The sequence below is a fragment of the Eretmochelys imbricata genome, chromosome 16 (assembly GCF_965152235.1).
Source record: "Eretmochelys imbricata isolate rEreImb1 chromosome 16, rEreImb1.hap1, whole genome shotgun sequence".
In the NCBI taxonomy this organism is placed as follows: Eukaryota; Metazoa; Chordata; order Testudines; family Cheloniidae; genus Eretmochelys; species Eretmochelys imbricata.
In genome coordinates, this window is record NC_135587.1 from 22,370,329 (window position 1) to 22,632,688 (window position 262,360).

The 262,360-nt window shown below is 40.4% G+C and overlaps 4 protein-coding genes and 1 long non-coding RNA gene across 15 annotated transcripts; 1 reads left to right on the forward strand and 4 right to left on the reverse strand.

The window, feature by feature from the left end:
* Positions 1 to 15,822: 15,822 nt before the first annotated feature.
* On the reverse strand, positions 15,823 to 72,878 carry TRAF1 (TNF receptor associated factor 1). 2 transcript variants are annotated; one of them, XM_077835613.1, is made up of 15 exons: positions 72,787 to 72,878; positions 72,074 to 72,387; positions 68,870 to 68,945; positions 67,290 to 67,388; positions 58,958 to 59,061; positions 47,449 to 47,670; positions 45,133 to 45,217; positions 34,827 to 34,925; positions 31,607 to 31,768; positions 26,139 to 26,210; positions 24,870 to 24,935; positions 23,635 to 24,081; positions 22,928 to 23,105; positions 21,497 to 21,645; positions 15,823 to 20,187 (listed from the first exon to the last, which is right to left on the reverse strand). In XM_077835613.1, exons 2-15 carry the CDS (start codon positions 72,295 to 72,297, stop codon positions 19,969 to 19,971), a joined length of 2,202 nt encoding a protein of 733 aa, XP_077691739.1. In that variant the 5' UTR covers positions 72,298 to 72,387; positions 72,787 to 72,878; the 3' UTR covers positions 15,823 to 19,968. The 2 variants fall into 2 exon arrangements, with proteins under 2 accessions (XP_077691739.1, XP_077691738.1); XM_077835612.1 differs by lacking the exons at positions 31,607 to 31,768; positions 34,827 to 34,925; positions 47,449 to 47,670; ... (3 more) ...; positions 72,074 to 72,387; positions 72,787 to 72,878 and having other exon boundaries at positions 45,133 to 45,212.
* A 26-nt stretch (positions 72,879 to 72,904) lies between these two features.
* Positions 72,905 to 136,869, reverse strand: C5 (complement C5). 5 transcript variants are annotated; one of them, XM_077835607.1, is made up of 42 exons: positions 136,672 to 136,867; positions 132,804 to 133,001; positions 128,054 to 128,246; positions 126,536 to 126,698; positions 125,803 to 125,873; positions 124,729 to 124,820; positions 122,158 to 122,240; positions 121,852 to 121,942; positions 121,096 to 121,201; positions 118,332 to 118,458; positions 117,864 to 117,979; positions 117,458 to 117,658; positions 116,045 to 116,248; positions 114,572 to 114,781; positions 113,097 to 113,246; positions 112,000 to 112,129; positions 111,059 to 111,124; positions 110,123 to 110,323; positions 109,795 to 109,885; positions 108,288 to 108,364; positions 103,876 to 104,015; positions 102,317 to 102,538; positions 101,458 to 101,518; positions 100,803 to 100,892; positions 100,245 to 100,457; positions 99,702 to 99,777; positions 97,620 to 97,779; positions 96,936 to 97,031; positions 96,352 to 96,523; positions 93,948 to 94,153; positions 92,948 to 93,100; positions 92,438 to 92,500; positions 87,954 to 88,035; positions 87,413 to 87,464; positions 86,617 to 86,719; positions 86,009 to 86,083; positions 85,789 to 85,894; positions 85,483 to 85,569; positions 85,018 to 85,107; positions 82,717 to 82,800; positions 81,847 to 81,985; positions 81,039 to 81,535 (listed from the first exon to the last, which is right to left on the reverse strand). In XM_077835607.1, the coding sequence occupies exons 4-42, from the start codon at positions 126,606 to 126,608 to the stop codon at positions 81,406 to 81,408; spliced, it is 4,689 nt and encodes a 1,562-aa protein (XP_077691733.1). In that variant the 5' UTR covers positions 126,609 to 126,698; positions 128,054 to 128,246; positions 132,804 to 133,001; positions 136,672 to 136,867; the 3' UTR covers positions 81,039 to 81,405. The 5 variants fall into 5 exon arrangements, with proteins under 5 accessions (XP_077691737.1, XP_077691733.1, XP_077691734.1 ...); XM_077835608.1 differs by lacking the exon at positions 136,672 to 136,867 and adding an exon at positions 133,316 to 133,697; XM_077835609.1 differs by lacking the exons at positions 125,803 to 125,873; positions 128,054 to 128,246; positions 132,804 to 133,001; positions 136,672 to 136,867 and having other exon boundaries at positions 126,536 to 126,643.
* Positions 136,870 to 137,751: 882 nt separating this feature from the next.
* On the forward strand, positions 137,752 to 195,507 carry CNTRL (centriolin). 3 transcript variants are annotated; one of them, XM_077835563.1, is made up of 44 exons: positions 137,752 to 137,953; positions 139,927 to 140,193; positions 141,303 to 141,436; positions 142,057 to 142,187; positions 144,222 to 144,363; positions 145,317 to 145,503; positions 146,523 to 146,716; positions 150,268 to 150,387; positions 151,413 to 151,638; positions 153,068 to 153,177; positions 154,030 to 154,224; positions 159,298 to 159,451; positions 162,823 to 163,043; positions 164,225 to 164,401; positions 165,512 to 165,646; positions 166,727 to 166,872; positions 167,497 to 167,704; positions 168,766 to 168,945; positions 169,339 to 169,518; positions 170,187 to 170,303; positions 170,823 to 170,967; positions 171,960 to 172,102; positions 173,349 to 173,529; positions 173,777 to 174,087; positions 174,774 to 174,982; positions 175,205 to 175,397; positions 175,975 to 176,105; positions 176,246 to 176,386; positions 176,502 to 176,628; positions 179,186 to 179,350; positions 180,357 to 180,516; positions 182,858 to 182,973; positions 183,334 to 183,551; positions 183,948 to 184,105; positions 184,406 to 184,479; positions 185,045 to 185,233; positions 187,990 to 188,215; positions 189,039 to 189,244; positions 189,597 to 189,737; positions 191,080 to 191,355; positions 191,823 to 191,885; positions 192,506 to 192,715; positions 194,076 to 194,168; positions 195,085 to 195,507. In XM_077835563.1, exons 2-43 carry the CDS (start codon positions 139,968 to 139,970, stop codon positions 194,148 to 194,150), a joined length of 7,041 nt encoding a protein of 2,346 aa, XP_077691689.1. In that variant the 5' UTR covers positions 137,752 to 137,953; positions 139,927 to 139,967; the 3' UTR covers positions 194,151 to 194,168; positions 195,085 to 195,507. The 3 variants fall into 3 exon arrangements, with proteins under 3 accessions (XP_077691689.1, XP_077691690.1, XP_077691691.1); XM_077835564.1 differs by lacking the exon at positions 164,225 to 164,401; XM_077835565.1 differs by lacking the exons at positions 137,752 to 137,953; positions 139,927 to 140,193; positions 141,303 to 141,436; ... (6 more) ...; positions 153,068 to 153,177; positions 154,030 to 154,224 and adding an exon at positions 157,147 to 157,416.
* LOC144275935 (uncharacterized) lies at positions 146,713 to 182,487 on the reverse strand. The gene is made up of 3 exons (XR_013348146.1): positions 182,118 to 182,487; positions 176,961 to 177,123; positions 146,713 to 148,848 (listed from the first exon to the last, which is right to left on the reverse strand). It is a non-coding gene; the product is annotated as an uncharacterized LOC144275935 (long non-coding RNA).
* Positions 195,508 to 199,255: 3,748 nt separating the features above from the next.
* On the reverse strand, positions 199,256 to 233,002 carry RAB14 (RAB14, member RAS oncogene family). Of its 4 annotated transcripts, none has more exons than XM_077836204.1 (9): positions 232,799 to 233,002; positions 219,069 to 219,127; positions 217,351 to 217,544; positions 213,973 to 214,026; positions 212,074 to 212,251; positions 206,060 to 206,126; positions 204,105 to 204,192; positions 203,704 to 203,734; positions 199,256 to 201,455 (listed from the first exon to the last, which is right to left on the reverse strand). In XM_077836204.1, the coding sequence occupies exons 3-9, from the start codon at positions 217,457 to 217,459 to the stop codon at positions 201,278 to 201,280; spliced, it is 705 nt and encodes a 234-aa protein (XP_077692330.1). In that variant the 5' UTR covers positions 217,460 to 217,544; positions 219,069 to 219,127; positions 232,799 to 233,002; the 3' UTR covers positions 199,256 to 201,277. The 4 variants fall into 4 exon arrangements, with proteins under 4 accessions (XP_077692330.1, XP_077692332.1, XP_077692331.1 ...); XM_077836206.1 differs by lacking the exon at positions 217,351 to 217,544 and adding an exon at positions 230,675 to 230,806; XM_077836205.1 differs by lacking the exon at positions 217,351 to 217,544.
* Between the last annotated feature and the right edge of the window lie 29,358 nt (positions 233,003 to 262,360).

The following is a 262,360-nucleotide window of genomic DNA, read 5'->3' on the forward strand; positions in this document are numbered from 1 at the left end:
GTACATTAAATAAACAAAATAATGATTGGTTTAAGAAGTAAAGGTGCAGCAGGAGAGTGCACTGTTTCACTCGTCCCCTGCTGCAGCCCCCTGTGTGATGTTTCAATTTGTGTTTATCAGAATTCCTAAAAATAGATGGAACTTCCATATGAATATAAATACACAGACCCGAACTGCTATACATGCTAGTGTCGTCAATACCACGATGAAGTAATAAGGATTTGCTATTTAATGGAAATCGCTGCAAAAAGCAAATATTTTCAGAAGCACCCAGACAGTGTTATAACACGGAGCTGAGGATATGAACTTTTTGTTACTGTTACAACATTTGCTCCATGATCAGTTAACGTGCAGGTATATTAAAAACTCATTTTAACTACTGTGTGTAATGCATGTGAGATACCTTCCAGTAGAAAGCTGATTCCTGACCTTACCGCTTGATCCAAAGCCCTCTGAAGTCAGTAAGTGACTTTATTGACTTCAGTCAATGGGCGTTAGATCAGAACACATTAAGTATGTTTTTCTCCAATATTATGTGTTCCTTATCACATTAGAGCAAACCTGCATTTAAAACAAATAGTTCCTCCAATTAAAATGACACGGGGGAAAATGACATTTTCCCTCTCTATTTCTGTGATCTTAGAACTAATTTATAAAAAGTCAGTTTTTCTACAAAATATTGGACTGCAAACATTACTCAATGAAGCTGTTGCCCTTTTTTAAAGGTAAGTATTGAATAGTGTGTATGCAGGAAAATAACAGAACAAGCTTTGTTTAAAGTTTCATAGAACTAAGGTACAAAGCTTTAAAAATATTTATGATTTCAGAAGTTATAGTAAGTAGACTCTACAACAAAGTACAGTAATATTACAGGCCATTAAACATCTTGGCCAAGAAAGATATCAAAGGAAGAGGGGGAAATTAAACCCAACCTTCTTAATGATTAATCACATTTTAAACATAAGGGATGTAAAAACACTAAAGTCAACAGTACAGGGGATCAAAAAGAGTAAGCATGTTATCCACAGAACATAAACACTGCAATATAGAATTTTAAATCTAATTCAGAGACACTTTAAAGACCTCACAAACAACCTCTTTATTGCTCTTTTGAGAGACAAGAAATTCCTTGCAGTCATTCTAATCAAAAGATAAATATTTTTAGTGTCCTCAGATTTGTAGCATATAAAAGGGACAAAGAATAATCTAATACAATAAACTCTGTTCTAAGTGTTATTAACATCCTTCTCTAGCCAAAGTGGCCTTGGAAAGATCAGGAAAAATATGGATCCCACAATCAATAGTGTATATAAAATAATCCCTTGCTTGTTGTATAATTCTTTCCCTGCCTAAAGCTGAGGCAAATAGTACAATTACAGTGAAAGGACCACTCGTTATAGGTGGTAAAGACATCTTAATTGAGTAGCGTGAGTACTATAGTGTCCAGAGAAGTCGGTAAAAATATATATAGGTTTTTACAAATACAGATGTTAATTCAGAAATGTCTTTCCCTCCAGATACTTCAGGTAAGTGCCACTGCCCGAACAGTGATTGCTTTAAAGTAATTTTCAGAAATCCACATTCCTACATACCTAAAGGAAGTCTCTAAGCTCACTAGAACTGTACGTTTGTGTTTTAAGTTGTTCAGATTCCAATTCTCAGTGTGAATTAATTTTTCTCCCTGCTTCTTCTGTCCTGTTTTCTCTCGTGAAAAGTTCTGTCACAAAGTGCCTCCAGCTTAGAATCAAACACAGCTGATTCTCCCCTACAGTGTCCCTTGAGCAAAGTGAGTGCAGAGCAGGTCTCCTACTGCCAGAAGGACCCACCAGTGTATCTAGTTTGACCTCCTGGGTAACACAGGGCCCCAACCCCTAACAAGGGTAGGATACTACTGCTCTGATTCGTTAGTGCTTTGCACTCACTTTGCACTGATGTAAATGACTGATCACACATGGCTAAACGTTAAATCCTCTGCCCAGGGCCCTGCCTGAGTAGCCAGGCCAGGCAACTGGGCAACTGCATGGAGGGAGGACTGCAGAAGATGGAAATTCTGCCCTCCCCTACTTCAGATTGCAAACTTGTTGAGGATCCACAGCATGGAGCTAATTCTAGAGTAGCCTCCATGCTCCCTTATGCACCTATGTCATAAAGGGTTGGACACTGGACGATCTGCAAAGCAGCTCACCCAGGCCTGGCCCCCTCTTATCTCCTATGTGCTGCCCTGCCAGGTGTACCCTGGGAGCTTAACTCAGCATGACACAGAGGGACGGCATTGCCCCATGTGCCTGCTCCCAGAATCATGCCCCACCTTTATGCCACGGTGGCAAGGCCAGGATTAACCCCTAAATGCTGCACAGCCTGTTCTCTAGGCTTGTCCCTCAAAATGTTCAGCGGATGATTTTGTCAGTGAAACAATAGCATAGTCGAGGGTAAATGCGGGTAAATGGAGTTTACCCACTTCTTATTTGGGGAATATGGGGTTTACCTACTTCTCATTAAGGAATAAAGCATTTACTCACACCAGCTCTCCTGTGATAAGCAAATCATGGCTCTGTGACCATGCAGCTTATGCTCAGCAATGGATCAGTTGCAGAAACCGTGGCCTGTAAAGCTCTGCAATGAGTCATCAAGTGCTCCTGCACAGGTGGATTGACTGAATACATGCACCAGCCATTAAAAAGCAGACATCATTCATTTTTTAACAATTCTACGTAATTTACTTATATTCTGTAGAAAGTGTCACCAAATCAAACATTCTTTTATTTGTTGGGAATAAACAAAATATCTCCTTGACAAGTTCAGATCTGATTCCTGAAGTTCCCATACCTATTGTAGCATGTCTTCACACATCGATGTTGTTATACGCACACACTAACTGATCTTGTAATGATGCAGCACACCCTGGGTGCCCACCATGCCTGGAACATCAAACCGTTTCATTTAGACGCTTTTTTTTTTTTTTTTTTACCACTACACTACTACAGTGAAACATTTGAAGAATGACAGAGGCTCATTTCCCCTGAATTGAATGCTCCTCCTTTGGGTTCACAGGGAACCTGAAACATTAGTAAAACAGTCAAATGATTGAAATTCACAGTGAGTCAGGATATATTAGCAGTGAGTCACAGCTGTGTTAAAAATAATACTCGCACCATATTCCTCCTCTTGAAGGAAACTTAACTGTTAATTTTACCACATTTTGTGGTTCTTATTTTGATCAAATGCAGGAAAAACGTGGCCTACTGAAAGCAATTTTGGATCAGAAATTTTACCCCAAGGCTCATTTCTACATGAGCTTTGTCAAGCAATAAACAGTGTAGTTATAATACACTCCACCCTAGTTAATGTACAAAGCCCCGTGTTTACAACAGCACAGTCTGTTGCCATGGATATAAGTATAATGTCACATATTCAACACTATAGACCAAATTCACCACTGGTGTAAGTGGGTGTAACTCTGTCAAAACCAATATAACGGCATTCAGTAACTCCAGCAGTGAATGACTGCAGAGTCCAGGAGATGAGGTGTTGGCTTGTACTTATGAAGATCCTTTTATGAAACACATCTCTTTGTTAAGTAGGAAAAGGGGGCCTGGGAAAACAATGTAACCCAATAGAATGGTGAACACGCTGTATGATGCGTAGGGAAGTTTCCCTGGAAAGAAAGCCCCTCTGTCAAGGGAAAAGGACTTTGAGATACATTTTCTATATGGTACCGTGGCCCCTAGCACAGATTCAGCTATGCTATTATATTTGCTCCCTTTTTCTGCAGAGCTGCTTTGACCATGTCCCTGGTCAGACATTCTCGTTTCACTTGAAATAATTTAGTGAAGAGCTCATAGCAATTATTGAGCAAAACACATCAACAAAGTGCATTCTTCTCTAGCAATAAGCAATAGCTTTTCCTGCTACTCTTTTTATTGATCTGCAGTAGGGGTGCCAAACTGCTAGTTTCTTTGATGTCTGATGGAAAAGAACAAGGGATGAAATTCCACCTCCTGTTACACCGAATCCCGTCTGTGACCAAGGGCAGGCTTTGTTGCCTTGGGTGAAATCCTCCTATCAGTTACACAGGCCCAACCCTAATGAAGACAGTTGACCTGATTCTCCTCTCCCTTAAACCAGTTTCACACCACTGTAATTCCATTGATTCGAATGGAGTTACTCCTGATTTACAACAGTGTGAGAAGAGAACCAGTAGAGTTTTTATAATTTATTTACGTATGAAACCTTTTTCCCCTTTAAACTGAGAAGCGAATTTGGTCCACTGAGCCGGATTCTGATCACACCTGACTTACTCCAAGGAGAGGAAAATTTGGCCCAATGAATTTTCTGTTTGAAATGGCCCTTGTTGAGCTGAAGTTGAATTGAAAGGGTTTGATTCTCCTTTCTACTACGTCAGTGTAAATCAGGAGTAACTCCAATGAAATCAATGGAATTGCACGGGAGACTCAGGCCCAGAGAATGGGCTAAATCCTCAACTGGTGTAGATCACCAGAACTCCATTGGAATCAACAGAGGTAGGCCAGTTTACACTAGCTAATCACCTTGCCCCATACATGTTTATGAAGCCAAATCAATATTTCATTTGAAACAAGTCCATTTGAAGGGCTAGGGATGCTTCTATGCTGTGCTACCTGGGTTAAAAAAACATTGCCTAAGAATCTTTTGTAAATAAATAATTTTTAAAATAACTGGCTGGCAGCTCAGCTCAGCGACATCAAAGAGATTTGCAAACTTACAATGACAAATGGCTCCATGATAAAACCAAGTTTTGTGACTGTAAATTACTGACTTGCTAGTATTGAATTTCCATGTAAAATGGTGTTTGCAAATTGTTTTGAATTAAGGGAGGGTGCACTGGAACATTTAATACACATTAAACAACTTGCATTGGCAGACCACCAATCAGCAAAAGAGTATGGGCTGGCAGTCTTTGTGCACCTAGAATTGCCAGTGATTTCAGTGGGAGGTGTTTTGCATGAGTACAGCCTGCAGCCCAAGAGGTGTTGGCTCAAAAGTGCCTCCAAATGTAAGGTTTATTTGGAGGATGCATTTCAAAATCTCCTAGAAATCAGCAAATCTCTTTTTCTTTTTGTTTTTCTTTCTGGGTAAATGGGAGTGGGAGGAGGGTTTATGCACTGGCTTGTAGTCTTGGCAACCAAAGCATTCAGAATATTATACTAGTGAATGAAACCCAGCTACTAAATTGATTATAAACCAAAGCCTGATTCTGAGCTATAATCTGTGTAAGTCACTTCCACAGACTTCCATGGTGCAAGATCAGTACATTGCAGAATAAAACAGAACCCTGTAGGGTTAGCTCTATGTCAGATCATTTGTTCCCATGAAGGCTGGGTACAGAAAGACTGCAAGCCCATATTCTAACCTTTCACATACACCTTTCATTAATTCACACCAATTTGAAAATGCCATTTTTCTTTGGCAATTCAAGATTAACAAGTTAGTAACACACTCATTGCACGTTAGTAAAACTGGTTACAGCTAATGTCTTTTGCTCACCCAGATATACAGATAAATGAAACATGGAGCAAAGAAACCCAGTCCTGTAAAATGGAGCTCTATTCAGTTTTCCTAGGCACTTTGGTTCAGATCAAATAACTTATTTTGACAGTCATTTCCCCAACAAAACTGATTTGTTGGATTATTTAACACCAGGTCTTGCTTTGATTTTCTTTGTAAATCTAATTGGTTTCCTTATCGAGAAACTTATGAGAACTAGATGAAAATCAGGAATCTGTTCCTGGAAAACACGGGTTGGAAACACAACCTCTTGCTTGGAATGCACCACTACTCAATGCATTCCATGTGGCCAGGGTAATGCAGCAGACATTGCTTCATGTACTACAGGATCGGGTGAACTGTTTCTTGTTTGAATCCTTTCAGAGCAGAGTAAAAGTGTTATCGGGAAGGGCATACTACAGCAAAGGTAAGGTTATAATTAGATCCAGTGTAGTTAAATCTGACATTCAGCTGTTTTTTGCTAGCTGTGCCTTTTTAAGGAAGACCATTTAGGCAACAGATTTCATGTCTTTTTATTGTTTATTTAATATGAATTTAATCCAGAACCCTTTTTTTAAGACTTAACTTTCCTTGTGTGCAGTTGTTCAATTGCAAAAGACATGAAGCGCTTGTAAGTGCCCTTCCAGCTGTGCAAGGTTTATATTAATGCAGCCGTTACATAATTTTGACACAGATACATTATGTACACGTCTGCAGTTCCTGTGCAAAGCTCAGAAAGGCCATTTCAAAAGGAAAAAAAACAAACCCCCCCAAACAAACTCTTTCTGTTCCTGGAAAAGCCAGAGTAATTACTTGTGTTTAATAGGTCAAGTTTGGGAGGTTTCTAAGGCAATTAGAAGCTTGCTGTAAGCTAATTAATTAATTAATTGTATTTAGCAGTTAGAGGTCCCAACCAAGATCATGGCCCCATCGTGCTAGGCACTGTGCAAAAGTAGTTACAGTCTCTGCTCCAAAGAATTTAAAATCAGAACAGACAAGACAGATCAAGGAAGGATTATTATCCCCGTTTTACAGATGAAGCGCTCAGACGTGGAGAGAGAAAGTGATTCACCAAAGGTCACACAAGAAGTCTGTCAGAGAGCCAAGAACTGAACACTGATATCCTGAGCCCCAGCCCATTGCCTTAAGCACAAGACCAGGCTGAATTCTGATCTCATGCCAGTGTATGTCCGGAGGAACGCCCCTGAAACCAATGGAGTCACTCCAGATTCATTCTGACGTAAATTAGATCAGAATCTGTCTTAAGATGCCTTCCTGAGACACATGCTAGCACATGTGTCACTCAAGTAATCATGTAGTTTGCAGCCTGATGAAACACACACCGTTCCAGCCCACAGGACCAGTAACGACTCCGATTTACAGATTCTCTTTCTCTCCCTGTCCTGCAAGGCCACAGAGCAAAACCTCACTGCAGCCACACCTCATTGCCAGTGTTCTCTTAGCACCCAGTCCGGCCTGGCAGTGAGCATCCTCAGCTCCCAGGACCATCAGGATCAGACTCTCACTAGCCTCTCCTGCTGCTGAGCTCCGACATCTTCTCTAGGCAGAGCCCCATGCAGGCGAAGGGAGGTTATTTTTAGTCAAAGTTGCAGACCTGCTTTGCTTTCCCACCACAGCCTGTGAAAAGAGGCCAAGAGCAGGTTTTTCTCATAGACTTAGATCCTCAAAGGTATTTAGACACCTAAATAACTCTGAGGACCTGGGCCTTAACGCCTGTGGCCCTTAGTAACGCCTGAGATTCCTGGCCCCTCAGCGACTCTCTTTCCCAGCCACTGCTCTCCACGCCATGAAGAACTCATAATCATACAATCAGCTTTGCCCAGACAGGGCCCAGTCCTGCAGTCCATATTCCTGTGAGCTGCCCCAGTGAAATCCGGAGCAGGCGTTACATCAGAGACCACACAAGGAATGGAGTAATTGGAGATGATAAAGATCAGGGGCCTGGTCCTGCTCCCACTGAAGTCAGTGGGAGCTTTATGCTTGTGTACCAAGGCGATAGAGCAGGAGTGGCCCCAGACCATCTAAGCCCATCTCCCTACCTATAGCGGATCATGCCTTATCTTACCTTTTCCAGCACCTTGTCCAGGCTGTTTCTACCTCTCCCAAGCAATGGTGCTTCCTCCCTGTTCCCTGGGGAGAGGATTCCACCCCTCTCTCTGCCAGGCCATCCTGGCTAGAGATCGACGGTTTCCCCAGTTGTAGCAGAACAAATCTTCATTCTGATTAAACATGATTCTTCCCATTGAAATGGGGTATGTTTACTAGCAAGGAGTCAAGGGGCTTTGGAAAGCTAAAGGAATGATGGACTGAAAGGGAAGCTGATCTCTGGAGGAGACATGGGAATGCTATAGGTAAGATAGGGAGGAACTTGGAAAGAACGCGTAAGTCTTCAGTAGGACCCCCAATGCCGGAGCAGGGAGAAACCTCGAGCAGCAGCTTGTGCTCTCCTGGTTTTAATTCTTTATGATTGGATTTTTAATCTAAATTAATGCTTGACCTCAGCTTGGCCTGGAGGCAAAGTCTGATCCTGCAGTAAACACAAGTGTGAAGCCAGGGATGTCCCTCACTGACTGGGCCAGCTAGGCAGGCCAGAGGGTTCCTGGCAGAGCTGTGTCTGGTGTCCAAAGGCTGGACCACAGCCTGGGATTTCTCTCTCCCCAGAACTGTCCCTTGGAAGAAGCACATGGTTTTCAGGTTATTGTCCATTCCCTGACCTGCAAACACAGGCAGCAGTAAAGGTGATATGAGAAGATCATGCAAAAGTGAGCCCCGAGTGACCCAGAAGAGCTCTCCTCCCTGCTCCCTGGTTTGGCTTACCCTGGGTATGCGGCTTAGGGTTATTTATACCTGGCAGATTAGCAAAGGATGAAAAAATACTGGGGTGGGAGAAAGGAAAAGTCCACTGCACCATCACTGATCCTTGTCTTGCTAATAGATTATCCCTCCACCCAACCAGTTCACACACGCAGAGGGGGACCTCTGCTCAGAGCTCTCCCCTACTACCTGTGGCCCGTTTATACCTTCCTTCCTGGTCAAGAGCTCTCCGAGGGGCCAAGGGTCTGCATGCTGGAAGGAGCCTGGCTAGAAGGCAAAGGGGGCAGGTGGGTAGACAGTGCTATTAGCACTGTCTGCCCCCCCCCCCAGAAGAGGATCCCTCCTGCCCTGTGGGAACCCCTTGAGCAGGAGATCCAGGGGTAGCAGCCAGAGGTGGAACCTATGGGTTCTGGGCACTAACCTCCCTGCTTGTAACTTCATACCCGTCCCCGTGGAGGAGAATCCTCCCCGAACAGCGACCCAGCAGTTCCAGGCCTGGGAGGGGAAGATCTGGCCCATTAAAAGGAAGAAATAAGATGGGGAAGGGCAGAGCTAAACTGGAGAGAGTTCAGTGTCTGTGAGATGAGTTTCCCTGTATAACTGTATCTGCTGGGAGAGGCTTGAACTCACTGCCTCAGGACCTGTCCATCAAGGCAAGGCATTCTCAATACAGAGGTCCCCTCTTGGTCTGACAGAGCACGTCCGGGGCCTGGCAAGACCTAGCTACCCGGCCTTCTCCTGAGTGGCTGGGCGGGGTGGCCGGGCCTCGTAGGCTGGGAAGAGCATTGACATCTTTGCCTGTCTGTTTTGTACCGCAGGGTGTGAAATACCGATCGCTCAGGCACCTGGCGCTTTGTGCTGGGTCCCTTGTACAGAGGAAGAAAATAAACTTAGCACTTCCCCTGGGGGCCTTGCCCCCGCACTCCAGGTAGCCCCTTTGCAGTGAAGCAGGTGCTGCTGGCTACTCGCACCACTGTGCTCCCCTGCCCCACCAGCTGGCCTTTCCACTGCCAAGCCTCTGACTAGCAAATCTGGTGCTGAGCCTTCAGGGCCAGGGAAGAGGCCAAGCGCTCCCTGCCGTGTAGGAGTGGCCTTGCTACAGTGACCAAAGACTGTGCTCCAGCACTCGTGGACACTGTTTCTCAGTAACTCGCAGTGCAGCCTCGAATTCCTGTAGTCATGTACCGTCTCCAGTGTCGCCAGCTCGCTCAGCCTTCCACTCCTGCCCCTACTTCCCACCCAGGGTGGACTTCTCAGTCCAGTGCAAAGAGCCATATTCTGTGTACCTGAGCAACAACAGGATACACCCTCGCTGGTTACATAGCTTGGATCCAGACCTGGGACTCACTACTGCCTCGTAAAACAATCAAGCTGAGCTTGTACAGTTATTAAATTGTCTGCCTCCCCCGCAAGCAACTGGGGCTGGGATTGAGCCATCAGGAAACATGTGTGACCAATGTTACACGAACGGAAATTGAAGCACCTAGGTCCAGGGAGCCAGACTCTGCTGCGCTGATTTACACTGTGCAACTCCACAGCAGCCAAGGGCCATGGGCAGTGGACATATGAGTGCAGTGACACCTGATAGCAGGGCTCTTATGGGATTTAGCTAGATCTGGAGAGCCAGCACCTAGTTTAATGAAACTCTCATGACTACTTACGCAGCCACGTCTGCTAAAAAACATTCCCATGTCTCTGAAATTTTCTATCACGCAGGCTAAAAAGGAAGCTAACCCCATCTAACTCACTATCAGTGTATGATATGGAGACTGCAAAAGTAGGCACAGTGGGAGCTGACCTCCTCCTGGATTGGGAAGAGTTTTAGCTCCTTTCCTAGGGCATCAGAAAGGTATTTCCCCATAGTTTGCAGGGAAGTTTCACATGTGCCCTAGAACTTCAACGTTGTGACAATTCCAGCATTCTGGACAAGACAACAGAGCTGAAAAGAATAACATGTATTGGCAGAGAGGTACAGGAGCCCTGGGTAGGGCAGCAGAGATCAGAGGGTGCTGCAGGTCAGGATAGAACTGCACGGGGGAGGCAGTGGGGAGTCCCAGAACTGGAATAGCAGGGGGAACTTCAGGTCACATTTGAGGGGCACTGGCAATGTTGTTGGGGCTACCCTGCCTAGAGAGGCATGGAAACATTCAAGTCAGGCTTGACATGCACGGCCAGAGTTGTGCAGAGATCAGGGCTGAAACAGCAGAGGATGTTGTGGGTCAGACTGAGAAATGCAGGTGGAGTTGGGGGGTAGGGTAGAGGGGAACTGGAGTAGAGGGATGCTGTAGATTATGGCTGCAAGGGGGAAGCTTTCTACCAGAAGTGGGTCCGGCTGTAGCCTTCACAAGCAGCAAATTGACCGCCCATAGAAATTGGAAATGTTAAAACCCGATGAGCTCATCCCATCCACAGTGTGGGATTTTTCCCCGCAGTACATCTTCTAGTGCATTATCCAACCTAGATTTAAAGGTGCCAGCCAGGTGATGGGGCTCCCACCACTGGCCTCAGCAGACTATTTTGCAGACTGATACATCTCACTGCCTAGAGGTTTTGATGCATTTGAGCTAAAATTTTCACTTCTTTTATTTCATCCCATTACTCCTAATTCACTCCCCAGCTCTACATACCATTCTTAACAAATCCTCTCCCCAGGGGTATTTTACAGGATACAAGTATCTGTACATGGATAGCCCTCACTTAGCCAAGTGATTCATACTTTGCTCTCTTAATCTTTCCTTCTAAATCATTCCCATCTGCCCCCTAATTATTCATTTTTGCTTTTCTCCAATCTCCTTCTAATTCACCAATATTTTGCTAGGGCTGAGGTGCCCAGAACTGTGAGCCATATTTCAGGAGTGCTTTCTCCAGAATCTTAGAGAGAACAACCAACACTTCCTCTAGGCCACATGATGGGAGGTCTCAACTCATGCAGCCCCAAATCAAATTGATGCTTTCCACTGCTTGTATTGCATTGCAAGTTAGTATCCCAGGTGCTTCCTCTACTGGTCCTCATGGCTGCTTTCCAATGGCTCCCTTCCACTGAATATTTAGTTCAGAGTATATTTCCTTGACATATGAACCTTCCTTTGTTATTTCCTGCCTGTTTCTAGCCTGTCTAGCCCCCATTTTGTAATTTCTCTGTCCTCACTGGTGTTTGCACCACTACCCTCACCCACGTTGGCAACATCGGTGAATTTCCTTAAGGTGCTGTGTGCCTCCTCTTCCAGATAAAGGTTGTTGATCTTACCCAGGTCCAGACCTACCACCAACTCCTGTGACAATGCACTGGAGGCTTCCTGAAAACTCCAGACGTTGCTGCTTATCATCACCTTTTGTTTATGATCCACTGGCCCTGACACTGCTCACTTCCAAGCCAACTGGAAGAAATTATGCAAGACACTAGCAAACTCTTTGCTAAAAGCCAGACATGAGGCACCCACCGTGCCTACTTCCAGCCACACTCACTTTCCAATTTTGTCAAAAGTCAAATTTGTTTTTTAAGCCAGCAAGCTGATCTGGCAAGATTTGTTCTGAAAAAAAGTTATCACAGTCCATTAGAAAAGAAAAAATAAAAGAAATAATAAAATCATTGAGCTATTGCAACATAGTCACACCCCCCCACACACCTCTTTGAAACATAAAAAGCCATTCCCATGCCATATTCATTTGTTTTGCTACAAAAAAGAAAAAATGTTCCTTTGGCACTTTCTAGTGTAACTATGCAGAAGCTGTATGTTGTTGAGTTTGCTCTATACATCTTCCTGTCCCCAAATCATTCTATTTCTGTAATATGTCCACCTAGCCTTTAAATGTCTACACTGTTCCTTCATGCCTTACAAAGATCTCTATCCAAAAAGTGAAATACTGAAAGATAACCACTTATACAAAGGAGTAAATTAGAAGCTGGTGAACTGCATGCATGTGAGAACAGTAACTCTTAGCATTTTTATAGTACTGACATAGTATTTTTAACCATCAAAGAGCTGTACAACTATGTTAATGCTGTCTGGTAGGTTTTATCACCAGACGGAGAAACAGAGACAGAAAGACTAACTGCTTTCTCAAGGCCAAAGGGCTGGAGAGCATCAGAACTAGGATTAGAACTCAGGAGTGCCCGTCCTGTGCTCATAGCAGTAGGTAAAGGTTAGGCTCCTGGAGTCTTCAAACGAACTATGAAACCAGCTCGTGAGAGGTCTAAACAAATGTTGCTAAGATACATTGTGGTTCAGCTGCGATTTCACTGCTATTTTTTTCCTTAGTGGATTGGGTATTTTGTGCTTCTTTGATGGAACAGAGCGCTCACAGTCAGACTCCAAAGTTCCACACGACACATGATTGACAGGTCTTGACAACCATGATCTGCCTTGCCTTAAATCTATAGAAGCCAAAGAAAGAATGGACGGTTATTCCAATGATTCAGTCAAAAGTTCGACAATGTTTGCTCTATGTTGATTTCCTTATAATGTCAAGCTATCACTCAGCGATGTAACAGCGCTGCAGTTTCAGGGCTTGACAGTGGCAAATCCCCCATCAGTTTCCACCTTCCCTCCACCTGATTTCACAAATATTTACTCCACATGGAGATTTCTCACCTCACCACTGGGGTCAGTTCTTCAGCTGGTCTCCATCAGTGTTGCTTCACTGAAGTCCAACGGAGTTGTTACAATTTATACCCGAGGTGGGCCTGACCCACAACATAATGAATGCTTGTTTACTATACTCTGGCAAAAGTTACTCGGAGGACCTGCATAGTCCCACAAGCATGGGACAATATTGGTCTCGTTGCTTGCGATTTTTAAATTCAGGATGCACCGGAAGCATGCTGTAGAGGTCACGCTTCTACAGGCCAATATTTGCCAACCACTAGAAGCCACAGTGCTTCTAATCAGTGCTGAGAAGTTAAACAATAAATTCATGCTGACTATGCAGTCTGATAGCTTTTCCTATGTGTTAAGTCCAAGAGCACACCCCAATTTGAAAACTGTAACTAGAAGTCAAATTACTACTAAAATGCTTCAACAACTAACTTTTAAAATTGTTTTTAACAGATAAAAACTGAAAAATACTTTGGACATTAATTTAAACCCCCAAAATATACCTCTGGAAAATTAGCCAAAATAAACATTGAGTTTATTGAGAGAAAAACAAACATCAAAACTTAGAAGCCTTATATAGCCTATTTATGAATTGCTTAGCTGTGACAATTTATGACATATTAAAAGTTAATCAGCACTTTATGAATGAACCTGGCATGAACTTCATTTAGTTAGAAGAAACTGGAGTCTTTTAATGTTCTCTCAGGTTTTTCATGGGCTCTTCTAGGAACAGATATTACTGTGCATCTCACTCCCATCTCCCATGCTGCAGCGATGAATTATATTGTTTAAGCCACTACAATCAGAAGTGAAAGTATTTATTTGATTCCTTGGGCCAGGCTATCCTGCTCCTGTGGTGTGAAGCTGTGGAAATATTCATGTGGGGTTTTGGGGGAAAACAGGTCAAGATGTATCAGCTGACCAGCAGCTGTCCAGAATGCCAGACATGTTCTCCCCCAGCTGAAGTAAGGCAGGGTTAGGTCTGGGCATGAGTGGAAAGTTGCACGTCACATGAGACAGGCCCCCTTCCATCTTGATCTCCACCCTTCTAAGTGGGGAGTAGCGGCTGATGCTCCCTTGGGGACTCGCCCCCTGACCTCTCCCTACAAAAGCATGCAGAGAGCCAAGGCTGAGTGTCGCACATATGGGCTCCCACGCCCTTGCCCACGTCCACTCTGTGGGACCTCCACACCCACAGAGGGGAGGGGTCATGGTGGGAGGCTGCCGGATTTGCCTCTACAAGCAGGTTCCTTTGTCTATTCTCATTTATACACTGAAACCTTTGGGGTTGCTTTGGTGTGACAGGGCAGAATCTGGCCCATAGGAGTCCCAGCATACCACCTCCCACCCTCTGGAGTCTTTTTTCAGCTAGGTTTGGATGGCCCCGCTCTTGCAATTTGCTCTGTTTCTGTTTGATTTAATCTCCAATCTAAAGTAATTCGAGACTCCTGCCATTAATGGGACACTCACTGTTTATGTGATTTGGAAAATCGCTATAATTTTTAATAATAAAATCATAGGAGGCAAAGGCACAGAAATTCCAAGAAGTCGTTCATTCTTTACCCTTTAGAGTCTATTCTGTCACATGCACACGCACATGTCACTTTGCTCTTTCTTTTTATGCTGACAGCTGTACAGGGGAAATTTTTAAAAAGCGAAGTTTAAAAAAAAAAAGCATAAGGCAGCAGCAAATCCTTCCTGAGAAATAGCTGCCAACTGTACGTAAAAGCAGCAAGAGCAGCTAATTAAAAAGCCCTGGTGCAGAAGTAGATCCCTAATCAGGGAGGGCGAAGAAAGGCTTACACAGGTATGGAGCAACTTCAACTCCCATGGCAACCAAGCAGAGCTCTGCCATTATCTTACTCTGCAGTAATTCTTGTAGGATCAATTGCTTTCCCCTCCCCCTCTGCTCCCACCACCTTTTCAGTCTGCAGCAGTAGCAAGGAGGTTCTTAACATATCCTGGCAAAGCCAAAGCCTGCAGTATTCCTCCAGGCAGAACTCACACTGGACCAGCTTCTCCTCTCAGTTCCACCAGAGCAACCATATTGATGTAGGTGGGGTTACACTGATTCACAGGAGAATGCAGCACTTCTTGGGTGGGGAGAGGTGTTTGCCTGAGTAATGGTTTGTGGGCCGCCCGCTCCCCTATGTGCCCGTGGCCTTCAATCTGAACAGGAGGCATACAGGAGGGGAGACACCCATCCCTGCAGCATGCTTTCCCCTCCTCCTCAATTGACGCCCCCCTCCGGGGTGCTGGCTCCTTGGAGTCGGAGGGGGCATTGCATCTAGCTAGGTTCCTCTGGGTTATTCCCTTCCCACCAAACCTGCCCGGGGAACATGTAGAAGTCCGTACACAGTCAGTCCTGACTGAAGCTGGTTCCCCTCCCACTGCTGAGTAAAAGAGAGACAGATGCACCATATGACCCTTTGTAGCTTTCCTAGAATTGTATTAGCTTAGAAAGACACAAAACATTTATATTTAAACTTATCCAATATTGCAGCAAATAAAAATGTTACATGTTGGACAACACCCTCCTGCACCACCAGAGAGGAAAAGATGGCCTGTCATTAAGGTACTGGAATGGGACTCTGGAGATCTTTTGGGTTTCAGTTCTCAACTCTGCCACTGATTTCCTGTGTGACTTTGGACAAGTCACTTCATCTTTTTGGGCCTCAATTCCCACACTGTAAAAGGAGGATAACAACACTTCCTTTCTCCCAGTGACTGTGTGTCTGGTTCATTTAGATTTTAAGCTCTTCAGGACACAGACGATCTGTTCATATGTATCTGTGCAGTGCCGAGCATAACAGGAGCCTTACTTTGGTTGAGGCCAGTGGGTCCTACTAACATATAAATATGGGCGCTCAGCTGTGTCTGTAAATAAACTGCTATAATAATAGCTGTCATTCAGTTACCCCCATTTTTTAAATCAACCCACACATTTTTTTAGATTAAATTAGCTTTATTCGGGACATAAATAAACAGCATGAAAATATGGATGGCTGATGTAAAAACTCCACTTTCTAAAATTACACAGATAGTTAAAAGAGTATTTTTTTCCCCACATACTACTTCACAGTGGTCATATGAACTGACATTCCAGGAAAAATACTTTTCTGCCCCTAAAAAAACATTTTGAACATACTTGCAAAATATTAAGCCTAAAAAAGAGAGAGCGAGAGAACACCCAACTCCTTCATAAGCAAGCTTATTCAGTTATTTGTCTGTAGTTTTTGGAAATTTGATATTTCATTACAACTAATTATTGAAAAGGGCACTGTCAAGATAAAAACAAGGGATTTGAAAAATCCAACCCTGGGTCAGCAAAAACACTTTAGATTATTAAGAGCAAAAGGACTTTTCACCATTTCTGCTGCATGTCTAACTACGATTTGCATTTCACTCAGCTTGCACAATAAAAGCAGACAAACAGTTTCATCTGTTTCTCGTGAATCAGGGACAGCACTGGGATATTTGGGCATCCAGCACTGCTCAGGAAAATATTTTTGCATGAAAAAAGCTTTCATTGATTAAAATGAATAAAACAATTTAATGAAACCATTTCACTCTCTTGGGCCCTGATCCTGGAAGCTGATCTAATTCAGGATTGGGGGTTATATTATGAACTCTGTGCCCTTCTCCTGCCCAAATTCACGTTAGGGTGCTGACAGTATCTCTTTAAATATTTTGTTTTGCATCTGAATTATCTGATAACCATTTTCTGCAAGGAGTGAATTTTAAAATCCATTTCTATAAAAAGCAAATGGCTCAGATTTTCCTCACAATATTAACACAAGTTGTTTTTAATTACAACTCAGAACTATTTTTTCCTGCTACCCTTCTATCACATTCCTAAGCACTACTAAAAATTCAGCACTTATAGGCAGTATTTTAAAGTCCACATTTTAAAATAATCATGTCAGGCAGAGTCAGCCCTTATAAATCACATGTAAAACAGTGCTGCTGATTTACTGTGAATGAAGCAGGCTATTCCACAGTGGCTCCAGAACGTCTTTCATTGTATACTTCACGTCTTGAAGCCCTTTAGTCTGCTGAATACAGATTTCTCTGTGGAACTGATTCACTTGATTAACTGATAAATGCATGACAACTTCCAAGCATCCCAAGCGCAGAGGTGCTACTTACCATGTGTAACTTGTTACAGAGAAGTGGAGGTTGCAAAGAGATTCCATAGGAATACTCACTGGAGCTTTTAAAAGGCTATAGTCTGATGTGCTTTGGCAGTTTGCTTTCTATACTCTATTCAAAGATCTATTGTCCTCTTAATAAACATTTATAACTCCTGTCAGTGTTAAAGGCAATTATGACCCTACATCTAGGAGTGCATTTAATAGAATTATTTAATTGTCAGGCTGGAAGGGACCTCAAGGAGTCATCTAGTTGAACCCCCAGGACTGAGGCAGGACTAAGTATAGCTAGACCATCCCTGACAGAAGTTTGTCTCCCATAGTCTTAAATACCTCCAAGAATGGGAATTCTACATCCTCCCCAGTAACCTATTCCAGTGCTTAACTATCCTTCATCCTCCTTCACTTCACTAGTACTGTAAATAATGCAGTGTCTATTAAGGCTTATTACATTGCTCTTTAGGATTGCTTTAGTGGAAATTTGACTTGCAGAGTTCAAAGGCCCTGTAGAAATCAGCAATAGAAAAGATCCATTAGTTTAACTATTGTCCAGTGTCCTGCTTGTGCCAAATTGTTCACTTGAAGATATTGGTAAATGCTAGTTTCCAATGTCCCAAGCAATGGGGCTTTGATATGCTTCTCTTTCTGCGTTGCGGCACAAGTCCTGTCATTCTTTGAAGATTTCAGATTCAATGGCAGATCTTTGGAATTACACTTCAGTATTCCAAAATTTTCCTTCACAATCCCTGTCCTTCGGACTTTCCATGAAAGAGGGTTAAATGACATTGGAAAGATTTTCCCAGATTTTCTGACCTATACAGCGAAAGTTAATTCCCACAGCCCTGCAGGAGTGCACTGCAGTACCAAGCAGAGACTCCTCTGGTGTGGCACCAGGAGGATTGTTTGCAGTATTTGGGCTTTCAAACAATTTGACTGGGACAAGAGTTACCACTGCAATCTTGTGAGTTACAGCATCAATCCAAAAATAATTCATTGCTCTGCAACCTATTGGAGAATTGCAATCTCTCTCCTTCTCTTCCTCATCTTATATGGAAGTGTATTTTCTGTTTTCCCTGGCCAATTGCTACCATGTAGTCATTCCTCTTTCTTCGTTGATGTTTTGTTCCATCACTCCATTCTTCTCAGTGTCTGTTTTTCAGTTTGCTCTCAGCAGGGAGTAACTGTAGCTGTGAGAGAGTCTGTGAACCCATGACAGGATTTAATCAGTGGTTAAAGTGTACTGGGTTCAAAATCCTCTCAGTGGTCCACTGGGGCTAAACTTAAACACATGAGTAACTTTACTCATATGAGAACTCCCATAGACGTCAAAGGGGCTATTCATGTGTAAAGTTACTCACGTGCATAAGAATTGGCATAAATCCCAAGTGCTTAGATACTATAGTGATCAGTGCTACAGAAAACCCTAAGATAAACAGGCTGCAATGGTTTTGGCTGAAAGTTCAGGAACTCATGCAACAAAAGCAAAAAGAACTTCACTGAATCCACCCAGAATAGCCTGTAAGAAGGGAGAGCAGGTGATGATGAGGCTATGAGGTCAGGGGACTAGGGATGGAGAAAGAATGGGGTAGAGACAAAGGGGGTGTTTGTAACTTTCTCTTTGGGATAAAGGGTTGTATTTGAACCCAATATACATATTATATAATAGCTGCCAGCCTTCCCAGCTTTACAATTTTTGTTATTCATTCCTTAGCTTTATTTAAAAAAAATAAATGCCACAAACTTTTCTAGTGAGCATTTCCACTGCAACATTTTAAAAATTACTGTGACCCAGAGGAAGGTCCCATCATCAGAGCACATTAAAAAATAAAGAAAAAAGATAAAATAAATAAATATTGTACAATAAAGTCACTTGCCCTGGAGTTTCAGAAAGTGATTGAGCACTTAAAAAACCCCACAGACGGAATTTATCTGCTGCTTGAACTAGTGGATGTGGGGTTCTTGATGCACGTAGGAATGTGTTGAGGGCCACAATGGGAACTCCCTCTTCTCACCTACTTTAGTCAAGCTCCTCCCTTTAGTAAGAGCAAAGGCATACTCACATGATGCAACGTAATGATTCATATGACACAGTAAAATCTGGCTGAATCCAACAATCACATGGCTAATGTGCAAGAATATTTATACAGTGTATAAAATAAACACCAAAATCATATCATAGAGTGTAAGGAATTCAAGTTATGAACATTCAGCCACAACCCACTGCTTTCAAAGTTACACACCGATGCGTATGTCTCTGTGTGTGACTGATTGGAGAATCTGAATCCCAATGCAATGATAGAATACAAATCTTTGGAGAGGGTACAGCATACTCATTTCTCTACAAAGGGTGCGGAGTTAAGACTCAGCCTTTACCCCTTCCTTTCCAGAAGTCTGGCAACCACAGGAGCACAAGAAAGGAGCAGGGGCTATGCTCCACCAGGAATCTGGCTAGCCCCGGACATGTGTGTATACATGTGGAGGGAAACGGGTGGGCAGGGGGAAGAAGAGGCTTACTCCTTCTACCATCCCCACACGTGCACCTGTGCTGGGACTGACTAGAATCTGTCCCTCAGTTTGGAACTTAAGAGTATCAACTGTTTTTTTTAAAACACTATTTTGATAATTTTCAACAACATACTCCAGGACATTTGTACTGGTGGCATGAGGCAATGTGCCTAAGATACTATGGAGAAAGTAAACACAATGGGTAGATCTGCAGCTGATGTAGATGACTTCAGTGGAGCTGCAGGATCTGACTCACTGGATTTTGTGTGGGCATGAAAATACACACAAGGATTCAAGCTGAGGGCTCTCCCTAGAGAGACTTTGCATGGGTATATTGGCAAGTACCCTCATTCCAGGGTTTATGAATTTGTTTCTATAATACACTTAAGGAAAAGTGTATCTTCTTTGACATAGGCATATTTGGGTGACTGTAATTTGCACAAAGGGAGGAACATGGGACAGCCACTTGCAACATTCATGTCGCTCACTGGCCTTTGAAATGAAGCAGAAGTCAGGTCTGGACGAAAAGCATCAATTACATGCTCTCTGTTGTTCTGGTCAAGCATCATAAATGTGACCTGAAAAATAATTGAGGGAAGAAAGGAACAATAATGATTTCTTGCATTTCAAAATAAACAAACAAAAATCAAAGACACAAAAACATTCGGACCTGTGCATTTTGACTAGTGCAAATGTGCTACAAAAAACAGCTGAATACTCTATCGAAAACTAAACGCAAACTAAAACCAATGTTTCCCAGCTGGCAAGGTCAGCTAATGAGAACAAGGGAGATTATAATGGTTCCCAGATCAAATGTCTAAAACTTTGCCACTTGTAAAATAAAACGAAGTCAAAAATTCTGTCTAGGTGGAGAATTACATGATGCAAAGACTTTCCCTCTCCCCCCTCTCCTGACAATGTAAACAATAACCCATGAGTTTTGTTAAGACTGCTAAAGTAACTCTATCATTGTGGTTTGGATTTGAACTAGACAGATCGACTTGCTGTGTGCAAACATGCAGGAGGGATGAACAAAGTAAACAGTCTAGAATTTCCCCTGCTCATTATTACTTTTATTAACTTACTGTCATTTAGCTTGAAATATAAAATATAAAAACACCTTTTAAAAGTTATATGAATTCTGACCTTTGATTTGTTATTCTCTTTGGTTGGCTGGTTGGCATTATGGCTATTTATATAACGGGCTTACAGAACTATTGCTACACCAGAGTCAATGTTAAAACAGGGATCAGAACCTCATTAAACCTTTTCTCTCTTTCCCTTATTATTGTTGCTGATCATCAAGCTACATGTGCAACTGGGTAAAATAAGACACAGAGCAGGTGCCCAAGATCACCCGAGGGAGTTTATGGCACAGATGGAAACAGAATGCAGATCTCCCGACTCCAGCTCCTGTGCTTTAGCCTCTTCCTGTACTATCTAGGTACATGGAGATATAGAAATGATAATGATAGGCTTTGGCTTAATCACAGACAAAGCTTTAGATACAACAAACCCAGAGTTTCGAGATATATGAGATTCTCGGTTCTTGCAAATGGAACAGAGCAGAAGCACAAAATCTCAATATCTTTGGGTACTATCCCAGCCTGTTTAAAGCTGAATTCTGCCCTTGGATTAGAGCATGGCTTGTAGTGATAGGAGAGGGGAATGAAGCCATGCTTCAGTTCCATTGAACTCAGTGGAAAGACTTTGCCTGACATCTGTGGGAGCTGGATTGAGCTTCTAATGTGCAATCAGGTGTGAAGACTGCTTTACCCTTACGTTCTATGCAGCAGAAAAAAAGCTGTGATACCCCACAGCAGAAAAACCAGTAAAGGGGAATTAAGTATCTCAGCATTATGAACAAGAGAAGTATGTTCTTTTTACCTTGTGTTTGAAAGGCCACGGAAGCAGAGCATCATACTCCCCTTTCATGACAACAAAGAAGAGAGAGACATGTGTTCCTTTCCCTGTTCCATCGCCATTCAGATAAGTCCTCAGACAGACTTTGTAGCCATACTTTGCAGTGTAGAAAGCTGAAAATTAGAACTTGTGGTTAGTCAGGCCAGAGCCTACCAACAGTTTCTGAAAAATTCTGTATTCCTAGGCTCTCACATATGCAAAAGGTTTAAAATGCAACAGGTGCTCTGAGACCAAGGTGATGAGCATGGCAGATTAAATAGAATACCCTGTGGATTTCCAGCTGCAAGCACTGAAGGTCCAGTGGGGGAAGCCCTTTGAATGACTCAGACGTTGGTGAAGCTGATCTGTAATTACCCACAAGCGCATGTTTTATCTAATCACTTCATTTCCTGGGGGGAAAATGATTGCAGTAGCCACTCAGGGCTTTCTCAGAGTGACATCAAATGACTTTACTTGGGATGAAGCAATGCAGATCCAGCAGATGTCACTGTAACCAGCAGCAGTCAGAGGGCAAATAAACTGAAACGAAAGGCCACGTACAACAAACAGTGCAGCGACACTGAACTTGTGGGCAATATCAGGCTGTACGGCATATGTTTCACAACCATTTCTTAGATACCTTATTTGAGGACATCAGATCCAGCACTGTCTATATTATTTTTACCCTTTTATTTTCTGAACTAAATACTTCTAGGCCAAGTTTTTCAGCTGGGCTAGAGTGTGCCTTCCCTTTTTACACGTCCAAATGGGGCCCACAAAATTCCATTGACATTTTTTTTGCCAGCACAAATATCGTCCTTTGTACCATTAGGTCACTGACTTGTGGCTGTAATTCAAGCTGTTTCCAGCTCCACTGCTATTATTTGTGCCCGCGATGGAAGAACAATTTTTTGCAGAAAAAAATAAATCCCATTTCTACATATGCACTACTACGGCTAACAGAAAAGAAAACATGAGTGCAGAAGCAGTTGTAGGTACACTAGTGAAGGTCAGCATACAGGCGTTTTAACATTCAGCTATGGTCAGACCAGTGACACTACGCTGAAGTAGCCTCTGAAGACTGGCTGGACATCCACACAGCCAGCCATGCTGCAAGTATCCCAGCATCAAACATGGCTGCTTGGGTTAGGCACTTGGCCCTGTATTTTGCCCTTTGGGCACCCTTCCCTTACAATCCTGAGGTAGAGAGGGTCAAACTATAACTACAGAGCAGAAGTTGCCTTGTATTATAAACAGACAGAACTAGTGTGTCCTTTTATAAATAGTGTCTTAGATCTGGGCACTATTTTAAAGAATCACTGGTCAAAAGAGCAGAGAAGAGCATCATTCTTGAGACAACAGCTGGGTTTTCAAGAGCTGGATTTTACTGGAGTGTGTATACTTGATGTTTTTTACCTGGGGAAAATAAGCTGACTACTCGTCCAGTCACAGAGTCGTGGTATTTTCTGCTGACATCTGTAATTTTCCATAAAAAGACTCCATCGTAGGACGCTTGTTCGAAAGACTGGAGACGCTTATGGAGTTTGCTCAGGCCTGCATCTTTCTGCGCCAGACATCGGTGCAGCTCTGCAATCTGGAAAAAATTATTCCTGTTCACACCCACTCTGTTCTCTCTAGAGGACTTTCTGCTGCAAAGGCAGTCCAATAATGCAAGGACTCTCACCCGTGCCTCACACTATGGAGAGTTGTGTGTGCACACGCGCACTTTTCTTTTTTTAAACCTCATGTACTAATTATTATAGAAGGCAAAAACACCTCGAGAGGTAACGTTTAAAATGCACAATGTTGGTTTAAGAGGATCGTGCTGTATCTGATTCAAGGTGCCTTGCTCTCTTATGACCTGAATCCAAGAAATGCTGAGCACCCCTAATTCTCCATACCTTTTAGGTGCCTAAACATGGGTTTAGAGGTCTACTTTAGAAACCAAGGTTTGAAAATGTTACCAAAGCTACAGAGGGAGTTTTGGAGATGGGATTAGAACTCAAGAGTTCCTCGCTCCCATTCCTGTGTTTGGACCATGCCTACCCACCCTCCATGATTCTTCTGTATATTTACTAACTACACAAACTGTACATAGACACATGGTCATAATAAATGTTTACCTTCAATTCCAGGCTTTGTATTACACCTTGATCAAGTCCACTCTTCCTCCGAAAGGCTGCGATCTCTAGGTTAGAGGTCTCCACCTCCTTGTTGAGCACCGCCACAATATTCTCAAACACATGCAACTTGTTTTCCAGCTCAGAAATCACTTTCTCCCTTACTAGCCGTTGCAGACTTGACTCTTCTTCACAAACAGATGAGCCAGGAAAACAGTCCACTTCCAGATCTCCACTGACTTCCAGGGCCCCTTGGATCTGGAGATCGGAGACTTTTCTTTCCAAACCCTTCACTTTAGACTCTGCTGTAGCTAAGTGTGGGATGATGCCATTTGCAGCTCCACCAGCAGGGCACAAACTGGCCTTCAGTTGCTTTATATGCTGCAGCAGCATCATTAAGTGGGTCCCCACTGCAGTCTTTTCATGCTCTTTTGTCTTCTCTTTGCTGCCCTATTGAGAGGAGAAGAAGCGATCATTGGACTAAAGTAACTGACTTAGGGACAAATCCTCATTTAGCCTTTATTCAGGCAACACTCCCATCAACTTCATGGGAGATAAACCTAAGTAAGGCCTTCAGGATACAGGTCTGACTCCATAGCACCAGACTTCAAAGAAGAGCAACAGGCTGCCTAGCTCCTGGGCGGTTGTGTGTGTATGATATGTACATATGCTACATTAACAAGAAAACAGTTGTTCAAAATTCCTGCACTTAACAAGGTGCCATGCAAATAAACAGCTAGATTCGCAAGTCGATCAATACTTAACACACGCACTGCACACAAAATATAGGAGCCATGTCTATTTACAAGGCAGTAAGAGCACACTAAAATCCAAAGCAGAATTTAGAAACCAGTTAATGCTGTGGGGGATACAGTTACCTTGCAGAGACTGTTTGACACGTGACAGAGTATCAAACCTGATATAGCTGTAGAATTACAATAATTACAGAACCGCCCCTTTTAATCTGAGTAGAAGATACTTTTTCTCCTGCAGTGTATCCCCTGCTGAATTTCACTCCTATGAACTGTGACAGTCAAAATCCAGTTCCATGCTCTTCCCTTCTTTTTTGCCAGAAGAGGTTAAGTTTTACCCCTTTACCAAAAAAACAAACAAAAAACCCAACCAAATGAAACCACCCTCGGTTTAGTGCCTGGGCTGGTTCACGCCAGCAGCTGGAGTGTAGCGACTGTACATTACTGGAGACCTTCCAGAATAGATGCAGGCAGCATTTTACTCACCCTAAACGAGCAGCCAATCTCAGAAAATCGGCAACCCTCTTTGCTGTTCAATGGCGTTGAATGGTTCTGTTAAAAACAGCCACAAAATAATAAGTACCAATGTCAAGGGTTTCATTATGTACTACAATCCACTAGGCCAGATCCTCAGTTGGTGTAAATCAGGGTAGTTCCATTGAAGTCTATGGAGCAACCTCACTGAGGGTCTGGCCTCACACTGTATAGCAAAACCAAAGGTAATTCATTTACATGCTGCCGGACAAATCACCAAGTCTTGAACTGATGACCAAGTGATTTTGTCATGCACTGCCATGTGTGAGGCCTAGGTTCCATCTCTAGTCACCAGTGTCCTGAAATTTGAGCAGGTGGGATTGAGACCACAGCCAAGGACATATCTAGCCCATGCTGACAGTAATTGTATTCTGTTGTGGATGCCTGTAACAATGGCCTGCACTGCAAGCTTCTTAAGTACTGTTGATTTTATATATCACTAAGAAGGGCCACTTTCTGCAGCACTCAAACCTGGGAAATCCACTAACACATGGGGCAAGAGGGATGATGGTGGATTACCCCCAACACAGCCTTGCATGCAACCAAGTGCCTATTCAAGCCCTACGTGCTGTACACACACTAAAAACAAAACAAGGATTAATATCCTTAATACAAATACAAAGACTCCCTCCCAAGTCTCAGTATAACATAGACCCAAAAATAATACAATGTAATAAAACCACAATCATCAGCAGGTGACAACTCCTCTATAACATCCCCCCCCCACACCATATTAAAGAAGCCAACCACAAAGAATAAGACCCCACGCCCAGTAACTCAAAATCCTTAACTTTGCTCTTCCCAGAGAAGCATGGAGAAGTGTGCTTTGCAACACACTCTAAAGGGTGACCCATTCTCTATCACACCAAGGGGTCTGAGATTAGAATCCAGCCCTCTCCCTCTGCACCCAAAGGCACATGTCTTTTAAAGAAGTTATTTAGTGTCATCTGTGTTGGAACAGCACTTGTATTGCTCACCAGATTTCCCCTGAATGTTGAAAAGGAAGTAAACACACAAACAAAACTTCCAAGGTTTTAGGAGAAATCCTAAATAAGGGGGTGGTGAGGGTGAATCAGCACAACTGATCTTCGGATGTGAAAAGCTCCCGGCTACTGTTGCCATACGGAGATGCCATGAAGTTGCTTGAGTCAGCCAGATGAAGAGCTGGCACTTCAAGGAACAGAACAAAAACAATACGTTGCCCTTTCACGTTTTACCTACCTTTTCCTTTGATGGTCCTTCTGTGTACATCCGTTTTTGTTCCTTCGATGAATTGCCTTCACATGTGTGCTTCTGTCATTAAAGTAAGACGACAAAGTGTTGCGTACAATGCTAAAATCATGATGCTTCCTTACCTAGGTCTCTATGAAATACAATCTCTTTGTGTATTACGTCATATTATCCCCATTTTACAGAAAAGTGAGCTCTGGTGAAGTTACTTGCTGAGAGCCTCCGGTAAACTGAATCAGGTCTGAGCTAGCAAATAAGAGTTGCACATTCAAACCCTGTTTCTGGAACAGATTTACTAGGAGGCCTGGGGCAAGTCACTTAACCTTGCACAGCCAAATTCAGCAGCGGTATGCCAACAGTAACTTAGATTCCCTTGCACTCATGTAGTCTTCCTTAGACCTACCAATGTCCACACATTTGAAGCATAAGGGAGTCTCAGGAAGTGTAATTTACATGACAAAGAGCTGGGGGGAAAGCATAAATTAAAATAGTACTGACCTCTATTCACTTTCACATGGTTTGAGTGGGTTAAGTAGGTCTTAAGGAAACTAAACCTTTCTCCAAAGATCAGGGAAGTCCATTGACCTTAAGAATATGCTTTTACTGCAGAATTAACCTGGGCTCTTATTCGGGTGTTGTGCCTAACCCACCTCCCATCCACACACAAAAAACTCTGGCTCGAGTTTAGTGGTACATTCAGCCTGAGCTAGCTGGCCCATCCTAGGGTAGGCTGAAGGCTGGGTGAGGCTCTCATTTAGACTGGTAACCTGCCCACCCACTTTGCAGGAGGATGCAGGCTGAACCATTCAAGTGCTGATAGTCCTCCAGTGCTTGCCCACAATTCTCCCAGGGTACCCAGATGGACAGAAAAGTTCTTCACAATTCACTTGAAAAGAATCAAAGAGCAGCTCATCTTCCTGCAACACAAAGAACCATGGGATATGCCCCCCTGCCCCAATATAGTTGTAATGTATTTCTCTCTTTTCTTGTTATATTTTAATGGCCTTCAACCCAGCAATAAAGCTCACTGGTTGTTTGCTATGGGGGGATCTTTTCTGAACAAAACTTCTTTCTAAAAGATAATCAGAAGGGAGGAGAACAGCACTAATGCCATATTATGGGAGAAAGATTTGCAAAACCTTTCTGTGTATCTCTGTAGAGTTCTCAAGCTTTTCTTTACAGGGAATAATGTTCAGAAACTTGGACTAAAGAACTAATATTAATTACTGCTGTCCACTGTATGATAAACTGCAGACCTAGAGATTTCCCAAGCTAAACTGCTAAGCCAATTACTCTTCTTCCTCGCATAGTAGATATTTTCAGGCAGGGAGTGCCAGATGTGGTACCTGTTAAGTGAAAGTACAGAGTGTGATGTTTCACATGTGGGGCCCAGCACTTTCAGAAATGACTTACAGATGCTTCACACAGTATTCCTGGAAAACTCAGTCTAGGCAATGTACTAGTCTCACTCAGTTCAACCCTAATAATCACATTTATATGTGGTTACATGCAGGTGAACTGTGGACCAGAAAGCAAATATACATATAAACTCTCCATGCATTGGCTTCATATAGCTTGGGTTTACGTTCAGAGCTGTCTCAGATCTCATTCACTAACACACTGAAGGCCGGAGGTTCCTGACATGATGTGCTAATGCAGAATGCATTAGTGCTAACATGAAACTCCCTGACCCTCTTGGCTCAAAAGAGATGGGGAAAATAATCCCCAGACACTGGTTCATACCATGACTGTAGTTTGTGTATTTTAACATAGCGACTCTCAAGCTTTCAATTCAAACTATTCAGAGGTTTCCTCTTTAATCTTTATAAACGCCTTTGCTCACCAGTACATTTTCTTTAGCAGTCTGGAAAGTTCGTATAGCATTGCAGTTCCAGGAACACGCAAAGTATCTTCTCTGCAAAGTGTCCCGAGGTCTCCATTTTAGCTCCACAAAAACACATCCAGAGGTCTTTCCTCTCCCCTTGGCACTTTCTGAACACTCTATATCTCAGACATTATAAATAATGTGCCTTTGTTTTATTCTTTATCCTAGTCTGTTTGTTCATGCAACTTTGTCCTTTTCCGTTTCTTTTTTGATATGGTGGAACCCAAAATCAAATGAACGTAAGATTGACATATAAAAGCTGCCATTAACACAAGTCTGAAACATGCTGAATCTGGATGCTAAGAATTATACAGAGGAGAAAGTCATGTATCTGATAGGGTTTTCTATTTGCTCCTAGAGTATTCTGGGTAAATGAAGTTTGGGCACATAAACAGAGCTAGCATACCAATAGCCTCAAATTTAGCTAATCAGATCATATAATCTGTGAAATTACAATTTTATAAGCATTAAACAGGCTTTCAAAAAGCAAATGAACCTGGTTCACGACATGGTACAGCAAACATGATTTCCCACAGGACTGGTCTGTAACCAGATCACAAATACCGTCTCCATCATTCCAGTAACAGATAGAGGTGATGGAAATCGGAAGGGATTTGATACCGTAGATCAGATCATGGGTCTATTCTGTCCAGTCTTCTCACCTCATATTCAGGACAGATGAAAAACACCCATAATGCATTAGGACAATTACACATTGTTGAGAGCAGGGTTGGCAGAACACAAATCTCCTTGCAACTCTTCCCTCCACACATGGCAAGTGGCTCACAAACTCAAGCAGAGGCTCTGAAGCAGCGGAGAAGCAGAGCATCCCTTTCTCTTCCCCACTCCCCTTTTAATCTTTTAAACCAGGATTCATGGAGTGTTGAGCTGGTGTCTGCTCTGGAGACTGGGACACGCTATTCACAGAACAAGCAAAGCACAGGTGGTAGCTGAACAAGTGTCCACATCCTGACCTGCCTATGTACCAACTCCCTGGCCCTGTTGGGACCATCTCTCCCAAGGTGAGAAGGCATTCCAGTCTCCATAGCTCATTCATTCCTTGAGTTCTTTGCTGAAACCGACAAAGAGGTTGTCATTTGGGAAGGCATTTTTTGTGCTAGGGTTAAGGGTATTAAACTCACTTCATATAGGCCACCAAGGAATCAGCAAATGGTAGCAACGTTTGGTTGCTACTGACCTGCATTAGACTAGGCAGAGGAGCTCCTATTTTATATTCCCTGTTGTCAATTAGGGTAAAAAATTGATTCCAGCTGCACTGAAATTGTTTTCAGTGGAAAATACTCCAGGTTATAAAAATAAAAGAGATGCAAACAGCTTCTTCTCATAGATTACATACTTGAGAAACGGAATACGGGAACTACTGATACATGGAAGGCAACATTTCAAGGCCAGTCTCCCTACCAGGTTGCCAAGATTTCCTAACAAAAAACCGTATTAGATAACAGATTAAACAGGACGAAGGAAATGAAAACAATTCTTCACCATGGGAAAAAAGAAACCAAATAACCTCTGAAGGCAAACCTACTGTATCACACACATCTGAAGAGAGGAGCAAGGTGAATCAAAACACCGTGCTCAGACCTCTCTCTCCAGGTAACAGAGTATCAGTATGCCTCCTGCACTTTCAGAAGGGTTAAAGTGGTTAGATGTTTCCACTTTCAGTTGTTTGCTCTTTTTGAAACACTCACTGACATACTAGTGGTAGAAAGTGCCTGTTTGACAGCCCAGCAGGCTGAAGTCAGCTATTCCCTCTCCCATCTCCCCTCCGCCACGGAACTGGTGAAAAACGAGCAGCAGCTGTGCAAGCTTCCCACACAATCTTTCCCAGCGAGTGTGCCTCATTCCTGCTACGGAGAGACCACTTCCATAGAAATGAGAGGGGAGTTGAGTCTCCATAACCTGTTCAGTTCTTGGCAAGACTGCAAAGGCGGCGAGCAATTAGTGACAAATGTGACATGGAAAATGCCCATCGTTATTTTTCCCCTCACTATCCTGTTGGAGCCTTCCACATTACAACTCTCCCACCATCTCTGTCGAAATGGCCGTCCTTCCAGGATGTAATTCCTAGCCAGACAATGATTCTCCTTAAACCACCTGGAGGGTCAACACTTTTCAGTCCTCCAGCCGAACCTGCAAGCTGAGTGCAGCCTCTGCAGCATCCCTAGTCCGCAGGCTAAGAGATCACAGAGTCTACAGCTAGAGAACTGAACTACATTTTGAGAACTTTCAACGCAAATCAAAACAGTTACTGCAGCTTTAGCAATGATACAGGTATGACAGTTCTTATATATCCTGCTACTGCTTTTGGCTTAGGAGTTTTATCGTGAACTTTTACAATTAAAAAGACGATGATAAGATGTGTACCAGCTAAGCTATCTGTATAGATCAGCAACTATCTTCCCATCCCTTTAACTCCACCCAGCTATGCTGTTTCTGCCTTCAGCCACACAGTGTACTATATATCAGCTAGTGTATTGTCCTTAGGCCACCCCCATCAGCACAACCTACTGTACTGTGGTGCACACACAAAAAGGATGGAATCAAAGGCACTGGGGTAATTTTTTAGAATAAAGAATTAGTTACGCGTCTGATATAAGGTAGCCCTCTTGTAAGAAATTCTAAACAGGAAGTGAGAAATGCATTTAAATTAGAGTGATAGCAACCTGCATGGACCTGGCACAGTAATCAAAGAAAACAAATGATCAGTTACCATTGGGGCAGGGAAGTTTTTGTTGGGTTTTGTTTTTTAACCTGGACTGACTTTAGACAGACACATCTGGTGGAGGGTCTTCATTTTATGTGTATTGAAAGGTCCTCAATTACAACAGTGATAAGCATAATGTAAACATATAAACAAAATTAAATATACCTGAACAGTCCTAAATGCTACAGATAAGAGAGATATTTCAGAATGAATTTACAATGTAGTCACTGCATTGGGCTCTGCCTGGGATCCACAGATACCGTTGATTTGGAAAGTTAGTAGATTCCAAGGCCAGAAGGGACCATTGTGATGATCGAGTGTGACCTCCTGTATAAGGCAGGCCATAGAACTTCCCCAAAATAAAGTTAAAGCTGATGGCATCTAGTATAAATATTGTCTGAATAAAATCTGCTATACAAACTTGCTAATTTATTGGCCAATTTTGAATTAAGTTAAAAAAAATCTAAATTCTGGATCTTTCTGTGGTTTTCTGGCTGCATTTCTTATCCTCTTCACACTAAGGTGTGCTGGTTGGAAGGGGAGCTAGAACATGGCAAGAAGTGCTGCCCTCCCCCCAACTGAAATGTGCACACACACATTTTCTCTCTTTCTCGTAGCACCACATAAGGATGGTCAAATACACCCTCCTGTTTTTCCAGCAAATGCATCATGGAACATTACACTGCAGTTGAAAAGTTAGCAAAGTCAGAAAAACGAAACATTCTCCGGCTACATAACTTTAACGAAACAAGGAGGAAATATTTAATCAGACAGCTGTGAAAGCTGTGGAATATTCAAGATACGATTATAAAACCCTTATTTTGTTTTAAGCCAAATAAATCTTCTTACTTGGTACTCGTTACTGGATAACCTCCGTTTACATTTCTGGCATGCGGTCATGTTATTAACACATCCATTCTCCAAATGATCTGCAAGTTTCTTTCTCATCACCATTTGTCCACAGCCGGTATGGCAAGGGATTAAAGCATATTCACATAGGCTCTGATGGTCCTGAAAGTTGAAAGTTATAAACCAAGATGTAACCCTGCACAGATACGTGTGTCTACAAATGTCCTCCATTCTGCCTGCATGAATCTTCTTTGCACCATGTGGCCTCTGTGAATAGGCAAATTCCCCACCCCATTGTCTGACACACAGAACTGGGAGTGTGATTCCCGGCTTATGCTGATGTACTCGTACTAGCTCTTATTGAGCTAGTGCACTAAAAATAGAGGTGTAGCCGCGGTATCAGGGGTGGCAGCAGCACAGGCTAGACACCCCCAGCACAAACCTCACCCAGACCCCTTGGATCCCTACTCAGGGCAACTAGTCCATGGCCACCACTCCCCACTGCCCGTGCTACTATGGCGACACTAGTACTGTAGCTTGCATGAGTGTGTCCAGCTCCAAGTGTTGACATAGTCACAGCCAGGTTAATGTCCAAAACTCATCTCGTTCCTGGGGCTTTGTTTTATTCTTAATTTAAAACAACACACACAAAGTTGAGTGTGAGCTCTCTCCTGAGCTGGCTTTTAAGGGTCTTCCTTTGTCTCAGCACCAGCCTATCTCCTTGCCTTAGAGACTCCCTGACTTTTATCTTCTCTGGTCAGAGAGCAAATGAGCAATAATGAGATCAAACTGTTCTGGATGGCAAGATGAGCCAGCAGAATAGCCCAATCCCTCTATGCAGGGTACATGAAAGGACATCCTGTCACAGCCTCCAGTACACAACTTGGTCATGGTTCGTAACGGCGTTCAAAAGAATTCTTAAATTGAGTTTATTTATCACTATTTGAACTTCTCTCAGCTCATACAATGAAAATCAATTAAGTCTATTTAATTGTTGTCTATAGGGGAATATTTAATTGTTTACAAAATATAATGGAAACATTTCTACTGGCCTGAAGTTCTGTAAAATCTTATTTTACAAAAATCTAAATTTTGAGGCCAAATGTGATCAACAGCGTCCCTTTAACATTACCCTGATTATAACACCTCACTGCAACAATCGCAATGCATGGAGGAAAAGGGTGCAGAGTAGAAGATTTACGTCTACAATATAAATAGTTTGAACTACTGGAACTTTCAGTAATTATAATGGAGAATAACAATAATTTATAAGGGGCCTTGTGCCAAGGTCTCTATAAAATCCTGTAATGCTGCTCAGCTTTAAAACAATCGAGTGTTTTTGAATTTACAATCAACTTGGTTTAATTGTCTAAATCAAAAACTTTTTAGAGCCAGATCCTCCTCTGATGTAAATCAGTGTAGCTTTATTGATGTCAAAGGAACTATGCTGATTTCTACCAACAGAGAATCTGGCCCTAAATGTTCCATACTTATACAAAATGTTTATTGTCTAGACATTATGGCCCAGTCCGATAAGGTACCAGTGACTCCAGAGGAAGTTGGCACACTCAACACATCCCTAGATGTGCTCAGCACCTCACGGAATTGGGCCTTACACCTTATTTTCCTGATACTTCATCAAGCGTTGAAGCAGGAGTAAAACTAGTTTATTACAGTCTCTTTCACTGAAGCTCTCACACTGACCATGTCACAAATGATTTTTTTTTTTTTAAAGCAAGATAACTGTTCCAGCAGTGAACTCAGAAATGTCAATTTTAATCACATGCCTTGTTTTCAAATCCATTTTTCGGTGTATTCATGCTGAGAGAGGTCCTGGCACCTTTTGAACTCTCAGAACTATGGCACTGAGCAAAACGGGGTAGAGTTTTCTTTAAAGGAGAACAGACAAACGGAAAATGTGTGCAAAATTAGCAAATAAAGGAAAGATATGACAGCAGCATCTCTGCAGCTCCTCATATACAGAGACTGACTGCACACCACATTCCACTTCTAAACTGGGTGGAAAGAGGCCATTAGCTACAGCTCCATTTAACTACGAAGCCCTCTTTTGTCCTCAAGATTATGCAGAGAGGGTCAGCCCCCTCTGTGCTATTTACATATTGGCTTGAATTTTCTTTTATGATTGTTGTACATGTAGCAGATTCTGAAACACTATCTGTCTATTTCACCTTTATCATTTCACATGAGTATTTAAAGAAAGACTGTAACATTCAAAATAAACAGGAGTCAGACAGCTATGTTTTTCTTTCTAAGTCTATTTTCTGTTTCCCTTGTTGTGCCAATATCCCCATAAGCACTGCCTCCCAAATATTACTCTGGGAGATTTATTTTTCTTACAAAAACATAGGAAGCACATTGCTCCTAATAACAGTTTGGAGATCAGGGTATTATGGGCTTCATTGAGGGTTACTTACAAGGTCCTTGCCCATAATGTTATACTCAAACCTACTGGAAAACCTACAGCTGACACACGCATTTTTAGAGAGACAAGGTGGGTGGAGTCATGTCTTTTGTTGGACCAACTTCTGTTGGGGAGAGAGATAAGCTTTCAAGCCACACAGAACTCTTCTTCAGATCTGCAAAACTCATTCAGAGTGTGACTGTCAAACACAAGGTGGAACATACTGTTTAGCGTAAGTAGTTAACACATATTTCAAGGGACCATTCCAGGTGAATGTATTACCTCACCCACTTTGTCTCTCTAATGTCCTGGAACAGACACCGCTACACAAACTCACACACATGCATTTTTATAATGTGCGCTTCACCATCATTCAAAACATGTTGGGTCTGATCTAAACCCCATTGACATCAATGGGAAATTTTCACTGACTTTCATTCATCACTGGATCAAATCCTCAGCGGGTATAAATTACTATAACTCTTTTGAGCTTCAATGAAGCTTCACTGACTTACACCAGCTAAAGAGCTTGCTTCATTCTCTTTGTGACCCCAATACAGGAAAACACTTAAGCACATGCTTAACTTTAGGCATGTGCTTAAGACACACACATTTATTCATGTACATAAGTGCTTTGATGAATAAGGATGGACTGCAGAATCGGGTCCTAAATCCCCATGTTTTTCTAACATCACAGGAACATGCCTCCCTGACACAATGTTCATCCCCACTAGCAAAACCCCACTGCACACTTATGAGACACAATATGGAAGATGAAACTGTCATCTTTAAACTTACTTCAAAATTTTTCATGATACCAGACCAACTGCATCCAGGGGTCCCACAGTGCACTTTGAATTCAGAAATCTCTTTATTAATGGCAGCATCACTGAAAGCCTGGAAATTAACAACAAGATGGGCAGTCAAACACTGGTCAATAAAATGATCCAAACAGCAGCTATAAGATGGGAACAGGCTGGGACTTTATACCTTCATAAACCTTGATTTTTTTTCTTTTACGTTTAATCTTCTGCAAAAATATTATTTAGTTTAATGATGTCATAAATATAAAGGGAAGGGTAAACCCCTTTGAAATCCCTCCTGGCCAGGGGAAAGCTCCTCTCACCTGTAAAGGGTTAAGAAGCTAAAGGTAACCTCGCTGGCACCTGACCAAAATGAACAATGAGGAGACAAGATACTTTCAAAAGCTGGGAGGAGGGAGAGAAACAAAGGGTCTGTGTCTGTCGGTAGTTGTCTTGGCCGGGGATAGACCAGGAATGGAGTCTTAGAACTTTTAGTAAGTAATCTAGCTAGGTATGTGTTAGATTATGATTTCTTTAAATGGCTGAGAAAAGAATTGTGCTGAATAGAATAACTATTTCTGTCTGTGTATCTTTTTTGTAACTTAAGGTTTTGCCTAGAGGGGTTCTCTATGTTTCTGAATCTAATTATCCTGTAAGATATCTACCATCCTGATTTTACAGGGGGGATTTCTTTATTTCTATTTACTTCTATTTTTTATTAAAAGTCTTCTTGTAAAAAACTGAATGCTTTTTCATTGTTCTCAGATCCAACGGTTTGGGTCTGTGGTCACCTATGCAAATTGGTGAGGCTTTTTATCCAACATTTCCCAGGAAAGGGGGGGTGCAAGTGTTGGGAGGATTGTTCATTGTTCTTAAGATCCAAGGGTCTGGGTCTGTAGTCACCTAGGCAAATTGGTGAGGCTTTTTACCAAACCTTGTCCAGGAAGTGGGGTGCAGGGTTTTGGGAAGTATTCTGGGGGGAAAGACGCGTCCAAACAGCTCTTCCCCAGTAACCAGTATTAGTTTGGTGGTGGTAGCGGCCAGTCCAAGGACAACGGGGGGAATATTTTGTACCTTGGGGAAGTTTTTGACCTAAGCTGGTAAAGATAAGCTTAGGAGGTTTTTCATGCAGGTCCCCACATCTGTACCCTAGAGTTCAGAGTGGGGGAGGAACCTTGACAAATGAGTATACAGGAAAAGGCCAAAGGATTGTGAAATTCTATTATTTGTTTCTTATAGCTCAAAAATTAAATGATTTGAGGTGATTTTAATTTATTAAAAATAAAAATGTGCCCTTCCCAGTGAAAACTTTCAGTATAAAGTTTTTTCTTACTCAGAAACCTGAAAACAGGTGTATGCAAAGAATGTGCTGATGGAACCTTAACTATAGAGGGCCCTGCCTCATGCCACTCTAATGTATGCATTTAATTATTGGGGTCATTAACACCTCTTTTACCTGCTGCAGAGAGGATTTAAGACTCAACCTGAATGAGGAGCAGGAGGGGGTACACCCTCTCAAACTCAGGCTGTTTCCATTTAGTTTGCCTAGTGTCCTAGAGAAATCCAAACCATACACATGCATTTTTTCCAGCACTATACAGTATTTTCTTGCATTAACTGTGAAGAACCATGCAATAAATAAATAAAACATGAATCATTGCAGCCTTTTAATATCACATCTTGCACAAGCAAAATAGCCACAGTAGAACAGAGTAGCTCAGTGGTTTGAGCATTGGCCTGCTCAACCCAGGGTTGTGAGTTCAATGCTTGAGGGGGCCATTTAGGAATCTGGGGCAAAAATTGGGGATGGGTCCTGCTTTGAGCAGGGGGTTGGACTAGATGACCTCCTGAGGTCCCTTCCAATCCTGAGATTCTATGAAAGAGTTTCAACAAGTATTAGGAACACAATGCCTGGAAGACTGCAGATTCCCCACAGATCAAAATGTGGAAAATCCAGGGAAGGGAGTGCACAAATGAAACAGCTCATCACTGTACTGAGAATAATAAGAGGCTTTCCCTGCTTTCTAGAAAAAAATTACTCCTGTCAGCCTACAACTTCACTAAGAGACAGAGAAGGAAAAGTGGCACCAGTTCATCTACTTCTTCCCTCTTGATCACTATTTTCAAACAGTGCTCTATCGTGTCCAGGTTTAATTAACCCAAGAACAGGGCCTTCACCTCTTCCCTTTGGAAAGATCCTTAGAAAACAATATAGCAATAACAAAGTGCTAACCTGTGCATTATCCATGAGCCCAGCGAACAAAATTATTTGCTCATTTGGTACACCAATTAGAAGCAAAAAGTCACCAGTTCAAAATGAACTAAAGAGATCTGGGCTGTAAGACTGAAATGTCAAGAAACTGTGGAAAAGGGAAAATACTGAGGGGCTCATCCCTTATACTGTAGCAATTGGTTTTCATGCTGTAATTGTACTGTCCAAGCTGTGTTATAACCCATTTTTAAAAAACATGGTCCTTACACAACGTCTTTTTAGACTGGTTATAAGACAGGTATCATTACAAAAGAGGGAATATTGAAGTCAGCACCAGAATAGCAAGAGTGAAAGAGATATTCTGGAAGAATAAATATCTGATGAGAAAGGACATAAATCTGAAGACTACATTCCAACTCTTAAGAACTTACAGGTACATTTGGTCTGTGTGGTGGTCTGTGTTAAATTACGGCTGTGAAACATGGACATTCAAACAATCAATGATAAACTACAATCCTTTGAATTATGGTGAAAATTCTGAAAATATAATGGATAGCTCACGTAACCAAAAAAAAGTATTGGAGATTATTTGAACTCATCAAACACCAGTTAGAGATTTTATGAAAAGAAAGATTTGATTTGCAGGGCACATTTTAAGAGGTTCAGTGGGCAATGCATATTTACAGGCACTGGAAGAGAAAGCTGACCGCAGAAGAACATGAGGCAGAAAAAGATGACGTGGGATGGATGAGGTGGTAACCTGGGTGGATCAAAAGGTCTAGTCATCTACAATACGATTAGCAGAGGATCCTACAGAATGGGCTACCATGGCTGCAAACCTCCAGTAATGGAGATGCCATGTAAGAAGAAGATAAGATGGTTTAGTTCTGTCTATACAGGTCAAACCAATGTTAAAGAACTATAGTCAATTTCATCAAATAGTAACAATTACTGTTGTAAGAAGAGCAAGAGTACTTGTGGCACCTTAGAGACTGTTCTTTTTGCGGATACAGACTAACACGGCTGCTACTCTGAAACCCGAATTACTGTTGTGAGACTCATTTACATATAGATCTTTGTAATGATTAATATACCAGCAATGCATTGTCAGAACTTGAAAACATCCTTAAAATATCAGTAAACCGTAAAATTATTTGAATCCTTTCATTTTAGAAAAAAATCCATTTATATTATTTTACATATAAAGTATTTTTAGACTGCAATCATATTCAGTTCCTTTTTCTCTTTGCAGACTCTTCACCTTATCCAGCAAGCTTCCCTAAAAGGCAAACACTGACAGCGTTAATCTCTGAGCTGCAGGTAGAGACCCATTATCAGCTTTCATGTTCTTTTTGTTGTGGAGGGGAAGGGGAACTATTTATAAGCTTGAAACAAAAATCTGAAATGGTTCCTGTTCCGACATCCCTTTTCACTAATGCACTTGATTTATGACACTTTGATGATGATATAACTGGCAAAGTAGGACACAATCCTGCAACCACTGCTCATGCATGTACCTCATTCAAGTAAATGAGACTATTCACTTGAGTAAGGCTGCAGAATCGGGTTCCAAGCTTGTTAATATTGCTCAATGGCACATCGTCTAGAGAATTATTTTCTGCCTCTGCTTCCACTTATAACTTCTGCAAAGGAGTAGAGAGATATTTTCTTGCTTCCTCTGATGTTTCAGTTCCTTGGGCAAAATTACATCAAGACTAGCACCTCTGGGTCTAGCATTTTTACAGATGGGTATTGTGGAGCATCAGGAATTTTTGTGACTTAGCCAGGGTCAGTCAGTCAGTTAACAGTAGACCTGGAAACAGAACTCAGAAATTGTAACTCTTAGTTACTTGCTCTAGAACATTTACACTAAAAATCTTTATGCTTCAAGGCATAAAATGACCACTAGCTGGGGTTGGAAGGAATTCTCCCTTTTGGAAAAGAGCAGTGCAATTAGGCTTATGATGGGTGTTTTACACTTTGTCTCTGAAGCATATAGCATTAGCTGTGGTTGGAAACAGGATTCCAGACTTAATGGAAGACGGATGCTTTCTGGCATGGCTGTTCCATGTCTCTTAGATGAACAGTGTCCTCATAACTGTAATTATCTGATTAATTAGTTATATTTTCTTTGGTAGACTATTGGTTATATTATTACTGAACCTTGCAATGTCAGGTTTTTATACAGACAAACCAAACTTTATAAATGGGGGGAAATGAGTGGATTTAATCAGTACAAGCAACCTTTCAACAACTTCCTCCTTGAAAATGACATTAATTAGTTAACAAATAGTCACAGTCTTTTAAATATTCAAGAGTTCCAGTAAGACAAAAAAAATCATTTATCGGGATATAGGGATTTTTGCATTTTGTTGAACAAACAGATTTCATGCTGTTTGTTTTGACCTTACTTGTCTGGTATATGTTCTTACACGTACATGTATTTAAGCAAGAGAAGCAGTCTGTGCTTGGGTCTGTGTTGCATTGATGTCATAAATTGTCCTGTAGTGGTATGGAAATCAGCCATTGCTTGGAAACAGAACTAAAAATAAAAGCCTCAGTGGAATCTATTCCATGAAAAAAAAAACTAGAAAAACGAGAACACTTGTACCTTTGTCTGTACATTTAAAAATAGATGCTTACTGGACAGTTTTCAGTCTGCTTGTAATACATAATCCAGTCTATATTTTATAAAAAGATGATAGTTTGCAAACTGTATGTCCAGATTCTTAAGAACATAGTTTTTCAATAGTAACACTTACCATTTATAGTGTTTTTCATTTTCAAAGCATTTTACATTGACTAATAAACCATCAAACCACACCCAAAGATACATAAATACGAGTATCCCCATTTTACTTGCACAAGGGCACTGATCAAGTTATTGTCAAAAATGAAGTCAGAATTCAAGAGTTCCTGGCTCCCAGTCCCATACTCAGCCCTCTAGGCCATGCCACCCTCAACAGAAGTTCTATATACAAGCTGTAGTTGCATATATTTAAAGCAATCGTCTGAATTGCACAGGTGTGAATGAGTGCAGAATTTGGCCCCAGTTGCTTAATGTAGATTTTAATTCAATATTACAGTACAGTGCAATTCAATATAGTTACTTCTCTGAATCAACCAGCACTGGCTACTGAAGTCTTTCAGTCTAGTGCATAGCTGGAAAATGACCAAAACCAAAGAAAAGAAAAAGCAGGTTAACAACCCCACTGTGGATTTTTTACTACGTCAAAAAAAAAAACAACAACAACAACAACAAAAAACACAACTTCAGAATTTCCTGGCATTACAGAACAGATTATTATAAATGTATCTAACTTCAGAGGGACAGTCCTGGTGACACATGGGTTTCTCTAATGGCATGTGTGTCCTTTGTGCTTTCTGTTTCACTCTCACATTTGTTAATCATTATGGACACAGCTCAAGTAAAGAAGCTGTGAGTGAAAGAACTGCAAAGAGCAGGGGGTTCTCACCTCTTCTTTTTCCACCCAGGCCACTCCCTCAAATGATCATTCACTTGAACCACTAGCTCTCGCCCCCCCAGAACATCAATGGAAAGTCTTTCAACAGCAACACCAACACAGAACTTCCCCACCCTCACAAAAGGGCCTGATCCAGAGCCCAATGAAGTAAATGATAAGATTCCCATTGACATCACGGGGCTTTGAATCAAGTCCAAGGAGAGAGAAACAGTATCCTCTCTCTCTATTTCATTATATTATGGTTAACCATCTCTTCTCTATCATTCTGGCCAACTGACAGCAATAATGTTCATACCCTTAAATTGCACTAAATCTTTGGTTTGACTCTAATTCCGCAGCAAAAGCTCTTAATTGCCTTGACAGCTCTTTCATCTCAAGCATTCACATTTATGAAAACCAAATATATTGAAAAGCGAATAAAACTATTCACTAAGGGTGGAGGGCGCTGTGGAGGGGGATACCACAAGGCCAAAATACCCACCATATTCTGCATAAGGGATAACTTCCTTCTTAAGAGAAGGAAAGTCAGGCCTGAAGCAACCTGCCCCAGACCCGAATATACCTCAGAACTTGGAGGAAGTTCTGATCCAGAGCCAAATGTCACAGTTGTTCTCTTTTCTGCAATGAGTCCAAACCAAAATCCTGGACTTATTCTATGGGTCACGCTCAGCAGGTTCAAGGGGCAGGGTCCTGGCTGCGCCCGGCCTCCCACAATGGGGTCCCAGCGCGTCGTGGGGGTAGGATCCTGGCTGCTCCCCAGCCCCCTGTAGCAGGGTCTGGAGTCCAGGCAGCCGGCTGCCGCCCAGCCCACAGGTCTCAGAATCTGGGCAGCTGGCTGGCAGCAGGGCTCAGGGTCTGGGCAGCCGTCTACTGCCCAGCCCCCTGCGGCAGGGTCTGGGCAGCTGGCTGCTTCCTGGCCCACACACCAGGGCTCAGGGTCCTGGTACGGTCTGGGGTTAAGGTCCTGGATGCCCCACAGCCTCTGCGGCGAGGTCTGGGATCCAGGCAGCCGGCTACCATCTGGCACCATACAGTGGGGTCCGGGGTCCTGGTGGGGTCCACGGTCAGGGTCCTGGCTGCCCCCTACCCCAGCACGGTGGGGGTCGGGGTCAGAGTCTCCACGCAGCAGGGTCTGGGGTCGGGGTCCCTGCCCCCCGCCGCATGCCCAGCTCTCCGCACTTGGCCCCACTCTGTGGAGGGGTCTCTGGGTGGAGGGCACTGAGCATAGGGTTTGTGCAGGGGTTTAGGTGGGGGGCAATGTGTTTCTCAACCTGTGGCCCAGCTAACACTAAATAGGTTGAGAACCACTAGACTAAACCAAAATCTTAAGAGGGAAAACTCTTATTGCTGTGGGAAATCCCCGCAAGATACTGTTCAGGCTTGTGTCCCCATTTTATATAAAGTCAAATTTTATTAAAAAGTAACCTATCCTATCATCTTACTTATTCCATAAATCTCTTAACCATCTGATATACCTGTCACATTGGAAAACGCCTTTTATGGTTTAACAGTTGGGAGACAAAGTGAAGGGGAAAAGAAAAAGCAGTAATATTAAAATCTCAGGGGTATATATAACTTTAAAAATACATAGGCTATTGGATGCTTCCCGGCACCATTCAGATAAAACACACAGGGGCCATATTTTCTCTGCATTCTCTGCACAAGAAAAATGGAAGGCTTATAGACTTTTTAACAGTCGCTACTTGATGGAGAGGAACAGATGTCACTGAATCTCTGTCACATTCTCAAAAAATCAAACATCCTGCTAACGTGTAATTTACAGAGCAGTCAGTTCCATGCCAGAGGATGCAAACACAAATGATATTCTGAAATTACTTAAAAAACCCCCTGACAATGCTTAGACGAGTCTCATGTCTTAGCCTGGGTCCCTTCCAAATCAAGTTTTTAATTTAACGAACAATTTTGGAAAAAGAAATCCAACATTGCATCTTTTATAACTCCAGTCATGGAAAGAACAAGAAAAAAAAATCACATTTGTATTTTAAATACTTTTGATCTTGTTTCAACATCACAAAAGTTGTTCCCGGGACTTAGGCAATTCAAACCTAAATCAGGGGGATCTTAATACACCCACTCAGAGAAGGAAAATTAACCAGTGCCAGTCCCCATGACTTTTTTCAGGGATGGGTCCAATTCTGCTCTCATTTACCCCCTTGTGACTGCACTGAGGATAACGGTGTTCAGAATAAGAATCTGGCTTGAGAACTGGGCCCCACATTCTTATTTCCAGCCAGCATATGACCATATATTGCATGGGTGTAAATGAGAGCTAAATCTGGCCCAAGCCTTTTACAGTCAATTCTAGCCGGTTCCTAAGCAGCTGCTGATGGTCCCTATAGAGTGGAATCACTACAGTTATACTGCACAAGGAGGGCAAGATGTGGGGGAGCCAGGTGGGGATGTGCACCCACGGCACAGGGTAGAAGCCTGTGCCAGGCGAGCCCCCTGCGTAGCAGTGTGTAGGAGGCGGCAGCGGGTATAGGGGGATGCCCTCAGATCCTCCAGCTGAATTCAATAAATCATGCAGCTGCTCAGTACCTCTCAGTTAGCTGTAGCACACCGAGGGTCATCAAACAAAGGGGGCAAAGAATCAGCCCAGGAGGCCAAAGGTTACCTCAGTAACAGATCATGGAATAAGCTATTGTTGTTGTGTGGAAAACTTATTTCTCATATACATACATAAGCAAACTAATAGTATGCGGGAGCAAAGTCTGACAAAGACACAGGAGAGGTGGAGGGGAGGGCCTTGATAAGGGACAAATGAGCAAACCTGCTAAGGAGTCTATTATTCACAGTAAGAAAAGGAGTACTTGTGGCACCTTAGAGACTAACAAATTCACACTGTTTACAAACCCCAGCCCTGCAAGCTGATTCACAAGCAGAGTCCTCAAGTCTGTGTGAAGCCCCACTGAACTTCCGCAGGCCTCTGTGCAGGCGTTAGGGTCTGCCCCTGTGGATCAGCTGACAAGACTGGTGCCTTGGTCACCACATCCCACCTACAGTTTTACAGAAAGTCCCACTAACGGTTTTATAGAAGTCCCACACTACAGAAATCCCGAGGTTTTCACAGAATTGATGAGTATCGTGAGCAGTACAAAACGGTTTTGTTTGTACTTATGCTTATACCTGGGCCCCCTGTACTCTGCAATACTGTAGCTCTGGGGATTTGCTGCAGAATTGGACATTTTCCCAAGATCCTACAGAATTCAATATTTTATCTCAAAATTATCATTTTATGGGTGCCTTGTGCCCAGTACTTTGTTTTCTTTTTCCTTTCCCCACTGAGACCTAGCTGTAGATGCCTTTTGCTCCACATCATTCTCCACGAGGGAGACTTAGTTGGATTACCAAGCATGCTTTCTTGCACTGTTCCATGAAACCAGGGAGTAGGGGATTTGGGAGAAAGAGCCAAGGTCCAGTTTGTAGCCACAGTGTAGGGGAGTGAACTGGTCCCCATGGAGAATAGTGCAGCAGCTGTTATCTGAGGAGTTGAACCACTGATGCCAGCTGAGAGCTCCCCAACTCCCTGGGACACATGAGGGAAAGGAGATTCTGAGCCAAGCTGTTCTGAGAACATTTCAGGAGCCAAAACCCAAAATATAGTGAAAATATTCATCATCAAAAATATTCTTAATTAAAACCCCCCTGAAAATTTGTCAGTGAATATTTTTGTCTGATTACTTTCAACAATGAGTTTTTTGTGATGTTCTCCAGGCCCCCTGGCTCCCACGGTGTTCTCCGGGCAACACAGCTAGCCAGTCTTGTCTATTCTACTCTTTTCTATATAGGTTCTTGTACCACACTCCTCACCGTATTATCTGAGCCGCCTTCCAGAAGTGTATTAGGTAACGTAACTAACATCTGTCCTGCGAGGTTTGTTCTCATCCTCTCCCCAGAGGGAGAAGCGTATGCATTGGTGTGTTTTGGTTTGGCACTGGTTTTTTTTCATATGTAAACATATCTGTTGCTATGTGTTTTTATTAGAGAAGGCAGGTGAAAGAAAGGCACCTTGCACTTGGAACAGAGAGTTGGGAGGTAAGTGATGGTCCTTAGTTCTTGTGGGAGTTCATTTCAGAGTTCTGGATCAGCTCCAGATAAAGTTTAGTCTCCCACCTACATTTCGGCCTCCTTCTGTTCCCTGGCTGGCTTTGGTTAAGGCATGGATACGTTTTTGTACAGTGCCTAGCACAATGGGGCACTGAGCTGGCTGAGGTCTGTAGGTGAGACCAAAATATGATGTTAAGCAATAACAACAATAATTGAGGTGGTGTGTTTGGGAGTGGGAAGATGGGAATGAAGAGTATTTCATGCCCATAGAATAAGTTAACTTTGCAGCAGATTTTAGGGCTTCTTGGTGCAGAACTTGCTGGAGTTCACAAGGTGCTACTGACATCCAAACGCTTTTTGGATCAAGAATTGAGGAAACGTCCAGGATGTTAAGGTATCTAGGTTAATATGCACAACTGCGGAATGAGCTACCATCACTTTCTTTACTATTCCCTCTTCTAAAAAATAATACTTCAATGACTCTAGCATTAGCCCAGAGAGACAAATGAAACATCAATACAAACACGATTACATACCCTTTCTTCTGCCAGTAAGCTTCCTTCATTTACTGTTCCAGGATCCTCTGCATTACATTTCTGACAAACTGGGTTTTTGTTGTTTCTGGTGGAAAAAAATTAATAAAAAAAATTATTTGTGAACTGTAGTTAAGAGAGCCTCTGTTTCAAGAATGACAAATTAAAAAAAACCAACAGAAGTATGACTTTCAGCTCAAGGTCAACCCAGTTTATGGTAAAAGGGCCAAATCTTGGTCCCATTGAAAGTCCACAATTTTTAAGCATCTATCTGCAAAATCTGAACCATCATGATTATTGTGCTCTACAAAGCCAGCAATGCTGGGAATCTGCTTCTCTCAGTGAGGTAGGCACTAACTCCATGTAGTGTACAATAACCTGAAATCTGAAGTCTTTTAACACAGAAGTGATATCCTTTCTTCTCTGGTAGGTGGCTAGGTTTTTAATTGCCAGGATATATCTCAGGGCTCAATCGTCTCTTCATTCACACAGGCCACCACTGTTGTGTTGACTTGTAAAACTGGCTATTGTGTGTTCACATGAAGGGCAATGGCATAGCTGGTGCTGGAGTGAACGCTAAAGTGGCATCATCATACTTTCCAGTTAGAAGGATCACACTGCCACAAAATGCTTTGGTTTTAATTTAACATATTTCTTAAATTAGCATTTATACTTGTGCAATTAAAGGGAAAAACCAACGCTTTTCAGGAAGAGGTAAGCACTTTTGTGATGCTGCAATTACCATCCAGCTGAGTCATGTATTAGCTCAGCAGGTTTGCTTGGTTCAGTTTCCAGCTACATTACAAGGTTGTCACGAGAAGATATAAACGCACAGAGCAAATTTTGTTCTTACTTTCAGGAGTGCAAGTCCTGAGTGACTCCACTGACTGCAGCAGTTACTCTGGATTTACACCAGTGTGAGCAAACAGAATTTAGCCTAGTAGGCCAAATGCATTCTGTGTAAACTGCCATTACATCGTAATGCTTTGACCTGCCAGTCACATGTGGCTGGCTGACCGACTCAGCTTTTTGTTACAGTTTAATCAGGATATATAATTAAGGCTTGTCCACACTGGCAATTTACTGCACTGCTACTTTCTGGCTCAGGGGTGTGAAACGCCCCCCCCGAGTGCAGCAAGTTTCAGCGCTGTAAAGCGCCAGAGTGGACAATGCACCAGCACTGGGAGCTGCGCCCCTCATGGAGGTGGTTTACTTAGAGCGCTTAGAGAGCTCTCTCCCAGCACTGCACCACGACCACACAAGGCACGGCAGCACTTTAGCATTGTCAGCGTAGACTAGCCCTTAAGGAGGAGACGGGAGAAGCAGCTAACCAATTAAGAACAATATCCATCTATCTCCAAGCAAAAGGGCTGCGATTGTTCTGAGGGTTGGCTCCTCGCTAGGCACTGACCCAGATTTTACATCGTGCACTTTATAATGTTCTAAAATAATAACATTTTAAACTTCCATAGCACCTCTCATCCAAGAATTGCAAAGCATTTTACACATATTAAAGTCACTTCACATTAGCCTTCCTATGAGCTCTCCCTTTTAGACTGGGAAGGGAAACTGAAATATAGAAACTGGCTTCAAAGAGAAACTGCAGAGCTACAATTCATTTGCAAATTTAACATCATCAATTTGGGCTTGAATAGGGACTGGGAGTGGCTGGCTCACTACAAAAGCAATTTCTGCTCTCTTGGTATTGACACCTCCTCATCAATTTATTGGGAGTGGACCACATCCACCCTGACTGAATTGGCCTTGTTATTACTGATTCTCCACTTGTAAGGTCACTCCCTTCTCTTTATGTACCAGTATATTTATGCTTGTTATCTGTAATTTTCACTCCATGCATCTGAAGAAGTGGGGTTTTTACCCACAAAAGCTTATGCCCAAATCAATCTGTTAGTTTTTAAGGTGCCACCGGACTCCTCATTGTTTTTGTGGATACAGACTTACACGGCTACTCCCTGATACTTGAAGTATAGAGAGGTAATTTGCCTAGGGTTATACAGCAAGACAACAGCAGAGCCAAGAGGAGAACCTAGGAATCCTGATCACTACACCACACTCAAAGCCTAGAGACATACATCCTGAAAATAATCCCACTGTAAGGAAGTATACATGGATGATAAAATTACTACTATCAACATCCCAGATACTCTCAAACTCTACTCTAGCACTTTCTCTCTATTTAGTAGATTATCACAACAGATCATCCTACTAGGTTTGCAGCTACAGAATCAGCCACTTGAAATCTTTCAGTCTTCTTGGCAGAAATGCATTATCACGTGGTCCCCTGTTGAAAGAACTTACCGTACAACCCATGACAGGCAAGCCGAGCAGTATCTATGCCCGCATAGCGTTTGCTGGGCTTTCTTCAAGACGTTATTACAGCTGCTACACAGGTATTTGGGATCGGGCACATTCTCACAGATGCTGGTGGGATAACCAAAGGGAAATTCGTTTTCATCAGGAGATGAGTCAGGGCCATCCGGAGAGACTCTGTCTGCCCTCTCAGCCATCTGAAGTGAACTGCTGTGAAAGATGTGGAACACACTAACTGCTGAAACAAGCAGACACCCGCTCCGGTAGATGTGAAATAATACATTGAGCATCAAAGTCCACAAGGCAACTTCAAACCTTGTGTAGTAATCTAGCGATCGGTTTAATTAAATCTGTAGCTGACATGTGTGACTAAGTGTCACGGTGGGATTTGACTAGGTACCAGCAGGAAATTACTGTACAGATTTAAAATTCCCCTGAATCACAAAATGAAAACAGATACACTATAATCAAGAGGAAGCTGAGGGGCTTTGCATAGTTTTCAGGTTTGTTTTCAGGGCAAAGTAAATATGTCTGTTCTTTTTAGAACTATACCACCATTGGTCAATATTGCACAGCAGAATTATTTCCTGTAGAGTAAATCCCCAGTCTCAAGAACTCTAGTTCCCATTTCACCCAAAGCTTGTCCATGATTGCATTTTACAGATGTGGAAACTCCAGAACAGAGAGGTGTAGTGACTTTCCCACAGTCACAAAGAAAGATAGAGGCAAAGCCAGGAAAATATAAGTCCACTAACTAATGACATGCTCTAGCCACTAGACACATAGGGCCTGATTTGTTGAGCACCTCCAGCTCTCCCTCTGTAGTTAATGGACACTGTGAAAATCAGGCCAACACTGCCTCTGGAGGACTCAAGAACCATTTGGAAAATTCAGGGTTTTATTACATATAGAACCTGAACAAATATAATTCATAATTGTACCCTTATGAATCACATTTTTCTCATGACAGCACTAACACAGAAGTACCCGTCCTGGTACCAATGGTGACATTAGCAGAAAACTGTTATTAACTAATAATCTGAAAAAACAGAATCAATGTTCATGTTAGCTCAGAGAACAGAATGCAATTTTTTCCTGCCCTAAAAACCCACACAGGCTCTGATCAGCCAGGAACCTAGAGGAATATAATACTGTACAATTATAAGGCCATCTTCTAGACATGCTGCACATTTTTCTGTGGTGATCAGTGCCCTAGATTAGATATCCTGTAATTCTTGTGCAGGAAAGTCTCCATTGACTTCAGTGGGACTTTTGCTTGTGTAAACAGCTGTAAGATTATACTGTTTTCTTTTCTCTGTGGTACCTTGCATACATATTGTATCCCTAAATGTGTTACGTCAGTAAAGATTAATACAAAACTCCTAAGAGAGGGAGGGAGATTCTAACAGGCCTAGGCATCAAAAAGTTATTTTCAGTTAAGATTTGAAATAAGATGAAAAGTCAACAAGCTCGAGAAATAAAAGAAGGGTGTTCCAGATAGTAGAAACTGCAGAGAAGAAGATTCTTGCACCAACAGTGGTCAGAAAATACACAGGGGCATTCAGGAGTGTTTAACTCAGCCAAGATGTTTTTGGAACCTACTACTAAGGAGGCCAGCTAGCTACATTCTCAAATACCTCCAAGTCAATGGCTTGCCTTTGCTGGATACCAGCTGCATTATTATTGGGTGGTTGTCCAAAGCCTCCATCGATTTCCCTCCCCCCAGGGTCTCATATAATAAAGGCACTACCTAAAGAACGTATAACCGAAACCATTATTGGCTCCTATACATGCTATAAAGGTGGCTTTACAAGTTCTGCACAAGGCTTTTCCCTGATAGGGAATGGGGTGGATTATTTCAGTCGGTGGGCCTGAAAAACCCCCTACTGACTTTAGTGTAAGGAGGAAGCCAGCTCTCCCTCTCTCTCTGTGCAATGACCTATCGGAAGACACGTGTTTCCAGGGGGGACGACAGAGCGGAAGGCCAGAAGGGAATGGGATCTCCAGACCTAGCCTGGCCTCCCGGATATCGCAGGCCACCGACACCCCCCGGCCCCTGCCCGCTAAACCCAAACCAGCTCAGGCCCAGCAGGGCTGAGGCCGAGCGCTGGGGAAGCAGGATGGGCTGTGGTGGGGGCTCAGGGGGTCGAGGTGGCCCATGCCCAGAGGGGTTGGGGGGAGGGCAGCGGGGGGTCCTGAGGTCTCTGACCTGCGGGGACGGGGTCCCTGACCCGCGATGGGGGAGATCGGGGGGGTGGGCGAGATTTCTGGCCCACGCTCGGCTGCGAGGCCCTGGGGTCCCTGGCCCAAGCCCAGCCTGGAGGGGGTGGGGATCCCGGCCCGGCCGCCACCTTACCTGAGCCCCAGGCTGCTGCAGGGAGCCCGCCCGCCGCGCAGCTGTCCCTGGCCGGGGCCCGGTCTGAGCTGCCGCCTGCCGCTGCGGCGCTTCCCTCCCCTGGCAGCCCGGGGCCAGAGCTGGCGGCAGCAAGAGGCCGAGGCCGAGGCCGGCTCTTTGTTCAACCACAAAGAGAAACCAGAGCCAGGGCCTGAAATCCCCGGGGGGCGGGAGGGAGTCATAGGGATCGCCGGGGGGGGAGGGGGGCGCTGGGGAGCTCTCAGGGATCCTGGGGGGGAAGTCCTGGTGTGGGGGCTGGGGGAGCTCACAGGGGTCCCCGGGGGGGGGCCGCTGGGGGAGCTCACAGGGATCCCCAGTGGGGGCTGGGGGGGGCTCACGGGGATTCCCGGTGTGGTGGTGGGGGGCCTCACAGGGATTCCCGGTGTGGGGGCTGGGGGAGCTCACAGGGATCCCCGGTGTGGGGGCTGGGGGAGCTCACAGGGATCCCCAGTGGGGGCTGGGGGGGCTCACAGGGATCCCCGGTGTGTGTGATGGTGGGGGGTTGGGGAGGCTCACAGGGATCCCCAATGTGGGTGGAGGGTTTGGGGGTGCTCACAAGGATCCCCAAGGTGGGGGGGGGATTGGGGGAGCTCACAGGGATCATCAATGTGGGTGGGGGGGTTGGGAGAGCTCACAGGGATCCCCAGTGTGTGGGGGGCTGGGGGTGTTCAGAGGGTTCCCCGGTGGGGAGGGGCCTGGGGAGCTCACAGGGGATCCGCAGTGTCTGTGTGGGGACTGGAGGAATGCATAGGGGATCTCCAGTGTGTGTGGATGGCAGTGTGTGGGGGTGGGTGAACTTCACAGGAATCCCCAATGTGTGTGAATGGCTGGGGGAGGTCACAGGGATCCCCAATGTTTGTGGATGGCTGGGGGTAGCTCATAGGGACTCTCCAATGTGTCTGCGTGGCAGCGTGGGTGGGTGGATGAACCTCAGCCGGATCTCCGTGGGGGGGACCTCACATAGATCTGCAGTACGTGGGGGTGCTGGGAGAGTTCACAGGGATCCCCAGTGTTTGTGGGGGGGAGGTTGAGGGAGCACCTGGGGAGTTCACAGGGGATCCACAATGTCTGTGTGGGGGCTGGAGGAGCACACAGGGGATCTCCAATGTGTGGATGGCAGTGTGTGGGGGTGGGTGAAGGTCACAGGGATCCCCAGTGTTTGTGGATGGCAGTGTAGGTGGGTGGGTGAACCTCACAGGGATCTCCGGTGGTGGGGGGGGAGGGCTCACATAGATCTGCAGTATGTGAGGGGCCTGGGGGAGCTCACAGGGACCATCTCTGACCTGTGTTTGTCTAATTTATTCTTAAAATCCTCCACAACCTCCCTTGGAGCCTATTCCAGAACTTAACTGCCCTTATAGTTATAAGATAAAATACATTACCTTACCCACCTCGTCTTTTTAATATCCTTGGACCAACAGGGCTCCAACACTACAAACAACTTCTAGATAGAACACTCTTGCTAATATCTAGCTTAAATCTTCCTTGCTGCATATTAAGCCCATTGCTTCTTGTCCTACCTCCAGCAGACATGGCAATTAATCACCAACCTCCTTATAACAGCCCTGAGCATATTTGAAGACAATCGTGTCCTCCCTGGGTCACGTTTTCTCAAAACTAAACATGCCCAGTTTTTTTCCTTTACCATTTTTCCTCATAGATCAAGTTTTCTGAAGCTTTTATTGTTTTTGTTCCTCTCCCCTGGACTCTCTCCAACTTGTCCCCATCGTTCCTAAAGTGCAGCACCCAGAATTGGACACAGTACTCCAGCTGAGACCTCACCAGTGTTGAGTAGAGCAGGACAATTACCTACTGTCTTACATATGACATGCCTTTGAATACACCTGAATGACTCTAGCCTTTTTTGCAACTGCCTCCTATTTTTGCCTCTCAGTTTGTACTGCACTAGAGTCCCCAGATTCTTTTCAGTGATTTCATTTAGACCACGTACTTCGGAAGGTTTCTTCATAAGAAGGGAGTTCTCTTCCCCCGCCCCCTGAGGACAAGTTGAGAGAACAATCGAAGTGGGAGTTGAGAGCACTCCATACTTAGCAGGACTGGACCCTTACAGAGAAAGGTGCAAGTACTGCATCGGACCAGTGGTCCATCTAGCCCAGTCCTGCCCAAAAGTACTTCTTTGATTCTGCTTGTATTTTCTGTACTGCTTTATAGAAAGGCTGAAAGAAACATTTAGGTAAGATCTTGAACTTCCTGCCTCTCACCTTCCCCCCACCCCATGTGATAAAACAGTTCTATTAATGTGTTTTATGAAGAGCTCAGAAATATTCATCAACTCCACTCACATGGCTGTTGTGTGACTCAGCTCTTTGGTTGCCTGCACAATATAGTAATGTTCTTTTTTCAAGTGTTCTATCACATCTGTGGTACAGGCAAGAGAAAAGGTTTCCAAAAATCTTTCCATTAAACTCCCACCTCCCTGTCTTAATAGATAATGTCAAGTAATATAGGAAAAAATAGTATTTGTCATCATTTGGGAGATATGTTCTCTAGATTTCAAAAGAGTAGTTTAGTTTAAAAATCAAACACAGTTGGAGAGAACTATATCTAAAAAGATAGCCACTTTTTATTATGACTTACAGTATTTATTCTCTACCCAAAGCTGTGATGCTCTGTGCTCATGCACTCACAATAGGACCATTTTTGCAAGCACCCACTACGGTGAGTATTGTACTCTATAAGCACTGCTCCTGGTAGTGTTTGCACAACACAGCCTATAGAAACCATGATTGTTTTAAGAAAGATAGAGCAGGAAATGTTTGGATGAAATTGTTGGAAACAAATTTTATTTTCAGGCTTCTGAGAGGTCAGTTGAAAACGATAGGAAGTATTAAACACAAACTGAAAACCTGCTACAAAATGGACAGGGTCTCTTTATGTAACATAATAGATGGGCAGCTGCTCAGTTTTCTTTACCATTTCAAACTCTGTTATCTGTAACAGAAAACATTTTAGCTCGTTTTGTTTTGTGGCCCAAGACTGTTTTCAAATCACAGCTGTCAGCTAATCTACTCATGGAATTTAGAGATGAATAACTAGCATTTTGTGGTGGCTGGTATTTTCAGAGAGAAGGGTCAAATTCTTTTAGGAGTTCAAGCAGTTGTTCCAAGAGAGGTTTCCCATATTTATGTTCCCAGCCCTTTAATTTTGTTCATTAAAAATCTCCTTCTTGGACCAAATCCCTCTCTCAGTTATACCCATACAATCTTACTGGAGTCAATGGGGTTTCAGGAGTGTCACCAAGAGCAGAATTTGGTCCTTTGCTTTGTCAGAAAATATTACCAGCTGAATAAAAACAAGAATGAGGAAAAGGGGATTGGGGTTACAAAGCTACGTAAATGTAAACATCACACAGTGTAGTCTTATAATTAGAGCAGCAGACTGGGGGTCAGAACTTCTGGATTCTAATCCAGCTGCTGCCATAGCTTCCTTGTATGATGCCAGGCAAATCACTCATATCTGTGCATGAAAGGTGCTACATACAAGCTAAGTATTAATATTAATTACTATCGTTGCACGTGCAAATGGCTAATTATAACAACGTGGGTATGCAATTACCTGATTTGTGCATGCAGTCATGGTAATTGCATGTGTAACCTTTTAAAAATCAGGCTTCTAATTTTAATAAGATATTTGATGGTGCAAATGTGAAAGTGGCAACACTAGGTTAATGTTTAAACTGATGGCCTTAAAAATAAGGGCCACTTAAGTGAATGGGAGTTTAGGTTGAGATACAATTGCAGGATTGGCCCCTAATACCATTCAATCTATGCTTCCCGCTTCAATGTGGTGCAAGCTTATTCATAGATGTTCTGTTTTCTGACTGCAAGATAGACAGCGTTGCATACCATAGCACTGGCCTTTATGTTACCAAAATTAAATATGGAAACACTGACACAACCAGAACTTGAGTGGTGTGAATGGCTAGTGGCAAAGATCAGTCAATGTTTCCATTATAAACCTCTGTTTTCATAGTTTTAGAACTAGGACCATAAAATTCACATTGGGTTGAAATATGACGCAGAAATTCTCAGCCAGGGTATGAATTACTTTTTAAAGAAAATATGTCTGAGTGTGGCCATTTTTAAGTGGGAGTGCAAAGAAATAGAAGTTAATGGTTTCAGAGGGGAGACCATAATACAGTTGGGTCAATTTCAGTTTCTGAATGAGAGAGAGACAAAAAAACTCAATGTGCTAACACTACTGTATGTCTCTGCTGTATGTTAAGTGAGCCTATTCCCTCTCTTTCGCCTTCATGGTCTGTAAAATATTACACCTTTATCTTAAAAGGCACTGAATTACACAAAGAAACTAAAGATAAGTTTTTGGTACTTTCCAAACTTGAGATATTTCCTCTGGTAAATTTCCCCCACATGAGATCAGTTAACCGAAAACAGGATGTGGCTCACAAAGAGATTAAGATTTGAAGCTTGACTATATTATAGACCCATTACACTGATGTTGGCTTTGCAGGGGCAGTGTATTACTATATAGGGTGGCTTATCAATTTTATATCTAAGGGGAAAATGTAATGCAGTGACATATTTTGATTAAGGGTAAAATTTCTATTAGCACTTAAACTACTTCAGACTTTCAATTACCCATAGGTTCCTAAGTGCCTAAATTACTTTTGAAAATGGAATTTAGGCTTATAAGTCACTTTTAGGTGCTTTTGAAAATTTTACTTCAAGTATCTACAACATTTTCTGGGCTAAGAGACCCAGTTTGAATACAGACACAAAATGAATGGGATCTGGATGCCCATTCAGTGCATAGATAGTTTAAAATAAAATGGCTGAAAATGTAGGTATGTGGTGGGAGGGACCCTGAAAAATTGTTAAAACTAGAAAAAAAACTCTAAATTAATAAAGTAAGGTCAGTCTCTCAATGAGACGCAATACTTCCAGTAGTTACAGCTGAGGACTCAAAGTCAAGATTCTTGACTGTATTTCCTGTTCTGCCACTGAGTTGTTCCTTAACTTTGAGTACATCACCTTTTGGACTAGCTTTACCCACTTATACAATAGGGGTACTAATAATTTTATACCTACTTTCCAGAAGTGTCATGGGGCTTAACTATAATGTTCGCACTGTGCTTTGTGATTTTCAAATTAAAAGTGCTCTAAAAGAGTAAAGTATTATTGGATACCAATCCAGAGCAAAGTGACAGCTTTGCCACCATCCCATGTCTGGTCTCAGATGCATTCTTTTAGGTTGCTTTTGTTGTCATACCTCTCACTGTACTTACTGGTGGTTTTACCTTTTGTATGTTACATTTACACACTGCGGACCTGGTCCCACTTTGATTGAAGTAGATGGAAAGATTTCCACTAACTTCAATGGAAGGTGGATTGTGCTCTGGCACAGACGTTGGGAATCAATATTTTTCCCTTGATCCACACTCTACCTCTGTATTTTTCCAGTTTATATTTACTGTGACATACTATTATCCTCAGTTTACCAGTGAAGAAATTAATTTAAGGACCAGCTGTTTGGGAACATCACTTTGGCGCTTGTCAAAAAACGTAAGAAGTGTCCCATGCTGATCTTGTTTTTGTCATTCACTAAAGCAGTTTCCATGATACAAACCAAGGAGTCATCTTAGACAAGAGATGGTCCAAAGACTAAAACGTGCCTCCTTGTCATGATTTGCTCATTAATTTTTGCAAACTACGCTACTGCAGGACAAAAATTAACTGAGAAGAGTACCCAGCTCGCCTCTCTGGTTTTAAGCATCCTGATTATTCAAGCCCTGTCTACTCTAAGGAAATCCACAACAATGTAACTGTATTGCTGTCACTACTTCAGTGCAAACATCTAATGTAGACATACCAAACTGGCATAAAGCTGGGCTTACCCAGTGCAGTTTACTTTGGTCTCTCACTAGATTACGCCATGCTTTACACTGGTACAGCCCATCTACATTAGGGATTTTTGCTGCTGCAACTACAGACTAACAAGAAACTGCAGAACTGGAATTAATTTGCAAACTGAACACCATCAAATTAGGCCTGAATAAAGACTGGGAGTGGATGGATCACTACAAAAACTAATACCCTCCTGCTGATACTCACACCTTCTTGTTAACTGTTTGAAATGGGCTATCTTGATTACATTGGCCTCATTAGCACTACAAAAGTGATTTCCACCCCTTCTTCTCAACAGTTGAGAATAGCCAACTTCCACCTTAATTGAATTGGCTCATTAGCACTGACCCCCCACTTGGTAAGGCAACTCCCATCTTTTCATATGCTGTGTATTTATATCTCTCAGCTGTATTTTCCACTCCATGCAGCTGACGAAATGGGTTTTAGCCCACAAAAACTTATGTCCAAAGAAATTTGTTTGTCTGTAAGGTACCACAAGGACTCTTCATTATATTACGTTGTTACGTTAACTACATTAATGTGTTTACACCAGTGTGGATTTCCTTAATGTAGACAGGGCCTGATCCAGACTGGAAAATTCTTACCTGCTCATTTCGTATCTAATTGCTTTGGAGGAAACACTGGGGATGTGGCTAGGCCTACCTGCCAGGCTGTCAAAGAGTTCTTCCAAAGCTCCAGAGGTAACACTTGGAAAAACAAGCTAAAATTTAACATTGTCTCACTGTGAAACAGATGGCAAAATACGAATGTTCCATCTCTATAGACAACAATTCATTGTTTGCTGTGGAACCCTACATTAATATAGGTTTCAGAGTAGCAGCTGTGTTAGTCTGTATTCGCAAAAAGAAAAGGAGTACTTGTGGCACCTTAGAGACTAACAAATTTATTTCAGCATAAGCTTTCGTGAGCTACAGCTCACTTTGCTCACGAAAGCTTATGCTCAGTGAGCTGTAGCTCACGAAAGCTTATGCTCAAATAAATTTGTTAGTCTCTAAGGTGCCACAAGTACTCCTTTTCTTTTTGCATTAATATAGGTAAATTTAGTGCCTTTGGTGGGACAGATTAGCGGAAACATTTACAGGAGAAAGGAAACGAGCAGATAAGACATTCCCACTCTCTTACATAATGTCTCCATTAATCCTTACTGAAGGGAAGCAACAAAAAACAAATGGGGTAGAGGGTGAAGGCGGTAATAAACCCAGTGGGACCCTTTATATTTAGCTGACTGGAGCACCCTTGTCCTCAAGGAGGCATCAGTGGATGCTTAAAAGATGAGTTTGTATTCCTTGATGGAAATAGGAAGAGAGAACTATGTTGCAGCCTTGTATCTCTCTTCCACGGGAGTAGCTTTGATGTCATTGGGATTGGTTTTTCTGAGGTTACAGCTACGCAACAGTGTATCCAGCTCTCAATAGAAGGTTTAAAATGATACTATGAGAGAAATCATGCCTAAGCTCACTTAAAATGCATCTAATTGTTTTAAGCAGTATAAGACCCCTGCAGTCATCCAAAGCATGCTGAATTATTTCTTGAAGGAGTTTCTTTTATAAACATTTGTGTATTGTTTAATTTATAACTAAAGCTCAATAAAAACACCTGAAGTTAAAGTGAATCCACCTGATTCTACTGTCTGCTTGGCAGGGCTGTTTTTACCACACAAGGAGAACAGGATATTGCCCAGGGCAGCAAAGTGTCTAATGACTGTTTATGTGAGTGACAGAGTGCAGACCATCAGGAATGTACACATTGTCCAGTTAGCCTATGGTAGCAACTCCTGTAGGATCACAGCGCCGGGATCTCAGTTCATCAGTAAATAACTCAGCTCACTACAGATTCTCAGCCTGGCTATCTGCAGACCACCCACGGTGTGCAAAGTACTAACTGATGCACTAATCACACAAATTGATTTCCTTTCCCTTTACTTTTCTCAGCTGAAGCATATAAGCAAGACTAAGGGCTATCTACACTGGCAACGCTAAAGAGCTGCCGCAGCTGTGAAAAACCCACATCCATAAGGGGTGTAGCTACCAGGGCTGGGAGCACGGCCTACGCTGGCGCTTTATAGCACTGAAACTTGCTGTGCTCAGGGGGTGTTTTTTCACACCCCGAGTGAGAAAGTTGCAGCGCTGTAAATTGCCAGTGTGGACAAGCCCACACTCACCTCTCCTTGCTTTCTTCAATCAAACCCCAACTTCTTGGAAGATGCCACACCCAGATGCTTTGATTCCAATGTTGTAGGATCACTCACACTCTGGTAACTATATATTGTTCTGTGAATAATGGGGACTTAGAAACAGAGCCAAGATTTTCAAACATGACTGCTAACTTGGGGTGCCCAATGTGAAATGCCTTACTGTTGCCTGATTTTCATGAGGCATGTGCTCAGCACTTTCTGAAAATCCAGCTCCTTTAAAGAGTGTCAAGTTGGGCTCCCAAACCTGAGACACTGACAACAATTTTAAAAATGTTGGACTAGATCTTTATTATTACTATTATTTATAGATCACCTATACGTTTGTGTGGCACTTTCCAAAACACACAGAAAGACAAGGGTGCATCCCTCTGCAGTTTATAATCCAACTCAAATTTCAGTGGCACGTCTACAGTGCTTTCCATAGAAGGATCTCCAAGTGCTTTACAAACAGGACTGAAATAAACTCCACAACACCCTTCGCAATTACTGTTATTATCCCTATTTTACAGATGAGGAAACAGAGGCACAGAGAAGTTAAGTGCATTGCTCAAGGTTGCACAGGAGGACCCTTGCACAACTAGGAACAGAATCTATGTTTTTTTTTGCCCTCCCAGTCTACATGATCATGCTTCTTCCCACACATAGGCACAGAGACGTGACTGATGTGAGGAAATCAAAGTCATGAATATTCACAGAGTAAGAGGACTTGAAGGAGGAATTTGAAGGAGAATGTAAGGTGCTTAGTGCTTGCAAAAGAGGAAACTTTTTCAAGCATGGAGTGGCATGGAGAGTAAAAGGGAAAGTGGGAGAAGGTGGGTGTGGAACAAGGCAAATCTGCATCTTGTCTATGTGCAAGCTAACTGTCTCCATGTCTAGATTCTTGAACAAAGTCATCTTGTGAGGTCAAGTAACTTGGCATCTTTGTCAATGACAGGCTCAAAAAATACATCATTGTACACAAGTTCCCAGAAGCATCCTCAAAACGCAGCCAAGGAAACAGACCTTGAAACTCCATATGGAACATCTGCATCTAGAACTGGACGGGACACAGAGTATTTGGGAAATGAATGCTTCCGTCTGTTCCAGTTCAGTATCAATGGGTCTTCCTGGAAGAAAGAGAAACACAGACATGTTGCACAGTCTAATGCAGCAATATTTTATCTGTTTAATTAAAAGCGTACCTAACTCTTTCCACTATAATTAATTTTTGCTTCATAGGCTAGGATTGGAATGTCTCACTTGTGAACAAGCTTATGGGAAGGACTGCCCTCTACTGGGGCTGACTCTTTAGGGAGCTGTTCAGTTCAGAACTAGTGACCAAAGAAGGAGAAATAACAAGCTGCATGTACCAGGTATGAACAGAGTTGTATGAAACTTGCTGGTTTTGGGTCATGGGGATTTGGTTTCAATCCATGTTGGCTCAGACACCCTGCCCTAAATTCAACCTAGTGTAAATCTATTTTCTCCAGCTGAGTTTCATGAGGGATGCATTTGACCTCCTGAGTTTCACTTTGAATTTTGGATGCTAACCCCAGACTCAAAGTGAAAGTTGATTCTGCCAAGTTTCTCCTAGTGTCATGTGGAAACTGTGCCAAATGGTGAATTTCACTCAGCTTTGATGGGAAGCCACAAATGGCACCAAAGTCACTCAAGTGATTCACAGAGAGACTGGCTCAAGTTATTTTTGCATAACCACAAGGTGGGCAAGTTTCATACAGTTTGGGGTTTTCTTATGAAAATGTTGCAGAGCTCTAAATGAGAGAGGGTGCTCTCTATGGTAAAAGGGGCTATGTCTCATCCCTTCCCTGCAGCCACCATCCCCTGAGAGATCCATTCTAGGGGTCAATGTTTCTGTAACAAGAAAATCCCAAAAGCTTTGTTATGAAAAACATAATCTTTACAAGAGGCCACAGGTTCTGGCCCCTCAGAAGGAACCATTCCAAGATGGTAGCTGCCAGCACCTCCTCTCAGATGTCTTTATACGTTCCACAACTGCCAGGAATAACCCCTCCTGCCCCCAGTGGAATAAGGCACAGGAAGGTTAAAGGCCAGCATCAGTAGCCCACGAAAGCTTATGCTCAAATAAATTTGTTAGTCTCTAAGGTGTCACAAGTACTCCTGTTCTTTTTAAAGGATAATAGAATATTTTACATAGTGGTTTCATCACAAAGTGGTAACATTCCCCCCTGTGCAGAGAGTCAGCACAAGACCTAAGTGCTACTTTAGACCACAGCACTGAGCTGAATTTCAGCCAAAGGAGTTCAAATAACTCACAGATTGCACCAGTGAAACACAGCCAGCTCTACAGCAGTAACCCGCATACAGCTCCCTACAAAACAGTGGAGAACCAGAATACTGGAGCAAACGTCTGTTCTACAGACCAGACTATGCTTCTGTAGTCTTACCTGAAGTACCTATTCTCACACACATACACAGGAGAGCCTGAAACATAATCACTAACATTAGTCATGCAGCTAGAACGAACAGCGTCTAATATTCTGTTCCTGCTTCTTGTCTCTGCATGAACAGGCTGGAAGTGTTATAAAGGTAGCATGCACAGAACCACCAGTGGATCACCTTGGATTGTTCTCTAGCAACCTCTCTTATTTCACTGTAAAATACAACACTGATTTTACCAAACGGGAGAAGAATAAAAAATTAAAAAGAGGGAGGTGAGTAGGTGATTCATTATTTATTGCAGGGACTTGGGCAGCAGAAAAGTTATATAGTCACAGAACTACTGGAATTTGCCCACTATCTAAACCCTATTTCTTTCACAAGTCATCAAATTCTCTTTACAGGGACATCCTCTGAATCACATGATACTTTATGCTACTGTATGACCATGCAGGAAATTGAGCTATCCGGGAGGAAACCCAGAGCAGCATGTTTGGTGAAGTCTTGCACATGCAGTTGTACAATGTCAGGCAAAGAAATAAGAGCTTTGGGAAGTGGACATATTTTCCTGAGTAATGCCCATTATGGATTTTGGCTTTTGCAGCCACAGCCTCATGAGGAGACAGGGAAGGAAGAGGGGCTGCAGCACTCAAGTGATTGTGTCTTGGATACTGTGGCTATATAGAACAAAGACAGGCAAAATTCCACAGGGAACACTGGAGGCTCCTGTGTTTAAAGGAGTAGCATGTGCTTCCTCCAGTTAACTGCTGCCTAACTCCAGCTGGTATAAGAAAGGAGAGGGACTTTATGCACACCCTTTCCTGGTTGGTCATTTCCCTGAGGGCCAGTTGCACAACTAGGCTCCTTGCTCAGCCCCAAGCAGTGTGCTAGGGCTAGTGTCATCCCTGAGGTGGTGCAGAAACTAGCAGGAGTTACAGTGGGAAATGTTGAGAACAAGTGCAGCCTAGGCAGTAAGATGCCCAGAGGTTGGATTACCGATGCAGCTTTGTGGAGTTGAACCTCTGACCTTGCCCCCTATAACAGCATTGTCCTAGTTACAGATGTTTTAGCATGAGCAGTATTCAGTGTGCTGTGGAGTTTCCAGTCACTGAAATTTATTGATTGGCTACAGGAGTCTTTTGGCCAGCAGACGACAAACATTACTAATCTCTCTCTTATATTTACACTGGCGCAAGGCCAAGGTCTTCAGAGATTGTGATGATAAAGGGGGTTCATGTAGTGGGGGAGAATAGTGTAGTCAGCTGATAAATACCAAGGTGATAAATGGTTATAAATACCACAGATGGATAGTTAGTAGGACACAGCTATGAATAGCTAGACAGACACTTTGTCACCAGTACAGTCACAAGGCAGAGGAGGCAACCGCTAGGAATGGGAGGGCAAAAGTGACATACAAAGGGGAGATCAGAAACAATTGGAAGCAGTAGGTCATGGCTGTACTTTAGCTGATTCCAAACTCAGAAAGCAAGCTGAACGCGCTTACCCTGAAGAGCTGCCTCTGTCACACATATATACAAAAGAATCATGGTGCATTGTTCTGGTTTTGCATTGACCAATAGCCTGGAGAAATAGACACCAATGAAAAGGTGACCAGACATCCCGTTTTTAAAGGGACAGTCCTGTATTTAAGCCCTCCTGTAGGTGTCCCAACCTTTTCTTAAAAATGGGCAAACTGTCTCGTATTTTCTGTCTCCCTCCTCCCCCATCACTACTGGTGGGTCTTGCTGCTGACTGGATCCCTGCTCGCCAGCCACCTGCGATGAGTGGCGGGGTCCAGTTGTCGACAATGAGGATTGGTGTGCAAGGCTGGTGGTGGGGCGAAGCTGCAGCACGCGGAGCTGGCCGCTTCTTGTGCTGGTCCCTCAGCGTAGCCTCCGCTGCGTGCTGGCTCTTGGCCAGCATGGCTCTGCCCCCGCATCCCATTTCCTGCCGGCACTGGCTGGGCGCTGCAAGCTGCGGTGGCTGTGAGTGTGGGCAGGTGCCAGGCAGTGGCTGGTAGCCTCTGCTGCCCACCCATCAGCCTTTTACGTGCTCCCCTCCTCTCCCTGCTTTGCCCCTTCACTCCCGCCCCATTCCCAATGCTCCTCCATATCCCCCCAGCGGGGTGCGTCCTGCTCCCAGTTCTGCGTGGAGAATCAGCCCCTGGTCAGAACGCTCAACTCACCAACAGCCTGGCCGGGCAAGCTCCTTCCTTCCACCACTGCCTCTGGCTGGGCCGGCACCCTGGGAAAGCCCAAGACCCTCCAGCTCAGGGCACTGGCCAGGAGGAGCCAAGCTCTGCATGTGCCAAAACCCCGCACAGCGCTGGCTCTCTGCCCCTCACCTAAGCTCTGGAGTGGTGGGCGGGGGCAGGAAGTGATTTCCAGTCTGTTCACACCCTGACCTTGCAGGCTCCACAGCAGCCCCCTGGGCAGGGGCTTAGCACCTTCTTCATCTGCCCCTGCAGTCAGATTCCCTTGGCCCTGGTGCAAAACGCATCCTTAGGACTTAACCCATTCCTGCCTGTGCTGTAGTTGGGGGACAGGTGGCAGCAGGGTTATGTCGGTGGCCAGCAGCAGCCTGGAGGTGTTAGCTGCCTATTGACACTGTGCGGTCAGGAAGGGACAAGATGCTTCCAGTCACAGGGAGCAGAGTGGGTGGGAAGACATGAGTTCTGCAAAGACTCGGGCCAGGTCATCCCTTCCTTGCTCCTGTGGCTGGAAGCAGCTCCTGTCCCTTTCCTCCTGCACAGTGCTGAAAGGCTGCTGCTGGCCACATTCTGGTATCAACCCTAGCAGAAATTTGGGGAGGGGGAACATGTGACCCTGCGTGGCCCCCCCAACATGTTGCCTTGGGAAGACGTGGCATCATGTACCAGGAGAGGCGGGTCCATCCCCGGGGCTCAGCCAGTCATGGGGGGCAGAGAGCATCAGGCAGGGTGGGGCGGGTCGGTCAGTCACCCCCCATGTGAGAGAGATGTACGGAAGTGTGTATGTCACCTCTCGCCGTGTGAACCCTAAAGCCTTAAAGATAAGAAGGTAAATAAAAAGGATCCAGCTATACAGTATTTCTTTTTAACAGGTGCTCAGTCAACTTGATGTTAACTTGAACGTTCGTACTGCATAGTTCTGATTGATTGCCGCTGAAGTCATTTGAAGGAGTACTTTTACTGGGTGTCCCATATTCAGCATAGGGAAATATGGTCACCCTACTCTTAATTCCAGATGGTCTCAGATTCCTTTTGATTCATCAGAACAAAATAAAAATAATATGGTAGCTTAGACTTGAATGCTACTGTCTCAGACAAGCAATTTTATCCTTTAACTAGCACTTGGTCATGACATATATTTCAAGATCAGTCAAGAAGGAATGACAATAGTTATGTAAAGATAGGCTAGTTTAAGAAGGAGTGACTGTTAACTTGCAAATCAGATCACATACTTTTCTTTTGTTATTGCAGGAGATTCTGTAATTCAAAAAAAGTTCTGATATGGTACTGTGCTAATCCTAATTTGATCTGTGGAGGAGCCAGAAAGAGGTTAAATATACGAATGCTTTCTGCAGTGCTGCATGAGCAAAGGCTGAAAGAGTGGGAGGAAGTTTGGCAAATTGTCCCTGATTTGTCATAGTAGCTAGACCGAGCAGAGTAACACTCATGAATATACCATGGAGTTTCATATGTGTCTGTGCACAAGTTGGTGGACTTTGGTGTGGTCAATTGTATATTAACTCGGGGTCAACTAGATGAACTTGTTGCATGTGCCAGTATGAAAACCTGTCAGAATGAATTATCTGTTTAATAAGTCATTAAAATACAAATGGTGAAGTTCTAAAAAAAAAAAAAAAAAAGAGAGATATAAAAATGAGGACTTAGAGGCTTATGTTGTATTAACCCTTAGAGATATTATTACCTCAGTGATTCAGCAAATTCAAGCCTAACATATCTGCCAAGAGAGTTCAGTGTGAACCAGTTTAGAAAGGTCTAAATAGACAAATGGAAAAAGTTTTCACTCTTAAGCTATCTTGGAAATATATAAAATGAGGATTTTAAAACAAATGGCCCAAATTCTGCTCTTTCTTATAACCTCATTATCTTCAATGGGACCCTTTGTTTACAGAGATCAGTGCACATCACCATACGCACCTTTTTTTTAATTTTAGAAACCAGCTTGACTTTAATGTGCTGGTATAGTGGGGCATGATTTTTAGAAAAATCCTGCTTATACAGCATCCTAGTCATCCTGCCAAGTTTGGTGGAATCAAGTCCAGTCATTTGCTTTCTAGCAGAGGCGAGAAGAAATTTTGACTAATTTATACAGCTTTCCGGGCACAGTGCACTACATGTAATACGTAGGCAGACTGGCAATCATGCATGCGGAGGTTGGCACTTGGGCAGAGTACGAAACTGTCACGTTCAAATGCCTGTTTCTTTGGAACCACTACAGCTGGGATTCAGAGTCTGAAACATCTGGAGACTTCCGGTGGCACCTTAAAGACTAACAGATTTATTAGGGCATAAGCTTTTGTGGGTAAAAAACACACTTCTTCAAGTTTTTTACCCACAAAAGCTTATGCCCAAATAAATCTGGTGGGACCTGGCTGCAGGGCAGACAGCCCGAGCCCCAGGGAGAGCGGGGCAGGGCAGTTGGGGCTGGCAGCCCGAGCCCTGCCCCCGTGAGTGGGGGAGCCGGTAGCCTGAACCCCAGCGCTCTGCACGGGACTGACAGCCCAAGCCCCAGGGAGAGCGGGGCCAGGCAGTTTGGGCTGGCAGCCTGAGCCCTGCCCCTGTCAGCAGGAGAGCCGGCAGCCCAAACCCCAGCGCTCTGCACAGGGCTGGCAGCCCGAGCCCCAGGGAGAGCGGGGTCGGGCAGTTGGGGCTGGTAGCCCGAGCCCTGGCAGTCAGTGGGACCTGCAGCCCAAGCTCAGTGGAGCTCAGTTGACCTGAGCGGTCAAAGGGGTCCAGAAGCAGGAGCCCCATGGAGCGCGGAGGAAATTTAAACTTAAATCCTGGGAAATATTCATTTTTAGGAGGATTTTTAGGTTCATGAGATTTCACAATTTAGTGAATGGGGTTCGCAGGCTATTAAAGTTTGGGAACCACTGCACTATCGGATTATGTTGGCATAATACATCTCTGTAGCTATGCTGCTATATTCCACATAGTGTAGGCATAGCCTAAAAGTCACTGGGAATAGCTGGGGATCAGACTCTCTTGGGATAAGGTCATAATAAGTGTCTGAAGTCACTCAGCCTTCCTCTTCTAGTTTAATGAGCTGGAGACTATGGAAATTTTCTTATATAATTTTCTCATTTTGAATGCGTGAAGAGATGCATGCTAGTTCTCCCGCACTACATGGAGCCTGAAGATGACGACACTTCTTGCTGGGAAGGTAACTTCCCCTAGATTTGCAACGTTTTAGATGTGTGCTTTTTTAAATGGCTCACTGGCTTTACTATGCATTTAGAGCGAAAATTCTGGGTAAAAACAGAAAGCTACCAAGATTAGCACTTTTAAAAAGTCAATGCTGGACAATTATATTAATCCTGAAGGGGTAGCAGATCTATAAACTCGGGGGTACAATTTTCAAAAGGGCCTAAGGGTATGTCTACACTGCAGTGAAATAACCACAACTAACCTGTGTCAGCTGACTGAGGCTCACAGGGCTGTAAAATTGCAGTGTAGAGGTTCAGGCTTGTGGGGTCCCAGAGATCAGGCTCCAGCTCAAGCCCAAATGTCTACACCACAATTAAATAGGCCCATAGCCCAAGCCCCCGGAGCCTGGGTCAGCTGAGATGGGCCAGCCGCAGGAGTTTAACTGCACTGTAGACATGCTTTAGTGTCTTAAGAGATTAAGTTTTACTGAAAGTCAAGAGGATTTAGGCTCCTAAGTGCATATGTCACTTTTGGAAACAAGACTTCAGTTCTAATGTCAGGTGCTTTTGAAAACTTTGCCGCAAGTTTCATTTCAGAAATTAGACTTGCGAACAGGACCGCAGAATCCAACTAATGCTCAGCCAGGAAGGCCATATTTGTTACCATAGTTTCAGCTATCTTAAAGCTGCTCAGAAGTTCCAAATTCCCTCAGCTGTAGATGCTTTTTATTAGCACATCAGCATTATGATTGTATTGATTTGCTGATTCTTAAAATAAATTAGTTGCCATTTTCCTGAGTCTGTTTGAAATAAAGAGGAAATGGCTTTAGGCAGCCATCTATTGTTTTTTCCCATTCCTTCCTTCCTTTTGTTCAGGGAAGCAGTGTAGTCCAGTGGATAGGATGCCCGATTGGGAATCAGGAGACTGGTTAATTTCCCAGCTCTGCCAGTGACCTACTGTGTGACCTTGGAAAAAAAATCACTTAATTGCTCTATGCCTCAGTTTCTTCACCTGCAAAATGCAGATAATAATTCTTTCCAATCTTTTTAAGATCTATAGATTTTGCCAAAAGATTCATGAACACAGTCATGGGGTAGTGTTGTGAGGATGGGGGCTGCCAGGTTAAATGCTATGTACATGACAAATCCTGCCCTTGCGGGCGGGGGAGGGGATGTACAATGCTGAACCTTATGCAAGGATCATTGTGCACAATGGAGCTGTGTTCTGTGACAGTCATTATGCTCCAGCATATAGACTTTTGGTCATGGGGCCAGAGGTTCTAATGCTCCATATGCCCCTTGCAGAGATGATCTAGAGGAGCTGTAGGAAGCTACTGCAACCCTGAAGTTTCAATAGAGGCCATGAATGGGCTTTGAGGGAGGATTTCTCTCCCTTGGCCCTGACAGAACTCTCCAATGCCCAACTTACCGTATTTGGCCCTGCTGTATATACATTGGTTAGAAGATTCTGTTGCAAACAAGTTCTTGCTCTTGCAAAGTCACTTCTCATAATCTATATCCTTATTTCTGACACGGCCCTTTCTTGACTTTAACAATCACTTACCTCATATGGGTCCAGTGGTCCAGACTGAAGAAAACCCTCTCTCAGACCCTTGATTGTAAGTCTTTCAATCTCCTTGCTCATGACTTCATCCGGTTTTATCTGTAGTACAGTATGATAATTGAAATTGATAAAGAGAATGATGTAGAATATAACATTATATATGATCTGACTGCAATTTACATTGTGCAACCAGAATACTCAGAGGCAGGCACACAGAGCTTCAGAAATAGGGACCATGCAGGTGAGGAGTGAGAAAACTTTTTAGCAATAAGAAAAACGAATAACTGATCTTGTGTTTTCAGGACAGCCTCAGCATAATCATGCTATTTAGTTCTTTCAACATAATATCGTGTTAGCAATCTTAATCACTAGCATGTATTTTTGCTTAGAATGCAAATGCATCAAGAACATTTGTGTTATCAGTACCCATGAAATGTGCTGGGCTAAGTAAAGTGTAGTCTTCTAAAATTTTTAAGAGATATTTTGTATTGTATTTGAGATTTATTTAATTATCTCAAAAAACTGAAAATCTATCAAACGATACTACACCTTCCATCTGTGGATCTCAAAGCACTTTACAAAAAATCATCAATTCAGCCTCACAGCACCCTGTAAATTAGGTAAACATTGTTACCCCCATTGTAGAGAGGGGGAAACAGAGATGGAGATTTTTACAGTGACTTGCCCAGGGTCAAACAGCAAGTCTGTTGGCAGAGCCAGGAATAGAATCCTGATCACCCCAACCCAGTACTGCAACCACAATACTGTTGTAACTTTCCTATATAACATGATAAACTGTGCAAGATCGTCAAAGCTTGTCATCGTCATATTGAGTCCACATAAGCTGTTCTTTCAGTGTACCAGACATTTACATGCATAATTCCTAATACTGATAATTTGGCTTATTCATGTATCTCTGCCACAAATTTGAGGAGAAAAGGTGAATTAGTGTGCTGATTGAAATGTTCAACATTATCTGTTTCCAGGAGACGACAGCTATATTTAATATATACTTTCTTAGCACATTACACAAACACAATGGGAGTTCCACTTACTACCACCAGGGCTGAATTTGGCCCAGTGATCTTAGTCCACTGCAGAGCTTACCTACAATGCAAGTTAAGGCCAGAACCTGTAGTTTACTGATATTTTAGCTGTGTGCACCCAGTCATAATGTTATTTGAATACAGCATGTGGTGCTTTTCATATATTAATTTCAATATGCTTTATACACATTATCTACGTTGCCGTGTTAGAAGGGATGGCTGAGTCAGTGTTTCTGAGGCTTTAAAATCAGACGTGAGAAGAAGAAAGAAGAGTAAGGTGTCTGAGCATAGTCATCATCACCCATATGAGAGAAATAAGTCTCTAAAACCCAGCTACAGTCACACAGCAACACATTAAACACTGCAGAAATAGAAAAGGAGTGTTCAAAGGCAGACTGTTTAGACAATCCCATCAAATATTTTATTGCAATTCTCTCTGCCATTTGAGTTTATATCCTGGTATTATTGGGATATAGAGTTTTCTTCTTACGTTTCTTAAAAAAGCTTTGGGGATTAATGAGCAAAATTACTCACAGAGCCGAAGTTAAAAATTGCATCATCAGTGACTATTTTCTCTCCACACAGTAAACACTCTGGATCAGGGATGTTTCTGAGAGGAAAAAAAAGCAATTTTAAAAGTAAAACTCTTGGAAATGTCATTGCATTTGGGCAGCTAGTCAATTAAAACTAAAAACTCATATAAATTCATACTTTGGGCCACATTCTCCTCTCAGTTTTATTGGCGAATCAACTGGGTTGCACGAGCACTAATGAGAAGGGAATTTGGCCCTTTGCCTACCACCACTGAGGGGAAAATTCAAGCCTGATAATTACCATAAATTATTCTAGAGATTGTTTGGGCCCACTCTGCCTTAGAGCACAACTAATGCAGTGTACAGACCAGGCATGATTTGGAACTGTTTGCAACAACCAAGCAAAGCATTACAAATATATATTAGTGACAGTTTAGCATCCATGGAAAGGAAGTGGAACGGCAGCCCTGGAGAACAAAGTCCTCTGTTTATCCATAGAACAGGGATAGCATGGGCACTACAACATTCCCCACACAGTGATGCAAATATGAGTCTATCCTAGCACAAAGGGATAACCTCTGGGGTGCGGAGTCAGGCTGCCTTCGTGCCTGTTCAATCCCAGCCTCTCTGCCGAGACGGAGAAGGAGGCCATTTAATGTCAGTTCTGATAGTGGTTTTTAGAATGTGGACATCTGTTTGGAAACTGGACGGAGTCCCAAACTTGTTTTGCACACCATCAAGCAGCCATTACATGATAAATGCATTTGATAACTACCAGCCTGGATATGAAGGGTGACCCAGAGGTGAAATCTTCTATTACTAGTCCATTCAACCTTTCAATTCCCCAAGGTAAGGGTTGGCATGGGTATGCATATGGGACATGTGGGAAGATGAGACTCTAGTCATCCTTTCCTTTTCTTGGGTCTCCCACAAAAGTACCATCAAACTTTCTTAAGAAGGAAAAATATCTTGTCTTTGCTCAGAAAGCAAGGCATTAAAAACAAATCACTAAACAGCTCCCCTTAGGCCAAAAAAGTGTCTGTGATTTTATGTGCAGCAGAGATGCTGAAGAATAAGTTTCTCATTCTTTATGACCAGAATATCTCCACTTATGCCTACAGAAGTCTGGACTGCTGTCTAAGCATTCACACCCTTGGTGGTGCCAAGAAGCCATAAATTATACCAGATTTAGCAGGCAGCTAACAAACCAGGTTTTTCATGGCCATTCCAGATTTGGGTTCTAGCCATGCTGAGCAGAAATTAATAAGCTGTATCACGAATTTTCTGACCCCTGTGGTGTCCACCATGAGACATAGAAACATGAGAAGGTTGGAAAACTGTATCCTGTACAACCGAATCGCCTCATACGCAAGTCAGTGATCACCTTTCAGTTCATTGTTGATTGGTTATGTGTCCTGTTGTCACTATCATTTACAAAACCACCTGATAAATTAATACTTGGGTTCTAAGAGCCCCTGATCCTCCTTTTCAGAGTTCTGGTGTTTGCTTGGAGGTTTCTGAGAAAAGTTTTCCCACCTATAACAAGGCTTTGAAAACTGCAGTTATCCATTTATAGGCCATTTTTGCCATTTCAAACAACACAATCGAGCTCCTCTAAGAGACTGAACCTGACCCATCGTGGAATCTTCACAATGTTTCTGTCTCTCTGAAAAAGATGCCAATGCAATTAAAATGAAGAATATATAGTACAGCATGCTCTTTGGATCCAGTTTCCCTTTTGGTTACACAGGTACAATCCCACTGACTTCATGTGATCTATGTGAAATTCACAGGGGCGGGTGAGGGGAAGTCATATACAGCTCTTAAAGCTGCAGAATGAGTTAAATATATTCAGCAAATGACAATGCAAGGCATGGAAATAAGAGCCGTATATGACTTCCCCTCACCCGCCCCAGTGAATTTCACATAGATCACATGAAGTCAGTGGGATTGTACCTGTGTAACCAAAAGGGAAACTGGGGGCACAGAGCATGCTGTCCTATATATTCTTCATTTTAATTGCATTCTCTGGCCAGAAAACAGATACTGGGTGGTGAGGGGGTGGGGCGGAGAAAGATTTTCTCTGGCTCCCCTTAATCCCCACCTCTTCCCTTATATAAATCACTGGTTTACTATTGTTATTAGACAGAATTAGAATTGAAACCCTAGATCCAAACACACACGCCAACTTTGTCCAAATTTGAACTGTGTTTGAGGCCCCTTTCTACAGCACCATCCCAAGACTGAACCTGACTGCCAAAACAAAATGACATCTTTGCATTCTATAACCTGTAATCAGACAGTGAACAATTTAAAACGAGACTGACTTAAATGGGTCAGTGAAAAACAACAAGGAAATAAGGGGAATGCGATATTGTGAGAAGCCACATATTTAGGCTTTGAGTAACAAAAATTCTATATTTTGGACATTCTAGTGAGGTGGTCATATTTGAAAACTGGGGCTGCAATCTAATCAAACAGGAATATTTGCTTTGGAAAGAAGTATAGATAATGATGCAATTTTTCATGTAAATAGAAATTAAAAAAGAAAAATCCCCAGTCTTGATCAAGTCATGGTCTTTGCTTCATACTAATGAGATATTTTAATCATATTTATGTAAGTACCAATTCCCGAGATGTAACAAATTTAAAATACAATATTCATTCTCTTTCCCTCTCTCCAAGTATGGACCTCAAAAATAAAAAGTAATATTAAAACCCCACAATCTTCTATAATAATTTGTACACATGAAAATTGTATTAAAATACTCTATTCAATATTTATGTAGGCTGAGATTTTGAAAAATACTCAAGTCTCATTGGCTGTCAGCCTGAATGAAAGCAAATGGAAGTTGTGCTCCTAAATCATCTGGACAATTGTCAAAATCCCATCCTGAATCAATATCCAGTTCAAAGCATGGCATCATCTAACCCCTTACGGGATGCTGAGAAATATAAAGTGGTATCTTAATAAAAAAAACTACCAACATAACCATAACCAACCCATAACTCTCACTCACATGAGTAGTTCTCAAGTATAAGGATCACTTCAATGAGATGAGATTTGTATGACAGGGCTCTGATATCATATCTTTTTTTCAGACAGTTTTGCAGATATTGGATCTAGTTCCAGGACAGTTTTGCTCATGAGGGCCGTAGTGACACTACCTAATCGCAGTTACTACGTTCAGTATAATAGGATTACCTTAATAACCATTCAACGCAGGACATGCAGTAGCTGTGACCACATGGCACCTGTGCTGGATTCTCCAGAAACATTTTGCATAGAGGACAAATATATTTAGAGGAAACATCAGCCATATACTTCTCCAGAGCCTCTCCAGAAGCAGGTGAGCTACTCATAGCCGATGTATCAATTCCTGATGCGAAATCCTCCAAATGCTGGGGCTCTACAGTGTGTTCTGCCATGAAGATGGTCTAAAGGCTTCAGTCTAAAGCTGTTCCCATTATTCGTATACAAACTTCCATCTAAAAACTTCAGACTCGTACGTAATAATTCTGAGAATGCAGAAAAGAATACATGAAAGTGTGTTTTGGGGGTGTTTTTCCCCCTCTGAATTCCTTATTGTAATGATGAACTGCAGTCAGTCAATCAATCAATCTAAAGTATAAGCACTCAGAGAGGAGAAAATATTTCTGGATTACAGTGGGAGCCTGATTATCTAAACTAATTTGATAATGGGCCATTTACGTATAAGATATATTTGGAAAAATCAATAATATACTGTGGAATTTTACCATGGATAAGGCTGCTGTACTATTTTGACCAAAACTGAGGTGTGAAACACTTTTCACTCCTCAGGGCTTGTCTACACTACCGTGCAGGGTCGATCTAAGATACGCAACTTCAGCTATGTGAATAGCGTAGCTGAAGTCAACGTACTTATATCTACTTACCGCGGTGTCTTCACTGCAGTAAGTCGACAGTTGACGTTCTCCCAATGACTCCGCTTACGCTTCTCATTCTGATGGAGTACCAGAGTCGACGGTAGAGCACTCAGTGGTCGATTTATCGCTTCTCTACTGGACACAATAAATTGACCCCTGTTGGATCGATCGCTGCCTGCCGATCAGGCGGGTAGCGTAGACAAGCCCTACGTCATGCTAAAAGAATAAAGAAGAGACATAGTTGGGTAAGAACAAGGCTTAAAAAAATGTTTTCCTTGTGAAAGGGGCAGCATCATGTTGATTTAGGACCCAAATTTCACTTTTATAAAGACAAGATTTCACAAAATCTAAAAATCAATAGAAATATTTCTGTTTTTTTTTTAAATTTCAACCAATGAAAAATGTGCATTATTTTAATGCATGACCATTCAGAAAGTGAAACGGATTTGTCTGATCTATTTTATGGGCGGAACAGCATGCTACAAATAAACAAATCAACAGGAATGAAGAAAAAGTAAATGCTTTCATTTTTTCATTCTTAATCATCTAAATTATTTCATAATACAGGTCATGATTTTACAATTTTTATTTGCAATCCAACAGTGCCCTTTTATTAATATTTTTTAAAATGAAGGGATACAGCTCTGAGGTTTAATGGATAGAGTACAAGGGTGGAAATCAGAAGGGGCTTGTGTTCCCAGTTCCACCACACACTTGTTCCTTGACCTTTTGTAAATTACTTCATCTCCTCAAGTCAGATTTTTAAAAAAGTGTTAAGTGCCTAAAGATGCAGATAGGAGTCTAGACACTTATCTCCCATTGATTTTAATGGGAATTAAGCATCTGGACACTTTTTAAAATCCCATTAGGCATCTGCATTTTTAGGCACCTGAATGCCTTTCAGAATCTGACCCCTAGTGCTCAGTTTCCTCAGGTGTTAAATGGGATTGATAATGCTCACCTACCTTTGCAAAGTGCTTTGACACCTATGGATGAGAAGTCTTCTATAAGGATTATTATTAGTGGTATTCATTTTATAAAGAAAAGACATTTTCACCAGTAGAGAAGCCAGAAACTCAAGAATGAACATTGTCTAAGTGGTGACAGCACTTCTAAACAACAAACACCACAGTTACAGAAAGAGCTACGCTCAGCATTTACACATTGGCATCTCACCCTATAAACTTGCTGACTGTAGAGACTAGAGCCTCAGACAAGCCTTTAAGGGTATGTCTACGCAGCACGTAAACACCCATGGCTGGCCCGTCAGCTGACTCTGGCTCGTGGGGGTCAGGCTGCGGGGCTGTAAAATTGCAGTGTAGATGTCGGGGCTTGGGCTGGAGCCCAGGCTCTGGGACCCTCCCCCCTCACAGGGTCTCAGAGCTTGGACTCCAGCTCGAGCCCAAATGTCAAGCACAATTTTACAGTCCTGCAGCCTGAGCCTGTCAGTTGACATGGGGCAGCTGCAGATGTTTAATTGAAGAGTAGACATACCCTACGTCTGGCTCAGGATTCTTCTTCAATATAACTCCAAGTGATAGCCTTGGAGGGCACGAGCCCCTCGGGCAGAATAGCAAAAAGCAAAACTAAAGACTCATAAGGTGGCTCCTTCAGTTTTAGCAGCGGGCTGCACTTCCACTGCTCTGGATTTTGTTTGACTGTTTCTCAGTTCCTGTATCTATCTCAGACAGTTGATATCATTTCAGGTGTCATTTTCCTTGCCAGCTACTTTTCTAGGTTCACACACTCCCTTTTGTAAGAATGTTACACCATCCATTCTTATTTTCTAAATATAAAGGCTTCATGTGTTTTTTGAGAATATGATCCTTATTTCCCCATCCAGCTATAAATATTAAGGGCCAAATCCTCCACTGGTATAAATCAATATAGCTCAATTCAAGTCAATAAGGTATTATCCAAAGCTCTAGGCACTGTTGTACCACCGATCAAGACCTCTGTGGGTTTTCGGTCAATTTTTTTTACTGCAAGACCAGCAATTTTGACAAATTCACATTGCTGTTATTGGCAGGATGTACATAGCAGTAAAAGGCTTTTGAAGTGAGCTGACTTTGTATAAAATTAAAACCACAGAGCAACCTAATTTGCTGAAATATCATTAAGTGTCTGTGCTAAACCCACAAAAGCCAGGAAACTCTAAGATGAAAGAGGAAAACTACTGATAGACCATGCTTTAAATCACGCATCATGCCCAGCTCAAGCAATACTTACAACCAGGAATATTACCCAGTGCTCAAGACTTCTGCAACACCTGCTCATAAAAGGATTAAGTAAAGACATCTGGGACTTTTTCAGCCTTAATTTTAAATTTCCCGGGTTTTGTGGTTTTAAGTTGCAATTGGGTAAACTGTTTCAGCACAAGGGAGCCGAATCAGGGAGTGATGGGCAGGTGCACCAATGAGGAGTTCCAAGGCACCGAGCCTCAGTGAGGAGCATAGTAGTTATGCCATCGTTGGACAGGGTGCAGTTTCCCGATTGATTGGCAGCAGCACTTACACTCGAGACTACGACAGCCATTAGAAAGCTCTTTGCACCCTATATAGGGCTTGGCCACTCTCTTGCCCATTACTTTAACATACAATTATAGTTCCTTTGGATAGTGTTAAAAAAATTCACTGCCAAGTAATTTAGATCTAAAATCTGACCCATCCACCACGGGATATCCTGCCTTGAGGAATAACACCTACATTCTATACAGCTTTTCATCAGTAGATCACAGAGCTTTACAAAGGAGGTCAGTATCATTATCCCCATTTTACAAAGGGAGAAACTGAGGTTCAGAGAGGTGAAATAACATGTCCAAGGTGACCCAGCAAGTCAGTGGCAAAGCCAAGAATAGAATCCACCTAAGTCCCAGTCCAGTGCTGTATCCACTAGGCCAATGATACTCAGACCACAGAGGTTCAGGAGCCAAATTAGCAATCATCATTACCCAAAAGAGCCAGAGTAGTGAGAATTCATTGTTTCATTTACTATTTTATATATGTTTTCTTGGTTATTCTAAGTATTATTATTTTATCAACTACAATTAGTTAATAACATAGTAAAAGCATCCTGATTTAATTATTAACCAATCACACAGTGTTTTAATATCATGTGTTGCAAAGAGCCACAGGAGACACATTGAAGAGCCACTTGTGGCTCCTGGGGCCACAGTCTGAAGTATCACTGCACTTAGCCATTAAATAACATGGAGGTCTTGCAGTAAAAAAAAAAAAAAAAAAAAAGATCCCCCATGCAGGAAAGGTGAAATTTGAAGGATCTAGCACTGTACCATTGAAACAAACAAAAAACCCACCACCTTTGCAGTCTGGCAGGCAATGATCCCAGGAGTCTCAATATTCATGTTTTAAAAAATCCTTCTGTTTTGAGGAATATTTTTTCTCAAAATATTAACTGCTATTTTTACAGGACCGGCACAAAATAATGTCCTTCTGCTCCCTCTGCTGTTTCTGCTACTGCAACATGCAAAGAAGCTGTAATTCAGAAGCTGTACACATTCTTTTGGACACTGCCACAGACACTGGTGAATAAACAAAAAAATTGCATCATGTTTCTTCAGTAGAACAGAGGAACTCAGGAGAAATCAATATTTTTCAAAAGTAAAAAGAGAAAAATGTTTTTTTTTTTAAAAAAGCCAACCACACATAGCTGAGAAAAAAGCAATTGGCTGCGTCTCTCCAAAGAGTGACCCAGGTATACAGGATCTGCAACATTTCTACAATCAAGGATCCACCCTCAGGAGTACACTGATTCATTCTTTTCTCTGTTCAAGTACATCAGTAAAATTTAATTCAGCAGGAGTTCTAAATTTTGTTATTGTTATTTAATCAATGCTGTTATCGTGCTAGGAAATATATAAACACAATTGTTGAAAAAATGTCCAGTAAGGATTAATAATACCTAACACAAAATCTGCTCTGTTCAAATACAAGCTGTAGGTAATGTTTTTCCTAATTTTAAAATACAGATTGTTCCCCTGACTCTCCCCACAAATTGAAAATATAATCAGCACCATCAGAAGAAATATGATATGCAAGAAGAAAAGAATAATGTAAGAAGTGGTTGAAAGATCTATATATAATAAATAATAATGTTTAAGGACAACTTACCAAACGGGTTAAGAACTTAAAATTCTAAGCCTATCACCAGCAAGAGGAAACACTAAGTTCAATTTCTCGCTAAGTGGGATTCCCCTACATCACATGTTTGTTTTTTCATTACAAGCAGCATGCCTACTTTTTTGTCTTTGTTTTGCACTGCTTTCTTTTAATCCTTGTACTAGGCACAATACCAAACCATGAAGAGACCTTTCTTGTCCCAAGCATTCTTCTTTGAGTGCATATCAACTATAAAATCTGATACGGGATTATGGTTAATAACCTAAACAGTATTTTAATGCTCAGAATAAAAAAAGTCACATTTTATTGAGAAGACTACTCAGAAATATAATGGGCAACTCCGATTTTTTGAAAGTACTATTTTTCTCTATATTAGTTTGCTGTTATTTTAAATGTAACACCTATAAACATGGTGACAGGTTTCAGAGTGATAGCCCTGTTAGTCTGTATCAGCAAAAACAATCATGCATCCGATGAACAATCATGCATCTGATGAAGTGGGTTCTAGCCCACGAAAGCTTATGCCCAAATAAATTTGTTAGTCTCTAATGTGCCACAAGGACTCCTTGTTGTTTTTACCTATAAACATGAGCACATTGATTTTCTTACTCAGTATTTCAGAGCCTGATTTGGGTTTGTGCATATATAGGGATAACTGAATATCTGAAGATATCCATGATCAATACTCATCTGTTTAAAGTAAGCAAGAAAACCAGGTTGCAGACTGCCTACTTTCTTTTTATACACAGAACAGGCTTGACAAAATATTCTAAAGTTAATTGATTTAGCCCCTTGAGAGCTTTTTATACTGTTAGTATTAGAGTGGAAAAGTAAAATGAGAGTTAATAATGTGTGAGGCTGTTTTAATCAAAAATAGCTCTCATCTTGTAGCACACCCACAGCATGAACAAAAACATATTAGAAAAAAGCCGCATGACACATCACACATGCTGCAGGTGTTTCTGTCATGTCCAAATCCTACTGGCTGCTGCTGTTTTAAAAAATGTATTATGCTTCTTGGACGGGTCTGTGAATTCTTCAGTGACCTGTACAATGCTGAACACGCTGTCAACACTTTCCAGATAAGAAATAATAACTAGCTGTGCAGATTCAAAAAGCGTCTAACAAAACATGACACACAAATCTGCTTGCTAATAATGACATTTTACAGAGCCCCCGTCATTTGCAAAGATCCTAACGTGCTTTACAAACTACAGTATAGTCACTACACATCTTCAGTGGCGTGAGGTGGCCACTGCTGAACCTAATCAGCAAGCATTCATCGACAACGTGTGTCATTGTCTGTGTCATGCCGCAGCTGCACAAAGGGCTGTCACGAAGGCCCCAGTGATACTGGTTGGCTGCACAGAGACCTTTCCCGATTCAGAACATGTTCAACAGGGACCATTGGCGACGGGACAGGTCAAAACCAGGCGGACAAATTGTGGGGTCGGCGACAAGGGACTGGTTGGGGATTATAACAGATGTCCATTCCTCTCGCCAGAGTGTTTCCGTCCTAACATCCTGGCGTGGCGGATGAGACCATAATTGGTGAAGTGATGGCAAACGTGCAGCTGGTGGTTTAAAAAGGTCATTGTGCAGCGGCAGGCTCGGGCTGGCGCGTACTTTCTCCAGTAACTCGTCTGATATGAGGAGGAGCGATATTGCTCAGAACTGGGAGCCATGGGAGTGGCATCAGACGCAGGGTGCCAGAGATGATGTGCATGGTGGCATGTAACTACATATCCACCAGTTTGGTGTGTGACAATCGACTCCAAACTGGTGCACAGTACTCCGCCACCGAATACGAGGTGGCAAGAGCTGACATCCGCAAAGTTGGAGCACAAGTACCCCATGACGAACCTGCCAATTTGCTAGGAAGGTTGTTATGTGTCTTAACGTCAGCTGCTGTCTTCTTCAGGTGGGCATGATAACTCAGTGTGAGGTCTAAGTTCAGACTGGTTCTACTTCACGCCTCACCTTCTGACCATTCAGATAAACATTCAGTTCTTGGGTTGCACTGGTGTGGTGAAGATGGAACAAACTGGAGACTGTTTTTATGACGCTTGGCTGGAGGCGCCAAGTCTTACAGAAGTCAGCTAACTTTATCGTGTCCCGGTTTAAGGTGGCACCAAGCTCGTGAAACGTCCATGCCTGGGTACCGCAACAGATGTCATCTGCGTATGTGAACTTTCATGACTGTTGCTGGCAGGTCACTGACGTAAGGTTGAACTGGTTTGGAGAAAGCACAGAGCCCTGGGGTAATCCATTGCTCTGTTGTCTCCAAGCACTTGTCTTCTACCCCATATGGACTCTGAACTGCCTATCGCGGAGGAACAGTTCAACAACACCTGTGACCCAAGGTAATAGGACCCGTGATACCTTCACGAGCAGGCCAGTGTGCCATACCATATCGTACACTGCTGTTAGATCAATGAAAACAGTGCCCGTTTTCAAGTTTCTCTGGAAGCCATTTTCAATAAATGTGGTCAGCGCGAGTACTTGGTCGCATGTGCTACGGCCTCGGTGAAAGCTGGCTTGGTCAGGGCGCAGAATTCTCTCCATGTATGGGTAATATGTGCTGTAGGACCAAGCGCTCCAGTGCCTTGAAGCACACTGACAATAATGATGTGGGACGATAGCATGATGCTTGACCTGGCTTGACTTCACAACTGAAATGCAGCCAGTCCCCTTTCAGGTGCATAGTTGCAGTTGGATGAACTATTGGTACACGCACACCATACAGCACAACAGTGGTGTGGGGAACATTTTGACCAAGGACGGCATGTTAACTATTACTCCTACAAAAGGTGTACACAGAATACTGAATGTTCACGTCGACCATTTGTATGAAAGATTTTCAAACAGTAAATGGCATGGAATTCAGTTTCTATTCCTCAGAAGGATAAAGAGTTAAGTTATTCCCTCCCAGATTTGTACCTAAAGTTCTAGAGAGCCTGCGCTTCATATTTCAGATCTAATGCTTATTCCACTAACGGTAAATATTTCAGTTGAACATTGTCGTCTTCACTTCCTGTTATATGTTTTGCAGTGCACTGTTAAAAAAACAGCTGTATTCCATGCAAGAGATGTCTGCAATTCAGTGTTCGGTGAAATGATTCCTATATATACACACGCAGATATTGTGCAAAAGCATTTTATGAGCCTTCAGGCTAACAGACATGATATAATTTATTAAATTAACAAATCCTGATAAGGATTGTTTACTTGAAAAATAAAGCCCAATATCAAATACTGTTACATACAATTAAAACATGACAGTCTCTCTCAAATTAAAAGGCCATTTTGCCACTTAGCTTTCTGATATGTAAACACATTTTTTGTTATTTACAAATTTTGATGCTTCTATATAAACTCATGTCCCTCAAGCATTAATTTTCACAACTTTCTGGTACGTGATTTCAAAATTTTCCAGTTACTCCCTATCTGACCATCTGGAAAACCTTAACTGTTACTAACCATTCAGCAGAGAATGTGCCACTCATTTGCTGAGCTAGGTCCTAGATACTGCGAGTGAGATTCTCTGTTCCAACTAAGAGGTGCAGTACAGAATTTACAGGACGGGGGAGGGGTAATTAAGGTGGTTGCATCCTGATTCTGGGCTGCTCAGAGGGCTTGGGCAGTCCGCAGCATATTTTGAACAGCCTTATGACATGTCTTCCACTGTTCCTACACCAGGAGAATCTTCCCTGGCAGGATCCAGGGCTTTTAGAGCCCCTTTACACTTCACCTAGCATAGTGAGGCTGATGCAGGGGTGAGGAACTTACCCTAGGTACTTAGATAGTATGGTGTGGGACCTGCTATAAAACCTCAGCAGACAGAGAGGTTAGATAGAAATATGTTTAATTTAAAACGTAAACCCATTTTAAATAATTTTATCCCATAAAAAGAGATTGTGTGAGATGTAGCACTGTATATTTTAGTATCAATTTGTATGACAGAATATAAATGAAGAAAAATACAGACTGTTTAATTAAAACAAAGCATCGCGAAGGCCCGCGGTGGGTGTTGACGCGATGTGATTTCTGCCCAGTGCTCTGAATGTCAAAGTGAAGTTATAAGAACAGTATCTGATAAACAAAAATACAAGGAAAATAAAATTGAGGAAGGATATGTTTTAATAAGATATTGCATTTCAGTGGGTCCAACTGTTTTGGCACAAGGCAATATTTCTCTATTTCTTTTTTTAAAAATGGTGTTCCATTTAATTTCATCTGACTTTAAAATGTCCTTGCAGTATTTCTGGAAAACTTTCCCTGTCCCACCCTAGCGTCAATGCAAAAAATTACAATTCTAAAATAATTATCTTATAAAAACAGATGCTGTTAAATATAAGTAAATGAAACATTCCAAGTCAACCTACCTATGAATGTTAAAGTTTGGAAAGAATTACTAAGCAGCTAAGAATACATTTTTTTAGTGAGACTGAACAGGCAATTTTTACTCAGCAGAATTCTCCCAAGGAAGTTAACAGCCATTGAGAAAGAGCTCTTCAGAAAATTCTTCCATTGTATCTACAAACTTTTTACAAGATGCACAAGCTGTATTTGAAGGCCACCACTCAATCCAAGTCACAGAGTCTAATGGATACTGGTATCTACACAGACAAAAGAGAAAGCTCATTAGTACATAAGCAGTGAAAAAAAGATAAAAACAAGAGAAAATTCTAATATTAAATGGATTCCTTTGTGCTTATTTTCCTCTGTTTTAAATGTGGACAGCTGAAGAAGTGTATTAGCATAAAAACAATGGGTAACACAAAATGGATTAAACAAGTCCTCAAAATATTGAATCAATTACAATAAATGACATGACCAAAGGTGTACAAGCACTTTGCCACTTTTGATGAGAATGAAGCATGTCATGCTCTGGAGAGAGCTCAGCACATTCTGTTAATAATTTACTTACTTGAAACTGAAACCAACTGTTATCTGAAAGGCCTCTTTTCCCATGATCAAATACTGATTTCCTGGATTCAGTTTAACATCAGTACAAGTCTTCTTTTTAACAAAGGCGATTTCAGTGTTTTTTTGGGCAAAAGCCTCTCCTGGAGTTGAAGCGAATGCAGTTATTACATTGGAAAATTTCACAGAAAAAATTATTAAAAAAACAGCTGGCTTCAATTTTTTCAGGGCCACACATGTTAATTAGGCATAACATACTGATTTGGTTTTACTATTTATCACAAGAGGGCAAAGCCAAGCCATCCATTAGCCACTAACTATGTAACAGGGAAATTCAGATAAATCAAAACATGAATTTTCAGCCCTTTGGAATCAGTCTAGAAACATTAAACAGGTGGCAATCTGACTTCCAAAAGGAGCCTTGTACAAACCAAATGTGTTTACCAAGATAACTGCAGATGCAAATGGTAAAGCATGAGAAGACATGCAACTCCCACTGAATTGCTCAGCTAAATCTGTGCCAACTTTGCTGCATCCAAATTCTACTTTATAAAAGCAAATATTATTGTTTCCTTTCCTTGAACCATTGTCTGCTTGTTTTGCCTGCCTAGACTGTGAGATCCTCAGCACAGGTGCCCGCATAAACAGCAGCAATAATAACAGTTTTAATAAAAGCGTAAATACAGTGAAACTGGTGAAAGACACTAGCTTACAAATATCAACCCAAGAATCTTCAGATTCATAGAGTACAATTATTCTCTAGCTTTATTAGGAGACCACTTAGCACTGATTTTTGTCTGCTGCTTGAGTGGTCACTGAAGGGAGTTTTCATTGTAAACAAAATAATTAAATACATTACAGTTAGAACTCTCACCTGTTTTATAGAGATCCAGAAGAGTTGCAGTATACTTAATAAAACTACCTTCTTCACTGGAGGACAAGATGTTTACCTTATAGACTATAAAGAAAAAACAACAGTTGCTACTGTTTCAGGCAGAATTCTTCCTTTTGCTTTGCACGACATCCATACTACAGATGGATATTAGGGCCATCTGTAAAATGTATTGTTTGTCAAACTGAAACTCTTATAAAGCTAATAAAATCTCATGTTTCAGCATATCAACTGATTGTCCATGGATGGATGCACACCTAACGTACAGCATTTCACAATGAAGTGCAAGGTTTTTCCCGGTTGTCCTCTGAAGCATCTGGCACTAGCTACTGCCAGAGATAGGCTAATGGACTTAATAAACCAGAAAGGTAGTTTCAATGTTCCTAGATATTTTCCAGAAATCAACACAAATACACATATAATGCACCCTAATTAATTAATTAGGAGGGTTTCATTTATTTTTTGTATTACAATGTACGGCTATTACTTTACAAGGACACTGCATGTTTTGCACTAAAGAATGCCAAGCACTTCAAACACACACACACACTTTTTTAGTCACAATTAAGATTTTTTATGCTGCAATTCTTTAGACTATTCACGTCACAGTATTATTCATCCAATGTCATTGCTCTAAAACTGGACTTGATTGTAAGTCTCCATTGCATCTAAATTCATTCAGACCTCGGCTACTCAAAACTATGTCTGAATTTTTAACCAATCATTAACAAACAAGCATTACAACAGTGTTTTTATTAGGCTAATAGTTGAAGTAATTTAAAATTTCTGTAGACATATAGACCCAAAGGACCTGATGTAATAATTTACGCATATTCAAATCCAACGACAAAGGATTAGCGTTGGGGAAAAAAACTGATTGTTTTTGCCAGTAACAGAGAATACGTGATTTAACATCTCACTAACACTTGCACAGAACTGTGCTAGCTTCAAGCATATTTATTTTAACATCAACCTAGCACGGATTTCCATAACTGAAGTGGCTAGGATTTTTAAATCTGAGAACTGCCTTATAGAACCATGCTATAGTCTAGCAAGAGGGTAAATGACAGGATGGTGTGGTTAGCATATTATCAGAAAAAATACCAATTTCACACGGGTCAGAAGCCATGCTAGAATGCCTCTAGCCTAAAACATGGTTAAAGTCAAAATCCTTAAAATGGTTCTGATCCCAACACTGACAAGTCTTTAAAAAACAAAATATGTTTAAATAACTCTGTGGGACATGTTCTCTCTTTTTGCATTTTGGGGATAACATTTAAAAAGCAAACAACAAAAAAACAAAGTCTATGTGAGAAGAACGTTAGGGATTACATTATCTGCTTTTAACCAACAAATTACAGGAAACTCAATTATATCTGATGCTTTGTTCACAACTTGCCTTACATGTGCCCAAGTATTAGAACACATTATACAGCACATCAAATAATCACTGTTCAGAGACCCTTACAAAACCCAGAGAAACAGAGTGTATGTGTGTGGGCGAGTACAATTGTCCTCTGGGACTGGTGTAAAACTGTGCTTCTATTTTTGATTACCATTTTTAATCGGGGAAAGGTTTCTTGCACCCTCTCCTGCTTAGTTTGGCAGGCAAAATGAGAAATCTGTGTGTTGTATAGTTTCAGTTCTAGTGCGATGCTGCTTTTTCACAGGAATGAAACAAGACTATCACAGCCTGTAACAAACCCTCAGCGCTGCAGACATATCTGAAATGGGGTAATTTACTTTGCAAAAGTTAGCTGAAAATAACCAAGGGCTTTGATTTTTAATTCTGAAAAAAATGTGTTTGATTTTAAAGAATACTCAGTGAAAGATATATATTGAGGTCTGTCTTTACTCCAGTAGACCTACAGTCACAGTCTATGATAAAGTACTGAAACCAATCCTGAGAGGTATTCAGCAGCCTCAATTCCTACTGACTTGAGCAGGAGTTGAGAGCCCTCAGATCTTCTTAAGAGACAGGCAGCTCTTCAAAGATTGGGACCATTAACTCTATGTAATTTCCACAGACATTGCCTTTGTCTAGGTTGAATTATTTTAATTTACAGGCACTAATAGGGGTATGTTCATCTCTATGAGTACATGTTGTTGTTAACAAGAGTCACATGCCTCCAATGTTCTTATAGGTATATTGAAAAATGCTGCATCTCTCAAAGCAACATATATAAAAATAAAAAAGATGCACCCTGTAGCATCACACCATCACTCATCACACAGTGTTCATTTGTTTTTCAAAGTAATATGTACTGATCATTCATATCTTACCATATGCAATGACTTGCTGGCATGCAGCTTCTCTCCTCCTATCAGCAGTTATTGTCAGATCTAATTTCTTTTGCATTTGACTGCATTCCGCTATGTTTAGTGAAAGAGATATGACGTTAATGCTAGGAAGCAACATCAGCACAAGCCCTCTTTTAAAGTATAATTAATTTCTATTTGCTCATGGCAATCTGTAACACAGAAGCAACAGAGCTAAGCTACTCAATTCCCATTTAGTCGACAAAATGAAAGTCAATAAGAGTTGTGCAGCTAAATTCCATACATCTCTTTTTAGAGTTTAGAATATAATGAATGTTTAATTTATTGCAAAGGCAACATTTGCTGTTCTGAAATAGAATATATAGCTCCTTTCACTGCTATGTAGTGCTCTCATCCACGAGGATCCCAAAGCATTAAGCTGTATTCTCCAACTAACTGCAACAGAATGGCATTTTTCGCAAAGTTTACCTTCCATGCATTTGCACTCAGCTCCTTCACACAGCCTCAGAAGTTTGTCATTTCCAAAAGGGTTATAAAATATGGTGCATTGTTTATCTACAGAATTGAATAGGAAAAAATAAATGCATGTAGAAGTTGAATTCCAAGAGAGTACCATCCAGACCTCTTCAGCCAGAAAGATGGTGACTGTGACATAAACCTTAATATAATGTAGATTAAAAGTTGTGAAAAAGGGAGAAACTGTTAGTTTCTTAACAGGATTCAAAGAATCTTCTGAGAGCAAAAGATGTGAATTTGAAGAACTGGAACACATACCTGGTGCATGATATTCATACACAGTGAATGTGGCAGGGCTCCGCATTCCAACACGGTAAATCTCCCCTATTCGGAACGCAACACACATGAATTTATTAGCTGGCACCTGTTTGAAGAATGCATGAATTAGAAAGACACCAAAAGGAAGCTCTGTGTTACCAAAAAATAAAATAGTGCTTCCAATTGTGAATAATCATAGGAAATAAAAAAGACGATCTACCGATTCTATCTGTAGAACAATATGTCCATCTTTTATCTCATAATTGGTTATCAACTGATCAACTCCACTTGCAAGCTAGGGGGGAAAAAAGAGAAAGGTTTTTAATCAGCTAATTTAAAAGGATTTTACATGGTCTTCCATAAAAGTTTTATGCTTATTGGTTTTAGCATGGTTTTGAGGAGTAAAACATTTTCTACAAATGGATCTTCAGTTACTTAGTATTGTCATGTGATCCTAGTCATGAACAATTCCATACTTTAAGGGAACTGTTCTATCATCCCCTTGGGATAAAAACAACAATAATAATAATTAGAGATGTACTAAAACTATGAAATCTCAACATTCTTGAACTTTGGTGAAGTCTGAGTCCAGATCCAAACTTCATATTTGTCTCCCATTTTTCTAGGGCATTGACTTAACTGGATAAGGCCCATAATGGGCAAAAACCCAGACTCTAGACTCAGGTACACGATTCCAATTAGTATGAGAAAAATGCGTTGCAATAAGATAGAGACAATGCTGAAAATCTGTGCTACTACCATAAAAAGATATAAAGCAGAAGGACAATAAATACTGTAGGTAAAGGTAAAATTTTCTTTAATATTTACAGTAGATAAATCTTCTGTATTTGCTTCCAGTCCGCTAACCAAAGTTATATCCATCACTACATGGGAAGACCCTGACTGTGGTTCTCTCTCACTAGGCTTGTACCTAAAATGGACAAAAAAATGAATATAGATAGAACCAAAACTTAGAACTTAGCGCACGGTCCTCAGAAAAACCTCTGGGCAAATTCTACTCATTCTTATGCCATTGTAAATCCATAACAACTTCACTGACTTCAGCTGACTTACTCCAGATTTACACCAATAAAATCAATAGAGATTACAGGTATTATTTACATTACAGTAGTGGCCACAGACTCAATCCAAACATAAAATTAAAAGAGTCCCTAACCCAGAGAGCTTACAATCTTTGACCCTGATCCTGCACATGCTTACACACATGCACATAAAAAGGGGTAGAAAGAGGGAAACAAGGGTCACAGCAGTAGTAACACAAGGTGGCAATTATTAGCAAGTGGATGACGAATATTTTAATCTCTTTTTTCCTTCTAACTTTGTTTTTCAAAAGTGCGGGAAATTAATGCATATAAATGCATATGCTAAAGTAAGTTAAGGCTACAGTTTTGAACATTCAGAAAACAGGAAATGCACAAGTAACCTCTTCATAGTAACCCTTGGCACTGATCCAATGACTTAAGTGCCAGCTGGGAATGAGGAATCCTGTGTAGGGCAGAGCTAGGAACCCAGGAAGTTTAGAGTTTGGATTAAATTTAAAATATACCTAGACATGTAAAATATTGAAAAGCTGTTATGTCACTGAAAAATCAATTGTACTTACTTTGCGCAAGCTTCTAAACGTTCAGGTTGGTTATCATCTTTTCTTCTTTCACCTTTTGTACGTTAAATAGAACAAATAATTTATAGCTCTTCAGAAGCAGCTGTCCAGACCACAGCATACTTATATGAATGGGTTCTCATGAACTATTTTCATATTCAGGAGACAAATACTTTTCAGAAATTTTTTCAGCCAATTTTTAATGGGAACCTATGTTCTATTCATGAACAAACAACATAATTTTTCATTTATACCTTAGCCAAAATTTTAATTTTTATAAACTGAACCAGCAAAGCACTTATCCATCTGCTTAAGTAAATGAAACTCAAACGGGTTAACTTAAGATCCTTCTTCTGCAAGATAACAGCTGTGTACTTTTAAATTAACAGCTATGAATGACATCAAAAATTGATTGGGGTGAAGGTAAAGTTATGTGCACGGGATAATATTGACCACTTTGTTAATCAAGATGCATTTTCCTGTACAGTCCTGATTAATTTAAAAAAGAAAAACAAGCTTTTAAAAGTCACCACTAACTCTTTACCTTTATCTGTCAATACATTAACCTTCAACTCAAAGTCACATGTCTCCTCAGAAGTACTGAATTTATGATATACAGTCCTCACCTATAAATGTACAAATAGACAATTAACAGAAAACATGCACAGCAAACAATTCTCAAAATTGATAAACAGGTGTTCATATTTGGAGATGATCAAAGGCAGACAGTCATATGCAGAATTAGATGTCAGTGTCTGGGGGCTTATTTGAACCTTGGAAATTAAGTTTGTCAGGGTCACAAACCTTACCACACATAGGTAAGCTTTGGCTGTTATGGCATCCAGAGAAGCCCCTATGAAATCAAACCACTGTAATGTACTGCAATCAAAGTAGACTTTTTGATGTTGAGTTGAAGACCTAACCTGTGGAATAGGTGTTTTGTACTGTGGAAGGAACTTCATCATACAACGGGCCCTTGAACAGCCAATCATTGAGGTAAAGGAAGATGATCATACCTAGTTGCCACAAATGAATGGCTACTACCTGCCATGACCTTTGAGAGCATTCCGGGGCAGGGGAGGACAAAAGAAAGCACTCTCTACTGGTAGTGATTCTGGTCAACTGTAAAATGAAGAAACCTCTTGTGACAGGTGAATTGTGATGTGAAAATATACATCCTGAAGGTCAAGGACTGCGAACCAGTACCCAGAATCCAGTGACAGAATTATAGCTGTGAGAGTCACCATCCTGAAATTCTTTAATTTCACAAAGGTGTTTATGAGTCTGAGATATAATATTGGTCTCCATCCCCCATTCTTTCTGGGGACCAGACAATACTTTGAATAGAATCCCTTCCCCTTGTACTGGGCTGGAACTGTTTCTATGGCCCCTATGCATTTTCTATAGATAGAAAATTGAACCAGTTACTGTCTTTGTGTGGTTTGAGAGCTACTAAATTTCCTCTTATTGGCAGGTGTGTAAATGCCAAGATCTGAGTGTGGCTCTGAAGTCCTTCAAGGTGTGAACAGATTCATCTGTGGATTCAGAAAAGAGTTTCAGTCCATCGATGGGGAGGTCTTCCACAGTGTTTTGGATGTCCCTGGGAAATCTGGACATTTACAGCCAAGACACTCAATGCATGATGATGTCAGTGGAGACATATTGAGCTGCAGTGTTGGCTGCACTAGAGAAGCTTGAAATGACACCCTTGCTAAAAGCTGACCCTCTGTTATGACGACCTGGAACTGTTCTCAAAGTTCTTCAAGAAGTTTTTCAATAAAATTGTTGAATGTACTGAAGTTAGCATGGTTGTATTTCACCATCAGACCTTGATAATTTGTGATCCTGAACTGCACGGTCACTGAGGAGTACCTCTTGTGCCCAAAGAGACTGAGACGTTTCTGGTCTTTATTGTAAGGGATTGCTTGCCATATTCATTGACAGCTTCCACAACTAAAGAATTTGGTGGCGGGTGAGAGAACAAATATTCTGAATTTCTTGCTAGGACATAATATTTCTGCCCATTTATAGTAGGTGGTGCTGTGGCAGGAGTCTGCCATATGGTCTTAGCAGGTTCTGGTAGAGCTTCATTCAAAGGTAGTGACACTGTCCAGAGGTGGTGTAAAATATCCAAAAGCATACGTTGTGACTCTTGAGCCTCCTCCAAAGGAATCTGGAGTGAATCAGAAATGCATTTCATCAGCTCCTAGAACTGGTTGAAGTTATCCATCGAAGAAGGTGGTGGAGGCATTACAGCCTAATTAAGCGATGATGGTATGTTTGAGGTGTCACTTTCTTGTCTGCTCTGGCCTCTTGTTCCTCAAAGATCTCCTCTTGGGGTTGAGGAGGACTCAATGGAGCAGAAAAATATATATCCTCATGCTGATCATCAGAGTAGCTAGGAGCTCTTGAAAACTGCTGGCAATACAGAACTCAAAGTCCCAATATGAGTATTGCGGGGAACCGTAATGTAAAGGAGGCGGCATCCAGTGTTGGTCATACCAGCGAAAAGAAGCTCAAAACTGTTTCTCCCTTGCAACTTCCCTCTCAGAATGATTAATCAGGGGGATATCTCTTCTATGGTAGGCAGGAAATCCCTGGATGGAGATCTGGGAATCACAGAAATCATCCTCAAAATAGTCCAGTGGGGCAGACAATGAAGGTGAAGCTAGATGTCTGTCCGATGTGAGAGGTACCAGAGAGCTGGGAGTCACTGGTGAAAGATAATGTCTTGGTGACTCAACAGATCACAGTAACAACAAAGGTTCAGTCCCCATTAGCAATGGAGACGCCAGTTCCTCTGAAACAAAAAGGTTCCTGAAGATTCTTGTGGTAACAGGTGTATCTGAGCCAAGGTTGAGTGAGGCCCTACAACAACTGGCTTCAATACCAAGGTTGCCGACTGCTTTGATGGTGCCTGTCTAGAAGATGGGTGTTGGCACCGGAGGCGCTGATTGCTTCAGAGATGCATATCTAGTGGACGGCGTCAGTACTGGAGATGTTGATGGCTTTTGGCACACTGACATAGCAGTCTGGGATACCAGTTTGCGTACCAAGGTGGACGTTTCCAGTTTCCTAGAATCAAAGTGCTTGGGGTTCATAGCCTTCCCAGCTTCCTAGAAGCAGTGTACTTACATTCTCTGCTGGAATTATCATGTCTTATTGGCACCAATATCAATATTGGAGCATGCTTAGTACTGCATCTCTTGAAGAGCCTGAAGTCTTTGATGAGCTCCCAGTAGCAGAGCATCATCTTGGAACCTCAAAGGTACTCTCTCTGGGACCAAAGGTCTCTGAAACAGTCATGCTCTGAGGTGACTGAGATTTCTCTGAAAAGGGCTCTGGTGGGAGATACAGAACTCCTCTTCTTTGGAGCCTGTTGGTACCTTTGGCGCCTTTATCCTGTGAAGATCCCAGCGCATGAGATATGGAGGTCAATGGGGCATTAAGTACACTTGAAGGCCAGTGTACAAGGGGTCCTCTGAACCAAGATCTGATGCTGGTCTTAGGGCTTGCTCCATCATAAGCAATCTAAATTTGATTTCTCTGTTTTCTCTAGATCTGCTCTTTAAAAAAAGTGCAGATCTTACACTTTGCCAGTATGTGGGTGTCTCCCAGGGAAGACACTAAGAATGTCCATTGCTAATGGAGACAGACTTCCTGCAGAAAAAAACGCAGTGCATAAGGCCTGGGGATCCTGGCATAACAAATGATGACCACCCCTAAGACAGAGCCATTCAAAAGTGAAGGAGAACAAGGGTGTTCAATTAAAAAAACCCAGATAAAAAAGGGGCTACCAGATTAATAAAGTAAAACAAACAAACTGGTAAACTAAACTATCTGAAGACTAGGATAAAAAAAGCTAAGCTACTGCTAGGCTGAAAGCAGGCATGCTAGATGCTCTTTCTGAGGCCATAGGGCAGCTGAGAAGGAACTGAGGATGGTTCACTCATGCAGTTCTATGTGTACTCTGTATGGTGCATGAAGATGTCTGGTATGCACGCTGGGCCGAACAGGCATTGTTACAGAAAATTACTGATCAAAGGTGCATGGGGCACATGCGTCCTGAAGTGGCACACCCATAGGGACACTACTGAAGAAGTAGTATACATAAATATAGCAATATATCACACATGCAAGTTAATATATGGGTGTACAGTAATGACTCCTCTTTGAAAATTGCAGAGCAAAAGGGATAAAGAGATGACAGAATAATTGAAACATACATTAATTCAGCCTGTGCATATGAGACTAGGTTGTGGTCCTGTGTTTATATTATAAAAGAATAACAAATATCAACCATCTTACTGAAGTGCCTTTGTGAATTACGTATTGTTCTGTTCCGAAAGGTGGTAATCAATTATTTATTTGTAAAATTCCTGGAGGTATAGAAGCCAAAGGATAAATAGTATGTCATAATAGCATTGTAATATATTTATAAACAATAATACAAAGCACAGAAAAATAGAATAAGAGAAGGCACACTCTCTATTACAAAGTTATTGAGGCAAAGATTTTCAAGAAGGTTCACTAATTTGGGAGTTCTCCATTTTTGGGTGCCCAACTTGAAACACCTAGAAATTGGTGTCTCCAATTGCACACTCCAAATTAGTGAGCCCTGTTAAAAATTTTGGCCTAAATATTTAGAACTACGGAACAGATAAGTTGGGGGAGGAGGGAAGAATTTCCATCGCTTGTCTCACTACAAATAAATCACCTGAGGTAATTTAATTATTTTACTGCTGTCAAAATGTTCCAGAATTAGACAATATACTTTAGGAATCACATGACTTAAGACAAATGAGTTGAGTTGGTGTAAAAGTAGGTGTAACTAATGATTTCAAATGGAGCTGCACCTTCTTACACAAGATCTATACGTATACAAAATGGCTTCTGCCACTTTGGTCCAGGGAACAGGTAACAGAAGTCGGGACACAGAGGAAACTTCTCGGGATCCCTTTCATTGCCCATATTGACAAGACCAAAAAAAGGCTTTGTTTCTTTAAAAATTTTTGCTTAACCACTTACATTTACTGTTGCTAAACCAGTGCTGCTCCCAGTGCTTACATATATGTCATCGTACAAAGGTACCTAAAGATGTAAACATAAATATGATTTGACATTAAATATAAATATTTGCAAAGTACCAGTTAAGATACTACCATTAGTAGTCAAATAGATAGAAGTCACATGGATCTTATGATCTTTTTTACATTTCTGATTACAAGCAAAGGGCCAGTCCCACTGTTTACACATGCAACTTTACACATTTGTGTGGTCTTACTGAATTCAATGAGACTATTCATGTAAATAAGTGTTTCGAGGATGTGGTCCTGAATCAGTGAAACCTTTAATCACTTGCTGCATCAATTAAATCTTAGCAGATGAAGTCAACAGTTAATCAAATGGTATTTTTCATAGACACATTTTCTTTTTTTAAAATTTGCCTAGACTTTATTTCTTTCCTTCTCAAAGGAATTTTTGTAAGTTATTAATAAGATTTGTTTTCACTTTTCTAAGGTAAAACTATTCACTCACTTCCAGAGTCCCTCCTATGTAATTTTCTTCTGTCAGTTTATAGTGCTGAAGGTCTCCATAATTCTTGTAAGCCACCTTGACATCCATGTTCAGCAAAAGACGTTTAACAAGAAGGGAATATTCAGTCAAGGCTTCAAGGGCATTAATTGTGTCCTGTCAAAAATCAAATTAGAAAGAATTACTACTGGAATGGAAACTAAACTGTAACAAAACTGATTATTAAACACTTTACTCAGACACTTATTTAGGAAGACAGATAGTGGTAACCCTAACCAGCTAAGCAGTTTAATAGTGTGTTATTATACTCTTAATAAAATGATAGGATATTTAACACTACTTTGTGGGCATGTTTGTGTAATTTATTGTTTTATTAAAAGTTTATAAATAAGTGCACAGCTGCTGGAAACAGATGTTTTAAAAATAAGAAAGCTAGTAAATAAGCACAACTATTGCTGTGAAAAATTGCTATATCATAGCTTTTCACTTCATAGACTTTTTTATTTGCAAAACCAGAAAGTTTGCAAGAATTAGCAAATTTGGTCAAGGGTGACTTTTTGTCAGAAAGCGTATGCGAAAACAATGAAATTCCACTAATCATTTTTTTAAAAACACAAGTGAATTTGCTGTTTTTAATACAAAAAGTTTTTCATCTGTAAATACGGCTTTTCATTTTTTGTGAAAAACAGTGACAAATTCAGTGTCAAAATATATTGGTTTTGTAGAAATTTTGGTCAAAATGAGTTTTTTCCTGGTACACAGTTTTTTTCATCTGGCTGTATCTAAAGTCAATAGAGTGAGCCTGCAGATATAGGAGTAATGATTTGCATGTACTGCTAAGGAAGTAACATTCCTGCAGCTGGAGGTCATGTTGCTAATTTCCTTTGATTCCCACCCAACATAACAGGACACACAAGTCATCAGTTTGGCTCATGTATAACCCTACTAAGGCTTCTCTGATTTCATCATCTGAAAAACGGGAGAGAAACATTTAAAAACACACCTGAGTGGAATAAAATCCACCACCATATCTTTGCTCTTCAGACAACCATCTGACAACTGGATCAGCATAGACTTTGTCCCCACTCAAGAGAGTGGTTAGCAAGGCATAAGCAGTGGTTTCAACAATCTGCGCAGTGCCAGCATTAGGAACATATTTATCTAGTTTAGTGGAAGTATCCTTCCAAAAACGATAAACAGGAGGGTCACCTGGAAGAGTAATAAAATATTAGCAGGGGTTAAAGTAGATTGTAACAGGAGGGGGAGCTCTCACCACACAAGCCAAGCTGGAGGGGGAGTACTGCTTATCCAAGTCAGGGAGAGAAGGAGGAGTTCTCCCTCTGTTTTTATCAGAGATGGAGTTGTGCTCTCTTTATGCCCGAAGGCTATTTAAACCTCTGAATATAACCTGACCTGTGCAAAACACAATTTAATTCTCTAACAGGAAAAGCAGATGCTATTCCTTTGTTGCTACCTTCGTTGTGAAACAGATGGTGGTAGATTTGTGTTCTGTTGGTCTTGGGAATAGAGGAGTTTGATGTATTATAGGATACTGTATTTACAAACCAGTAACAAGTGATTTTTAACTTTATTACCATTAATTTTCATGTTTTATACTTATATGTTGTACATATTAACAGAAACTAAATATTAAAAAAATTGTTAAGATCAGCAACTTGTAGTGGAACTGAATTGTGCATTTTGAAATCAAAATGCTGGTGAGGACCACAAGGCAAGAGAATTGCTCGTCTAGGTCCTCTCTGCATCCCATTGCTTTGTTAAGGCAGCCCTAATATCATGTACATATAAATCACTATAACAGTCATCAATCTGCTTTTACACTATTCAATAAAACCCCCATTGAATTTCTTGAAAGGAGATGGAAACTATGGTTATATTAATTTTTTTAAGAAACAAAAAAACGGTTCCCTACCTTTCATAACTGTTGTTCTTAAGACATGTTGCTCATGTCCATTCCATTGTCGGTATGTGCGTGCCCATGTGCACGATCATCGATCATCGGAGATTCTGCCTTAGCAGTATCCCTAGGGCTGGCTCTGGCGCCCTCTGGAGTGCCACGCTCATGCTGCGGTATATCAGGCGCCGCCAGCCCTACACCCTCTCAGTTCCTTCTTGCTGACTACTCCAACAGAGGGGCAGGAGGGCAGGTAATGGAATGGACATGAGCTACACATCTCGAAGAACAACAGTTACGAAAGGTAGGTAACCGTTTTTTCTTCTTCGAGTGCTTGCTCATGTCAATTCCATTCTAGGTGACTCAAAAGCAGTATCCCCAGAGGTGGGCTTGGAGTTCAGAGTCTTGCAGGTTGGAGCACAGCTCTGCCGAAACCAGCGTCATCTTGAGCTTGCTGAATCAGAGTATAGTGCAAAGCAAATGTGTGGAAGGACGACTAGGTCACGGCCTGACAAATTTCTTGAATCGGTACCTGAGCGACGAAGGCTGCCAAGGACGCCTACACCCTAGTCGAGTGAGCAGTCACAATCACCAGTGGGGACATCTTTGCCAGCTCATAACAGTAGTGGATGCAGGCAGTGATCCACAATGATATTCTCTGGGCAGACATTGGGCAACCCTTCATCCTGTCTGCCACAGCAATGAACAACTGCATTGACTTACAGAACAGCTTCGTTCTATATATGTAGAAGGTCAGTACCCTTCTGACTCCAATGAACTCTATGCGTTGGACTGGTGTTAACATGGACTTTTCTGTGTTTATTAACAGGCCCAGGTCACTGCAAGTGGAACATACCAGATCGAGACTCCTTTGCACCTGCTCCAGAGACCTGCCCTTGATGAGCCAGTCATCAAGATATGGGAAGATCTGGATTCCCTGACGTCTCAGGTAAGCCACCACCGGTGCCACGCATTTCGTGAATACCCTGCGAGCCGAGGACAGGCCAAAGGGGAGCACTGTAAACTGGAAGTGGTGGCCAGCCACTATGAAATGATTAACTATTTACAGCTAGAAGCACAAGGCGAAGTTAGAAGAGAAATCACTGGCCACTTGTGAAGCCAGGGACAGAGGCATGCCAACTGATCACCATGGGTGGTAAGAAGGAACTGAGAGGGCATAGGGCCAGCAATGCCTGATATACCGCAGCATGAGTGCGGCACTCCACAGGGTGCCACAGCCGGCCCTGTGGATACCACTAAGGCAAAAGCCTCAGACGACTGCGCACATGAGCACGAGCAAACCTACAATGGAATCGACATGAGCAAGCACTTGAAGAAGAACATATATTATAACTTATTAAATATTTCAATTCATCTGAAAGAATCTTTATGGTCAAGTTCATCTGTGTTGCAAACTTTGCTCACTTACCTACAGACCATCTACTTCAGTAACAGGTTCTTTAGGTTGAAGTGATAGTTTACTGAGTCATACCTTTTACAAGAGCTTCCTTCTTCAGTGCAGAAAAGGCTGAGCGTGCACCGGGATGGTTTGAATCCATGAGAGCTAAAGCATAAGAAGCTATTGCCAAGGTAAATGTGCTTTCCGCAGCTTGCACATTTTTCAGCAAATACCCTTCTCCTGCATTTTTAGCTTCTTGGATTTTCTGAAAAGGTGAACAGGAGGTTATATGTATTGGAAGGATAATCATCTATTGTATTACCAAGACATTATGTATTTATACAGTACCTTCTACAACCAAATCCCCAGGTAAATGATCTGGTTTGTTCTTTTGCTTATTTTGGAAGTTGTATCACCACTGTGGTTCACTAACGGCTAGATCAACATGTATATATTAACATTTGACACTGGAAGTAACTCTTATGATAAAAGAAAAGAGCTTTGGTTTGTGGGTGGTTTGGGTTGAGAGAGAATCATAGATCCTTATGATCAATCCTGACTTGCCTCTGGGCAGGACTAGGGGGGAAGGAGACGGAGGAAATCTAAGGACAGCAGAACACAGAAGCCGAGAATATGATTGCCTGTGGCCTCATTGGAGAAATGAAAGCATTACATACCTGTGTTGGGCATAAATGAATGGCCTTTGCAAGTCCAATAACAGAAAAAGCTGTGAGATACAAAGTTTTTTCTTTGGCTTCTTTAGGCAAAGTACCCTAAAAAAATCCAAATATGTAAATAAAGGTAGTTAGAAACAATGCGGTCAATTGATAAAAAGAATATTTTACAACTTAAGCGAGGAATTGAAGAAAAATTTCTGTAACAAGTATCAGTCCAATAGCAATTTTATTTTTACACTGAAAAGAAGTCTTCTTTTGTGAAGAGGTTAATTTACTTAAAAAAATACAGACAGACTAGAACAAAAATACGTGTAAAAGTAATGACAAGCCAATATTTTTTCAGGACTTTTATATCGTGATTAGAAAAAGACAATACACATGTTGCTTTCACAGCATCTAAGAAGTAACATACAAGTATCTGTACCTGAAAAATATAGTGAAGTTTGAAAGACTGCGCTACTGTAAAAGTGATTTTAGAAGGAGAGATGTGTGAACATGTATTAGAACTCAGTGAATTATAGCAAAATTATCTGTAAACCTCTGATTCAGCATAGCATTTAAATACTCGCTTATACGCTTTGCTGAATCAGGGCCTAAAACAGCTTGTGTATCAAATAATGGAGTACCTTACAGCAACTTGAGCCTTTAATATATGCACAAATAAAACATGTTCACTTGTCATACCTGTAGTTTTACTGGCTGATAACTTGAAAGTTCCTTGAATGACCCATCTGTCATTTGACAATTTTCAATCAGCCATAACACTGAATTACAAACAGAAATTTGATCCAGAGTAATATACAGACTAACTTGTCCAAAAATCCTTAAGGCAAAAGCTGTCAACCTGTGAAGGAAATTGAGCAAAATATAGATGTTTTGTTCAGTGTGTGAGATGATTTTTTTGGGGGTAGTTTAAAATACCAAGATAGACAGAGAGCACCTATTTAGGCACAAACTTGCATTACTAAGATTTGGGTTTACCGTATGTTGCCTTGGGTCAATTAAACCTTGTTGCAGCCCTTTCAGAATGGCTGGACAAATGTATGACTTTGACAGGGCACTCTTAGTAGCACCCTGGTCACTGATGTGGCTACAGCATGAAAAAGGCTGCAGGCTAGGAGCAATTAAACACTTTCTGTTGGGGGATTATGAGCACCTGTAATCACTGGGCTAACGATAGGAGGCTATAAGTGGAAGAAACAGGAAGCAAGGGGGAGCTCAGACGGAAAGCTCAGGGGGTGACTGCTCCGCACATTAAGTCAGGGGGTGGGGATTGTCTGGTCTGCTGGGGAAAGACGTCACCTCTTTAAGGGGTGGAGAGGCTACGAGTGACTTTTGCAGCAGCCGCAGAGCAGGTCAGTGTGGGGACACTGACCCATCCCGCATCCTGTCGCTCCCAAAGCATGGATATAAGTACAAACCATACAGGTGAAACCCTTTTTACCGGGACCTGATGGAGAAGCACCTATTCTCCCATCCAGGGAAGTGGCAAAATACCAGGTTTGGTCAGGATCCGCTGTAGGCACTGCAATAGCTGTTCCTTTCTTGGGGACCTGAGAAGGAATTTTCCCCTCACCAACAGATTGACCAAGGCATAGTATGGGTTTTTTTCCACCTTCTCCACAGTGGATTCAGGGGGGACTTAGCTAGGGTGAACATGGAATGGGAGTTAAGCTACAATGCGGCAACTCATTATGTAAATATGGGGTGGAGGTCCAATGCAGTTACTCTGTAGAGAAGGGATACAGTGATCAGATAAAGGGATCTAAAGGAGGGGAAACGGGAGTGTTCAGGGCACCTAGGACTGGCACGCCAGGGAGCCAACCCCTCCCCTTTATAGTCCTCCTTAACCCTCATTTGAGGAAGGAGCATTGTAAGGTCCCAGCAGCAGATTGGCTGGGGACCAGTATGGTAAGAGGAGGGGACTAATGGAAGCTCCCAGGTGTATGTTAAAATGATCACGGAATTACCCACACTGTACACTTTTATCTGCCAGGTGCACCCAGAAAATTAATCATTAAGTTGTGGCACCACTTCCCGCAGCTCCCATTGGCTGGGAACGGCGAACTGCGGCCACAGGGAGCTGAGGGGCTCCATGCCTGCAGACGCTTCAGGTAAACAAAATGACAATGTATTAGATATTCAATTCAATGATTTCACAGAGTTTAAAATCATCAAATTTTGGTGTAGACCCATTTATAAGCTGACCCCTGCTCTTTGATGCATCACTTTTTTACCAAAAATATTTGGCTTATGAACGAGAATATACGGTACACATCTGGTGGTCAAAAGGTAACAACCTGGTGTGTGTGTCTGTGAGGCCGCATGAGCTGGCCAGGCAGTGAGGTACACTGGGTAGCCACAGAGGCACCCTGTAGCAATGATCAACAGTATTTTTAAATTAGCATTGTAAAATAAAGTTAATCAAATCTCATGCTGCAGTGTGCAAGCTGATCTCTACAGAGCACAGGAAGGTGATTTTTCCTTAAATACAATACTGTACAATAGTCTTGGCGTACTGTGGGAGATTTTCCACCCTTCTCTGAACCATCAAGAATTAGTCACTGAGAGTCACTTCTTCCTGTAAATACTTAGGCAAAAATGATGTCCATGATCCATAAGTGGAACTAACAGTGGCACTGATGGAGTACTGTGCACACATTAATGGCAATATGAAATGTGGCCCTTAAACATTAGTCACTGTGGAAACACAGGACTGAACCAACCTTTCAAATCCACTGTAATAGAATGATCATTTTAACTCACCAAGTGCTGGATGTCCCGTCTTTCCACATGCTGTAAGAGAAGTCTCTGTTTCTGAATGACAGGACGCTTACAATACCTAAGATATACATAAAGCAGACTTAGTGTTTCTGAAGCACTGATTTCTATTCAAATTACATTTCTTCACTTAGAAGAAAAATTAACCTCTCTTTGATAACTGGCCTCTAATTGTTTTGTTTCTAAAAAAGCAGCAAATGGTTAACTTCCAACTCAAAAAGATAATATTAAATTACCCTAATTGTGCATGTCAACTAAAACTTTACTGCTTCCAAATAAGATAAGATCATATTTTATAGGGTTTGCAACATAGGTGTCAGTTCAAGCAATTTTGTAGTTCAGCCACTACAGAAACATTATGTGAAACATAGTTAACCCCACAGTTTTAGTTTAAAATATTTTTTTTAAAATACATTAGCTTTATTACATTTTCATCAAATATTAAACATTAACTTTCCTATCCAACAGTATCTGCAAGTCCTTAGAACCTTCAAATAAAACCAGAAATTGAAGACCACGTTTTTCTACCTTCTTTCATCTTCCTCCTCATATTAACTCTTGATGTTATGGTTTCAGGGCCAAGTAAATTCCAGTTATCGGACTTTTCCAGGTAGTGAAAGACATAAAATACTGGAGCAATACTCATGAGCTCTGCCTCTGCACTGCCCTTAGGCAAATTAGTAAGAAACTGAACACCTTCACGTTTGAGAGCAGCAGAGATTACTTCACCCATAAGCTGTCCTGTGAAGAAAAACAACATGGTTAATTGCTGCCTCAGAAATACAGGCATAACTCTTATTGACTTAATTGGGAGTTGTGCAAGAATATCTGAGGGTAGAATCCGACCCATAACATTTAGAGATACTCTAATCATTTTCTATAAAAATCTATTAATAAAGATACGAGTTTAAGACAATATAACCTCTAAAGAAGAGGCTGGTCTAAATAGCCTTTTCTCAAAAGAAAGAGAGAGAACCTGAGAGTATAGTCAGGTGGGTAGAGCAGAAAAAAAGGAAATTAAGAAAGAGAGCAAGCACGTATCTAGAAACTAAACATAAAATACTGCAAACATTTCATTCCATTTACCTTTTATACTCACAGTCCTGTCAATTTTCGTTTTGGGGACCAGATCAAATGGTGTCCTGTATCGAAATTCTTGTCGTCTTCTGATTATACCTGCAATTGGAAATAAGTACATATATATCTCAACATATTTATAGCATTACCTGCTGGGTCAGATTGAAGCCACAGCTGTTTGCCAATTTATCAAACACACACAAAAAATCATGAAAACTAGAGTTGGGTCTAAAATCCAGATCCAAACAACTCTAAACTTTGAAAAAGTTCAGATCCAGACCCTAATTCCATAATAAATTAAACTAATACTTGGATCTTTAGAAAAGTTCTAATCTTGATCAGAACTCTGGGGGATAGATTCATCTCTGATTAAACTGGATTATTTTCTATTCTAGGGAAAACAGCAGTTGGTAGTCGGTTTTCCTGAACAACTAAATTTAGAAAAATCTCAAAGTCTGCATGCCATATAAGATATGAGTTCCTAATCATTCCAATTAATCAAAATCTAGAAAAAATGGCTAGCTACTTTGAAAGGGACTCCATTACTGTGTGCTAGGGCATGCAATTTCACAATAGAGATATGTGAGCATTGTGCCATGAAGAAGAATTGATTTTGATGTTTGTCTGAGATTGCAGAGTAAAAGAACAAAATCACTTTCCATACCATTAACACCTTGTGGATCCAGAGAAAAGCCTGCATGAAGTTCTCTCTTAATACCTTCTGGCTGCAATCAAGAAGAGGCCAAAACTAAGCAGTACATCAAAGTACTTTGTTTAATTTAACACACTGACTAAAGCAATAATTTTAAAATATCAAACAATCAGACCCACATAATCTTTGTCTAATTCTCAGTTTAAAGGTTTGCTGCTGCTGCTGCTGCCTGCCATTTCTTTTCAAAACAAAATCTTCAACCAAAATTAGCAACAGATGTAAATAAAGTTTATGGGAATTATAAAACTATAATAAATATATCTTTACAATAAATGTATTTAAGTATTTGAAAAACTGATGCAAACCACATCATCAATATTCTATACTCTATTTGCTTATTTTAAGTTACAAGCTACATACATCATATTTACACCTATTTGCCTACTAGTTGTCAACCATTGTAATCCATACATTTAAAAAAGTAAATACATAAGGGCCCAATCCTGAAGTTGCATCATGGCATAACTCTCAATGAAGTCAATGAGCATTTTATATGAGAAAGGACTGCAGGATCAGGCAAATGTTTTATGCCTTTTATATACACATCAGAATGGAGATTAACAACTGCTGCAACTGGTAGATCTGTTAAACAGAATGACAAGACTATTTGCAGGTGTATTATTTGTTATTTTACAGCACCCAAAAGACTGATAAGCACTTTTTAAACACAAGTAAATTACATATGATCCCTGGATTTCATAAATCAAATGCAGTCATGTTCATATTCTGATTTCATATATTTATAAAATACCATCCATTTATTATGACTGAATCTATTCAAAAAGAGTTCTAAGGAAGGTTTTGGTCTTACCACCACACGCAATGTTTTCACTAAAACTTCACTGTTCTGTTCAGCCAACAATGTAAAGTTGATTGTATGAAGACCTAGTTCCAGAGGGAGTATTCTGAATGTAACTGATGTGACAGAATAACCATCTAGGTTCTGAAATTGACAACTCTGTAACCTTTGCTGAGCACTTGCAGAGCCTTCGAACAAACAGATTCCATCTCCAACTGTTGCTTTAACACAGAACTGAAACATCGGAGAAGATTTTAAAAGATTAAAATAAATTTTACACTGAGTTAGATAACGCTAAACAATTTTACTATTGTTAGCAATGTGTAAAAGTGATTAACTTTATTATTATTGTTGTTATTTGCATTATAGTAGCGCACAGAGGCCCTAACCAAGGATCAGAGAGCCATAGCGCTAGGCATCATATATACAGTTGCATATAACTTTTCTTTGCAACATTTATCTGTAAAATTTCACTGTTCTGTTTCAGGGTATTTTTCATCCCTAAAATTTTGCTTTTCTATTAAACCTCCAGGCAACATTATTTATTTGCTTTCAAAAATTTGTAACCAAGAAAACCACCCTCCACTTGAAATTTCAAACTCAAATTTTGAGCAGAAGCGTTATATTATTTATTTTTTAATATTTATATTAGGATAGAACACAAAAGTTGCTATGTAATTTCAAAACACAGAGAAAGATGCAGTCTCTATGCCCGAAAGAGCATACAGTTTAAAAATACAGACAGACAAAGAGAAAGGAAAAGGGATACAACATCCAAGCAAGGAGGTGAGGGTGATAACTGGGACATCCTATTAGTATAGCAGCCATCTTTAAAAAAAATATTTTGTGCACTGTACTTTTACATGCGAGAAGGTGGATGCTACAGAAAGAAAACTTCATATGTTGCTGAATGCTGCTTCTGCTGAACTGACCCTTTCTTCCCTGTCCTGTCCAAGGTTCTTTCTACCAAAGCTAACACTGTGGGCGCTCAAACATGTAGTCTGTGCCTGACCAGCAGGAGGGAAGGACTAGAAAAGGGAGTGAAGCAGAAAGATGTAAAGATTAGTGCATTTCTTGATGTACAAAATTGTTTATTCTTGAGTCCGAAAGTTTTTTCCACATTTGATCAAGAGCGCTGCCCTCTCAGTTCAGGAAGCTAATATGTAGAAACTCCGTCCATGATTCTGTTCACTAGAGTACATTGGGAGCTGGCTTCAGAATTAAGTGAAAGTCATTTCATGTGTCAGTTCCACTTATGCCATTTTGGCTTCCCTTTTCCACCACCTACCATTGAGAACTGGCTAGGCCACACACCAGGATATTCTACAAACATAGCTGTTGGTTCTGCCTGGGGGCAGTTGATTTTTTAATACAACTTTTGAACTGTGCCCAAATAGAATGTGATGGGCGCTACAGGAAGCAAATAAATTAAATTATGAAGTACAATGCTGCATTTTTTAACAATTGGAGAATCCTGACTCATGCATACTGACTGTATACTTGCAGAAACAAATCCTTTGTCAGTTCATCATAATACTACTTATATAAAATTCAGAAAATCCACAAATTACCATTGTTCTGGAATTTCTGTAGTTGTAAACAGATCCTTTTAACTCAATTTGTTCTCCACGCACAACAGAATAAGGTATATTCATGCTCACAAAAATATCTTTTAAAACCTGCACTTGGAGTGCATCAGCAACACATATGCCTAGGAAGAATTAAAAACATAATAGCCCAATATGATATAAACAGAAGCACACATTTTATGCAGACTAGTCTCTCATTCCAAGAAGCAGGTCCATATCACTCCTCACACCCTTGTCACCTTTCTGGTTTCCTATCAAATTACAAAATCTACTTTGAAATCATCATCTTGGGTTTTCTGAAATCATCAAGGACTCGCTCCACTTTCTCTTTCTGAGTTGTTATTTTCTTTCAAAGAGTTGTTCTCTTTCTGCCTAATTCCTTGTGCTCACTCCAGTCCTCCTACTCTGACCTCTTCTCAGTTCTCTCCTTCCTAGTGCTAAGATTTTCTCTTTCAGCTGTACTACCCCATCTAACACAAACTCTCTGCTCCCCCCTCTCTTCAAGCAATTAAGTCACTTCCTCTCAAGATCTTATTGCAGGATTTTCTTTTTCTCTGTAGCCTCCTATAAGACAACTGTAAAACAGAACTGCAGCCAAAGCAGAAGTATTAACATTTTTTTAAAAAATTTAACTTCTGAGAAGTACATAACAAATATTCAAACAACAAGCATATTGAAAAAAAACAGTATACTAGATGACATGATTTCAAATCAGATTATTCTGATTACAGTCTTTCTTTCTGGCCACCCAAAAATAATTTCCACAACACTTTTGCATAAAAGATTCTCACAGATTCATAGCATCAAAGGTTGATGATTTATTCTATTTGACAAATAGGATTAGAAGTTTTCAAATGGTGTATAAAATTGGTTCTGGTGCTTACAGTTTTACAGATAGTGGTCAAATCAAGCCAGAATTAAACAAAGAGTAAACACAAAAGAAGGTAACCAAAATATGATGATTTTAATGCATAATATTTCATGAACCAACAGGGCTAAAGAATAGCACTCTCTTGCAAATAATACATAGTATTAGTTTCTGTTTCTGGCGTTCCAAGAGATATCTGGCCAGCAAACATGAAGACTATATATCAGATAGGCCAGGATACTTTCAGCATTCCAAGCCTCTAGGACCAGTTTTCCCATGATACTGATGATCAAGGGGGAATGTTCAGCTAAAATATATATTAGTAGGGAAGGAAAAGAGAATCTTGGATCTCTTGAGACATCTAGATCAGGGGTTCTCAAACTGGGGGTCGGGACCCCTCAGGGGGTCGTGAGGTTATTACATGGGGGGGGTCACGAGCTGTCAGCCTCCACCCCAAGCCCCGCTTTGCATCCAGCATTTATAATGGTGTTAAATATATAAAAAGGTGTTTTTAATTTATAAAATGGGGGTCGCACTCAGAGGCTTGCTATTTGAAAGGGGTCACCAGGACAAAAGTTTGAGAACCACTGATCTATATAGACTTATGTGTAGTACTGGGGAGGAGCCAGTGGTCGTGGTACATGTAGGTACCAGTGACATAGGGAAGGATAGGAGAGAGGTCCTGGAGGCCAAATTTAGGCTGCTAGGTAAGAGACTGAAGTCCAGGACCTCCATGGTCGCATTCTCTGAAATACTTCCAGTTCCATACACAGGGCCAGTTAGACAGCCAGAACTGCAGGGTCTCAATGCATGGATGAGACGATGGTGTAGGAAGGAGAGATTTAGATTTATTAGGAACCGGGAAAACTTTTGGGAAAGGGGGAGCCTATACAGGAAGGATGAGCTTGACCTAAACCAAAATGGAACCAGATTGCTGACACTTAATATTAAAAAGGTCATGGAGCAGTTTTTAAACTAAGGACTGGGGGAAAGCCGATAGGTGTGGAAGAGCACATGGTTCGGACAGCGACATCCATTAGTGGAGGATCTATTGATGGAGATTCTCTGTGACCTAGTAAGGACGAGAGGATGGAAGATGATAAAATATGGGTAGGATCTGATGAGAAAGAGCCAAATGAAAAAAGTCCCATTCAATTGCATCATGTAATGGCAGACAGCTAAAAAGTGAAAAGTTTTTAAAGTGCTTATATACCAATGCTAGGAGTCTAAATAATAAGATAGGTGAGGTACCTTGTAATAAATGAGGATATTGATATAATAGGTATCACAGAAACTTGGTGGAATGAGGATAATCAATGGGACACAGTAATATCAGGGTACAAAATATATTGGAAGGACAGAACAGGTTGTGCTGGTCGGAGAGTGGCATTATATGTGAAAGAAAGCACAGAATCAAATAAAGTAAAAATCTTAAATGAACCAAACTGTACCATAGAATCTCTATGGATAGTAATTCCATATTCTAATAATAAGAATAAAGCAGTAGGAATATATTACTGACTACCTGACCAGGATAGTGATAGTGACTGTGAAATACTCAGAGAGATTAGAGAGGCTATTAAAATAAAAAACTCAATAATAAAAGTTGAAATCCCCCATCCCCATATTGACTGGATACATGTCACCTCAGGACGGAATGCAGAGATAAAGTTTTTTGACACCTTAAATGACTGCTTCTTGGAGCAGCTAGTCCCAGAACCCCCTCAGAGGAGAGGCAATTCTTGATTTAGTCCTAAGTGGAGCACAGGATCTGGTCCAAGAGATGAATATAGCTGGATCGCTTGGTAATAGTGACCATAATATAATTAAATTTAACATTCCTGTGGTGGGGAAAACACCACAGCAGCCCAACACCGTAGCAGAAAGGGAAACTACACAAAAATGAGGAGGTTAGTTAAACATAAATTAAAAAGGTACAGGGACAAAAGTGAAATCCCCGCAAGCTGCATGGAAACATTTTAAAGACACCATAACAGAGGCTCAACCTAAAAATGTATACCCCAAATTAAAAAACATAGTAAGAGAACCAAAAAAGTGCCACCGTGGCTAAACAACAAAGTAAAAGAAGCAGTGAGAAGCAAAAAGGCATCCTTTTAAAAGTGGAAGTTAAATCCTAGTGAGGAAAATAGAAGGGAACATAAACTCTGCCAAATGAAATGTAAAAATATAATTAGGAAGGCCAAAATGGAATTTGAAGAACAGCTAGCCAAAGACTCCCAAAGTAATAGCAAAAAAAAAATTTTAAGCACATCAGAAGCAGGAAGCCGGCAAGACAACCTGTGGGGCCACTGGACAAGGGAGGTGCTAAAGGAGCACTCAAGCACGATAAGGCCATTGCAGAGAAACTAAATGAATTCTTTGCATCAGTCTTCACGCATGAGGATGTGAGGGAGATTCCCAAACTTGACCCATTCTTTTTAGGTGACAAGTCTGAGAAACTGTCCCAGATTGAAGTGTCATTAGAGGCGATTTTGGAACAAATTGATAAATTAAACAGTAATAAACCACCAGGTCCAGATGGTATTCACCCAAGAGTTCTGAAGGAATTCAAATGTGAAATTGCAGAACTACTAACTGTAGTTTGTAACCTATCATTTAAATCAGCTTCGGTTCCAGATGACTGGAGGAAGCTAATGTGACGCCAATTTTTAAAAATGGTTCCAGAGGTGATCCGGACAATTACAGGCTGGTAAGACTGACTTCAGTACCGGTCAAACTGGTTGAAACTATAGTAAAGAACAAAATTGTCAAACACATAGATGAATATAATTTGTTTTGGAAGAGTCAACATGGTTTTTGTAAAGGGAAATCATGCCTCACCAATCTACTAGAATTCTTTGAGGGGGTCAACAAGCATGTGGACAGGGAGGAACCAGTGGATATAGTGTACTTAGATTTTCAGAAAGCATTTGACAGGGTCCCTCACCAAAGGCTCTGAAGCAAAGTAAGCTGTCATGGGATGAGCCTCTCAAGGACTGGTAACTGGTTAAAAGATAGGAAACAAAGGGTAGGAATAGGTCAGTTTTCAGAATGGAGAGAGGTAAATAGTGGTGTCCCCCAGGGGTCTGTACTGGAACCAGTCCTGTTCAACATATTCATAAATGATCTGGAAAAAGGGGTAAAGAGTGAGGTGGCAAAATTTGCAGAGGATGTTGTGAAGGCCAAGACTATAACAGGGTTCAAAAAAGAACTAGATAAGTTCATGGAGGATAGGTCCATCAATGGCTTTTAGCCAGGATGGACAGGAATAGTGTCCCTAGCCTCTGTTTGCCAGAAGCTAGGAATGGGTGACAGGGGATGGACCACTTGATGATTACCTGTTCTGTTCATTCCCTCTGGGGCACTGGCATTGGCCACTGTTGGAACACAGGATACTGCGCTAGATGGACCTTTGGTCTGACCCAGTATGGCCATTCTTATGAAAGGAAAATGTCTTGGAAAAGAAAACTAAATCCAAAAGCTCATTAATTATTTTGGTTACCCGTACTGAGGTCGCAATGCTTACCTTTATCTGAAATGCCAACACCTTGTATTTCCCATGTAGTCAGAGAATCAGGCAGAGTCACTGAAAGGGTCTTTGATCTACATTACAAATGGTTTTTGAGAATTAGTCAATTTTATAAATTATTATTATTACTTTGTTAATACCAACATTTGGCTCAGCACTATACAACATGCAGGTAAAGACAGCCTCTGCCCAGAGGAGTTTGGAGGGTCAAAGGTTCAGATAAGCTGTACAGGAGACCTAGAGCTGTTGACTTAGAACACAGAACACATTTTTGTCTGATTAGGCTTGGTATTGGTTGGCCTTGCAGAAATCAGAGAGTTTTTTGAACTAATATGAACAAAAAGAGAGCTGGGGCCTGACACTCTGGGAATAGGTGGTCAGTTTCCTGTACAGAGACATAATGGAAAAAATGTCAAGGGGAGTCGGGCCCAGCCTCACCAGTGATTGATCATCTACCTTCCAACTGAGACTGATCAAGTGAATATCAGAGCCAGCAAGTGGCTCAGTTGGGGAGAGGAACTGTGGAAAGGAGGGTGATGTCACTAGCTGGCACTGAATGGAGAGACGTACAGGGAAAGGACTCTGGGATCCAGCAGCCTACTTTGGTCCAGGGAGTAGCTTTGTGTTCATATTCCTGGAGTGAGGAGACAGGCCACCAGCCTACAGTTCTTATAGTTAAGGGCAGTATCATAATGCATATGCACAAGAGGATAGAATTTAAGTTGCACAGACTATCTTAACTATGGCATTTCCTAACTTTGGAGTGCTTTAATGTTCTCTTAACAATATTTTTAAAAATGGAATAAATATACAATTCTAAGAAACGATATAAGAATTCATATCATGGGAGGAGGGCAGGAAAACTAAAAATAACCTCTTTAAAAAATATGACAGGTTTCAGAGTAACAGCCGTGTTAGTCTGTATTCGCAAAAAGAAAAGGAGTACTTGTGGCACCTTAGAGACTAACCAATTTATTTTAGCATGAGCTTTCGTGAGCTACAGCTCACTTCATCAGATCAGTTGTATCTGATGAAGTGAGCTGTAGCTCACGAAAGCTCATGCTAAAATAAATTGGTTAGTCTCTAAGGTGCCACAAGTACTCCTTTTCTTTTTAAAAAATATGGTCAGTCTAAAAATCCTGCAAATTCATAGTAACGGTATTTGCCCCCTTGTGAGTCAATATGAACCCTCTCCACTGAGGGTATGTCAACACTGCAAGTGAAAGTGTAATTGTAGCACGGAAAGGCATACCTGTACTAATTTTAATCTAGCTAGCATGGGTATGCCTTACCCATGCTTCAGTTACACCTTCCACAAGGTAGGCAGCATGATCACTTCCCTCAGTCAACAGTAAGGGAGTGAATTAGGGTTTCTTTCTCTGTATTGAGAGAGGCTTTCAATAAGAGATGGATATCCTAGTTCAGAAAATGGGGCACCTCAGATTCTATGCAACAACTGAGCTATTGCAAGTCAGATGACATTAAATGGTTCAGATTATAGTACCCTGGAGGAACTTGGTGGACTTCCCATAACCAGCTTTCAGGGAAGTAGCTACGAATCTCTGCCTTGTCCAATTCCAGTAGAGCCTTAAAATCTAAAAAGAACAAACAAATAAAGCAATTCAGAGATTCCTAAGGCTTTCCACTCACAACCTCAAAAATCACTGTTTTTGACTTCTTGATCATACAGCCTAGAATCTTTCCTTCTGTTTTTCTTGTTAAAATAAAAAAATGGATTTTAATGTTCTTACAAGAAAGCTGTCATTATCCTAAAACAACTATATACACCCTCATAAATGTATGTATACATTCACAGACAGTTTGAAACTTACGCATTCTTGCCAATATTAAAACTTTGTAGGTCCCACTCTCCCGTAGTTTTGTTGCAAATTCACAGCAATCCTTGAATGCTTTTATGCACCTAGGATGACTCTTAATACGCTCAACTCTCTGACCGCAAGTCTCTTTGAGAGGAGATTCTTTTACTCCACCCATACAGCACTTTCGAATCTCTGGATGCAAATATCTGGATGCTGAAATAATAATAAAATATCTTACATAATCCCTTCCTTGAGATAAAATACTTTTAAACAAATGGCTGTAACTGGTCATAATGAAGTAAATTTTCAATCATTCAGGTAATCATGTACAACCATGATAAAGGTGTAGCTTTCAGAAAGAAATTAAATTTGTCTTTTTAAAAATCCCAGTGTTCAAAGTGACCTCTCCATATTATTGTGAATCAAAATTTTAAAACAAATAAGGAAAAAGGATGGAAATGACATTTCAAAGGAAAAAGTCAGCCACAAAAACCATAACTATGTTTTTCTCGCCTATGTTGCATGAATTGGTGGTCTCAGTCCAATCCTTAATGGATCGTATCCATATTAGAAATGCCACCAGCACAACTGGCAGACCTTGTGAGCACAGAGGCCAAAAATTTAAAGGGCAAAAGGACAAAAGCACTCTTCCACCCCACGAGTAGGTCAAGATTGGGACAGACTGTCATGTTGTTAATTTGTATTGTGGCCATGATTCAGCAAGAAACTTAAGTAATTGCTTAAATTTTAAGAATGCGCTTAAGTCCCACTGACTTCAAGTGAAGCATGTGTTTAAGAGCTTTTCTGATATGGGTCCTCTGACAAATCTGAACAATGACATTGCAATCTAGCTCTTCCTGTGCACACTCAAAATTTAAACCTTCATATTCCTGATTTCTAATGTACAGCCTCTTTTTTTCATATATTCAAGCAAAACTTTTGGAGCACCTCTGTTTTGTATTTCCTCTTCAAAGCTGGATCTTCTTGGTCTTACAATTGCTTTACAACTTTCGTCTGTTAAAAAAACCCCAAGAACATGTTATAATATTTTTTTCCACTAACTCATTCCAGCATTAAAATAAACCAGTGAAAATATACTATAGGACTGATCCGTGAATTTGGCAAGCTTTGTTTTGCAGAACTACTAACCGTGGTATTTAACCTATCATTTAAATCAGCTTCTATACCAGATGACTGGAGGATAGCTAATGTGATGCCAATTTTTTAAAAAAGGCTCCAGAAACAATCCCGGCAATTACAGGCCATTAAGCCTAACTTTGGTACTGGGCAAACTGGTTGAAACTACAGTAAAGAACAAAATTGTCAGACACACAGAAAGCCTTTGACAAGGTCCCTCACCAAAGGCTCTTAAACAAAGTAAGCAGTCATGGTGCAAGAGGGAAGGTCCTCTCATGGTCAGTAACTGGTTAAAAGATAGAAAACAAAGGGTAGGAATAAATGGTCAGTTTTCAGAATGGAGAGAGGTAAATAGCGGTGTCCCTCATGGGTCTGAACTGGGACCAGTCCTGTTCAACATACAGTAACTCCTCACTTAAAGTCGCTCCGGTTAACGCTGTTTTGTTGTTAAGTTGCTGATCAATTAGGGAACATGCTTGTTTAAAGTTGTGCAATGCTCCCTTATAAAATCGTTTGGCAGCCGCCTGCTTTGTCCACTGCTTTTTCTAATTGCAATGAGGCACTCTAGGCCCTAGAATCTAAGGTATGTGGTTTTTTTACCATAATTACAATCCTTACTGCATTTGTATTTATGAGACAATGATTCCAACATTATTCTTCCTCACTGTATAATTAAGCTCCAACATAATAATTGTGAGCTATGCTACTTGTAGAAAAACAGATTTGAACTTTCATGTGTAAAGGATAAGTACCTGCTACTTTAGAGTCATCTGCATTAGCATTGGTTAGAAATGTAAGCCCAGCTAATCGGAATACATCAACATTGTTCTGCCCTCCTCCAGCACCACATCCAAGATCACTCTTTTCCAAATCTAACATTACCTGTTGAAAAAAGTAAGCGAGGAGCTAATTTCAATGTGAAATATATTATATGACTGAAGGGAGCATTATGGACCTGTACGGATTAACAAGTCATTTAGCCAGTAAAATGATATAAGACTGACACAGAAATACATTGTATTCAGTGTTGTTATAGCCATGTCAGTCTCAGGATATTAGAGAGACAAGGTGGGTGAGGTAATATCTTTTATTGGACTGACTTCTGTTGGAGAGAGAGAAAAGCTTTCAAGCTTACACAGAGCTCTTCTTCAAGTCTGGGAATCTTACTCACCTTGTATTTAGCTGTGACACTCTGAGGAAAATTGCCAGATCTGAAGATGAGCTCTGTGTAAGCTTGTCTCTCTCACCAACAGAATTTGGTCCTGTAAAAGATATTACCTCACCCACCTTGTCTCACAAAAACACATTGTTATTTTTCTCTTCTTGTACTAAACTGTTGTGTAGTGCTGTTGTAAAATGTTAAACAGCTGCTACCTTTCACCCCTGAGGTGGCATTCTTTCAGCTGCTGGTGAAGTGAATTCTACATAAATCTGTGAAAACAGAAATCCTAGGTTATCTACTGAACAAGAACATTATATGCGACAGCAATATGAGCTCCCACCTTACTACTCTACCAGTGTGGCTTAAAAACCGGACCTGCAGAAATCACTACTAGGACTGAGGAGGGGAGTTCAGTCTCTATGCCTATTCAATCATGGAGCTCTCCAAAAACAGAGCCAATCACTGTGGATTTTTTGATGATGAGAACTGGGCTAAGCCCCACAACTCATTTCCATAGGGCAAACAATAATTGAAAGGCAACTATTTTTGATTACTACTGACCTCAGCTGAATTTGAACTAGTAACCTAGAGGTGAAAGGCTCTAAATCCCATCACCAAGCCTTCTGAATGCATGCAACATAACACAAACTTTTAAACTATCACTATATTTTGTGACTATTACTTAACTCTTTCCATAGACTTCTTTCTTGTTCCTGTGATTCCATATATTGCCTTATCGATAGATGACAAAGCAACAAAAGAACTGAACTGGGTTTTCATGTTAATTGATATAACCTTGCGCGGCTTATGAGAGCGTTCGTTTGATAATAACTGAACCTATAAAAGGAAAACAAATATGGGTTACTGTGACGCATGGCAAGAAAGGGTTAAACATCCTGCAGGATAAATGACCCAAATTCAACCTTTAGACAAGCGTTAAGTAAGTAAAAGGTAATTAGGGCCATTCCATGTCAGATAGGCTAGAACTTTGAAATGCAAACCTGTATTGTTAGAAATTAGAGGTGAGACTAATTGTATGTGTGTACTTATATCATGTTAGAGGTTAACAATGTAACCAAACAGTCCCTGTCTATGCTGTATTCTGTTAATTCAGAGATCAAAAGGAAAACTTAACATTTAAATGAACTATAAATATAGTAATATCACTGTATTCATTTCTTTGAAATGTCTAGCAAATCACCTGCAAATGGTGGAAAACAGGCAATTGCCTTATATAAATCCCTGTAGCTAATTACTAGTGACGCTTAGGAAATAGGTCTACTTCAAAGTTTCCACGATTGCCTATTGTTCACTTAAGGACTCCGAGTTGTCAAGAGAAGGCCTGGAACTGTATAAAGGTCTCTTGGGTCCTGATCATTTTTATCTTAGATCTGCTTGATGCTTCATGCAGGGGGAGCTTGAGTCATAACACTGAGATCTCCAGTCCCATCTGGATCACCCTGAATATAAACACTAGACTATAATCTATGGACTAATTCTGAAAGAACTCTTTGCAACTACAAAGCTCACCATCTCTACTATGAATCTGATCTCAGAACTGTACTAATGTCTGTACGCATACTGCTCTTTTAACCAATACTCTCTCTCTTTTCTTTTTTAATAAATTTTAGTTTAGTTAATAAGGATTGGCTCTAAGCATGTATTTCGGTAAGATCTGGAATATTCATTAACCTGGGAGGTAATGTGTCTGATCCTTTGGGACTGGTAGAATGTATATGATGAATTAGATTTTCAGTAATCCTCATCATATTTGACTTGGGTGTCTGGGTGGAGGTCTAAGACTTTAAGGGTTACTTTAAGGGATCTGTGCAGTTGGCTTCTGGGTAACCAGTAAGGTATTATAGAAGCTGTTTTGTGCTGGTTTGGTAAATCTAAGAATAGGAATATTAACTAGCTTTGGAGATTGTCTGCCCCATTCTTTGCAGTTTGCCTGAATTGAGTAACTTCAGTGCAGCTCTCCTGGGACTCCAGTCACAGTTACTTAAAAAATAATTAAGAGATTTGAAGGCTGACATTAACATTTGGGGAAAACATTAGAGAAACTGTGCAGCTCTGAGGGTAGAATTTTGATGATAAAACAAACGGACCACTTAATTTGAGAATGTTTATGGAACTTTTAATACACCGACTCATACACTCACCTGGAGGCTATTCCCACACTTCTGTTCTATATTCAGCCAAACTGAATCAGCTACTAATTCTGCAGTTTCCTCTCCAGTGACAATGTAGTAGACAAGGAGACGGGCTGAAGGAACCATTTCTTGCGTTAGCTGAAAGTTTAGATTTTCATAATCTGAGCTCATAATCCTCTCCTGAGTTCCAAAACTTACTATTTTCCCTTTGGATAATATCTATAAAATGGGGGGGAGGGGAAAAAAAAAAGAAAGAAACTAGTCCCAGCAAGTGTTCCTGACTCCCTAGAAAAGTCACTTTGGCAAAGAGAAAGATTGTAGATAATATACTATTTGTGTATCTTAACTGGTGAAAAATAACAAAAAGGAAATTAAAAAAGTTAAATCTTACTTTTAGAAATACTTTTGCCCTTTTGTATTGATTTTTACATGAACTCAAATCACTTTGTAAACATAAATTAAGCCTCACAACAGCATGTAAAACTGGCAACTTTATCTTGAATTCAGAGCATACGAAGAATCAAGCATTTGAGATGTTTAATGTAGTCTACCTTAAATTAATGTAAAAGAGAGTTGTGTCAATTGAAATAGTATTGTTTGTTTTAATATAAACAGATTGTAATACAACTGAAAGTAGCACTTTTTTATACTGTACATCGTCCTATAAGCCCTCAGATACAATGTAATAGTGTACCTGAAAAAAATGAGGAGTCTAATATATCAAATATTTGCTGGCAGTGTGGGTAAGTTTATCTTCCCCTGTTCAATGGACCAAATTTAGACAGTGCAAGGAAAAGGACATAACTCCCCATTCCCAAACAGAAGTGGATATGCATTGCAAATGCTGTCTTGATGAGTGCCCATAATCTTGCCCATAATCAACCATATACATACACACACAGCGCTACTGAGAAGATTCTTGGTGCTGGGATCATGAACTATTTCCCTACATGAGTGTATGACTTCCAAGAGAAGTAAGCATGTGTCTTAGTGTTTGCTGAATGACGGTCTTCAAATCAGGAAACTGTCAAAAAATCAAGTCTACAAGCCCTTTGCTGCTGCCCACTGCTGCATTTTTGAAATGTTGAAGTTCTGTGGCACACTTACTTCACAAGTTTCAGAGTAGCAGCCGTGTTAGTCTGTATTCACAAAAAGAAAAGGAGTTCTTGTGACACCTTAGAGACTAACAAATTTATTTGAGCATAAGCTTTCGTGAGCTACAGCGTACTTGAGGCTGCTGACAAGCAATTAACACAATGCTGATACAAATGCAGACTGATTTTTCCTCTCATTTTTACAAGTTCTCCCCATGTCAAAATTAAGGTGTAATACAGGAGCAATGGGGGAAATGTGTGTCGCTGTCTGAACAGACCCTGTTCCGCGGTTAAATATAGGACTTTGATTTCTCTAGTGTTGTCGATTTGGCACCTTGTACTAAATTACAAAACAATGTTTTAATGTGAAAATACATCTGTTACTTACCAAATAGCTGTAGCAATGTATTTTATGAATATAGTGGCTATGTGGATACACTTTAATGCTTATATAATCCCCCACACGTAGTAGTTTATAGTTTGAAGCCCAGTCAATGTACAGATAACTTTTGCTGAGCGATGAGTATGCTTTTGCTTCATAGTTTCCAGTAGCCTGATTTTCTTCTGATAGACTTGCATCTGCAGTTTTTAGCTAAAAATTATATAAAGTGCATACAAAGATTTAATACCAACAAACATTCTGATAATGTTTTGTACAATGCCTTTTATCCAGCATCTAAAAGCTCTTCGTCATTAATCAAGTAAACTTCACAATAGCCCTGTGAATCAGGAATTATTAAAGTCATTTTGTAAATAGGTAAATAGAGTCCAAAAGAGGATCATGGCTTGATTTCAAGAGAACTAAGCACCCACAGCTCTCGAGTCAGTGATAAAGAAAGGATCACAAGTCAGGCATGCTGACTCCCAAATGCATTCTTTAATTATGAAATTATACTTCCTCCTATTAAATAAATAATAAAATTAAAATTTAATATAATACGTATACAGGATGGATTAAGTAGTTCTGATAAAATGACAGCCAACTCAAGCATTTGTCTGAAATTTACCTCTGCACATTCTGGTTTCAGATAGATGCCGAAATCCCAAAATACCATCTTGTCCCTCTGAGATGGTCAATGAACAATTAACAAAGGGAAATTCTATGAGAAAGCCTGCTTTGAATAATTTCTAGGCCGAGATAAATTGGTTCATGTACATTTGGATAACCAGTATCTGAAGATTTTGATGTTTGTATGAACTGAACCTTTTGAATTAGGCGATCATCTTTAATATATACACAAATCAATTTCAACCATTTCACATTTTCTTTTATAAAAAACTGTCAAATCCAAATAAGTAAAAAAACCCAAACCAACAGTAAAGATTTATATATGTATACATATAAGTGGAGAGGAAAAGGTCAACAACATACTGAAAGCTACTGTCATTTTGATTAGACGTCTCCAGAATGAGAAAAAGCACTTTGAGGATTTTTATTGTTAAGCAATTCATTTGGATTTTTTAATTTTCATTTTAAAAGTCTATTGCAACTAATTAGGATACACACCTATATCTGTATTTGGATTTGTTTTGTTTTCATTTTCTCTTTTCCTCACTGTTGTCAGCAAGGGATTAGTTTCAAAATAGTTTAATATACAAGTAACTTTCCTCTAAAGCAGTCGTATGTGGTAGTATTGAATATTTGTCACAATCCCCCTGTTAGATTATAAAATTGTCAAATTTTCTAATCTACTGGTTTCGTGTGTAAAAACTTCCCTTCTGTATTTCAGACTGGCCAAAGTAAACAGTCAGAGAGTACATACTATGCAAGAAATAGAGCAGTCAGAAGAATTTAACTCACTTGAAATTCTAGTGCTTTGCTAGAAGATGGAATATTAACCACAAATAAAGCAGTTCCATCATTCACACTTGTTTGTCTTGTCCCAGCATCTGAGCCTTCTGGTACCAACTCAGTTGAATCCATTTGCTCATCAAATACATTTGCACTGAGAATTACAGGGAGGTTCCCCACAGGCTGGTCCAATGTATCCTTTACCTGAACCTGATCATTAGAACAGAGAAACTTTGCTATAAAAATGCTATTATTCTTTAAATGTGAGCATGAGCAGGAGTACCTTGGCAGAAACAGTCTGTCCACTTGTCACAGTACTTCAAGAGAGTAAATGGGCAGGCAGATCTCAAGTAACATCCATTAAAAAAAACATTATATATTATAGCATACAATCATATTGCTTATGTTAACTAACCTTGATGAAGAATGGAAGACCAGGCTTCAAAAATAGAGGCGTAGCTACCAAGTTCAATTTGTAAGGAGATAGTGCATATCTGACTCCAGCAAATTCACTTTCTTCACTAAGTCCACCTAACAAAAAAATTTTTTTCTTTTGAGAAGTGTCTTCCAGGGATCCCATTTTCTCCCTCAGTAGTCCTGTGTCATGGCAACCCAAGCCATTTGTTATACTCAGGACTGAGGAGTCTTTGCACTCAAGGATCAAACTTTTATCAATATGAAATTAAATTAATAAAAACCTTAAACGCTTTTTAAAAAACATGTAAAATTGTGCTGGTGATGTTAAGTCATCCTTCTCATATCCTTTTGGTAAAGGAGATTTCTGAACACAAAAGAAGATCTTGGGCCAGGAACCACTTTGTATTTTATTCAGATTTTCACATAAGTATGTTCAAATGAGGGACTAAAAAACCAAGAACCCTACCTGTAGTTTCTAGCACTGTTACAGCAATATACAGGTATGACCCATCTAGCTCTTCCAGGCTTTGGTAGCCTATTTCCTTAACTGCATTTTTACTATTAAAATCGACCTCTGCAACTCCATCAACTATCTGGTAATAAAACAAAAATAAAGATAAACAAATTATGCTTCTGTACATAGTTTAAAAATAATCTCCAAAGGCATGGTGTACAGTGTCTGTCTCAGATGTGGACATGCACAAAATCTGTTTACAGCAGAGACCAAGGATAAAAAATTCTAACAAAGGAGAACAGAGTTACTCCCCTGAAAATTAACCAAGTGATAGTAGATGTTCCAACTTGTGTCCCTGAAGCCAGCAAGAACTAAGAGCACTACATATCCAAGCAATCTTCTCTGAGAGCCTTCCTGTTCCATGAGCAAAGGAAGAAAGAACGCAAATGATTCTGGAAGTGCACCAAGAGCTAAGTAAGTGGAGGGCTTTGGTTTTGTGGAACACTGGTCCACCTTCTCTGAGGAGAGGAGGCTGTATACTTTGGATGGTCTCCACCTCAATAGAAGGAAGACCAATCTACTCAGTGATAGGCTGGCTGGAGTAGTCAGGAGGAGGTTAAACTAATAACAAAAGGGAAAGATAAGATATGAGCACTCAGCACAAAAATCAAAATATTGAGAACAAAATTAATCAAGGAACCAAAGCACATCAAGAGAAGAAATTTTTGAATCGCCTATACACCACCGACAGGAGCCTGGGAACAAACAAGAGGAATTGGAATTGCTTATTTATAAGCATAAATTTAATCTAGTTGGTATTACTGAAACCTGGTGAGATGATTTGGATGACTGGAATGTTAAAATCAACAGCTATAACCTATTTAGAATCAAGTGGGCAAAAGGGGAGGGAAAGTGGCACTCTAGGCCCAGGCCGCTGTGGGAAACTGCAAACCCTCCACCCGCCCAGGGCCGAGGCTCGGGGTGCCCAAGAGCAGCCCCCAGCCCATGTACATAGGCCCAGGTCACGCCACCCAGGGCAGGTGGAGGGTCTGGGGTCCCCACAGCAGCCCAGGCTCCCTAGGCAGCTTTTACTATGGGCTGTCTCTGGCTTCTGGACTGGACAGGGGGTGGGGCCTCAGGGGAAAGAGGAGCAGCAGAGGGTGGGGTCCAGCGGTGGGCCCACCTCAGCCCCCACTTCGGAAAGGCTGGTGCCACTACCAAGGGCTGCACTTCATGGCAGCGGAGCTGATCATCTTACCATCTGATCATCTTATCCCCTTTGCCCCTCCCTCCCCCATTCCGGAGCCCCTGTCTCGAGAAGGAATACAGAGGTTATTCTACCTCTGTATTTGGCAGTGGTGAGACAATTATGGAATACTGTGTCCAGTTCCATTGCCCACAATTTTTAGAAGGATGTTGATAAATTGGAGATGGTTCAGAAAAGAGTGACGAGAATGATTAAAGGATTAGAAAACATGCCGCAAAGAGCTCAGTGTATTTAGCTTAACAAAGAGAAGGTTAAGAGGTGACTTGATTACAGTAGGGCTCTTCAATCTAGCAGAGAAAGGTAGAACATAATCCAATGGCTGGAAGTCAAAGCTAGACAAATCTAGAGAGGATGTAAGATGTAATTTTTTAACAGTGAGAGTAATTAATCATTGGAAAAAACTTACCAAAGGTCATGGTGGATTCTCCATCACCAATAATTTATTAAATCATGACTGGATGTTTTTCTAAAATATCTGTTCTAGAAATTATTTTGGGAAGTTCTATGGCCTGTGTTTCACAGTAGGCCAGACCAGATGATCCTGGCCTTGGAATCAATGAATCTATGCAGAGGGGGAATCATCATTCACTCAAGGGAGACACCGATTTGTGTCACGACTGAATGACTGAGCCAAAAAGCTAGACTAACCTGAGAGGAGAAGGGCGATTCCAAAGGACACCCGGTAAATTTGGAGTTGTCTAGGTCTTGTTAAAAGATTAATATTATTACAATTAATTCTGTATTGAATTTCCTTCATTTGCTTTTTAATCTTCAGTGTAAAAATTATTTCATGGAAAGTTATAGACATACATTATTTACTTAAATGGCCAGTTGAGCCAAACTGAAACTGCTTTCTGTCTGTCTGAGACGTCGTCCACTAAGTTTCAGTCCAAGGTGAAGTTTTATGCCTCTGATAACAGCAGTTTTAATGGATGTTAGAGATGTAAATAGAGTTTAAAAATAGTAACCGTTTAACCTATTAAAATTCTATTGGTTACATGGTTAACCATTAAGGAGTTCACATAGGTGGAGAACTAGGGGAAAGGAGGAAAGGAGGTGCTGCAGCATCCGTTTTACGCGGGGCTCCGCTGCCGCTTGCACCCGGCATCCCGGCCCAGGTCTCTGCTGCCTCCCCGTGCCTGGGATCCTGGCCCCGCCAGCCACCTCCCAGAGTCACAACCGCAAGCCTAGCCCAGGTCTCTGCTGCCTCCCCGCGCCCAGGGTCCCGGCCACCAGACCGCACCCAGGGTCCTGGCTCCTGGGACCCTGGATGTGGGGGGGGGGCAGCGGAGTTTAATCGTTAACCAAAACCGATAATACGGTGCTTATTGGTTAACCAGTTAAACTTTTACATCCCTAATGGATGTGTTGACTTTGAATAACTGAGAATGCAAACCATTGCACTGGCCTGCAAAGGCCTGCTCCAACTCCCATTCAATTCCATGGAAAGACTTCAGTGGAAGCTGTATCAGGCCTGAACTCAATAAAAATGGCTTAGCTTTTTCTTACCTCAGTTACGTGCATTGCTTTTTTCATCATCCTTTTTTCAGTTCCTTCAATTATTCCAAAACGCATATAAACATCTGCCCTGGTGACCTTCTTGTTATAAAAATACCTTGCAAACAATAAAAATACTCCTTTAAAGTTGTTACTGCAATGGACGCAGAAAAGCTGAACATAAAATATCATATGCACTTATTTTTAATAAGCAGTCAAGCTCTGAACAACAGGTGGCATGGAAAAGAGATGGTCTTGTATGTACTCTGTCAAACCCTCTGACTAACATACAAACCACTGCTGATAAGTATTGAAGGAAAGTGCAGCTATTCCTCTTCCACTGCAGAAAGGACTTCAGTGATATGACTTTTTGAGGAGAAGGTAGGAAAAAGATGGGAGGACCTCTCAGGTACATCTAGCCTGCAGCTGGGGCCATACCTCTCAGCCTGGGTAGATAGACATGCTCTACCTCTGCTCAAGCTAGTGAACTAAAAATAGCAGTGTGGACACTGCAGCATGCGCTTGCCACATAAATATCGACCCAGCAGGTCAGGCAGGCTTGTACTCCGGTGGCTAGCCCCTGCTGCAACATTCATGCTGCTATTTTTCGTGCACTAGATTGAACAGAGGTAGCACGTTATCTACCCAGGCTGGGCGGCATGCTCCCTGCTGATGTGTAGACATACCCTTAGAGACTGGGGGATTCCTTCCATTGAAGCAAAGAAAAGACAAAAAAAAAAAATTAAAATCAAGACCAAATCTCCTTACCTAGCTTTAATAGTAATCCTGAATGTCTCAAATTTCTCAGAACTAATTATGTTCTTTTCTGGTTCTATGGAGATGAAAAAGCTTGGCATTGCTGAAAATTAAGCAGAAAGTTAAATATAACAACTTAAATGTAATTTTAAATATTAAGCAATGGCAACATGAAAAGATGTCATTGAAAATGGTCCAAAGATTCAAAAGTATGTTTAAAAAGATTTTAATTGCATACTTAAAGGGATTAAAAAATACGGCTATTACTTTCTTACTTAATATTCAGAATTGAAAAACCCAGGAACAATCATATATTACCATATTCTTTGACTTCAAATTTTGCAACAGCAGAAGTTGTGAAACTCTTTTTGTACTTGGCTTCAATCTTCCAGACACCATACCTATAAAAAAAAAGACATTTTCAAGATGAGAATTAATTTTGTATCCAATAATATAGTTTTTAATAATATAGTTAATAACTCTAATTTAGAGACTGCTTCAATAAATAATTTACAGTTTTGTGTGGTTTTTGTGAGAGAAAAGCCTGCACAAAGCTGCACATATGTTCCTATCCTAGTCATGCAGGCAAACTTTGACTAGGTTCCTTTTTAACCCATGTACTACAACTGCATTGTCTTCAGTAAAGTTGTAACAAGGGTTAGTTACCACACATTAGTTTAAGATGGGTTAAAAGTACTTCTTTCCACAGCCTTAAGATTTATCTACACTAGATTTTTTATTTAGAGTTGGCTGATTGCTAATTAACTTGAGGTAGTTTTAATATTTGTAATGGCTAGTGTGGACACTCCCCAAATGCTCGCACTTTATCCTGGAACAAATATTTCGGGTTAGGGCTGGCCCAAAGGGTATGTGTTAAACATTTGGGGTTAGGGCTGGACCAAAGGGTATGTGTTAAACTGTATCCATGTCTACACCAGGAAAATGTGTATTGTTAACACATGTTAAAATCCTAATGTAGATAAGGCAAGTTGTAGTTATAACATGGTAGCTGGCTGAGATGTTAAAAATACACCTTTTTTCCTCATGATGACAAGGTCTGTGTGTTGATCTACTAATAAACAGCTCTTGTAGAGACTGCATCTTAAACTGCAAGCTGTCAGTTTTTGGTTAAAAGTGTTTGGAAAAGATGTATTTTTAACACGTTTTCGGATCAAGGATATCCTCCAAAGGGGACTTGTACAACTCCAGTGGGTCTGGTACATGTCTGGGGCTCGCAGACACTAACACAATATAAACAAATAATTAATAATAATAAGTACCGTAGAACCTCAGTTATGAACACCTCTGAACTGGAGATTGTTCGAAGCTCAGAAACGTTTGTAACACTGAACAAAACATTATGGTTGTTCTTTCAAAAGTTTACAATTGCACATTGACTTAATACAGCTTTAACCCTCAATTTAAACAAAACAAGCACAGAAACAGTTTCCTTACCTTGCCAAATCTTTTTTTTAAACTTTCCCTTTATTTTTTTGTAGTTTACATTTAACACAGCACTGTACAATATTTGCTCATTTTTTAAGTCTCTGCTGCTGCCTGATTGCGTACTTCCGGTTCCAAATGAGGTGAGTGGTTGACTGGTCAGTTTGTAACTCTGGTGTTTGTAACTCTGAGGTTCTATTGTACATAAAATCAGTGCCTGAAATCATTGGGGTTTAGGTTCCCCAGTCCAAACGATGTAAGGCTACTGTTATGAGAAACCCAAGACCTGACAGGGATGTGAAATCAGTTTTTTTTAAATAACTGAAAATACTGTTCACTTTCTCTAGGGGAAAAAAAATCAGTTAAAACACTCTGCTCTAAATCTCCACTAGTACCACTTTGCCCACCCAGTGTACTTGCAGCATCCCCTACAGGATTCAAGGAAAACGAGGAGGCATTTATTTTGGATTTTATTACTGCAAAAATATATCTATTCTTGCCATATAATATCTTTCTAACCTTACTACACACACACAGATTATATAGAGAAAAAACAACAACAAACTGCCTGTTTAAATGTTCATACAGTTACTTTCAAACTATAACTAGCACTAGTGTTTGAGTGTATCTAAAAGTTCTCACTCCTGGAAATAGTTGGGTCTTTGGCCTCATGCCTGAGTCGGAGTGGAGAGAAGTCTATAGTTTTTTAAAATTTTCTCAGGCATTGGAACACGATAGGCCTATCATTGTGCTATAACTGCAGCTTTATACATCAACATCTTCACCTGCCACTTCTCCCTACTCCCTTTTCCACTGTGGCATTTTCCATATATATCAGAAAGACAAGGAAGTGCGCCTCCTATACGGCTACCGTTAATGCTGCTTTCTGATTTGACTGATAGGAAGAGAGAGCATGGCTATTATTACCCTTATAGCATGGCTGATATACACAATACCAAGAACTCCACACATGCCTCTCCTCCTCCTCCCCTTCCCATTTAGCAGATCCCCCTCCTAAGTACATTTACACACATGCCCCCCCCAAAAATGTAGAACTAACATGACATTTGCTGCCATCATATAGTTCACTCTGCTTATGATACAGCCATTCTCCCACACAGTCTGTCTTGTCTATTTAGACAATATTGGCTCATTATTTCCTTGTACTTCTGTCTGTAGCCATCTGTGGTCTCTTGTCTTATACATAGACTGTAAACACTTGGGGACAAAGACTGTCTTTTTGTTCTGTGTTTGTACAGAGCCTAGCACAGAGGGGATCCATGTTTTGGGCTCCTGGGAACTACAGTAATACAAATAATAAATAATAACAGTAATAATAAAAATGACTAGAAATTTCAAGTTCCATGTAACTCAAGTCCCCTCCATATCAGCAAAATGCAGTTTCAACGTTTTTGAGAAATGGCATTAAAACAAACATAAGTCTACTTAGGATTCGAAGGAATCTTGAAGTCAGGAAAAGATAAAATTCCAGTAAAGTCTTCCTCTTCTGTAATATCCACTTTAACTCCTTCTGGATCCTTTAGATCAAAACAGAAAAACAAAGAAGTTACAGACAGGTGAACATCACATGCTCATATGGCACATTTAGAGGAGAGTTAGTCTTTAGTGACTTCAGTGAGAGCATGATCAGCCTCATTTTTTCTTCAGATTTTGTCCATTTCACAGAACAGAAAACAAACCTTTTTCTGAAACAATTCATATGCTGAAACTGCACCTTAATTTTATAGACTCTTCACCAACATGTAGAACTTCTCAGCCTGATGCATTGAGATTTTAATGACACAAAATTAAGACCTAATTCCGAAAAACAAATGCATATGAATAATTTTACACACAAGGGTAATCTCAATGATATTAATTGGACTGCTCCCAGGCATGAAGCTAATCATGTGCTTAAATGTTTTCAGGATCATGCCCTAACTTTGAAATTGAATCCTCTGGTGAAATGTGTGATACAGGAGTTAAAACAGCAGTAAACTGTGAATTTGGGAGTGACTAACTCACCAGAATTTGAAACTCTGGCAAAACATCTGACTGGTGCTCCAATAATTAAATGAATTTAAAATATAGTTATCACATGATGCTCAATATTATCACTATTATATTACTGTGGTAATGACACTAAAGCTAATATTGAGACTATTGATTCCTTTGCATTTGAAATGAAAGAAATGGCAACACCAAAAACAACTTACATGCAATGAAAGCTCTCCCACAAAACCTTTCTTTAGAGATAAGTGGTAAATCAATTTTTTCCACTGAGGCTACTCTTGAGATAAGACTTACAAAGCTCTGTCCAACTGTGCTAAGTCACTTTTAGGACTTCTAAAAGGTTATTAAATTGCAATAGCAGTTTCCTGACAAGCACTGTTAATTTTTTAAATATGTGGAGATCAATCATTTTTCATACTATAGCAGTGGTTTACTATTGAACTATAGTCTCTTTACGGTCTCCAAAATGCCAGTATTATTAATTAAATTAAATTGCAACAGACTCACCACAAAAGTTAAGACAGTTTCTCTTCGGGCTGGCTTCAGTTCTTCATTCAAAGAATAAACCCTGATTTTCACTGTAAGAATTATTTATAATAAATTTTAAAAGGTTCAAGTAACCTTAAGCTTCTATACATATTTATTCCTAAAAATCTTCAGTATTAAAGGATATTCTTGACTTGTTGCATATCTGTAACCCCCACTACAGAAATACATTGAGCCATTTATTCATGCTATCAACATAGACAGATTTTGTATTGACAACTGCTTCAGATTAAATCATTAAAATCCATAATAAATTCTTTAACTTCCATGATCCAGCATTCCATTTTTCTGTGGGAGGAAACTACTATAAACTCAGTCTTGACAAAGACAGTAATCCAATTAATTTTTTTCAATGAAGTATTTCTTCAATAATATTTTTGAACATATTTTCAGCAAAGATCTTTCGCTTGTCCTATGTGCCTCAGTTTACACATGTGTTAAACACTTCATGGTGTAAGGTGGAGAGCGGGAATGAAGGAAGGAATTTTGCAAGAAATAATTAGTTCATAAAGTGCTAACACACTGCAAATTATTATTTTGATGTTCAAATAGACTGTCTGCTTAGATAGCAAGCAACTGGTGAGAATCCAGCAATGTGGTTGATCGCTTAAAGTAAATTTAAATCCTAATTCCTTGACGACATAGACTCACTTTAAAGCTTTAAGCCAAACAGAAGAAACAGACATTACTGTACCTGACTGATCAGGAGTATAAATGGGTTTGTCTGTCTGAATAAAGAGAAATCCATTTTTATAGGTAACTGGCATTTTTTTCTCTCTTGTAAAATGTGAAGAACTAGCTTCCAGATACACATACAGGACTGAACTCGCTGATCCTAGCAAATCTTTTGGTTGAATCTGCCAGGGATTGTGGGGAGAGACAAATAAATATTGGTAAATATTAAAATAATCAAACTATGGCTTTCCCCTGCATTTTTTGTTGAATAGAATATCTGAACGATAACTAGCATTCTGTTGTTAATTATTTACTAAATACATTCATCAACACCAGCATCATGAAGGAATTTCTTCTCCATGTTCACAATGTATAAATGACAGGTTTCAGAGTAACAGCCGTGTTAGTCTGTATTCGCAAAAAGAAAAGGAGTACTTGTGGCACCTTAGAGACTAACCAATTTATTTGAGCATGAGCTTTCGTGAGCTACAGCTCACTTCATCGGATGCATACCGTGGAAACTGCTCCACGGTATGCATCCGATGAAGTGAGCTGTAGCTCACGAAAGCTCATGCTCAAATAAATTGGTTAGTCTCTAAGGTGCCACAAGTACTCCTTTTCTTTTAATGTATAAATGGTCATGAGCTCTACATTGTGGTTCACTTTTTTCTGAGGCACCATTTACTGGCCATTTCCAGAGGTAAAATACATGACTAGAGGGACCTACATACAGTTACTGTATATCTCATTCAAATTCCATTTCACTCCAAGGGTGAAATCATGGCCCCATCAAAGTTAATGGGAGCTTTGCCATTGACTTCAACGGGGCCTTAATTTCACCCCTAAACTAGTCAGCATGTTTCCTTAGATTGAGCACACAACTAATCAATCTTGTCCATACTCATTGTTTGTCCCTTATTTAACTTTTCCTTTTTTTCCTTGTTAAAGGTTTAATTAGTTGGATGCTTTAGTATCTCTAATACCATTAGTTCAATAAAAAATATAGAACACGTCTGTCTGGTCCATGGAAACAAAGAACATGTTTGGATAACTGATGTGATCATCAGCATGATAAACAGACAATTGAGAGATATGACCATAGGCATTAAAGATAATTAAAGCAATATTCTTTTGGAGCAATGATTCCTATACTAAAACTAATTGTTTTTTATATTAAAACTTGAACAAACCTTTTTTCTTGCTGATTTTATCTCCTTGTGCATAACTGCACCAGTGAAAGAAAGGGTGTGACTACACTACAGAAAAATGTCACTTTGAAAGAACAAAATTATATTTATACTTTTTTTTATTATTTTTGGCACCTTATTCTCCACTCTATTATACCAGTTTTACACTTTCATAGTGGAGGATTTCAAAAGAATTACACTTACACAAAATGGGTGTAGCAGACTGGAGAATCAGGCCCTTTCTCTTCACAATTAAAGAAACTGGATACTCGTCATAGTGGAGTCAATCCAACCTATTTTTACAGTCAAATGCAAGATAAGAGAGGACAAGAACTGTTTTGAATACATACTGTTAAGGTTACAGAGCCTTGGAATTTGTTGGCTGGAGATAATTGGGTGTGGCCAGAAGCATAAGTAGTACGCTTATCTGGAAAACTTTTAATAGAGATGCTGACAGGAAACGCAGTCTCATATCCAAAAGCTTGAATTACCACTTTCTCCGATGCTAAAATACGAAAGATCTTTGGTGCTGTAATAACGTATCTATAAAATTTAAAAAAATCATACAGACAATGGAACTGTCAGTTTCTTTTGTACTTATTTTCATTTTAAATTAACTTAAAGGTATACAGTCAAAGCTGACAGGTTACAGATCTGATCTACTTCTATTTATACTAACATTTTCTATTAAAAATGTTTCCTGGATAGTAAAAAAAAATTACAAAATGGGGATTCAACAAGAGAACCATATTTATGAAGAGTTATCATTTCCTTCAATAGGTGCCTGGTTATGGGAAGTTCAGTATGCTTATAACCCAGTACACAGTTAGTTCTTTCTAAAGAGAAACCCCTGACACAATTCTAAAGTTCACCCCTGCTATCAAACAAAGCCTAATCCTTGTAATCAGAAGATCTCAAAATTGCAGTAGATTCTATTAATTATAGACAGGAACAATGTTTGAAAGGCCGATCTCCTGATAAACATGTTTTTAAAATGCAAATTATTTTTTGTGATAGAGAATCCTTCAGTGCTTTTGAGAAAGTAGATTGTATATGTGTCAGACAAAACTCTTCTGATTAGAACTCTCTTTGTTTCAAGTGAATATGTATTGAGGTATTTAAAATAATCTAGTAAAATAATAGGGGCAAAACAACCTCAAACAAACCCCAGTCCTATCCTGTGAAAACTTACACACGATTACCTTTACTATTTTGAGTACTCCTGTCGAAATCAACGAAACTATACTTGAACGTGTACATAAATGTTGGCAGAATTGGTACCTAAATTCATATAGTTCTTTTTAAATTGGAACGGCTATCATTGCAGAGCAGCACATACAGCATTCAATGTATATAATCACAGTAAGTCTGTTTGTTGAGAATACTTCTGAAGTTTGTTGAACAAATATTCTATGCATGTGCAGTAGTCATCTCCTTTGTTTTAAATATCAAAAGCAGCTGGATTCTCTGCTTTCTAAATTTTTTTTTGTAGTTATAAGAAGTCAGATAAACACTACAGTGTATTATTTTTAAAACATATTTAAATAACAGCTTACAAATAAGAGTGCAGTGAAATATGTTTCCATGTACTTTAGACAGTCAGGCAAACATTATTTTTAAATTATTTAAAATTTGCAGCACCCTGGGATCATTCTCCTGTCAACACAGGCAGAACCACCAATGCGCATGAAGAGATGAATATATCCCTTTGGGTTTGTGACAGCAAATAGAGCCCAATTCCGCAGTCCTTTCTTAGGCAACACTCCAACTCAAATCAGCGCTCTGACTGAGCAAGAACTGCAGAATCAGGCCCACATAATGCCTTTTGTGTTGTTTGATTGATGGCTATCATCATCAAGCAATATTTCCAGTAAACACACCGTGTTTTACTTACGTTTGCTCCTGACTCAAACTTCTTCCACAAAAAGCCAAAATACTAATGAAGCTTAAAATATTCATGATTGGCACAAGCATGAAACCAAAAACCCTAGTGAAACTTTGGTGAAAGGGTATTTGGCTTCTGCTTCACTCAAGTACATTTGTGTTATCTGTATTTATCTAAAGATTAATCATTAATATCAGATCTCTGAAAATACTGCTTTACTAAACACTATTTCCTCCCTCCCTATCTTATGGCTTTGAAGAACGTCAGCACAACTAAACCCCCTAATTTAGGCTTCATTCTGCTTTTGATCTGTGCACAATTAGAGGGATATCAACATTTTCAGAAAGGAATGTTTTGATTGTTTAATTTAAAAATGACATTTGGTTTAGAAATTTATATTATAAAAAAAGTCAAAATCAGAACAAAAATGTTTCAGTTAACCTGAAACACATTTTTTAAAATTTCATTTCTTTGGAAATTTTGAAATTTGACATTCTGTTCCAATTTGGAATGAACACAAATTTGGAAATCACAGAGTATCCCACAGAACAGAACATCTGGGTCCCACACAGCTCTCGTAATTTATTACCAATAGCTACTTTTGATTGCCGCAGAATCTGAACACTGTCAATTGTCTTATTCTGCTGACCTTTCCAAAAATATAACCACCAAATGAATGGTGTACCGCACAATGAAGAAGATTTACAGAAAGAGTTCCTTACACTGAGCAATGAACTTGATTAGGATGAAGGAAACAGTACTATCAATCAAGCTACTCTGTATCAATTTCACCATAGAACTTCTGCCAAAACCAGTGGTGGGCAATCTGTGGCCCACGGGCTACATGCGGTCCATCAGGGTAATCTGACTGCGAACTGCAAGACATTTGCTGACACTGACCGTCCACAGACATGGCCCCCTGCACCTCCCAGTGGCCGCGTTTTCAGTTTCTGGCCAATGGGAACCGCGGGGGGATTGCGACTGCGGACAGTCAACGTCAGCAAAACGTCTCGGAGGCTGCAATCAGATTATCCCGACGGACCACATGTGGCTTGCAGGCCGCAGGTTGCGCCACACCAGTCTAGACCCTTCCCAAGCCACCTCCTCCTCCAAATGTAAATGACAGAGCATGTATCCTCATATCACCCTTTTTCCTATTAACAATCAATCTTAAAACAAAAAATAAATATATATCAACAAATTAATGATTCAGCTGAGTCAGCAGCTTAAAAACTTATCTGTATTTGGTCATCTCCTCGCCTTGAGGCAGTTTTGTTCGGTTTATTCAATGGTAGTATTAAATCCTAAAGGTGTAGATTGTGACAGATATGGCAGTTCCTGCAATATCTTTGGGAGATTTTCCTGTATTAAGCTTTGTATCATTGCAAGCCAGGGACTGTATGTAATTCCGTGGGGGAGGAGTACCACAACCCTCCAAGAAATAGGAACTGTGATGGGTGATTAGGCAAATTCACTCAGGTTGTAACACCTCCCAAGAGGCACCACCACCAGGAGAGACTTGCATATACTGTCAAGTATCAGAGGGGTAGCCATGTTAGTATCTATCCACAAAAACAACGAGAAGTCTGGTGGCACCTTAAAGACTAACAGATTGATTTGGGCATAAGCTTTCGTGGGTGACAAACCCACTTCTTCAGTTGCACAGAGTGAAAATTACAGATGCAGGCATAAATATACTGACACATGAAGATAGGGGAGTTACCTTACAAGTGGAGAACCACTGTTGACAGGGCCAATTTGATCAGGGTGGATGTGTTAATACCAAGAGAGGTGGTCAATACCAAGAGAGGGAAAATTGCTTTTGTAGTTAGCCAGCCACTCCCAGTCTCCATTCAAGCCCAACTTAATGGTGTTAAATTTGCAAATGAATTGTAGCTCTGCAGTTTCTCTTTGAAATCTGTTTTTGAAGTTTTTTTGTTGATGTATGGCTACTTTTAAATCTGTTAGAGAGTGTCCCGGGAGACTGAAGTGTAATTTTCCCCCCCTCACTGCACAGAAGTCTCAGGGTTAGGGTGACCAGATGTCCTGATTTTAAAGGGGCAGTCCCGATATTTGGGGCTTTTTCTTATATAGGCACCTATTAGCCCCCACCCCGTCCCGCTTTTTGACACGTCCTATCTGGTCACGCTAAACAGGGTAGATAAAAGACCCTCAAAAACTAAGTATTCCAACAATCTATATATATAAGAAAAACAGTAAGGCATGTATCTATGCCAACAATCCCAGACCATTGTGATATTAGAGATAACTCAACCAATCATCACCCTACCCTACAGCTAATTTGCATTCAACAATTTCAGTGGTTGTAATGAGTTCATGATCTAAGGAGACTGTTTTAGAGTAACAGCCGTGTTAGTCTGTATTCGCAAAAAGAAAAGGAGTCCTTGTGGCACCTTAGAGACTAACCAATTTATTTGAACATGAGCTTTCGTGAGCTACAGCTCACTTCATCAGATGCATACCGTGGAAACTGCAGCAGACTTTATATATACACAGAGAATATGAAACAATCCCTCCTCCCACCCCACTGTCCTGCTGGTAATAGCTTATCTAAAGTGAGCATCAGGTTAGGCCATTCACTTTAGATAAGCTATTACCAGCAGGACAGTGGGGTGGGAGGAGGTATTGTTTCATATTCTCTGTGTATATAAAAATCTGCTGCAGTTTCCACGGTATGCATCTGATGAAGTGAGCTGTAGCTCACGAAAGCTCATGCTCAAATAAATTGGTTAGTCTCTAAGGTGCCACAAGGACTCCTTTTCTTTAAGGAGACTGTATAGATGATGGTTTACTTGCCCAACTGCATGGTTCTTCAAAGGTTAATTTGCCACCCATACAACTCAACATAAAATCTCACAGCACAACCCCACAGACACAAGTCAACACAACTACCCACACAACACCACTACTATCACACAGAATAAACCCAAAACACATAGCCACTCACCAGAGCACATACTCCTCCTTCATCAGCTTCACAAAACAATACAAATCTCCCATCACAATCCCCTGACAGAACACCACAAATCTCTCAGAACAACTCCACACATATAAATCAACACAACCACCCACAGCAGGATCAGCACACACAATAATCCCCCACCACAGTACACACATCTCATTCGCCACTTACACAAATCAAAACATGTCTCCCAGCGCTACACATGTGCTCCCCCACCCTTGCTCATACTTACTATAAAATCATACATTTGACCTGTGCCTTTGCTGCTCATCATTAAAATCCTATAAACATGGATACAGCTTGCAGCTGTGTATACATGCTGGTGGCTATTTTAACCAGTTATGATTTCTGTAGCGAGGCTGGCAGGTCACTCAAAAATCATACACCTGCCATTCACTCCCTTTCAAGATTGGGTCATCAATATGGAAATCTAGGAAAACAGAGACATATTGTTATGAAACAGATGGAATCTGCAGAAGCGGATGCAGACTTCTAGATGACATAAAATGCTAGTACCAAGGATGACCATGGTCAACATACAGTTTAATTCAGTAATAACTCATTTTATGAATAAGCAATATCATTCAGTTTTAATTTCTAATAATCGCTCTGTCTTGATTTCATCCTAGACATTTTACCAAATTTTCATGTACAAGAGGCAAAATACAGTTGTTATTTGCAAAGTTAGAAATATCCCCACCGGCCAGTGACGGGACTCTGGATGGGAGAGTTGTGAGTTATTACCAAGAATTCTTTCCCAGGTATCTGGCTGTTGGGTCTTGCCAAAATGCTCAGGTCTAACTGACTGCCATATTTGGGGTTAGGAAGGAGTTTTTCCCCAGATCAGATTGGCAGAGATCCTCGGTGGGTTTGCTTTCCTCTGCAGCATGGGTCACTTGCAGGTTTAAACTAGTGTAAATGGTGGATTCTCTGTAACATGAAGTCTTTAAATCATGATTTGAGGAATTCAGTAATTCAGCAGAGGCATGGACGGTGGGTATAATAGGGCAGAGGAGGCTCTACTGCGGCACCCCTGGTTGCAGGGTTTGGCGGTGAAGTTTTTGCTTTATTATGCCCCATGCAGGTTCCGGGGCGGCAGAGAAGGCACATACCGCCTCCTCAGTCACCCTGGAATCTACATGGGGCACATCAAAAAGCGTCTTCTACAGACTTTTCCCCTGGGTAGTGGGGAGGTTGGGTCTGGGGAGGAGAGGTATGGCAGCGCTGCAGCCAGCCCCAGGCTCCTCCAGGCGGGGGGAGACTTGGCCTGGGGCTTTGGCCAGCCTGGCTGGGCTCCTCCGGGGCAGGGAAGGGGGGCTTGTGGCTCTGGCCGCAGAGGAGGGCATAGGGGGTCTCGTGGCTCTGGCTGTGGGGAGGGTGTGGGCGGAAGGGGCAGAGCTGGTGGCTAGCCTCCCCAGAGTGGGGCTCCACCCACCACCCATGGCCAGAGGTTATGGGTCTAAGAGTGGGTGGGCAGGGTTCTGTGGCCTGCAATGTGCAAGATGTCAGACTAGACAATCATGATGGTCCCTTCTGGCCTTCAAGTCTATAAGTCTAAGTTCTAAAGGTGACCTACATCTAAAGTTTCTAAACTAAGCATGAGGGAGAAAAATACTTATTCTAAATGGTTGTGGTGAAGACAGAACCTTTACTTGCCAGTCCATCTGTGTGCAATACTTGAGCAAACAAGTCTATAAAACAGTCAAACTAGATAAAAGTTGTGCAAGATTTTGCAAGCTTAAACAAATACTGTAGCCAGTATTTACGGGAAAAGATGTTTACAATAGGTATCTCTGATCAGAATAACATGAAATTATAAAAAGTATAACATGCTACAATTACATTTGCCACAACAAGAGAAACTCTAATAATGCTCTTGGGAGATAACCATTAACTGGAGATAATATTTAGAAGTTATAATGTTTTCAATTATTATACAAAAATAAAGCTCATATTACTTATTATTAAGAACATCACGCCATGATGTTCCATACAATAAACAATAAAAAACACTGATGAACAAATTTTTACAGGTCTGTCTTGTAAAACTTAAATCTTTCAAGTAACTGTTTTTAAATCTAAGGTAAAATCCAATGATACTCCTTTCCCCTCATTTTTTTCTGATTTTGTACCAATGCTTGCTGTAAACTGAATCAAACACAAGCCTAGCTGATTTTGAAACCAATGTAAAAAAAGTCATGTAGATTATTTTAAATACTGCTATAAACAAGGTAGCAATTTAGGGCCAGATACTGCAATTTGCTCTGCACGGGTAGAATCTTGCATGCACAGCCTCAGTGACTTCAGGTTAGAGGTGCAGAACTCCATAAATTACACAACATACACCCTGGGTTACTTGCTTTTCTAAAGTAATTTTAAAAGTCAAGGGAATAAAACTTTTTTTTATCCAAGTAGCAGGAGACGACAGGGTACTGATGAAGTATAACTATTTATAAAATCTCACTCATCTGAGGTACACTTCCCTCATTTTAGTTAACTTGGAGACTAAAGAAAGTGCTCCATTTTTCTCATGATGAATTATGTTGCATATTTCAAAGTGCTATTTCAAATCACCCACACTACAAAAAGCATCCACCTATAACTTTACAATGCTATACTCAAATGTAACATATTAAGTATGTAAAAATTACTTATTACAGAAAGCAACAATTTAAAATCACTTCACTTCGGAGTGATTATTATCAGCTAGACAACTGTTGTGAATTATTCTGGTAAAACAATTAAAAAAATTTCCCTTTTTAAACACAAAACCTGCACTCACCCTACTCCCATAACTAATGCCACTGATTTACTTCAGTAAGAGTACTCATGCAAGTAAGGTGAGTAGGATTTGACCCTCAAGGCCAAATTTTCAAAGGTGCTGAGCACTTGCATTTCCCATAGACTTCAGTTGGAGCTGTGAATGCTTGTCACCTCTAAAAGTCAGGCCCAAGCATTAGGAAAAAAGTTTCTTGCCTCCATTGTTGCAGAGAAAATCTTGAAAACATGAACTGAGTGCACCCTAGAGTCTCAGAAACTAGAAGGCAAAGAATATAAGATTACTCCTGAGGGCATTCTGCGCCAAAAAAGTCAAAATTGTGTACACAATATTTTAAAATTCTGCAATATTCTGCAAATTTCGTCAAATAAATATGGATGCTCCAGCATGGCATTGGGGAGCAAAGGCCACTGACCGCCCAAAGGTGGGAGATCACTGTGCAGCTCCCCCCAGCCAGGACATGGACTCAGTGGTGAGGCTGCACCCAACCCTGACATAGCGTAAGGACCAGGCCTGCCCCAGAAACAACCTAGGGCCCTGCCCCTCCATGCCAGGTGCACCAGCTGTGGGCAGGAAGGCTCAGCAAGACAGGATCCAAGTGTGGAGAGGCTCATTGTGCGGGGATCCAGGTGTGGGTTGAGAAGGTTCTTTGTGGGGCAATCTGGCTGTGGGCAGTTCAGTGTGGGATATAGGTTTTGGGGGGATATGGATGCACAGGAGCTTGTTGGGGGCATTTCTGGGTGCAATGGTAATGGGACTCTGCAGGGTGTCCAGGTGAAGGTGGTTGGGGCTAAGTGGGGTCTGTGGGGGTATAGATCTCAGCAGGGAGGTCTGTGGGGGGCATCAGTGGGGCCATCCAGATGCTGGGAGAGTGGGGCTCACTGGGGTGGGAAATCACATGCAGCTGGTTGGGGCTCAGTGGGGCGGGGATCCATGAGTGAGTGTCTCACCAGGGTGGTCCAGATACAGGGGGAATGGGGCTCATGGGGAGGGGGTTCTGACTGTCAGGGAGTGAGGCATGATAGGGTCTGGATGCATGGGGGTTGGGTGGATGGAGGAGCCACTCCCTGTATAGGTATCCCTCCCCCTGCAGCTGAGGAGCAATGGGTGCAGGAAGCGAGTGGCAGCAGGGGGAGTTTGCAGAGCTTCTTGCAGCTGGGGGAGAAATGTGGGGTGGGTCTGACCCAGTCCCAGATACCATGCAGGGGAAGAGGAAGTCCCATCCTCCCTTGTTGAGCCAGGACTAGATGCTTATCCTGGCACAGGGTAGGAACCACCAGCCAAGTCTTCCCCAGTCCCACCCCTTGCCCCAGTGATTTACCTCTCTGCTGGCTGCCCTGGGCATTCAAGAAATACTGCTTTGGAGGACTGCATGACCGCCTTTGTGGCTTCCCTTTTCTCCCCCTTCAGAAAGTCATTTTTCTATGGGGAAGCAAAGAAATCTGCCAGGGGACATAAATTCTTCACATGCGCCATGCGCCCAGGGGACATAAATTCTTCACATGCGCTGTGGCGCACAATTCCCCCAGGAGTACAAGGTGTATTATGTTTGAAAGCCTCATGGTCATCGCCTGGTTTTTGAACGATGGGGGCTGGCAATTCCTGCAGTCGTGGCCCACACGCATCCACCTCTGGGGAGGGCCTCAACAACTCTGCTCAGGATACAGTTGAGAGGGGAAAGGTTGGCCAAAGCTTGAGTGACCCCTGCCATTTCAAAAGGCAACGTGGGAATAACTCAGCCTAAACTGGGGCCCAACCCCGCAGAGAGGCACTCGAGCCACATCGCTGCGTCTGCCCTCAGCTGGCGGGAGACGGGTCCTCACGCCCAGGCCCTGATCTGTGACCCTCGCTCCGCACTCGCGGCTCCCAGCAGCCAAAGCCCCGCGTCTGACACGCCGCCCCCGCCTGAGACCAAACCTCCAGCAACTCCACCACGCTAACGCGGCCGGGCGGCTCCCCTGATCCCCCCCGCGCCCCGGGTCCGCACACTGGCCAGCCCGAGCCACGGGCCAAGCGGTGACCCACCCCCGGCCCGGCTCCTCCACAGCGCGCCCGGGCGCCGGAGCGGACAGGGCCTTGGGATCTGCGGCCTCCTCTGAGAGATCCAGGCAGGGACCGCTCAGTTCGCCCGCGTCAGCCCAGGCAGGGTGACAGGCCGGGCCGGACACCGGGGTCCGACACAGAGCCCTGCGGGGAGCCGCCTCAGCAGAGCCCCTGGTGGGGGTGGTCACTAAGCCCCGCCCCCTCCCTGAAGAGCCCGCCCCCCTGAGGCAGGGCCCGGCTCCGGCTCCGGCTCCCCCTGCGCCGGGAGGGGCCCGTGATGGAAGGGGGAGGCTGTGGCCGTTGGGAAGGGGCGCGGCCACGACGGGCACCGCCCCTTTCCCGTCAGCACCAAACCGAAATGGCGATGGCTCGGCTGCCAGCGCCGGGCTCTTAAAGGAGCCGCTGCGCCGTAAGTGTCGCGCCGGCGGGGCGGTAGCCGTCGTAGCGCCCGGCGGGAGGCCGGTTTGGCCACAAGAGGGCTCCAGGCTTGCCCAGGCCCAGAACGCCGGGGAAATAGGTGGTGGCGGCAGCGGCGGCGAGGCGTTACCATGTCAACCCAGGTAATCAACGCGGAGCCGTGGGGAGCTCCTTGGGGCGGGGACCGGGATCCCCAATCTCCGAGACGAGACCGACCCCCTCGCGCCTCAGATGAGAGGGGCCCGACCCCCATCCCTTCCCCCCCCCACCAGCGCCTCAGGTGAGAGGGACCCGACCCCCATCCCTTCCCCCCCCCACCAGCGCCTCAGGTGAGAGGGACCCGACCCCCATCCCTTCCCCCCCCCCCCACCAGCGCCTCAGGTGAGAGGGACCCGACCCCCATCCCTTCCCCCCCCCCCACCAGCGCCTCAGGTGAGAGGGACCCGACCCCCATCCCTTCCCCCCCCCCACCAGCGCCTCAGGTAAGAGGGGCCCGACCCCCCATCTCTTCCCCCCCCCACCAGCGCCTCAGGTGAGAGGGGCCCGACCCCCCATCTCTTCCCCCCCCCCATCAGCGCCTCAGGTGAGAGGGGCCCGACCCCCATCTCTTCCCCCCCCCATCAGCGCCTCAGGTGAGAGGGACCCGACCCCCATCCCTTTCCCCCCCCCACCAGCGCCTCAGGTGAGAGGGGCCCGACCCCCCATCCTCATGTCCCCAGCGCCTCAGGTAATTGGGGACTGCCCCCCCCCATGTCCTGGCTGGGTCTCAGAGCCACAGGAAGGGGTGCTGGTGCGCGTAGTGCGTCAGTCAGAGGGTAGCAGAATTGATGTGCAGTTGTCATGTCAAAGTGCCCTGTGAAGTGCCACTTCTGGGAATTGTTGTTTACTGTGAAGTTGTGTTGTATAGAACTGATGGCTGCCAGGGTGCAGCAATGTGCTGATTATGAAGTCCTGGTGATGGGGTGTGGAGTTACACTGATGTTGTTTTAGTGTGGCGACATGTGGATGTGCAGTGTAAAATCACATGTGCATGTTGTATTAGTTCATAAAATAAAACAAATAAACCTCTTAATTCCTATCGTCTATGAAGAATGAGCTTCTGGCTGTTTTGGAGCCTTGAGGTGGACCAGAAGAGTGACTTTTATACAATCATGGCAGTTATCATCCCCTTTTGAATGAAGAAGTCTCCAAAGCTTTGTGCCACATGAGTGATTACATTGTGTCTAGCAAGAAAACCCCACGATAAAGATCATTAATCTTCAAAAGGCAGATGCTCTCATCTTGGCTTTATAAAGAGTGGACCAAAATGTGCTTTTGCCTCCTGGCTTGATTTTGTAAAAATCATTCCACAGTGAGGATGTGGGTTTATGGGCTTCCACAAACAGAAAGAATACATTGAACCTTTAGTTGATGGGTAGAATTAACCTAGAGTAGGTATATTTTATTATGTAAGGCATTTTATTTAGGTACCAGATAATCAAATGCCCTCAGCCTATTATGAATATTAACTGCATTGGCTTGCAATCTAGATGCATTAAAGTCAGTGGAAGTAGAAGTATCATAGACTATCAGGATTGGAAGGGACCTCAGGAGGTCATCTAGTCCAACCCCCTGCTCAAAGCAGGACCAATCCCCAATTTTTGCTCCAAATCCCTAAATGGCCCCCTCAAGGATTGAACTCAGAACCCTGGGTTTACCAGGCCAATGTTCAAACCACTAAGATATCCCTCCCCCCCCAATGGAAGTAGTGTGTGTTTAGTGGAGGGTCTCCATTTGAGGAATTTCCTCTTCCTGCATTGTGGTTCATCAGGACCCAACTTTACTAACTATTAGAGAATGGGGTAAGATACATCTTTTTTTCAAGGATTGTTGCTGAAGAGCTTTTTCTTAGGGTAGGATGGCAGAGAGGAGATGAGTTTTTTTTTACTCTTTATTGTGTGCCATCTAAATATGGCATTTTGGGAATTTATATCAAACACAGATGCCAAGACAATGTGTGCATAAACATCATTAAATAAAACAAATATACAGTATTTCAGTTTACATCTAAACAGTTTCAGTAAGATTTATGTACATGTACAGTCTATGACAATCTTGAATATATATATATTTTTAGTTTTACAGATTTTTGCCAGATGACTGACTGCGTTCTGTGCAATGAAGAAAGGGTCATTACAAAGAACATCACCCAGAAAAAGACAGATATCACCCTCTCGTACGCCTAGTCCAATGTTGACTGTCACTTCAAGTAGCAGGTCACCATCTCCTCTTAGCAGGCAGGGCACACCTGCAACTTCCAAAAAAAGGGGACAGAGGTATCAACAGCTTGATGTTACAGTAGAAAGTGATGTAGGAGCTTCTTTTGAATATCAGATTGACAAAGGTATTGTGTAAATAATAAGAATCGACCCTGAATGCATTTAATATTGGCAGAATAAAATTAGCTACATGTCCATCTATTATAAGGTGTATTAAAGGGTCATTGTCACATATTTTAGACCCCATATTTAGCCTACCCTATAATAAATTGTCTTAAATTGCTTAGGCATCATCCAGATACCAAATATCGACATTATATATTTCTGATTTTAAACCCCTAAGAACTGTTTTATACAGAGCATACCCCCTCAGGCAGCAGAGGGGGCATAAATTAACCGATTGCCCCTAATCCTAGACCTGTACATTATCATCAGTGAAAGGTGATGTACAAATATAACCGTAAACAAGACATCTTTGTTTCAAGTTCAATTGGAAATCAAACAGCTGGAGAAAGTCAGTATTTACTACATACACAAGATTAAATTAAAGGGACACTGATATATTAAAAATACATATGTAATAAGTCAATGAAAACATTTTATCACATATTATATGTAATATTAATATTTCAGCTGAAAGACTAGATGAAAAAAGATTTGGATTAATATTTATTTTGCTCCATAAATTTGCATGGTGCTTTATTATGATTTGTATTAAAGTAGCAAGGGCTACCAATATATAACAAAGAGATAATTCTTGCCCTGAAGAGCTACAGGAATAAAAGTCACATGATCCATGCCCCCAGATTTTATAATCCAAACAGGAATTGATGATGATGGGAAAGGTGAGGGAAGCTAGAAATCTCACTTAATCAAGTTCTTGGCACACAATGACCGGGGCACTCTGATAGCAACAGTGGCACTAGAAACTGTACAGGGGTAGCAAAATGAGGCCTGACTCCTTTCATCTTCCTGCACTAGACAGTGGAGGTGGACTGGCACAGGGATAATGCACACTGCATCTTGTTAAAGGATTTACCAGATGCCCCTCCTCAACACTCCCAGAGGCATTGTATTTTCCTCAGGCACAACGCTTCTTGGAGCTGCTGTCAATGTGTATCTCCTTCTCAGCCTCTATGCAGGTTTCCCTTGTTTTGTTGTACTAACTAAGCAAAAGTATTACACTTTTTTTCTTTCAGTGCTAGTTGAATCACACTTTTTCTATAATTTGCAGATGAAGACTGTATTAGTCCAGGAGTTAAATACATTACAGAATCTCTTATTAAAAACCTGTCCAAACAGGAAAATTTGACATACGTAAAATCACTGAATCTTTCTCTTGCTAAGGATGGGGGCAAGAAATTTAAGGTGGGTTACTGCATGCAATTTCTTATTAACTATAATTCACAATAGTATTAAAGTTCAATAATATTTTAAAACATTGGAAATAATGGTTAGGAAAACACTTTAAGTAGATGAGAAGAGCCAGTCTACCTCTCTGGGCCCAATTCTGCAACCGCTACTTATGGAAGTAAGAATTACAGAATCAAGCCTCATCATTGTACAAATTACCATTGATACCAATGAGAGTTTCACATGTGGAACAAAGCTAAAATATGGGTACATGTTTGTGTAATTTCTCAACTTCTGGGTAGTGGTGCCTCTTATGGATTTTTTTTATTTTATTTTAATTTTTTTTGTGGAAAGTAGTCCTTTCTGTAGATGAGGCTGGTCTACTGCAGAGCTAGTAGCACCTGTAGTTTTCTACTCTTTTGCAGTATGGAAAGTTGCAGGTGTCTTTAGCTGCAGGTGTGTCCCGATGCAAAATTTCAGAGCTCAGATTTGCAATTCTATGGTAAAGGGGATAATAATGATTTGTAGTAGCTTTTATGGAGACATGATTCTTAAAAACATAAACCTGCTGTTCTGAATGCAAATATAGGTACCATCTTGTATTAACAAACTACTACATATAATTTGTTTTTTAGTACATAGAAAAATTAGAAGAGTGCTCTAAACTAGAGGTATTAAATCTCAGTAACAATCAAATAGAGAAGATTGAGAAGTTGGATAAACAGTTAAAGCTACACGAACTCAATTTGTCCTACAATAAAATCAGGTAAGCGGACACTCTGTTTTTGGTGTGGGTGGAGAATGTTACTTATTTTTAAAAATTTAAGTTGTTCAGATTCTATGGTCAGGAGTGTGGTATAAAAGTTAGATATATTTAAAATATTTCATGCATTAATATTACAAAATGTTCTTGCTGTTTGTTATATGAGAATGGAAAAGATTCACCTTCAGAAAAGAGAACTGAAAGATTAAATTGAAAGGGCCTGCTCATGCAGTCAGTGCACTCATTAAACTCCTATTTTATTTGCCACAAAAGGGCAGTTTTCAGTGTTTTGGGAGGAAGTTACTCGATTGAAAAAATGCTGAGGGGACAGTGGATGGGATGAAAGAGCAACTTCTCCGTGCTCCCATTAGTTTTACCACTGATAAAGTAGGCTTATTAATTCTTTCTATAGGAGGTTTTCTTTGCAAGTGCAGTAACCACAATAGCAGTAAAGAGGTTAATAAAGGAAGTGTGCAGAAGATTGACTAAACAGTATTTCTACATGCTGCAGTGATGCAACTTCCTCTTTCAAGAGGGTTAGAAAACAAAATGAAATAATACCATACTAGTAAAGTGATATATACCTATAAGATTACTTTCCATTTTTGCTTGATTATAATATACATAGCTTAAATGACACCTTGGTTATGACTTGTTTTGTACTGTTACTATGTATTTGAAACATATATTGCAGAATTAAGGTTAATTACAAAAATGATTGTTTGGGCTATTGAGGCACTTCTCTATTGGTGGCCATTCCTAACGTATGGTAGCCAAAAGAATAGGCACTGCAATAGTAACCAGTGTAGGCAGTCAACACCAGTGATGTGACGGCATACATTTTTCTTTTATGTCTATGGCACTATAAAAAACAAAACCTCTTGTATGGTCTACCTATTTGAAGTTGTTCAGTAGCTTCATAAAAATGTGTTCTTCACACCATAATGTCTTCAGGTAGTGCAGACAACCAACTTGCTGTGTTCCCAAAATACGTATGGAAGATATTTGTATTTACACCATTAAAAACCAGGTGACAGGTACATTAGTGTCATCTCATCTCACACATTTCTTTGCTTTCACTGGTTTGACAAACTACTGTGCTCACTGACAGACCTTTGAGTATGCCATATGATCACTTAAACACCAAATATTACACAAATTATACAAAGAGTCTAAATATAAAATTTACCAGAAATGAATGTGTATTACAAACCATTCCACCCCTTGTGCAGCATGATTGGTTAATGTAAAGGGATAACAGCATTGTCCGTAAAGCTCCAATATGTATGGGAGGTACTGTTGGGCCTCTTCTTCCTCTCTTACTTTTGTTGATAAGAAAAGCCTTTTTAGTGTCTTTTTACATCACATACATACTTGGATTTGCAAAATATAGAAATGCTTTCTGACCACGATTCTGACAAGAAAGTGAAACTCCACTGTGGAAAAAATGGCAGTTATGTGTATTAAGGTCAATTGAAAAGTACTTGCGAACAAAGGTAATTTAGTTATATATTTTCTGAAGCTGATTTCTTTCCAAAAGAGAAACATTCTATTGATTTTTTTTCTTTATACTGTACATATTCCACATTTGAGAGGCTACAGACTAGCCACACCTTTATAATCAAAATTATGGTGTCTGGTTTTTTGCCTCTGCTTGATTCATGTTTCCTAGGGCTGATTCTAAAATGTGAGAGAGGGGAAAGTGAATTTATTAAAATGAAACTCTGAAGGTATTTTCATCATTTTAATTATAGTGTTAAAATAAGGAGATGTAAGATACTTAATGCATATTACAGAGAAATCTGCAATGAAGTCCAGCTACAATAGGCAACGTCTGTCTTATCTAACCACTTTAAAATATATCCAGGTTTTCAGTATAGTTTTGTTTGATCACCTTCACTGTGCATCCATTTTTACTGTTTTTTTCGGTGACCAGTTAAGACAGGTTTCACTGTACAGTATCCCTGAGGCCATAGCTACACTGTATATATGATTTGCTTCATGATGTCTAAATTCTATTTCTCTTCTTGTTTCCAGTAAAATTGAAGGTCTAGAGCATATGCAGAATCTACAAAAGTTGAACCTTGCAGGAAATGAGATTGAGCACATTCCTGTGTGGGTAGGCAAGAAATTAAGGTCCCTGCGCATCCTTATTTTGAGGCAAAATAAAATATCATCAGTAAGTGACTTTAACTAGGAGAAATAATTGTTAGAAATATTTTATTTTTAAAAAACTTTCATATTTAACTTCTCAATTAATCAGCAACATGAAAATTACAGGTTCTCTGGGGAAAAGATATAATAATATAGATTTGCTGTCTACATAACAAGGCTACTCACTGTTTATCAGGAAAAATCTCCGTCTGTCACAAAGCACTCACATCATACAAACTATTATTAGTCAGGGCAATGTAAGGCTTTACAAGCTCAGGAAAGACTTCATGGAAGTTGACAAGCTTCTCCCAAATTGTGGGTTCCATTTCAATTCTTCATGCTGTGTGCCCAACTCTAATTAGCATAAGTTAGTTACATATGTGCTTTGTGCAAAGAATAGAAATGATTGGCATTTCAAAAAAACTTCTTAACTGAGACATGATTAGATTAATGTTTGTGGTCCCCTCTGTGTACTCTGCAAGAATATGGCTGTGAGTAGGGCTCATTTTAGTGGTAGTAAAGCTCCTGAAGGAACCATGCTGTAGGAGCCAAGATGGTCCAGCCCTCTTTGAAGACAGCTTCACAGGGTTGGTGTTCCATTTCCCCATGAACCCCAAGGGTGTCTGGGATTGGAAAGCTGGTATTTCTCCCCCTCCCCCAAAGTGCCCCTCCACCTGAGGTGACATCTACTTGGAATTTCCAAGGTCAAGATTCCATAACTTTCTCTCCACTTCCCATGGGTTTCTCCCACAGAGAACACTTTAACTCCATAAATTTAGTTCACAATTTGAGCTCTGATATTGCTATATAATTTTGGTGGGGGCATCAGTTTTAGAAATTACATTGTTATATAAACAGTGAAATGTAGCCTTCACTTACATTAACAATGTATTTTATTTAAAAAGTAGAAAATGGATGGTAGGGGAGTGATTGTCTTTGGAAAGATGTCTAATCATTATACCTTTCTCTTTGATTTAGCTCCATGACATAGCTAAGCTGAAGCCCTTAAAAGACTTGACTTCTTTGTTCCTGGCAGACAATCCAGTTGTAAATCTGCCTCATTACCGCCTATATACCATATTCCACCTACGCTCACTGGAAAACCTTGACGGACAGCCAGTGACAAATCATGACAGGAAGGAGGCTCTTGAGAGGTTTAATTTAGGTAATCATGATGATATGTTAGAGCTACTGTGAACTATACCAAATTTAGAAGGTTATATTTAAAAGCTTTGTAATTCCTGATGTCATGATTTGATATGGATTATTAAAATTAAGATTTAAGTACACTGTTAAAGTTTACTGCCAACTTATGATGTGACCAGCTATGTCCTCTTAAAAACTGTTCAAAGGTCCTCCAAGAAAAAAAGGAGGATTTTAGCCTACTCAGTGTCCAATTCTATTGTAGAGACAAGAAGAATTATCTTTTATTTAAATTCATATTTAAGAAGGCTGACTTTATGTATCATAAGGTCACAAGCTATGTTTTACTTCTCATCTCACTTTAAATTATGTCACGTATGGAAAATCACAGCATAGTGGGCTTGATTCTTAGTAACTCCATTCCTGTGCTTGGGACAGGGATTGGGTGGGCAAGACTGGTGTAACTTAAGCTTTGCTTCCCTTAAAAACTGAAGTGCAGTGCACTCTACCTACACCCCTGCCGTGCTCCTAACTTTGGAGGTTGTGAGAAGGCCAGTATATAGCCCTTATACCAGCTCTTCCCTGGCTAAAGATTCCCTGCATAAAGGATATTTTCAGGGCACCATTTCCACCCACATTGTGATCCTCTTACACTGCCAGAGTGGTATAAAGGAGCCTTAGTATAACTTCTCATTCTCTGTATATGCACATAGAGATAGCTAACCAAAACAAGAAGCTGGAAAGGTTTGAAATTTTGGTTTAATTGAAGATGCCTGTTTAAAAACAAAAGATTTCAAAGTTTGTAGATCAGACATAATTCTGATATACATCTAAAGAACAAGACTTACATGTAAAGCACAATATAAGTAAAACAAGAATTATTTCAGGAAGTTCTCTTAAGTATTTATTTCAGTACAGATTTTAAAAAATTGTGTAAATATACTAATTGCCTTATAGTGGAGAAGCACCATTGCTTCCAAGTTTCAGATTGAAGAAGCAAGTGGAAAAATGTTTGAGTGTTTGGATTATTTTGTTTTGCAGAAGAAATAGAAAAATTAGAAAAAGATTTAGAGAAAACAATAAAAGAGATGGAGGACCTTAAAATTAAACAGTTTGAAGTGCTTGAACAACTTCAGCATCAAGATGAGGTGAATAGATCATTAAAACAAAAAACCCTTCAACAGAAACAAATCTACAAAGAACTTGAGAGGGACCTGGACACCAAAAATGAATTGGTAAATTAATCATTTGGGTTAAAAATAAATACTGAAGAAATATTTTTGAGAATCATTTTGTTTCACTAACAATAAATGCAATATAATATATGTTTAAATGCTTGGGGATTTATGTTTAAATTTGTATTTAGATGGCTCAGTGGATTGTAAGTGGGATATGAAGCTTTTCTGGTACAGGGCGATGCTTCAACTCCAGGCAGACTGGTAGTGACCAATCCACATTCAGCAGGTCTCTGGTATTTTGTGTGTAGTGAGTTAATGTTCTTGGACCAGTTCCTTGTGGGAAAGATCCCCATTACCAGTTGTGAAAGTGGTGGCTTTGGTAATCTTGGGGTGGAGGCCAAAGATGGAATGGGGCAGAGAGAATTAACTCACTGTAATTAATTTCACTCTACCTGGATGAGGCACAATGGTGAAGTTGCCAGAAGTTTACACTTCCACTGCCTGTGCTGTATCTATATTGTGGATAAAACCAGGACTTTAGTCTCCAGGGTTGTTAAATCTGGCACCTTTTACATACACTATACTCAGTGTAGCACTACATTCATAAAGTCAACCATCTGCTCAGATTGCTTAAGACTTATGTAAATGGTATTCTGTTAGACCGAGAACCTAGAGCAATTTACATATTTAGAGGTGGCTGACTAGGAGTTACCATAGTGGTATCTCTGAGAAGAAATTGCCATCTAAATTTTAAAGCACCTCCAGCTGGGGAAGAAGCAGGAATAATAACTGAAACTGATCCAATCCAGCACAATATACTTGTGGCCTTCCGAGTCAAACAAGCCCTAGAAAAGCGTTATACTGCAGAAGGACAGTCAATGCAGCATAAACGCCCATAAACAAAACTTGTTAAAATGGCCAATAGTTACAGATGCCTGCAGATGAAAACTTGATGAGTTATAACTTGAATGCGCCATGTGTATATCTTCCCTTGCTGACACAGCAGGGGGTTCTGCCTTTTCACCATTATCTATCTCTCCATTTCCCAGAAAATCCTCCCTGGGATTGAAGATTTTGTGGCTTGGGAGTAGGCAAGCAGAGTAATATATGCTGTATCCTTACCAACTTCACAAAGAATAAGAACAAAACTTAATACATCCTGTGGCTTTATTACACTTTTGTATGCATTCCTTCTGTGTTATAGAACCATTGGTAAGCACAGGATGGTTGTGGTTTGAGGATTTTGTCCATGGACAGCAGAAGTTTCTCTGGCGACATGACTATATTGGCATTGTAATGCTAGGAAGCCTGAGAAGAAACATGGCCTTTGCAGAGACTGCTCTGGCCCCTGGCAGATCTCACCTCTGTAGGTTTTGGGCACTGAACTTTCACTGACTTCACTGGAACCTGTGTGTGCCCATCTCATCTGAAAATTGGGCCCAAGGTATCTAATATTGGACACACAAATTGAGGCATCCAAAATGAGTAGCCACTTTTGAAAATTTTAGCTCTAAATTCTCTAAAAATATTACCTCTGTAATTCTATCCAGCATCTGCATGGATTCCTCCCACATGCCCAAGTAAATTTGCTAAACACCTTTAATTTGTACACCCACATTTCAAAATGTACAGATTTTTCATTAAAGAACCACATTCTGTATCTCTTTCCCTCCTCACTTACATTCTTTGCCCCCTTTTCTGCTCCTGTAACTTTTTATCCTGTGTGCAAGTTGAGTGGCCCATTGAATACCAAGAAACACATGGACATTTGCTTAGTTGTCTTTTCATTTAGTTTGCCTGGAAATAGGCAGTGTGTAATGTACACATTTCTCCTGAATTAAGGCTTTCAAGTTATAAAATTGTATGTTTCCTATCACCTTAGTATTTTAAAAAAGCTAATGGCTGTTTGCCTCTAACCACTTTTTGTTTAAAACTTTGTGTATTAGTAAGAGGTTAAGTTACTCATGGCTGCTAAATTTCTAGTGTACTGATGATTCTTCATTGTTTAATTTTTAAATTGCTGCTGTAGTGAAGAAAAATAATCCACACTTACCTTGTGATAGTAAAAGGTGTTTGCCACTGGGTTCTTCTTCATTACTGTTATTGTAGGTCATGTCCATTGTTTGCTTCTATTTTGCTCATATCATTCTAAGAGCCTGTATTTGAAGATTATCTTATATCTTTCATTGCTGGGTGTAAAATGTAAAATTATAAATAATTAAACTTATCATTTGATTTATATACTTTCATTAGGTATGTCTGTGAAATCTTATTATTTAATATTTCCTTTCAGCTAAGAGATGAGTAGTGCTATACATTTGTATAAGTATACCCAGTATATTTTCTACCAAACAGCAGCATATTTCTAAAATGTAGTTCTCAGTATAGTGAGAGTTTAGCAGCATATATTTTACAACTTAACCCACTGTTATCCTTTGGATGACAAACTTTGCTTGCTTCTTTCTTCCTTTAGCTGGTATCTTGGTTTGTCACAGTTCCCTTTCCACTGAGCCTTTATTCCTCACTAAAGGTAGTCCCCATGTACAGCTGGATTGCACAATTTTGTATTTTTGCATAGGATATGCTTGCATGATGTCATAGTGTCAAAACATCTTAAATAAAAAAAGTTACAATGAGACTAGTCATTTGCTTAATCTGCTATAATTCTTCTTCCTCAAATATTTTCTATTCTGAATGTGATTGAAGTTTTGCATGATACCAACTATTTAGATCTCTAAACCTTTCATTAAGCCTTTCCCTTATTCCAGTCTATTCTATATTTCTCTTCTTTTCCTCCATTAGTCCTACATTCTGCTGTCTATTGGAGCCTTGCTGCATGCTCTTCCTCAGGTATTCAGCATGAAAAGCTGACCAAAAAATAAATAAAAATCACATGATGGACCTTTGCTAAAAGTTTAAGTAACAATATAGGGTTGATATACAATGTATTACATTGAAGTTGGCTTTAACAATACTGTAAATATCTTCATAACTAAGTCAGTTTAACGTTAGGAAACTATGGGTGGTGTATTTCTTGCTAAATGTATCACCATTTGATAGCACAATTTAAGTTCCTCTCAGCACAAAAACATAAAAAGAAAAATGTAAGAAGAGTGGTGTATTGTATTAGTAGCCTTATCGTTGTTCACTAGTTAGCACTCTCTAAAACCTAAAGTAGTTTAACAAGATGCACCTGAAACAAAGTTTCTTATTCTGGCTTGTTAAACCATTACTTACAGATAATTTACATAGTTGATTGATTAGATGTTTGACTAAGTTAGTTATTGACATGCCTGTTTCTTGAAACCTTTAGTACATTGAATAGCTATATTTGGGTTGTCTTTTTTGTGAGGAATATGAAATATAGATTCAAAGGACCTTCATGTGATCATTTGTGTTACAGCAGGTTTGATTTTTGTCTGAGTCTTGTTTATAGTAATTTAATGTTATGTCCTTTGTTACCAAACCTTCTCATAACTGTTTTCTTGTATAGAGGCTTTGCATCACTATACAGTTAATGCATACAGTGATAAGTGCTAATGTATGTAGTAATTCAATATGGTACTTTGCTGGTGAAAGTGACTCATTGTGTTTTATACTGGCATTAGCTAAAGCAGAAGACAATGGAGTTAACCCGAGCATGCCAGAAGCAATACGAATTGGAGCAGGAACTGGCTTTTTATAAGATTGATGCCAAATTTGAGCCATTAAGTTATTTTCCACCAGAGGTAATTATTTAAAAAATAATGATTTTTTTGTGTTTGGCCCCTCTATTGCTTTGCATTCTAATAAAACTAAAAATGAGGCAGGGCATGTTATTTACTGTAATTTTAAATAGAATTTGCTTTCTAAATAGTTACTGCTTGTCATTTGTGCAAATTAAACTTTGTTTGAAATTGGAAGTTATATACTTTTCTCTGCATGTTTTCTCGAAAGGCTTAAAGTCAATATTTTGTAATGTTACTATTAAGTGGCATTTAATATTTAAATATTAATGTTAATAGCTGTAAATTTGTTTTGGCTGAGTAAAGCTAGTGAATAGATCATTCATTCTTACTGATAATTATGCAATGGATTTTCCCCACTTTGGGCCTGATTCTTTAGCCTGTACTCACTCTGGGTGAAAATCTGACCCTACTGAAGTCAATAGTAAAACTCCCATTGACTTCAATGGGAGCAGGATTTCTATTCACTATTTTACTTACAGGAATAACCCCTTTTTGGATTGTAGAGTTTGGACCTCCTCCTTTAGAGTGGAAAGAGACATCACAACAGAAGTATAAAAAGATCAATGAGAATGTTCAATACTCCTGGTGAACTACTAATATATAGTTTTGGAAATATTCGAAAGGGTACAGTATGAGTGAAGTTAAAGGGCACCATCAATTAAAATCACACTTCTGCCTGAATTTACATTTTTAGTGTTACAAATATAATCTAAATTACTATAACTATAAGAGATTAGCAGTAAACAATTCCTTCAGTTCATTTGACAGAAGTTTTTATATGGTCAGTTTCACCAATGTGTCTGCAGGACTGTAGCCATAATCATTTTTTTCCATGTTGTTTGTGTGGGTGACAATGAAGAACTCTTCATATATTTTTAAACTGTCTGGATTTCAAGTTGGTGGCCCTTTACATGTAGGTTAAATTCAAGTTTAAATGTACAAAATCATGAATTACTTTTGAAGCCTCATAAAACATTTACTGTGTATGAAAATAATATAAGATATTTGTTCTTGTCATGTTTCAGGATGTTGAACTTGATGATGTACCTGGTGAAAGCCCTTACATTGGTAAAGCCAGGTACAAGAGAAATATGTATGCCAAAAAAGGTTACATAGCTAATAAAGCTCAACAAATACAAGTTGGAAAAATTGAACTAGATGAAGATCTACAGAGGAACCAGCAGCTTAAATTGAAACTTCATCAAACTCTAGACGTTCAGCTAGAAGATAAAGAAAAAAAGATTCAAGCTGGTAAAGTTTTAAATTTTCTCAAGCAAAAATATGAAACCAGTTCCCTTTATCTGATGTCAGTGGAACATTTTGATTTATGCTGAATTTCCCAACAAACTGCTCAAACTTTAGAATTAATATGATATCTACATTTAGCATTTGATTGTGTATTTTTAGTCAATGTAGCTACATTTCAAAATTACCGTCAAATGACAAACAAAAAATGAGGACTGCAATAAATTGCTTTGAGAATTTAGCATGAAGGGACTTGATGATAAAATATTATTCTTTGATGTTTAACTTACAAAAATGTAGTGTTAAGGGCAAGATTCATATGCAGATTTCAAATGCACTAGAGAGCAGATTTCTCCCTCTCTTATCCCCCCATCTCAACTAAGTAATGTAAGGTGAGTAAAATTGAAGTTGGAAATAGGTTAGTGCCTGTGTATTGGCAGATAAAATGCTGGATTGTCTTCTTCCATGGGCAACCCATTGGCTGAGAGCAGGGGTGGGCAGAGAAGCTACAACACTTAGTGAGTTTCACATTTGTGAGTTACCTCACAACTGTTCAATCACAACAGGTTTTGGGGGATTAGTAGAAGTCCGCCCAACCACATGAAACCTCCAGATTTGCAGGGGCTACAAGAGTTTACATCTTTGCACTGTTGCTTTTCCTTTCACCAGTATCAGCATGGTTTCAGCAAGGGTGTTGATGCCACTGCCTAAGCCCCTCACAGCTGTGCAGTAACAGCTGTGGGGACGGCAGAGAAACAGACACTGCTTGAGGTAGAATTGGTTCCCAATGGTACAACTGGAATACCAGCCAGGAATGATGCCAAGTTAAATAGCCAGTCCCGAGTTCAACTCCCATCCTTATCCTGAAAACACATTGGAGTCAAATTTTCCCCACAGGGCACTCTGAGTAGTTTCTCTAGGGTGAAGAGATAATGCCAGGAGGTGACTTTTTTTTTTCTTTCCCACTTCCACGTCCTCAAGGAGTTCTGCCTGAGTTGGCTGAGCCAATCTGAGTCCGTTGTAGAGTTAATTAGGATAATCAAGTAAAGCAATATATTGTATATTTATCAAACATACTAGGGAGAAATCAAATTAAGAAAATTTTTACGATTAAGTATATGGCAAAAAGTAATTGTGAAAGATCTTATTTATGTGATGCTTTGTGATATAGCAACTTTGTTCATCAGGGTGTCACTTAGAGTAAGTCTCTGCTTGAGCTAGCACACTTAAAATAGCAGTGCGGCTGTGACAGCATGGGTGGTGGCTCAGGCTAGTCTCCCAAGCACCGTACATACCCATGGGCTCAGGCAGGATAGTACTCAGGGGGCATTCATATCCTCAGGGGATATGAGAGGAAACAGATAACATATTATCAATGTTATACAGAAATTATTAAAGTGTGTTTTGATTTTTTAATTATTTATTAATTTTGCAGCCGAAGGAAGATTAGCAGAACTACAAAATGAAATAGTAAGTGCAGAGCAACACGTTTTAAAAGCAAAGGAGGAACTTAAACAACTGCAAGACACTGTGGCTCAGAAAAAAGTATGTAAAAGCTAATAACAATGTGAAGATAAAGAATAAAAATGTTTTGAAGCAATGTAGACATAGAAAATGTAATAATATGCTCCTCCCAGTTTTGTCAAGAAGTCCGATTAAGACAAGATTTTTTTTCCCCCCTTTTTTTACTTTCCCTTGGAATTTTTAAAATACACTTAAATGAGGGTTTTAAAATAGGTTTCAGAGTAACAGCCGTGTTAGTCTGTATTCGCAAAAAGAAAAGGAGTCCTTGTGGCACCTTAGAGACTAACCAATTTATTTGAGCATGAGCTTTCGTGAGCTACAGCTCACTTCATCAGATGCATACCGTGGAAACTGCAGCAGACTTTATATATACACAGAGAATATGAAACAATACCTCCTCCCACCCCACTGTCCTGCTGGTAATAGTTTATCTAAAGGAATCATCAGGTTAGGCCATTTCCAGCACAAATCCAGGTTTTCTCACCCTCCACCCCCCCCCCACAAATTCACTCTCCTGCTGGTGATAGCCCATCCAAAGTGACAACTCTTTACACAACGTGCATGTGTTTTGGTTTTAAAATAATTATTCAGGCACCAGGTCTCGGAGGTTTCCTGGCTCATTGGGCCAACGTTACACAATTTGGAGATTCTAAACTGTTTGTTGTCAAAGAGCGAACAACATATTCCTATTTTCATAGCTAATTTGTGAGCACTTGTCACCTGAGCAAAATAACCAGAAACAAGATGTCAGCAAGCTGGAGTTCCTAGTTTGTATCTAATTTAGGTTAATGCAGACTATAATAACTCCATGTTTATCAACTATATCTTTCAAAAAGATTCTGAATCAGCTGTTTTTCCATGCCTCAACTCCAGATTTCAGAAGCAGAAAAGGAAAGTCTTCAACAGCAACTGAGTGGCAAGATACTTCTCCTAAATCAACTACGAGAGGAAGCTTTGGAACTAGAAAAACACATGGAAAAACAGAAGCGAGAAATAGGGAATAAGCAAAAGGAGATTGAAGACTTGCAGAGTTTTATAGATTCCGTAGATCCAAAAGATCCAAGATATGTAAGTAAAGTACTAAAAAGTAAATATGGAAACCTAGTTTTTCTATGTCAGGTTTTGGATTAAGGTATACTTTTTGTTAGTTAAAATTCTGAATAAATATTTAACTAGAATCTCGTTACACCTAATTTTATAAAACAATCTGCTTTTCATATTATTTTAGCAATATTTTTAGCTCATGAGCTACTTATAAGATAATTGTTTCCTTTAGTTACTTGGTATTAAAGATGTGTTATTACCACAGAATTTAAAATTGGCTTCCACCTTTATCAAATATATTTATGGAAGTAGAGTCCAGATTCTGAAAGGTATTTAGGCACCTAACTCCCAGTGAAATTAATGGAAACTAGGCATCTTTTGAGGATCTAGGCCTAACTATTCAACTAAAAATGTTTACTTTGTTGAGGTAAACCACATAAACATTAAGTTTATAAGATGTAACTGTTTGCATCTGTGAAAATTTAAGTATTCAAGACAAGTTGCTAAAAAGTCATAGAAGTTGTGGCATTGTGTTCATTTTTACTATGTGCTACATTGTATCTAGATCCTAAAGCCCCAGTTCAGCAAACAGATGTATTCAGGGAGACCCTTGAAGGCAAAGAGGTTCCATGCAGGTGCAAGGGTCTACCTGCGTGCATCTCTTTGTAGGATCAGGGCCCAAGTGGTCAAGCTACTGAACTAATCTATGTTAAATAGGAGATAACTGTTGCAGCTCCATAGTTAAGGCCCGGACCCTGCAATGAGCTTTGCACATTGGCATGGTGGGGTCTGCCTTTGCGGAACATCTTGCAGGACTGGGGACCAAAGCTGGAACCAGGCTTCTGTTAAAAGCTGTAATTTTGACAAGAGTGAGGTTTGTCCAATTCGTCTTCGGGAGGACTATATTTCTCTCCCCCCTTCTACCCTCCCTTAAATGAAAATATTTTCAACATGTTACCACAACGGTCAGGTGTTGTCATAAATATAAAGGGAAGGGTGACCACCTTTCTGTATACAGTGCTATAAAATCCCTCCTGGCCAGAGGCAACATCCTGTTACCTGTGAAGGGTTAAGAAGCTCAGCTAACCTGGCTGGCACCTGACCCAAAGGACCAATAAGGGAACAAGATACTTTCAAATCTTGGGGGGAGGAGGGGAGGCTTTTGTTTGTGCTCTTTGTTTATGGGTTTGTTCTCTCTTGGGACTGAGAGAGGCCAGACAGAAATCCATCTTCTCCACCCCATCCTAATCCAAGTCTCCAATACTGTAATCAGTATAGGTAAGCCAGGCAAGGCGGATTAGTTTTATCTTTTGTTTTATGTGAATTTTCCCTGTGTTAAGAGGGAGGTTTATTCCCGTTTTCTGTAACTTTAAGATTTTGCCCAGAGGGGGATCCTCTGTGTTTTGAATCTAATTACTCTGTAAAGTGTTTTCCATCCTGATTTTACAGAGGTGGTTCTTTTACCTTTTCTTTAATTAAAATTCTTCTAAGAACCTGATTGATTTTTTATTGTTCTTAAGATCCAAGGGTTTGGGTCTGTGTTCACCTGTACAAATTGGTGAGGATTATTATTAAGCCTTTTCCAGGAAAGGGGGTGTAGGGCTTGGGGGGGATATTTAGGGGAAAGACATCTCCAAGTGGTCTCTTTCCCTGTTCTTTGTTTAAAACGTTTGGTGGTGGCAGCGTACTGTTCAAGGCCAAGGCAAAGTTTGTACCTTGGGGAAGTTTTTAACCTAAGGTGGTAAGAATAAGCTTAGGGGGTCTTTTATGTGGGTCCCCACATCTGTACCCTAGAGTTCAGAGTGGGGAAGGAACCCTGACAGGTGTCATTAAGGGTTTTGTGATAATGGGAGGGAGACAGACTAAAAACAAAAAAACAGTGCAACTATCTATCAGACACTTGTATTCGATTATTGTTCTGAAATATTTGAAGAACTTTAGGCCTGAATATTTTTAAACTAAGAGCGTATTCCTTCACTAGCATGGTCAGAAAAAACAACCATTGACTTCAGTGGGCACTGGATCAGACCCTTACAGTTGGGACAGACTCCAGACCTGTTTATGGCTCCTTTAATGCTGTTCCAGAAGGGCAGAATCAGGACATTTTCCCCCCATTTGCAGGGATAATACAACTGACAAATGTCCTTTGCTACAGCTGGCTGGAGAGGGAAACAAGATGAGTAGAAACAAAGTGTCTTGACTTTTTTCCTCTCTGCCCTTTATTTATGCATGCTTCTGCTTTCCTACAGCAATGCTTGTGGTGGCTGTACAATAGGAACATTATGCAACAGAGAGGTTAATGCACAATTGCCTTTCCATTTCCTATACCCCTGCTTAGACCATGTCTGTGCAAGATTAGTGTTCTTTAGCTTCCGTCCTTCAGCAAGGAGAGCATAGGGATCTGCATTATTGTAGAAGAAATTTCAGTTCCTGAATGCCTAGGATGCAAACACTGACATTCCAAGGAAACTATGTGAATGGGCCTGTTTCTTTTATCTATGCAAGCAGTATTTAAAAGTTGATCTTTAACATACTTGTGGTGTATAACTTACGTGAATATTATGTACAGCAGGTTTAAATTAGACTACAGTGAGTTTTTTAAAATGTGTCCTAAAATCAAATCTATTATAAAATAAAAGCTTTTCAGATGTGCATTCAATATCTATTGTCCATTTATATGAATACACAGAAAAAGTATTCCCATGCCTGGCCTCTGCTTTCATCTGAGACCCAGACTCCTTTTTATTTTTTTTAAATAGGTTTCAAATCTGCAGTTAAGAAAATAAAATAGGAGGACTGTAACAGTCTGTGTGTTTCAGGGAGGAAACTGCTTTCTCAAGAGGACAAGCCCAGCCTCTTGGGGAGTAGACTGACTGTTACTAACTCCGTAGTCGATTGGCTACATACACAGCTTCCTGTGTTGTGATTTAAAGCAAACAGGGCAGAGTACAGCTTGTGGAGACAAGTAGAGATCGGAGAGCATGACATGTCAAAAGCTCTCAGCCTCTGCAACTTCCCATAGTTTCAAACCACATGCTTACCAAAGTGTAATCGTCAAATAGAAAAGTTTGGAGGAAAGAGAAGACAGAAGAGAAACCATGTTTCATTTTAAGCTGCTGCTTTCCATCATTTAGACTTCAGTTCATCATTAAAATGGATTCTAAATTAGGGGTGGAGCTGTTTGCACATGACTTCAAAGGAAGAAAAGACAAAGCTGTAAGTGTTTATTTTTAACAATCCTCTTGTGACATTCAACAGTTGTAGCAAAATAATCATTCAAGAACAGCAGCTGTGCTTAATCTTATTAATTGGAACTGTACTTTGGAAGTTAGAAATTAACTTAGACTGGATTTTTTAAATGGGTGACAATGTTTAGTTTCAGTAATATGAATACTGAGAATTGTAACTTTTTATTTGCATACTTTTAAAAATATATTGAGTGACATATTGCTTACAGACTGCAATTTTGTTTAAAAGTAAAGCAGATATGTGTTAAATCTTATATTGCTTTAATTATAAATTAAAATGACTTGCAGTAAAACAGCTTTCAAAAAATTATTCTGAAATGTTAGCAAAATTTTAAGACTTTCATACAATAGCTAGATAAAAGTGAAATGTGTATGTTTGGGGCAACGGCATAAGAGAAATTTTTTTAAATAATAAAACAAACTATGTATTATTGGAGGCTTTTGACATTGTAAGAATTGTGTTTTGTAAATGTTTCAGTACCAATGAACAGTGTAGCATTGGTATTGAAACATAAGAATTGTTATGGTCTTTTGTTTGGTTTTAGAGTAACAGCCGTGTTAGTCTGTATTCGCAAAAAGAAAGGGAGTACTTGTGGCACCTTAGAGACTAACCAATTTATTTGAGCATGAGCTTTCGTGAGCTACAGCTCACTTCAACGGATGCATCCGATGAAGTGAGCTGTAGCTCACGAAAGCTCATGCTCAAATAAATTGGTTAGTCTCTAAGGTACCACAAGTACTCCTTTTCTGTTTGGTTTTGTTTGTCACTATGCTGCCAGAAAGTGTTTCATTAGTACATTATGACCAAATTCTAAGAGATACTGAACAGAGGAAATTTTGGTTAAAGTCAATGGAGACTGCAGGTGCTGAATACTCCTCAGGATTTGGCCCCATGTTTGTAAATCAGACTGTCAGATATAAACTTACTATTTGAACAGAGGCCAGCATTCAAACAACTACAGTAAAGTATCCTATTGCAACTGACTGCATTCAACTCTGCAAATAGTTTGCACTGCTCAAGTTAGAGAGAGACTTCTGTCAGTGTTCTTAGTTGATATTGGGCCACCACAACTTAAGTGAACGTATCGTGTAGATTTAGAAAACATATTAAGAGCTCTATTGAGCTTGAAAGCTTGTCTCTTTTAATTAACAGAAGTTTGTCTAATAAAAGATATTACCTCACCCACCTTATCTCTTAAAAAAAAATAAAGCTATTCAGGGGTGAAGCCAAAATTATTAGACTACGTAAAGCTTGGCTTGCTCGTTGTTTTCTGCACTGTTATGTAGAATATCTTGGTGCATTAGCTGATTTCTTCCCAGGCCATAGACAGATAGGGCTGTGGGGGTAGCTGCTCAGCCCTAGGGAAGATAGAGAATGTATGAATGAATGAATTCCTTGTGTCCTCAATTACTGAAGAGCAGTGTTCATGGGTTTTGAAGGGGGTCTTGTTTGTACTTTCTTGGCTGAAAGGGGTAATGAAGTGTTGAGAGTTAAAGTTGGGAAAAGGGCAGTTTTTGGAGCTGTAAGGGATACATAGGACCTTCCCACTCTGGGCAGGAATGTGGTGTTTGAGGGTAGTTTGGTGTTTGTTTTTTTTAAACTGTTTGCTATAGAGACTTCATCTGTCTGAGACGAGTGTCCAAAGACTGTGCCTTTTGGGGCAATAAACAGGAAGTAATAAAAGTAGGTAAATAATAAATGGAAGGTACAGATTGTTGGTGCAGCTCATTTCCAGTAATGGGATATTTCAGGAGCAATGAGCCAGATATATTGTTAAACTAAAGAAGTTATTTTTTAAATTCTTACTGATAAATATGCAAAATGTATCCATTTATCTGTAATCCACAGGCTCACATGACGGCTCAGAAAGCAAGTAAAGAACAGCAGCTTGACATGATGAACAAACATTACAAACAACTTGAAAGTCGCCTGGATGAGATGCTTTCTAGGATTGCTAGGGAAACAGAGGAAATTAAGGATCTGGAGCAACAGCTTACAGATGGTAAAGAGCACTGTGGTGTTGTTGTTGTTGTTAAACTTTGTTTCCTTGGAGCATTGAATCTGAATTCTAACATAACTGAGACACAAGAGATGTAGGAAAAAATAGGGCTGTCAAGCGATTAAAAAAAAATTAATCGCAATTAATTGCACTATTAAACAATAATAGAATACCATGTATTTAAATATTTGTGGATGTTTTCTACATTTTCAAATATATTAATTTCAATTACAACACAGAATACAAAGTGTACAGTGCTCACTTTATATTTATTTTTATTACAAATATTTGCACTGTGAAAAACAAAAGAAATAGTATATTTCAGTTCACCTAATATAGGTACTGTAGTGCAATCTCTTTATCATGAAAGTTGAACTTACAAATGTAGAATTATGTACAAAAAAAACTTCATTCAAAAACAAAACGTAAAACTTTAGAGCCTACAAGTCCACTCAGTCCTACTTCAGCCAGTCGCTCAGACAAACAAGTTCGGTTACATTTGCAGGAGATAATGCTGCCTGCTTCTTGTTTACAACGTCACCTGAAAGTGAGAACAGGCGTTCGCATGGCACTGTTGTAACCGGCATCACAAGATATTTACGTGCCAGATGCGCTAAAGATTCATATGTCCCTTCATGCTTCAGCCACCATTCCAGAGGACATGCATCCATGCTGATGATGGGTTCTGCTCGATAACAATCCAAAGCAGAGCAGACCGATGCATGTTCATTTTCATCTGAGTCAGATGCCACCAGCAGAAGGATGATTTTCTTTTTTGGTGGTTCAGGTTCTGTAGTTTCTGCATCGAAATGTCGCTCTTTTAAGACTTCTGAAAGCATGCTACACACCTCGTCCCTCTCAGATTTTGGAAGGCACTTCAGATTCTTAAACCTTGGATTGAGTGCTGTAGCTATTTTTTAGAAATCTCACATTGGTACCTTCTTCGCGTTTTGTCAAATCTGCAGTGACAGTGTTCATAAATCAAACAACATGTGCTGGGTTATCATCCAAGACTGCTATAACATGAAATATATGGCAGAATGCAGGTAAAACAGAACAGGAGACATACAATTCTCCACCAAGGAGTTCAGTCACAAATTTAATTAACACACTATTTTTTTAACGAACATCACCAGCATGGAAGCGTGTCCTCTGGACTGGTGGCTGAAGCATGAAGGGGCATATGATTGTTTAACATATCTGTACGTAAATACTTGCAATGCCAGCTACAGAAGTGCCATGTAAAATGCCTGTTCTCACTTTCAGGTGACCTTGTAAATAAGAAGGCAGCAGTATCTCCTGTAAATGTAAACAAATTTGTTTGTCTTTAGTGATTGGCTGAACAAGAAGTAGGACTGAGTAGACTTGTAAGCTGTAAAGTTTTACATTGTTTTGTTTTTGAGTTCAGTTATGTAACAACAAAAAAATCTACATTCGTAAGTTACACTTTCACAATAAAGAGATTGCACTAGAGTACTTGTATGAGGTTAATTGAAAAATACTATTATTTTTACAGGCAAATATTTATAATAAAAACTAACAAAGTGAGTACTGTACACTTAGTATTTGGTGTTGTAATAGAAATCAATATATTTGAAAATATAGAAAAACATCCAAAAATATTTAATAAATTTCAATTGGTAGTCTATTGTTTAACTCAAAAAACTTAACGGTGATTAATAGTGTGATTAATCGCGATTAATTTTTTAATCACATGAGTTAACTGCGATTAATCAACAGCTCTAGTAGGAAAGGATTGAAAATTATTCCTAACTGATCTGAAAGGAACAAATGGGATAATTCTCAAGTGTGTCCACTTTAGAGGAAAAGAGCTGGAAAACACAGGTCACCAAAACATTATGTATTTCCCACCAAGGCTTTCATTGGTAAAGGAATATTGCATTGATAAGGAGGTGTTGCAGACACAATATGTAAGACCTCAATGATCAGATCTTGATGGGGAGAGCCAGAAGCAACACTCTTCCCTGTTGCATGGAAGATTCAGATTTCTTGCTTAACAAGGTGAGTGTATTTTATCACTTGACAGCATCTTTTGCAGCCAATAAAGGAGCATCATGGATATGCCATAAATTAGTGGCCTTCAGCCATAAAAATGAGGTGATCCGTCTTCTCCTTATATGAATAAGTGACATCTTGATAGTCCAAGTGGTATTATGCAGTCTTCTAGTTACTGTTACTACATGTTGATTGAAACTGTTGTCGGAGTCAGAACTTCTAGAAAACTATTACATGGTAGAAAAGCTACAGTCTCTGCTGACTTTTAAGGGATCCTCTAATATCACCATCTGCATGGAAAGGCTCTATCATATGCATTGATTTGATCACTTCAGTTTTGAAAACTGATTTAAGAAATCCCATTCTTTGGTATTCCTATGTACGAGATACTATAAATCACTGTTGTGTGAAAGCAAATGCCTCGCTCTAAATATTTTCAAATGCTTAATAAATCTTATAATCATTACGGTTTAAGTGAATTGAAAGGTGAGGTTGTGCAGCCACATAATGCATAGTGAGCTAAAGTACTTCTCCTCTGGAGTTGTACACGCATAATATCTTGAAGGCAATGTCCTTTTTCCCTGGAGAATATTGCATCCTAAACATCTCTCAGAATTCCTTGTTGGCTATTACTGAACAGCAGTAGTAATTCGTTCTAGTGGGATGTTTTCTTCCCTAAAAGAAAAAGGGAAAATCTAACTCTAATAAAAGGAAATCCTTGTTGCAGTAAACTAGAAAGTGTACACTTCATATTTTAAGCTGTTCCAAATCAGGAAAATATTTAGTGCACAAAGTTGAAGGAGGTCAAAGAGGGAACAATATAGAATAGAAGTATGTGTCTTAAATGGCTGCATATTAACCTAGTATAATGTCACATCTAAAAGGACACATTTTAGAGAAGAAATTTTTTGAAACCTTAATTGTTGTTTCTCTAGAATTAGCTATTTCAAGTGCATGAGAAGTTACTCTAAACTAGGTAACAGACACAAGTTGGTTCAAGTAGTAAGTACAATTGAGCCACTAAGTAATAATGGCTTGAGTTGTACCAAAAATCTAACACTGTAAAATGTGGGTGACTTTTTTTTGAGAGAGAGAAAACTAGTTTAAAAAAATTAAAGTGGAAAAAACTTAGATTCAGCTAAATTAACTATGTTCCGATCTTCAAAACTTGACAGTTTGTGATTGAACATCTCCTTTGTGACATTTTTGATGTCTTGTATTCAGAAGAGTAACAGTATTGAGAAACTGCACTGGAAGATTAGGAATGTCTATTCTGTTCATCTTGTATTCCTGGCCCAATATATTTGAAATAAAGAGTTCTCTTGCATACTCTAATTCCATTTTGTATCTTTGTGCAGGTCAAATAGCAGCAAATGAAGCACTGAAGAGGGATTTAGAAGGTATTATCATTGGATTACAGGAATACCTTGAGAGTGTTAAGGATCAGGCCAAGCAGGCCAGTGATGAATGTAGAGAGTTGCGGAAGGATAAGGAGGCTTTGCTGCAAAGATTGGCTGAACTGGAGGAGGAAAGAAATCAGCTGGAAATAGTTGCCATGGATGCCGAAAACATGAGAAAAGTAAGATTTAGGAATACCTGTGTCTTCCCAAAGCCAGATCCCTGGGAATAAAAATAGAAACTGAATTCTGAACTGCAAAACAAAATTTCCCTGGGACAAATTCTGCTCTCTTTTAGGGTAACTTCAGTGGGAGTTGAAACTGTAAACTGAGAACAGAATTTGGCCTGTAATTATTAAAACATAAATAGCATACAGCAAATGGAGATTTTATGGGGAAGTCAATGTATATTTTTCTTATGGTGGAACTCTCCCAGAAATCCAGACTTAGACTTTTGCTCCTTGGACCAAAGGCTGATTTACACTACACTAGCACAAGTTGCTCCAACACCAGTGTGGCACATCTACGCTAGGGTTTGCATCTATGTGGCTACACTATTGCAAAACAAACAAAGAAGTGTAGACAAAGTCTTAGATTGAGAATACTCTACTGATTTATTCTAGCAACCACCTTTCCTGCTTGTGCTCTCTCTCTTCGCACCTAAGGAACCCTCCCCTTTTTAAATTGCACTTTGCACTACTCTCTCTCTCTGTCCCAGTGGAGTGTGCAGTTAAGTACCTATGAGGCAGGTATCAAAGCTCCTCAGTGAAACCACCCCACAGGAGATGCTCTTGGAACAATAAGTGCTAAACCATCCATTCTCAAAACCAAAGATAAATGACCACCACAGCTGAGCTTCCTCAGCCCAGAACCTGAACTAACTGATAATTCCCATACTCAGGTTTTCCACACCAGATAGTTACCACCAAGCTAATGGGTATGTCATACAGTTGTTAAAGACCAATGTTATTGTCCTGCTAGGTGTAAAGTTAAACTTAAGAGAAACAAATGGCTGTGGCTCTAACCTGGAAGCTCCCTTACTTGTATTGTGTGGGCTTTGTACAGTGCTTAGCACAACAGCACCCTAGACTCTTATATATTTGTATCTATAGTTATATTTGAATGTCAGCTACAACTAGCTTTAACTGTCCCTGACTATAGTGGTCATGAATAGTACCCTTAATCTGCTCTTCTAGATGTGGTAATAATTGTTAATCCCTGGAAGCCAGGAGAGAGTTTACTGGAGCACATTGCCTGTCTGACAGTTGAATATTCTGCATTTGCTAGCATCAAGAAATTAACTAGAAATATGAACAGAATCATAAATAATATGTATATTTCTAAGTTGAATGTGCAATTTCAGGAAATTGCAGAGCTTGAATGTGCACTCCAAGAGCAACGAGAAGTAAATGAATCTCTTAGAGAGGCACAAGGGGATCTCAGTGCATATGAGGCTGAATTGGAGGCCCAACTTAAAGTCAAAGACGTTGAAGCCAATCAACATAAGGAAGAATTGGAGAGACTAAAACGACTTAGTCAGGTGAGAATAGAATTAGTGTGACATCAAATGAAAATAGTTCTCCTTTTTAAAAAAAAGGGTAATCTAGCTTGAAAAACATAAATGGACTTCACTTAGTTTATGTTTTGTTTTTAGATCTAGAAATACTTTTTTCCCTCCTGAGCTGGGGAGAATGAAAGTTCCAGGAAAGCTGTTCTTATCAGGTTTTTTTTAAAGGCCTGTGAGTTCATGATGAAAATTCTAATATTCATATTTTTGATGAAGACATTTTTGGCTATTTATAACACACATTTCAAAATCCAGTTAATCCTGCTTTCAGATATCCATTTTAAGAGTTCTGTTAGTATATTACACAAATTAGAAAACTTTTCCATCTCCTTCTTTGTTACTATGATGGAAGTTTCCTTTGTAATAGTCAGAAATCCCTTTCTTTTAAGGAGATCCCCTTTTAATGGTTTAAAGTAATGTATGTAGCAAGGAACTTAAACAAATATGAATAATTCCTTTGTTAATGATGGGTCTTATTTTTGCATTCAGTAACTTCAAGTTTAGTAAGGAAATGTTCCTTATGCTAAAGTAGCAATTATGTTTCATAAGACAATGTAACCAGTATGGTTGGTAGTTGCCATTTTGATATGATTTATACTTTATCCGGAAAGCAAGATACAGAATATTTTTGGGCTCTCCATGGAGAATATACTCTGAATAAAAACAGACTAGCAATTGTGGCTTTCCAGAAATACAGTTGGAAGAATATTGGTTACCCAAACATAAAAAAAAAAAAAAAAAGTCATTACCACAGTCTTCTGAAGTTTTAGCATAGGGCTTGTCTGAAAATTGGCTTTTCAAAAATTTCCCTAGCTGGGCATCCTGGCCTATAGAGAATGGGGACACAAGAAGCCAAATACAGTTCCTATTTTTAGACAAAAATTTTGAGTTTTTGCTAAAAACTGTAAAACTCCCTTGGAACATGTTGATTTATTTTTAAAATTTCATTAGAAATTTCAACAAGGAGGCGGAGTGGGATTTTGGACCAGATCTAGTTTAGCACCTTTTATAATTCAGTTAATTTTGTTGTTTCGAAAAGTACAATTTTTCTGGATTTTAAATCTGAAAACGTTGTTATTATAGATGGAACACTCAGCCCTGCAAGCTGAACTTGAAAAAGAAAGGCTGGCATTAGAAAATGCTCTTACCAAAGCACAAATATCAGAAGAGAAGGAACAGGAAAACCATAAGCTACTCTCCCAGCTCAAACAATTGCAGGTTAAATACTTATTCATTTTTTGTCTCAGAATTCACCTGATATCTGGGATGGGTTTTTTTCCCCCCTAAAGGAAAATTAATATGGATTTTCCTCCTCTGTGTATTCTGCATCTGTTTGGGAATCTTAAGTAGCATCTCTGACTCTTCTTTTCTCCCTAATGCTAATACTCCTAACCCAAAAGCCCCATGTTGCAGTCATCATCCTTCTGTTGTTGCAGTCTGAATTGGGCTATCAAGACTGCTCCATGATATTCCAGAGGGATTGGTTATTGTTTTATGTTAACATGTCCTTCCTTACAGTTCAGTGCATGTGAATGAGAAAGAGGCTTAGTTTATTCCAGGTTTCAGAACTGCTGAGCACACTTGGTTCCCATTAAAGTTGAAGAGAAATATCCTGCAAGAGAGAAACTGAATATCAAGAGTCTGTTGGAGTAGGTTCTAATCAAAGCAGAAATTAAATTAAATTGGAGGTTGTCTTACTACCTTACACTTCTTGTTTTCTGCATTAGGGATAATGTGGATATGTGTATTTGTCCTTCTGTTGTCTGAACAGGTATTCCTTAGGGGCAGCACCACAGATACAAAAAGAAGTCTCTGCTCTCCAAAGTAAATAGTCAGCAACTCAGAGCTTCAGACAGACAACAGGGATACAAAAGGAAAGGTCCAGTTTTGTAAAGTGCAGACTGCTCCTGATTCTTGCTGAAAATTAGTTATGTTGGCTTAACTGAGTAATTTTGCTCTGTGTATTATCTTCGTACAGTTCTAATTGTTGAAATTTGTGGCTGTTTGTTTTTTCTGAGAAGTTTCTCAATGTTAAGTCCTTGAATGAAATGAGAATTCTATAGTTTTCTTGTGTTATCAGCTCCTTTATGGCGATAGGGTTAACTTACACAAAGATGTATTTATTACTTCATTAGACTGCTAAGAAGGAGATGCAATACAAACAAGCCCATTCTTGAACTGGCATCAGAATATTTTCAACATTTAGGAGTAATTGCAAGGAAAGATGCATTTTATATTGGGGAAATATTTGTCAGACTCTAAAGTACTGGAATTTGACCCTTACATTTGGTTTTACAGGGAGACCATAACCTTTTGAAACAACAGCTTAAAGATCTTCAGAATCAGCTAAACCATGCAGTTGACAACACAATTGATCCTGAAGAAGTCACAGCTCGTGTAAGTGAGCTCAAGAGAAAACTGCAGACAGGAATTGGAGAAATTAGGTGGGTAAAATAAACTCAATAGTAACGTCATTAAGTGAGTTAGTATGCACAGATCTAAGTATATAAGAGTAACAAGATAAGCACTCTTTCTCCACCTTTGCTTCAGAGTGCAGCTCTGACACTGGCCCATACATAACCCTGTAGCCATGTCCTGCATTCCATCCTCAAGTTACATACCCTACATCAGTACTGTTAAATATTATTGGTGGGGTATCCTGCCACAGAGCAGGAAGTGAGAGAGCAATCCTTTGCTCCACATCTGCTTAAATATCCTGTGTTGGCTCAGGAACCATGGGACCAATCAAAAAGGCACCACCAGTTGAGTGCGCCAGTTGGACCACTTGCCCCTAGATCTAGTGAGACCCAGCTGGGTGGGGTGTAGGTGAGCAAGACCTGCTGCTTTGCCTCTAGCCACACAGAATGGGAAGGGGAGAGATGGAGATAAGGGGACACCTCTCCATACCATCTCAGCCATAGGGCAGGGCTGCTATTGAACTGTACCCACTTGTGTCAGTCACCTTAAAGTCTTGCACTAGCATATTAGGTTGGAAAAATCCCAGCATCTAACACCAAGAACTAAAATGATTGCTTGCTTTTTTATGCTTTGCATTGTCTTTCTTTCAGATGCCATAATTCAACTGATGTTGTAGGGAAAAGCCTTGCAGACCTGCAAAAACAATTTAATGAAATCCTTGCTCATTCACAGCAAGAAAAAGAGGAGGCATGGGCTAGACAGAGACAGTTACAAGAAGAGATGGCATCTCAACAAGAGAAACTGGGAGATGCACAGGAAAAATATAGACAGGCCTGTAACAAAGCTGCAGAAGCAAGAGTAAGAGAATTACAAGTTAGAAAATGGAGAAAATTGAACTGTCAGCACAAGGATCAAATTTCACTCCCTAGATAGCACTATAGCACTTTTTAAAAGTTCTTGGTTATATAGGTGAAATATTAGTTTGTCTGGAGCAGGTTTGGGACAACTGAAATGTAGAGCGAGACATTACTATTCCATTTCAGATCTGATAAGATGGATTTGTTTTTTTCCTTTTTAATGTGTAGAATGGTTCTGGTTTTCACCTGATTGCAGCAGTGCATATTTCTCTTAAGTGGTAACTATCCATTAAAGGGAAATGACAAAAACAGTTGAGAATAAAAAATTTTCAGAAGTAATTTGACAGTTTTTCACACTTTAAATAGATTCTGGCTACTGTAGGGAAAAATGGATGCATATGAACACTCCTTTTGTTCTCATGTCTTACAGTAGACTTACCTTACTCACAGACTCCTTATTAATTTTGTTTGCATCAAAAATATGATGCAAATGTATGGAGATGCTGTATCTAGAGACAATGGCTTAATATAGGCATCTGCACTGATATGCTGTGTGCCCCGTTGTACTCTTCTGAGATCCTTTATTGCATAGAGTGTGCAGAAGGTTTTCATTTTTGCATAAATGTCTCAGAAGAATTTTCTCATGCTTCCAAAAATTAATAGGGATAGCCATTTTCTGGTGTGTGCGTGCAACAGCTGTGGAGTCGATTGTGTGCTGTCTTTATGAAGTGTACTTGATTATATGCCTAGCCAATGTTCAGACTATAGAATATATGGGGAACAAAGAGAAATAAATATAGGTAGAAAAAGTAAAGATTATGGGTAAGAATTTCAAAAGCTCTGAAGTCCCATTTTCAAAAGTCACTTAAGTTCTTTTAAAATTTTACTCTATTGAAACCATGATATGTTAGTTGTCAATCTCTCTCTTTGAGAAATAGCATTCTACTAATTGCATGTTTTGCAAAACAGATATTTTTAAACTTCAGCAAGATTGTGAATCAAAACATGCACTGTGTGTGCTTCTCTTTCAAGTTGTTCATTATAATTTTATTTAAACTGCAGATTAAATCTGAGAAGAGGCAGAATGAGACTAGAGTTCATCAGCTAGAGAATGAAATCCAGCACTTGCATGCAAAAATAAAGAGTATGGAAGAAATACAGGGCCTTGCAGATCAACAACTTCAAGAAGCTGATGAGGAGAAGGAGAAAATTCTTGCCCAACTGGAAGATTTAGAGAATAAGGTGGGAGGTAGATAAGCAAGAATAAGCACACACACACTGAACTCAGTTGCCTGAAGAAGAAAAAAAAAACTTTAATTGTTTTGGCAGTTTTGATTTCTAGGACTTACAGTATGTTACCTGGGACCTCAAATGTAGATGTTGATCGTTACCAGTGATGTTAGTTTGATTCTGGCTTTAATTAAAAAATTATATATATATCAATTGATGCAAAGCATCTCAAAAATACTTTTAAATGAAAAATAATATGAGAACACTGTACAAAATGGGGCATAGTGTCTCCTAAAGGCTGTAAGATAAAGCGACACCAGAAGAAAGCTATAAAATATTAACAATGTAAAAACAGTACAAGATAAAAACTCTTATAACAATATATGTATATTTCCCCTATTTCAGAAAAACTTAGACGATGCCAGGGCACAAAAGCAAATTCTTGGCCTAGATAAAGAATTGAAGGAATTAAAAAGAGCAATAGCCACTTCGGATAAACTGGCAACCACAGAGCTCTCCATCGCCAAAGATCAGCTAAAGTCTCTCCATGGAACTGTTCTCAAAATTAACCAAGAGCGAGCCGAGGTGATTCAACATAGAAATAATACATTTATGTAATGTTTACTAATGCTGTTGTAATTGGAGGGTTCTTGATGTTTCCTTTATCATGTGGAGTTTAAGGCTCAACCACAAATCCTCACACTGGACTGAAACTTGGCACATAAGGTCTCAGTCTGGGGGCCAGTCTTATTTATTGTAAAATATATAAATAGTTGATGTAGCCTGGGAAGGCAGTGTAGGTAATTTCCGGGTTGGATAACTTGTCTCATTACATTCTGAAAGCTTTTGAATACGTAATTTTTACAAAGATTTGAATAATAGCCACTTAACAAATGAAAAACAGATTGCAGTAATACTATTGTGACTTAAGGTCAAAATAAATTAACAGGAACAGATACAAAGTAAGTAAATTCTTAAGACTTCAAGTTATTCAGGTCAGGAACCTTGTCTCCATATTTATAAAGTACCTACAAGTGTGGGTATTTATATAATGTGTAAAAAAAAAAAAAAAAAAACACACAAAAAACTGTTTTTTCATGCAGATATTAGGAATGAAGGAAAAGGTGAAAAAGGAAATACAGAAAGCAGACCAGCATGATTATTACTATACTTTTCTCAATGCTGTATGAGGCATCAGCTGCTCTGTAAAATAAGGTTTTAAAATTAAAAGTTTACTCTGTTTATTGTTGTAGGAATTTCAGGAAGCAGAGAAGTTCTATATGCAGGCAGCTCGTGCAGCTCAGGATCTTGCCCAAGCAGAAGCAGAAATAGAATTGTTGCAGAGACTTTTAAAAGAAAAAGAAGGACAGGTAAATTGTAGTAGGTTTTGCTGTACATCAAGATATGAATGCTAAAGGGGAAAGAGTGAAATATGCAGAGATCAATTTGAACATAGGTGCATGGTTAAATGAGTATCTGAAACAGCCTAACATAATTAATTAGTCCTGCCACGTCTGCAGGGGACTGAACTGGATGACCTTTCGAGATCCCTTCCAGTTCTATGATTAAATGATAACTTTTTAAATTACTGACTTCCTAATTACAGTTTTAGGTTTTTAGGGCTGGATTTCTTTTTAAATTTAGTACTGGACTTTTCCACATACTCATTTCTGTTAGTCCAGCTGATTTTCTCTTATGACTATCATTTGGTAAAATGTCTTTATGTAGGTAATTGCATAGTCACAATCATTTGGGAGGAGAAGGGGAAATCTTTCTTACAGCAAATTCACAGGCTGAGTTTGTGAATTTTTTATTTAATGAGAGGTGTTTCTAGAATAGGCTTTATAAATTAGACAGTTTTGATTTTAAACTTTTTTTTTTATAAATAGTTTCAGTATGAAATGGAAAAACCTGATGCCGGAGCTGATGCATCAAGTTTTCAGAAGTTTGAGATTGATAAATTAAACCAGACTCTGAAACATCAGAGAGCAGAAATTGACCGACTAAAAAGCTTATTAGACAATGCCAGAGCAGGTAATACTTTCTTCTTTTGTCTCTGCACCTTGCATTCCAGCACAGGCTTAGAGAAATAAATTTCTACCCCATGTTTCTCACCACCTGCTTGCTTCATATACCTGAGGGTGTATTCAAAACTCTAATAGTCCATTCTGTGAGGCTTCTGAACGCGGGTTTCTAAGATGCACACTTTGTTCCTAGATAGGTTTTTGTTTGTTTGTTTTTTACTTCCGAGGGGTGGGGGCAAAGGGTGTGGGTGTATGGAAATGAAGTGAGCCGGATCTAGTAAGTTTACGCTTCCATAATGTGCTTATCATGCGTATAATGCAGTTATGTAGCTTCTTTCATCCAGGATGAAGGATCTTGGTTCTTACGGTATTTTGCAAATATTATTGAATTAAACCACACACGCTGTGTGTGATATAGGTGCATATTATCATCACACCCACAGATGAGGAAGCGTTACTTAACCTCTGCAACCTTGACTAAGGTCTCACAGCACATAAGTGGCAGACCTAAAAAACAGTCTAGGAGTACTGGTGCCCAACTTTAATGACCAAACCACATTATTGGTGTTACACATTCAGTAGATATTTCAGAAACCTACCTTGTAGCTGGGTGGGAGAGGGGGGAGCATGGAAATCTCATTTCACAACTGATTTCAGAGGTCTGTTCATGACCAAGTTTAATAAAAAAGAATGAATGAATTTAGAAGCATTTTAAGTAATTTCAGAAGTCTTAAAGTTTCCTCTGTACTTAAGTACTAAATTTCCTTCATCTAAAGATGAATTTATTGTGTCTGGTGTTTATCTGAAGTGCTGGGTAATAACTATTGTGCTACTGGTACAAAAAAATGCAGAAAGAAAATGTATTGGGGTGTGGTGGACTTTAAATTTGCATTTTAATTATCTCAAATATATAGACTTCTGGGTACCTCCATAACTATAATAGAGCATTCAGCTTTACTGAAGTACATTCTATGGTTATGTAACCATGTTATTCTTTTACAGGTAACAAGGATGAAATAGACAATTTACTGGATGAAATTGCAGCACTCAGACATGCCCTTTCTTACCAGAATGATTACATCACCGGTATAGCAGATCCATTCAAAAGAAGGGGATATTGGTATTATATGCCATCATTATCACAAGTATGAAAACTAACATGGGATTTTGTGGAAAGTAGTTTGATATGGAAAAATTCTATTATGAACCTCATTAATATTTAGAGGAGGAACTAGAGGGAAAGTTGATGGGTGTAAAATAGACAAATGTTGGAATACCAACATTAACTTTTCATACCTCATATTCTGTACAAAATATATGTTCCATAATACAGCTTCTTAGAACTTTGTTAATTTGGATTTTTAGCTTTTCAGCACATGATAGTCGATGTTTGCATATTTATATTGGCATGTTCTCTCTACACCACACATGTGGACTAGTCCTTACACTACACTGAAGTATGTACAGTCATGCACAGTCTTGTCTCTTAAAAGTCAGCTCTTTGCAAAATTCAGTACTTTGCAAAGGGCTTTCCACTTAGTCATACAAATTAGCAGCATTCCAGTGCATGTTATAGTGTTTCAGGGTTTAATTTAAGCCACACCTGAGACAACAAGGAACATGTAACTTTAAAGGTCAACTGTCAAGATTTTATTTAAAACAAAATTTTGAAGAATCTCAGATTAGCACAGAATCTAAACTATACACTTATTTAAAGCTAGGACAGTTCTCAAAATAGCTTGCCTACTGACTGCGTCCTTTTCAATTTTGTATTCAAAATTCATTTTAATTATTTAATTAACTGTTTTGAAAGCTACTGAACATTCCAAGCAGAGCACACCTCCTTTATTGCTAACCTGATAGCCCATTTAAATCCCCATCTACTCAATGTCAACTTCACTAACTGGAGTAGTGGAGAAACATCAATAAAAAGCTTAAAACAAAAAAGAAGTTGTGTGGGGATTTATTTTTTTAAAAAAATTGCAGACCTCCAAATCTAGTTTTTAAATTACTGTTCCTGCCCTAACTATTGATGATATAAATGCTATTGTAATAGTCCAAAAGGAGCCATATCTAATAAGTTCTCAGACTTTTTCATAGTGCAGATAATTTTTGTACAAAGATTTTCTTATTTGTCATCTGCCTTCTAACTTGTGATCTCATAACAACCCTATGGCAGCCACACCAGTTGTTTACATGGACATAACAACTAAATATGCCTTAAATAAGTTCCTGTCTTTTACTGCAGTGTAGCAGCTGCAACCAGTAAAAAGCACAATGTGATCAACCAGTTCTCTGAAGACCAGTTTGCAAACATTTGTAATCAGATGTTTATTTTTCCATATTTGTTACTTCTAGAATTTAAACTTGCATTGCTCTTTGGGTTTTTAGGTCTCAACTCCTGGTTCTCCCAGCACAAAAGACTCTGGAGTTGGCTTACAGTATCCTGTCTCATCCTGGCATTGCCAGGGCAGGCAAATCAGGAAGGAAGACTATGTCTCACCCACTGCAAGAGGATGCTGGGTTTATTCCCCAGTCAGGAGTGGGTTGTCCAAATCACATTCCAATAAACGTATGTTAGTTTGATCATACTAAGATGTTTAGGGAAATACAAACTGCTTATTTATTTGAAGTTCAGAGTGAATTTTCTGAGTATCAGTGACTGAATTTTTCAAAAATATTTTATTAGTTTTAAGCTTTTAAGTATTCAGACTGAACAAACATAACTGCTGATTTAGGGCCTTTCTTTTGGAGATGCATAATAAATAATATTGTTAACTAAAAAAGAAATTACAATTTTGATTTTTTTCTCTCTAAAGATGGTGAACATGGAGAAGATAATGGAGGCGATGGTGAAATGAATGCTCCCAGTGACTCTCCCTTTGTAGCACCTCCTGGTTCAGTTATTTATACTGTCCTTCCAGATGGTGCCCCTGTACCTCAGGGGACTGTAGTTTATGGACCTCCTCCTATACCAACCAATGGTAGACCAGTTGCTCCTGGAACAGTTATCTTTGGACCACCTCCTACTGGAGCTCAGATTGTTTATGGCCCTGTACCTGCTAACTTTTCTGTCCCTCTCATTCCTATTGGAGTGCTTCACTGCAATGTGCCTGAACATCATGACTTGGTACGTGTATGGCGCAGGCCCAGCTGTATACACTTGACTCAATATAGGTGGTGGTGTTTTTTTAGTATCATCACCTGTTGGGTTTGAAAATAAATTTGTAAAACTAAAAACTACACAAATATTACTGACTCTACTTATAAACATCTCTAACTTTCCCCCTCAATGTTTTTTCTCTAGCTAACATAGTATTCATTATTCCATCTAATCATTTCATGGATTACAGATTTGACGAACATAAAAAGGTTTCACTAAATCCATATACTCCTGCAGAGTATCATCTGACTTTAAAAGTTTACTGGAAGACAGTTCCTAGGGATATGTTTTTCAAAGGGATATGTTGTCTGGTGTCTGTTGAACAGAAGATATACAGTTGGAGTTATACAGGTGGAGATTATATGGCGCCGCAGATAAAGGCACAGGCCTGGAAGTAATAAGATGTGACTTTTATTCATAACCCTGCAGCTAGATCACCGTTATATCTTGGGTAAATCTCTTGATCGTCACTGCCTCCATTTTTCCATGTGTTCTGAGATCTTCAGATTAAAAGTTTTATATAGTCCCACAGCATAGGAATACAGCAGCTCCTCTAGTTTCAAATAACATTAGCTTTGCCTTGGAACATATTTGTTATGGAGGATTGTTGTGGAGAGTCAGTCTTGTCCTAACTTTGTATTTGCATGCATTAGGAAAAGGAAATATCAAGACTAGAAGATACTGTGTATCGTTTAAGGTCTCAGAGATGTGAATATAAGTGGACAGAAGTATCTGAGCATAAACATAATAAAGAGATGGGAAAATTGCATCAAAACATTGAAGATCTCTTGCATGAAAGAGAAGAGCTGGAGCATGAAGTAGCAGAGCTACGTAAGACAGCCCAGAAACGCAGTAAACGCAAGTAAGAGTAGTATGTTATATGGATTTAAAAGTATGCCTGTTAAAAGATTAATAGACTTTTCAAAATCTATTAGTGAAGATGGGTCCACTGTATTACTATGCACAACTTCTGTTTCTGTAGTCTTTCTGTAAGAGAGTATACCTTTTGAAAGATTGGTCAGATCTTTTGCATTTGACTTTTGAATTAATTGGTTTGTTTGTTTCCTCCCTCCCTTTCTTTTAGGGACTTCATTGAAGGACATGTTGACAGTCTTATTATGGAGCTAGAATTAGAAAAATCTCTCAAACATCACGAAGACATTGTAGATGAAATTGAATGTATAGAAAAGACTCTTCGAAAACGACGGGCAGAGCTCCGGGAGGCAGATCGACTTCTTGCGGAAGCTGAAACTGAACTTGAAAGTACCCGGGGAAAAGTAAATTGTTCTGTATTTTATCTGTTTGGTTTAAGGAAGATATTTGTGTTAAAGTGGGTAGAATATTCATTTTCATGGTGCAAGGCAGATGCAGCTAAGGATGGTTAGATCTGAATCTAAATTTGTTCATTTGCTTTGATGAGAGGGAGATGTGAAGGCAAGTTCTTATTCATTATTTTATAAATGTATAAATGGCAGCTGTCTGGGTTTCTGTGACTAACTTTAAAAAGCCAGGGGAAATTTTTCATTTTATGACTTCATTTTTGCATATCAATCAATCACCCCTCCCTCCTCATTACTAATAAACTTCCTTCAAACCAAGTGTGCCAATTTGCCATACTCAGATAATAAGCCTTTTTATTTAAGTAGGGTGGCCATATGTCCTGATTTTATAGGGACAGTCCTGATATTCAAGGCTTTGTCTTATATAGGCATCTATTCCCCGCCGCCCGCCGCCCCAATCCTGATTTTTTCACACTTGCTATCTGGTCAACCTATATTTAAGTGACACCACCAAATGGAATTGCTGTGAATCTCGTTTCAGTAACTTAAAAAAAAAAATCCATTTCTTTTCTAGACCAAAGAAACTATTCAGAAGTACAATCATGCCAAGCAACACTTGTCTCGTACTGAGACTGATGCGGAGGAGCTAGAGCGAAGAGCTCAGGAGATGGCTGTTAAGCTTGTGAAAGCAGATCAGCAGTTAAGGTACATTTGGTTTATGTTTAATATTTTTGGTGCTATGTAATGTAGATTCATGAAATGGAAGGAACAAAAGAAGGTGTGTTTCATGTTGCTTTCGGAGACCTAATGCTGTGATATTATGAGAAATAATGAATGTATTTCAGGTTACTTCAGGCAGATACGAGGGATTTAGAACAGCACAAGACTAAACAAGAAGGTATCTTGAAAGAAATCAATAAAGTTGTATCAGCAAGAGATTCTGAGTTCCAGTCCTTAAGCCAGAAGATAGAAATATTGACTGAAAGGTAAGTATTTAATTTAATTTATTTTAAACATCTGTTTAGTTCACCTAATGGCAAAGTGAAGGGACTACCTAAGTGTTCTTCTTGAACATATTTTAACCCTAAATTTAATAATCAGTCTTCAGAAGCTGCAGGAAGATATTCAGGTTGCAGAAGGTAATGAAGATCATCATCTTCAAATTCTTAAAGAAGCAGAAAATATTCTTCAAGGCAAAAAAACTGAGCTGGAAAGATTGAAAGATCAGGTAAGTTTAAAGAAAAAAAAATATACCCACTCCATGCACTGGAAGTAGAATCCATTATGTTCTGATTTTTTTGCGGTCAGAATCGCCTAATTTTTAGGTTTATTTTAGTGTCAGTATCTTCTCAACATGAAGTTTTACTATTTTTAAATAGCTAGTCCATACATATTACAAATTAAATACTATATACACCTGTGCATTGATAAATGCATTTTCACACCAGCCAAAACCTTCTTGACGTGCAGATGACATGCCCATTTATTCTGCACTCTTTGTTGTCAGTTGTTGTCAAGTACTTGTCAAGAAATCAGGGCTGAACAGTATATAAAACTTACCAGTAGAAATAATGTTATAGTCCAAGTTTCCTTTAATCTCAAATTTGAATACATTAAAATTGAAGAGCTGTTCCATTTTTGTACCAAAAAATCCACAAAGTTACTGTAATACTTAGTAGGTAGGCCTTCCACATTACTGTATGGAGTTTTTGCAGAAAATATGCTGTAAAGACAACAAGTTTAAATTGATAGTTTGAATATATTACTACTTCCTTCTCTTCCACCTGTTGCTTCTAGTAATAACTAAGGCCCATCCCACAAACACTTGTGCACATAAGTAATCTTGGTGAGCTTCATGGGACAACACATATGCATAAAAGTTACTCATGGGCATAAACATTTGCTGGATTGGGGTTGTAGATTGTAAGCTTCTTGGGTCAGAGACTTTTTTTTTTTTTAAACTGTGTGTCTATACTGTGCTTAGCACAATGAGGATCAGAACTTCAACAGGTTCTGCTAGATCATAGAATATCAGGGTTGGAAGGGACCGCAGGAGGTCATCTAGTCTGACCCCCTGCTCAAAGCAGGACCAATCCCCAACTAAATCATCCCAGCCAGGGCTTTGTCAAGCCTGACCTTAAAAACTTCTAAGGAAGGAGATTCCACCACCTCTCTAGGTAAACCAATTCCAGTGTTTCACCACCCTCCTAGTGAAAAAGTTTTTCCTAATATCCAACCTAAACCTCCCCCACTGCAACTTGAGACCATTACTCCTCGTTCTGTCATCTGCTACCACTGAGAACAGTCTAGATCCATCCTCTTTGGAAACCCCCTTTCAGGTAGTTGAAAGGAGCTATCAAATCCCCCCCCTCATTCTTCTCTTCCGCAGACTAAACAATCCCAGTTCCCTCAGCCTCTCCTCATAAGTCATGTGTTCCAGTCCCCTAATCATTTTTGTTGCCCTCCGCTGGACGTTTTCCAATTTTTCCACATCCTTCTTGTAGTGTGGGGCCCAAAACTGGACACAGTACTCCAGATGAGGCCTCACCAATGTCAAATAGAGGGGAATGATCACGTCCCTCGATCTGCTGACAATGCCCCTACTTATACAGCCCAAAATGCCATTGGCCTTCTTGGCAACAAGGGCACACTGTTGACTCATATCCAGCTTCTCGTCCACTGTAACCCCTAGGTCCTTTTCTGCAGAACTGCTGCTGAGCCATTTGGTCCCTAGTCTGTAGTGGTGCATGGGATTCTTCCGTCCTAAGTGCAGGACTCTGCACTTGTTCTTGTTGAACCTCATCAGATTTCTTTTGGCCCAATCCTCTAATTTGTCTAGGTCCCTCTGTATCCTATCCCTACCCTCCAGCGTATCTACCTCTCCTCCCAGTTTAGTGTCATCTGCAAACTTGCTGAGAGTGCAATCCACACCATCCTCCAGATCATTAATGAAGATATTGAACAAAACCGGCCCGAGGACCGACCCTTGGGGCACTCCACTTGATACCGGCTGCCAACTAGACATGGAGCCATTGATCACTACCCGTTGAGCCCGAGAGTCTAGCAAGCTTTCTAGCCACCTTATAGTCCATTCATCCAGCCCATACTTCTTTAACTTGCTGGCAAGAATACTGTGGGAGACCGTGTCAAAAGCTTTGCTAAAGTCAAGGAACAACAAGTCCACTGCTTTCCCCTCATCCACAGAGCCAGTTATCTTGTTATAGAAGGCAATTAGATTAGTCAGGCATGACTTGCCCTTGGGGAATCCATGCTGACTGTTCCTGATCACTTTCCTCTCCTCTAAGTGCTTCAGAATTGATTCCTTGAGGACCTGCTCCATGATTTTTCCAGGGACTGAGGTGAGGCTGACTGGCCTGTAGTTCCCAGGATCCTCCTCCTTCCCTTTTTTAAAGATGGGGCACTACATTAGCCTTTTTCCAGTCGTTCGGGACCTCTCCCAATCGCCATGAGTTTTCAAAGATAATGGCCAATGGCTCTGCAATCACATCCGCCTACTCCTTTAGCACTCTCGGATGCAGTGCATCCGGCCCCATGGACTTGTGCTCGTCCAGCTTTTCTAAATAGTCCCAAACCACTTCTTTCTCCACAGAGGACTGGTCACCTCCTCCCCATGCTGTGCTGCTCAGTGCTGTCACAAAAATAATATTTTGAAAACTTTCCAAGAAAGACACCTTCTTTAGCAATAATTTGACAGCCTGACATATTTTAATGTAGATATGAAAGTGGCTTAGGCAGAAGATTGTTAATTTATTTTTGTACTGTAGATAGCCGCTAACCAGCAAGAGCTGCTGCTCTTGGACCAATTATTGGGTCAAAAAAAAGAAGAACTGCACCTGCTTCAAGACGACATTGCTCATAAGAAAGCAAACCTCAAAGAAGCTCTTCAAGAAGGGGAGATTGAAGTTACTGATAAACGACGACAAATAAAAGTAAATTTTCAAACGTCTTTAACAGTTCTTAACTGTTTATCTGTGTAGTTTAGTTCAGTGAAAGGAAAAAAGTTAAAATATTTCATGAAGTTTTCAAAAAATTTCTCCACCCCCTAAAAAAAAAATTTGCAGTTTTGATAATACTAATGCATAAAGGCCTGATCCGGATCAGTTAAAGTACAGAATCAGTCCCTTGGTTACTTTTTGGTAGTGGGTGTGTTTGTTATCAAACAGAAATGTCAGGATCAGTGGTTCTCAATCTATTTACCATTGTGGGCCGCATCCACACAATATATACACTACCAGTATGGCCCTGAGGAGATCACATGGGCTGCAGCTGTGTGCTGATTGGGCTGCACGTGGCCCACAGCCACTGGTTGAGAACCATTGGTTTGGATAAATGTAGCTACAATTTCTGTTAGGACAAATGGTTGGTGAAGAAAAACTAATCTGGCCAGTCTGTGTAATATATCCCGTACACAACAACAACAAACAAATCAGTCTTTTATCCTCAGTTTTCTGGAAGAAAATTGGTGATACTAGATGTATACATTTCTGGTAGAAAGAAAGAAATCTTAGTGGCCCAGGCTGTCAGTTCTGCCCTGGTATTGTGAAATTAAAATTCAGCACCAAGACTGATATTGTAAAGCTTTTTCTTTAAGTTTATTTAAGAGATAGTTAGATTCATGTAGGTCTGTGAAATCAAAAGTTTACAGACTTCAAGAGCAATAGAAATGTTTTCAGTTAAAATATTTCTTCAAAAAAGATCTGCAATGACAACGTTCTTTCATGTTTGCAACCCAAACACTGCAGCATTGTGCTAAAACATGTGCTAAAGTGAAACTGACTAGTCTATTTTTATTATCCAAACTAAATTAAATGCAAAAAGTAAACACAGCAAGAATGGTGATTTTAAAAAAATAACTCAAAGTGAATTAATCTCTTGTTAGCAATACAGCTAAGGATTTTTTTAAAACATGATTTTAACCCTGGCATATTGATATAGGAAGTAAGGTCATTTCTGGAACAGCTGAATGCTCAGAGAGGAGAGCTGAACGCCCAGATAAATGAAAAAAGAACACACCTTTCCCTCATAAAGCAGGACATTGGAAAAGAAGAAGAAAATCTGCAGGGAGTACTAGGGCAAATAACTAAACATAAGACAGGTATGTCTCTGATGCCATGATACATTATTTGTACAGGCTTGGCATGTACATAGATTTTTTTAAGAACACTTAAAGTTCTGCTTTTTTTCTTTGCCAGCTCCTAATGATTTTTAAACTGTTTCAAGTTATTAGCATTATCAGACACTTGTCAAAGAAGTTGCTTAAAACATACTGCTTTACATTTCTTTTCTGGAATGAAGTCAAAATTTGAATGAAAGTTTTATTGAAAACCTGTCATGGGTTAAATATCTTTAGAAGTTTCAGAAGTGAAAGTCCTTCTTTTCCCCCCTTCAATTAAGAATGGGTTTTCACTAAACATGTGTGTGATGGGGCACTGCCCTCAAGCACACCTCCTCCCCTTGTGGCCCTACACTTACACAGCCCACAGCACCCTCTTGGCAGTTGGAATCATTTACTCAGACATGGGTTCTGAGACCAAGATTCACCATGTTCAGGGTCTCATTAACTCCTTTTATAGTGCACAAAACCCCCTCCTCAAGTCCAACACTTCTTTTGACCCTGGTGCTAATAATGACAAGCATTCTCTCCCAAGTTCAAGAGTCCCCAGCTCTCCTCCCAGAGCTGGCTTATCATTCAAAGAGTCTCACTGGCCCAGATCCACAAAGGGACTTAGGCGTTAGAGCACTGAGCGTTGCAGCACCTAGAAAAATCACAGGAACCACACCGATCCACAAAGCGTGAGTAAGGCACTTAGGCTCAGTGTACAGTGATTGGGGAGAAATAGGCACCTTAGAACACAATCCACAAAAACCAACATGCTAGACGTGGAGCTGCCTTAAGCTAGCCAATGGAAGATGCCAACAAGAAGGATGTATCATAGGCCTCACCCTTCTCACAGAAAGGCCTAAGTCTGGGCTTCAGAAAGGTGCCTTTCTCTGCTTAGTGATCCCTGAACCGGAACCTCAGGCAGCTTAGGCACCTAAGTGGTTCCTTGCAGGAATGAGTTAGGTACCTGCCTCATGCCACACAAAATGGAGGAGGGGCAGTGAGATGAAGTGGTGGTGGTGCCTAGTTCATAACTATTAGCCCTGTGGTCAGAGCACTTGATTAGAATATGGGAGACTCATGTTCAATTCCCCCTTCTCTGTCAGAGGGGGAGAAAGTATTTGAACAGGGGTCTCCCACCTCTCAGGTCTGTGCTCTAACCACTCAGCTATGAAATATTTTGATGTGGGCTCCTTCAGTGTCTCCTGTTGAAACTGTGCCACTGTGGATAAATAATGAAAGAATGACTGGAGCAGGGAGATTTGAACCATGGGTCTCCCATCTCCCTAACCACCAGGCTACAGACTTATTCCCTCCCCCTCCCACTGTCTGGCCCTTTGACTATTCTATGAGTACACCTGCTGGATCAGACCCTGCACACAAGGTTCATCCACCTATCTTCTCCAGTTTGTAAGCCACTGTGCAGCCTAGGTGGGAGACAGACATCCAGACACCAGCCTGAGGCACAAATATAGGCTCTAAGGGCACTTCTACTCCAAAAACTTACATGCCAAGTCAGTTTAGGCACCTACAGAGTTTGCAGGAGTTTTTTGGTTCACAGCAGAACCTAAATGTGTATTTAGGAGCTTAAGTACCTTTTGCGGATTGGGGCTTCTCTCCTTAAATCAGGAGTCCTCAGCTCTCCTGAAGCTGGGTTATACTTCAGACCAGTTGTAGCCCTCAGGCAGCTTTTCCGCAGGTATTCTCTTTTTACTCACTCCTTTCACCTGGCAGCTTGGAGAGATTAAGAAGGAAGTCATCATCATACATCATCATCATCCCACTAGCATCTCTAAAACCTCCTCTCCTTTGGAGACCCTTATTCAACTGACTTTGATAGCCTTTTATCAGGCTTGGGTGCTCATTAGTCAGCTAGCTGGCAGTCAGCCAAGTAGACCAAGATGGGCTCGTTCTCCATAATGAATTCCAGCATAGGTAGACTAGGCCCTGGCTCCCCTTAAAGGGCCAGCCACTGTTACAATGAGGATGTGGTACAATATATTTGAAATTACATATAAAAATCTCCATTTAAAGAACACTAATTGCAAAATTAAGCACTCAAAAATTAGAAAACTCTTGTGCATATACATTGTAATACAGTCTTTCATTACATTGTCAAATATTGTATTTTCACTACTTCACTCAGTGCAGAGGAAGTGTGCCCATTGATGTTTTTAGAAGTCATTAACACTGTGAATTCTTAAAAATTCTAAAGTGGATCCTTTAGTGAATGGGACACTCTTGGCATTTAGGTGAATCCTGTTTTTAATGCATTTTTGCAACCATCGTATTTTGGTTTTCCTATAACTGACTTGATTTTATTTCTTTCAATTAGAACTGAAGCACATTCTAGAAATGTTGCAACTTGAAAATAATGAACTACAAGGTCTAAAACTACAACATAGCCAAAAAGTTAATGAATTAGAAAAGACTCAAGTTGCAGTACTAAAGGTAGGTGTGTGGTGGAGTAGGTAACTGAACTCTAGTCTCCCAAGTCCCAGGTTTGTGCCCTAACCACTGCACCATTCTTCCTCTCAAAGAACCTCAATTAAATCTGACACAATGCAATAGAAAGTTCCAGTGTGCAGTTTATATTTCATGATAACTTGTAAAATCACAGGCTGTTTGCCTTTGTGTATAGTTTAGTAAAAGGAGTAGTAAGTGCTGTATATGCAGGCTGCAATGAACTCTGGGAACTTTGTGGATAAAAGGTCCTGTGCAGATGTACAGAAAGGTGGTGTTAGCTTGGTTTTATTTTCTTTAATATCTGCATCTGTTACACACATACTGTATTTGTGTCGTATTTCATAGGAGAAACTAGAGTTAGAGAATCTCCAGCAACTGTCCCAGCGTCAGAGAGGGGAAATGGAGTGGCAGAGACAGCTCCTTGAGAAAGACCAGCAAGAAAAGGAGATGCTAGCTTCTCAAATGCGCACTCTGCAAAACAACACTGAATCTTTGAGAAAAGAAAAGCAACAACTTGAAGAAACCTATCAGAGTTTGGAGAGAAAATTGTCACAAACTAAAAAGTGGGTGAAATAAACTTTTTCAAAGATCAGTGATTGGAAAGCTTTTGTTCTCTAGAATTACTTTTTGCATTTATTGTCATGAACAATTTGTTCCTTTAAAAAAAAAAAAAAAAGGATAAATGACTATACTATCCATTACTGTGGAGGTGTCTTTTAATCATTCCTACTTTGGCTTGTGTCTGTGTTTAAAACTTCAGTTGAACACTTGCTACATCTGCGATATTGCGGCAGTGTGGTAAGAGACCATTTGAAAGCAACATGTTCAGTCTTGAAATGGGACAGAAGATGTTACTTCCCATAAAACTGCCTGTAGTAGTATAGCTATTTTTTTTTTAAATCCTTGCCAAATATTTTAAACAGACCAAGAATGTGTTGTTTTTTCTTCACATTTTACAGAAATTTAACTGCTATTGAAGATAGTAGCAAAGCTGCACTGTCTAATGTAGAGAAAATGGACTTAAATGTCAGAAAACTGAAACAGGAAATTGACCAACTAAACAGACACAAAAAATCACTAAATGGAGACATTGCAGTAATACAGCAGCATCTTCAAGGTAAAGAAAAGTTGTGAATTTTAAGTGACAATGTATAGCTTCATATTTTTACTTAAAGCCACAGTGTATGTCCATAAGTTATACAATGTAGCATGCTGAGTGATGTATCATGGGTTAAATTACAGTTTTCTATTAGACTCATTCTTCAAATATTATAGAAAGTTCCTTCTGTGTGTGCATAACACACACACACACACACACACACACACACACACACACACGTACGTGTGGGGTTAATTCATGGATTGTCAATTCAGATTATTTTCTTTTCTTTTACCAAACATATTTTGTTTTCTGCAGAGAAAAAGGAAGAGCTAGATACACTGACGGGTGAACTGAGTGACTCCAGGCAACAACTTCAGCTGGTAGAACAGGTTAGCTTTGCTTAAAGATTAAATATATGCTTAATCAAAAACTAAAAACTATGTTACAACAATGCGAACACCGAAGCATAAACCAAAGGATGATTTTTCGTTATCCCCCAAGGTTCATATTTTTTCACGTATGTATTGTAATACAGCCATTTTCTGGATCTGTGCATATTAGCTCAAGGGTGTGGGCCTTACAGATTGTTTAGATATTTTAGACTTCCATCAAGAGGAAAAAATCCTAAATGAGCTTGAGTCACTTGGAGCACAATACCATTTTAACTAGGATCCAAGATGTTGTGGTGGTGTTGTTAAAACATGGAAGGAAGGTTGATCTGTGACAATGTTCATGTCCAAAGTATAAGTTTCACAGTTTAAGATATGTCCTCTTGCAACTCTGTAGTAATTTTCCCAATCCTGCAATCCTCAATAGCTAAGTTTGGACATCAGCAATAAGGTAACATAAGGTTGGCAGAATATGGCCCAATGAGAGGATTGTTTTGTGTAGGATCCTTAGAGAATTTATTTTGAGCCACTATTCACTTGATTTTGTATTTGATCTATAATGCAGGATCTGAAAAATACCACAAAGCATCAGGATGAGTTGCTTAGAGAGCAGGCAACCCTAAAAGAAGACATCAGTGAATGTTTAAACAAGTATAAGGATTGCCAGGAGAGACACAAAAGGAAGGAGAACCAACTGCAGCAGCTTCAGAGAGAAATCGAAGAGAGGAAACTAGAACTAGCCAAACAAGAAATGGTAATGAGACTCAGATTATCTCTTTCTTGTCTTTGCATGACTGGTGGAGACACAGCTTCTGTGCTTCTAAAATTATTTTGGCAAAAAGGGTATAGGTGTGAGTTTGCAATTTTAATATAATACTTCTATCTAATTTTTTTTAATTTCATTTGGAGAGAAATAGCAATAGAGCATGAGATTTCACATTCTGGAACAGAAACTTTAACACTACAAAACAATGGCAATCCATTATTAATAACAAAGAGCCAGATTCTCCCCTGTGGTGTGACCACTTTGTGCTGAAATGCAGCACAAAGCTTTCTTAAAACAATGGGAAGATCATCCCAGTGTAAGGAGATCTTTTTGCAGAAGAAAGTTGGCACATGATATCTATTCCACCCACCCCACACCTACCCTTCTGGCTGCAGGTATAGATGGTATCTCAAGAGAAAATGGATCATTGATGAAGTTTCTCTGCACCCTTTTATCCTCAGCTGTTGAGAGCTAGCATAAAGCAGCTCTTAAGCTGTTCTGATCTTCACCAGGGAATTGAGCAAGCATATTGTCGATTTAGGATTGTGGGAACATAAAGGTGGGATAAATTGAGACATGATCAGAATTTTGAGTTTCAACATAAATTTAAAAATTTTAAAAATAAACCAGGACAAATGTTAATGAAATTGAAGGAAAAAAAAAAAAAAAGCTAATGTGGTCTTGGGATCTATCAGGCGAGGTATTTCCAGTAGAGATAAGGAGGTATTAGTACCGTTATACATGGCACTGGTGAGACCTCATCTGGAATATTGGGTGCAGTTCTGGTCTTCCATGTTTAAGAAGGATGAATTCAAACTGGAACAGATACAGAAAAGGGCTACTATGATGATCCGAGGAATGGAAAACCTGTCTTATGAAAGGAGACTCAAAGAGCTTGGCTTGTTTAGCCTAACCAAAAGAAGGCTGAGAGGAGATATGATTGCTATTTATAAATATATCAGAGGGATAAATACCACGGTGAGAGAAGAATTATTTGAGCTCCTTACCAATGTGGATACAAGAACAAAAGGATATAAACTGGCCATCAGGAAGTTTAGACTTGAAATTAGACAAAGGTTTCTAACCATCAGAGGCGTAAAGTTCTGGAACAGCCTTCCAAGGGAAGCAGTGGGGGCAAAAGACCTATCTGGCTTCATAGAATCATAGACTATCAGGGTTGGAAGGGACCTCAGGAGGTCATCTAGTCCAACCCCCTGCTCAAAGCAGGACCAATCCCCAATTTTTGCCCCAGATCCCTAAATGGCCCCTTCAAGGATTGAACTCACAACCCTGGGTTTAGCAGGCCAGTGCTCAAACCACTGAGCTATAGTTTATGGAGAAGATGATATGATGGGATAGCCTAATTTTGGCAATTAATTGATCTTCGACTATTAGTGGTAGATATGCCCAATGACCTGTGATGGGATGTTAGGTGGGCTGGGATCTGAGTTACTACAGAGAATTATTTCCTGGGTGTCTGGCTGGTGAGTCTTGCTCACATGCTCAGGGTTTAGCTGATTGCCATATTTGGGGTCAGGAAGGAATTTTCCCCCAGGGCAGATTGGCAGAGGCCCTGGGGGGTTTTCGCCTTCCTCTGCAGCCTGGGGCATGGGTCACTTGCTGGAAGATTCTCTGCACCTTGAAGTCTTTAAACCACGATTTGAGGACTTCAGTAGCTCAGACATAGATGAGAGGTTTGTTACAGGAGTTGGTGGGTGAGATTCCGTTGCCTGCGTTGTGCAGGAGGTCAGACTAGACGATCATAATGGTCCCTTCTGACCTTAAAGTCTATGATTCCCTTTCATGTTTTGACGGGCTATAAAGCTACTTGGAATTTGATACATGTTGAAAAATCAGGTTTTTTTAATTGTGAATTTTTCTTTTGACATCAGTTCTATTCAATGCCATATTTTACACGCCTCTCCCACACCACAGTGTTGTGTGTGCTCATCAGCTGCAGATGAAGATCTGGGCCTCTGTGTGTTACAATAATAGTAGATAACTAAAACCAATTTCTCATATTAGTTATTTTTTTCCATGTGTAGGAGCCACAATCTTACTGAAATAAACCATCATACTTATAACAGTTGTGTTTCATGGACAGCAGTTTTGTATCTGGGAGAATGCTATTAGTGTTGGTCTGATGAGTCAACAGCTTATTGCAGTGCTATGTCACACATTGATAATGGGAGTGGCTGGATGCATCTGAGAGACTCAACATCTGTAGAAGAGAACTCTGAACATTAGTATCATGTACAAACATCCAGCTTTGTAATATCTAGCCTAATGAACAGTAGTACAGTTTGGGGGAAAACGGAACTCTTGTTAAAGATTTTATATAAAGAGAAAACTAAAACAAACCATTTCTTGGGAAATTTTAAAATAAAAAAAATAGAAAAAAGGGGATTACCCATTTTCTTAATAATTAGAAGTTACTTTTGCACCATAATTAAAAGCAGGATTAAAGGATGGAGAAATGTGTTTGTCTAAATATCCTTTAAATGTTAGGAACAAGAAAAAGAAAAGCTAAGACACTAGCTCATATTCATAAAGAAAATAATTTTCTGTGTTTCTCAGGTTGATAGCTAGTGTGAAGATAATGGAATTGAATTGACATCAGTTCTGATTTTGCCCCCCTGTATTATTTTTCTAATATAATCTGTGGTGATGGTATTTGCTATTATTGAGCTGATACTACCCAACTGTCTCAACAAAAGTTAACACTTGACATCCTCTCTTTGTAGATTCTTCAGCACCTCAAGGCAGACACTGAATGTGAAGAAAAAAAATTAGAAGAGTATACAGCTAAATTGAAAGATCAGAAACAACTCTTGGAACAGGAGCTGACAGACCAACAAAGAAAATTTGAGCAGGCAATTGCTAAAGTAAGATTGGCAGAAGAAAGGGTTGAGAAACTGGAAAAGGAGGAGACTTGGTATACAGCACTGGAAGAAACAGTGAGAAAAACCAGTAAGATACTACTTACGTTCATAAAACTATGATATATGAGGGCTGATCCAAACCCTGTTGAAGTCAATGGGAGTCTTTCTATTGACTTTGCTAGGCTTTGGATCAGGCCACTGAAGCAGATTCTTAATAAATATTGATTGAGCTTCCCTACTTGGGGATGGAGCATTCCCAGGTTGATTTCGCTAGACCCAGTTGTTTTACTGTTTGTTTAGAAGACCAGTGTTCATGAAAATGAGAAAAATTGCATGGTAGTAATTTTCATAGGATTTGATCTTGACAGCATGACTATAACAGAAGGAAAAAGCAATTCCTGCTCTACTCTGTTAACCAGCAAGACAAGTGTGAAGAACTGTAAAACTAAATAGGATTGAAAAAGGAATTTCATGATCTCGTAAAGGGACTTAGATTATTCTCCAGATTATTCTCCAGTTATCACCATCTGAATACGATTTCAACCATAAAGACCAATGGAATTTCATTTCAGTGCCCTCTTACAATTTTTTATTGGCAAGTGTGTAATATGAGGGTTTGTTGTTGTTTTATTTTTTTAAGATAAAACAGAAGTTAGTATCATCCGTTTCAGTCTTGCTCCGTTTCTCTACCATAAAAGAACCAGTTAGCACAGCAGTATGGAGAAGTTGTGGGTCCCTGAAAACTGAAGAAACTATGGGTTTTGTGTATAGAAACTTTAAGGGCTTCTAGAGCTTTTGTTGCATGTCGCCCCCCACACACACAATGATTTTGCAATGAGTGTCATACACCCAATGTGAGTGGATACATTGACTTTCTGCTGATTAAAGTGTTTTTTTAAATTTAATTCCAGGACATCAGCTCTCGGAAAAAGAAACACAGTTACAAGAAAAAAACCAAGAGTTTTTATCCCTCCAGAAAGAACTGGAACTCTCAAAGGCTGAGTTAAACCACCTCCAAGATCAGATCCTGTTAGAGAGGAAGAAAGCAGAAAAGCAAATCACAAGTCTGAAGGAAGCAATCAAAACCCAAAGGACCCAGCTTGAGAGAGCACTTAATGTATGTTTTCATTATGTTGCTGTAAAAAGATCAATTTTAATTACTTTGCATTTTTCTTTAGAGAGAAAAATCCTGTATGTCCTTTTGAGCCTACAGGATACAATTCAGGCAATCAGCTCACAAGTCACCCACCCACACTCTGCTGTTCCTATGATGCCTTGCAAACACTCTCTTACTTGATCCTAGTTAGAGTGTACTGACTGTTCACAACAATACTATTTTAAGTTAGAGAAATGGTTTTATATTTACATGTATGTATGTATGTATGTTTGTTTGTTTGTTTTTTCTGAAATGAGTTTGTCCATAGGGGAAACAAGTAAAAGTTTCAGCAATTTTCACATTTATATCTTAGGAAAAAGAGAATGAAAACAGTTTTTTGCAGAAAGAAATGGCATCAGTAGAACGAGTGGCACACGATAATCATGAACGAGCAAAACGCCTGATTAAGGAGCTGGGTGAGATCCAACAGGATTACTTGGATCTCAAGTCACAGGTATGGTCTAGTACCTAACCATAATTCCATTTTTTCAATGGGAAGTTTTTGCCTGGAAATTTATGTATTTTCTAAACAAATTCATTTTCATTTTTAATCTGCCTGTGTTCACTTCTGTTATTAGCATAAATAAATGCATTTAAAACTTCCAAACAACACATAATCTATTGAGGGCCTAATACTGCAGTCCTTACTTATGCAAAACTTGCACTGAAATCATGGACTACAGGATTAGGCACTAATTGCCCTCAAGAATAATCAGTGTTTTTGGAAATTAAATTGATGTAATTTGTGAACCTGCTTTTATTTATTACGTACACATCAGTGTAAATCCTAGTATCTCTGTCTTTCAGTCATGCAAGCACTAGTAACATTATCAAGCACACTTTTTGACTGGTTTGGTTAAAAACTCTAACACATTAAAGATTAAATAGAGCCATCTGTTGAAAGTAAACTATTCAGTGAAATGCGTATAGCATACCTGAAATGGAGTGTGCTCTTGATGCCCAGCTTCAATTACTGATGCATGGCTAGGTTTTAGAGTATATTTTGAGTATAACCATGAAATTACTTTACAACTCTGGAAAAACTGAAGCCTCATTAACTGTCAGTCACCTCACATATTTTAGTAATTCCCATTAAATACATGCATGTGACTTTTTATTTTTAGATATAATTTTCACAATCTCTATAGAACTTTTTGTCAGTTTCTAAAGAATGATTGCAGTTTTCAGGTCATAGATATACTGTCTTTTTTGTACTTCACAGATTTGAAGTGTGCAGTAATCCCACAAAAATGCAGTCTCCCTCTTAGTTTAGATTAAACTGTAATGTTCAGCCAATAAAATTGCTGTAGTGGTTTAACTATCCTAGTCCACTAATTTTGACTTGAGAGTGCCTGAGAGAGGATGCTATCAGTACCTATATAGCAATCCAGGAGGACTGAGAGAAGATAGGAAATGGAATGTTCGTGTTTTAATGTTGCCAGTCTGACCTCAAGGGACCTTCAAAATTAGTTTACAGCTATGACAGAAGTTCCCTTCTGTTTGAATTACAGACGCCTCATACATACATCAGGATAAAACTTCTTAGCTTGGTCTTGCGGGCAAATTCTGAAATGTTTAGAAAGCTACTACTGTTCATTTTTAACAGCAGTAATGAGAGCAGTCTACAACCATGCATAACTGTTCAATTAGAATGTTTGTTTGTTTTAGAAGTAGGCGTGGGTTGTAAATGCAAAAAGACCATAGGTTGATGCTTTAACTTTTAACAATAATTTGATGGCAACATTGAGTTGTCATCCCTCTTTAGAGCATAAATCTGTCTTTGTACTGCTATTTAGATTAAAACTCAGGAAGATTTGGAAAAGAGACAAAAGGAGATAAAAGATGCAGTGAAGATGCTAAAATTGGAGGTGAAAGATGAAATTAGAACTGGCCTTAAAGACGTAAGCCAATCTCCTCCAGAGCTGTTGGATGATCTGGAAGCTGTTTTTGAAGCAAAAGAATGTCTGGAGTGTGAACTAGAAAACTTAAAAGAGAACTTTCCATTTTCAACTAATGAGGAAAGACCGCTGTCATTTGAAGAGAAGAGGGATTTGTCCAAAGTCCACTTAATGGTAAAATTACTTAAAAAAACACTTTATATATACAATCAAAACACTGCATCTGTCTACACCAGGATTAAATTTGGCCCTATTTGTTTAAATTGGCCACTTGATTGTGTATTCTGTGTACTTCATTTCACCATTCTCAATCTCCCATGCATAACTGGATACTCCTAGTAACCTCTCTCTTATTAAAACTGGATTGCTTAGCTGAGCTAAACTACATTTTTCTGGTAGATCTTTTTGGTTACTAATAATCAACTCAATCCTTCATTCCTTTTACACACACACACACACCCTTCCCCCAACTCCACTGATTTTAATGGAAGATGTGCATGTGAAAGGAATGGAAGATTGGTCCCAGTACATATTTAAGTTTTTGTGGTTTATATGGCATGGTAAAGATTTTTTTTTATTTTTTTTTAAACCGATTTAAAACCTTGGATTTTGGCCATTGAATATGATTCTCTTTCCTAAAGGATGAACAGTGGCGTGGAGAAGCACTCAGAGAAAAGCTGCGTCACCATGAAGATCGGCTCAAGGTTGTATCTCACACACTATATAACGCATTTATTTATTTATTTGCATAGCAGGGCGCCGTTGAAGAATTCTTTTTTCCTGTGGTTCTTGAACCATAATTTTATACCTTTTAAATAAACATACAATATGTCTTGCAACATCGTAGCTCTTTCCATTGGGATGAAAAGGAAGGAGAGGAAGGCACTGTATATTTTCAATGTAAATTAATAATTTATTGCTCAAAGTTCATGTTGTTTAAACATGCTTCCCGTAACACTACTTTTCCAGAAAGGCTTTTGTGTGTGAATGTTGTCATAATTCTTTGGTAATGCAGTGCATTGTGTAAGTTAACAATGTGATAGCCTCTAATACAAGTCTAGCCACAATCACAAATGGAACCAGACTTTGGTTAGCGCACATCTGCTGCTGCTCTTTATGTTTTATGTTGTTAGAAGATACCATACAAATATTGCTTTTCTGAATGGTCAGAACAGGCAGATTATTAGAACTGATAGGCAAAACAGCTTCCATCATATTGTGTTAATTTGTTTTTTTTTAAATAGTCTGACCTTCACTTTCAATTAAACACCTGGAACTGAAGCAGAAATTGGATATAAGGAAATAATTTAGTTGTTTTATTAAGGCTCAACTTCGACAATGCATGTCCCAGCAAGTGGAAGTATTGATTAGAGGGAAACGGCAAACGGAGGGCACCCTGCACAGCTTGAAGAGGCAAGTCGATGCACTAGATGAACTGGTTAGCAGCACCACTGCAGATTCACTCCTTCTGTCTCAGAGCTCATCCAGGCTAACGTCCTCCCTTTATGATGATCTTAATGTTACGCAGAACCAGGTAACACTTCAGAGCATTTTGCAGTACCACATTTTCAAATCATTGTGGTCTATTAACTCTGATGGCCACCCTGCTGTAGCCAAACATGCACTAATGTACTTTGTTTTCATAATCTTATGCTGCTGTAGAATTGTCCTGGAAAGTTTAATACAAATATGACAGTGTTTTGAAACACATGCATACAAAAATGGTAGTCTCCAGGTACTCTTTCTTAACTCCTTTTGATTTATCCCAACTCTGAAATGGCTGGTCCTGAAACTGAATTAGTTTTAAATCACTTTACTGTTTCTTGGACTTAATATTATAAAGCAATTTGTGTAGAACAGGAACTGGGGAGTTCTTAAAGGAATACCATCTTAAAAGTTTCTGCCTGAACATTTCCTACCTAAATTGGTTACAAGTAAACTCAAGATAATTGTAGCCAAAACACTAGAGAGGAAGGGGTCTGTTTTTTTCCCATTTGTGCACTTTGTGCATTATCAGTTTTTCCCTGTATAATAGAAAACAGGAAAGTGACTCTAAATCCACAAGTTGGCAATAGTAACTGAAATAGCTTTAACTTTTTTTAAAAAGTTACTAGATAAAGAGACACTGTTAGCTTAAACTGTGTATACCAGTTTTACAGAGTTCAGGAAGTTTGTACTATTGCAATACAAAGCTACATGGCAAACAATGACTTAACCAACTATACCCCCTGTAAAATTGGAAGCCTGGATATTTACCTTTTTACAGATGAGGAAGCAAAGAGACAGTTTACATTATCTACTCAAGGTCAAATTAAGTCCTGTCTGAATCAGTAGTAAAAACTATGTCTCCCCCATTTCTCTCTTGTACCTAAAGTCTATAACATCAGAGTACTCCATCACGAAAGTTACATCCATTTCTTCTGTAAATAGGGGCTACCTACCTTTTATATACTCACTTCCTGGTTCTTAGCCTTAATGCAAAGATGGCCCTCTAAACTGACAAATGAGAATAGCAACATAAGATGAATAGTCTGTGGGAAAGAATTTGCCTGTCAAGAGATGTGGATCTATTTTCTGACTATTGACTGAATCAGTGTACTATTATAAGGAGGATGTGGGGGGTGGCAGCTTAAACTTTATGTATTTATAAACTTCATGCTAAATTCTGCGATAGCAAACAGATTTGTATGTATGGGACTCTTTTGTGTAAGTGTTTTTCCACAAGTAAGTGACATTTCATTTAAAACAAACCAACCTTTGGAGGTGGAAGGTTACCATAACCTTGAAGTTTAAATCCCAGAGTAAATGAGTATTTCGGAGATTAATTTGAATTGCTCATTACGTGCATTAGCTTTCACGCTTCGTTTCTCAAACCATTTTACTCTTCTTTCTAGGTTGCTCTGACAGGAGGCCAGCAGGCATTTCATCTCGCTCTCAACGATTCCACCAATATCATACACAAGAAATAATCCCACTAAACCATGGAGGTAAGAGATTTGAGCCAGCTGTTACATTAAATCACATAGATCCCTACAGACAAGGTTAAGCAGAACTTCTCCTTGAAGACTTGTGTGTAGTAGGGCACAGCATATACTGCATCTTCTCAGAAACATAGTAGGTAGCTAATAGAGCTTTCTACTATACCGAGACATGCTACCTCTTCTTGGTTCCACATAATAGGTGCTTTATGGACCTAAAACAGGCTCCCCAAGGAAATCTCCACTGTTGTTTTAAATTCATCTCCAATTTAAAATTGTTTTGGGTCATATGTTTGGTGAAAATACTCTTGCCTTCTGTGTGGGAGTACCCCTTAACCCTCCAGTTTAACAGGTTGTACATTTTTATAGGAAGCAGAGGGGGTTGTACTTTGCACAGGGGCATTTTATCTTTAAGCTTGCCAACAGTTCAATGTGGCAGGGGCTAAGGTCTAGCTGTAAACCTGTGTGCTATGTTTTTCAAGACAACTTCAGTGGTAGGTTCTACGCTGTCAAATTCTGGCTTATATTGAATGCAGATTCTTCATAACGTTAATGGTGCTATTTTAATGAGGTACTTTGATTTGAGCCAACCATTCTTACTCAGGTAGGAGCTATCACTTCATGCAGTAGTCTCTAATAGACTGCTGTAAAGGAGTTCTTTTATATCTCCACTGGAGCAAATTCATGCTGGCCAGTTTTCATCTGCCAAGAGGTAGCCAGTTTTTCTATACAGTGAAACTGGAAATATGTACATCAAGAAGAACAACACACAAGGGCATTTTAAAAAAAAAACTGGCAGGATGTGATCCTCTGGCTGCCCTGGCTCTCTTCGCTCTTAGAGATCATCATCTTGCATCCAGAACAAAATAGCTTGCTGGTGTTCTAACAGAATCACTAACTTTCTCCAAACTTTTTTTTTTTGTAGTAGAAGAATGCTGACATTTAACGCTAACAGCTGTATGGCTAGGAATGACACTCTTTCTAGCCTGGTCCAAATATACAACCTGAAGAGTGCTACCTCATTAGCTTGGAAGTCTGGATAACCAGACACACCATACAGGCACCTGTCAAGGCAGCGTGGTCTACCATTCCTGAATATTTTTTCCATGTAAATACTGGCTGTAAGCCTCTGACAGTACTGTAAAGTTTTGTATGGCACTGTAACTTAAGTTACTTAAGCAAGAGATAATGGCAATATTTATGTTAAAGCCTGGTGTTAATATAAGAGGAACTTTTATTCTGGGGCACAAAGGTTGCAACAATTATCTCAAATCTTTAACAAATTTAATTTAAAGAAACACCACCACAAATTTGAACTTCTGTGGTATTGACACACATCTGGTAATAGTTCCTTTGGTAATAGTTCCTTCATCTGCTGTCAAACAAATGCCATTATTCCTCTGCCTTGATGCACATTACTTTGAATGGAATATTTCTTACACAAAATAAAGTTTGTACTGATTCTAAGATGTTACATGTACCATTACATGAAAATTACCATTTTCCATGAATTTGGTATTTAACTTTTCATAGAGATCATATCAGAGCTGTACTAAGAGTTCTCAACGCCATGTTTGTCACACTTAAATACCAGCAGTGTGAGAGGCTGCTGTTAAGGCAGTGTCTAGAGCTACAGGCCCCAAACTCCTTTCACCTCAGATTTGATACAGAAAGAAAAGCACAAAAAACTCTGGTTGTGCAGCTCTCTGGTCTATTTAAAATTCCCAGGGTACCGTGCAGTTCACACTGATATAAACAGAATATGGATACTGGCCATTAAATAGGCTGTGCTAGTGGGGTGGCCTGGGCCCCCCACTGGTGGGGGGGGCAGGTAGCAGCACATGGCCCAGGACCCCCTGCTAGGCTGGGGGAGAGCCTGGGACCTCTGCTGGTGCTGGGGGAGGACAGGAGGGATGCGGTGTGCAGTGGGACCCCTAGTGGGGGGAGGGTGGGTTGATGGAGTTGGCAAGCTTCCTATGCAGCTTCCTGGAAGCAGCTGGCATGTCCCTGCAGCTCCTAGGGGGAGGGCCCGCAGCCAATGGGTAGTGCCTGCAGGCAGGGAAACTGCACAGAGCACCCTGGGCCCTCAGTCTAGGAGCTGAAGGCACCCCAAAACTGCTGCTGGCCCAGTGACTGCCTGGCTTGGGCAGCCCATGAGCCAGCCATGCTGGCTGCTGCAGAAAAGTCATGGAGTCCATGACTTACCTCTAGTTACATTCAAAAATGTCTGCCATTGTTCCCATCTAGAAAGTGTGCCAGAATCTGTCTGACCAATTCACATCACCCAAATTGACTGAAATCCAAACCTTTATTTATGCAGTTCAGTAAGCGTGCAACAAGTGTTCAACAGGTAGCTGCAGGTCATACAGGCCTCGAGTGAATTCAGAGGTGGTATGGAGACCACATCTCTCTAAAGGTTGGGTTTTCTACTTAAAACTGGCTTTCAGGATTTTCTCTCCAACAAAAGCACTTGATAATGTGCATTCTCAATTCTGTACTCACTAATTAGATGAGCTAGGATTTAACATGGAGTTCTTTAAAAAACAAAAGAACACACACGACCACACATCACTTGTAGTCAGTCCTGAATGATTTGATGCCAAACAGTTTAACTTAATCTTGCATATAGGCTACATTTGAAGAAATTAAATTGCCATTGAATTGCATCTTGTTTAGTCTAAATAGGATTGGGTCAATAGTTTAAGTAACTCAGGCAGTCGCAACCCTTCCTTTACAGGGAATTTGTATGTTCAAGCTCTGTTGGTTGTAAATAGTAGGAAGAGAGACCAGACAGATGTTAAGTTTAATGGGAAGAGAGAAGTCTTGAAGTGCACTGAGATAGCACTGCTAGGAGAGTCCTTAAAACAGAAACATTGGGAGTGATCTCTAACAGCCCTTTCAGGCCCCCCACCCAAATCTTTGACCTCTCTGGAAAGGTCTTCCCTGTTATCCCTTCATGATACCTGCACAACCCTGTTCTCATACCTCACAGCTTTGAGATATTTGTGTCAGCTGGAAGATTGCACTTTCAGATGCTGGAAGCTTAATTTGTAACTTATATTTACTCATACACAATGGTCAGATTCACCACTACACAGCAGCTGCTTTGCATTGCTCAGGCAATGATTAGAAGTGACATAGTATCCTTTAAGTTTTTTCTATGACAAGGAGATTCCTAGATTAATTATGTAAACCAGCATTACAGGGGCAGGAAATTCACATGTAATAAAACTAAACGTGTTATGGAAATAATTAGGCACCCAGGCAACCTCAAGTCTACTCTATAGAGATACAAAATAATAAATACATATTTAATGAGAGGATCCAAACATTAAAGTATCTTGATCTTAACTCAGTTTCCTGAGTTTGTAATGCTCATTTCTGTATTCAGATGGAGAGGAAACCCTGACAAAGTATAGTACAATAGCAAGGGGCCTACCCTACAGCTGTCTTAGATTATAAACTCAATATATACAAAGTTTTCTAGGAATCTCTTCCTCATATTAAATGAATATAGAGGTGTACACCTAACTTTCCCCAAGCAAGATTCTAGAGGCATTGTGTACTAGTTAATCTTCACCTACTTGCATGGTCCAGGCTGTTAAACTTGTGATAAGTGGAAGTGCCACTTAAGTAATTCAGCCAAGTCTCCTTTCGGGTCATTGTACAATTTTAAATCCACACTATGAATCTTAAGTCCTCAGACAGTAGGTGTCCCACTTAGCAAGGCAAGTGCTGGCAAATGTATTTATGTACAGGTTGTGTAAGCGAGGTAGATGAACATTTCTAGCACATATTACACACACACACAGTGTTTTAGACTGAATGTGGCTTGAAGCATAAAAATTAAGACAAAATATTTATCTGTAGAAAGCATTTCATGAAAGCCATGTTGCATTTGAACTCTGCTTAGAAGACTAATACTGCTTTTGTGAAATTAAAGGCTTGGGGGGTCAACCCTTCCATTTCCAGTTGACTAGCTAACGAATGGTCATTAACCCAAAGGCCCTTTCTGCAACCTTAACACTAAGTAGTTAAAGAATCTTCACCCAGGTTACATCACTTTCCAAAACAAAGTATTTGATTAGATGTACATACATAACAGCAAAATTCTGCTTGTTTGGCCATACAGTGATGTTTTTGAAGGCAGAGGGACACTTTAGAACTCTTACCAGAGCTTTAAGAGTTGTGGGAGATTCCAGTAACAACTGGAGGAGTGCACACATGGATAAGACATACCTTGTTCTAACTAAGCACCAAGGGAAGTGGAAGCAGCAAGAACTAATAAAAAAAACTTGTATTATATAGAAAGCTTTCCACCAACACAATCGCTTTTATAGGAACTGTTTTAGGAGCATAACCTAGAACTAGTTTACAGAGCAAGTCACCAACAGGACTAAATCCACTAGGTGTTCGAGACCTACTTTCAAGCTTTATAGTGCAGCTGGACAGTATATGTAGTTGACATAAATCCCACTCAATGCACTAGTTAGGACTTCTTTTTTTTTTTTTTTTTTTTTTTTTTACACACAGCTGTACAATCAGCAGCTGTTAAGTGTTACTGCCCAGATTCATTTCACCTTCAAGCACATTTTGTCACTCCAATGACTTATTACAGAGGTGAGTGTTCTCTACTCCCAGTATTTGGATCTAGTTAGAGGTTGGAAGATTGTTTGCCTTCATGTTTAACTTAAAGGGAACCATCAAGCAAGTGGTTTAAGGCTTCAAGAAGTTCTTGCACTTCCAAGCAGTTGAAAATTAGCTGGTGCCCAGCAATAACCTGTGGCATACCCCACCATTGCACAACAGCTAAAGGCAGAGGGCCCTTCTTTGCTAGCAAAGTTATAGGTACTGAGAAATTCAAGTTTTGGTAATTCTGAACAAATCAAGTTCTCTGAGAGGAGATCCATGTGTAATCAGTTTGTCTGGCTACCGAGATAAGAGTGCGAAGCAAGAAATGGAGTGAAGCATTACTTACATAAACCAAGTCTTGTCAGAAGCAGCAAGACAGATAGGCAGAGTATTTTAGATTCTAAAAGTCCATGGGATGACTAAACCAAACTCATGAAAGTCTCAAATAAGGCAACCCACTATAATTTATCTAGATACAGGTACTTTATTTACAAATATTTAGATTAATAGCATTGTTACACCAAATGAAGAGTACAGCAGTCCAAACAAGTCCTTTCTGTCACAGAAACAATGAGACCTACTGTAAGTTATTTTGAGAATAAGGGCATTGCACCTCAACTAGCTGTAGTCATTAGAATGCTGTTTACTTCACCCAAATTTTGTTTCATCAGCAGGTCATGGTCCCTGGGCAACCCCTATGCGGTGCAACTTTGTTTTAGCAAAATGCATCAGCCATAAATTTTTAACATTATACCAATCTACTTTAATAATCTTAGGTTTAAAAAAGACCAACCAGACAAAAAACAAGGGACAGTGCACAAGTTACCCAAATCCTATTGTCTGCACATTTCAGTTTTGGCTTTTATTTAACATTGACTGTACAATACTCCGGTACCACTTTGCTTAGAAGTCTGAACATTGGATAGTTTCTCTTAGTGTCTGTAGAGAGGGATTTTAAGACTACTTTGTATTTTAAATACTGCAGTTTGACTGGTGTCAACGAATGAATGGTAGGTATAACAAAAGCATGTTCTCTCTTTCTTAGCCACTTATTCTTTCCCCCGCCACCTCTAAATCAAATTTGAAGTTTCAGAAATGAAAATTCGATTTCATGTGAAGCATGGTACTGTGTATAGAGATTTAAATACACTGGTCTAAATAGAAAATACCACATGTACTTTAACAAAGTCTGCATATGCCCGGATACGATTTGAACTCTCCCATTTTATAAAGAGCACTTTCAACATGTGTAATTTTATGAAGGCAGTGTTCTAAATGCTTTTAGTAAGAGGGGACCCTAATTGTTTAAAAAAAAAAGTTTCACTGTAGTGTAAATAAAAATGCAAAAGTAGTTAAAAATCCCTAGAGAGTTCTGACTGTCCAGTTCAGAATCTGACCACTCCCAAAAAGGTATAAAAGCATAAAATGTGTAATAGAACCATTCTATACAATGCAAGGCAGGAAATTAAGCCCAATGCAAAATGCTTACAGAAAGAGAGAAGCAGGTTAGCACACTGTTGATTGCACACAAACAGGGTTAATAAAGAGGCCTAGATATACCACAGTGCAAAGATGGAACAAAGACAGATATTCCACTAGTGTTAATATTGTTGCATTGGGAGTAGAGTTCCCCAGCACAACGCCCACTGTTGACACCAAGGAGTTAAGCTTATGTTAGTGAACTGCAGTTACATCTATCTTTGACTAAATGGGGAAACATGTGGTCACATATAGATCATACTGTACAAACTGATATTTTCTTATATACTGTTCTAATGCCAGTAATCAATTTATTTTCTTCATTAAAATCATATACACAGAATGTATTTAACTGTTAGCTCAGTTCCTTCAAATTTTATACATATTTACGCTCTGTTAACAAATGTAAAGGATAAAATGGCAAAAAATGATGTAAAGCTACTGAGCACAAGAAGAAAGAGTGGACTGTTTTCCCTGTGCTAGGCTAAGACGGAAGTAAGTTGTATACTCCTGCAACAAGCTAGCCCACCAACACACACCCGCCACAGGGAATTCCTCCAACAAAAGCACATTGTTATAGAGCCCCTTTTCTACCATCAAGTCATTTCACAGCAAATAAACATCAGTTACTATGGACAGATTTAGAACAGTTAGATGGGGAAGGAAGGCTGAAGAACCATAAAATTAAACCGTACAAGAAAAGGCCCTGCAAAAGTGTAAAATCATGAGTCCAGCATCAGTGCTCAATTTAAATCATGTATTGGTGACACTATCACACAGACAACTGGAAAAAACTTCTAGATTTACCATGCAGGAGAGGTTATTACTCTACTTGCCTTTGATAACCTGATTACATCTAAAGTTGTTTAGCAGTTTAGTATTGTGTTAAACTGTTGTCTCGGAGTTTAATTAAACCCAGTAAGATGTACAGAAGACAGTGAAGCAGTCAAAAGTACTGCTTCCAACAGAGGTGAAAGGTCAAAAATGGAGCCATGGAATAGAGGTCACTAGCAACCACAGCCTTCTCTCTGAGGCTGGGGTTCACTGGTTAGTCGACCCCCCTGCGGAGCTGAAGGTTTGTGTTGTACACCTGACTCTGCAGCATTCAGATCCAGGCTTCCATCTTGGATATTCTGATAGATTTTCTTGGCAGCCTCCAGGAATGCATCTTCAACATTCTCTCCTCTTAAAAAGAAGCAGCAAAATTAATTCGAGTTGTGCACTACATTACATTCTAGATTGAAGGAGAAGTCATGAATGTGCTTGGCCTACCATCCACCTCTTTCAGTCACTAGCTGAGATTTTCTAATAGTAACAATTATGCATTGATTTTATGTTCTGTAAGAACAGCTAAGATGACAGAAAAAGCTGGGTACAGTCCAATGTTCCCAACCTAAAGCAGCTATCCCCTCAGAAGATTCTGAAAAAGTAAACTGTCTAATGAAGTCTTTTACAGATTACCAGGCAATGGGGACAGTTTTCAGATGCTATCTCCAGCTTTAGGGGGAAAGAATCAAATCTGTCAATTCACCCTTGAAGTAGATTAGCCATTAGTACTGTTGGACTTCAAAAATACATCAGTTTTAAAATAGGCTGCACAACAGAGATGGGCTTTTTCACCCCTGCCCCCCCAAGCATTTTCATATAATGATTTTGACAGTTATAATAAAAGGCACAATCAACTGTTCTATTAGTTTCTGTAAATCTTTCTAAGTTAGGGTTTACTTGCTTTTTGAGTTTGCATCATCTACCATAGCACCTGTTGCATAGCACTGATCAGCTGTGATATTCTCTCCAAGGTCTGACTACTAGCTCAGTACTAGCAGCTACACATGGGCAAAGAACTGTAGTTCTGGTTTGGAGGATTTTGAGATTTCAGAATTTGGTTTCATTCTAATTTGAAAGAAAAAAGTTTTAAAATTCTCAGCAAAAAAGAGAATTATTGTTCTCTGCCCAGTTCTACCAGCAGACCTGGCACTGGAGCAGCGTGCCTGATGGCCTACACTGGAGCAGGGCACCCTGGTAGCCCAGGTTGCCAAGCTGCGAGCCTGAAGCTGTTTTCCCCAGCAGGCAGGATTCCCAGCTGAATTCTGTCAAAACAGACAAGATCCACAAAACGTTACGGTTCTGACAAATCAGCAAGTTGCAATGAATTTTTTTTAAGTTTTCCAACCAGCTCCATTAGCAACTGCTAGAGAAGTTTTACCAGTGTGAACACAGTATAGCATGAAGTCCTTATAATCTGTACAGTGACGTGCTATTAGTGAAGCCCCTGAATTTAAAAAAAAAACAAAAACTATACTTGTTAGTTCTGCAAGGTGCTATGGTAGGCCTGGTTTCTATTAAGAGTGTTGCTAGACTTGCCAAGCCATATAGGCTTACCGCACTGTGAGAACACAAATATATAGGTCAACTGGATCTCATAATTCCTATAAAAATAAATTATAGAAATCCCAGATATGTAGAACTGGACCTGGCTAAGTTATCTAGTTCAGTCCCCTGCACTGAGGCAAGGTTAAGTGTTATCTTCTAGACCATCTCTGACAGGTGTTTGACTACCTGTTCTTAAAAGCCTTCAATAAGGGAGATTCCACAACCTCTTTAGGTAATTTGTTCCAGAGCTTAACTACCCTGACAGGCAGCTTTTCCTAACATTTAACCTAAATCTCCCTGGCTGCAATTTAAGGCCATTGCTTCTTGTCCTGTCCTCGGTGGTTAAGGGGAACAATTTGTCACCCTCTTCTTTTGGGGAGGTCAAAAGGAAACTCCCTACAGCAGCTTCTGGCATTGCATCACCCCAATCCAGCAATAGCACGTCATGCAGCTGCATAGCCTTGTACAGATGCAAGTGCACTGCACACTCCATACAGGAGAAGTTTCACACTTCAAGTCTGAACTCTGACCACTACAGAACTAGCAGGGTCATTAAAATGAGGAAGCTGCACAATTAGACCAGTGTAATTTAATCAGTTAAAGTCAGCTTGCAGCCTAAAGCACACACAATAAAGTGCGCCATTTTATCAGTGCAACTCTGATGGAGGAAGGCTGCGTGAGGTCTTAAGTGAAATTAGTTTAGTAGTTTCAGTTTCCAGTTGGACATTGTTTTGTTTTTTTAAATGCCAGCCCATCACAATTCAGCAACTGTTTGCTTGGAAGATGGCCCAAAAGCAGAGTAACAAGATGGTTATTGCAAGTTAAGGTTAAGATGAAGCTAGGCATGCTCTATTCCCCCATCTCCTGATGATATTTTTACTGCAATCTAACCTGAGAAATCAAGTTCACTTTCACCCACAAAACCACAGATTAAGTCCCTCTATGAAAATGTATACTAAACTTAAGAATGTCTCTCTGGGAAGTGTGGTTTTTTTGCTCAAAGAGATGAAGTCCAGGGAACCTAAACATTTTAGTATCAGATAGTAGGCCTATCACTTACGTTTTTGCACTTGCTTCAAGGAACAACAACCCTATTTAGAAACAAAATTGAAATTGTTAGGGTACATGAAATACCTCAAGAGAACCATATTGTCGTCACTGAGTTTGAATCCTGAGATAAACACGTGAGGGCTCACTGAAGTTTCATGCTAAATAATACTTGTGAAAGTATTTAAGGTTCTTTTTTTTTTTTTAAGTACAACATCAATACGCAAACTTCATTCCTAGTACTAAGCTAAGCCAAGTTAGCAGACTATTTGAGGCAAAGTAGAAGTTCTATATACAACTAAGTTACTTTGAAAAGTGTGCTTTAAACAGCTTCCAGTTACGAATGCAGAAGGTTCACTTTAAAACCTCTAACCTCATTGAAACGTAACACCACAAAAGAAAAACAGAACACACCATTTTCTTCTGCAAATTGTTTGGCTTCTTCATATGTAACGTCTCTCTGTGCTTCCAGATCCGCTTTATTCCCTATGAGGATTATCACCTGGTTCAGAACAGAAAAATATTAGCCTGGAAAACAGTTCAATTGCCTTTTAACCCCAACTCCAAATCAAGTTACTATTAAGCAAAGGGTTCCTCCACAAGGCGCGACATTAGAATAATGGCAGCTCTCTCATGCACCCCTGCCCGTGACAAATAGGAGAGGTGCTATGGCACTCACAGGGTCTCTCCCAGCGCTCTAAAACAACCCGCCGCCACGAGGGGAATAGCTCTGGTGCTAGTGCTCAGTCTACACTGGCACTTTGCAGCCCTGACACGTGCAGCACTCGGGGGGTGTTTCACACCCCTGAGCGAGAAAGCTGCAGCACTGTAAAGTGCCAGCATAGACAAGCCCTAAGATAGCCAGCTACGCAGTAGGAAGTGCACCTCCTCCCCCTCCTCTGCCCAGGAAGAGGAAGTTGATACAAACTGTCCCAGATCAGAGGGTCTGCAGATGTCCAGGACCTCGGCAAGCTTTCATACAGCATTGCTACCGCTGTCTGTCCCTAAACTATGAGCATTCCCTCCCCCAAAAAACAGGCAGACCCATTTATTTGATCAGGGTGACTAGACAGGAAATGTGAAAAATCGGGACGGGGCTTGGGGGAGGGGATTAATAGGAGCCTATATACAAGAAAAAGACCCCAAAAAACTGGGACTGTCCCTATAAAAATCAGGACATCTGGTCACCCTACGTTTGATAGGCAAGACTCAGTAAAACTGAAGACACTGCCCAAAAGTTTAAAGGACAGGTCACCCACGCACAGTCCCTTACTCTAGCAAGTAGGGCAGACTAGTGATAGTATCTTGTTTCTCTAGCGACATCTCCACCATAAAGACAGGAATGATAGGAACTCCAGATGCCACATTCAACCCTTCTCCACTATAGGATTCCCATGGCCTGAGGGCTTGTGAAAAATACAGTTTTATTCTAAAACATGACTATGTTGAAGCAGTCCTATCTCATAACTACCTCGTGTGTATTCAGAGTCATCTGCTGATTTGATTTGAATGCACATTAAAAAAACCCACAAATATTGCAGAGGCAACACAAGAGTAGGAAAGGGATAGTTCTGCAATCAGAAATGCTCTAACTGAAAGAATACGGCTTGACTTTCAGAGTCAAACAAATATGAAGTCTTATGTCTTGTCTACACTACCAGCTGGATCGACGGGCAGCGATCGATCCAGCGGGGGTTGATTTATCATGTCTAGTATAAACATGATAAATCAACCACTGATCGCTCTAGCATCGACTGCAGTAGTCCACCTCAATGAGAAGCGCAAGATGCTCTCCTGTCGACACACCGTAGTGAAGACACCACGTTAAGCAGATCTAAGTACGTCTACTTCAGCTACGATATTCACGCAGCTGAAGTTGCGTAACTTAGATCGATTCCCCTCCCTGTAGTGTAGGCCAACCCTTACAAAGCATTTTAATTAGAGAGACATAAGATTAGAACCACACTACAGGAGCTGGAAAGTCTTTTGGCCTCCAAGAGGGGAAAAGAGAACCCTGGAAGAAAGAAACTGGGTAGTTCCTTTGGATAAGATTTAAACCCACAATCAAATTGAGAAGAACAAAATAAGTTATTACTAAGTAAAGGACAAGTTAAACTTTCAGTTTAAAAGCAACAAGTTGTGGTGAGAAGAGGGGCAGAACAAAGTCAAATGTATGTTCAATATTAAGATCTAAAGCTAGGAGTAGAAAACCTGGAATAAACTCATAGCAGCCATATATCAAGGACAGCACACTATAAGCTTATTTAAAAGATTACCACCATGTATCAAGGAAATCCAAGGTTGAAACAAATGTATTTTTGCTTTGGGATAATAAGTTTTTAAAAAACATAAAAAGCAGTCCAACTTACAGTATTTGGATTGGTGAGGTTCCTTGCATCTGTCAACCAGCTGCTTAAATGGTTATATGTGCTTCTTCTGTGAAGAGCCAAGTGAGGAGGATTTAACTATAGTATGTAGTTACTCCCAATAGTACACTTTTCAGAATTTTAGTGTTTAAGATAGGTTTGTCCCAGAGATGAAGTGATAAGTTCTGTTCTGAATTCAGAACAGAACTTAAGCAACTCAGCTAACCCATGAAGCAGCACGAACTCTGGAGCATAGATAGGCCAGCTACATCAGATGCAGTATTACTGCTTTCCATGAGGGCAACATGTTAAGACACAGTGTTGTATTAAACTCATTAAAGGATTTCTTATCTAATACTCAAAGAATACTGCACTGTAGAATACTGCTTAGGTAACACTGCATAAGATTGCGTTCTTTAAGTAAGACTTATTTTCAGTGAATTAGGACGCATGAGATGGAGAGAAAGTATAAGGCGGCAGAAAAACTGGACATGAAACCACACACTTAAGGACAAAGATGTGCCTTCAACTGTGCCCCAAATGTATGAGGATTTATCTTGTGCAATGCCCATTAAGTTTGTTCTTTGCTTAGAAGACAGGCAATACCTTCAGGTTGCTTTTTTTCCCTAAACCATTAAGTCTCATTGATCGTTCTGTATTAACTATTCCTTTAAAAACATAATTAAAATATTTACTCTTATCTGACTGTATATTCTTCAGCAGATCAATAGCTGAGCTTGCTCAAATGAAGGGAATTTGGACTGACAAGATGGGTGAGGGAATCTCTTTAATTGGACCAACTTCTGTTGGTGAGAGAGAAGCTTTAAACTTTAAGGCCACAGAGAGCTCTTCTTCAGGTCTGGGAAAGGTACTCCCAGGAGCACCACTAAACCCAAGGTGCAACAGATTGTTTAGCATAAGTAATTAGCACATATTCTATTTCCCCATGTTTATCCCCCACCCCTCCACTGTTCTTCAGACATTCTGGTCAACTGCTGGAAATGGCCCACCTTGATTATCACTACAAAAAGTGTCTCCCTCCCTCTCCCTCCTGCTGACAATAGCTCACCTTAAGCGATCACTCTCTTTAGAGTGTGTATGGTAACACCCATTGTTTCATGGTCTCTGTGTATATAAGTCTCCCCACTGTATTCTCCACCGAATGCATCCGATGAAGTGAGCTGTAGCTCACGAAAGCTTATGCTCAAATACATTTGTTAGTCTCTAAAGGTGCCACAAGTCTTCCTTTTCTTTTTGCGGATACAGACTAACACGGCTGCTACTCTGAAACATATTCTAAGCGGGTTTCAGAGTAACAGCCGTGTTAGTCTGTATTCGCAAAAAGAAAAGGAGTACTTGTGGCACCTTAGAGACTAACCAATTTATTTGAGCATAAGCTTCCGTGAGCTACAGCTCACTTCATCGGATGCATACTGTGGAAGCAACTACAGCATTTGCTCAAGAAACTTCCTGAAAAAGCACAAGATCAAATCCACACAGACACACCCCTGGAACCCCGACCTGGGATATTCTATCTACTACCCAAGATCCATAAACCTGGAAATCCTGGGCACCCCATCATCTCAGGCATTGGCATCCTGACAGCAGGATTGTCTGGCTATGTAGACTCCCTCCTCAGGCCCTACGCTACCAGCACTCCCAGCTACCTTTGAGACACCACTGACTTCCTGAGGAAACTACAATCCATCGGTGATCTTCCTGATAACACCATCTTGGCCACTATGGATGTAGAAGCCCTCTACACCAACATTCCACACAAAGATGGACTACAAGCCGTCAAGAACACTATCCCCAATAATGTCACAGCTAACCTGGTGGCTGAACTTTGTGACTTTGTCCTTACCCATAACTATTTTACATTTGGGGACAATGTACACCTTCAGATCAGCGGCACTGCTATGGGTACCCGCATGGCCCCACAGTATGCCAACATTTTTATGGCTGACTTAGAACACCGCTTCCTCAGCTCTCGTCCCCTAACGCCCCTACTCTACTTGCGCTATATTGATGACATCTTCATCATCTGGACCCATGGAAAAGAAGCCCTTGAGGAATTCCACCATGATTTCAACAATTTCCATCCCACCATCAACCTCAGCCTGGTCCAGTCCACACAAGAGATCCACTTCCTGGACACTACAGTGCTAATAAACAATGGTCACATAAACACCACCCTATACCGGAAACCTACTGACCGCTATTCCTACCTACATGCCTCCAGCTTTCACCCTGACCATACCACACGATCCATCATCTACAGCCAAGCTCTGCGATACAACCGCATTTGCTCCAACCCCTCAGACAGAGACAAACACCTACAAGATCTTATCAAGCATTCTTACAACTACAATACCCACCTGCGGAAGTGAAGAAACAGATTGATAGAGCCAGAAGAGTTCCCAGAAGTCACCTACTACAGGTCAGGCCTAACAAAGAAAATAACAGAACACCACTAGCCATCACCTTCAGCCCCCAACTAAAACCCCTCCAACGCATTATTAAGGATCTACAACCTATCCTGAAGGATGACCCAACACTCTCACAAATCTTGGGAGACAGGCCAGTCCTTGCCTACAGACAGCCCCCCAACCTGAAGCAAATACTCACCAACAACCACATACCACACAACAGAACCACTAACCCAGGAACCTATCCTTGCAACAAAGCCCGTTGCCAACTGTGCCCACATATCTATTCAGGGGACACCATCAAAGGGCCTAATAACATCAGCCACACTATCAGAGGCTCGTTCACCTGCACATTCACCAATGTGATATATGCCATCATGTGCCAGCAATGCCCCTCTGCCATGTACATTGGTCAAACTGGACAGTCTCTACGTAAAAGAATAAATGGACACAAATCAGATGTCAAGAATTATAACATTCATAAACCAGTCGGAGAACACTTCAATCTCTCTGGTCATGCAATCACAGACATGAAGGTCGCTATCTTACAACAAAAAAACTTCAAATCCAGACTCCAGCGAGAAACTGCTGAATTGGAATTCATTTGCAAATTGGATACTATTAATTTAAGCTTAAATAGAGACTGGGAGTGGCTAAGTCATTATGCAAGGCAGCCTATTTCCCCTACACCCCCCCCCCACACACACGTTCTGGTTAAACTTGGATTTATGCTGGAAATGGCCCACCTTGATTATCATGCACATTGTAGGGAGAGTGGTCACTTTAGATAAGCTATTACCAGCAGGAGAGTGGGTGGGAGGAGGTATTGTTTCATGGTCTCTGTGTATATAATGTCTTCTGCAGTTTCCACAGTATGCATCCGATGAAGTGAGCTGTAGCTCACGAAAGCTTATGCTCAAATAAATTGGTTAGTCTCTAAGATGCCACAAGTACTCCTTTTCTTATATTCTAAGCGGCTGTTCAAGGTGAAGCAGCTTGTTAACACCTCTGCATAGGACGGGGGGCGGGGGGGAGAGCGCTAAATGGGTTACAGATTGTTGTAGTAAGCCATAAATTCAGTGTCTGAGACACTAAAAATCATGGACTGAACAGTTATGAATTTAAGCTCCCAGGCTCATCTTTTGAAAGTGTTGTGCAGGCTTCCTTTGAGGATGAAGACTGATAGGTCAGAGTGACTGCTTTGTGAACAAAGTGTTCATCCACAGGGGATATGGTGTTTTTGTATTCTTTTCCTGTGAGAGTTAATTCAAGAGCATAGTGATTGTCTATTTTCACCCACATAATTATTGGGGCATTTAGCGCACTAAACGTAGTACACCACATGTTGTAATGGGCAGGCATAGGATCTATGGATCTTGAAAAGTGGGGGTGGGTGATCATTGTAACAGCAGAGATATGTCTGCAAGTTTTGCATCTTTTCTGGCAGGGTCTGGTGCTGCTTTGAGTTGGTATGCCCTGGTCTGTGAGGAATTTGGATTGCCCGTGGAATCAAAGCCATGAAATGACAATGACCTCCTCTGAGGGAGCCTAATTGGTGTATGCCTGCATCCCTGCAGGGAATAAGAAGATTTTTGTATGCTTTGCTCCTTATTTTGGAAAGAACTCACAAAGTTCTTCTTACCCTGCGAACAGCCTATTAACCATTTTCTAAAAGAAACACCTTGCATTCCCAGCCTCTAAACGGAGCTATATCAGACACGTGCTGAGTACCCTCTAATCATTTCTACATGGCAATGCAACTTAAGTTTCAAAACACAGCTTCTCCATGCATTGCATCATTTTATTCATTGTTCTAAATTTTTAACCCACCATTCATTTCTTAATGGATAACAAACAAAATTTCAGTTCTCTAAATACACACAGATAAGGGATGTGTAACAAGGTATTAAATAGGTGATTCTAAACCACCACCACTTAGAGAAGCATGTAGAGTACAAGACATTCATTCATCTGCAACCTGACCATGAATATTCAGTAGTTTTTCCTTATACTGAATATAACGTGCTGATAAAATGTATATCATTGGTATACCTACATGCAAGTCAATTACAGATTATACAGCAAAAAGAAAGGTAGTTGCAGTTGGGAATGTAATTTATGACTATTAGTTAAGACCCTGAAGATATTTAGTTTTACTCTGAAACTGTTTCAGTGACAGGGAAATTACTACATCTTCAAAATACCAAGTCTTTGCTATAAAAAAAATGACTACACAGAGTTTGAGTGTGTACAAGCAGCTAGCTACTCACTATTTATTGTATTCCTTCCCATTTAGGGAAAGCTAGGCCACCTCTGTTTGAAAGACTACCGATAAATGGGAGAGTTCAAGAACAGGTCAGGACAGGGGTGGGCAAACTACGGCCCGTGGCCTGGATCCAGCCCTCGGGGCTTTGGATCCGGCCCGCGGAATTACCCCCTGTGGTGCCGCAGGCCCTGCGCCACTCTCAGAAGCAGCCGGCACCATGCTGGGGGGGCTGGGGGTATGGCAGAGGGCTCCATGCATAGCCCTTGCCTCCAGGGACCGCCCCCTGCAGCTCCCATTGGCCCGGGAACCTGGAGGCATGGCAAAGGCAGTGCAGTCATGGTGCCGGCTGCTTCCCGGAGTGGCGCGGCGTGGGGCCAGAGCAGGCATGCAGGGAGTCTGCCCTGTCCCCAGGGTGCACCGCTGCCACCCCGAAGCCGCTTTAAGTAAGCGGCACCGGGCAGGAGCCCAAACCTGTCCTGTACCCTGCACCCCAACACCCCCTGCCCTGAGCCCCCAGCTGCACCCTGAACCCCTCCTGGACCCCAACCCCCTTCCCTAAGCCCCCTCATATATTCTGCATCCCTCCTCTGCCCCAATCCCTTGCCCTGAGCCTGTTCCTGCACACTGCAGCCCCTCCTGCACCCCAACCCCCTGCCCCGCATACAATTTCCCCACCCAGATGTGGCCCTCGGCCCAAAAAGTTTGCCCACCCCTGGGCCAGCAGCTTTTTAATAGATCTGTGTAACAGAATGCTGTATCCCAGAATTCCACTACATACTATCTCCAGGGTAGACAACTTGAGTCTGGGAATATTCCCATATCCCCATCATGAAAAATAAAATAAAATAAAAACTAACTTCCATACCCTGAAATATTAAGAGACACAGAACCACCTCTCAGGTAAGATAGTTTAAATAAGTTGACAGAATGCAGTAACACCACAATGCCTGAAGGGGGAGAGTCAATAACAGACGTTTCCAAGGAGAAGCTTGTTTATGCAGAACTTTGAGATTCTGAAGTCTCACATTTATTAACCAAAGTCAATTTGAAAGTAAACTACCAGTGCTTTACTTTTTAAACAGCCATTTGTAGAAGGGAGGGAAATAAAGGAGAGGCTGCATAAGAAAGGGTGAAAATCCACTATCCAGATACCTGACTAGTTTAGAAAACCAGGAGGACTGAGACCCAGAGAAAGTAGTCATATACTATGTAGTGACATTGTACAGCAGTGTCCCAAATAGGCTTGGAAATAAATTGGTAGTCATACCACATGTTCTATTTTAGCTATAACTACAGTTGACAAAACTCAGACAATATCTTACCTAGTAATATCATAGACCATGAGCGCTCCTGCTGCTCCTCTGTAGTAGCTTCGTGTTACAGCCCTAAATCGCTCTTGTCCTGCTGTGTCCCAGATCTGCAGTTTAATTTTTTGGCCACTAACTTCAATTATTCTTGTACCAAATTCGACCCCAATTGTGTGGGGACAGTCAGCCATAACTGTTACAGAAAGATAAATCAGAGGTTCACATCTTTCTACTAGAAGTCTTCTCCCTCTGACAGAGGAAGATTTAGTAATGCCATCTTTCATATGGGGGGGGGGGGGAAGAGGGAGAAGAGAACACTAATTTAAATCAACCAGCTTTACAACAGTAAATTGTTTTTAATTTAAACAGCATTGAATGATTGTGTTCAGGAAATAACCAATGATAGTTTTAATGCACTGCCAAACATTTAAGAATGGTCAATTCATAAATCAGAAAATTCCTAATGGAAGTTGCAAAAGTATGCAACATTAAGGTGTTTGGCACTACAAGTTGAGTAACTGAGTCAGTTTAGATGGCTGCAGAACCAACCCTTGTGGAAACAACTTTAACTTGAAGGCTTAGAGAGACTAACCATGACTTGAAATAATTCAATGAAGTTTATAAATTTCCAACAGATGGTTAAGAACTCTGCACATGACTATAGGAGTGATCATGCCGGATCACACCAGAGATCCATCCAGTTTAGTATCACATTTTGAAGACTTGCCTGTAACTGTTGTTTGAGGAAGGTTTAAGAAACATGTCAGAAGACAGTTCTAGGATAACCTGTCAAAAGGAAAATCATCTTCCTAATCCCCGCTAAAGATCAGTTTATGCCCTGTCTTTGTGCTCAAAATTTAAGTTCTATTGCTTCAAGTTTACAGAACTTTTGATGAATTAAAAATACTTAAAGCATTCTCTCAAAAATCTGATGGTCTCTTCAAAAGTCAGGCCACATGCAAGAGATTTGGTATTACCTTTGATTACTCTTTTCACACTGGACAGTCACTTTCAGAGCCCTAGTTCTCACCACACAAGCACGCTTTAAAGCTGTGTAACTACTTTGCAAGCTCAAAGGACATGAAAACTAAGCTACTTTATCCACGATAAGAAAACTGCATGGAAAGGATAAGACAGTATTAAGAGCCACAACAAACTTTCACCACCACTGAAGAAACGAAACTAGCAAAACTTCAGAACTGAGAAGCAACACTTGAGTCAATGCTTATGTACCACATCTCTAACACAGAAGAGAAAAAGGACATTGCAGTTATAAAACAGATACATATACACTCCTTAAGGAGCATGTATCATGCAGATGCAGCAGCTGTGACTCATGACAATCAAGCTATAAAATTAACTCCAGTGTTACTTAAACCTGTAAGAGGCTGCCTTTGATTTTTAGCAGTTATATCCCACTTTGAATGTCAAAAGTATAACTCCCCTCAAAGTGAGCTTTTGCATTCCAACAGAGGCTCTACTCTCACCAAATACCAATGCAAAGAAGTGTAGGAATATTTTTCAAGTGGAGTTTGTGATTGAAGTTTAGTAGCACACTTTCAGAAGCCATCATGTAGCACGACCTTTCCCAGCACCTTCCTGTTACAGCTTCCTGTTCCTGTTGCCTGTTACAGATACCTGTCTATGTTTTGGGAATGCTATAGCCTTTACTTCACAGAACTCACTCTCCAGACATGTGGACAGACAAATGACCTGACAGGCAGCAGACTATGCTAAATAACTATTTGCTTCTATCTTCATCATTCTGACTATGATTAGTCTACCTATTTGTAATGGGTGAAGCACCCGAAGGAACTCATGCATGCTGGAAAATAGCTTTCAGAACTAGGGAAGCAGGAAAAAGGAGAAAGCATACCATCAGTTCAAACAGAGGCTCCAAATGAAGATACTCACATTTCTTTTCTGTGAATTGGTGAAGTAAGCAGGACTTTCCTACACCCATGTCCCCTGTTACAGAAAACACAGTTACTGTACTGGTAACAATGGCTTCAATTTAAAAACATCTGACAAACTTTACATTGAATACACAAGTGCCTTGCTGGACCATGCTTTGCTATGCCTGTATGCACAAGATGCTTCACAGTGCACCTGGTAACAGTACTTTTCCCTATAGCTTTGTTCACAGGCATAGGGTAGTAGAGGCGTCCAAGGAATAAACAAAAGGAAAGGAATTCAGGTTACAGCCTCATGCGATATCACTATTTGAGGTTTGCAAGGTCATACAGAAAGCTGACCCGTTAGACATCGAGTGGGAGAGATACCAAGGTTATTTGCAACTTTCAGAAGGGCAACAGAAATTTTAAATTCCATACTGACAGACAGAGCAGAGATCTTTAATTATAAACATTTTACACCAGAAGTTAGGCATCTTCCAGTAGCTGAGCAAGTGTGAGGCAGCTGCTACACTGTCATGTTAGTCCTGTATTAGGCTTCAGCCCAATCATTGCAGTGTGCTTCACATACAGAACTAAATGATCAATTGTTTTAAAGAGAACAAAGAAACAATCAAGGATCTCATAGCAACCTTGATTTGCACACCTTTAAGGCAAAACTGCCCCCAGAGTCATCTACACAAAACCCTTTAGAGTTGTATAAGCAACACAGCGAGCCCAATCCTACTGTGATAAACATAAAAAGAAACAGGTCAGGAAGAAGCATCAGGAGATCATCTAGTCCAGTGGTTCTCAAACTTTTGTATTGGTGACCCATTTCACACAGCAAGCCTCTGAGTGTGGCCGCCCCCCTTACGAATTTTTTTTTTTTTAAAAAAAACCTTTAATATTTAAAAGTATTATACATGCTGGAGTGAAGTATGTTTTGGGTGGAGGCTAACAGCTCATGACCATCCTCTGTAAACCTCCTGACCCTCTGAGGGGTCACGACCCCCAGTTTGAGAACCCCTGATCTCGTCCATTCTCCTGCACTGAGGCAGGATTAAGTAAACCTCGGCCATCCCCAATAAGCTTGTGTCTCTAACCTGTTTTTAAAACACCTCTAATAACGGATTCCACAGCCTCCCTTGATAACCTGTTCCAGCATTTACCTATCCTCACAGTTCGGAAGTTTTTTCTAATATCCAACCTAAATCTCCCTTGCTGCAAATTGAGAGGATTACCTCTTGTTCCCCACGTCTACCGAGGGTAGAACAATGAATAACTTAAAAGTTGCTAGAGGACAGTTATTTGAAGACTTCAGTCCCTGCTCAGCCTTTTCTCTTCTAGACTAAACATACACAACTCTTTCAACTTTTCTTTGAAGGTCATCTTTTCCAAGCCTCGTATTTTCATTGCTCTCTTCTAGACTATCTTTCTTAAAAGTATGATGCCCAAAAACTGGACACAGTATGCAAGCTGAGGCCTCACAGTCCAGAGTAAAGCAGAACAATTACATTCTGTGTCTCACAACACTCTTATTAACAAACTCCAGCATGAGATTTGCCTTTTTCACAACTACATCATGTTGCTGATTCATATTTATGTTCCACTGTAATTCCCAGATCCTCTTCTACAGTACTGCTGCCTACAATGGGGAAAACTGGTTGTGTGTGTGTGTTTGACTTTCTTCTTCCTAAGTGTAGTGCTTTGCAATTGTCATTACTGAATTTCATCTCTAGCTCAGACCAAATTCTCCAATTTATCAAGATCATTCTGAATTCTAATTCTGTCCTCCAAGGTGCTTGCAACCCCTCCCAGTGTGGTGTTGTCTACAACTTTTATAGGCCTACTCTCCATCATCCAAGTTGTTAATGAAACTGAATAGTACTGGATCAGAGACACCCTTGCAGGACCCCATGGATATGTCCTTCCAGTCTGGCAGCAAACCATTGGTAACTATTCTGAATATGGTCTTTCATCTAGCTGTGCACCTGCCTCATTGTCATTTCATTTAGATATTTCCCTAGTTTGCTTATAATTTTAAATGCGACAGTATAGATAACCCACAATACTCCACACATCTCGTGGTCAAGATAAGGTGCTCGTAGTAAACTTAATTTTGACACTCTACAGTCAAAAGACACCCTAGGAGTGTACGGGCCTAGTACCTACAATCATATGTCCTCAAGCAGCTGGCCCCAGTGACTATGCAGCTTAATCTCTCAGTTACGTTTTTTATAAATGAAAAGAAACAAAAATTTGTTTTTTGACGCTGTGGGTTCCAAGTTCAACTGACAAACATGAAGGATTTTCCTCCCCGCCATACCCCACACATAACTGTGCCCCTTTTATGCAGCTGCAGCAGCATAAAGTATTGGAAGAGCCATTTAGCCAAGGGAGGATTTCCCCAGCATAGGCAGAATGTTGCAGGTTTTGGCATAAGGGGTATAATTAGGGTGAGCAGAACCTCCAGAGCTGCCCAAATTGCACCAAGGACTGAACCAGGTCACTAGCATTTGAGAGAATGAAGGAGGAGACTTAAAGCCACTGTAGCCTCTCTTCCCCATAAATTGCACTGCAGGCATTGGTACCCGCGGTAATCTGTTCACATAGCTTTTTTTTTTTTTTTAAATACAAAGTTGCAGTTTTAAGACAGGGACATTTAAAAGCAGCGGCATATTTTAGAGAGGGTCATAGAAATCATTACTCTGATTTAACCATGCACTTGCATAAATTTGCCTGTGCAATCCTGGAACTATGCCACTCAGTGAAACTCAGCAGTACAACGTACCTAACATGTATTTGTTACAAAAAAGTTTCATAGGTCGTATTGTACATGTGAACAGGAAGTCTCCCATTGCAGGTACATACGTTCACTTCAGTTATTTCTTAGTCAGACTGTGACTGTGGACTAGTTTTTAGTTTTGTTTTTTAATTGGAACTCAAAAGTACAGAGTGCACAAAAGCTTTCTCCCAGGCTGAGATGAACACCAATTTCCTAATAAAGATAAGCTACACCAGAATAAAAGACAATGGCCCAAATTCTGAAATTTTCATCTAAAAGTGGAGATACACCTTTGTGCCTCCCAAATTCTGGGCTGTCTGTAGATTTGTTGTCTGCAATACAAGTTAGAGCAGTTGCGGGAGCTGATTTCCAGCATCTTTCCGCATCCACCCAGGATGGCTTTAAAAAAAAAAAAAGAAGTATTTTTCAGAAGACCCAACATTTTAATTTTATTTAAATTAAACACTTTTAAAAATGGGGGGGGGGGGGTTTAAATGACAACCTAGATTAAGTCCTAAGCTTACTATGCTCTATTAAAATCATTTAAATAAAAACAATGTTAAAGCAGTACCCAATTGCTCCAAAGATTTAAAGAAAGTCAAACCACTGAACTGGTAGAAGTCACTGGCCAAGAATCTGGAGCCAGAGTTTGTTGAAGTGCTAAACCAACTTTTGGCAGCATTAGCCTCTTCTGCAGGTGCAGAGAGAATGTTTTCTTCATTTCTGTCTATTCAACTAGTTCAGTTTTAAGTTGAGAAACCAATTGTAGTTGAGAAAGCAGGAAAGCTTGTTTTCTCTCTTCCCATCTATGAATAAAAATGAGGTGTGAGGATAAGATTTACTAGTTATAAAATCTTGAAGGCCATAGTTACCAGAAACATTCAATTCACTTTTTTTTTTAATAAAAGCAGCTTTAAAATGTAAAATGTGTTGACAAGAAAAAAGGTAGGTAACCAGCATATGTAAGGTAATTTAATAAAAACAGTTTTAAAATGTCTGTATTTAATTGAATTCCAATTTTCACCAAATGCAGCAACACTAGATTAAAATTAAAAAATTTATCTACTGAAAAAAAATGTATCATTCAAGTTTCTAAAATACTAAAAACTAAGCATCTGAGAAGCATGTTATACTACATCTGTATACTTATCAAGCGATTACAGTTTATCCTTCTAGTCAACAAGAGTACCACCAAATTATGCCAACCAATGAGAATCAACCTCTCTCTAGGAAAACTGACAGTAGAGATGCAAAACAAGATTAAAATCAATTTAAATCATCAAGGAAGAAACACTGATTTAATTCAGGATTAAAATTGGTGATTTAAGTCATTCTACCCTTCAGCCACTTACACATGGTAAGAGGGGGGGAAAAAAAAGCAAAGAATCTGGCTACCTTCAAGCCCTTTACACTGTGAAAGCGTATACTGGAGACCAAGAATAGCCAAAAATGGGGGCTACAGTCACTAACCTTTTGGGATTGACAAACATTTCTGTATTGTAAGATTGCACCAGAATACAGCCCCACCCTGCTAAGGGAACGAATACTGAACTTGCACTCACTACCAGCTCACAAACGGGTCTTCGCTGGGAAGAGTGTGTCTTCAGTGTAGTACTTTCTGCTGAGACAATTACACTCTACCGAGTATGCTTTTGTTTCAATGGCCTTGTTTGGACTGTTCTCTTTTCTAGCCTTAGAAAGCAACCACTGTGCATATCAACAAACAGTAGCAGGATAATCCAGCTACAAAAAATAAAGCAGATAACTACAATTATACCAGTACTGTAGTAATATTATCTTTATTAATTTTAAAGCAGAGCAAGCAGCAGACTGGCTGAATGTTCTCTATAGAAATGAGTCTGCATGTTTCCCAGATTCCCCCCTCCATCCCATAAGCAGTTAAACTTCATGTGATTTGCAGCACAACTTTTAACAAGCACCAGAAAACCAGAGCTAAGTGTTGTGGCCTTAGAAATAAGAATTTGGGGGGAGGTACAACGAAATCCAATTAGAACTACGCCTGGTAAGCAGTGCTCAGAAAGCAAAGGAAGGTGGATTTCAGTAAATAGCGCATATTTACCATTTTAACTTTAAAACACAATATTCCATTAGATGAAGTTTTGTGGGGCTGGAGAAAGAGTAGAAACAATAGGAGATGCAAGGTGAAGTGTACATAATGAAAAACATTTCTCTAGATGCACACTTAACAGGAAGATTTCCTTTCAGTAGGAACTCACCCAAAGTTCAGATACACTTTAGAATGTCTGTAAGCAAGTATTTATCCCAACATGTGTTTTTAAAGTAAAAACATTTTTCAATTTCATACTTACCAATAATGATGTACTTAAATATGTAAGAGTAGTTGTAAGGTGCAGTTGCCATTGTGGCACTATAAAAAAAAGAAAAGAAATAGATCAGTGGTTTTAACTGGTTAATCTGTATTGCTGATTTAGATACATCCCTTCTCCCTGAAGGGTATAAAATGAGTGCATGTTTTTTCTTGAGCTATCCTTTTATTCCAATCTCAGATTTCTACTGCATTTCCATGCAGCCAATGGATTAAGAGATGCAAATACTCAGAACACAAGACATCCAGTAACAGGCCCTTCCATGTCATGTATTACGAAGCACTGTCTGCACCAGGGACTTCCATGAACAAATTCTAACTAGTGCAAATACTAGTCTAGCCGCTCCATACAGAAGGCTCAAGCAGCTTCTGGCACTAGTGGGAGTGTATAATATACACCTCTATGCTGATATAACGCTGTCCTTGGGAGCCAAAAAAATATCTTACTGCGTTATAGCGAACTTGCTTTGATCCACCAGCATGCGCAGCTGCCCTCCCTTGCAGCACTGCTTTACCATGTTATATCCAAATTCATGTTATATCAGGTTGCATTATATTGGGGTAGAGGTGTAATTAGATTCTTTAGTGCAGATGGTTTGACAGAAAATAGGACATTCCAACTTCCACATTTGTGGAGAAGTCTCAGTTTGACAATACAGTGCTAGTTACAATTTAGAACACCTCTTTTGAAGTCCCAAAAGCTTTTCTAAAAAAAAAAAGTGCACTTTAAGATTTGAACCAAAGCCATAACCACCATTTTGCCATTACAAATAACTTAAATTACAGTATACCACAGAATGTTTTCCAAAGATAAACACTACAGATTTGCATATTTTAAGTCAGCTAAACCTGCTCACTCTAGTTTATAGAGAAGGCTACTTCAGGCCCCATGCTCTGTTGAGTAAGAAGTCTAGATTTCCTACACCCAGTCATTGAGAGAGCTTAAGCCACAGGTCAGATGTTCAGGAAATTGGACAATAATTGTTGCTTTGTCAGCCAGACAGCAGTGAACAAGCCTCAGTAATTTGACTACTTTTACATGAACTGATCATTTTATATCATATCAACCTGTTAATTAACTTTTACTTAAACTTTACTATAAATGGTATACTAAGTAAGATAAGGTGAATTATTCTGGGAAGTTTAAATACATAGAAATAAGGAATGCTTAGTTCTGTCTAGATTGACAAACCAAGTCATTGCCATTATTTACCTTTAATATATACAATTTTTGGATCTAAACAATTTCAGATACCTGCTTAAAAACTGGAACTATAGTTCTTGTGAGTTTAACATTTATGAATGACTCCTCTGCCTCACTGAAGACTCCTTTTACTACTTCAAAGTACAGCTATGTCGGAGTTCTAGTCCTGCTCAGATGTTTCCTTGGCAGCCTTGTCCCTTCATTAATTCCCTTAGTGGCACTTCTCATGCATCTTATTTCCTACCCACCCCAGCCACCCGTTTAAAATGAGGATAGTGCTGCTCACCCATATGACTAAATGTTAAGTATTCATTGGTTCAACATCTTCTGCACTTACTCACTCATTTTCCTACCCCCCGCATGTCAGATATCCCTTTATGTAACTAGTGGTTTTGGATCTCTAGCCCACTTAAGTCATATTACAAGTTAGTGCAACTTCAACTCATGGAGATAGGACAAGTGTGTTTATATATTAAAAGAATCAGTCAAGTAAAATCAGTGGGGAACACTACAGAAATGCTGACAGTTCAACGGCATTTTGATATATACCATAGTAAACACTTCTTCTTACTCACCTAAAAAGGAAACTAATCCAAACCAATGACCACTCAAGGTAAGGAAAAAGCCTGAGTTGACTGTCTAACAGGAACTGCATACAGTGTGAATCCAAAAAGATTGTGTGGACAATAGTTTAGAGCACAGCAGGAAGGACAGAAGGAAGAGACTCCAGCAGGGACTTTTGGGGGGAAGGGGTGGGGTAAGAATAGCTTACAGGTCTTAATGTGTGCAAGGCAAGATATGGCAGTACCAGGGACTTTCCCGTTCCCCAGCTGTTTTATTCAGAGGAAGTTCCCCTTTCCCCTCTGTCCAACCAGACAGCACTTCTCTACCTTTCTCAGGTCTCTTGAATTAGGCAACTTCCACTCCATGTACCCCAAGCAGCTAAGCAAACTATCTAAAACATCATAAGTTAAATTCTATTAGGCCTAAACTAAGCCTAGATAGCCCAAAGGAGTTTTTGCACAAAGTTATTCTGGTAATGTAATAGCAAGGCAAGTTTCCATCATGAGATGCTCTGCAGTAGCTCAGAGCACCTTTGGCACTATTTTGGTTGGAGGGGGAAAGGGGGGAGAGGAGAGAGAGAGAGAGAACTGGAGAGGAAATGATGGTCAGGACAATAGTTTTCTTCCCCTTCCATCCCAGACTATAGTTCTCAGAACAAGACTTTAGATCCCCCTCCAGAGACTGTCTGAAAGCAGTGCAAGGCAGTAGTTTTGCAAGGACAGTACTTCTTGTTGTCGTACTGGGTAGAAGAGCAATTGTGGGAGTCAAACAACCCACTGATGTAGGGCTATAACTTCAGCATCAAGCTTTGTCCTTTCACATAAAAAGCTCAAGTTCTTTCAAGCTTACACCACCAGTTGCTGGATGTGCAGTGATACTTCTTGCTATATTCCTGAAGATCTTCATCATATTTAGAAAAAGATTACTTCAGTGTCAGATGAATGTTAATGCTCCAAGTACATAAAGAGTTCAATGTCAGTGCAGCTTTTCCAGTGTGGACACACCCTGATGCTGCAGATTTTCTGACTGCATCTTCCAGGTTTTATATGCTGGAAAGGAAGCAGAATGAGTCCCAAGAGCAATACCATTCAGTGTCAGAAAAATCTTAACAGGTTTGTTGAACTAACAAGATCAGAATAAACTTAAGTTTGGCTACTGCTTTTTCTCCCACTATAGTATATAGGGACAACATAAAGAATTCTCTATCAACCTAGATGCGTCTATATTGCGTGTTAGGGCATGAAATTTTACAGCTCTGAGCAACTTCACTAGATTGATCTAATTTAAGTGTAGATCAGGCATCAGGCTTTTGCCAGCATAGTGATATCAATTTGGGGTGCAATTCCCCCCCCCACGCACACTTCTAACCATGCCACCAAAACCATTAAGTGTAGACTAGACCAGAGATAAAGTTATAACTCTTTCTAATTTTTAAATCTTTAAATATTTGGAGCATTCATCAAGAATAGATATTTCAGAAACAAAGCCTAAGTCAAATATTTCTTGATCAAAATACACCTTAAGATTTAAAACACACATAAAAGCATTTATCAATTTACATTTGTGCTATAAGATCACTTCAAAAAAAGTCTATCACAGAATATCAGGGTTGGAAGGGACCTCAGGAGATTATCTAGTCCAACCCCTACTCAAAGCAGGGCCAATTCCCAAATATATCAATGGATAAATTATGAAGCCACAAAATTTTCAGATGCATACTGTGAATCACCATGTTATACATCAGTAACACTACAAGTGTCTAATCAATACTGAAACAGTACACTACATAAAGTAGCTAAAGAATTGCCATTCCAATTAATACTTCTGAATGTACAATTGAGATACTAAGTTAAAGATCTTAATGACCACTCAAGAGCCTATCAGATCAAATTTAAGATCAAGCCAGGTTCAGTTAACCATTTCCAGATGTCTGAAAGCGTTTTGGTCCAATACAGGTAACTCCAATTTGAAATTAGCATCTAATTTGTTGATGAGTTATATAGTCACTTTTATACAACTAAAAGTTAGATCGCTACTTAGAACACAAAAGAGTGCCCTACTAGGCCACTATCTTATCTCCAACAGTGGACTATCAGATACTTCAAAAGCTGTAAAAGTCCCTATAATGAATGTGGATAAAACATGGGCGAGGGGAAATCTTAACCCCAAGCAATTAAGCTATTTTAAGTATACCAAAAGATTTGTCAGGCCATAAGTTTTTTATCCTAAGATTAACTACTACTATCGATCATAATGTCTAATCCTTTATGTTGGTTGGCAAAGAGTGTAGTAGGAATGAAGACAGCATTCCATAGATTAGTTTTCTTTTATCAGCTTTATCATGCGTTATGCCTCATGTCCACTGTTTAGTTAGTATTAGTCTTTTTAATGCCATTCAAAAAGATTTTCATTGCCATTCCCAGGACCTTTTTTATTACTATTATGTTCTTTGGGAAGGTGTACACTAGACTTCAGACTACCAAAGGACTAAGCGTACCAGCAATTTTATAGAATAGCAGCATGATTTCAATATTCTCTTCCAGCTTAGAAAACAACCCACTGGAGGCTAAGGGGAGGAGGGCAGATAATCATGATTTTATAAACCTCTGTCATGGTATGGAGAAAGTGAATAAGGAACTGTTATTTACCCCTAAACATAACAAGAACAGGGTGGGGGGGGTGTCATTCAATTAAATTAATAGGCAACAGATCTAGAACTAACAAGTACTTCTTAACAACATACAGTTAACTTGTGGAACTCATTTCCATGGGATGATGCAAAGGCAAAAGTGCAACTGTGTTCAAAAAGAATTAGATAAGTTCAGAGAGGATTATGTCCATCAATGGCTATTAGCCAAGATGCTCAGGAATGTGGCCCTAAAGCTCTGACTGCCAGAAGCTGGGAGGGAAAGGGGGTGGGGGGGAAATGAATTTTTCCAACTGCCCTGTTTTGTATGATCCCCCTGAAGCGCTAGTAATGACCACTGCACAAGACAGGATATTGGGATAGAGAGACCAATGGTCTGCCCCAGTATGGCAGTTCTTGAAGCAATTTTGTTTGGAAATGTCAGTGTTAACAATGAAAAGTTGTTCAACACAAAATTGATGCAACAGACAGGAGATCAGTAAGGCCCTAAACTTTCTTCAGCATAGATGAGAATTCTATGTGAAACTTGTTTTCGTAAAGAATCTATTAAATCTGAAACTTTACTAACAATTAAGGAATTAAACAAACAAGTACAAAACATCCATTTTACTTCCTTCCCATTTTATTGTCTTAAATCTCTAAAGAATGAGCAACATGCAAGTCAGACTCTACATTTAATTGGGTCTCTCTTTAAAGTTTGCATTGTGTAAGGCAGTGGTATTTAACCTGGGGGTTCAAAGACTATGTCTAAAGAATCTGTGAAAGTTGACTATGAAAATGAAGTTTCAGATCCCAAGAGGCACTCTGTTTTTCTGATCAAGAGTACGTGAATATCCCCACTTAGAGGTCAAAACACGGAATTGTCGTCATCACCATAGAAGTCCACAGTTCAGCACCCTTTTCCACACTACATCAAATGCCATGCCAAGCACATGCAACATTTATAGCTGAATTCTGTTCAGTCAGTTTTCTAAGATTCCTGTGTTAGGGGTCCGCACACCACAAGTTGAATTTCCAAAGAGGTCTGCACCTCCATTTGAAATTTTAGGGGTCTGCAAATGAAAAAAGGTTGAAAACCACTAGTTTAAGGCAGAATTTTATTTTTTTTTTAAAGGAACAAATTTATATAATTAGGTTGCCTCATCAAGACTAGCTGATTGTCATACTTGACTGCACTGTAAGTAGTCTGAAGATATCACAGTGTACACTGGAAAGAACAGTGTGAACTAATCATACACAGAGAGACCTAGATGTCATTGTGCATAATAATGGCAAAAGAGCAAGATATTAAGGGGAACATAAAAACAGATGTATTGGGTTAGACCAATTGACTATCCAGCCCAGCATCCTTTCTTTTGACTTTGGCCAGTGCCAGATGCTTCAGAGGTAATGAACAGAACAGGGCAATTTTGAGTGATCCATGTACTGTCATCCAGTCCCACCCTCTTGCAGCTGGAGGTTTAGGGATACTCTGAGCATAGTGTAGCGTCCTTGACAATAGCCACTAATGGACCTATTCTCCATGAACTTATCTAATTCTTTTTTGAACCCAGTTATACTTCTGGCCATCACAACTTCCAATGGCAATACAGTCCACAAGTTAACTGTGGATTGTGTGACAAAGTAGCTCCTCTTGTATTAAACCTGATGTATATTAGGGTCACCAGGTGACCCCTGGATTTTGTATTGTGGGAATATCTGTTAACCAATTCAGGCATCTCTCTCTCCCTCCCCATTTCAGGCAGGATCCTTGTTCCTAGGATGCTGCACCTCTTCTCCCCCATTGCCCCAGACAGATGGGGAAGAGCAGCTGAGCTCGGGGGGGGGGGGAGGGAGAGCAGGTGACACAACAGGCCTAGCCAGGAGAGCCCGGGGGAGTTGAGAGGGTCCAGTACCCCCTTTGCATCCTCAGTACCCAAGGAAAGGGAGAGGGGCCCCAGGTACCTAGTTTGTTCCAGTGCAGCCTCCACAGACACTCCATGCCACCCCAGCAGCAGCTTCCCTTCCCTGACCAGCAAGCTGTCCGCCTCCACAGCCGAACCCCTTTCAGTGGCATGGGGGAGGCTGGAGATGACTTTACCCCCTGACGGGGCCTGCAGCCCCGTCCACCCCACAGATCTAAACACGCTCCCCCGGCCTGGTTAGCTGCCCCCCGCAGCTGGGCTAGAGCATTATCATTGACCTGGCCCCTGGAAGAAGAGGCAGGGCTCCCAGTGACCTCTCGTGATGCCCACTCCTTCCTGGTTGCCAGTCACGTCTTACCAGCATCCCAAAATGGCCTCTCTGCTGCAGGAGAACCTGTTCGAGACGCACGAGCAGGGAGTTAACGGTTACAGTGGGTTAATGGTAAGAGTAATACTTACCAGTTAACTGCTTAATATTTTACATTCCTAGATATAACTTCTCTATTCACTTTTTCCACATCATGATTTTATAGACCTCTATCATATTCCCCGAGTTGTCTTTTCTAAGCTGAGCAACCCTAATCTTTTTAGTCTCTCCTCAGATCAAAGCCATTCCGTACCCTTGATCATCTTTGTTGCCCTCCTCAGAACCTTTTCCAGTTCTACTATATCCTTTTTGAGATGGGGTGATCAGAACTTGACAGTATTCAAGGTGTGACTGCACCATGGATTTATAGAGGCATTATAATACTTTCTGTCCCTTTCCCAATTGTTCCTGAAAGCCCAATTCAGTTGACATGGGCCAGCTGCAGGTGTTTAATTAAAGTGTAGACATACTCCATTTGTACTTATTAAAAAAAAAAACCACATTAAGAATTTTTCTTAAGCAAGTTGTTTCTCAAGTTCTTGTGCACCTTCCAATTAACCTCGCTAGGATCTGACTTTCAATTTTTAAAGGATGCCTTTTTGCCTATAATGGTCTCCATTACTCTGCTGTTTAGCCATGGTGGTACTCTTGATCCTTTTACTGTACTTTCTGATTTAGGGTATCCATTTAGTCTGAGCCTCTATTATGTTTTATTTAAGTTGTCCCCATGCTGCCTGCAGGCATTTAACCCTTCTGATAGCTCCTTTTACTTTCCACGTAACAAACATCCTCATTTTTATGTAGTTCCCCTTTTTAAAAGCTAAATATTACCGTGGTGGATTTTTTTTTGTATTATTTTGGATGCTAAGATTAATTATATTATAGTCACTGTTACCAAGGGGTTCAGCTATAGTTATGCCCTAAGACCAAAAAAAAAAAAAAAAAAAAAAACACAATTTTAGCCTTGATCCTGCAGTCACTTATGCATGTGCTGATCTATAAACACAAGATTAGTTCCACTGAAGTCAAGTTATGTACCTGTTTAAATGTTTACTGGATCAGTGCCTTAATTTCAGTATTTTGTTTTTTGCATATAGCAGTACTGTATGATTCAAATAAGATGGCCCACTAAGTAATGGCATTTAAAAATGTTTATAATTCATAATTATCTATAACTGAAAAAGCATAATCAATATTTTTAAAAGGTGACATGATTTAGATCTTTGGCCCTTATCTAAAAAAGATTTAGTTTATTTAACCTACATTTTGTTAGTAGCAGTGTTCCACCACCATATACATGGCATTAGTAACTAAAGGCCATAAGCAAGTCAGGACTTCACTGTACAGACATAGGGCTTAGCTACATTTACATTTTATAGCGCTCTAGCTTGCTGGCTCAGGGGTGTGAAAAATCACCCCCCTGAGCACAGCAAGTCAGAGCACTTTAAAGTGCTAGTGTAAACAGGCTCTCAGCGCACCAGGAGCTCGGAGCCCTCCAATTACCAGGAGCACTGGGAGAGCTCTCTCCCAGCGCTCGCACGTGACCACACTCGTACTTCAAAGCGCTGCTGCAGGAGCAGTAACATGGTTAAAAAAAAAAATTAAAAATCCAAGACTAAGTACCCATAAAGGCTTTTTCTTACAATCCTGTTGAGAAGTTTAATTTGAGAGTTGTAAAGTGTTTACTAAGTCCTAGGATAGAAGTGAACAGTAATGTATTTAATGACTTATCTGAGTACTATCTTCTATATTAAATCCTCAAGGAAAAAGTGGTCTACAGGTGATTTACACTCTCCACCACCTCAATTTATCAACAGTAGTTTTACATGGACACAGTTCAATGTAAAGTCTGTTTCTCCTGCTCCCACAAAACTACTCTAAAGCAACCTCAAATATGCCTTCCTGTCTTCGTGCAACTTAGTGCTACTCCAACCCCTTTTACCTACATAAGTGTAGCAACATGTAGTTACTACTTACATCTCCTACTCCAACCCCTTTTACCTACATAAGTGTAGCAACATGTAGTTACTACTTACATCTCCTACTCCAACCCCTTTTACCTACATAAGTGTAGCAACATGTAGTTACTACTTACATCTCCTACACTCTGAAAGTGGCCTAGTCGTTACTCATGTTAGGACTTGTCTACACTGGCACCTTACAATGCTACAACTTTCTCGCTTAGGGGTGTGAAAAAACACACCCCTGAGTGCAGCAAATTTCAGCGCTGTAAAGCACCAGTGTAGACAGTGCACCAGCGCTTGGAACCGGGCTCCCAGCACTGGTAGCTATGCCCCTTGTGAAGATGGGTTTAAGAGCGCTGGGGAGAGCTCTCCCACAGCACCGTGCCATGCCTACACAAGCCATGTTAAAGCACTGCCAGTGTAGAGTAGCCCCTAGATAAAATCAGGTTACGGCGAGCTATAATTGAAGCAGTATATCTGAACAGTAGTTATAACTGATGTGCATTAGACATAATGTCGTCTCAGTAATTACGTGCCTACTAGTGGTACAGGTTCCCATCAGAGTCACATAAACACACCTGCTTCACACACCCATACAAGCTCCAGAAAGAAACTATACCCTCCAGCTATGACTATAGCACGATAATGCACTTCTACTCTGAAAAGTGACATAAAATGGCATCATGGGTTTGCATGTGTGTTTCTTGATCTCCAAGCAGAGTTTGATCTGTTTAAAACAAAACAAGAAGCTAAACTGGCAGTCATGGAAACTCATCCTGAGCGCAAAGTGTCAAGATTATTTTCCCATCGTGTGTACTACCATTAGTAATACTTTCTGCAGGCCAAACTAGGCCCTTATTTATAACTGCACAACTCCACTGCCCTGAATGGGTTTGCATGGGAGTAACTGGTACATTGTGAACAATTCTGCTTATGTGCATGATTGAACAAAAGAACACTTGCTCTCAGTATTGAAAGCCAAAGCAGCCAACAAGAGTAAAATGCAAGCAGTAACTTTGTCACTGGAGTCAGCAAATGTGAGACTACAAGAGGAACAGATATGATGAACAAGGTGCCAGTTTTTAACCTAGTCACTGGGTAGAGTCAATGCGAGTAGTCCGAGGTTTCTAAAGCACTTTTTATTCTCGTCCCCCTCATCCTTACAGGAGGTGGTACTGGAACAGCCAGGTGCAAAAAGATAACAGCTTTAAATACATTGCCTCTGCAATCTTACTAGTCCTACTCAGAGCAAAGAGGAAGTATCAAGGTCACGCCACATTATTACACAGTGGCATATGAATAGTGCCTAGAGCCATCAGAATCAACTCCCAAGTTCTTAGTTTTATCAGAAAACATTTCATTGCCCTTAATTTTCCAGCAACATCACTGTTGGTTTTTCTATTGACGGGAATGTCTCACTACTACTAAGGATTTTATATTTCTGCTGTCAGACATTCCTCCATAAAGAGAAAGTGAGTCTTATACTTAAACAGCAGAAAGTATGTCAGGTCACCTGATCTGCATTCATCAAATCCCCATTAAATAGTCAGCAGGATGCACCAAAGCAGGAGTGACTGTTTAAAGAAAAAAATTTAAAAAAAAAATATAGAATGACAGCTTAGTCTACGTTACTAATGATCAGGTGCCATTTATGGTTACTAAGTTTTGTTTCATGCTAGTTTTCTTTAAATTCTTAACTAGAAGAGGAAATGTATTTATGAGACTGTTCTTTAAGGTTGTTCCCCCACCACCACCAGCCTACTAGTTATATACATGCCTCTACCCACCATCCCCCTCCTACTCCATCTAACGATAGTGGGACTCAAACTGCAAGCACTTATGAACTATCTGATATAGCAGTAGTTTAAGGTTTGTTCTCTCTTCCCAGTGAGAAACTGGTTTCATCTGGTAGAGTTGTACATGAGTACTGAACTGATGGCACTTATGTGTTCCTTAATAAAGAAAGTTTGAGGCTTTTTGGGAAAGCAGCATATAAAGAAATAAGTCTGGTAGGCACATAACTTGACCTACCACAAGAAGCTGCTTTTTGGTAAGATTTAAGCAGTGTCTAGTTAACCCTGTTTATTAAGAGTGCAGTTCTTCTGTGACCATACGACAGCACTCTTGAAACAGCAGTTTTTCTTTTCGGATTTCAATCTGTTTATTTTATTGACAAATAATTCAATTATGTTTACCCCTTTAACACTGCAGAGCCACAGCAACTAATGTTCTTCCTTCCTGGTATCAGTTATACCTTTGCAACCAACCCAAAGACTATGACTTGCATGCACAGGTGTCACTGAAGACAATGTTGGCTTACAGAACCTTAGTATGTATGGATATGCATTATATAGCAAGAACCCAGGCCGAGACTGTAAAGTTAGGAAAAATGTTTCTAACATTTACATTGTATCAAAATTGTTCAGATTCACCAACAATTAATAAACCCTGCAATCCCTTTAACTAAAAGCTGTGTTGGACACAACAACCAAGCCTTTATTGCCCATTGCGCTGAAATAATGGAACAGAATATTACTCTACAGATGCGGAGGGGGTGGGGGGTGGCTGGGGGAAGAGGAAAGAGAGAAGGTGCACTGGATGTCCTCTCTGTGTACAGAAGTCTCAATAGCTAGGAGAATTAATCTTGTGCTTATGAGTATGACCACTCAATCAAAACCAGAGATAATGCCCAAGGTAAAACACAAGTCACTTAAAAACACTCCATACCACCTTCAGAAAGCTACATTTTTAGCAACTACCTTGAAGCAAAAGAAAATGTTATATTCATTCAACTGTGTATGAGGCATTTCCTTTCACTGCTTGTTTAGCAGCAAAGCCACATTCTCCCACAGATATCTACTGCAAGGTAAGCCTGAACAGGCAAATTACATACAACACCAAAAGTTGTGGTAACAACTAGACAGATAATGGAAAGTTACCTAGGATTCTCTAGCAATTAGTTACTGGGCTGTTTAAGTCACCAGCTTGATACACTCTTGATCAGTAGGGAAAGTGCCGATTTCATTGGTTCAGAAAGATGGGAGGGGAGTCTTGAGAGCCCACTGGATACACTGAAGTATGGAAATAAAAAACTTATAACTAGGTTTCTAAACATAATTTCAAAACTTCTAATTTTAATGTTAAACAATTCCATCTTTTTTCCTTTAATGATGGCTTCATTCAGGACAAACGTATCCAATTCATTTGTAAATACCATGTCCCCCAATTTCAAGATCACCAACAAGTCATAAAAACATGTGACTGGAGTTTCTTACCACAGCTCTGGTTTAAGTGGTTTCCCCAATCCTTCACAAGAGTTAGTAATTTTCCTTTTAATTCATATGCAGTTAGTTACACTTTTAGATGTTAACTCCCCCAGGGCAGAAACTCTCTCACTTATGTTTCTAAATTGCTCAGCATAACATAGACCAAATCCCAACCCAAGACTTTAAGTAATACTATAATTTAAATAAAAAGAAAAGGAGTACTTGTGGCACCTTAGAGACTAACCAATTTATTTGAGCATAAGCTTTTGTGAGCTACAGCTCACTTCATCGGATGCATACTGTGGGAAGTATAGAAGATCTTTTGAAGTGAGCTGTAGCTCACGAAAGCTTATGCTCAAATAAATTGGTTAGTCTCTAAGGTGCCACAAGTACTCCTTTTCTTTTTGCGAATACAAACTAACACGCTGTTACTCTGAAACCTGTCACTATAATTTAAATGTTTACTTTTTTGTGGCTAGAAAGTCTCTAGTAGTTTTATGCAAGATGTTTCAGTTAACATTTATAATAATACACAAGACACATCCACTACAGAATCAGTTTCTAGTTCAAAACCCCATACTAAGATAATTTTTTAGATTATCTGTCAATTTTTAGTGTAGACAAATGCTATTTTCATGTTGTCAGCATAGTCACAATTAAAAATCCTTCTAAGATCTTGTATCTATATTTGTGTGTCCTCCACCCCTCATGTAGCCACTCAATTTAAGACTATTAGAAAGAAACTGAGTAGCAAGAAAGGCCACAACAGTATATAGACAGAGCCTAACACACACCTTTCCTTGCTTCACAGAATTGATGAAGCCAGTGTTTTTGTTGTCACAAACTTGTTTCCAAAATAAGCCATCCACCCACTCCAGAATATCATCGTTAAAAGACAATTCAGAAATGTGATGGAGACAGAAAACAACGATGAGTCTTTTAATCCATTTTCCTGTGCAGCATCTAGAATAATTTTGCCTAAAAGAGTGAACTACAGAATGTTTTGGGGGACTCTCAGACAAAGATTTGGAGGATTTGTTATTATTCCTACATGAAAGATTCTTTATCATAGTTTCATGCAACGTAAATTTTAAATATTGAAGTTAGGGACAGCAGAAACAAACATCCTACATCGCAAACACATACCCTACTGTATACAAACCCTGAGTGCACATACGATACACACACACGTGCAGTCACACGTACTACGCAGGGGCACATACTGCACACATACATGAGGGGAATGCGAGTGTGCAGCAGCGCAGAGGAGGCGGAGGCCAGAGAACCAGCGCAGCAGAGGCCTAGCTCCTGCCCAGCCAGCCTCACCCTACCTGGCAGGCGCAGGCCCAGCCCCCAGGGCTCTGGCTCTGTCCCCTTCCATTGTGCCTCATCGTTACAGACGGGGAAGCGGCTGGTGGCAGGGCAGCAGGCGGGGGACAGGGGGCTTCGGGCCCACTGATGCGGGGGACAGGCTGCATCCGCCTCGGACCTCCCAGCAAGGGGAGCGGCGCAAGGGAGGAGGAGGAGCAGACGTCCCAGCGAGGCCTGGGCACGGAGTGATCACCAGGCTAGGCCGCGGGTGGCTGTGGGGAGGGGAAGGAGGGCACCGCTGCGGGGGCTGAAAGGCTCCCAGGGCAAGGGGGCCAGGAGATGGGTTCCGAGTGCAGTCCTGGGATGACTCGCCAGGCAAGGAGGGGTTCCGCCGGGTTCAAGAGGAGGCCGGCCGGGCCGAGACCGGGCGGGGGCTGGCTCTCTGGGCCCGGCGTTGTGGAGGAGGTGCCGCCGCTTCCTTATTACCTGGGCTCGGGGAGCTGGTGGCTGTGCAGCTTGGCTCTCTCAGTGACGGCGGCGGCAGCCCGGTCCCCTCTGGGCGCTGTACGGCTCTGCTTCGGGCTGGGCAGCGGCGGCCGGGCTGGGTCTCCGCCTCTCTCCGGGGCTCCCACAGGCTCAGTTCTGACGGCTTTACTGCGCCCCCATCCCTCCCTTATCCAAGATGGCGGTGTCCTGTACACGGGGTTTCCCCGCCCACTCTCAACGGGCCCCGGCCGCACAAAGCGGCGCGCAGGATTCAGAGCTCGGGCCAATCACGGGGCACTCCTAACCGCACGCGGCGGGCCGTGCCCAAAGCAGGCGACGGCGAGCGCGCGCGCGCTTGTGCTGGGCAGGGGTGCGCGCGCCGGGTCACGCGCTCCCTTTTGCCTCCGGGCGCGTCCTGAGTCGCGCGCGCCGCCTGGGGCGCGCGCCCAGTGGGCGGGCGGGAAAAGTCTCCGCCTGGGTCAGTGAGCCGCCAATCATCCCCGCCCGCCCCACAGGCGCGGCTGCTCCTGCTTCGTGACACACCCCCCACCCCGGTGCCCCTCCTCAGCCAGTGGCTCCGGCCCCTAGCGGGGACTCATCTAAACACCAACGGAAAGTGTCCCCGACACAGCTGCTCGTCACCCAAACAGAGTTGGCGGTGCAGCCTCAAGCAGCGCAGTGCCGGTTCCATGTCTACTGTGGTGCAGAGAGGAGGCTGGAGACCCAGAGGTGCCCGGGCAAGAAATGGCTGAAGGCACATACGTGGCACACAGAGACACAATGCCCTCACACTAGAGTGATCAGATGTCCCGATTTTATAGGGACAGTCCAGATTTTGGGGTCTTTTTCTTATATAGGCTCCTATTACCTCCCACCCCCTGTCCCGATTTTTCATATTTGCTGTCTGGTCACCCTACCTGGCTCCGTAGCGAGGGGATCTGGTATAAACCACCTCAGCCTGCCCTGACCCCTCCTCACAATGTCATGGCAATCTGTGGACTGCCTCAGGTGTGACACAAAGTGACCCTGACAAATTAACAAGGGGTCAGGAGGCAAACACTAGCACAGACACAAGGGGCCACATGGCAATGAGGACAGGTGCTGTGTTTTATGACCATTTGTTGGCCCCTGGGGTAGCGGGGAGCAAATGTCCCACCTGCACAATAATGAAAGGACACAAGGAAACCCACACAAACAGCTCATGGAAAGACACCAGCCTCTCACAATAGGAGGTAGCAACAATACAGCCTGCCAGATGGCAGTGGGCCATAATGCTACAATGATAGTTTGCTGATGGCTTCCAGGGTCTTAAAGTGTGACCTTCTCCCCCTTCTCCCCCTGCCCCTCCCCTACACACACAAATTAATCAGAGGACACAAGAAAAACACACAAATACATTGTTTCGTAGAGACACTAGTACATCAAGAAGTTTCACAAAGGGACTATGATTTGCTGTTGTGCCCTAAAAGTGACCCATGAGTAACACTCATAAACATGGTGTCTCATAAAGATGCCAGCAATATGATGAGATTAAATTATGATACTATGTCTAAAAAAATCAGCATGTCATAATGCAGCATCACAACATAGCATTTTGCTGGTCCCAATGGGTGACACTCAGACCTCAGCTTTTGTGGCAGATTTCTCAGGCCATCAGTGCTGGCTGGAAAATCTCTGGAATTTTGGCAGCACCAAGGATGTGGGTGCTACACGGAGTAAAAAGAAACTGAATAAAATAGAGACTGAGTGGAGAGATAGACTATCCATGCAGACTACAATAAAAATAATGCTCAAGTTCAAATAGTACAGAGGGGATGAATGAGGAGGTGTTAGCCAAGAGGAAAATCTTAGACTTTTCATTTTTCCATTGTAGGCAGGTATGGTGATGCTGCTGGAATCCCCCAGTGAAAAGGGAACTATATTTGCATTCACAGTGCCCTCCTGGTTACAGAAATTATGGGATTTTCCCCTTCAGAAAACAATTACTGCAACCAGACTTTAAATTAAAATTATTCTTCTGAGTGAGCCTACAAAGATAAACCAAGTGGACTTTCTCCCTAAGAAAACAGGCTGTGCACATAGCTTGAAGATCTCCAACTCCACTATATCTGTAACCTCCAGTCCTTCAATCACACAGGACCAAGAACAGCATTTTTTATGTGCCTAGAAATAAAGCAAAGAGAAAGTGTTTGTAATATGCACACACCCAAAATCCAGCTGATAGTTGAAATTTTGAGTCTAATAAACCTTAATGGTGTCATTTTATTGTAACAATAATGTAAAGCATAAACAAACAAAACTGTAAAGAAAATTACCTATGGCATTCAAAATAGCCATGACCTAGAAGGCCATTAATGACTTAGAAACACATCATGTTTCCCACCTTCCTTCAGAATTCCAATAGTGCTGTTATATGAATGCAATACATTATTGGTATTATTACTTCAGTAAAAAGTATAATTTGAATCAGAGTAATGTTTACCATCATCAGGCATTCATCCGTCCTCAGTAGAGTTAGTATATGAGTTCTGAAAGATGCGGGAGATGTTTCCACATGCACTGGGTTGTCTTCTGATTGCTTTGTTACCCACCACACTCTTTGTCTGTTGTAGGGTGGGAGAAATGGAAGTTTTCTAATTTATTAATATTTTTGCTGCTATTCCCAAGCTTTTTTGTCTTTTAAGAGGAAATTGTACATATATTTAGTCCTTAGTAAGGGTTTTGGTTATTTAAAGCTTTTTTAAATGGCTGAATAATACATTTTTAAAACTTATTACAAATATGTGCACACTGAAAAAGTACTTAAGAATTTGAGAACTTAAGAATGGACATACTGGGTCAGACCAATGGTCCATCTAGCCCAGTATCCTGTCTTTCAACAGTAGCCAGTGCCAGATGCTTCAGAATGAATACACAGAACAGGGAAATGTATTGTGTGATTCATCCCCTGTTGTCCAGTCCCAGCTTCTGGCATTCAGAGGTTTAGGAACATTAGGAGTGTGGTGTTGTGTCCCTGATCATCTTGGCTATTAGCCATTGATGGACCTATCCTCCATGAATTTAATATTTTTTTGAACACTGTTATACTTTTGGCCTTCACAATAACCCCTGGCAATGAGTTCCACAGGTTGACTGTGCATTGTGTGAAGAAGTACTTTCTCTTGTTTGTTTTAAACCTGTTGCCTATTAATTTAATTGGGTGACCCCTGGTCCTTGTATTATGGGAAGGAGTAAAATAAGTGTATTCACACCTCAAGAGTTAATAATATGATTTCACATTGCTCTAAATGCTATGGATACACAAGTTAGACCAGTGTGTTGGGTCTATATGTTGGGTCAATAATACCCCCTATAGTTTAATGGTCTGAGTGCAGATTATACAATATAAAAGATTCTACATGCAGATTTACACAATGTAACATTTTCATCTACGTTAATATAATGAGCTTTCATTTTCCTAACCAATTGTGCCAACTGTAACAGGTATGGCAACACCCAGTTTTTCATGTTCTCTGTGTATATATATCTTCCTACTGTATTTTCCACTGCGTGCATCCGATTAAGTGGGTTTTAGCCCACGAAAGCTTATGCTCAAATAATTTCGTTAGTCTCTAAGGTACCACAAATACTCCTTGGTTTTTTGTTGTTGTTTTTTTGCTGATACAGACTAACACGGCTGCCCCTCTGAAACCTGTTAAGAATAGTGACATCTGTACTGAGAGAGAGAGATTCTTACAATAGCTGCTAGAGGGCAGCCATGTGGCAAGGTTTCAGTGCATGATTTATGATTCTAAGAATGAACAGACTGCTTAGCAAAAGCCTCAATTAAGGCAGGCGAAGAGATTCCATTTACTAGTTTTAGGATTAAAAGTTCACTAGGTTTTAAGTGAGTTTGGAAAGAGCTAATGGTTCTGCATGTTAGAACATATATTTGATACTAAATCTAGATTCTGTAATTTTTATTCCTACCAAATTATTGAAGCATAAGGGCTTAATTCTGATCTCAGACATACAGAACCACACCAACGTGTATTCTTATAAATCAACACACTGTGATGATGGTTCCTGTACAGTAGCATATTTTTAAGATATGATGGTGCACACCATAAATAAGATACAAATCCAGCTTTCCCATTAAACATTAATTTGAGATCCTGGCTGCCCATCCAGATTAATAGTAAAGATCCCATGGCAATATCCTATCCTTCCAGGAGATCTATTGAGTATTTTCCATTTTTAACTACTTTGACCCTATGAATTCCTTTTCCTCAGTGTACAGCTGTGTAGGAAATCCTCCCCAAAATGAACTGACCTCTATCAGCTGTGAAACAGTGAGTCCCTGCTCTGAATTCAGCCTCTCATTGTGCAGGCACTGGAATTCCACTGCCAAGAATATGTGGGCAGAGGTTATGGCATGAGTCTGAAAATAACTACATGAAAAATAATAAGTTTATTTGTTTTTTACATCTATAGCAAAAATAAATACAAAATATGTATGAACAATAAAAACCAGATACCACTGTGATAGGTACATTAGAAAAGGATAGATAGGTAGTCTGTTAAATTTGTATTACTGACGTCCATCAATTTGTTTTCTTCACAGCTGTTACAGTCAAAGCCCTAACTATGGTACTTCAAATACTATGGTGATGAGTACAGTATAAAAACATACATAAAGAATAACTTTAAACAGATAACACAGGTGCAACAGAAAAAAATTCCAATGTTGCAGTACTGTATATGGAACCAGTTTTACTAGAAATATAATTGAAAACAAAACACGAGGAAGAATTTCCACAAGAGGGAATTTCTCAGAGAAAATGACTCAAAGCTCTTAAAGAGATACAGTGGATGAGGTCATATATTTTATTAGAACAACTTCTGTTGGTGAGAGAGACAATCTTTCAAATTTAGGGCTTGTCTTCACCTATAGTGCTGCAGCTGCACTAGTGCAACTGTGCCATTGTAGCGCTTTAGTGAAGATGCTGCTACGCCAATGGGAGAGCATCTCCCGTCGGCGTAGTTAATCCACCTGTGTGAGACGCCGGAGCTATGTCAATGGGAGAAGCTCTCCTGCCAACATAGCACTGTCTACACCACAGGTTAGGTCACTATAGCTACATCGCTCGGGAGTGCGGATTTTCCACAGGTTTGCTTAAAAGGGGTAGCACTGGAAAGCCCATGCTTATTTGGGGCACCCTGGGAACATGAAAACGAGGGATCACTCGTTCTTGTCAACATCATTAATAATGATTTAAAAAATCAGTATTAATCATCAAACAAATCATTAATGAAAAATTACAACGAGGCCACAGAACCAGCTGCGGCCCATTGGTATTCTGGGGTTGAAAAAGCAATTGTTATTGCAAACACTGAAAGTAAAGTCTTGGTAAAAAATGCATTTTCAAGTAACTGGGTACACAGTAAAGCTACCGGACTTCAAACATGATTTTATTTGCTCCTGTACATAGTAACATATCAGCCTGTAAGTCAGGGTTGCCAAAAATATATTTTCTTTTTAAACTGAAAAAAATAGTTTTCACTTTTATGAATTAATTGAGATGAAAGGCAAGTTTCAGTTGTATGTCATCCTGATAAGAGAATAAGACCTGGCTTTGTCTAAGAGATTGAAGTGTGGGTAACGAATATTGTTCCTGTTTGCATCAGGAATTTGCTCCTATGTAGTCTTTGTCCTTCTGTTTCATTTTTACAATGCACAAAGATGTATATGTTTTTTCTTTTTAAAATGAGTCACCGGTGGTATAAGTAAAGACAGTGCTTGAGCAGACAAGGCTAATTTAAAAGCAACATTAGGTCACTAAGAATCATAACTTCAAAAAATGACAAAGTCTTATGCTCCAACTGTTCACTCAGGCACAGAACAATAATACTTTGCACTTATATAGGACATTTAGATGTGTGTGTCTATGATAGAGAGACCATACTGCTTGCTAGTGATTGGACCCACAGATATGTTAAAGGGCCTTTTACAAGTTTAATTAACCTCCTTTAGTTCAAGCAGCAGCAGACTGTGCTTTTAGATTTGAAGTTTCAAGGGTCTAATCCTAACTTCTGAGGCATATGTGTGTGATTTATTTAACAACTTTGTGTGTTGAATTCAGCACAAGTCTTGATTACACCTTCAACCATTACATCACAACTGAGGGGGGCGGGGACAAACAAACAAAAAACAGGACTGCCAGAATATTTCTATTTTATACAGTTTGGTTATCCTTCCCAGAACAGCTGATTCCTCCTGATCTTTGCTGGTCTTGGTCAGGAACATCAGCTAATGAAGAATAAAGGAAAAAACTTTCTAACTGACCCCACTCTGCCACATTGCTTGGTAGGGAAAGCAGGTATGTAGCATTATTAATTATTCATTCTTTGTTAAATGTTCATTATTAAGTTTACACATAACATAAAAATGAAGGTTCAGGTGCATGACACTGGCTGAAAAGAATAAAGGAAAAAAACCCTCCCAGGAGAGCCTGAGACCTCTTAGGGGAGAGGGAACTGCCCTTGACTGATTCCTCCTAAACAGAGGCCAAATTCTTGAAGATGAAGGGGATATTGCTTGGATAAAGAGTAGAAGATTTGGTCTTAGGAAATTCAGAGAAGAAAGAAGTTCTGATGAAGACTAAAATCTCTAAATTGTGGGGTCTGGCTACTCAGTTGGCCTGACAGGCAAACTCTCAGTGACTCAAGCAAATACGATAAGGTCAGGCTCAGACTGTAAATATTTGAGCATAAAATTCTAGTTCTGAAGCAACATCCTTGTCTGTCTTCTGTGGAAAAAAGAGTTAATTATCATTTAAAACTAAATAGAAAAGGAGTACTTGTGGCACCTTAGAGACTAACCAATTTATTTGAGCATAAGCTTTCGTGAGCTACAGCTCACTTCATCGGATGCATACGATGAAGTGAGCAGTATGCATCCGATGAAGTGAGCTGTAGCTCACGAAAGCTTATGCTCAAATAAATTGGTTAGTCTCTAAGGTGCCACAAGTCCTCCTTTTCTTTTTGTGAATACAGACTAACACAGCTGTTACTCTGAAACCTGTTAAAACTAAATATGAGTTTTGCAAAGTGCATCAGCACTTTGTATTGTCATGCTCAGCAAGTTAGAAATAATAACCAAGGAATATGAATACAATGTTGCCTATATTTACAGATAAAGTGAATGAAAAGTTCAGCCTCTGACACAGAACTAAAAGACAGAAATCACAGTTAATAGTTCACAGCTGCTTGCTTTGTAAATTGTATTATGTTTTGTTGACTCTGTACTTTAAATGATTAATCATTCATTTAAGTAATACTACAGCACTTGAGATGCAAGATATAGGGCATCCAGATTTTGCCCTTCTGAAGGCTGCAATGACAATACATATACCTAAGGGCAACATGTGTTGTGTATAAAAGGGGCCTCAGGGGTAGCTGTCCTCATTTTAGGCATAGCCTGTGACGAGTTCAGATTCCATGGATATACTCTGGGAGAGAGAATCTGAATAGTCTAGATGATTTGCCTTATCTTGTGCCCCAGTGCAGAGGCCAAACGCAACCCCAGTTCTTAATTCTGGCAGAACAAGGCCTGCTTGAGAATAGTGCACAGGGTGATTCTGGCTGTCCAAAAGGAAGAAAACAAGGCCTTTGCATAGAGCAGAAGAGTTGGTGCACCACTGAGACAGCATATCTTTTCATCTATGCAATGGCTGTAGCAGTGACCCTGTTTCCCCTGCTCAGGCACATTAACTTCAGGAGCACTCACTAGGCCAATGTGTCTCCAACACCTGCTAACCCATGGGCTTGTGTCTGAAAGGCATATTCTAATCCTGAGTATGGAAACTATTTCTAGGATAAAATTATTAGTTACTCTTTTTCAGCAAAGAGGAAAATCAGAACCATTTCTTTCAGTGGGAGCAAGATCAGGTATTTTATTTGTAACTCAAACCTTTGTAAAAAGAAAAGGAGTACTTGTGGCACCTTAGAGACTAACCAATTTATTTTAGCAGAGCTTTCACTTCATCAGATGAAGCTGTAGCTCACGAAAGCTCTGCTAAAATAAATTGGTTAGTCTCTAAGGTGCCACAAGTACTCCTTTTCTTTTTGCGAATACAGACTAACACGGCTGTTACTCTGAAACCTGTCAAACCTTTGTGACAGGTTTCAGAGTGGTAGCTGTGTTAGAGTACTCCTCATTCTTCAAACCTTTGTGATTACTTCCCATCCAATCCCCACACGCACCTTGGTCTGCACTGCAAAGTTATGTTAACTGTTGATGTACATCACCTTGCATCAACCTATTTAGGCATGTGTCTACAGTCAAATTTGTCTCTGGCTGATGTAAGCACCCCATTACAGAGACACAGTAAAACAACTTCCCTGAACAGCATAGAACTACAGTCAACTACTTTGGTACACGGTGTGAGTGTAAACACTGCATGACTTGTGTTGACACTAACAGTCCTCCAGCCACTGTCTCAGTCCCTGCAGCAGTAACTGCTTTGCTCACGATTTTAAACTCCACTGCCAAGGGGCTGCAGAGACAGGAAGCTCCCCCTGCCTTTAAAAAACCCTGTGTGTTTTTTAAATGCCCTTTCCTGGTTCCCCACCTTGACAAGCACACCTAGCAGCTCACCTTTGTTGCTTGCTTCCAGCCAACCGTGGCTCCATGCACACAGAGGTACTAGACATGCTCCTGCCCAGAGCAGGCAAGAAGTATTGGATCTCCTGGGCCTGTGGGGAGAAGAGGCTTTACAAGCATAGCTATGGAACAGCCAAGAAATGTGGACATCTATGAGCAGACGGAGGCATGGAGGACACAGGCAAGGGGCATGACAGAGATCAGCAGCAGTGCAGCATGAAAGTGAAGGAACTTCTCCAGGGTTACTACCCGGTGAGGGAGGGCAACAAAACATCTGGTGTTGCCCTGCAGACCAGCCTCTTTTACAATTAACTGCACATTATACTTGCTGAGACTGAAAAGTGCTGCATAGGGTTGTGGGATATTAAAAAACTGAAAATTATGGGTTGTGGAAGGTAATATGGGATGGAAAAAATTGCATTCTGGGAACTTGACTCCTAGCTCCCAGAAATCCTTGGGTGAATCATTACTATCCCATAAAACAAAGGACATTGTACTGGACCACGGCATGCAGCACACTGGGATAGCTACCCATGGTGCACCACACTTTACATCGACTCAAGCACTCCTGGTGAGTATTGTCACAGTTTCAAAGCATCTGCACCTGTATTCCCTCTCTGTATTCCCGGTTAAGCTTCCAGCTCCAAGCCATTCTGTCTTTTGGACAGAGATCTGCATCTCACTCCCTTCTGATCGAGGATTTAAGGCTATATACGTTTCTGCCTTACACTGTGATATCCCCAGCAAACCAGACTACCTAATAAGCCAGTGCCTGCACTTTGCTTTCTCTCTGAGGGCTATGACCCTCGTGTTGCTCACAGTTATAAGTTATTCTTTTACGTAGAGACTGTCCAGTTTGACCAATGTACATGGCAGAGGGGCATTGCTGGCACATGATGGCATATATCACATTGGTAGATGTGCAGGTGAACGAGCCTCTGATAGTGTGGCTGATGTGATTAGGCCTTATGATGGTGTCCCCTGAATAGATATGTGGACACAGTTGGCAACGGGCTTTGTTGCAAGGATAGGTTCCTGGATTAGTGGTTCTGTTGTGTGGTGCGTGGTTGCTGGTGAGTATTTGCTTCAGGTTGGGGGGCTGTCTGTAAACAAGGACTGGCCTGTCTCCCAAGATCTGTGAGAGTGATGGGTCGTCCTTCAGGATAGGTAGTAGATCCTTGATGATGCGTTGGAGAGGTTTTAGTTGGGGGCTGAAGGTGATGGCTAGTGGTGTTCTGTTATTTTCTTTGTTGGGCCTGTCCTGTAGTAGGAGACTTCTGGCTCTGTCAGTCTGTTTCTTCACTTCAGGAGGTGGGTACTGTAGTTGTAAGAATGCTTGATAGAGATCTTGTAGGTGTTTCTCTGTCTGAGGGGTTGGAGCAAATGCGGTTGTATCGTAGAGCTTGGCTGTAGCCAATGGATCGTGTAGTGTAGTCTGGATGAAAGCTGGAGGCATGCAGGTAGGAATAGCGGTCAGTAGGTTTCCGGTATAGGGTGGTGTTTATGTGACCATCGCTTATTAGCACCATAGTGTCCAGGAAGTGGATCTCTTGTGTGGACTGGTCCAGGCTGAGGTTGATGGTGGGGTGGAAATTGTTGAAATCATGGTGGAATTCCTCAAGGGCTCCTTTTCCGTGGGTCCAGATGATGAAGATGTCATCAATGTAGCGCAAGTAGAGTAGGGGCATTAGGGGACGAGAGCTGAGGAAGCGTTGTTCTAAGTCAGCCACAAAAATGTTGGCATACTGTGGGGCCATGCGGGTACCCATAGCAGTGCCGCTGATCTGAAGGTATACATTGTCCCCAAATGTGAAATGGCCCACCTTGATTATCACTGCAAAAGGTTTTTCCGCACCACCCCCCTGCTCTCCTGCTGGTAATATCTTACTTTAAGTGATTACTCTCATTACAGTGTGTATGGTAACATCCATTGTTTCATGTTCTCTATGTATATAAATCTCCCCACTGTATTTTCCACTGAATGCATCCGATGAAGTGAGCTGTAACTCACGAAAGCTTATGCTCAAATAAATGTGTTAGTCTCTAAGGTGCCACAAGTACTCCTTTTCTTTTTGCGAATACAGACTAACACAGCTGCTCCTCTGAAACCTGAAGTTTATAGTGTAGACATGACCTTATTTACAACATATTGTCAAATGAGATGAGGAACAGTATAGATTAGCTTTACATTTCACTTTCCTTGTGTTTGTGGATTTGAATTAGACATTATTTTTGTGAACTTTTATCCAGTATTTAAAGCACACAAAACACATTTAAAACACCCCAAAGATTGAAAAATGGTATGTATTATTTTTCTTTTGACCTGTTTATTCTAGTGTATTCTTGAAAGCCTGTACAAGTCTTGTTAACTGAAGTTTTCAGAAAAGGCTGACTTCAGCCTACTCATTCTGGACATCTGGGACAAACCTAACAACAATAATTAAAACCCACCCACAGAGTATGTTGCTTTACCCTTCTCTGTGGATTGCATATTGCAACAGGAAACTTGTAATTTGACTATCCAGAAGGAAATGCTATATACTACAACAGAACAGCTAAAAGTTGAAATGTAACAAAGTCTTGTCTTAAGTGTTTCATCACTTTCAAGTTACAAAGAGGGCAAAAGGCAGAATTTAGTGGCTTGTATGGTGCAAACTATTTTAACAGGCAGTGCAAGGAATTCAACGTATCAGAAACAGAGTTCACGGTAGCAAGCAGAGACTGTTAAATTATGTGTCCTGCTTTATGTAACTACTGCATTGTTTAAAAAATATATTTTCCTGTAAAGATAACAGAAATCTGAAAGTACAGACTACGCCAAATACTAGTTCTTTACCCATCATACATATGTAGGCCAAGGGAAATGACGTCATTCTTTTGGACACTTTGTTTAGTTTATGTAAGTTTCTAGTTCATACCTTCAGAATACTTTGATAATAACTATGGAAAAGTTACTTTTAAATAATAGGTTTAAGTTTGCTTACAGAACTGATTACATTTTTTTCTTGTGGTGGGAGGGAGAGGGAGACATATTTTGTAGTTCTACCACTGTATTTGCATGTTAATACAACTAAAATGCAGATACTCTTATATGACTCATATTTAATGTTTCACATTTTTCTTTTTAATTTTAATTTAATTTTAATTTTAATTTTTAATTTTAATTTCCACAGCAATAATGATATAATAAACATAATTAACTCTAACAGTAAAGTGAATTTAACCAACTATCCAAGTATGGTTATTAATATAATTACTTGTAATATATTAAGCAAAACATTTTCAGGAATTAGTAACACTTTTCTGAGAAAAATACTTTAAATGCAAATGTCTAGTAACTTATAACCTATTGTCAAAAAATACTACAGTCAGCACCATATTTATGATATATTGTTGCAGAAGATGATGCCAGGATATGTCTAAACTAGGATACAAGATGGGGCTTTGTTTGTTTGTTTGTTGTTTTTAGAATATTTTAGCTACCACATTCTAACTAAAGGTTCTAAATGTCTAGTGTAAAAAGGACAAGTTGTACTTTGGCATGTGCTAACTGGCTGAGAGTTAACTATTTGGGGCTATAGAGCCAATAGAGTCAAATCTGTGGCTCAAGCAAAGGGCTTCCTTTGCCGGAACCATTCTTGGATGGGGGAGAAGGGGAGATGGGGGGCACCTGACTCACAGGGAATTCTGCTGTATGGGTGAGATTTTCAGTTAGGTCAACACTGAGTGCTTTTGAAAATCTTGTCCTGTGTGTCTATGTTTCTGACAGGTTTCAGAGTAACAGCCGTGTTAGTCTGTATTCGCAAAAAGAAAAGGAGTACTTGTGGCACCTTAGAGACTAACCAATTTATTTGAGCATGAGCTTTCGTGAGCTACAGCTCACTTCATCGGATGCATACCGTGGAAACTGCAGCAGACTTTATATACACACAGAGAATATGAAACAATACCTCCTCCCACCCCACTGTCCTGCTGGTAATAGCTTATCTAAAGTGATCTACGCCAAATAGTGATCTTTAGATAAGCTATTACCAGCAGGACAGTGGGGTGGGAGGAGGTATTGTTTCATATTCTCTGTGTGTATATAAAGTCTGCTGCAGTTTCCACGGTATGCATCCGATGAAGTGAGCTGTAGCTCACGAAAGCTCATGCTCAAATAAATTGGTTAGTCTCTAAGGTGCCACAAGTACGCATTTTCTTTTTATGTTTCTGACGTTGCTATAAAGAGAGAACCACATCTAAACTGTACATATACCAAAGCTCTATTTTAAACTCAGGGCTCTAGTTACATACGCATTGCTCTCTTTATTTTCTCACCACTAACCCCAAGAAAAATGCAGCCTTATATTTGTACAGTTGGTAGAGAGCTTTATTTCAAATATATGTATATTACTTGTTTCCCTGTTGTAAAATTCATGTTGACTGTATATTTTTTGAATGAATGACTATTTAAAGTACTGTATGTGCCAGGATTTGTGAAAGATGTGACATAGAAACTTGTGGAGACTGAAGATCTCTACTTATCCAAAGAACATTTACAACAAGGGAAGAGGCACGGGAAACCTTCCTCACACTGCCATGTTACTGTGCCTGAACCCCAAACAGAAGGACTACCCCACTGAAGAGAGAGTAGTTTACTTTCTGTAGTTTATTCAATCCTTGCCAAATTCTGCTGTCAGTGATACCAATGCAACCCAGTGAAAGGCAAAAGGATTGCCTGGATGCTACTGAGAGCAAAGTTCAGTCCTTTGAGTCCATGCAGTTGACCCTAGTAGGTGCAGAAGTCCACCTTCTGTAGCTAGAGGAGATGCAATGCAGTGCATATTTCACACACTTACTCCTGATGAGATGTGAGAAGGGCCATGCCTTTTTTCAATGCTATTCTTGAAGGCTAGCTCAGAGCGTTCTTTCTGCTAAAGAATAAGGGAGCATGCAAATGGAAATTGTGAGAGATGGCCAGCATTCCACATTGGATTTAAATATAAATAGAATTTAAAACAATTGCACTGCCAAATAAACTGCTTGATCAACCATATCCCTTAGTTCTTCAGGAAATAGATGCTGCAGGCTTCCAAGACAGAAGAGAACCACAATGTCTGTTTTATACCAACCCCCAAGAGCAATATTTAATGACCCCTTGGAACAAAGGGCTTTCAAATAAGCCAAACAACTAAATCCTTTCTGCTGAGCTCTGCTGACTGTCACATTGCTAATGATACAACCAACCAACAATATTTAATTTTAATCCTGCAAGGCGTTCAGTTCCCTGAGTTCCTCTTTCACTTGCTGAGGTATCGTGCTTTGATCTCTCTGAAAATGTAACAGCAATTATTTTATTTACACCTTAGTTCAGAAAAAGGTGATTATATTTTTCTGCTTTACACCACAGTTAACGTAGCCCTCTGTAATTATAATATATGTTATAGCTAGACACATTCAAGGATCTCAAAGTGCTTTTAAAACATGATGTAATCCTTACAACATCCCTGTGAAACGAGGAAGCATTAATTAATCCCCTTCTGTAGAGAGCACAGAGAAATTAAGTGACACAAAGACACAAAGAAAACCAGTGACAGATCGGGGAGTTGGACCCAGGATTCCTGACTCGTAGCTCCCTGTTCTAGCCACCAGCAATACTTTCCCCCCTCCCGCATTGGTAAACAGGTCCTTCAAATAGATGTAGTCAAATCTCAGTCAGTGGTTGGTTTCCTTATTTAATTACCTTTGCATAGAGAAAACAGCAAAAACAATCAGAATAATACTGTGAACTTCTATAACACTTTTCACCTAAGAAGTTCAAGGAGCTTTACACACAGTAACTAGTTAAGCCTCACAAAACCCCTGTGAAACAGGGAGGTAATTTTATATCTGTTATGAAGATGAACAGAGTAAAACGCAGAGGAGTCAAATGATTTGCCCAAGGTCATACAGCAAATCAATGGAAAGAGTCACAAATAAAACCTGGGAGTCCAAACTACACAGCCCCTTTGCTACCCAGTATGCTATTAGTAGAATAAAAGCAACAGTTGTTGGTTTTTGCTTTATAATATTAGGAAAATGTTCATAGGAGAGACACTCACACAAAAGGAAATGTAACCCAAGCTCAGAATAGACCCAAAAATTACAATGATTTCACAAGAGATTGAGAAATATATTCAGGCTGGCTAAAATACATGAAAGGATGATCTCAGCTTCTTGTAGTTTTTGCATATCCTCTTGAAGATTCAGTTTATTCATGTGAAAATGGGAATAACACTTAGTTATCTACCTCACAAGAGTTTTGTAAGGATTAATTAGTTAATTTGAGGATATTTTTATTGTTTTATTAATTGTTGCTCTTGTACCCTGTCCTAGGAAATATGTAGGCAATAGGAACATTGATGTTCAGATGGTATTTCTTTTCCTTTGGCACCACTGTCCTTTACTATTTTAACAAAGTTACAGTGTGCATTGAGCTGAATTCAAGATGGCCACTCATCTATTTGATACATTACACTTCCTGAAAGAGACAAGCACTAAGCAACATAAAAGAGATTGTTCAGTTCATTGAAAATATTTCTTGGACTGAACCCAACAGGGATTAGCATTAATTTCTGAATGGATAGCAAAGACTGGAGCAACTGCCAAGCTTTCAGATGCTAACATGACAGGTTGCTCCACGAATTTTTTCCAGTCATTCTGGTGCCACATTATAGAGTATGCCGGATTACAACAAAAATAATAACAATAATATTATGCATTTTGACAATATTTTCTATCCAAAATGATCCCCAAGTGCTTTACAAAATTTACTAACCATACGTACAGAAATGATGTCACCCACTACTGAAGTGCAGCCACCTCTGTCATGAAAAGCAGCTACTGATTAAGGGTACACAACAGAATTACACATCAGCTTAGGGTCGGGAGGGAGGAAAGACTATCCTACAAAACAAATAACGTACACTTGGTTTTGAAATATGTTTGTCCTTTTGCCCTCCTGCCAATAGTTCTGTAGCGTACAAGGAAATGACACTTTGAATAGAGGCATAAATCTGAAAATCTGCCTCATTTGTGCTGTTGGTTATGTGTAGTCAAGGCTGCATGTGTTTCAGAGGTAGCAGCAGAGCTCCAGGAGGGCTGGTGTGCATCCTGGTTTCCATTGCAACTCAGGTTTCCATTTCTACCTTAGCTTAAAGGTTTCCATTCCTACCTTAGCCTAAAACCTCAACACTACAGTTTTCATAAACTTGCTACCATTCGAAAGCAACAAAAACGGACAACCAGGGGGGAAAATTAGGGGGACACTCCTTTTGACTACATGGAAACATGGAGTAGGAAGGCCATGAGAAACAGGTAAATAGGAACAATTTGTCTGCAGATTTTCACTCACCATTCTACTAAGACTTGTCCACATGCATATGAGTCCTCCCACCAGGGGTGACCTTATAGTTTGCAGGCCCCAAGTAAGAGACAGGTCGCAAGATGGCCAAAGGATTGGTCAGCAGAGATGCCTTCTTTTCCAGTTTCACTGGCCCAGGGACTGTTAGTGTATGCTGTGGCACCCCAAAGCACAGGACCTTAAGCTATTGTTTGTGCTTAAGGTTGATCCTGTCTCCCTCACCTCACCCTGTTCTTTTCACCCAGTGCAGGTTACACTCAATCTGCTAGGAACACCTGCACACACAGATCTAGCGTCATGGATGACTTGTCTCTCCCACCAGGAGTAGCTGAAGTTACCATTTAAACAACAGCACCATCTACTGATTATAAAACATTACAGAATATTATTTAGCTCATACATGTTATTTAGATTAGCTATCTTCTTGGCATGTCCTGACACTTCATGAAGGACCTGTGATATTTGCCGGCAGTAGTTCTTTGACTCAGGAAGGAAATCTCTTGGCTGTAGAGGAGATGCTGTTTTCCTTTGGAAAACTGTATCAAAGCTTGTGAAAACAAGACAAAATTAGACAATGACATTTTAGGCACTTTAACCTTCAGGAGATGCCTGTTCTGCTTCTGTACAGATCTTGATGCTGTTAACTACTGAGCAGTGCATCTGCAATTTTTCAGTTTCACAGCTTTTTTCAATCATGGGAATAAGCTTTAAACTGTCTTTTGAGCTAACATTGTGATTATTAATTTCTCATAATTTCCTTACCATAATATCTATGTGCCCTCAAATTTAAGAGAAACCTCTTTCTATCCTAAATGAGACCACTATTCACCTCCCTCTGTTATAGCAGTCCCTTATAATGACCATATCCTATTAGTTGACTTCCAGCAAAGCATTGTCAGGGACACTTACAACTTGATCAATGCCGAAAAATCTGTGTGAATAGGTGAGTCTTCCATCACACTCTTGAAGTTGTAAAATTAGGGCTTAGCCTGATCTCTAGCAGCAGTGAATTCCTTAGCCAGAGCTCCTCTACTGACAACACTCTGAACCTGAGGTGCCAAAAGCAGTCTTTCGCAGCTGAAGCATCCTATTTGCCGATGGGGGCCAGAAAGAGAAGTAGACCCTAAGATATCTGGGTCTCAAGATTTCTGAAGGCCTCTGTGATCTTCTACACAATAGAGACTAATAAGGATGATGGATCTTCTTGCAAAAAGCAGCTTTTCCCCACCTCCCTTTTCTTTGGTTTTGTAGGATTTTTTAATGGTTTTTGATGATATGTCTGCATTTTCTTACTCAAAGGGATCTGATTTGTTTGGACACAAATTTTATGTTGCTCAAAGTCCACACACCAGAACAGCAGTAAGAAGATAGCCCCACTGAGGTATACGAAAAAATCACATTCACATCCAAATGCCCCTCCTGTTGGGAAATTGTTACTGGTGTACTGCAAAAGTAGCGCTTGAGCTTCCATTCCTCATGCACACGTAATTCCTACCAAAGTCAGTGGATGTTCCATATGAAAAATGATTGTAGGCTCTGGCCCTGGAAACAACAGAGGATCTGTTATAATTTTACCTAAGACTAAGTAATGCTGATACTAAATTATACTTTGCTCATGGTAGGGAAGAAAAATGGATTTGTGGTTAAAGTACAAAACTAGGATCAGATGAGCTGTTCTACCCCAGCTTAGCGACATACTTGCTGTATGTCAGTCATCTTAATTAATTAGCCTCTTACTCCACTTTTTCATGTTCTCTGTATGTATATATATATATCTTCTTCCGATATGTTCCATTCTATGCATCCGATGAAGTGGGCTGTAGCCTATGAAAGCTTATGCTCAAATAAATTTGTTAGTCTCTAAGATGCCACAAGTACTGTTCTTTTTGCGGATACAGACTAACATGGCTGCTACTCTGAAACAAAAGTTACTTAAACTCTCTGCAGAACAGTTTACCCAATTATAAAACAAGGATAAAATATTTCTTTGATGAGGTGTTGGGAAACTTATTTAATATTTATAAAGTGCTTTGAGATCCTAGAATGAAAGATGATATAGAAGTGCGAAGTATTAGTATAGTTTGGAGAACTATGTTTCATTATTTAGTTAATTCCATTTGGAGTGAGGTTTTCTGAATATGTACTAACATCACTCAATGCCCCTGATGGCACCATGTCTAATGCCAATAATAACAGCTGTATGGCCATAACACAGATATCCAATATTAATAACACAGTATTGCTTACTCCACATTAAACATACAGTTTCTAGGTGAAAGTGTTTGGGTGTAACCTGTTGTTAACATGGGATACTTATTCCTCCCTTTCCTTGTTATAATACAAGTAATCCAAAAGGCTAGCTACAGAAAACTTGACCATTGTTGACATCTGTGGAGCAATATAGGATTCTCATTGCCATTAACACACTCATTATTAGTTAACATAAAAGGAAAATTAGCCTAAATTAATAAAAGCTTGGAGATAGTTGTAGTTATTAACTTGCTGCTGTTAAAAATCATTAATGAAAAAAGTAAAAATATATTGAAATTTAATGTTTGTTGAAACTCTGTCTCTCGTCTTCTGTCCTTGTCTTTTTCTTTTTCTCTCTGTGATTTTGTGCATATATGTACTGTATATATATACTGCTAAGCAACGAGGAAGAACCACATGATATTTCAGGAACTATTTAGAAATAGTAAACTTGGAAGTTACTTCTGCAAGAGTTAATCATTTATTTCTTTCACTCTTTTATACCTTTGAATTACTCTGAAATGACTAATTGTTTGGCATTTCCTTCTTTTCTATTTTAAGTTGCTGAGCTTTTCCGCCACTGTTTTGCCATTTCAGTTTTGTGGTTTCTGTAGGAATTTTCTTCTGTAGCTAGTTTTTATTTTGTTCCTCTTTATTGGTGTAATAGCTTATTCTCAATTCTATTTCTTTCAGTGCTGTACAGTATGTGGGCCAAATTGTGTCCATATTTATGCCTATGCAATCAATAGACATTGATAGTAAATAATGGTATGAACAAATATGGACCAATTTTACTTCTGGGTAAGCAGATGCAAATCCACTGAATTCTCTCAGTTAATGGTGCAGCTCCACTGAAGTCTGTGAAATAACTAAGAACAGATTTTGGCATTCTCTCTCTCTCAGCATTGGCTAGCTTTTTAACTCTACCCTCGGATACATACAGCAAATTGCTTTCAAATGGTCTCCCTTGAAGGGCAGGAGAAGTAGTATGAGCTCCCAGTATCTAGCTGTCTCCTCTATTCGTTTCCAGCGAGAGACTGCTGAATTGGAATTCATTTACAAATTGGATACAATTAACTTAGGCTTGAATAGAGACTGGGAGTGGCTAAGTCATTATGCAAGGTAACCTATTTCCCCTTGTTTTTTCCTCCCCACCCCCTTCCTCAGACGTTCTCGTTAAACTCTGGATTTGTGCTGGAAATGGCCCACCTTGATTATCATACACATTGTAAGGAGAGTCATCACTTTAGATAAGCTATTACCAACAGGAGAGTGGGTTTGTGTGTGTGTTGGTGGTGGGGGTGGGGAGAAAACCTGGATTTGTGCTGGAAATGGCCCACCTTGATTATCATACACATTGTAAGGAGAGTCATTACTTTAGATAAGCTATTACCAACAGGAGAGTGTTTTTTTTGGGGGGGAGGAGTGTTGGGGGGGGGGAGAAAACCTGGATTTGTGCTGGAAATGGCCCACCTTGATTATCATACACATTGTAAGGAGAGTGATCACTTTACATAAGCTATTACCAGCAGGAGAGTGGGGTGGGGGGAGAGAAAACCTTTTGTAGTGATAATCACCCATTTTTTCATGGTTTGTGTGTATAAAAACGTCTTCTGTACTTTCCACAGTATGCATCCGATGAAGTGAGCTGTAGCTCACGAAAGCTTATGCTCAAATAAATTGGTTAGTCTCTAAGGTGCCACAAGTACTCCTTTTCTTTTTGCAAATACAGACTAACATGGCTGTTACTCTGAAACCTAACATCACCAAGTTCCTTTCCTCTTTAATTTTGAATCCTTGCCCTCCTGACACTAGCTGCTGGATTCAATTCAATGCTGTTGTCAACACAAAACTTTGGGAAGGTTTTTTCCTGAAAAGTAAGTGACTCAGTTCCTTTAGTGTTCAAGGTGCAGTTGTGTGCCTCATCAGGAGTAGAGCTGGTTGAAAATTTTACAACAGAAGGTTTCTCTGTAGGAAAAGGCTGTTGCATCATGCAGAAGGGTTTGGCTGGAGCTCGTCCCTCTCCGGGGCGGAGGAGAACCACACTGTCTTGCTACGTCCAGGGAACTAGTCTGGTTGCGAGGTCTCATGCCCCGGCAGCGGTAGAGGCAAAACAACAGTTACTCACACCCAGTTGGCAGGCAGTAGCAAGTCCCACGCTCCGGTCCTTGGATAGGGAAGGGGCAAACCATTAAGCAATAAGCCCAGGCCCTGTGTTAGGGTGGGCGGCAAAGAGTCTGTGGCTCAGGCCCTCAGGCAGGGGCTGAGCAAACAAATAAGCAACAAACCCAGGCCCTGGGTCAGGATGGGCAGTGCAGCATTTGTGACTCAGGCCCTCAGGCAGGGGCTGAGCGAACAAATAAGTTCAGGAGGCCCAGGCCCTGGCTCTGAAGGGCCTGGGAGAGGGGGAGACGGCCATCTGCATGTTGGGTGGCAGGGGGGACGCAGGCCCACTCACTCCACTGCATCCCAGCCCGGGGCCCTAGCAGCGGCAGATGGCCTACTGCTGTGTCAGTGGGGATCCTGGCCACCACACACTGACATTGGCTCTGGGAGTGCAGCAGCCAGACTAGGGTTAGCTGCCCCTGGGCTACTTCCTACCTCCCCCTCTAGAGGTACCTGAGTCTGGACGGTGTCCTCCAAGGAATCAAGCACCATGGGCTCCTCAGGGTACCCGGCGAGCGGTAGGCTTGGCAGCTCCTCTTGGTAACTTGCCACGGGCAGGCTTAACAGCTTCTCCGGGGTCTGGCCAGTCCTCGGGTCGTCGCCAATTGCAAGAATCTCCCAACCGGGAGCTAGGTCACAGGCATCTGGCTTCTCCAGTGGCTGGGTCTCTAGAGAGCTCTGGGGTTGGGCTTTTGTACTTCCTGTCCTGCGCCTTGACCTGTGGGGGGCAGGCGCAGGCTCCACTGGCTCCGCCCACTTTGGGGTCCGGAGGGGCTCGTCCCTCTCTGGGGCAGCGGGGAACCTCACTGCACATCAAAATTGAAATTTTCTGCCTGAACATGTCAATTTCAACAAAATTTCATTTAAAAAACCTCAGAACAAAACATTTCAATAAGGACCTTATCAGAATGGACCATTTCAATTTTTCATTTTGAAACAACTTATCATTAAGAAATTTTTGCTTTGTTCCAATTTGGAACTAAAACAAATTTTGAAATTGCAGAATTTCCCACAGAATTAAAATTCTGGTTCCCATAATGACAGGTTTCAGAGTAGCAGCCATGTTAGTCTGTATTCGCAAAAAGAAAAGGAGTACTTGTGGCACCTTAGAGACTAACAAATTTATTTGAGCATAAGCTTTCATGAGCTACAGCTCACTTCATCGGATGCTCTAGTCAGAAGCTTTTTTTACAGCCAGTCCTTTTACTCCTAACTCGGGTATAACTCCTAGAGCTGTCTGTTTGATGCGACTAAGGAATGCAGGATATAGCTTTGCTTTTTTCCAAGTGTTCCAATAAGTGAAAGTCCAAAGTTCACCACTTTTCACTTTTCAGCATGAGTCCAGCCAAAACACCATTGGTGATTCCTGGGTTTTCAGTAGAATTTGAGACTTTCAAATGAAGAAATAGGTGGAGCAAACCAGGATCAAAGAGAGGGGGTTGCAGATATCTAGTGGAGCTGGGCTATGTGGGTCTGGCATCTAGATTAATAACAAGGTAAATGAGACAGAGATGAAGTCTCCCCTCACAAAATAAATAAATGGAAGTCCCATACTATGAAAGCAGAAATTTGCATGTGTAGCTCTGTAACAGCATTAGTACCTGACCTCATAGCATATGTTACCGATATGGCAAGGAGCCCCTACTGCCCTGGTTCACACACCATTACATACCAGGTTGTAAAATCAAAATGAAATGAAACCTTCTTCTCCCTGAAAATATTCTGGCAAAAACCTTTTTGCTTAGAATATGAATTGCACCCTTTTTCTTTAGCTTCAATGATCACCCAAGAGAAACACATTGACAATTATTTTTTAACGTTAGCCATGGCCTCATTACATTTTTATACAAGTCCAGCAGTTGTAGAAAGCATTGTTAAAGGAATAGGAATTGTTTTGTAAATTGCTGCACCATGGTGGCACTGTGTCAGTTTATCACAGTACAATACTTCTGTCAGGGTGGGAAGGCACACTTCTCTGATGCAAGGTGTAGAGAAAGAAAGAAAGAAAAAACATAGCCAGCTGTGTAGGTGTCTGTCTGCCTGTGTCATACTTGCCATCGCACAGCTGTGGTAGGTAAGAAAAGCTTTGCAAAAAATGTAATTAATTAGAAATTAAACTCTTTTTGAGAAATGTTGAAAATGTATCAATAGAGCTCATATATGTTGCTATGTTAAACATGTCACAAAACTCAGATTAGAATTAATGAATTTCAATAGCCATATTCATCCCTAGGGCATCAATGGAGTTGCATGAAGGATGAATCTAGCCCTGTTTGATTTATAACACAATACAGAAGAATAATAAAACAATGATTCTCTTTCAATACAGTTGTAAACTATCTACTGCTGAAATATCTCAGAAGTTAAAAATTGTTTCATTTCTCAGGGGCTCAAGTAAATTGCCCAATAAATAATAATAGCTTACATAGAGCACCTTTCATCCTGAATGATCCCAATGTGTTTACCAAACTGATATACACACTATGCACAGGGATCACTTCACCCACCACTAAAAAGAAGAAACTTCTGGGGTGAATTATAACAACAGTGCACAACAGAACTAACCAACCATTTAAATCTGGAAGTGGAGAATAACTTTGCCATTTGAAACTCCATGGGGAATTACAATAGGCAGAATGTAAGTACCCAAAGCCAGGCAACTGAGGTTAAAACCTCTGCTCTTGCAGCAAGTTGCAATCTGATTCTTTTCCTGGTGCTACAATGGAAGCAAACCTTTCATTTTCAATCTATCTAGGTTGTGTTTAAAGCTTTCAACCCTGTACTGCAGCAGGAAAACACAGAAAGTCATGGTCACTGAGTATAGAAGAATGAAACTATTCATTCAGAAATGGCTTGGTAGGGTTGACAAAATCAGCTGCTGTTTCTGCTCCACTGGCTGGAATTAACACTGACATCACCATTACCACAAGTAAGTCAAATGTCTGCATTTGATTTTTAACATGATGGTGTTTGAGAGTTTGTTTTAGATTAAGCTAGAGTTTTAAAATTTGGAGGTAAGGTGTATTGCTTTTTCATGATAATAGTAACAATACTTATAATTTATAAAGGAATTTACATACAGTACCCCGCAATTATTATTCCATTTTAACTATTATTATTAATCCCATTTTAAACTGACCCAGAAAGATTAAGTAACTTGCCCAAAATCACATAGTCACTCAGTGGCAGTCTCTCTTCTTCAATGCTTAGCCAAACAGTTGGCTGCAGCGATCATTTGCCATTTGTTCCGTTCCTGCGCGGCTCCAAGGGCTTGACGGCCCAAGAGTCCAACATCGGAACAGACTTGATGAACCCATGTAATAGGGTTTGGACTCAGTGGCAGTGCTCAGAAGAAAACCACAGTCTCTCTGGCTCCAAAGCCAATTCTCATAAACTGCCTCCAATGTAGGATGCTTAAAAGGTCACTGACAGGTTGGTAGGCTTTAAACTGAACCTATATTGATAGTTTGCCCCTTTTATAAAATCTTCCCATAAGGACTGAAGGATTTTTTTTAAAATTATTTTGAATTGCTCTCTCTATAACAGGGATATAACTGTACAGATCTACTACAGATTAGGAGGTGTATTTTAAACATACAGTCTGTCCTGGGATCTCAGATTGTTTGTCTCTTTTTTAAAATTAAGCAATTACTTGAATTGAATACCAAAGTCTCATTGCTCTTGCAGAAAGAAACATCTTCCTGTTAGCTCTTGTAGTAGGCACGCTTGGTGTGGGAAGTGGCAGGTCAGGACTGACATGCATTGGTAGTCAGGTGGAGGACTAGAATAGTATATGGAAGTGCTATCTAAGGAGCCTTTTAGAGCTGTGTATGTGTGAATATTGCAAAGCATCTGTCTACTTTGTGCCTGGGTTGAGCTATTTCTACTGTACCTTCATTTACATGAACAGAAAACATTATTTACGAATACACATTTTCACCCAAAAATGTTTACAAAAAAAAATCAAAGATTAACAACATTTTTTTTGCAGGATGAGTCTATTCTGTTAATTTAACATTTTGGAACATGGAGGGGAGGGGAGGAAGGAAATTCTCTAATGGCTGAGATGATTCTATGTAGAAGTATAAAGAGCATCCATCCAGTGTATACAAAATAATCATATGTCATGCGTGTGCAATACAACGTCTCATGCAGCTTACCTGGAATTGTTATGATATCACTACACAACATATTTACAGAATGATGTGATGTGATTATCTAACAATTCTTCACTGTATAAATCTATGTTATCACTACATTATTAGATAGGGTTTCTGTATGTATAGATCCAATGATTAAAAGTTACTTAACATCAAAACACAACAAAAAACAAATAAAACAAATTCCACATTAAGAGAAAGTTAAACAGTATTTGAAATTAGTAATTTGAAGTAGTAGGAAGATGTGGCAAAAATAAATTCTTTTTAGGAGGGTCTAGGGGAATAGATTGAGAAATATTTTAAACATCTGCCATCTAGTGCAATCTGGCTCACTTCACAGGAAAAATAAATAAAATAAATAAATAACATTGTTCTTTGGATGGATTTTTATGAACCAGAGATAAAAGTAATCATTGATGGAGAAGTGTTCTAATCTGGAGCTGGAGTAAGGTGAAGCAAGGTTCAGGGTTTATTAAGGAGATAAACTGCTTAACACCTTACATAAAAACTGCATCCATATTAGATAAATTCTGCCTGGTACAGAAGGAGTCAGGTGTCCGCATAACCCAAACACCATAGAAAATACTTGAGTCAGATCAGGATGGAATTTCCAGGAACTAGACCAATGACATGCCATCTCAATCAGTGCTTCATTTGTAATGAAAGAGGTGCCATGGCTCAAGCAATTATGTACTGGAACTCAAGCAATTTTTTTACATTCATAACTGATGCAGCCAGCCCAGAGGTGCCAAGGCTATGAACTGCCAAGCCTAGACGTGCCAGAGCTCAGCCCTGACAAGCCCTGACACAAATTAAGCACGGATCTCAATGTAAGCTTACTTTGCTTAGCTTGGTTACTTGCCACTTCTTTTGTATTTGTTGGTTGGACTCCCAACCCTAGCATTCTTTGAATGTAATTTTGTACTGAGAATTTAGAACGCAAGGAGAGCTAAATGTAACCCTAGAACAGAGACACTGACTCCATTTTAGGACAGCAGCCCCCCACTAAGCAACTGAGCAGCACTGATAAAAAAAGAAATGGACGTTTGATTTGTTTCTCATACTTTGAGTGTACATTTTCTTTCATTCAGGAGCAGAGATGAGATACAATACAGCTGGACAGTGTGCGTGTGCGCGGGGGTGGGGTGGGGGGGTTAACATTTTCCAGGGTAACAGCCAAAAATCAGAATTGTGTAACTTTTATATTGCAGCTGTTGCGTCATATTCGTGCATAACTGCCATTTAACTTCTTGGTGTTTTATATAATATATGAAAAAGGAAAGGTAGAAGCCACATTTTTTTCTGCCAGTAATCTCCAGATTGAAAAAAGACAGTAGCCATATGAGGGATAGCACCCACTTAAGAATGGGAGCCAGGCCCCATGTAACTTTTTTGTAAAACCTGAGATGTCAGAGGAAGCCATGCAAAAGTTAGTAAACTGCAGACTGAGGTAAAGAAGAATATATAATAAGATATTAAGCAAATGATAATGCAAACTACAGACAAACAAGTAGCAGAAGAGAACCACGTTCCCTGGGTGAGAAGTTTTTTAAATTATAATTATTAATCTAGCACACCAATACCCACACAGCTTTACAGGAAATGCCATATAGCTCCATGACCCTCATTCCTTGACCTCTCTGGTGATGTTGCCAACAAGGTTGCCAGTCGAAAGTCCTGATCCTGCAACTGACTCTGCATGAGTGGATCCCTGAACCAGTGCACAGCCCCACTGACTTCAAATACATGTTTTGGGCAACTACAACACACAGGACAACCGCTTAAATGTGATAAGATGGAGAGATAGCATTAGGACATGCCATCAGGAAGGAGATCAACATAGAAAGGCTTCAGGAAAGAATTAGAGAGGTTTAAGGAGGAGAAGAAAGGAACTGGCATTCTGCATGTTGGAAATTAATCCAAACATGGAGTGGTAGGCCTGAAAAAGGACACGGAAGACAGACAGTTCTTCAACATCAGAGAATTTCCATGTCTTCCTCACCTCCACATCCTCTACAAATAAATCCCTAGGCTGATATACTATACCAGCAGAAAATGATAAGTTAGTCACTATGCTCCTCAGTTCTTTTGCAAAATCTGCCAGATTATTTAGTTTCAAGTGTCGACCTTGGAAAACAGGCTGAATTTAACTGGCTCAGACTGCTACTTGAAATGATCAAGGTTCTTTGGATTCTGTAGTCAGTTTGTTACTGTCTAACATAGGTGTGCTCAGAGTCTCACACAGATCTCATCTCAAGGGTTTCATGTCCTAATAGAGTAATGCATTCTAGTGTTCATGTTTATACTTAGTTGTTTTCAATGTTTGCTCAAATTTGGCAAAAGAAAGATTAATTGCTGATATTGTTGAAAAGTTCAATAAAGGTGATGTTATACAGGTGCTTTAGAAATGCCAAGTGATTGTGAGTATGAATTGTTAGTGTTAGACACAACCCTGTGGAATGAAATCCTCACTAAATGCACAGAACAGGTACAGCATGAAGAGCAGTAATGTACATTTCTCCCACTGACATAAGAACAGCCATACTGGGTCAGATTAGTGGTCCATTTCACCCAGTATCCTGTCCTCCAACAGTGGCTAGTCCCAGATGATTCAGAGGGAATGAACAGAACAGGTCAATTTACGGAGTGATCCATCCCTGTCAGCCAGTCCCGGCTTTTGGCAGTCAGAGGTTTAGGGACACCCAGAGCATGGGGTTGTGTCCCTGTCCACTTTGGCTATTAGCCATTGATGGACCTATCCTCCATGAATTTATCTAATTCTTTTTTGAACCCTGTTAAACTTTTGGCCTTCACAACATCCCCTTGCAATGAGTTCCACAGCTTGACTGTGCACTGTGTGAAGAAGTACTTTCTCTTGTTTATTTTAAACCTGTTGCCTATTAATTTAATTGGGTAACCTCTGGTTCTTGTGTTACATGAAAGGGTAAATAAGACTTCCTGATTCATTTTCTCCATGCCATTCATGATTTTATACATCTCTATCATATCCCCCCGAGTCATCTCTTTTCTAAGTTGAACAGTTCCAGTCTTTTTAATCTCTCCTTATACGGAAGCTGTTCTGTACCCCTAATAATTTTTGTTGCCCTTCTCTATACTTTTTCCAATTCTAAAATATCTTTTTTGAGTCGGGGCAACCACATCTGCTCGCAATATTAAAGGTGTGGGCACACCACGGATTTATATAGTGGCAATATGATATTTTCTTCTTATTTATCCCTTTCCTAATGGTTCCTAACATTCTGTTTTCTTTTTTGACTGCCACAGCACATTGAACAGATGTTTTCAGAGAATTATCCACAATGACCCCAAGATCTCTTTTTTATGTACAGTTGGGATTATGTTTTCCAATGTGCATTACTTTCCACTTTTCAACACTTAATGTCATTTCCCATTTTGTTCCACAGTCACCCAGTGTGGTGAGATCCCCCTGTAACTCTTTGCAGTCTGTGTTGGACCTAACTATCTTGGGTAATTTTGTATCATCTGCAACCTTTGCCATCTCATTGTTTACCCCTTTTTCCAGGTCATTTATGAATATGTTGAACAACACTGGTTCCAGCATAACTCTTTGGGGGTCACCGCTAATTACCTTTCTCCACTGTGAAAATTAACCATTTATGCCTACTGTTTGTTTCCTATCTTTTAACCAGTTACTGATATATGAGAGGACCTTCCCTCTTATCCCATGACAGCTTACATTGCTTAAGAGCCTTTGGTGAGATCCTTGTCAAAAGTTTTCTGAAAATCCAGGTACACTACATCTGCTGGATCACCCTTGTCTGCATTTGTTGAGCCCCTCAAAGACTTCTAATAGATTAGTGAGGCGTGATTCCCTTTATGAAAGCCATGTTGGCTCTTCCCCAATTAATCACATTCATCTATGTGTCTGATAATTCTGTTCTTTACTGTAGCTTCAACCAATTTGCCAGGTACTGAAGTTAGGCTTACTGGCCTGTAATTGCTAGATTGCCTCTGGAGCCTTTTAATAAAATGGGTGTTACATTAGCTATCCTCCAGTCATCTAGTACAGAGGTTGATTTCCAGTGATAGGTTACCCACCATAGTTTAGTAATTCTGCAATTTCATATTTGATTTTTTTCAGAACTCTTGAGTGAACACCATTTGGGCCTGGCGACTTATTACTGTTTAATTTAACGATTTGTTCCAAAGCCTCCTCTCTTGACACCATGGTCTGGGACATTCCTCAGATTTGTCACCTAAGAAGAATGTCTCAGGTGTGAGAATCTCCCTCGCATCCTTGGCAGTGAAGACTGATGCAAAGAATTCATTTAGCTTCTCCACAATGGCCTTGTCTTCCTTGAGTGCTCTTTTAGCATCTCTGTCATCCAGTGGCCCCACTGGTTGTTTGGCCAGCTTCCTGCTTCTAATGGACTTAAAAAAAATTGCAGTTAGCTTCTGTATCTTTTCCTAGTAGCTCTTCAAATTCTTTTTTAACCTGCCTAGCTAGACTTTTACACTTGACTTGCCAGAGTTTTTGTTCCTTTCTATTTTCCTCAGTAGGATTTGACCTCCAATTTTTAAAATACATATTTTTTCCCCTCTAACTGCCTTTTTTAACCCCTGCTCATGTGCTTCATCCTTGACCTGGATGGTTCATTAATCCCCATGGTCCATTCAATTCTTGGCCACTGCTGATGCTTCTAATAAGGCAGCCAATTAGTGCCAAGTGTAGCGATGGTTTTAATGAAGTCTGAGATCTGTAAAAAAAGTTTTTCAGTTGTTTCTAATTTGTACACATTTGTATACAGTTCTCCAAAATTACAGATCCTGACAGGACCATGGAAGAGCACGTGCCAGGCAGGCGGCTGCTTGGGTTGTCGGACATCTGAGGACCTCATAGACAACTTCAGTAGGTCACAACCCAGTACTCCCTCCTGTAGTGGAATCAGCCAAGGCCCCAGCAATGTTAAGGCTGGCCC

Coding starts and splice junctions, on each gene's coding strand:
- TRAF1 (XM_077835613.1), bottom strand. CDS start 72,297: ATGGCAGAACACACTGTAGAGCCCCAGCATTTGGAGGATTTCGCATCA. Junction 67,389..68,869: donor CAATTTTTAACTTCGGCTCT/GTGAGTAATTTT, acceptor ACTGTACTACAG/ATAAAACCGGATGAAGTCAT. Junction 24,936..26,138: donor AAGGACCATCAAAGGAAAAG/GTAGGTAAAACG, acceptor TGTTTTTAACAG/AACCATTCAACGCCATTGAA.
- C5 (XM_077835607.1), bottom strand. CDS start 126,608: ATGCCAGTTACCTATAAAAATGGATTTCTCTTTATTCAGACAGACAAA. Junction 86,720..87,412: donor CGTTTAGAAGCTTGCGCAAA/GTAAGTACAATT, acceptor TGTCCATTTTAG/GTACAAGCCTAGTGAGAGAG. Junction 81,536..81,846: donor ACAGTTGGTTTCAGTTTCAA/GTAAGTAAATTA, acceptor TTGTCTGTGTAG/ATACCAGTATCCATTAGACT.
- CNTRL (XM_077835563.1), top strand. CDS start 139,968: ATGAAGAAAGGGTCATTACAAAGAACATCACCCAGAAAAAGACAGATA. Junction 154,225..159,297: donor ATCCAAAAGATCCAAGATAT/GTAAGTAAAGTA, acceptor TGTAATCCACAG/GCTCACATGACGGCTCAGAA. Junction 174,088..174,773: donor TGCCTGAACATCATGACTTG/GTACGTGTATGG, acceptor TGCATGCATTAG/GAAAAGGAAATATCAAGACT.
- RAB14 (XM_077836204.1), bottom strand. CDS start 217,459: ATGAAGAAAACATTCTCTCTGCACCTGCAGAAGAGGCTAATGCTGCCA. Junction 212,252..213,972: donor CCAATTCACAGAAAAGAAAT/GTGAGTATCTTC, acceptor TTTCTGTAACAG/TTATGGCTGACTGTCCCCAC. Junction 206,127..212,073: donor ATGGTCTATGATATTACTAG/GTAAGATATTGT, acceptor GGCTCTTCACAG/AAGAAGCACATATAACCATT.